General features: G+C 42.5%; 2 protein-coding genes and 1 pseudogene across 15 annotated transcripts; 1 reads left to right on the plus strand and 2 right to left on the minus strand.

The window, feature by feature from the left end:
* Nucleotides 1–10,861: 10,861 nt before the first annotated feature.
* RNF182 (ring finger protein 182) lies at nucleotides 10,862–240,216 on the minus strand. Of its 11 annotated transcripts, none has more exons than XM_063632885.1 (7): nucleotides 65,763–66,132; nucleotides 63,762–63,857; nucleotides 59,611–59,714; nucleotides 58,093–58,129; nucleotides 55,447–55,526; nucleotides 44,826–44,948; nucleotides 10,862–13,956 (listed from the first exon to the last, which is right to left on the minus strand). In XM_063632885.1, the coding sequence occupies exon 7, from the start codon at nucleotides 13,743–13,745 to the stop codon at nucleotides 13,002–13,004; it is 744 nt and encodes a 247-aa protein (XP_063488955.1). In that variant the 5' UTR covers nucleotides 13,746–13,956; nucleotides 44,826–44,948; nucleotides 55,447–55,526; nucleotides 58,093–58,129; nucleotides 59,611–59,714; nucleotides 63,762–63,857; nucleotides 65,763–66,132; the 3' UTR covers nucleotides 10,862–13,001. The 11 variants fall into 11 exon arrangements, with proteins under 11 accessions (XP_063488955.1, XP_063488953.1, XP_063488954.1 ...); XM_063632883.1 differs by having other exon boundaries at nucleotides 59,611–59,717; XM_063632884.1 differs by lacking the exon at nucleotides 55,447–55,526 and having other exon boundaries at nucleotides 59,611–59,717.
* Nucleotides 41,053–41,729, minus strand: LOC129473219 (large ribosomal subunit protein bL35m-like; annotated as a pseudogene).
* On the plus strand, nucleotides 163,095–191,283 carry MCUR1 (mitochondrial calcium uniporter regulator 1). Of its 4 annotated transcripts, none has more exons than XM_063632864.1 (9): nucleotides 163,100–164,036; nucleotides 171,030–171,149; nucleotides 175,715–175,818; nucleotides 176,994–177,095; nucleotides 177,968–178,009; nucleotides 179,450–179,521; nucleotides 183,226–183,279; nucleotides 185,487–185,601; nucleotides 187,502–191,283. In XM_063632864.1, exons 1-9 carry the CDS (start codon nucleotides 163,610–163,612, stop codon nucleotides 187,675–187,677), a joined length of 1,212 nt encoding a protein of 403 aa, XP_063488934.1. In that variant the 5' UTR covers nucleotides 163,100–163,609; the 3' UTR covers nucleotides 187,678–191,283. The 4 variants fall into 4 exon arrangements, with proteins under 4 accessions (XP_063488935.1, XP_063488936.1, XP_063488934.1 ...); XM_055263471.2 differs by having other exon boundaries at nucleotides 163,104–164,036; nucleotides 186,941–191,283; XM_063632865.1 differs by lacking the exon at nucleotides 183,226–183,279 and having other exon boundaries at nucleotides 163,095–164,036.
* Nucleotides 240,217–250,746: the final 10,530 nt, after the last annotated feature.

Consider the following 250,746-nt stretch of genomic DNA (forward strand, 5'->3'; position numbering starts at 1 on the left):
AGAAGAAACAAGAAGACAGTATCATTTAAAAGAAAACAAAACATTCAGAGGACAAGAAAGCACGCTAAGAAATTAAAAATGATGGCAAGCATGATAAAATTAAAGAGAAATGTTGATAAGTTTGAGGTAAATTCTCTGAAATTAGATTAAACATGAAAGAGATGAGAAACAGGATAAGAAACTCAGGATCAACTCAGAAGGTTCAAAGGCTGACTGGCAGGAGTTCCAGAAACAAGAAGAAAGAAAACATAAAGAAAGCTATTTTGTAAAAAAATTTAAAAATTTTTTTTCAACAAAAGCTTTCTTTTTATTTTTTTATTTTTTGCACACAAAACAATAAACATTTTCTAAAAGTACATACTAACAAAAAGATGCATATCAGACATATTAGGAAGGTTGCACATGGGAAGACGGGGAATAGAAATGGAGGGTGGGAATTAAAGAAAATAAATGAGAGAGGGACTTTGTATGGATCAATGATAATAACTCAATCCTCTATTTGACAAAGAAGAAGGAGAAGGAAGAGGAAGAAAAAGAAAGTGGGATAAAGGATCAGAAAGGGAGGAAAATAGAAAAAAATTAGAGTATGACTCCAGGGTAGACCTGTTTTGTTGTCGCTTGGTTCGTTGGTTGGTTTGACAGTTGTATTTTTCATATGTTTCGCCACGTTGGCCAGGCTGGTCTCGAGCTCCTAGCCTCAAGTGATCAACCCGCCTCAGCCTCCCAGAGTACTGGGACTACAGGCGTGAGCCACCACATCCAGCCCCCACATTGCTTCTGGCCTCTGTGGTAGACCTCACAGACGGGGCAGCCGGGCAGAGACGCTCCCCACATCCCAGACGGGGTGGCCAGGCAGAGGTGCTCCTCACTTCCCAGACGGGGCGGGCAGGCAGAGGTGCTCCTCACTTCCCAGACGGGGCGGTCAGGCAGAGGTGCTCCTCACTTCCCAGACGGGGTGGCGGCTGGGCAGAGGGGCTCCTCACTTCCCGGACGGGGCGGCTGGGCAGAGGGGCTCCTCACATCCCAGACGATGGGTGGCCGGGCAGAGGCGCTCCTCACATCCCAGACGGGGCGGCCGCGCAGAGACGCTCCTCACTTCCCAGAAGGGGCGGCCGGGCAGAGGCGCTCCTCACATCCCACAAGGGGCGGCCGGGCAGAGGCGCTCCTCACTTCCCAGACCGGGCGGCCGCGCAGAGGCGCTCCTCACTTCCCAGACCGGGCGGCCGGGCAGAGGCGCTCCTCACCTCCCAGAAGGGGCGGCCGGGCAGAGGCGCTCCCCACCTCCCAGACGGGGCGGCCGGGCAGAGGCGCTCCTCACATCCCAGAAGGGGCAGCCGGGCAGAGGCGCTCCTCACTTCCCAGACGGGGCGGCCGGGCAGAGGCGCTCCTCACTTCCCAGAAGGGGCGGCCGGGCAGAGGCGCTCCTCACTTCCCAGACGATGGGCGGCCGGGCAGAGGCGCTTCTCATAACCCAGACGATTTGCTGCCAGGCAGAGACGCTCCCCACCTCCCAGACGGGGCGGCGGCCGGGCAGAGGCTGCAATCCCAGCACCCTGGGAGGCCAAGGCAGGCGGCTGGGAGGCGGAGGCTGCAGCGAGCCAAGACCACGCCACCGCACCGCACTCCAGCCCGGGCAACACCGAGCACCGAATGAGCGAGCCTCCGTCTGCAGTCCCAGCCGACATGGTGAAACCGCGCCTCCCAAAAATTTTTTTTAAATACAAGAACATTTCTAGAACTGAGGGACATGAGCTTCCCAATGGAAAGGGCCTATTGAGTCCCTAGTAAAATAAATGGGGGAAAACAGCTGCACACTAATTTTTTCATTGTGACATTGTGGAACACTGTGGATAAAAAGAAGACCCTAATGGTTTTCAAAATGGAAAAATAATGACATAAAAAGAATCAGAGATTAGAATGCTCACTGTGAACTTTTAGAACACTGTGGAGAAAAAAGAAGACCCTAATGGTTTTCAAAATGGAAAAAAAAAAAAAAGACATACGAAGAATCAGAGATTAGAATGCTAAATAACTCCTCCGCAGCAAAGTGGGGATTGAAAGGCAACAAAGCAATGAGGAAAGATGATTTCTAACCAAATCATCTATCAGGCTTAGGGCTAGAGGAAAGACATTTTCAGACAAGATCAGGCATGTTCAGAATGGTATGGCTGTAGACAGAAAGATATTTTCAGACATGCAGGGTCTTAGCATTTTTACCTCCATGCATCTTTTTCTCCCAGCAAGCTAGCAGAGAATGTGCTTTGTTGTCAAAAAATGAATAAACCTAGCAAAAGATGGCAAGGGACTCAAGAAAAGGGGATCAGAGAATTCTCAGGTTGCCTGGCTGGCAGCTGTGCAGAAAGTAACTAATCTGGATTAAATCAAGAGAGTGAAGGGCTCCAGGAGGGCTGTCCCCGTGAGGGTAAACTGGCACATTATCTATCATGTTTGACAGAAAGGAAAGATTTTTTCAATAATCATAGACTCTGGGGATGCTTCAGTTATACATACAAAGAAAACTAAGCAAATTCTAAAACAAGGCAATTAATTCCAGGGAAAACAAAAAGTTGTATATGAAAGAAAATGTATTCACAATACACTAGAACCTCAGCTATGAGTGATATTACATAGTCATAACAATCTAAACACCAAATGTTGATTTTACCAAGAATTGTGATATAATTATATTGGCAACATGTAAGAAGTTAAAGAGTGTGTGTGTGTGTGTGTGTGTGTGGAGGGAAGGTCATAAGAAAATTAAGTCATTTTCCACAATAGAATATCAACAGATAATGGCCAAAATTGAAAAAAAAATTAAGAAATGATCATATAAGTACAATTTTCAGAAATATGGAAGTAAAGAGAAAAAAATATTTAAGAGTAGAAAGTGGTTGCCCTTAGGAGGACAGGGAAGGATGGTTCAGAGGCACCTGTTTTTCATTAAAAGTGCTTAATACTATGTAACTTTTAATACCATGAAGATGTATAATTTTAATAAAAATAGAAGTTACTTTTTTAAAGAGCTATCAGTCCCTCTGAGAAAGCAGTTTCAGTGCAGTTGTAGTAGTAAAAGCCAAAACGCAAGCCACTTGAGAGCATGCATGGGTGATGAGTGAGTGGGTGAGGGGATGGCGTCCGGACCCACCACCAGAGTGGAGGTCCATGCACTGAGGGAGCAGAGCATGCGAACAGCATCTTCCTGGATCTGATCCTGACCCCAGGTACTGAGGAGGTCAGAATGGCATAGGATGCTCTTTACACGATGCAGTAAAATTTCCTCAAAGATGATTGCAACTATCCAGGTAAGGGTCTAGATTAGGGTGATGCACAGGGTAAGGAAAGATTATGTGAAAGCCTCCTGATCCTGATCATTTGTCACTCACGTACTGACCTCTCACCTCAATACTCTTCCCTTCCCTAGTGACTGCAGCTGTCTGCTTGTATATGATAAAGCTCTGTGTCTGTTTATGAATAAGTTTTCTGTTCTCACATGTTTTGACCTTACTTCTCGAGAACAAAATGGGATGTTGAAGAACGTAGGTGATTATTTCATATCTTCATTACATATTTTTGTAGCTAGACACAGCGTCTAGGCATAAAATAATCTCTGTCCTGCTGCATATTTTGTTGTCCATAATTCAGTAATCCATGTGGGAAAAATAAATTGATGGCTATTGACAAAGAGACAGGGGAGTGTAGGGTGAAAAGCAGACTGGGACTTCAGTGGCCCTTATTAGAACCTATCTCTTGCCTTTGTGAGAGGGATCATTTCTAAGTGTTGATTTCATCATTTAAAACAAGGCAGCTTGTAAGTGTTGGTTTTATCATTTAAAACAAGGCAGTTTCTACGTGTTGGTTTTATAATTTAAAACAAGGCAGTTGGACTCTGATATATAAAATCTTTCCAGCCCTAACATTCAATGACCAAAACTTTAAAAATCTGGTACACATTTTCCAACAGCTGAAATATTAGGTCTACTCTGAGAATTAGCTGTGGAAGTTTCATAGGCTCAAAAAATAACTAGCACTTAATTATTCCACTTGAAATCCCCTTCTACATATATTTAGATATTTAGTAAGGGCTAGAGACAAAGCTTGAATATGTCATTCCATGAAAGTCTGACAAGAATTGTTCATGGTAAATTGTTTTATGTTGGGAACAAGTGTAGTGATCAACAGTCCTTCACTATCCATGCTCCTGGTGGTCTGTCCCTTTGCCCCTTTTGCACTTTGCCACTCTACTGGGATGCACTGCCTAATTGTGACTTTTTGACTGCCTTTTGGATTCATGCACTGGTTTCGTGATTTATGTCTGCAGTCAGATTCTATATTATGACTGTTTTATCAATTCTCTATTGCAGATTTCACAAAATACGCTCCACAGAACACTAATTCCACAAAATATTAATAGATGTTTTGAGAAAGATTTCCATGGTTACATAAGTTTGGGGAAACATTGGATTGGACTGCTAAATAAGTTTCTTTAACCAAATGACTTCTCAGGCCCTTTCCTGTAGCAACACTCATGAGAGTATCTAAAAGAAAGATGCATAGGCACAGCTCCTGAGCAGGCACAGCCAGGAAGTCCTCCCTTCCTGGGCCAGCTACTGAGACATGTTTTATGTCTCAGTAGTACTGCTTTAATGAGATACACCTTGGAAACATTATAATTGTCTTTATATCTTTCCAATGAGTTGTGACATGTATGGATATCTTGTCAAAGAATCAAGAAATATTTGTATGTTATGCATTATAAGTAGTCAATAGTTTGAGTTAAAATAATGAATCTTTAGGTTTCGTAACAAAAACTCTGACAAGGTTCCCATCTGGGATATAAAGCTGTAAGTAGGAAAGAGGGTTGTCTTCATCCATTTTTGCATTACTATAAAGGAATACCTGAGGCTGGGTAATGGATAAGGAAAAGAGACGTGTTTGGCTCACAGTTCTGTAGGCTGTACAAGAAGAATGGCACCAGTGTCTGCTCAGCTTCTGGTGAAGTCCTCAGGCTGCTTCCTCTCATGACAGAAGGCAAAGGGGAGCCTGTGTGTGCAGAGATCACATGGCCAGAGAGGAAGCAAGGGAGAGAGGGGAAGTGCCAGGCTCCTTTAACAACCAGCTCTGGGGGAACCTAACAGAGCAAGAACTCACCCTCTAGCAGGAGAAGGACAGCACCAAACCATTCATGAGGGACCCACCCCATGACTCCAACTTTTTGTTAGGCTCCACCTCCAACATTGGGATCAAATTTTAACATGAGGTTTCAGGGGACAAGTAAGTATCCGAACTATATCAAAAGTTAGGTAATTAGCAGTGCCACCTTCCTCCCCAGTTTCAAGGACAGAATTTAATATTCTTTGGTCTCCCAATGACCACTTCCGCATTCTCCACTCTAGCAGAGAAAAATCCCACAAAATTAGGGCATGTTGTTTACTCCCTCTTAACTGATGATTGACAGTTGGTCAAATTATAGGCTAGAAATAATTTCATAATTGTAAAAATTCTAACCAACAATAAAATTTTTAATGACAGTAAATTTAACCATAGAAGTACATAGTTCAAACTGGAATCTCTTGAAAAAAAAAAAAAAAATCATATCAGGCCGGGCGCAGTGGCTCAGGCCTGTAGTCCCAGCACTTTGGGAGGCCAAGGTGGGCAGATCACAAGGTCAGGGGACTGAGATTATCTTGGCCAACATGGTGAAACCCTATCTCTACTAAAAATACAAAAATTAGCTGGGTGTGGTGGCACATGCCTGTAGTCCCAGCTACTAGGCAGGCTGAGGCAAGAGAATCACTCGAACCCAGGAGGTGGAGGTTGCAGTGAGCCTGGATCGCGCCACTGCACTCCAGCCTAGCGACACAGCCCGTCAAAAAAAAAACAAAAAACCATCGGATGGAAGCAGTGTCAACAACCATTCCATCATTTATCTAGGAATAATCTCCATTGCTCAGCTATGGTGACTATTGCAAAAGAGGGCATAATTACCTCTGAAACAAGCAGCCGAATCCATTGTTCTACAAGAAGTCATAAATGTAGTTGTTAGTCATCACAAAAATATTTTAAAATAGTACTTAAATGGATAATCCCCAGCTAGTGGAAGACTAATGTGGTTCTCTTTCACAGAGCTTTGTTTCCTGAAATATAAAGCATGTGTGTGTGTACAGGAGGTGTGGAGGAAGGTGGCAGTGACTGCGCTAGGTCACTAATGTCCTAAGTGACATTAAATAAATCAGAGGAAATGGGGGAAAAAACAAAGAGCGCAGGAGGTTTTGGCTCAGCACATAGCAAAAACAGATGTTCATTTATGGACTAATGATGTTATGTAGCATTAAAAATAACATTTCATAGCTAAAGTGTTACTTTAACTCTTTTGAAATGCTATGTTAAAAGATGAGCTCTCTTATTTGTAGGCATGCAACAATTAAAAAGTTTAACTTATTCTAAACTACTGAGGATTTACCATTAAGCCAATTCAGAATTATCTGACTTTAGTCCAGTATACATCTGTTAACCAAGACATAATTCGTGATTGGCTCAACCAAATTGGAACTGTATTGACAAGAATTGGAGGCAAATGCTAAGTTTAGAATTACACAGCATATATGTACTAAAAAATAATGCTTACTAAAAGTTTGAAAACATTATCTAAAGACTACAGAATTTATTGTGTGACTTGACAGACGCCCTGCATACATTCTACTTGCTGCTATGAAGAACAAAAAAGATCTAAAAACAGGGAGTGGATATACAGAAAAGTTCCAACACAGTATCAAGACTGAGAACACACAGTGAACGCTGTGGAGGAACTCACTGCCTGGCAGGGATTTGAAGAAGAGATGAAATGGTCAGACAATAGGCAAGAGGTTATTCTGGGCAAACAGGATCACTCTGAAAAACAGACTAAATTACCAGAATAACAAGGAAAGAGAGCTGTCTAAAGCAAAGAATTTAAGATTTGACAAAGATTGAGAATAAGGAGTACATAGTCTTCAAGGAAGTAATGATTCAGCAGATGAACAGAGAGCTGCTTATGAAATGTTCAACAAGAGATTGGCTGAGAGTGGACAGTTCAAGGCTAGAGTCCAGTGAATTATTTAAAGGTTAAAAAAAGTTACTTCACAGATGATTTGGGCTTCTTTCTCCTCTGAGATCACAGAAAGTACATTGGAAGATAAAAGACTGTGGTTTTCATTCCAGTTTATGCCTTCAATAATTGGGTAACTATAATAATGCATTCAAACCTTAAGATTTACTGAAGCTTTAGACAGGGGTTGGCTCCTATGGTTCTAGTTCCTCCATTACACAGCTGACCGTCAAGGCAGGAGTTCGTTCTCACCAGAATAACACTCCAAATCTTTGGAAAACGAAGTACCTGTAGTTGATTCATGCAAGGATCATTATTGGCTGTTAAAACCATCAGGTGAAAATTGTTAGGGAAGAGATTATTTGCATGGATCCAAAGTGTCACCCCATGGATTTTTTTTACAGTTGCACAAGGGAAGTAGAGAGACCACCTTAACTGAGTGATCAAACTGAGTGTTTTGAATGGGAGGGCAACCTTCCATTTTACGCCTCCAAATGTGATGCGATACAAAGGTGACTAAGACAACTTGTTGCCCAAAATCTGAGTCCAATCAAGCTTCTAGATTTTCGGCTTACAGAAAATACAGGAAACAGAAATTAAACACCACCAAATACAGAATGTGGAACATCGTACAAGGTAACTGGCTTGTTTTCTTCAAGAAGTCAAGGTCATGGGGAAAACAAGGTGGGGTGACTATTCCAGAATGAGAGAATAAAGATATAAAACAACCAAAGGCAATGTGTGAGAATAGACCAGATCCTGGTTTTTTTGTTGTTGTTGGTTGAGTTTTTTTTTTTTTTAAGTTACAAAACATATTTGAGAATAGAAAAATTTGAGAAAAATGCATATAAAATGATATTAGAAAGGTATTTTTAATTGAGATAATAATGTTTTAGTCAAATTAGAGGGAAGTTATTTATTTTTAAGGGTGATAGAAAACAGGTATTGCAAAAGGTTAACAACTGACTCTAAGTGGTAAGTGTACAGGTGATAATTATTCTATTTTCTCAACTTTTCTGTATCTTTGAAAATCTTCATGAAATAAGGTTGAATAACCTTTCTTTCTTTCTTTCACCAACCAATCGGCTTCTGTTGTATTCACCTAATCATCCTAACTCCACCCCCTAACCTTGCTCCCATGACCACTGCCTCTGGTGTCCATTCTCCCCCTCTGGCTGCACCATGATAGGGGCTGTGCCTGCTGCCCTACTGAGCATTCAGAGTTATAGCGTGGAAAGCTCAGCCTCAGTCCTCTCTGGGCCTCAACATTTCTCTACCCCCTCACCTTCAGCTGCTATTGAAATACACTGTTGGTGGAAATATAAACTAGTACAGTCACTAGGGAGAGTACAGTCTCTATGGAGAATAGGGTCCTCAAAAAGCTAAGACTGTGATCCAGCAACGCAGAGCATTTATCCAAAGGAAAGAAATCAGTGTATGGAAGAGACATCTGCATCCCATGTTTACGGCAGCACTGTTCACAATAGCCAAGATATGGAATCAACCTAGGTAACTAAGAACAGGTGAATGGATAAAGAAAATGTGGTATAGTACACAATGGAATACTATTCAGACATAAAACATAATGAAATCCTATCATTTGTGGCAACATGGATGGAACTGGAGGACCTTATGTTAAGTGAAATAAGCCAGGAACAGAAAGTTAAATACCGTGTGTTCTCATATATGGAAGCTAAAAAAAAAATATATTTCTCATAGAAGTAAAAAGTAGAACAGAATACTAGAGGCTAGGCAGGGTAGAGGGAAGGGAGAGATGGGGGGAAATTTGTTAAAGGATACAGAATTACAGCTCGATGGCAGGAGTAAGTTCTAGTATTCTATAACACTGTAGGATGACCCTAGTTAACAATAGATTATATAGTTTTAAATAGCTAGAAGGAGGACAGTGAATGTTCCCAACAAAAAAATGAAAAATGTATGAGATGGCTATGCTAATTAGCCTGATCTGATCACTACACATTATATGTATCAAAACACCACTATGTACTACGTATATACAATTATATTTCAACTTAAAAATTTAAAAAATACAGACTATAAAAGAAGAATTGCTAAAGACTCCCAGAGCTATGTCTTCAGGCCAGACCTCGTATCTGAGGTAATAAGAATGTAAATGTAATGTGAATGTGAATGTACAAAGAAACTTTCCTTACATTTCATGGGAAAAACAAGATCTAAAATCACCTACTGTCAGAGCATATTCTTTTCTCCTGTGAAATTCCAACCCTCTCAATTTAAAGTGTTAATATGTTACAAATCTAATAAACTCTTAATTAAAATGCTTGTGACTTTTCACTTAACTGATGTTTTAATTAAATCAAGGTTTAACCACTTTTAAAAACACATTAGTACAGATCCCTACTTAATATACACAGTATTCAGGATGTAATTTAATTTTTGATTCTTTTATTCATAAGCTTAAAGCACCTTCACGTCAGAACCATAAATGTCTGTACACTGAGTATATGCACATTTGGAGTCTGCCACAGTATGAAATGATATCAGGAACGGGGTTGAATCTGTATTACCTCCAGGACTCATTTGGAATTTACTCAAATGTCAACATTTATTCACATTTTTTAAATCTCTTTTACACAAAAGTAAATGTGTAAGGAAAGACCCAATACTAAGCCTATAGTTTCTCACAAAGGAGTAAAAATTCATAAAGGGTATTGAAGTAGAGAGAATAATTTAATAAAAGGGCAAAGATGTAGAAAGCACACAAAACTCTTCCTAACTTGGAGAGCAAATGGTTAGACTCTTTCAGGGACCATACCAAGACTCTCACAGGTTTTGAGTAAAGCTCTAGAATAATATGTGGTGTTTCTATGGCATCAAGGCAAGTGGAGGTATTTTTTACCAAGAAGAGTAGTCAAAAAGAGCAAGTCTCAAAAAATGCAGAAACACATAAAATCGTAGTTTGCTTGCATTATACGCTCTCAGATTAACTCATTTGCATCTCATCTGTATCTCATGAACTATAAATATGAGCTACTCCAGAGCTCATATTTATAATGGCTATATCAGTTTGCCTATCAATACCAGGATTCATTTGGCTTTGGGACTACCTGGTTGACATACTAAGAAATTTCTTCAAGGTGTCTTCGAAGCCTAGTATCTGTTTACAATCTGGCAAATACACATCACTTTCAGGTCTCTCGGCAGATATGCATGAGTTCACTCTGTAAGTTACAACCAATACAGGTAACCGCTTTCTTTAAGCTGATTCTTTGCTCATTTACATAAACATTTCAGAAGTGAATGAAACCATTATTCTTGCCAATTCACTAATTATGATAAGCATAAAACTGCTGCATATTCCCAAATTATTTCTACTTTGCCTAACAATGGTCATATTTAGATGCCATGTAATTTTTAAAATTTTCCCAGACCATACAAGGTGATTTCCCAACTAAATTGGATTCTATTTTGTTGAGTAGTTAGGCAAAAACCTGGAAATGAAATCAAACAAACTAAAACCAAAGAATTTATTTATAAAGACGGTATTTTTATTTCATCTCCCCTAATTCTTCTCCCCTGCTTTAAAAAAAAAACAAAAAAAAACTATGAAGGCCTTTTAGAAGTGTGATGGGTTAGGTCCCCTTTGTTGGAAAGTTCTGAGTCTTCATAGGCATGCTAAAGGCATTAGCTGAACCAACGTTTCTGAACGTTCATGTTTGCTGTTATCTAAAGCTAACAGGGGTGCAAAGTCATAACTGAATTTTAACCCTAAGTCAGAGAAATCAAACTTCTAAATTTGGAAATAATAACAATTTAATAGACAAAACAGTATCACAGTGAATAAAATATTAAAGCATTATCTTTTTTTCATTCAATAGCATGAAGAGTTTTCTGGTGTCATACAAAGATTGCTCTTTAAAGCCAAATTAACTAGAAAAAAGACTGCCACAACACACGGAGACACAAGTTTATCACTGTAGATATTATACAGATAAGCAAAACACATCGTACCCATGTCCAGAGCTTTCTAGAAATCTCATTATATAACTTACCAATTTACTCAATGTTACATTTCAAACAAAATGAACTTTTTTTAAAAAAAACCTTATAAATATATAAATCCAAACCACAAAACACCTTCTAAACATGGTATTTACTCTAAACACAAATGGATTTCTGGAAATTGCATCACAATGCTATCTAAACTAGATTTTATAAAATCATAAATGTATTTAGCTGTATCTTGGGGCTTAAATTCATTGGACCATATCTCATGTATACTACTCTCATCCTACTTACTTTGGGCATACATATTCCCAAAGTTTAGTTTTACAATTAAAATCAAACTGCTATTCCAGTTGGAATGGGTGCACTGTACCTGCATCACACAACAAAGTTTTCATAACAAGTTAAAGTCGTCTTAGTAATGCCCCCTTTCTAAGAGTTACAAATATTTTAATGTTAATCATTAGTAATGTGTTTTAGAGACTAGGATGCTTTTTTAAATTTTTGCCTAGTTTCTGTGAACATTCTATTCTGCCAACTTGTAATCTAAACAAATCCTTCTCAGAAATATATACATTCAAGTTTCCCTACATCATGAAAAGAAGTTCATTAACTCAAATCACCTAGGTTATGCTTGTATTCAAAATAAATTGTGTAAGAACTTGAATCCATTCCAAAACCAACTCAAAGACAACAGGGATAGCAACATGATGAGCTGCACTCTGCCCCTGCCATTTTACTTCCTTGAAGGGTCTTTTCAAGCAGGGCATTAGCTTTGCACGTCTCTTGCCCACCCCTTTGTCTAGACTCAACACAAAGTCTTGAACATAAACCTAAACCATCATATTTTGGTACAGCTCAGTACCGTACAGCAAAATACTTAGGTTCTCAGCACTTCAGATTGTGAGCTGAAGCATCTCATTAACTGTTTCTGGTTTTCATTGCCACAGTTCACCTCGAATTGTTATAAGATTCAGTTAAGTAAATCCTAATAGAACCAAAAATATAATGGGGAAAAAAAGTCTTTATGAATTTATAGCAACTAATTTAAATGGAACCTTTTCAGGACAAGGGGTGAGGCTGATTGGGCAATGCAGTTTAAAAAAAACAAAACTAAGATGTTATAAGGAAAGACTCAAATGAAGGTTTTCATGAATAATAACCGCTGTATAAGTTCATTCTCCTCCATTCTTCTCAGATAAGACTGAGGTGAGAGGAACATAGACATGGAGGAAAGAGTGTGTCTCGAGGACAAATGGCCATATTCTGCCATGAAGTTGACTGTGATGCAAATTCCTCAGTGCTTTTCATTCTCTTTAGGAATGTGGCAAAACAGGTATTCAGTTGAAACTACCCAAGGGAATGGAACCGAGTTTCCTCTTGGCAAGGGAGAATGCGCAGAGGGAACAAGTATCTCAGTGGGATCACTGACCACAGAGAGTGACTTAAGAGAGAAAACACCTGAAGACAATTCCAGGGTGTTCCAATACCAGGAATATGGGGAGGGAAAGGAGTACACACTTTGTAAATGAATGTGTCTCAGAGCAACTTTCCTCTTGTGTCCAACTGCCATCCTAGAACATCCATGAATACAAAAGGAGGGATCCATGCTCTCCCTACAGCATAACACGCTGCACCCCTGCCGTCTGTCTGGCAGTGCTAACAGAAACCCTGCCCTTTCTCTGGGAAGACTCACTGCTGTCAGTGCTCCGTGAAGAGTGAGCTTATACAATTTTGCTAACCCCTAAATAGAAATGAACATTTTTACTTCCAGCCTACAGGAAAACCAATCAAGTCAACATATGGCCAAGGGCTTTGTTAATGTCATGGACACTAATCACAAAGAACATAAAAGAAAATAAATTATAAATTATCTAACTTCACACTCAAACAGGGCAATGTGTGTCCAATTTCTTATTTTGCATATCAGTTAAGAAGGAGGTGCCATACAGTCTAGAAATTCATGACAAACACACTGGCAAAAACCATACACCATAAGAATAACAAGGCTCGAAGGGACCAGGCTGACAAAGACGACCCCAAGGGTGACTTTCTTAGACACCAGTAAGTAGATTCCTAAGGGTAAGGAGCTGAAGTAGAGCAAACCTAGCAACCACACTAACACCCGGATGGACGTCTGAAACAGCAGGGACGTGCAGTTCCACACAGTCCAGTTGTGTGACACAGTGGTGACAGAGTCAAAACTCGCAGGCCTATAAAATTCTACCACAGGAGTGGAGCTCAGGGACGGGGAGCTCTCTCTCTGCACCTCCATGATGGTTATGACCAGGCAGTTGGAGGACGTGTGAGAAGGACTGACCAGAGAGGCCAGCCTCTTGGGGGTGAGCAGCAGCTCAGTGGGGTTCTCTGGCAGGCACTTCTTCCCTTTGCCTCCACAAGTCAAGTTTACAAGGATGTTGTTGTCATCGGGCAGGCTACTAACTTCATCATCTGGCAGGCACGTCTCAAACCTGCAGAAAGGACAGACAATGACACCTTGTGGGGAATCCCCAAAGTCTATGATCTTGTAGAGGCATTTGGCACAAACCCTATGACAACACTCCAGAACTTTGGGTTTCCTCTGTTTCAGATTGTATCGATTGTAACAGATTTTGCACTCCAGCTCATCAGAGGCCTGAGACTCCACAGTGTCTTCGGGAGGTTGACTGGCCATCTTGAATTATGTGTGCAATCTTATGCCAGGTGGGTCTTCTTGAAGAATGGCTTTGATTAAGGTGCCCCTCTGAATATCATATCATCCAAATCTGGCAGCGACGCAAAAAGGCAGGACAAGTAGTGAAAGAAACCAGAAATCTTCCAGGCATTTTCAACTTCTGCATATAACTCTGTCTCAAACACATATTTATAAAGGCCACATGAAGGGTCTGTAAAGAAGAAAAGAGATTCTAATATGATGAACAGTTCACTGAAAAGGTGTTTCTGAAAAGTGCTTTATGGAATTTTCTGAGCTTCAAGGATTAGAAGCAATAAACTTAAAAGGTTAAATCCCCTTCATCTTTTCACACACTTCTGTCCCTAGAACAGAAAAGTGTTATCTCCATGCTTAGCTGTTTCAGTCAACAAGCATGATAGTGAAGAAAGAGTTAAGAATCCTAATGGGTGTAAAGGACAGTATAGAGCTGGCTACGTGCTCTAGAACATACTTTGGTCTAGATACAAGAGATTTTCACTCTGAAACTTGTAACAAATTCTGGCCTCTGAAAACTGAATGGGACATGTATCAAAAACAGAAAACTAATTGAGTATTGTTGGTGTAAATACCAGGTGTCTAAATACCGTCAATAGTGCTTAGGAATACACAAAAGGGAATATTAAGGACAAATGTTAAAAATGTGTTTTCAGAGACTGCTTTGATAGAGATAAGAGCATATTTAAGTAGAGCAAACTGTTCTTACCTTCTCAGTGTAAAGAAATCTGTTATATAAATGCCTTTATTGTTTGACTATTCCATTTCAATTTTTTTGTTTCAATACCAGTCTTGAAAACCACAGCTGTGCATATACATTCACTAAAGGAAGAATGAGGTATGTAACACCCGATATAAGCATTATGAACAAGTCAAGTCTAAGTCCCAAGAAAGAGAAGTAAACACAGACATAGCTATGTCTCTAGACATGAAGAAATCACTTGTGCGTGGCTATGAAGAAATACTCAACATTCACTTACTCATCTACTTTATTTCATGAAAACTTTTTTTAGTAAAAGGAAAGTGTAATACAATCTACAGTCCTTACTATTACTACTACTGGTTATTACCAGCTTTGGGCAAATGGCTGAAGGTTAATTTTATATGCACAGTCAGTTCTCAATTTTCAGTACTAATGGGAGGGAGCAGTAATATAGAAAATCTCCAAATTATTTTTAATTAGCTTTAATATATGTAGTATTTTTGGTAGTTGATTCACCTTAAATTATGTTTGGCTTAGAAAAATATCAAAATGTATTTGATTTTCTGAGCATATCTCTAAGCAATAATAGCAGAAAGCTCTCATAACAGTTCTGAGGTCAGAGAGTAACTGTGCTAGACATTTAAATTTGCTATGGATCATGCTGCACTAACAGAGAAAGGCAGTGGGTAGCTGAATCTGGATAACTTTAAAAATCATGAATAGTTGACTTATTAATACATACTATCTTCATTTTAAGACTTTAATTTTTAATTGACTTCCTATTCTACAAGAATGTGTAATGGATAGCAGTGGCAAGATGTATACTTGGTGGCAAAAAGATGTCAATCTACAGAATCTCTGGTAGCCAAAAATGTAGGTAGGATTTTTTAAAATACAGTGTATGTATGCCTGTATTTCAAAACTGCTACCACGAACCAAGCTCTATGTATCCAGCCTAACACACAAAAAAGATATACAGACACAAACATCAACTCTTCTCTCTCCTTTCCTTCCATGTGCCCTAATTTTCCTCATTCCTGATCCTGATCCCATTCAGGATACACATGCCCATGTCACTGCAAAACATGACTATGTCTTGCTCACAGCTCCACAAGGCTGGCGTTTTTTTTTCCTCCTGTGGGATGAACATCTTCAGGATGATAGCCAAAGAACAAGAAGGAGTTCTATCCTGGTCACCACACAGTCCTAGCTCACTTCATGGGACAGTCCCCAGCCCTGGGCAGTTCACTGGTGATCTGCCACCTAGAAAGCTCCCATTCATTCCCTGCTGAGCACAAGGCTCTTACAACAGTACCCCCAGTAGCCACACACAGACTTCAGCCCACCCAAATGGAACATGTCATTTGTTCTTTGCAGCTACATGCCCACCCAGAGGTAATGCTCTCCTGAATCCAGAGGTTAGGAAGCTGATGGTCCCAGCAGGGTTAGCAGCAGTGTCTGTCCCCATTGCCACAGAAAGGACTGAGGTATGTGAAGTCATGTGGAAAAAGGAAAAGAAAATATGTAAACACATGCATAAAGACATCAGAAAAAAAATGTAAAACAGCCAGTGAAGATAACTAGGCAAAATTACATCTAGAAATTTTGCACAGAAAGCTAGAGTAGACACATAAGGGTTTATGAATACGTGAGAACACATTAGAACATCAGCATTTGACAGTCAGCAGGTCACATTCCTACTTTCTGTACCAAGCTTCCAACCATTAGAAGAGTGGCAGTAACACTTTATGTTGGGCCAGCCACGATTTCTAGCTGATAATTATGTGAACCTAAATTATTTCCTTGAAAATACTGAGCTATTATTTGAAACAAAGCTTTGTTTTGTCACAGAAATACTCTATCAGATTACTGAGTATGTTAAGATAGAGTGTTATGTGATTATAATGTTCGTATTTATACAAATTTATACAAGGGACTTCTTGGTAACATGCAAAGAAAATACTCAATATTCAAATATCCAATAAAAAATATACCTACTCTAATTCCAAGGCCAGCTCTAGCAAACCTATTCCATCAGCAGGAAAGCCTTCATCAAGTCCTGCCTCTAAGAATGGCTCTTCTGGGCAAGACCAGGTGACAGCCTTGAGCTCTGGTAGCATTCCTGGAAATGCAGCCAACACAAGTATTTCTTCCTGGAATGGCAGAAAAAAGCATGGTGATTGTTCCTCTTGAAAAGCCAGGCTACCAATTGCTAGAGTTAAAAAAAAAGTTTCATCTATCTTATTATGATTTTAAGATCCCTCAAAGAACTTGAATAATAACCAAAAATCTAAACCTTTCTAGGGTTATAATTAGTCAGAATTGTTCTCTGGGTCTCTAAAAGATACTCATTCCAGCCCATCTCCACCCTGCCTTCACTTCTGTCAAAAGCTGTAGACAACAATCATGATGTTCAGTGAAAGCCAGATCCAAAAGAGTAAGACTGTATGAGTCCATTAATATAAAGTTCACAAACCAGGCAAAACCAAGCTGTAGCATTTAGGTGTGCAAGCTTAGGTGGTAAAGCTAGGATGAAAAATCTGGAGGTGATAAGACTACATGTCAGGTTTATTAGTCCATTCTCATGCTGCTAATAAAGACATATCCAAGACTAAGTAATTTATATAGAAAAAGAGGTTTCATGGACTCATAGTTCCACATGGCTGGGGAGGCCTCACAATCATGGCAGAAGGTGAAAGAGGCGCAAAGGCATGTCTTACATGGTGGCAGGCAAGAGAGAATGAATGCCAAGCAAAATGGGAAACCCCTTATAAAACCATCAGATCTTGTGAGAACTCACTATCATGAGAACAGTATAGGGGAAACTGCCTTCATGATTCAATTATCTCTACCTGGCCCTGCCCTTGACATGTGGGGATTATTACAATTTAAGGTCAGATTTGGGTGGGGACACACAGCCAAACCATATTATTCCACCTCTGGCCCCTCCCAAATCTCATGTCCTCACATTTCAAAACCAATTATGCCTTCCCAACAGTCCCCAAATGCCTTAACTCATTTCAACATTAACTCAAAAGTCCACAGTCCAAAGTCTCATCTCAGACAAAGCAAGTCCGCCTATGAGCCTGTAAAATCAAAAGCAAGTTAGTTACTTCCCAGATATAATGGTGGTACAGGCATTGGATAAATATACCCATTCCAAATGGGAGAAACTGGCCAAAACAAAGGGGCTAAAGGCCCCATGCAAGTCCAAAATCCAGCAGGGCAGCCAAATCTTTGACTCCATGTCTCACATCCAGGTCATGCTGATGCAAGAGGTGGGTTCCCATAGTCTTGGACAGCTCTGCCCCTGTGGCTCTGTAGGGTACAGCCTCCCTCCTGGCTGCTTTCACAGGCTGGCATTGAATGTCTGAAGCTTTTCCAAATGCACAGTGCAAGCTGTCTGTGGATCTATCACTGTGGGGTCTGGAGGACGGTGGCCCTCTTCTCACAGCTCCACTAGGCAGTGCCCCAGTGGGGACTTGGTGTGGGGGCTCCAGCCCCACATTTCCCTTCCACACTGCCGTAGCAGAAGTTCTTCATGGGGGCCCCACCCCTGCAGCAAACTTCTGCCTGGACGTCCAGGCATTTCCATACATCCTCTGAAATCTAGGTGGAGGTTCCCAAACCTCAATTCTTGACTTCTGTGCACCCACAGGCTCAATGCTGCATGGAAGCTGCCAAGGTTTGGAGCTTGCACCCTCTTAAGTCATGGGCTGAGCTGTACATTGACCCCTTTTAGCCATGGCTAGGATGTAGGGCACCAAATCCTGAGACTGCACAAAGCAGCAAGGCCCTAGGTCCAGCCCACAAAAACATTTTTTCTCTTAGCCCTCTGGGTCTGTGATGGGAGGGGCTGCCACGAAGACCTCTGATATGCAGAGACATTTTCCCCATTGTTTTGGCAATTAACATTTGGCTCCTCATTACTTATGCAAATTTCTGCAGCCAGCTTGAATTTCTCCTCAGAAAATGGGTTTTTCTTTTCTATTGCATCATCAGGCTGCAAATTTTCTCAACTTTCATGCCCTGTTTCCTTTTTTTTTTTTTTTTTGAGACAGACTCTTGCTCTGTTGCCCAGGCTGGAGTGCAGTGGTGCAATCTCAGCTCACTGCAAGCTCCAACTCCCGGGTTCACACCATTCTCCTGCCTCAGCCTCCTGAGTAGCTGAGACTACAGGCATGTTCCACCATGCCCGGCTAATTTTTTTTTTGTATTTTTAGTTGAGACGGCGTTTCACTGTATTAGCCAGGATGGTCTCTATCTCTTGATCTCATGATCCGCCCACCTTGGCCTCCCAAAGTGCTGGGATTACAGGTATGAGCTACTGCGCCCGGCTACTCTGCTTCCCTTTTAAACACAAATTCCAATTCCAAACCATATCATTGTGAATACATAAAACTGAATGCTTTTAACAGCACCAAAATCACCTCTTGAATGCTTTGCTGCTTAGAAATTTCTTCCACCAGATACCCTAAATCATCTCTCTCAAGTTCAAAGTTCCACAGATCTCTAGGGCAGGGGCAAAATGCCATCAGTCTCTTTGCTAAAACATAGCAAGAGTTACCTTTATTCCAGTTCTCAACAAGTTCCTCATCTCCATCTGAGACAACCTCAGCCTGAACCTTATTGTCCATATCACTATCAGCATTTTTGTCAAACGCATTCAAAGTCTCTAGGAAGTTCCAAACTTCCCCACATCTTCCTGTCTTCTGAGCCCTCCAAGACTCTAGGAAGTTCCAAAGTTGCCCACATTTTCCTGTCTTCTTCTGAGCCTTCCAAACTGTTCCAACCTCTGTCTGTTACCCAGTTCCAAAGTCGCCTCCACGTTTTCAGGTATCCTTATAGCAGTACCCCACTCCTGGTACTAATTTACTGTATTAGTTGATTCTTATGCTAATAAAGATATACCCAAGACTGAGTCATTTATAAAGAAAAAGAGGGTTAATGGACTCACAGTTTCACATGGCTGGGGAGACCTCACAATCATGACAGAAGGCAAAAAAGAAGCAAAGGCACGTCTTACGTGGTGACAGGCAAGAGAGAATGAATGCCAAGTAAAATGGGAAACCCTTTATAAAACCATCAGATCTCATGAGAACTTACTATCATGAGAACAGTATGGGAGAAACTGCCCCCATAATTCAATTATCTCCACCTGGCTCCACCCTTGATGTGGGAATTATTACAGTTCAAGGTGAGATTTGGGTGGGGACACAGAGCCAAATCATATTACCAGGACAGCCGATGCCTTGAAGGGAAGAAAAGACAGTGTCCAAGCAGACTTAGTGCAGGCTACAGAGTGGCTGACAATGTTCTCTTCTTGACTGGGGTGGTACTTACAAGTGTTCATTTGTGCTACTCCATCACAGTAAAAAAAGAAAGGAAAGGAAATAGCAAAGGAAAAAGGAAAGAAAGAGAATCTATGACTGTTTTGGCTATTTTTATAGATACAGATTTTTCTACATTCAAAATGTATATTTTTCTGCCAACGCATATTTTGGATCAACTTACTTTTTCCATATGATCTGTATGTAAGTCCATTAATTTTTTTCACAAAATTGAAATGTCACGTATCTATCACCTTAATATTCACGCATTACTATAAATCAATACTGCTGGTAAGAATATAAATTAGTACAACCACTATGGAAAACAGTATGAACATTTCTCAAAAAACTAAAAATAGAAATACCTTACAACCCAGCAATTCCTCTACTGGGTATCTATCCAAAGAAAAAGAAATCAATATATTAAAGGGATACATGCACCCCCATTTTTATTGCAGGACTATCCACAATAGCAAAGATATGGAATCAAGCTATGTGCCCATCAACAGAGGAATGGATAAAAAAATGTGAACTACTATTTGGCAATAACAAAGAATGAAATCCTGTCATTTGTAGCAACATGAATGGAACCAGAAGTGATTACGTTAAGTGCAATAAGCCAGGCACAGACAGACAAATACCTCATGTTCTCACTCATATGGGAGCTAAAACATTATCTCAGGATGAGGTGGGAGAGGGAGAAAGAAGAGAGGTTGGTTAATGGGTACAAACATACAATTAGATGGAAGAAATAGGTTCTAATATTTGATAGCATACTAGGGTGACTATACTTAGCAACAGTAATGCGTATATTTCAAAGTAACCAGAAGGCTTGAAATACCAACATATAAAATTAATAAAGTTAAAGGTGATGAATACCTCAATTACCCTGACTTGACCATTATACATTCGTTGTATGTTACACTCACATGTACCCCATAAATATGTAAATTATTATATATTAACAAAAGAGGGAAAACGGATGAATCTCTAGGATGGACATATCTGTAGCATGCCTTGATGAGAACAAGTGCTAAAGTATGTCTCACCAGACACTGAGGAAAGAATCTGGTATGCTAAAATTGCCTTAAAAATAAATACACAGTTTTCTGTTCCTAGAAAAATACAACATTTTGAAATATATGAAGCTGGTATTCCTAACTAACCATTTAACAGTCTTTCATCCTTTTATAAGTCATCTGGGGATAAGACTATACAAATAAATAATTACCTACTATTATTCTCATAAATTAGCTTGAGCTCCTGGACTATTGGGCAAATGATTGTTTACACAGCCCTAAATAATAAACCACTTATTATTAGACTCAAATCCATCTTACTCTGCTACTTAATTCCCTTGATGGTGAAGATGCAAACTTGGCTTATATTTTAAAGCAAAGTCTCTCCAGTGGACGTCTGTTGTTTTTGTCTACCTAGGATCCTTTTTTCTCCTTTAGATCACATTGCTCCCTTCCCAACTGCCCTCACTTCTTTGGGGTAGTGTTTCCTACTCACTCAAATGACAAAATGGTGGGTGGGCTGTGTTAATCATAGTACCTCCCTTCTCTCCAAAGGTGTGGACTTGGGACCAGGCCTCGCTGATCACATACTCCACTACTCCCCCACTCACAAGGATTAGTCTAATGGGCATGTGACCCAAACTGGACTTCTCAAAGCTCCTGACTGCAACTCTTTTTATTTGAAGCTAGGGACAAGACAGGACAGGACAGAGACCAGGGGAAGGGACACAGAACCAGAAAAAGATGTATCAAGGAACTGCCATGGCAGCAAGAGGGAGAAGAGGAAGAATAAAGCCCAAAATATTAAGACAGTAAAGGAAAACAAGAGGCAGAGGTAAAAAAAAAAAAAACAGAGACAAACCTGATGAGACCTCAACTGAGTTTCTGAAGTCAATAATGTATGAAGGTTTCTGTGAGCCAATAAATTCCTTTTTTTGCTTATGCTAGTTTTCTGGATGGATTTCTGTTACTTACAACCCAAAGTGCCCTAATACAGTTACCATGCTGTACTTGACGTTCAGAATTTATTGTGTTTTTAGATCTAGGTTTCTACTTAGTATTACAGAAATTTATATAAATAATTCAACAAAACTCAGAGGCAATAGGCATTCTCTAAGATTTCATTTGCACACGTGTGCACACATGCATGCACATGTACACATAAACACACATTTACATATATAAATACACAAAGGTCATCAGACATATTGTTGCATATTTATTAGCGGCCTTTGTGTGTGTGCATTCATTTTTATTTGGTTCTTTTCTCCTCCACCAGTATCAGCCTGAATACCACCCCAAATGAAATCTTAGAGAAACTTTGCATCTGTACTCAAAATTAAATTGGTCTCTAGACTTTTTTGTGCTGTTAGGTTTCGGTATTAAATGTATGCTTATTTTGTAAGTGAAACAGGAGCTATTCATCTTCTGGAACAGTTTAAATACTGATAAAATTACGTGTTCTTTAAAAGTTACATAAAACTCAGCTGTAATTTCATATGATTCCATTGTCATTTGCAATAGTAGATCTTTAATCATTTTTCCATCTCTTTTAGCGTTATTGTCCTATTCAAATGTTCCATTTCTTCCTAAGTTAAATTTAGACATTTATATTTGACAAAGAAAAAATCCATTTCTTCTGGTTTTTCAAATTCATTGCCGTAGAGTTCCACAAATTCTTTTATCGTCTTTGCATCACCTCTGCCCCTGATTGTTTCTTTTCTCACTTACAGTCTTCTAAATTGTTTTATTCCTTATTAATTACCTAATCAAACTATTTTACTGTGCTTTTCAAAGACCAGCTAATATATGTATTTATCCTTTCTGTTACTTTTAATTTCATTAATTTCAGCTTTTATCTTTATTATTCTAATTTATTTTTGTTTGTTATGATTTGTTTTTTCCCAATTCATACTAAGAGTACACTTTGTCTTTATGCTTAAATACTGAAAGCAGCTAAAGACTATAGTATTTCCACTGGCTACAGCTTTTACTCCATCCCATAGCTTGTGGAATAGATTGTGTACCTTTTATTGATTTCTAGATGGCTTGTGATTTGACCTTTGATTTCTCCTTTGATATAAAGGTAATATAGGGCCAGGCATGGTGGCTCATGCCTGTAATTCCAACACTTCAGGAGGCTGAGGGTAGAGAATCACTTGAGCCTTAGGAGTCTGAGACTAGCCAGGGCAATATTAGACTCCATCTCTATTTTAAAAAATAATAATACATTTTAAAAAGGTTATATAGAGTTTTCTTAAATTTCTAAATAAAATTTATTTTTTATTGCCTTATGTGATTTCTAATAGTAAGGGATTATGATCAGAGAGCAAAATCTATAAAAAAATCTTTTCCTTTTAATTTATTATAGTGCTCTTTGTGGTCAAGTATATTTTTCTAAGTAGTCTAGAAAGAAATATTCTGTGTGGTTCTAGAATATCTATTAAACCTAACTTTTTAATTTATTCAATTTCTGAATGATCAAGTATGTGCAAGGTTATCACAGGTCAAAACAAGTGAGACAGGTTTATTTAAGTGTCTCACTATAACTGTATTTGCAATTCTAACAGTTTTGTTTTATAGAGTTAGTGGCTATGTTAGCTTACATATACAGCTTTATTTTCTTCATAAACTCTGCCTCTTTTTGTCATTATATAATGTCTTTCCTTATCCTATTTATGCCTTTAACTTAAATATCAACCTTTATACCTTATCTAAAGCTTATATTGCTTGTTCTATTGACTCTGCATTTGCCTGGGATGTATGTGCATCCTTTCAATTCCATCTTCAATTACTTTATCTCAGATGTTTCTTATAAATAGCTGCCAGAGATGTGGTACACAGCCTGTAATCCTAGCACTTTGGAAGGTCAAGATAGGTGGATCACTTGAGCCCAAGAGTTGGAGGCCAGCCTAGGAAACTAGGCAAAGCTCTGTCTCTACAAAAACATACAAAAATTAGCCAGGCGTGGTGGTGCACGCCTGTGGTCCCAGCTACTCAGAAGGCTGAGATGGGAGGCCTGCTTGAGTCCAGGAGGTCGAGGCTGCAGTAAGCTATGATTGCACCACTGCACTCCAGCCTGGGCAACAGAGAGAGCATGTTTGAAGACACACACACACACATGCACGCACACACACACACACACACACAAAACAGCATACTACTGGGTTTTACTCTTTTTTGGTGGGGGGGGGCGGGTGGGGATAGGCTCCTGATCGGTCACCCAGACTGGAGTGCAGTGGCATGATCTCAGCTCACTGCAACCTCCACCCCCCAGGGTCCAGCAATCTTCCCGCCTCAGCCTCCCAAGTAGCTGAGATTACAGGTGTGTGCCACCATGCTTAACTAATTTTTGTATTTTTAGTAGACACGGGGTTTTGCCATGTTGCCCAGGCTGGTCTCAAACTCCTGTACTCAAGCGACCCACCTACCTTGGCCTCCCAAAGTGCTGGGATTACAGGTATGAGCCACCATGCCTGATCTGGGTTTTGGTTTTTAACTCAGTCTGACAATTTTCCCATTAAAACATCTAATGAATTCTAAAAATTTGTGAATTTTCCAAGTTCATTCACATTTAATGTAAAGGCTGTTATATATTAACTCATTCTTTCCTTCTCACTTGACTTACTTGATTCAATTCCAAATATTTCCCTCCTGTCATCTTCCTTTATCTCAAGGTCTGTGTTTCTGGTTAACTTTTTGTTCAGTTACTTTTTGTTTTGTATTATTATTTTTGTCAGAAAACAGGTGATGATATTTCTGAATTCTTGCATAGTAATAAATTTCCCCCTGACAGGGAAATGTATGGGATTTTCCGGCTGCTGCCTTTTTTCTCTCTGAAACCAACCCAATAGTCCTATAGACTATACTTTTGTATAAACATAGATTGCCCTTTCTTGTCTTAAAGCTTAAAACTTATATTGGTTTTATCTGAGCTCCGTCCTCAGGAGAGGACTTCCAGGCCTCTCAGAAACAAGTATCAAAGAACTGAAACTCACCAGATCACCACACCAGATGAGGGGACCCTCATTCATCATGATTGCTTCCTTGCCCCTCTCTAGTTCCTGTTTTCTTACACATTGTTACATTTCTTCCCTGCTATACAAGCCCTTGGTTTTAGTCTGTCAGAGAGATGGATTTGAGAAGGATCTCCCATCTCCTCAGCTGCAGCACCCAATTAAAGCCTTCTTCCTTGGCAATACTCATTGCCTTGTGATTGGCTTTCTGTGCGGTGAGCAAGTAGGGCCTAGACCAAACCCTTGGTATTTTGGTAACATCTCCATGGCCTGCAGAAATTACTATTTCTAGTTTTCTGTGTCACAGATGAGAAATCTGCTGCTAGTCTGATACTTCTTCATGGTAAGTAATTTGCTCTGTCTAGAAGCTTCTAAGATTTTGCCTCTTATTCTTAATATATAGTTCAAGAACTTTTCCAATAAATCGAGTGTCTTTTTTCATAAATTTTGCCTGGAACTTAATAAGTCATTTGAATTTACAGACTCAAGTCCTGATTTTTAAGCTCAAAAAATTTGTTTCTTATATTTACTTAATTATTGCCTTTCCTCCATCTGTTCCTTTTTCTCTTTCTGGCTTTCCTGTTACTCACATGTTATATCTCCTGGATCTATTTTCTTTTGTGGTTTCCATTCCTTTATATTTTTGTTCCGTACTTTCAGATTCTTCTAGTTGACCAACTAGGCTACCAATTCAAGCCCCAAGAACGATCATTATCACCTTCAGTTCATTTACTAAAATGTTTGATGGGGAAATCATGTATTTCATCTCTAGAAAGTCTTCTTGTGCTGCATCTGCATCTCCTTATGTGCTCTTTCTATTTTTTGTCAGGTTGTCATCTGTCTCTGGCTGCCGCTCCATCACATTCAGCGTGAGTTCTGTCTGTTCTCATAGACTGTCTTCCCTTTGGCTGCGGTGCCAATATTTTTCTTTGTTATATCACTGGGGTTCAGGTCTGATTGTTGAAGGACCCATAGAACTGAAGTTCTATGAGTAGGGGGAAACACAATGGTCTCTTCTGTGATCTACCAGTGTGATAGCAGGTGGGCTGCCAGGACCCTTCCAAGGCCTCCTGCTCCAAAGGACGCCCCCAACTACTGATTTTTCTCCTTGGTCTCTTGTGGAACACACACACTATGGGGTGAGGGTGAGTTTCAGTTTTCCTCCCAGGAGTCCCCATCCTCTGTAGGTCAAGCTCATCACAGTATCCAGTGCATCCTGATCTTCTGATGGGACTCATCCAATGGATGCCAGCCCTCAGTACCAGCCAAGCCTAGGAAGGAATCCCCCATCTGCTCCCCACTCCCCACCCTCAGCTTTCACAAAGCTTAGGGTTTCACTTGCACTCAGGGGTCTGCTGGCTCCAGGAGTAGTTGGGATCAGGAAAGGCAGAGTAGAACTGAGAGAGCAAGATAGCAAGCCACTTTAGCTTGCTATCTTTCAAGAATCCTTGCCAACTATAATTCCTGGAGTTTTTCCCAAATATTTACCTAGATGGAAAAATGGAAATTTGTGATAAAAGTTTAATTTGGGGAGAACATTGGCAATACTAACCATGTTCAGTGACTATTACATAAAGATATGTACCAAACCGATACTCATCCCTAAGTTAACTGTTTTTGAAATTCACTTTTTAGAATTCTCCTTTTTGCATATTATTTTGTTTTACTTCCTCTATAACAAACTGTCTCATTCTAAGAACCCATAAACTGGACACTCAAGAGTATGAGAATCATTTTCCTTTGCCTTTGGCTGTCTTTCCTAAGTAATGCCTTTCAAATTCTACCTTTGAATTCAAAGAGCTATATACTAGTTAGATAATTCTTTTTCTTTTTTATACATTTTAAAAACATTTGTGTTTTTTTAACTGAGATTGTCTTGAGTCTTTGCTGTTTGGATCTTGAACTGTTTTCGGGTCTTCTTCCCCACTTTTTCATGATATTACCCTTCAATTTCAAATTTTTAAATTTATTAGTACACCATCGCCCCTAAATACTCTTTGCCCTAGCCCCTATCATGTGTGGCAACTTGTCTGCAAATATGGCTGCAATAATTCTCCACAGACCTGTACAAACACTTTCTACAATGTGACCTTCTTTTCATCTGATCAACAAGTAGAGGAATCTGTTTTTCCCCACCCCTTAAATCTTGGCCTTGTGACTTGCTTTGACCGACATTAAGAGTGTGAAGCAAATTTGTGCCCTCAGGGTGTCTTGAAGCTTCTGCTCTTGCTCTCTTGGAATTCTGAGACCACTATTGAAGAACCCAGGCTAGCTTCTCCAAAGACGAGAAACCACAGAGAGAAAGGCCCAGACAAAAGCCAACACCGACTCCAATCATGTGAGAACATTAGAGACCATCCAGCCTCAACTAACCACCAGGGACCACACCCATTTGAATGAGTGGCACCATGAAAGAACAGCTGAAGAATGTGCCCCACTGAGCCCAGTAGAAAATGCTGAGCCACAGACTCATGAACCAATAAAATGGCTGTTGTTTCCAGCCACTAGTTTTGAGGTGCTTTTGTAACAACAGATAAGCAAAATAGCACGCTATTTCTTTCCAAATTAATCCAAAGCCAATCTCTGCCCAAAGAAATTTCCCTCATTTATCAATGAGTATCATAGAAGACTCTTTTATGAACTTTTGAAGCTGTCCAATTCATACATCTTGCAAGTTTTGTCTGTCAGTCAAAATACAGTTTCTATGTATTCTTCCATGCATAAACTTTAATAATTTGTATTATAGTAACTTCTATTAATTCAAGTCTTTCTAAAAAGCTCAAAAATTTTAGAAACACTGCATAAGCTCTACTACAGTAAGGGGAAATTATAATTCCCACTTAATAGGTATATGAACATCCATTGAAGTTTCTTTCCTAAGATTACATAAGAAGTCAGGACAAAAAAAGTCTAAATAAGTAGAGCTCAAAAAAACAAAACAAAACCGAGCTGTCACTGTGATCCTATTATTTGTCTATCCAGAGCTCTATGCTGTGTATTACTCTACCGTCCACATGAATTAATTATACAGGTCTTACGGTAAGTTGAGTTTCTTCAAAATATTTCATATACAGTTTCATGTGGCCTGAATCATTCTTATAGAATCCATCAACCATTTTAATGTGGCATCAACAGGAGAGATTATATTTTTCCCCTAATGAAAAGACAACTGTCAAATTTCAACTTTCATTTCCAAAATACTCCTCCCATCCTGGAAAATAAATGTTGTAAACATTGCTCTCTAGATGATGAGACAATATATTTTAAATGGCTCTGTAATAAAACTGATACAAGTTAAGGTATTGTCATTTTCATTAACTATGGTTTCTGTTTTTAGAAACGGTGCTAAATACCTGCTTCTATGTTCAATTTATTTTTGTGCAAAATGGAGAATCACTCTTCAAACACTTTCACTTTTTGATCATCCGTTTTTATGATATCTTAAATTCTTTGACTAATAACTCTATCTTCAAAAACATATGAGAGATTCTGGCACTTATAGCATCATTTTTCTTTGTGACTATCAAGGCAGAACGTTGGTTTTTACACTCAGCTATTGATAAAGTACACATGCTTGCCATCTCTCTGACACCCAATTGCTCATTCACAAAACCCGATGTTCCTAGCCTCATTATTTATGGAGGTTGAGTCTCAAATTAAGTTTAAACCACACATGTGGCATCTACCTCCAAGAAAGTCCAGTTTTTCCATCATTCAGAAGCTGGATTCTAGTTAGAACTTAAAAGACTCACATTACTGTTAATAATTACTAACAATAATATGTTGGTCTCAGTCCCAATTATCAGTTATCCCTTAGTGAGCATTAACAATAGTTGAACTTTGTAGAGACGATGGTCTCCGAATTAAGGGTTTTACTATGCCTTTCATTAAAAGCAATCCTTCTCACTATAATGAAAGTCTCCAACTCAAAAACCCTAAAAAGAACAGGCTCAACAAATGCCAAACACTCATTCTTGAAGGACCATCAGCTGACTCTAGAAGAACTTAACCCACAATAACCATAACCCCTAATGGTTGTTTGGCAGCATAAGGAGCAATTCCAGAAAGCCTCCCTCAACAATTAAAACTCTTACCTCCCCCCTCCTCCAAGAACAAGCAATTTAATTTGATGGAGAGTCATAATCTATTTATTAGGATACAGCTGAGTTAATAACCTAGCAATCTAAGTTATTAATTTTGGAAGACAGGCCACTATTTTTATATATGGAGCTGTGATTTATGCTGTGCTGTTTGCCAGCAGTTTTAAACTAATAAATGTTCAGGAATAAGAGAGAAAAAAAACAGGTACTCTGCATCCTATATTTAGGTATCCACATCTGCTTTCTTCTTCAGGACTCTGGAAGTGCAGCCAGGAGTATGACCATCCCTTGCAGGCAGTCTACAATGGAAGCACATAGCATCTAGAGTCAGGAGACTGAGATTTGGGACCTGGGTCTGACACTGTGATCTTGGGCTAAAAGATAACACCTGCCTCACAAAGTGGTTGTGAGGATTCAATGAAATAATTTAGGTGTAAATATTTTACATACATAAGCACTATATGGATGTGACTAGAAATTTAGAAATAATGGATCCATTGATATGGTACTTCAGCATTCTAAATTGGTAGTAGACAGAATATGCATTGAACACAGTATCAGAAGGCACACAGGTTTTCTGTCTATAGATAGAGCAGATAGTAAGTAAAGCAAGTAAAGCACAATTTACCAATGTTGTAATAACTTCCGCTACCTGATGAGCTGAGAGGGAAATGTCATTATTGCTTTTGTTTATATTATCTATATGGAACACCAACAAATAATATATAAAGCTCATAAGTTTAGATTTTGTGCTTAGTACATTACTCTTTATTTGGAAGAGGCAAACAAAGATATAATTTAAGATCATGATTAATAAGAATATGGCCTGAAAATTACATTATTAAGAAGGACTGAATCCTCTTCCATTAGACTAATTTCTTTCCTATTAATTTCTTCCTTCGTAATTTCCCTTGGCCAAAGTTTAATAAAACTCTCTAACCTTATCAAGAAAAACTAAAATGTCTAAAGAAATTATCATAGGTTATATGTACCATTTCTACAATTTCAAACTTAAGTAGATTATTTTAATACCTATTTCACTAAATGTAACTAATACTGTACATCACATGCGCACACACATGCGTGCGCGTGCACACACACACACACTTTCTCTCTCTCTCATCAAAAAAGTACATAATACTCCCAAAGCCATGGCTGAAAATCACCAACTGTCCTTCATCAATACATTTGTTATTGACAGAAAAGTCATCTTCAACTGCTATAGAGCTCAAAAGAGTAACAGTTGGGTTTGGTTTTTTGTTTGTGTGTTTGTTTGTTTGTTGTAGAGATGGGGTCTTGGTATATTGCCCAGACTGGTCTCAAATTCCTGGCTTCAAACAATCCTCCTGCCTTGGCCTCCCAACGTGCTGGGATTACAGGCATGAGCCACTACATCTGGCCAAGTTAAGTTTTAATTCTTAATGGACTCATGATGTAGCCCTCTTTTGATATATTATCACTTTCATTTAATAATTCGGCCAGCAGTTACTTAATATCTATTAAGTGTCATACCATGTGCAAGATGCTGGGGATGCAAAGACCATCAAGATAAGGTTCCTGAAAGCAGAAGCTGATTGTAAAGGCAAATGGATCCTTTTCTGCCTTTACCTTGTCTCACCTGTCCTTCACCTTCTTCCCAGTGACTATACCCTTACTCTTGAAACTATCTATTCTCACAGGTTCCATGACATCACAGTCTTCCAGTTTTCCTCCTAGTTCACTGACCACTGATCACTATTCTCAATCTTTTCTGCCAGCTCCTCTTCTATCAAATCTCTAGAGGTTAGAACTCCCTAGCCCTTGCTTGCACTCTTTCCCTTGGATTGTTCCATCTCCTCCAGTAGCTTTGAATACCATGACATGATGACTGCCCCCCAATTTGTGTCTGCAGCCTATCCCTTCCCTCTGAGTTCCAGAGGGCTTACAGTACCTCCACTTGTATTAACACAAACATTTCAAATTTAACAGGTCTAAGACAAATTTCAACTGTCACCTCTCACTACCACCAAATTGTTTCCTGCAGTTTTCCCCATTTTAATAAATGGCACCACCATTCTCTCAATTTTTCAAAAACTAGGAGTCACCTTTGATTCTACATTATACCTCACTCCTCATGTCCAATCCATTGGCAAGTCAGTCAATTCAACCAAAGTATGTTTCCAATTTTCCAATTTCATTCCATCTTCATCATTGACATCCTAATCCAGGCTTTGACCTTGTTCATTGCAGAACCTTCTAATTTATCTTCATGCTTCTAATCTTGCCCCACTACAAATTATTTTCATTGCAATAACCAGTTAGCTTCCAAAAATGTAAATGGGATCATATCTACCATCTGTTTATTACACTTAAATCGTTTTTCATTACACAGAGATTAAAATCCAAACTCTACGCAGCAAGGTACTGTATGATCTGGCCTCTGCCATCCCTCCAACCCTGTCTTGAACATATTGTTTTCCTGCCACCCTGGCCTTTGTTAAGTTCCATGAACAGTCCAAAGTCTTTCATATTTTAGGCTGTTTGCTCAATGTGAAATGTCATACTAACCTCATTCCTTCTTAGAGATCTTGCCATAGTCTGTTTTGTGTTGCTATAAAGGAATACCTTGATGCTGGGTAAATTATAAAGAAAAGAGGTTTATTTGATTCAGAATTCTGGCTGGCTGGTAAGTTCAGGACTGGACATCTGCATCTGATGAGGATCTCAGGCTGCTTCTATCCGTGGGAAGAAATGAAAGGGAGCCGATATGTGCAGAGATCACATGGCAAGACAGGAAGCAAGAGACAGGGGAGGTGCCAGGCTTTTTTTAACAATGAGCTCTCAAGGGAACTAACAGAGTAATTCATTCATTCACCCCCAAAGAAGAGCATTAATCTATTCATGAGAGATCTGGTCAAATTTCAACATGAGGTCTGGAAGTAACAAATATCCAAAACCACAGCAGATCTCAATATAAAGTCCTCAAGGAGGTCCTCCCCAATTACTCGTTTTCAAAATCCCTTACCCCTTATTTTCTATTACGGCACTCTGTTTACTTCCTTCAACAAACTTCGAGAAGCCCAATTTAACTAATTTGTTTGTTCTAAATTTCTACTACTAAAATGTAAATTATAAGAATACAAGAACCACTAATATGTTGCTTACCATTCTAGCACAAGCACCTATCATAAGCTAGCACAGAGTAGATACTCAATAAATACCTGCCATATAAATATCTTGAAATGTCTCCAAGACTCCTCCCACCTCTTCCTATCCATGAATGGTATACCACACCCTTCTGTGTGTGGTGAAGTCAGCACTTTGTCTTGATAAATATTCTTGAATGCTACACATTTTATAATGTAGATTTTCAGATTATAGATTTTATTATTATTATTATTGAGATGGAGTCTTGCTCTGTCGCCAGGCTGGAGTGCAGTGGCGCAATCTCGGCTCACTGCAACCTCCAGCTCCCGGGTTCAGGCGATTCTCCTGCCTCAGCCTCCCAAGTAGCTAGGACTACAGGCGCACACCACCACACCCGACTAATTTTTGTATTTTTAGTAGAGATGGGGTTTCGCCATGTTGGCCAAGATGGTCTCGATCTCCTGACCTTGTGATCCGCCTGCCTCGGCCTCCCAACAGATTATAAATTTAACACTCTAAAATGTCCATAAAAATATCAAATCAGCTGAACTTCCCAAGAAATCTATAAACATTAAAAAATACATAAAAGACTTAGAAGTCATAGCATCTAGGAAGCTCTCAATACATGATGAAAAAATAAAAGAATTCCATTCTTTGTCTTCATCATTTAAAATCTCCAACTGATAAATATTTGTTCACAATCAGTTTCAGGTTTAGGCTCACCAAAAGTATCTATTAATACAATTCAGAGAATAAAATTCCCATAGGATTGTTTCTCTGTAAATGTCCAGATATCAACCTGAAGAAATATACTTTCTCCTTAAGGCTTTTAAATTTTCTACAAATGTTTCTTTACATACTAAGCAAAACAGTTATCACTACAATATCTCAGTATTCACAATGTTCTAAAAATTATAAATACAGTTAAAGCTACAAAGGTATTATTTTTATAATATTATCCTAAAATAAAAACAAAGTCACAAACCAAAACGTTTTGCTCACTTTCCATAATTCTAATGAATACACCATCTCTTCTCCAGCATTAATAAAAATGGCTACAACATCTCATGAGATGAAGTAGATTTCTGTTCACCAAGGTCCAACTGTACTCAGACTCAGCAAAAATGTCACCAATCCAATTAATGAAATGCCTCAATTAATAATGGGCAAAAAGGTTTTAAAAGGAAATAAAAAAACTTTCTATATTCTACCACATTTAATATATGCCTTAATCCAAGCTTGACAAGAAGAAAAAGAACTGTAGATTAAATTTTATTGAATTTATTTGCCCTCAGTGGCTTTTCTCAATAGGCCTTTTAGAATCAATCTTAATGAATGTGTCACTTTGCAACACAGCTACATAATGTGGCATTATTGATTGACATATATTCAACTGTGAAGATTAGGATAAAGTAAATGCCTGCAGTGTTTTCTAAATGAGACAAAATGATACTTACATAAAAAGAAGATTGCTAGGATAGTTTTATATTTATTGTATATTACGTAATTTTGTCATGTGACAGACATTCTAAATACTCTATCCCCAAAAGGCCCCTATGCAAAATGGAGTCACTCTAGTTTGAACACCTCTGACAGATTCCTTGGTGTGGAAACTGTGTGGCATTTCATTCCATTCAGTCACACAGTGAGTTACTAGTGAAGATGAGTGAAGGTGAGTTACTAGTGAAGATGTAAAACAAAGGGATTACTGCCCTGGGTGTGTGTGTATGGTGGGGGGCGGGGGTGGTGCTTGTTACTGACTACAGAGCAGGAAGAAAGTAGAGCATGGCTTCCTTTCATATCAGCCCAGGAAACGATGAATTTGGGGAAGCTTTTAAATTACAAATAAATTCTTCCTATATTTGTGGTTGAGAGAAAAAGAGCTCAGCCGTTAGTATCCTTGAAGATGGTCATCATTAGTCTGGAAAACCTCCACAGAAAGAAGTGAAACTTAGGACACTTCTGTAGTGAGCCAAGATACATTAAGTAGAGAAAGAACATTATAGAGTAGTCTAACACAAAGGACAGACCGGGAGCAGTGGCTCACTCAGGTAATCCCAGCACTCTGGGAGGCCAAGACGGGTGGATCACCCGAGGTCAGGAGTTTGAGACCAACCTGGCCAACATGGTGAAACCCCATCTCTACTGAAAATACAAAAATTAGCTGGGCATGGTGGCATGCATCTGTAATCCCAGCTACTAGGGAAGGTGAGGCAGGAGAATCGATTGAACCTGGGAAGTGGAGGTTGCAGTGAGCATAGATCACACCATTGCGCTCTAGCCTGGATGACAGGAGCAAGACTCCATCTCAAAAAAAAAAAAAAAGGAAAAAAAAAAGCAAAGAATAGTCAGGATATATTAGGCCAAAGCAGAGACAGTGTGCAGCAGAAGCTAAAAATAGACAGCTGGTCACTATTACAAGACCTAAGATTTGGAATCAAGTGGCCATCAACAGATGAATGGATTTTAAAATGTGGTAGGTATACACAATGAAATACTATTCAGCCCTAAGAAAGAATGAAATCTTGTCATCTGCAGCGATATGAATAAGTCTGAAGGACATTATGTGAAATGAAATAAGCCAGGCACAGAAAGAGAAGTACTGCACGTTCTCACTCATATGTGGGGGCTAATAAAAAGTTTTAGCCCATGGAAATTTTAAATACTATGTAAAACTGTTGGAAAGAATCAAATTTCTGAATTTGAAAATCATATATTTTCATACCTAATAAAGGTATGAAAATGGGGAGGGCATAGAGATAGGGTCTTGCTATGTTGCCCAGGCCAGTCTTGAATTCCTGGCCTCAAGCAATCCTCCCGCCTCAACCTCCCAAAGTTTACAACCTCCCAAAGCTGCGATTACAGGTGTGAGCCACACTGTACCTGGCCTAATAAAACTTTTTAAAAACGGTACCATGATGGATCATAAAGCTGCAGACAGAGACCACTCATACAGTTTACAATAACAGTACAACCAAGACATGGAAACCATTCTGCCATGGAGCACATAATGCATCAGGGGCCCTGTGGTTGCAGTGCAACTGTTAATCAACACCAGCCATGGGGCTCCTCCTGTGTACCCACAGGGCCTAAGTCCAGAAAGACTGAAACACCAAGTATGTCAAAAAGCCATGATTTCATGATGAAACTTAAAAAACAAACTGAATTCCTTTGGAAGATGTGAGGAAAGTAACCCACTCTGAAACCAAATAACCAAGGGAAAGACACAAGAATTTATTCTGCCTTTTCTTTATATGCAGCTTCCTTTCTGTTATGCCTTTAAAGTAACCAAATTATTGATGAGGTAAAATTCTTCTTTATAGAAGCATTTCAACCAATAATGATGGAATTGTATTATTGTATAATCCTTAGTACAATAATCAATCTAGATCAAGAGTTGGCAGATAACTCCCAGTAGGTCAAATCTAATCTGGTAAATGAAGTTTTATGGGCACGTAGTTGTACCCATTCATGCACATCCTGTCCAACGCTGCATTCCTACTACAATGACAGAGACCATATTGGCCCTCAAAGCCAAAACTATTTACTATCTGGCTCTTTACATAAAAAGTTTAATAACCCCTAACCTACACAATAATTACCGATGGCTGCCAAAATCACAAAGCAAAAAACAGATAAGGAGGCAGATGACACACGGGTCAGGCTTACAACACCTGTGCTCACTGATGGGGCTTCACACAACAAAGGGAGGGACAAGGCAGCAGTTGCCTCCTGATGCCATGCAGCAGGAAGCATAGAGCCCCTCCACCTTCACAGGCCTTCTTGCCAAAAATCTGAAAATATGATCAAACCTCAGGTTCTCATTACCTGTTCACAGGAAATACAGGGGACAGAAAAATTAATTAAAGTACATGGGGATGTAGTTAGTTAAAATTCTGACTGTGGGAAATTCTACAGGACAAAGGATCCGGTTTCTTCAATAAATAAATTGCAAGGAAATAAAGAAGGGTGAACCCACAGACCAAGGATGCCCAATCTTTCAGTTTCCTGTGCCACACTGTAAGGGAGAACTGTCGGGCAACACATAAAATACGCTAATACTAATGATGCCCAAAGAGCTAAAAAAAAATTAAATTTAAATTTAAAAATCTCATAATGTTTTCAGAAAGTTTATGAATTTTTGTTGAACCACATTCAAAGCTGTCCTGGCAGCACAGGTTGGACAAGCTTGCTATAGACTAAGAGAAGCCTAAGAGATTTATTAGCTAAATACATGAGTAGCCCTTATTTGGATACGAATTCTAACCAACCAATGGGGAAGGGGAGAATTTACAAGACAATAAGGGAAATTTGAACACCAATATTTCATGACAGTAAGGAATTATTCTGCAATTGTTTTCTGCTGTGATAATGACATTGTGGTTATATTATTTAAAGGCAAGTCTCTTCAATGTTTCGAAGATACATACTGAGGTTTCACAGATGAAATAATATGACATCTGGGCTTTGTTTCAAAATAATCCAATGGGGAGGGGGGCAGATAAATGAAGCAAGATTGGCCATATGTTGATCACTGTTGAGGCTGAGTGATAAGTAAAAAGGGATTCATTATACCATTTTCTCTACTTTTGAATATGTTTAAACTTTTTCCATAATAAACAGATAAAAATAAAATCATTAGCAAAGCTTTCTCTCTACTTTCCAACATCTGTGCTCATGGATGCTTTGTTTCTCCCCCTGCCCATCCACCACATATATTCATTCATTAACCAAATGCCTACTGAATGTTTAGTACAGCATAAGCCCTGGGCTAGGTGCTGGTGACGGCCTCACCTTCAAGAAATATACAGTCTAGAGGGGGAGCCCATAAGGAACTCAGCCATTACCACACTTGATGGTCAATGTCGCATGAGCAGGACCCACAGAGTGCTAAGGAATGCAGAGAAGGGGCATCTATGCCTTCCCATGTTCCTCATTCCCACTCCTTAATATTCTTTAACAGTATGGCTAATCTCTCCTGATTGTCTACTTTGCTCTTCTAAGAAGAAATTTCCTTTCTCTAAGTGGCCCTGACTTATACCACCTTATAAGCCAGAGGCTTCACAATGCCTATTCCATGACTCGTGAATATAAAACACTGGACTCTTCCTCCACTCTGTTCCCTGCATGCCTTTGACTTCTGTGATAACTACACTGACAGCCCCAAAATCCCATCCTTACCCAGTGCTCTCCTACCTACTTCCTGCTCTATAGCCAGTAACAAGTGCCACAATCCCTCTGCCCCCCACCATACACACACATCCAGGGCAGTACTAATCCCTTTGTTCTACATCTTCACTAGTAACTCACCTGTCCACTGTGTCACTGAATAGAATGAAATGCCACACAGTTTCCACACCAAGGAATCTGTCAGAGGTGTTCAAACTACAGTGACTCCATCTTGCCTAGGGGCTGGGTAAAATGAGGCTGAGACCTACTGGCTGCATTCCTAGGAGGCTAGGCATTCTTAGTCACAGGATATTAACAGTTAAGGGAAGAAGTTAATAATGTTTATTGAACAGACCCAGGACTTAACAAACCCAGGAAATAACAGACCCAGGAAATGTCCTGATGTCCTGTCTTATGAACAAAAGCATTCTTAGTTTAAGTTTTGCAGTGATACTCCGTCTCAAAAGGAAAAAAGAATAAGTTTTGCTTTAAAAATAATATTCTTCTGAAAGTAGTTACACAAAGATTAACAATCCTTTGTCACAAGCCGTTGTAGTAGAACACATCTCCCCAGGACTTTTTGCCTTGTTATCTTATATATAAACAAGCATTGTACCTAACTAAGACAGATGTGTTCCTCCTCTCGCTTTTGAGAATGCCCTGGTCTCTCTATGGAGTAGTCACCTTTTTACTCCCTTACTTCCTTAATGAACTTGCTTTCACTTTATTCTGTGGACTTGCCTCAAATTGTTTCCTGTGAAAGATCTGAGAACCCTCTCCTGGGGTCTGGACTGGGACCCTTTCCAGTAACATATTCTGTGATGAGCCATGAAGGGATGATACTGGAGAGACCCCCACTTAACCAAAGGAAAATCGTCTGCACAGCACCAACTGGCCGACTTTGGATAAATGGTAGGATACATTCCATCCCAGGCAAAGGACAAAGTTGGGTTAAAGGCCCAACTCAGAAGGGTTAGCATCCCTCCTGAGAAGTAAGGGGTTAGGGGGTCCTCTCAGTAAGGCCTCTTTTGGTCAAACATGGATTTGACACTATGGGATGTTGACCACTTTTCTCTTTGGATTAATCTGCCTTGAACTCTTTGCTGACAGCTGTGGGTGACAGGATTAGGCATGTACAGGATCGTGGGACAATGGGGAGCTTTCTCTCCCGCAAAGGGGGAAATGTGAGAGCTGACAGCCTGCTGGAGAAGATCTCTTCACAACTGACAAGCAGCTGCCTAGACTTTTGATTCAGTGTTGCTGCACTGGGTGGGTCTTTCCCTGGCATCCCTGAGCTCCTCGCCTCCCTGCCCCACCACAGACAATGCTTTTCGCCCTTCCCTTTCCTCTCTCTCTCTCCTTTCTCTTTACTATCTTTTCTGTCTTGCAGAGCAACTGTCTGCTTTTCCATCTTGCCCAGAGACCACATGTTGAAACTCCTGGTTAGAGGTCATCCCACCCCACTTTAAGTGGATCAAAGATGACAGGGGTTGACAGGGGCCAACAGGGGCAAGTTTGAGCCTTGCCAGGTTGATGCTGGGTGATGAGTGGGGTGACTAGTATCTATATTTGTCATGTGTATTTTTCTCTGGACAAAATGGAAATGTTCATTTGTTTCCCCCACATAGCCTGTTGGGTGGCATCTTGCAAAACTGAGAGGCTTTGCCTATGGGTCCACGAAATGGAAAAAGATGATTTTCTTCTGTAATGTGGCTTGAACTCCACAGCTATGGGGCAACAAGCAAGACTATCAAAGCCACTCAGAGAAAGGTAACCCAGAAACCTGGCATGCTGGCAAAAAGGTAAGAATTTCCTACCAGTCAGGCTTCTGGCCTCTCTGTGAAAACTGGTTACATAAATGGTCAAAATCACTTGCATTATGAGCGCTTTTAGCCTTGGTGTGTAATAACTAGGTAGGACATATACTTTTAGGGATAGCTAATGGCAGCTATGAGGGAGGAATACTCTGCTCTTGGCACACTGGGATCAAAGAAGCATGTTCTTGACCACCTGGAAGGTATGGAAATGTCCCCACCCGAACTGAGAGATAAGACTCCCATAGGGGATGGGCTAATTCTCTCTTTTTGGGGATCAAGGATCCAGTATAAAAATGGGACTCTTAATTTTGGAGGATCTGTTTTGCCTTCCAACTGTGCCTGCTTATTAGGCCCCAGAAACTGCATGCTTTCCTGGCCCTGTTCCTTGAAGGGCTTCTGCCTGAAGCCAGTAATCCAATTAAGAAACTTAAAACTGGCAAATAAAAAATATTATAACAATTAGATCTTCTTCCATCTGTCTGTGTATTTATATGTGTTGTGTGTGTGATGTTTACATATGAAAGAGCTCTGGTTAACTGATTTAAAGAAAAATAAGTGGCTGGGTACAATGGCTCGCACCTGTAATCTCAGCACTTTGGAAGGCTGAGGTGGGCAGATCACCTGAGGCCAAGTGTTAAAGACCAGCTGGCCAACATGGTGACACCCCGTCTCTACTGAATATACAAAAGTTAGCCAGGTGTGGTGGCACACATCTGTAGTCCCAGCTACTCAGGAAGCTAAGGCAGGAGAATCACTTGAACCCAAGAGCCAGAGATTGCAGTGAGCTGAGATTGTACCACTGCACTCCAGCCTGGGTGACAGAACAAGACTCTATCTCAAAAAAAATAAAGGGGGGTGCAGGTGTGGTGGCTCATGCCTGTAATCTCAGCACTTTGGGAAGCCAAGGCAGGCGGATCAGCTGAGGTCAGGAGTTCAAGACCAGCCTGGCCAACATGGTGAAACCCCATCTCTACTAAAAATACAAAAATTAGCCGTGTGTGGTGGTGTGTGCCTGTAATCCCAGGTACTCGGGAGGTTGAGGCACGAGAATTGTTGAACCTGGGAAGTGGAGGTTGCAGTGAGCCAAGATTGCGCCATCACACTCCAACCTGGGAGACAGAGCAGGACTCTGTCAAAAAAAAAAAAAAAAAAAAAGAAAGCACCTATTTTGTCAGAAAAATAAAAACTTTAATGTCATTTAGTTCACATGACTTTTAGACATTTAGTCTAAAATAGGCAAGCTGAATACTGTCCTTGGTAAATGTGTTAAGGTCATAAACTGCTTCTATGACATTTTTTATAATTATTTGACTTGTCTGCTTTACAGCGAATTCCAGGTAAGGCCTTGAGATGTATGGAATTAGCCTGGTCCCCTGACTAGGCTGGGAAGAGTCAGACTTTACAGCTCTGTCCTTGTCCTGGGCTCTACAATCTGACACAAGGTTAAAATAGCTCACTTACTAGGTTTTTCACCAAAAATAAAAGTTGCTATGAGTTAACATTGTAACATATGTAATTGAGACTATTGGAGCAAGGTATGTAAGAAAAGTAGAATGTATTTTCTGTAAAAGCTTATAAAAAGACATGGGAATGTGAGGAGTTCCTTGCCTAGTTCAGAGGGCTGAATAATTATTTTAAATTAGATAGAATAAAGCTAAAAATTTGAGCAAATGGTGGAAAGTTTGTGGAAAATTAATCTTGTAAAAGAAATTCTGTGTGTGAACAAATTGACTAAAATTAAAAGGGTATTGTTTAGTTTTTCCATAAATTGAATATTGGAAAAACGCACAACAGGGTTTTCTTAGAGCACTGATCTACTCTTTAGCAAATTTTTTTTTAAGTTTTAAAACTTTTACAAGTTTAACGTTGGCACTGTATGTTTACCTATTCGTTGGTGCAATTTACATCAAGTTTTATACTTACCCATTTTTGCGAAGATATCACGTACACAAAGATACATATTCAATGACTGAGAAACAAGTGAAACTTCTGACCTATACTTTCAGGTTTGTTTGATCATGATAACTTCTGATAAGGATCATCGTCATACCAGTTTTTTGCCTCTTCCAGAAGGACATCATCATTTTATCTAAGAGTTTACTCTGGATCTTACTGCAGAACACAGATTCCCTCAATCGCTTTTTTCTTGCAAGGGTCTTTTTCCGTAATTTTTACTTATAACCAGCCTTTCTCTTCAACCAAAGGCCAGAATGAAGTCGAAGAAACCTATAGATGACAGCTTTCACGGTCTTTCTCTTGCCTTTTCGTGTACAAACGAATGTTAGGGATCTGACTGGCAGATTCAGGACACTTGGAAGTAAGGGGGCCACTCTATTAAAGATTACCGCAGGATGCCCACATGTCGGGTTTCTGACAGATGTGGTAAGTCTGGGAGCAGAGGAAACAACTGGTGTCTGAATATGACTAAAACGTCCAGTGCACAATGCAGTAATAAGAGAGGCATTCTTGACACAGTTTTGGTAGGCTGAAGATGCCAAAATATTCAGGGGCTATAAGATTCCTGAAGCTGCTCTCACTGCACTGGCAAAGGCAGAGGCAGCCATCTTGCCATCAACAAAAAATTTAAAGGGCTATAAAAGGTTTATGAGAATCTTACTTTACGGTCAAACTGATTAGGAGTGAGTAGGTTTTGTCCATATGATTTTATTAAAAATTGGATTTGACATTAATAGTACACTAATGCAAAAGTGAAATTTGGATTTTTCTTTTGAACAAGATTTTAATGTAATATTAAAAGACAAAAGATTTTTGTTTGCCTTTTGAATAAACTAAAGAAAAAAGAAAGGAGAGAAAAGAGACATTATTTGGAAAGCTAACTCTTCCCTCTATCAATGGGTAAAGGTTTTTGCCTTTTTTAAATCTTTAAGTTATCATTTTGGCTAAATATATGACTTAAGGTGACCTGATATTCTATTTTATAACATGAAGTGTTTTACATCTTTGCTATTTAACAAACTTTCCCAAATCAAACTAGGACTTAATTAGGACCTAAAGACTTAATAAGTCTTTCCTGACTTGATAATCCTTTTAGATATTAGGTCCCCTGGAGTCCAATAATGGCATATTTGACTTATTTGACATACTAAAATCATATAGGAAGTATTGTCAAATACAAAATGGCATCTGACATTTTTTGGATTATTTATATGTGTTATTGGTATGTGTTCCAAAATTATGCAAAACTACTATAATTCTGGTATAACTTAGTATATGTTATCATTAATAGTTATAATTGTTATCTTAAATTATTGTGTGCCACAAGGGGCCAAATTTCCTTGTCAATTGTGTCTCTGACTGTACTGCAGCTGCCCTAAGACTTTTTGTCATCCACAAGCAATTGTCTTGTTTTGATTCTCTTCAAAAGGCAGTTTATAATAAGCTATAGGACTCTGACAGGTACTCTTATAAAGCAGGACTTTCACAGCTTTGAAATGTATGCCATTAAAACAAAGAAAAACTTCCAAGACTCTTGGAAAACTAATGTGTTCATAAATATTGAGAAAAACAGGAATTGCATAGACAACTAATAAAAGACCAAAATAATCTATTCATGACTTTTTGCCTTCGTTTTGTTTTTCAGAGTCAAGAAAACTTTTATTTTGAGCTATGTACAGCTTTTAACAATTGAGTATAATATGCTACTGTAAACAAAATTTAGAGCACATTTCTTTCCCTCTACCTGATTTCTCCCAAATTTGGAAACTATTTGTGAGTATTTTTAACTTATGGTGATATAGCTATTTACATAAGTCCAGTAAGAATTTTTCCTTTGTGACAAGACACAATTGGAGACACTGGTTATTTTACCAAGGCTTTGACTGGAATGACTGACATGCTTTCAAATGTAAACAGACTGCTTTAAGGAATCAAAATTCATTTAAAGAGCCAATTAAAGCCCCTAAGAAAACTGACCTCATATCTTGAGCCTTGTACAGGGCTCCTGACCTGTGGTAAGTAAAGAATGTCACTTTCTGACAGGCCCAGGAGCCCCAAATATCTTGGGACATCCAGAGGAGAGAAACTTATCCAACCCATATTTGCAGACACACATAAATCCATGACTGGCCCCAAGGCTTTAAAAAGTCTAATCTAAGATTAGATTATAGAACACAGTTCCATCAAAGTCAAAAGAGACTATATGGCAAATACTTATTCTTGCTTCACTTTATACAAATAACCAGGCCACATACAATAAGACTAAAATTTATTTTGCCAACAAATCAGTCCACATACAATAAGACTAAAATTTATTTTGCCAACAAATCAGTCCTACCATGGTTTGTTTTAATAAAAATAGGGACTGGAGAGAGAAAAATTATGTTTCACAAACTATGGTACACCTGTTACTAGACTCTAGTCTCATCCATTGTTTTTGAGTTTTTTCTGCACTTTAGACTGACCCTGCTTAGTCCTGTGAACCAACCAGTGATCTCTGGCTGCTGCTCAAAAGAAAAAAGAGGCATGAGTAACATAAAAATCTGAATCAATATTCTAATTCTGGACACATAATGAAATCAGCTAGTGACCCCCTATCAGCTTGGTTCCCACAACTGCCCAGTTCATAAAAAGCTGTCTTATTTAGTTTGAGACAATTTTACTGATTTTGCTTTACAGTTGTAGAATATATTGCTGTTGTACTCTTTGTAGATAATTCAGGATAAGCTTACTCAATGTTTTCTTAAATACTTATTAATCTTCCAGGTATCATCTTTATCATCTTTCATCAGGACTCAGAGTTTTGAATGACCTTCACCATACTAACACTTTATGACTAAACTCCTCCCAACTCTAAATACAAGAGACCCTAAATATTGTTAGGCAGGAATATCATTACCCCTGTTCAACCTGAAGAAGCTACAGAAGATAAATTTCTATCCCTCTGCAACCTTCAGGATTAAGGGTCCCCTTATAAATGGCAGGGGAGAAATGTGTCAGAGGCATTCAAACCAGAGTGAGTGACTCCATCTTGAATTAGGGCTAGGTAAAATGAGGCTGAGACCTACTGTGCTGCATTCCCAGGAGGCTAGACATTTTTAGTCATAGGATATTTACAGTTAAGGGAAGAAGTTAATAATGTTTACTGAACAGACCCAGGACTTAACAAACCCAGGAGATAACAGACCCAGGAAATGTCCTGATGTCCTGATATCTTATGAACAAAAGCATTCTTAGTTTAAGAATAAGTTTTGCAGTCAGGTACGGTGGCTCATGCCTGTAATCCCAACATTTTGGGAGGCCAAGGCAGGTGGATCACCTGAGGTCAGGAGTTTGAGACCAGCCTGGCCAACATGGTGAAATCCCGTTTCTACTAAAAATACAAAAATTAGCCAGGCATAATGCACATGCCTGTAGTTCCAGCTGCTCAGGAGGCTGAGGCAGGAGAATCCCTTCAACCCAGGAGGCAGAGGTTGCAGTGAGCTGAGATCGTGCCACTGCACTCCAGCCTGGGCAACAGACCAGGACTCTATCTCAAAATAATAATAATAATAACATTTTGCTTTAAAGATAATACAGATTCTTTCCAAAGTAGTTACACAAAGATTAACAATCCTTTGTCACAAACCCTTGTAGTAAAGCACATCTCCCCATGACTTTTTCCTTTGTTATATATAAATAAGCTTGTACCTCAGGCAGACGTGTTTCTCCTCTTGCTTTTGGGAATGCCCTAGTCTCTCTATGGAATAGCCACCCTTTTATTCCCTTACTTCCTTAATGTACTTGTTTTCACTTTACTCTGTGGACTCACCTTGAATTCCTTCTTGCACAAGATCCAAGAACCCTCTCTTGAGGTCTGGTTTGGGACCCCTTTCTGGTAACAGATCCGCTGGTGTAATCAGAATGAATGGGATACCATAAAGGCAGAGGAAAACTGTCAAGATGAAATTAAGGCACAGTAGTAATGCAATATAACAAGAGAATAAACATTTTACTGTTTAACACTAAAAACAGCATAAACTAATAGGTCTTAACATAAGTAAGAGAAGAGGTCTATGTCAATCTTTGAAATTGTTAAAACATTGTAGTGAGAAAAATATTTTTAAGGTTCATTTGTTTATCCATGTTGGTTGTTTTGTTGTTGTTGTCATGTTGCTGTTACTATATTTTTGCCTAACCTATAGCATCACACTAAACACTTCAGACAGAAGTGTTTAAAACAGAAAGCTCTGCAAAATCACCTAAATGGGCTCTGAGGGGCACTGCTGAAGTACCATCATCTCCTCATAAGGGCAATTCCAACGTTTAAAGTTATTTGCTAAAAGAATGCACTGGCAACGAAGTGGCAGTTTCACATTTGATACATACATTTTATGATGACAACATCTGAGGGTAAATCCCCAAAGTGGGCCACAATAATTTTTGGCTAAATCAAGCCCAGCTCTCTCTAATGCAGACTCTGAGATCTTGAGTAAATCACTTAAACTTTCTGGGTCATGACTTTTTCATCTGAGAAATTAAGATTCTGGGCTTGATGGCTAAAGACCTTCCAGCTCCAACATAACAGGGCTCTATAATTAAGAGCAACCTTTCCACATGCATTGGGGTGTTAGCAGGAATTCAAGTGACAACTGAGGGCATTTCCACCCTAAGAAAGCAAAGCTCTAGTAACACTCTTATGTTCTCACTCCTCAATGTTTGTTAAGCCCGGCTAAATGTTCTTCTTAGGATTAGGCACTTAGTAAGCAGCTTAGCAATCTTAACTGTTATTAATGTAAATCACTTCTGAGGAAAGCAAATTGCTATATAACAATATTAAAATACATGCTGATGATCAGAGTCATTTGAAGTCAAAAAAATCTGGGTTGGAATCCCAACTCCACTGATCACTAACTATATGACCCTGAACATGTTATTTAAAATATCTGTGCTTCTGTCTCTTGATTGTAACATAGAGACAGTACTGACCTCACAGGTGTATTGAAAGGATTAAGTAAAAATAACAGATATAGCACACCTGGTTAACTAAACATTCGTTCTTTCTCAGCCAGTGCTGGACATTAAATTCTGATAGGTATGCCTGATTTCCACCCCATTTCTGGTTTCATCCTGAATTTCCATGCATAAATTACCTTTCCTTGCCCTGCATTATTGACAAAGACCATCTCCTTGACCAAACTTTAGTCGGGCTCCTCTGAGTCCTCTTTTCAGCTAGGCCTCCACTTTGACCTATACAAACTGCAACTTTCAGCGCAATCCATTTCATCAACCCTCCACACTAAAACAGTTGAACAAACACTAGCTCAGGTTCTATCAGCTCAAGGCCATGTCCCTAGAATGACAACACCACCACCTTAACATGCCTACTTATTTCTTAAGCCAAAATAACTTACTGTTCCTTCTAGCCAACACCTGATAATAGGTCCCTGACCTTCCTTTTCTAGAGCGTTTACTCCTGAAAGCTTGCAACTGTAAATCTTTTCCTTGTACCTTGGAGATGTAAATCCTCTACCACCCAGAAACAATTCCTCAAGGACCTGGGAGCCAACTCTTTGAAATGTAAACATCCAGAGAGATACCTCTCCTGTTGCCCAGTTCTTCTTGTAGGAGGATAAGAGCCTAACTGATGGGCATCTTGTCCCAAATTGCAAAGCTATATTTCCTGTCCTAAAGACACAAGAACCAATTTGCACAACTATATTTCCTGTCCTAAAGATACAAGAAGTTTGTTTCTCCTCCAGATAAACATCAATTAACAAACCCACACTGCCTAACTACACATACAAATCACCCTTCATGTCTTTTAGTACCTTTTGTTTAGTACATCCCAGCATTTAAAAGGGCTCCTGTCTTTTGTTCAGTTCAGTTAAGCTCTGGTAACACTGAGGTCTCTCCCTTACAGAAGTAGTACTGAATAAAATATGTCTCACCATTTTTAAAAGTGTCAGCTGCAAAACTTTAACATTATTCACTTAGCAAACATTTGTTGAATACTTCCCATGTTCTAGGTGCCACACAATGATACTAACAATGAGCAAGACATTGTCACCTTCCTCAAAAAATTTGTAATTCACAGAGGGGGACAGGCATGTATGCAAAATATAGCAGTTCCCAGGCAGTAAGATAAGTACCAATGGTACAAAGTTGTAACTAGCATCTCAAAATTCACTTAACCAGTAGCATACGTGATTTACTGTTGAAAAAAAAAAGTCCATTTTTATATCTCCATCAAAAAAACATGGACTTCAGCCAGGCACAGTGGCTCAGGCCTCTAATCCTATCACTTTGGAAGGCTGAGGCAGGAGGATCACTTGAGCCCAGCAGTTCAAGAACAACTTGGACAACACAGTAAGACCCTGTTTCTACAAAAAGAAAAAAAAAAAAAAAGCAGGAACCACCTCTATGCACATGGTAATAACACCTTACATTGTATAGCATTTTATTTTTACCAAGGGTTTTGATATATATGTTATTAAATATTTTTTATTTGGATGAGTAAAAGTATATATTAATAGTACTTTATAATTTAGAAACTACTTTTACCATTTTGATAAGGTAGCCATTAGTATTCCCTGAATGTAATTAAATAACTATAGCTCTATCAGGGCTGTTTGTATCTACTAATCTACCAAATAAGAATTTCAGAAAAGACAAAGAATAAGGTAAGATTTTCTTTCTCTGGTTGCAGAACTCTGTGAATTTAACTAACATCATTGAATGCTACATCTACAATGGGTGAATTTTATGGTGTATAAGTTACACTTCCATAAAGCCCTAACAAAATAAAATATAAATAAGAACTGAACAGAAGATGAGAACATTAGTGAATTGAAACATAGGTCATTAGAAAATTTCCAAACTAAAGAGGAAAAAATACAATGGAAAATAGGAAAAAGAGTTTAGGAGTCAAATAGAACAGGGTGAAAGAGTCTAAAGGATATAAAATTGTACTTCTAGGAGGGGAGGAAAGTGATCAGACCAGAAGAAATACTATTTGATGAGATAGCTGCTAAGAATATTCTAAAACTGGCCAGGGGTGGTGGCTCACACCTGTAATCCCAGCACTCTGGTAGGCTGAGGCACGTAGATCAGTTGAGGACAGGAGTTTGAGATCAGCCTGGCCAAAATGGTAAAATCTTATGTCTACTGAAAATACAAAAATTAGCCAGGTGTGGTGGCATGTGTAGTCAGTCCCAGCTACTCAGAAGGCTGAGGCAGGAGGATCACCTAAGCCCAGGAGGCAGAGGTTGCAGTGAGCTGAGATCACACCACTTCACTCCAGCCCGGGCCACAGAGCAAGATTTTGCCTCAGAAAAAAATTTTTTTAATTAAAGAATATTCTAAAACTGATTCAAGAACCTCTATGATCCCCAAGCAAGATAGACAGTAAAGAAAAAGTGCCTCAGCATATCATAATAGAACCCTTCAATACCAAAGACAAAGAAAAAATCTTTAACACACAGAGGAAAAAGGCACATCACCTCTAAAGGACCAAAGTGAGACTGACAGCCGATTTCTCAACAAAAACAATGGAAAACAGAGGACAATGAAATTACATCTTTAAAGTACTGAAAGAAACTGACAACCTAGAATTCTACATGCAGCAAAAGTATGCTTCAACAATTAAGACAAAATAGTTTCAAACAAGTAAAAATAGAAAGAAATACTAAAGGGAGTTCTTCCAGCAGAAAGAAAATAATCCCACAGGGAAACACAGACTTACATGAAGGAATGAAAATAAATGATAAATATAGATAAATACTAACTGTATAAAATAGCAATAATAATGTATCATGTTTTTTTATTCATGTGTGGAATTAAAATGATACAACCATTCCAAAAAGAGCAAGGGGTTTATAGAGTCAAAGTATTCTAATAACACTACATCATCACGGAAGGATTAAAATACTAGTTTAAAATATATTCATAAGTGAAAAACAGATGCTATAATCTCTAGGATAACAGCCGAAAGAGTAAAACACAATGTATAACTAACAAGAAAAGAGAGAAGAAAATTGAATTAAAATTGCTTTATTAATTTTTTTAAAGGCAAGAAAGAAGACAAGAAAAACAAAGAACAGATAGGACAGTTAGAAAACAAATAGTACAATGGGAAGTTTAAACCCAATTATATTATCAAGTACTTTACATGTAAATGAACTATTAGCTGCTCCAAAGACTGTCAGGTGATAAGTAAACAAAAGCCAGCTATATGCAGCTTATAAAAGAAACAACTAAAAATAGTGTCAGGAAATTTAAAGTATATAAGAAGATATACCACGCAAACACTAACCAACTAACAAAGGAGAGTTGGTATATACTACTATAAGACCTGTAGACAGTAAGTCAAGAACCATTATGAGAGCTACAGAGAGGAAAGGGGTCCAATGCACCAAGGAATTATAACAATTATAAGTTTGTATATATCCAATAACATATCCTCAAAATACATATTTAAAAACTGACAGAATGGAAAGTAGAAAAATTCATCATCTCAGTGAGAGATTTTGCTTATCCTTCCCAATAATTGGCAGAATAAGCAGACTGAAAAATTGTAGATAGAAACTTTGATCAATACAATTAATGAATTTGACCCAATCTATGTGCACCAAATTCTGCAATTACAACTACAGAATATATTGTATAGTCTATTCAAGTGCATGTCTATCACTCAGCAAAAATGATCATATCCAGGCCATAAGAATAGTCTCAAAAATATCAAAAGACTAAAATGTTAATAGCATGTTCTTTGACAATAGCTGGATTAAGCTAGAATCAACAAAAAGATTTTTAGAATATCCTAAGCCATTGGAAATTAAGCAATAAATGTCTAATAACTTGTGGTCAAATAAAAAACACATGGATATTTTTAAATATTTTGAGCAGAAAAAATGTGACAGAATTTAAGAGGATACTATTAAAGTCATGCTTAAGGAAAATGCAGAGCTTTGAATGCGTATGTTAGAAAAGTTGAACATCAATAATCTAAGTATCATTTTCACAAAGTTAGAAAAAAACAGAAAACCTAAAGCCAAAAATATTAGGAAAGAACAAACTATGAACAGAAATTAATAAATCAGAAAATAAGCATACAATAGCAAAAAGAAAAGTCAAAATAAGTTCACTGATAAAATAATAAATTTGATAAACCCCAGGCAAGACTGATCAAGGGGGGGAAAAAGGCACAGATTATAAATATCAAGAATGAATAGGGAGGCACTATTCAGATACTTACACCAATCTCTCTCCTAAACATAGACAAATTCTTAAACAAAATATCACCAAATTGAGTCCAACAAAACACTAAAATAATAGCACATCAGTTGGATTTATGATAGAAATGCAAAACTGTTCTAACATTTTTTTAAAATGTGATTACCATATTGACAAAATAAAGGAGAAACAAATCATATGATCATCTCAATAAATGCAGAAAATCATTTGCTAAAACTCAACACGTTCATGATTAAAATATCCATTAATTAGAAATGAGATTCTCTTAATCGATAAAAAGGTTTCAACAACACTTGTAAGCAAGAGCCATATTTTAAATATTGAATGCTTTCCCCCTGAAATTGGGAATAAGACAAAGTACATGCTATCACCATTTCTACTCAAAATTATAATTGAGGTCCTAGAAAGAGCAATGAGGCAATAAAAAAAGTGAAAGATGTAAGAATCAGACAAGAAAGAAACAAAGCTCTTTATCCATCACATACAGTGTTTATGCACATAGAAAATCCAAATCACTCTACAAATAAGTTATTAAGATTAAGAAGTGAATGCAGCAAAATCCCTAGAATCAAAGTCAAGATATAAAAATGTATTTATGGCCAGGCGCAGTGGCTCACACCTGTAATCCTAGCACTTTGGGAGGCCAAGGCAGGTGGATCACGAGGTCAGGAGATTGAGACCACCTTGGCAAACACAGTGAAACCTCGTCTCTACTAAAAATACAAAAAATTAGCTGGGCGTGGTGGCGGGTGCCTGTAGTCCCAGCTACTTGGGAGGCTGAGGCAGGAGAATGGCGTGAACCCAGGAGGCGAAGCTTGCAGTGAGCCCAGATCACGCCACTGCACTCCAGCCTGGGCGACAGAGCGAGACTCTGTCTCAAAAAAATAAATAAATAAAAAATAAAAAAATAAAAACAAAAATGTATTTATATACACAAGAAACAAACAAAAAGGTGAAAAGATGGCATTTGCAATAACAACAAAAAGAGAAAATCTAATGAAAGAAGTACAAGAATACTACAGAGAGAACTTCAAAACATTACATAATTAAATGGAGAGCTATATTGTGTTCATTGATTAGAAGACTCAATATTATAAAAATGTCAACTCTCCCAAATTGATCTACACAGTCAATGCAATTCCAATCAAAATCTATCAGGTTGTTTGTGGAAACTGACAGGATGATCCTAAAATTTGTATGTAAATGCCAAACACTAAAAATGGGCTAAAAGAAAATCAAGACAAAATAAAACTGAAGAACTTATATTACCTGATACCAGGATTACATCAATGTAAGACACCTTTTGTTTTTGTTTTTGTTTTTTTGAGACAGAGTCTTGCTCTTGTCGCCCAGGCTGCAGTGCAGTGGTGCAACCTTGGGTCACCACAACCTATGCCCCCTGGGTTCAAGCAATTCACATGCCTCAGCCACCCAAGTAGTTGGTATTACAGACATGAACCACCACACCTGGCTAATTTTTGTATTTTTAGTAGAGATGGGGTTTCACCATGTTGGCCAGGCTAGTCTCAAACTCCTGACTTCAGGTGATCCACCCACCTCAGCCTCCGAAAGTGCTGGGATTATGTAAGACGCTTTATTAGACAAATACATCATAAGGACAAAATACAGACTCCGGACATTCACAAGCATATGATTACTTATTTTTATGAAAAGGATGCCACTGCAGTTTAATGGAGAAGAGATAATCTTTTCAATAAATAATGCGGGTCAACAGGATATTTACATAGATAAAAATCATTTTGACCCTTACCTCACACCCTACACAAAAATCAATTCAAAGGGGTTATAGATCTAAATGTGAAAAGTAGAACAATAAAACTTCTTGGTTGCATAGGAGAATATCTTCATGATCTTGGAGCAGGCAAAAAATTCTTAAAGAAGACACAAAAAGCACTAACATTAAAAGAAGGTGTATAAATGAGTTCATTAAAATTAAACACTTCTCATTGAAAAATTATAAGAGTTAAAAGCAAGCTATAGTGTGGAAGAATTCTGTTAACACATATATCGCACAAAGGACTTCTATCTAGAAAATATAAAGAACTCCGTAAAAATCAATAAGAAAAAGGCCGGGCACGGTGGCCCATGCCTGTAATCCCAGCACATTGGGAGGTCAAGGTGGGCGGATTACGAGGTCAGGAGATCGAGACCATCCTGGCTATCATGGTGAAACCCCATTTCTACTAAAAAAAAAAAAAAATACAAAAAATTAGCCGGGCATGGTGGCGGGTGCCTGTAGTCCCAGTTACACGGGAGGCTGAGGCAGGAGAATGGCGTAAACCCGGTAGGCGGAGCTTGCAGTGAGTGGAGACTGCACTCCAGCCTGGGCGACAGAGAGAAACTCTGTCTCAAAAAAAAAAAAAAAAAAAAAATAAGAAAAAGATAATCTTTTAATGGACAAAAATATTTGAACTGGCATTTCATGGAAGAGGCTATCCAAAGGGCTAATAAAACATGAAAAAACGCTCAATATCACTTATTAGGAAAGTACAAATAAAAACTACAATGAGATATCATTTTTCATCTGCCACTATGACTGGCAATACCAACTATGAGCAAGAATGAGAAACAACTAGAACTTTCATACACTGATGTTGAGGATGTCACCGATATAACCACCTGGACAACTGTTTGGCAAATGTTTCATGGCAGTGTCACAGCTAAATCATACACATAACCCATGACTTTTCTACTTCTACACAGATGCACAACAGAAACGCTCACATACACATGTATAAGAATGTTTATTGCAGCACTATTTGTAATAGGTGAAAATGGGAACAACCCAAATGCCTATGAACAGTAAATGATTTTAAAAATTGTGCTATAGGCAACAATAAAATACTACACCAAAATGAGAGAGACAAAAAACAAACTATTACTACATCCAGCAGCAAGGATGAATATCCCAAACAAATAGTTGGTGAAAGCTATCATACACACACACATAAAGTACACACTGCCTGATTCCATTTGTATAAAGTTCTAAAATGGGCAAAACTAATCAATGGTGTTAGAATTCAGACTATGGGTCACCTTTGGGGGCAGGTAATAACTGAAAAAGGCAAAGGAAGGATTTGGGGGTAATAGTAATCTTCTATTTTTTGATGTGAGTAGTAGTTACACAGGGGACTCACTTGAAAATGCATAAAAGCTATATATCCTTATGATTCACGCACTTTTCTATATGTATGTTAACCTTCAATAACAAGTGTATTTAAAAATAAAAGTAATGCTTCCTATGTCTATACAGGATACATACAACACAAAACGGGTAATGTTGTGATTGTGAAAAGTCTACACGCAACACCATGAGAGACTTTCTAAAACTCAAATCTGATCATTTACTCTCCTGTTAAAATATTTTAACGTCTTCCTAATCTGGCCTCTGTCAACCTCACCAACCACATCTCTTACTCCTTTCTCCTCCTCGACCTCACTCCACCCCCTCCCCAATTCTTTTTACTCTCCAAAAGAAGCCATATTATTTCAAATGGATTCTAAGCTTTTATGATGCCCAGTTCCCTCTTTATAGCTCTTTTACCCACTCTTACTACCCCAAACTGTCCCATATTTGCCTGCTTTCCTGGGTCATCCTTCATCCAGTACAGACATCATTTATTCCCAAATCCCAAATCTTGCTTGGATGCCTCTCCTACAGACTCCACAGGCATCATACATACGCCCCATCATGGCACACACTTGTGTAATGACCAGACACTTATCTGTAATTTCTTCTGTTAGCCTCAGGAGGGTAGGGCTATACCTGATTTGTTCATCTTTGAGTCATTAGTGCCTAGCACAGTGTTACTTAAGAAATTTCCTACTCTACAATGTGAGATTTTTATAAGAGCTGTCTAAATGTTCCCCTTTTTAAACTGTCTGTGAAAGAAAAATTTATATTTATAGACCAATCAACCACGACCATTTAAATTTACTGCAGACCAAAGAATAATTGAATCTCAGTAGAGATATTATCCTGAGTTCTAAAATGCTTTAAGCTTCTCCTAATTATGTGTCCAATTGTTGACGTAAAGCTCTTTAAGGATTTCTAACTCTTCCATCATTGTCTATAAAGCTAGGGAAAGGGAAAACATTAAATTTTTTATGATGCTGGTTTCTTACTGATATGGTTTGGCTCTGTGTCCCCACCCAAATCTCATGTTGAATTGTAATTCCCAATGTTGGAGGCGGGGCCTGGTGGTAGGTGATTAGATCAAGGGGCGGTTTCTAATGGTTTAGCACAATCCCCATAGTGCTGTCTCGTGACAGAATTCTCAGATCTGGTTCTTTGAAAGTGTGTGGCACCTCTCCCATCTCTCTTCCTCCTTCCTGCTCTGGCCATGTAAGATGTGCCTCCTTTCCCTTGGCCTTGTGCCATGATTGTTAAGTTTCCTGAGGCCTCTCCAACCATGCTTCCTGTACAGCCTGCAGAACTGTGAGTCAATTAAATCCCTTTTCTTCATAAATTACCCACTCTCAAGTAGTTCCTTATAGCAATGTGAGAATGGACTAATACACTCACCAAAACTGTATCAATAGCATAGCCCATTTCTAATGCCCCATTATAATAAGTGATGTCTATCTCAAATGAATCATAGTAAGATGTCTCATTTTTAAACATCTTTTGTATGTATTCGATGTAAGATACATTGCTGAGTAACTTTTCTATCCATACATTATCATGATTAAGAGATCATAACAATTTCAACAGTTTCAGTGACATCTTATGGTTATAACTAATGTGCTATCTTTTTGGATCATCAAATGTTCTGATTTCCTGTGAAAATATCTTCTACTTATTAATATGTGGCTTGTAAGTCATTCCACTGTCAGAATCAGAGTGAAAGACTTCCAACTCTAATCTGCATATATGAATAAAGGCCTTGATATTCTGACTTTAGGAATACTTTCCTGCTAGCTACAATAATTTATTTGGTCATGATACACACACATATCTTCTGTGTGTCAAATATGGGAAATGCTGAATTGACAGTTAAGTCAACATACGGGGACTACATCTGGGAATACAACACAGGGATTACAACTTTAGGCAAAAAAAAAAAAAAAAGACATTGTTTCTGCCCTGTTGGAGCTTACAGTCTAGTGAGGATGGTATCAATCTATCACATAAATAAATGTAAAATTAAAACTGTGGTAAATACACCATCTCTCACCTGGACTATTGAAATTGGCTCCTAACAAGTCTCCGTGGTACCAGTCTTGTCCCCTTGCATCTTCCATGTAGATCCATTCTCTATGTGGAACAATATTTCTAAAATGTTAACTAAATTACTCCCATCTTTCCCAGACCGTCTCTACAAAAAGTCCTAGAATGGCTTCCTATTCCACATAGAATAAAACCCAAGTCTTTACTCTGAATAACAAAGTCTGGAGAAATCTGGCCACCCCTTTTCTTTCTAACCTCATTTCATATGACTCTCCTGCCTTCTCTCTCTGCCTCAGGGCCTTTGCACTGATTCTGTCTGAAATGCTCTGGTCTTGATCAAATCTTCTCTTGTCACTCAAATCCCTATTTAAATGTTACCTTACCCTTTAATCTAAGGTACTCACCCACTCATTTGCATTATTTTAATTATCTCAATTTTATTTATCTCTGCTAATATTCTTGTTTATTTATTTGGATTTTGTTTGTCCAGGACAGGAGAAAAATGAACAGACTAGAAAAAAGGAGCGGGGATGCCGGCCAGCATTAAGAGCTCATGCGTGGATCACAGTTCAGTCTTCATAATCCTATCTAAATGGCAAACTACCTATGACAAAACAGAGATGGCATAAGCTTACCCCACTGCACCACCTTTGGAACTACTACAACTGTTGTAAACAAATCAAAAAAACATTGTTGGAGAAGTCACTCAGAGAAATAGGTGAAAGTATAGAATATTTGGATCTAATGAAATTACATTAAAATGCCTTTCAAACCAAGCAGATGTCATTAAAACGACTAACATAACTGTGAGTAACGGAAATGAAGAATCCAACAGAATGAAAGAAGATATCTCAAACACTGGTGGGCACAGCCTAAAGCTGACATAGACAGACAGGCTTGGCCCTCCTGTATAGTCATCATAACAACAGGAGACTCCATAACAATAAGAGACAGGGTGAGGAGTGACTCCGAATCAAGTCTAGGACTACACTATTCAACATGGCAGCCACTAGTCACGTTTGGCTACTGAGCACTTGAAATGTGGCTGGTGCAACTAAGAAGCTGAAATCTACATCGTATTTAATTTCAATTAATTTAAATTTAGAAACTGAAACAATGAAAAAAAATTTTCCTGCAAATACAACATTACTTTTTTGGTAAGACCACATTTCTTTTTTTTTTTTTTTTTTTTTTTCCTGTTTTTGAGACGGAGTCTTCCCCTGTTGCCCAGGCTGGAGCACAGTGGTGCAATCTTGGCTCACTGCAACCTCCGTCTCCCAGGTTCACTTGATTCTCCTGCCTTGGCTTCCCGAGTAGCTGGGACTACAGGCGTGTGCCACCAGGCCTAGCTAATTTTTGTATTTTTAGTGGAGATGGGGTTTCACCACGTTGGCCAGGTTGGTCTCGAACTCCCGACCTCAGGTGATCTGTCCACCTCAGCCTTCCAAAGCACTGGGATTACAGGCATAAGCCACCATGCCCGGCCTCACTTTAACTGCTGAAAATTTATCCTCCAAATTGAGATGTTCTCTAAGTGTAAAATGCATACCAGATTCGAAATAGTTTGTGCAAAATGAAAATGTTTAATATCTCATTAATAATTTTTATATTGATTACATGTTGAAATTATGGTAATTTTGATATATTAGGTTAAATAAAATCTACTACTAAAAATAATTACTTTTATTTTTTCTTTTAAGGGGCACAGTCTCACTCCATACTGGAGTGTAGTGGAATAATCACGGTTCATGGAAACCTGAACTCCTGAGCTCAAGCAATCCTCCCGCCTCATCCTACCTCAGCCTTTGGAGCAGCTGGGACTACATGTGCGTACCACCGTGCCCAGCTAATTTTTGCATTTTTTGTAGAGGTGGGATCTCTCTATGTTGCCGAAGCTGGTCTTGAACTCCTGGCCTCAAGTGATCTTCCTGCTTCGGCCTCCAGGTGTGAGCCACGCACCTGGCCAATTCTTACTTTTTAATATAACCCATAACTTAAAAGTACATATTGGACAGCACTGGCCTAAGGATTAAAAACCAATACTATCTGAAAAGAAGGGTTTGGAGTCTCCTATTGTTATGATGACTACATAGGAGGGCCAAGCCTGTCCATCTATGTCATAGGAAGAATTCTCCAGAATGTGTGCCATCCAGATGCAGCATTCAAGCCTTAAATCTGTGATCAATAAGCAACCATATTTTAATTAAAAAATGCTCAGACAGCAATTTCAAATTAATATGGGATGGTAAGATAACTAAAGTTCACCTGGAATGGCACCTTCAGTTTATCTGAGATTATAAACTTCCTTCTAGTGGGTAACTAACTCCAATCTAGAGAAGGTTTAGAATTAAATATAGAGATGAGGAAAATCAGACTTGTATTATTACTTTTTAGAAAAGTTTAGAAATATGTCTTATATTAATTGGAACAGCCTGTGCACAATTGTCATGTTTTTAATGTTTAAAAGAATCTGACATCAAACTGACAGATGAGCCTTGTGATTCTAGTTCAAAATGTGTAATAGATTTTAGATATGATTTATTTTGATTGAAATGTTTAGGGAGTATTTGACTATGTCTATAAAATATTAATTTTGTAAGTGACAAAATATTCAAAGGAACTTAACCTAAGTATTTGGTAAGGTTTTACTTACTTGAGTCATAAATTTGCCCAATAAACACACGATTTATCTAAATAGAAAAATAAATACATTAAAGTTACATGTGCAATTTAAAATATTTAAGGTTTGAAATTTAACTAAGTTCATACATAAGACTGATAATTTAAGAAATCCAACCTGTTCAATTTGAATTAAAGTTTAGTCAAAGAAAAAGTGAAGATGACTGCTCATATTTACCAGATATATAAACAGAGTATTAACATATGCAAGTTAAACTTAAAGGCCTAAAGAAAATTAGATTTTTGTTTCTACCTGAAATAAATTAAATATTAATTTTCCTTTCTCCACACAAAACTTACCCTTAATAACTAATAATTAAGTACATTAGAAATGTTAATTCATTTAATCCTCACAATCACCAAGTGAAGTAATATTATTGTCTCCACTTTACAGGTAATTGTCTTAGTCTGTTCAGATTGCTATAACAAAATACCATATGCTGAATGGCTTATAAACAACACAAATTTCTTCATCACTGTTCTGGGAACTGGGAAGTCCAAGATTAAGGTGCTGGCAGATTAGGTATCTGGTCAAAGACCACTTATTGGTTCACAGATGGTGCCTTCTCACTGTGTTCTCACATGGCAGAAGGGGCCAATGACCTCTCTGGGGTCTCTTTTATAAGGGCACTAATACTATTTATGAGGGCTCCACCCTCATGGCCTAATCACCTCCCAAAGGCCCTACCTCCTAATACCATCACCTTGGGAGTTAGAATTTCAACATATGAATTTGGAGGGGACATGAGCATGCTGTCCATTGCAGTAATGAAATGAAGGCACAGAGAGATTAGGCAGCTACCTCAAGGTCATATCACTAAAAGGTAGCAGAGGCAGTATTCAAATCCAGGCTGTCTGGCTTCTCATATTGGCCTTGAACATTAAAAAAAAAGAGAGACAAAAAGGTCACTGTGATCTATATAATTAGATGATCATAAAAGTGGGTTTATTCCATACTATTCAGATTCTAAGTCTCTTATTCCTTTTTTCCCCCTAGGAGTTATCAAGGAAAGTATGCACCAGGAATTCCAGGAAAACCCCATTTCATTTGGGAATGACCCAAATGAAAACATCTTTCCAAACTTCTAACTTCATCCCTGATACCACACTCCAGACCTTCAGCATCCTAAAACAAGGAAATCTCCCACTATAGCAAAAAGCATGTTGCTCTGACCCTGAGGGAATTTAGCCTGGGGGATATGACATTTATTGAGTTACTTTTCATTTCATTTCATCCTATACCACTCATGTAGCCCTTGTCCTTGTTCATTTCCAATCCAGAACACAGTATAAAACAAAACACAAATTCAGGAGACAGAAAATAACTCCATTTAATTTTGGTTTTTGTTCCAAAAATAGACTTGAGGATAGGGGTTCTCTGTCTCTTTCTACTCCAAAAGCCCATCTGAGGTCTGCAGCAATAATTGCAACAACGATGTCTTTTTCTTGGCTACCTCCTGAGAACTACCTCCTCCTCCTCAGCCAGCCATACCTGCCACTCTGAATTTGCTCCACCAGGCAGTCCTCAACTGCCACTGTTTCCAAAGTAACATAATCCCAAAAGCATCTTCACTGCAGCAGGAAGGCATTCTTTGTCTGCTGGTAATTAACAAAGCAATCACAGTCAAATTCAGATTGTGGTTTATTCACACAAATCATGTTTTTAAATCTACCAACTCTGTACAATCTTGGATAAGCTATTTATTAGCCTTTTATAGATGAGGAAACAAGAATTATGGTGACAATCAAAAGAGACAGCTTGTGTGGAATACTTAATAGCGTACCTGGCACCAAGTAAATGCTTAATAAATGGTAGTTATTACAATATTTACTATTAAAAGAACCTACAGAACTATGTTTACTCACTTGCTTTTATGAACACCTGTCTCTTATTTAGTCTTACTTTTCACATAGCTTAAATAAGCTCCTGAAATTAAAATGCTTAATCATTCTTCTGTGGAGACAGTAAGAACATGTGTTATTTCAGAGGAGGGACATGCACAGAGTTCTACTGGGAGGGAGTGAGAAGGGAGTATCACTTAGTCCTTAGCACATGTAAGAGGTAGCCTAGGACAGAGCAGGTGAGCCCAGATTGAGGATAACCCCGTGAGGCATTGCAAATGGATCAACATTTCCAACATAGATTTACATGTACATAGCAAGGCCAATACTACAGAAAATATGTAGTCACCCCTCAATATCTGCAGGGGGGCTGGCTCCAGGACCCCCAAGGATATCAAAATCTGAGGATCCTCAAGTCCCTGGTATAACATGGCATAGTATTTGCATATAACCTATGTACATCCTGCCATGTACTTTAAATCATCTGTACATTGCTTATAATACCTAATACAACGTAAATACCATGTAAATAGTTCTTAGACTGGGTTTCTTATTTGAATTATTTCTTATCGTTGTATTGTTATTTTTTTCCAAATATTTCCAATCCATAATTGATACAATCTGCAGACGTGGAACCTGCAGATATGGAAGGCTGACTATATTCTTTTAATATGTGAATACAAATAATAAATTAAAGAACAACTACCTTTGGAAAATATCTTTTTCATAAATTATTCTAGTTTCTATGTACAGAAAAGAATACTGGTACATGTCACAATATGCTATGAAGAAATGCTTCTTGTTTTATGACTTTAGGTTTTGTCTCTTTTTAGCAAAAAAGAAAAAATAAGATGGGGGAGGAAAGCCCAAGCATAATAATTAGTGTCATTATTTCTATACCCAGTAGGTATCAGTAAATAGAAAATAAAGCTTGCTGCATTCCTTGACATAAAGCCAGGATTCTGGTATATTTTGTGTACCTTTGGGTTAACGTAACAGAAAGTGATCATATCAGTTTCCTCACTCATAAAAAACGGATAATAGCACCTACTTCAAAGGGTTGTTGTGAGGATTAAATGAGTTGATATTTCTGAAGTGCTTGGAAAAGTGTCTGGCCCATAGGGAAGAATTCATAAAGGTTTGATTGACAGAGAAGAGCTGGAAGTCAAAATTACTGCAATCAGACTAAACAAGTTCTCAGTAAATCAACATACAGGAAGAAAAAAGGCCAGAGAAGACCACACAGAAACCTTTTATTGTAGATTTAAAATTCGAGAGTTTGAGTAAACAACAATTCTTCAGTATAACTATGCCTGACATATCACATGGTGATCAAATTATGTAAAATACCATGTCTGCCTTGAATGACTATAGCTATAGAAGAGGGAAGATGATTCACAATAGACTGATCAGAAACACAACTTCTCACTCAAATACATCAAATATGTTAGCCAAACACACAGTTTTATTTTACAGTTCCATTGCCACCTTGATTATCTAAATCATGTACCTGACCAATTAGATAACATTTCTCATGTGGAAAAATTTTATTATTAGGCCTTAATTTGTGGTTTACAATGTTTAAAGTGCACTTAAACCACAATTCAAGAGAGTCACGTTTTAGTTAATTGGGAGGAAAAATGGAGGCAAGTGACCAGGACCAGCAACAGCATCTCTTCTGTAGGACTGGCCAGCCTCTGGAAATGGTCACTAGGTAAAGACCTCAGGTAATTTGCTTTAGAGTCTAGACCATAAAGTGTTAAAGAGATTATTAGAGCCATCACTGTCTCCCAGCTTCCTGCCCCAGACTCCCTGACCCTGCCCTCCCAACCACCACCACTGCACCCCTACCCCTGCACCACCTTTGGCCACTATGCCAGCAGACTCTCAGTATGTATTGATCTGATTAACATCTTTTAACTCACTGCTGCCTCTACCTCCTAGTTCTTTGGTTTTCACTTCAACCGATTATAAGACAAAGAAGCAAGGATCAAGTTCAAAACATGTATGGAAATAAGCAATCACCTAACAGGATCCCAGATTCTACTATCCAACATACCATGTCTATAAATACTCAAAATGCAAAATATAAAGATTATAATGTGTTTTTTATGCACACTATTTTCTGATCAAATTACAAATTAACCAAATCATTTTTAAAATAAGCTCTGGAAATATAAAACTTTTTAAAAAACATTACAAAATTAACTGGTAACTTTTGAAAAAAGGCTGAAAACAAAGGAGAATATTTGGGTATCATACATTAAGAATTACATATAAAATAAATAACCCTAATAGTTGAAAAACAAGTAAGTCCCCAACTATAAGAGGTTGGTTGACTTTCATCAAGCAACATAGAATATATAGAAGGAAGCATTTGATAAACATTTGATGACTGATGTCCAAAACCATACTATATAACTGCTACAAACAATTGGCACACCAGGAAAATAATAGTTCATCTTGAACTATGTTTATATCACTTAAATTATGTACAATACTGTATAAAAGTATACATTTTCCCCAAGCACTGTGGCTTACCAAACAGCTTAAGACATCTTATCTCCATTTTAATTGAAAACATGAAAAATGAAACACAAGTCCACCAAAGTTTTTCAGCTTCTATCAATTATTATTAATAATCCATGTCACTAAACACCACATCCTATCACCATGACCATGTGTCTCCTTTGCCTTTTCTCAGCACAGTAGTTCTGATCAATACCCACTGTGCACAGCAGGTCAGTTAACAATACCTTATATTTACAGCATTTTGTCTTGAGGTCTCAGGGCCACATTATTCTCCCCAGCCACAAATCTAAACCTAAGTGTTTTGGTAATGAAGAAATCATTTAAAAACTACCATCCTTCACAAATATGCTTTCATAAATGCTACAACACATTGCACTAGATGCTAAATTACCAACCAGTAATCATGTTATCACAGTGCAACTAGAAATTGCAAGAGAATGTTGACCCAGAAACAGCCAATAAAGGCTTCAGTGGCTTTCGGCTGCCCGTGCAGGCTTATATGGTTACAAACAACTAACTTTCAATGGCACAAACATAATGTTAATCCTAACTTAAACAGGAACATTTGTGGCTCTTTTTTTTTTTTTTTGTCTTTGGATATGCTTCATAAACTGAATTACAGAATTCTTTCAGGTAGAATACAGCTATGGTGACAATTATCAGGCCATATGTTACAGCTTATACCAAAAATTAGGGCCAATTTTACGTCATAAAATTAAAACCCGTAAGCTAGAAATGCAGGAAAAGATTCCTACTCCTGTGAATCAGCAAGAGTGATGACTAGTATTTTACACCTGGGGATATGCAGCGCTGTTGCCTGCTTCCACCAGGTGGCTAAACCATGGACAGAAAACACACTTTCTGTTTGCATTTTCTAAGGACATATTGCAGATATCATAGTATTTTTTCTTTCATTATCTGGTTATGCACATACCTCAGAACACTAGTAACACATACAAACATGCCAGATTATTGTTTTCCACTGCACTGACACAAGCTTCATTTCATGCTTCAGAGCTCTTATAAATAAGCCACTACAACCAAGCAGTGCATGCAGTACATGATTGTTGATTTCTGTATACCGACTTTATTTTTTGGCAGAAAATGATGCAGCTTTGAAGAAGCCAAACTATATTGAATGTTGTGCCTGTGTGAGCTAGCAGCAAAGGCAAAGCACCAGTCCTTACTGTGCTAAATTCACCATGGATATCTCCGTTCTTCAGCACTCAGATTAAGGGCCACAACATAAATGTTTAGGATAGAACTCACAGTGTGGTTTTCATCTGGCTGAAAGCATGGACCAAGTCCTTGAACTTGAATACTGGTTTTGCTAACAAAGATCTGAATAAAGCTGTTCTCTTGGTCCTTTAGAAAAAAAAACACACACAAAAAATTTATTTTTAGTACAAAACGTAAAACTACATTCTCTGTCTATATAATGTGCCTAGGCTTCAATATCCTATTTGCTGTTCATGCTTAAGTGAGAAAATGCTAATTTTTCTCTCCCATTTATCTTCTCAAAACAGATCTACTTCGTTTTAATCAATGTACCATTTCATTACCGTCATGAAAGAGTATTTAGCAGAGCATCTGTGAATCTTCCACAGGTAAAATTCAGTTTAAAAACAAGCCCAATTGCGAAATACCCTGCAAACTGTTATTGCAACTTCAATCCTTTAGTTTCTAATACAATCTTCTAATGAAGTGGCATTACTTGAAGTTGCTGGCAAATATGAACAGACTGAGAAACCTAGTAATCAGCAGGCTAACGGGTGTTGAAATCCCAAAAGAGGGAAGAGGAATATTAAATAATCACTCTTTGCCTGACACCTCAAGTAGCTGTAATATCCAGAATTCCAATCAACTTAACTGCAATTCAAAATGATCAGTGGTACTGTTTATTTTCATTAATTACTCTATAGCAAAAATATAATTTCTTGCATTCCACAGAGTTCTTTAACTGACCTATTGCAACTTATACATTATTTTACTAAGTTGGATATACAATTTTATATGTTAGATTATTTTCCAGGTATCAATATGACATCTCATATTGTTTAAATATGATTTAAAACAAATCTTATTAACATATATACAATTTCCTTCTGAACTGATCAACTGTATTTCTGAAAATGTATCTGTTTTCTTTCATATTACTACATGTAAGATGATGTCTAAGTACCAAAAAAATAAGTCTTCACAGTCACAATTTAAATCTGTGCTTCGCGTCTGCAACAAACTATCACGAAATGATTGCAAGGCTTGGGGCCACTGAGAAAGGTACCTATAACCTATCCAGTGCCCCAATGGCAACCGCATCGTGGTCCTCATCATCACACTCATAAGCACCGATGCAAACACCGCCCAGCTACCTGCCTCTAGAGGTGCTTTGGATTGCCTCCCTACACATAAAAACACAAGGCACTTTCCAGTTCCTTACAGCATGAACACAATACCTTCTAGAAACAAAAGCAATGACCTCGGTACCAAGTATCTCCTCGACAAAGTATCGGTACTGCACTACACTCCAGTCTTGCTAGTCGGGGAAAGCCGGGCTACACTTACCATCCAGTTACAGGTGCAACTGCACCTTCCAAAGAAAAAGGTCTTTCGATTTAATATCCAAACGAACTTCAGAAGCCTCAAAATGCTTCAGCCACAGGCATAAAAACGGGCTCACTTTTCAGAGATTTGTAAAAATCTTTGGCTTGTCCCTCTTACTACCCTCCCATGCCCCCCTCAAAGAGAATGCCATGAAACATGAAAGTCCAAAGGTAAATATTTTCATACCTTTTTTCCCCCATAAAAGCCTCGATGGCACGCCAAGAAGGAAAATAATAACAACAACAACAGAGGGGCAGCTCCCTGAGCAGGTGCAGCCCGCGCGGGCGCTCCGGAGCCGCCCTCCGCCGCACAGCCCCTCAAGTTGGTGCCAGGACGGCGGCCCCCGTGGTGCCCGGAGGAAGACTCCGCGCGCGGGCCCCGGCGCCGCTCGGCCCGAAGTTTGCCGCCCCCTCTCCTCGGCGCGATTCGGCGGCCCGGCGCCGTCCAGGACTGCGGGACTGGCTGCTGCCCCGGCGTTGGGGAGGCCGCGGCGGCGGCAGCGGCGTCGGGGGCGGCCGCCGGCCGTTTCCTCGATGGGGACGCGCCCCCGGGGACTCGGGCGCAGCCGGGTGCGGGCAACTGTCCCTCCGCGCGCCGGGTGGGCCTCACCCCACCCCACCCGGCGTCCCGCCGACCCCTCCCCGGCCGCGGGCGCGCTCGCCTTACCTGGCCGGCGGCGGCCCAGGGCCCTGGAGCCGCTCCGGCTGCGGCGGCGCCTGGGAGGGGAGGGAGGTTCCCGTGGAGGAGGAGCTCGCGCGAGGAGCTAGCGGGCTGGCGGGCGGGCGGCTTTGTCTCTACGGCGCGGAGCCGCCGACCCTGCGTCACCATGGCAACCGCTGGGGCCCCCCCGGCCCCTCCCCTCAGCAGTCCGGGTATTCGGAGGGGACAAGGACCCCCGATGGGCCGCCACCACCACAAACACGCCCCTCTCTCAGTCTCCCTCACAAACCGCCTGTTTCTCCCCAGCGAGAGGGGAAGGCTAAAGCGGAGCGAGCCCAGGGCCAAGTGGTATTCGCATCCTGGTAGGCACTCCTTTGCTTCCCCACACTGGACATTCCAACTCCCGTCGCACCACCATCCCCCCCAGACACCCTCCACCACCACCGCCACACCTTTCTCCTGTGGAGCTGTACCCTCAAAATGGAAATTCACTTAAGGGAGGAGAAAGAGCAATGCAAAGTGATAAAGTGTTGAGCAACTGGTACTCGGTGCTCCTGTTGCAACTGCCGCAGCATGCACGGAGCTGCCAAGGGACGCCGTGCCGCCTCCTGCCTCTGCCCCTCCTCCTCCTCCCTCTTTTAGCAAGCTTTGCCTCTGCTGGATCTGGTCTCACTCCACCTAACCCGTGTATCTGTCTTGTTGAGGACTCCCGTAGGAGAGAGGGGAAAGGGGGCTTTATCTCTGATGTAAACACTGGGTACACTTGTAACCTCATAAGCTGAAACAGAACTTTCAGGCTGCAGTATGGATCTCAGCTGCTGCCACACTGCGCAGCTACTGGCTGTGACTGCTAAGCATTTACCATGAGCCCTGAGTGACTCTGTGCCAAGGACTGGTCACGTACTGCAGGCCATGGCACTCAGGAGCAGAGAAAAGAAAGCTAACTTTTTCCTCTCCTGAGGAAATTCTTAGAGAGGGAGAGAAAAGTACTAGCAGACCCTTGGCCATGCTTCCTCTAAAGGACGAACTAGAGGGCAGCCTCCATGGGGGGAGTGAGTCATCCCTCCATACTGTTTTCTTGAAAGATCCGTTGCTGAATCCAAAAGCTACAGTGTCTTTCTTCAAACCCTGGGGAACATGACATTTATTTTTTGGCATTTGTGAATCACCAAAGGAATGCCAATGATTTATAATAAAATCCACGGTAGCTGATGTTTTCTGGGTTTACTACTTGAGAAGTCACAAAGCAAAACAATGTTATTGCCATTGAAGGTACACATACATTAACTAATGAAAAGATAAGATCTATTTCATGGTGGAAAAAGAAAACAGTTTGTTCCTCGGAGAGACTGGCCACTTTCTGGTAATGGGAATATTCTGAATGAAGTCAATAATATTCCAGATGATGTCAAAAGACAAGGTCTCTTTGGCAGGCCATTAAGCATTTGGCAATACCTGCCAAAATTCAAAATGCACATACATTTCTCCCAGCTATCTCAATTCTAGAGATCTGCCATGCAGAAACACACAAATGTGTAATGATAGATATAAAAGGATATGCATTGCAGAAGTTTTGTAATAGTAAATGTTTGAAACAACTTATATGCCCATCAATAGTGATATAGTTAAATAATGTGGCACATTCATACCATGTAATACTATGCATTGATTAGTAAGAATAAAATATATAAACTTCAAAGATATTGATTTCTTATTAAATGGAAAAGGGGGGCTCAGAACAGTATGTGTGGGTGATCCCATTCTGTACAAAAAAAACTAGATATATAGAAACAGAACAAAAACATAGAGATAAAGGTCTATAAGAATGCCTACCTAATTGCTAGCAGTGGCAACCTGTTAACTACAAAAAAAATTGAAGGGACGGTTGCCTGTTACGATGTACAATTTAGTACACATATTTGGTTTGTTTGGCTTTTTTAAATGAGCATTTATAAGTAATTTATCAATGAAGAATCAAAAACAAAAAGCTTTAATAAATATTTGTTGACCTATGTGCACATTACTGCCTGATCAAAAACTGAATACGGAACAGGGAGGGACCATTGACTTGGCCATCCCTGCCCTCAGCTGAAAGCTTGGAAAAGTCCACGTTGTGTCCCCACTTAGAGAATTGCTTAGTGACCTGGTCCTGCCTTATTCTGTGAGACATTCTTCCAGACATTCATTTTTCCAAAAGAGGTTTAGCTTTATCTTAAGGTCTGCTTCCATTCTGCCTCTTGGAGAAAATTAAAAGACTTGTCAGGAAACCATCTTAAAATGTGCCACCTTACTTACCAGGGGATATCATTTGAATAGGTTAAGTGGCAGCTTTTAGTCTGTTTAGCTAAACTGAAAATGAAGGTACTAAAGCTTAAAAATTAATGTGTGGATACATGACTAGTCTTTCTTATTCTCACCATTTTTGAAATGAGGTTAAAATAATGAATTTGCTTTCCTAGCTGCACAGTCTAATTCAGTAACTGCTAGCCACATATGAATTAGCTACTGAATTGATATGTTCAGTAAGTGCAAAATACACACCAGATTTCAAAGACTTGGAACAATAACTTTAAAAAAATAATATCTTATTAATATGTTTATATTGGTTACATGTTAAAATATATTTTGAATTTATTGAGTTAAATAAAAGATGTTATTAAAATCATTAATATTTGTTCCTTTTCACTTTTTTAACATGATTATTAGAAAATTTTAAATTATATATGTGACATTTTAGACAGCTCTGTTTTAGAATTAGTGTTTATAGCAAAATATCATTAAGAAATCTAAAGTTAGCTATTCTTCTTAACCTTTAGTTAAAATGTAATTACTTCATTAATCCTCCCCAACTCATAAAGATGCCACAGTATGGCAGTTTCTGTTAAATAATTTCAACTTATTAGAATACTATTATATGCAAGCATTAGCTTATGCTTTCATATTTTAGAAAGATTTTAGCACAGACACTAAAGTCAGATTACCTGGACCTGAATCCCAGCTCTGTTTATCAACTACATGACCTCAGCAAGCAATTTAATACATCTCTTCCTCAATTTCCTTACCTATAAAATAGGGATTATAATAATACTTACCTCCTTGAATTGTAAAAATTATGTGCCTGATTGTCTATAATGCTGAATAAATGTTAACTATTATTACTTTTATTATTATACTTTGTTGGTTCTCTCACTTTTTTTTTTGAGATGGAGTCTCACTCTGTTGCCCAGGCTGGAGTGCAGTGGCACGATCTCCACTCACTGCAAGCTCCTCCTCCCAAGTTCATGCCATTCTCCTGCCTCAGCCTCCTGAGTAGCTGGGACTACAGGCGCCCGCCACCACGCCTGGCTAATTTTTTGTATTTTTAGTAGAAATGGGATTTCACCATGTTAGCCAGGATGGTCTCGATCTCCTGACCTCATGATCTGCCCACCTTGGCCTCCCAAAATGCTGGGATTACAGGCATGAGCCACCATGCCTGGCCAGCTCTCTCACTTACTCTACTAACCTTCAATTCAAGTTAGTCTATATATGTATATATAAATCTTTCATCTATATATAGAGATAAATCTCTCATTTTCCTTTAAATGGTCTGATTGAAACTGTAACTGAGACATCAAAAGTTCATTCTCTTTACCCCTGAACTGACTATAAAGTTATCAAAATTAAAGAGATATTTTGATTCAAGTTAGTAAAATAAACCAGAAATTTCAATAACCAGATCAACACCTATAATAATTTCATTTTGATAAACATTAAATTTTTTAGGTTTAACAAAATGCAGCAAATGTTATCAAGTGGTTTAAAGTCAGTTTATTGTAGTCAAATTTCTAATATTTAAAGTAAATAATACATCCGTACTAAAGCATTTGTATAAAAATTTTCCTATTCCCTAACTTGCAACTTGTCTATCCAAATCCTTATTTTTTCCTCAATTATACATCATAATCATAACTGGCATTTATTGCACACTGTGTCCAAGGTCACACAGTTATTTAGTAGCAGAATTACTAGTCTACTAATCACTACACCCTGCAGCTTCAATAAAGGGGAAAATAACATTTCTTAACCTTTACTTCTTGACACAATCAAACACTAAAAGGAAAAGCAACTATCCTAAGAAATATCTTAAAATTATTTAAGAGCTGGAGCTCAAATATCTTATCCCACTAAGTCATGCATTTTGGAACAAGTGGAAGGAAAATGCAAGCTTCGATGTTTGCTCATTACTATCTCATTAAGCAACAGCTCCTTCAACCCCTGCCTTCTGGACATGTTCTGACATTGTTTAATGAGGTGATACCAATACATTCAAAACACATTTAAAAATACTTGTTTATGTCTTAGATTTTATGTTAAAATACTTGTTTATGTCTTAAAATTAGTTTTCTTCATGGCTAGCTTTTGAATTTGACTGGAAAAACCCAGCCCCAGCCATTTAGAAGGGTTGAAAAAGAAAAATACATCTCAGCTGAGTCTATAGAAGCCAGAAACCCAGAACTCACAATTTCCTGTCTTCCCAATAGCCCCCCCTTAGGGCACTGGGCAAATCTGCTCTAAAACGCAAATATTGACTAAGATATGCCTGTAAGTAGAGAAAATATACTTTTTTATACACTGCTCCCAAGTGGTTTGAACATCCTTGTTCCAAGGAGTTATGTTGATCCCTTGAATTCAACAACCTGTGTCCATAGTGGGGAGTTTAAATCAAATTTGTTTCAAAGGCTCCAAGGGGTGCCCAATTAACCTTCTCAATTCCTTAATCATAGTGAATCTCTTCGAGAAATTAAAGATTCAGCCAAATGACAAGAATTCTACCCAACTTGAAATTAGTTCTGTGTATGATGCCTTGGTTTACAAAGACTATGGTCTACCCTACTGGCTTTAGCAATAAAGAAATTAAAGGACACCCAGCTTTCTTATCAATGCCAGACAGTCCCATAATTGCTTATAGAAGTGAAGGAGGCTATCTTCTCTCTTCAATCCATTCCACAAAGATAAGATAAACTTTGAAATATCCTTGCTACTAAACCAAGTATTGTGAAAAATTTTGTCAATAATTGATAGTGGTGATACATTTAACCACCAAGCTATCTGGCACATCAGTAGTTGCCACTGATTAAAGAAGTGTATCCTCTGAAAATCTTGGAAAATATAGCCAAAAGTAAATGGGATTGAGAAGCGCTGTCTTATTCATCATTTCTTATGCCCTTGTGCTTATTGTATAGGTCATTTAAAAATATATATGTGTTATTAACAATGGGGAAAACGGCATGGAAACACAGAGTTAAAAAACTGCAACTAATACATTGCAGTTCTCTGCCAAGAGCTCTCTACAGAGAGATCCAACATAATATCTCAACTGAAAGTATAATTTGATTTTGATAAGATCAGATGAAAGTAAACTTTTTATGTACTTTAACCTGATTTTAAGTAAATTTTGTCTTAAATAAATTAACTTTTGGCTATCTTGAAAAATGTTGTATTCAGAGAGTTAAAGATATCATTTCCTTTTCTTGGATCACTAAGTAGAGACATCTCTTTTCACGGCCCCTCCACATCCCACCTTGCCCATACTCACAGCTTATCTCATCTCAGTGGCAAAAATGTGTCAGAATATGAACTAGTTCCAATAGTATCTGTTTTAAATTTCATTATCTGTTTACTCACTTATTGATCTCTGACACAGCAGCAAATTAGCTCTTAGCAGAATGGAAATGATTTGTTTCTAGTTTCCTCATCTATAAAATGAAGGTGGTGAGGTCTGTTTTTATCTCCAGGAAAGAATTACATTGTTCAGTAAAGCTCATTGATCAAAGGCTCTTTGAGACTAATGTTGCAATACTATTGGAGTGAGAGACTAGAAGGGTTATCAAAGGAAACTTGTATATGGTACACATCATTATAACAGTAAATCTATTTTAAAGGCCCTCTTTGTGACTAGATCTTTTGAACATTATAAATGAGGAAGTCTACACCATCAAAGGCAAGCCAAGGGTGTTGTGACCAGACAGGCTCTTCATGGATGAGGTACTCAATATGTCAAAGGAAAGATGCAACACAGCATTTTCCACTGACACCTGGCCACCCAGCTGAGAGTGTACCTTGCTTTGCTGGATAGGTACAGATCACAGGAAATACCCAGACACAGGCTTGTTAACTGCAGCCAGATGTGGCAGATTAGGCCAGAGTGAAAATCTGGAACAAGCTCTGCTCACTGGGGTGGGGTGGATCTAGAAAGGGGGAGAGTAGAGTTGCCAGATGAAAGAAAATTCATGCAATATTTGGAACATAAGGACACTAAACCATCTATTCTTTGTGTTTATCTGAAATTCAAATCTAACTGGGCATCCTGTATTATTATTTGCTAAATCAGGTAACCCTTGACAGGGAGCTCAGGGAAGATTTTAACATTTGTAGATGTGGCTCCTAGGAAGAACCTATTCTAGTGAGCAGAACCAGATCAACACAATATTAGTCAATGGCCAATAACAGATAAGCAGTCAGCAAAGGAAGCAGGGAGGCTGAGGGAGAGGAGAAGCAAGTTATTAGAAATGGCACAAGATTAAGGCCACATTAACCAAAGCAAACTGACAGTGAGGCCCAAAACAATAGGCTCAAGGAGTGGCCTCTGCCTCTGTACCATTCACGAAACCAAACCCTCCCATCAGAGACACCTCATTTCTATTTCCCTGGAGATGTATCAGATTTCCCAACAAGGAGGTAGAGTCTAAGAAATCCACCCCAAATATGCACCATCACCATGAATGCGACCTTTCCCCTGATTAATGGTTTAAAGACCACTCTATTTTATGGAGAGTGGATTTGTGGGGAGCAAGATGAAGACAAGGAGACCCAGGAGCAGAATAGTTCAGGAGGTTAGGTACGAGACAATAGTGGATGGGACGGGCCAAGGCGGGTAGCGGTGGAGATAGAGAGAGGTAAAACACTAAAGAAGCATTTTGGAGGAAGAACAGAGAGGACTTGGTAAGGGGCTTCCTCCAGGACATAAGGGAGAGGAAAGCGCCAAGAATCCTTCGCAGGTTTCTGGACTTCTGTGAAGGACTCTTTGTTATGGGAGAAAGGCTGAGCCAATTTGATGATCATTCCTGAAAGAAGAGACTGGGATCAGTTGGTAGAAGTGGCTGTAGCTGAGATGTCATGATACACGAGTAAGACTAACTGCCGTACTGATCCCTGGGTAGGGGGAAGATAAGCAACTGCAAAGAGAGAAACAGAATGGCTGAGGTGGGTGGATCACCTGAGGTCAGGAGTCTGAGACTAGCCTGACGAACATGGTGAAACCCCATCTCTACTAAAAATACAAAAATTAGCCGAGCGTGGTGGCACATGCCTGTAATCCCAGCTACTTGGGAGGCTGAGGCAGGAGAATCGCTTGAACCCGGGAGGCGGAGGTTGCAGTGTACCAAGATCGTGCCATTGCACTCCAGCCTGGGCAACAAGAGTGAAACTATGTCTCAAAAAAAAAAAAAAGAGAGAGAGAGAGAGAAACAGAGACAAGAGCTTTGTGGCTCCTATGAGTCCCAAAGGGTAGCCTTTCTTTCTTTCTGGTCTTGGAACTCATCAAATGCATTCCTTTCTCGGCCCTCTGCCCTTCTGTTCCTTCCCTAGCCTGGAATGCTTTTCCTCTCAGCTTCTCACACGGCTGTCCCCCTTGTGCTTCTCAGCTCTCAGCTCTCAGCTTTCCACTCAAATGTCACCTACTCAAAGAGAACTTTCCTGACAACCCAACCTGAAATAGCACTTAGTTTCTCATTATCACATTACTCTTTTATTGTTTTCAAAATATTTACCATCTTCTGACATTGTCATGATGCTCACATGTGTATTGCCCTTGTCTGCCACTACATCCTCTAGAATGTGAGTCCTAGAGGACTTGCCTGTTTTTTTTCACGCTGACAACTCAGCTTCTAGAACAGCACTAGGTACAATGATCACTCAGTAAACACCTGACGAAGGGCAAACAAACAGCTTCCCAGTGCCCGGTTCTAGTTCACAGGGAGCCAGCTTTCATTTGTTTCCTGCCCTTGGATGCTGTAAAATAGCCATGTCCTTAAAATAACTTTTTTAAAAAATCTCCTTTGAGTGGCTTCTTTTTCTTACCAACAAAAGGGCTGAACCAGAACACACATAGGAATCTAAGTGAGCAGAAGGGCTGGATGAAGGCCAGGGAATGTGTCAACTAGGTCAGCCTCTAATAAGAAGAGCCATGGGTTTGTAAATGTTAGAACAGGTATGTCAAGAGAAGGAAAATCCATCATGTGAAATGCTAGCTTACTACCTGTTGATGAACATTAGCCAATTCGAAGATTTTATTTCTTCATGCAATATTATGTGCTGCCTTCCTTCCTTCTCTGTACAGTCTCTGGGCTGGGCCAGAGATCCAGAGATGAATAATGGGTGGCCCCAGCCCTGAGGAAAGGCTGTCTGCAGATAAGGAAAGGGTGACAATTAATAACAGCCTAGGTGGTATGTGCTGCCTAACCGTTGTAGATCATGCTTGGGGCCCTGCACGGTATTAAGAAGGTAATGTTGGCACTGGCCTCTGAGGCAACAGAGGAAGGGAGGTCATTCCAGGTAGAGGAAGCAACAGATGCAAGGCATGGAGACACTGAGCCAGCATATCAATTTCTGACGCTCAATTCCCCAGGGACAGAATTTAGAGTGTTCACGGGCTGATGGCAGGAAATGACACCAGGCCAGCAGCAAGGCCCCAGATTGTATGGATCTTTGTGCAGAAAGGCCATTTTCTTTAGTAAGATTAAAACCCAGGATTGTAAAATCTAGCCCTGGAAAAATGCTTTCCTGGTGACCAAGACCTCACTGGTGACCAGAATATGGCACCACCTCCCTCCCCTTGGAATTCTCAATGCTTACCCTGTCATTCTTGTGCTGGCCTGAGGGGTCCCTTGCCCTCCACACTGAGGAGCTGGGACTTTATCCCCTAGTGACCACACATATGCACACACCCTTTCTTGCAGGCTTTTGGCATTATTTATGAAACTGCATTCAAATGAGTTTAGCAAATATTAAAGCCCAATGTGATTGATAATGAAGTATATCGGAAGTTAACAGGCCTGTTGGTTTCAGTCCTGGTTTCCATGGACAGATATCCAGTGTCCCCAAGACCAGCACCATTGTTAGCCTCATCAATGACAGCTTGCCAGAGACAGGCAGGGGGCCAGGAATCCCCTAAAGCTGCCTGTTGGTTTGGCTGATGGAGACCGTAGACTCACAAGGGGCTTCAGTTAACTTATTTAACAGAAAATACATTCACTAGAACCGTTTGATTTTAAGGAAAACAAATCTTTAGTCTGGAAGGGTACCCTGTTCTTTCAGAAACTCACACTACAGATGCAAGCCAGGGTGAAACTTCTCTCCTGGCTCTAGCCATTTGCTGCATTCTATCAACTCCATATTCAGGTTTCAGATTGACCTTCCTACTCTCTTTCATTTCCACTATCCTAGTAAGGACTTTCTGTATTTTATCTGAAATATCATAATAGCTTCTCAACTGGCCATGTGGTCTTCCATCTCTCCCATCTTTGGTCAACCCACACTTTGCTGCTGGCTTAACCTTCACATAGCTTTGAACATGGCATGCCCTGCCCCTAAATACTCCATGACTCCCCATTGCCTGTAGAAAGACAATCTTACCCAACTCTTTTGCTCTCTCTGTTTTTCCCATTGCAACACCCATTACATTGTCTTCATGCCCTGGCTAAACTAAGATACAGTATTTTTCTGTAACAACATGTTCATTCAGCTTTGGAGTGTCCTTTTTCTCCCACTTTCCCAGGTTCAAATACTATCCACCCTTCAATGCTCACTTCAAATGCCCACACTGCTAGGAAACAATCTCTCATTCTTTGAGTGGGATGGAATCTCTCTCATCTATCATCTTCTATAGCATATAACCTTGTATCTTTCTTGCAGAGCTTACAACCTTACATTTTGTGCTCGAGTGGCATTTGCATATGTCAAAAACAAAAGTTTGATGCCTTATCTTTGAATCCCATGTAGCCCCTAGTGTGGTGTCTTGCCCTCCCTTGGCAGTTAGTTTGTTGAATTAATGAGTTAAGTATTTTGTTTGACATAGAATTCCCACCCCAGGTGTCACTTCCATCAGGGTCACTGCTGTGGCATTATGTTTAGCTGACAAATGAAAGTGCACATCAAAAGTTTGTTTTGTCTTTCTATTTTGTGTGGGAAGTGATAGTTGGTTGTTCGGGGTTTTGTTTGTTTTGGGGTTACGGCAAACTGAAGTGGTGCCAGTCTGTAAAATGTGGCCTGGAAATTAACTTGCCTCATTGCTCCAAAAGCACTCTTATTGGCACAAAAGCACAGCTTTGGAATTGCAGTCTGAGCTTCCTTTCCCCAGTCCCTAATTGCTCATGTGTGCTTCTTTTGTGGGAAGGTCTTTTTCTTTTCTTGGACTTTTGCCCTGTTTAACAGCCCTGAACACCCTAGTACTGGAGACAAATTTGTTTCGTCAGCTTTTACGCCAAAAGGATTTTACAGGATCAATTTGCTTAAGCAAACTTTTAATTTGGTTTTGTTTTTCTCTTCAGGGACTTTATTTGTAAAACTGTAATGCATGTGCACAAAATCAGATGACTAAGATGATTGAAGTCCTGGGGAGCAGAAAGCCAGCTCACCTCAGGGGACATGGGGACAAACTCACTGCATACACCTCAAATGGATGCACTGGTTGTTTTCACGCTTGTGGCAGCAAATGTTAAATTATTAAAGTTCTCCAGTCAGGTAGGATGCTTTCAACTATGAGGAGGGGAATCACTGCATAAAAGCAGTCCAAATGATAGGTGTTTATTTCACAAAACAAGACATCCAGAGGTAGGCGATTCCAGCAGCTCATGGTGTCAGCAAAGGCTGGGCTCTTGTGATCTCTGCTCTGTTTTCCCAGTTGGTTGGCAGGAGCTTCCCTTACAAGCACAAACTGGCTGGCATGGCTGCGAACTTCATGTCTTCACACAAATACATCCAAACAGGAGGAAATGGAAGGTGACAAAATGCATTTCTCATCATCCTTCTCCCTTTAATCAGGGAGCAACATTTTTCCTAGAAACCCTCAGTGGCTGAAGTCTCAATAGATTGAATGGGGTCACATGCTCATCCCTAAACCAATCATAGTCAAAGGGAATTTCCAAAACTATGATTGGCATGGGCCAATCACATCATTCCCTGGGGCTGGACACACTGGCAGGTTGAAAAAAAAGGACTTCTAAGGGTATGAAAAAGGAAACAGTTGTTGAGCAGACACCTGCCAAATGCTTCCTACTGCTCTCCATCTAGTTCAATGCCGAGAAGGTTCTTATAAATGGTAAATCAGCACTGTTAAGAGCGAATGAAGAACTTCCTATACAAATGAATCCAAACCCAGTCATATAACAATCGTAACCTACTATTGGTATCATCGTCATCATCATCATCAACAGGGATGATGATGAAAGGCTGAATCTAAAAGACCAGGATTGTCCACTTGATTTAAGCTGTAGCTTGTTTTATTGTCCTGGATACTTTTATACAAAGTTACCGAAAACGCTTATCTTATATTCACCTAAATTAAGCTGAAAACCTATCACTATTCATTGTTTTCATGTTGATTGCTAAATTAAATAGGGGCTTATGTATAATTGTTTGACGTGGGGGCTTGTCCTGACTTGTGGGAAAATTCCTCTCAATCTATCCATCACCATCAGCTTTCATTCATTCAAACTGAGTCACCCAACCTTTATCACTTCCTGCTAGCCTGACTACAGCTGTCATTTATCTCTTATCACTGCTTCCCAGTATGCCTCCTTGTGTCCTTCGTTTTTGTTGTTGTTCTTTCTCACCTCAAATTTATTTTACTTACTTTTGCATGGATTTACTCATCCCCCATGTCTTGGCGTTCACACGGTTACTGCAATGTTCTTTTTGAACATGTTGTAATCTAACATTGCCCACAGATATATAAATTCCTCCATGGGAAACCTTCAAGGTTACAAATCACATGTAAGACTACAAATATCAGAGTGCTCTTTGAAGCTGTGCTCCGTTTTGAGCCATTTAAGAGACTGCAGTGGGAATGAACAGCGCAATTGAGCAATTCAAGAAGGATGACTGAAATGCCAGGGAACAGAAAGATAGCTCAACCTCAAAGAAAACTCAGAGGACCTTGGGGCAAACTAACTGCCAATACTGTAAAGAGACAGGAGGAGCACAAAAGCTAGCGGAGGACTTTTGTGGAAAGCTGATTTAGGGAAAATAACGATGCAAGAAGGATAACTACTGGCCAGGCGCGGTAGCTCACGCCTGTAATCCCAGCACTTTGGGAGGCCAAGGTGGGCAGATCACCTGAGGTCAGGAGTTCAAAACCAGCCTCGCCAACATGGAAAAACCCCATCTCTACTAAAAATACACAATTAGCCAGGCATGGTGGCAGATGCCTGTAATCCCAGCTACTCAGGAGGCTGAGGCAGGAGAATTGCTTGAGCCCTGGAGGTGGAAGTTGCAGTGAGCTGAGGTCATGCCACTGCACTCCAGCTGGGGTGACAGAACAAGACTGTCTCACAAAAAGAAAAAAAGAAAAACAAAAAAGATAACTACGAGGAGAAACAATGGTGATCATATGCTAATTCAGGCTTTCTTTGATACTCTGTAACTTTAAGTCACTTAATAGAATGCCAAGGCTTGTTTCTGCTTCCCCATCTTTCTCCATAGCCTGGGATCCACTCCCTTCCTCCTTAGACACAACGGTGACACAGAAGAGGAATGTGGAACATCTAATAGTTTCTCACAGAAAAAGAACCATTCTGACTTCAAGCAAGATCTTTCTACAAATTTAGTTCCCTTGAAATCTGCTGATAATACATAATGAAAAATGAAACAGGCAATATTTCATGGACATGCTTGCATATTATTTCACTTTACTTCTATAAACTCCCAAATCTCCAACCAATTTTATTGCCTGCATCCTCATTTTCTTCTTTTTAACAGCCCCCCCTCCACCATCTATGCATTTTGACCTGAGTCATCTCCCAGGTTCAAAAATAATAATAATAAATTCTAAGAAAAAATGGTCCCCTGTGTAAGTGAATGACTCTGAGTTTGTCCTGGCTAACCCTTTAGTGCCTAGCTAACATGATACCACTGCGTCTCAAATCAGGAGCAGTAGCCTTGGCTCTATGGCAGCTCCACCCTAAGCAAACCTTGTTTTTCCATATGTAAAATGAAGGGGGTTTAACTAGGTGATCACACACACAGATCTCTTCTCTCACAAGCAGTATGGCCTATGATTAAGAGCAGAATTTCTGAAGCCCTTCCAGTTTTACACAAGAGATTCTAATGCAGCCTTTCTTGTAAACTAAGTAACCCTGGGCAAGACTGTTCATACCCCTGTGTCTTGGTTTTTCCATCTGTAAAATGGGCAAGATTAAATTACCCACCTGGTGAGATTGTGCTGAGGATTTGAAGAGTTAACATATGCAAAGTGCTTAGAATACTACCTGGCAAATAAGCTCTACATAAGTAGCTGTAGCTGATTATGGATTCTTTTTTTAAAAACAGCTTTCTTGAGATATAATTCACATGCCATACAATTCACTCACTTTAAGTGTATAACTCAATGGTTTTCAGTATACTTACAGAGTTGGAAAACCATCAGCACAATTTCAGAACGTTTTTTATCACCTCAAAAAAATACCCTATACACTTTAGCTATCACCTTCTAATCCTCCTACACTTTGCCTCTAGCCCTAGGCAACCACTAATCTGCTTTCCGTGTCTACAGATTTGCTTACTCTGGAGATTTCATATAAATGGAATGACACAATATGTGGTCTCTTGTGGCTGACTTCTTTCACTCAGCATCATGTTTTCAAGGTTCATATATGTTGTAGTGTGAATCAGTACTTCATTCATTACATTGTATGAATATACCCATTCAACAGTTGATGGACATTTGGGCTGTTCCCACATTTTAGCTATTATGAGTAATCCTGCTATGAACAGTCATGTACAAGTTTTTGTGTGGACATGCTTTTTCATTTTCTTTGGGTATAAACCTAGAAGTAGAATTTCATAGGTAATTCTACGTTAAATCATTTGAGGAACCACTAGACTGTTTTCCAAACTGGCTGCATTATTTTTCATTCTCACCAGCAGTGTATGAGGGTTCCAATTTTCTACATCTTTACCAACATTTGTTTTCTGACTTTTTGATTCTAGCCATCTTAGTTGGTGTGAAGTAGTATCTCATTTTGGTTTTGAATTGCATTTCCCCAGTGACTAACGATGTTGAGCATTTTTGCATGTGCTTATTGGCCATTTGTAAGCTTTGGATTCTTATAAACTATCTATTGTTGATGCTTCAGGAGACCTTATACAGTCAGAGACACCCAGAGTAGATCCAGATCCTAGATTTCTATGAGAGTTTGAGGATCCAATTCACTGTATCTTGGCCCTTACAATGTGAGGCTATTAGACAACTTCTTTTTTATTTTATTTTATTTTATTTTATTTTATTTTATTTTATTTTAGTTCTGGGGTACATGTGCAGGATGTGCAGGTTTGTTATATAGGTAAATGTGTGTCATGGTAGTTTTCTGCACCTATCGACCCATCACCTAAGTGTTAAGCCCAGCACGTATCAGCTCTTTTTTCTGATGCTCTCCCTCTCCCCGCCCCTTACCACACAGGCCCCAGTGTGTGTTGTTCCCCTGCCTATGTCTGTGTGTTCTCATTGTTCAGCTCCCACTTATGAGTGAGAACATGCGTTGTTTGGTTTTCCATTCCTGCATTAGTTTGCTGAGGATAATGATTAGCCAATTTCTTGATGTTATACCACTCAAGGGAAACTGGAAGAGTAGGATATTCCATCTTGAATTTGATCAGGCCCCTGTTTAGCTTCCATTTCTACTCTGGCTTCTTTCATTTCTATGGAAACCTGAAAACCCTAAGACATCCCTTTTATTCCAGTGTCTTCCAGAAGTTCCAATTATCATAATTTGGATTTTCTTAAATTCCTCTGCTGCTATCTTTTTCCTATGTGTAGAACCTCTCACTGTAAAGTCTTCAAGGTTATGGAACATGTGTATCACTCCTTATGCACATGGTAGTAATCTGTACCTACTGGCTAAGAATGTGATCCAAGTCTTACCCCATTCTAAGAAGCAGCCTCCTTAAAGTAGCTAAAGCCGTTTACACTGGGTTTGTGACTTTGAACAAATTAATTTACTTTTATTTCCTCATTGGCCAAACGAGATTCATAAAAACTAGTTTGTAGAGGTCTTGTGAGGAGCAAATAGGATGATGTATATAAAGTATTTGGCACGGTGCTAAAGAAATAATAAGCACAAAATAAATGTATGCATACCTATCAATCAGTTTATGCCTACCTTAGGTTATCCTGTTAAAAGTCACCTGCAGGTTGACCCTCCAACCCTGTAGGGCCAACGGTGCACAGGAGGACTCAAGATATGAGCTGCCCACGAATACAATTTTCTGAGAGGTTGAAAAATAAGAGCAAGGAACTCCAGACTCCTAGGTACCATGTAGGCAAGGCTGAATTTTCAGGGGAACTTCCACTCCATCATGCTCAGAGATAAAGGAGCCAAGGTAGAAGGCACTGAGCAGTCCAGAGAAGCCCTCAGCCTTGTGCCCTTTCTGATCGTCCCCAGCCATTCTTTCAGTGCTACGAGGACACTTCTCCTAAGCCTCAGAAGAAGAATCCAAACACAACAAAGTTCTCCACTTCTGAAGAGAAGAGCCATCTAAGATGAGCGAATGAAACAATCTCCAGAGATGGGATCTGTTCTCAGCCATGGCTTTCCCTTTCCTGTGGCTTTACAACAGATCCACCTGATAAAGACTGGCTAGAAGGCCTGGGGGTTTAGCTGCCTGGCCACTTGCTGCCATCTATGGGTAGAATATTAAAAGTGATCTAAGGGGAAATTAAAATTTCACACATCCATTCCTGCATTACGTTTAAATGTCGCTCTACAGAAAGTAGCTTGTTGTTTATTCACACTGTTTTTCCTAATTTGCAGAAATATCAGAAGGAAGCTTTAGGGTATCTAGAAACCCTGCTATAAATATCAAATCTGACTGAGAACTGTGATTCAGATTGTGCTACTGGTTTGAAAAATAAATGGATTCTTATTTCAAGCTCAGGATAGACTTTAACTGGGAGCAAAATTTGAAAATAGAGATCAAATTAAGAGTTTTTTAGTAACAAAAGTTACTGTTTTAACTAAAAATAAGCTCATCAAAACCTAATGGAGCAGAAAAGGTCCATTTGTCACAGCTGCCACAGAATTAGGATCTTCACAATTATTTTAAATCGTACTTTCTCTCCACAGCTAGAAACTTCTGCATACAGAGACAGAAAAATGGGCTTTAATGAGAAAAGCTCAATTGTGCCCTGAAATATTTATACCAGCTTTGCAAACAAGTATAAAACATTTACCAATGCTGCCTACAAACACTCTCTTGAAAAGGATACAAAATGTAATCTCTGATTCACCAACACACACACACACACACACACACACAAAGTTATTTGATTTATCCGGTCTGCCAATTTTAGATAAATTAGATAAACTAATTTATCTGGTGTGCCGATTTTAGATAAATTTAGATAAAGTCTAGGGTAGGTTGAATAGAACAATGAAAAGAGAAAATGGCAACTTAACTTGGAGATACGGAGGTAGATGACCTATGCACATAATTCTTAAAGCATTCAGCATATTTCTGGTTGATATAACTATCTCTTAACTAGGTATGAGATCTTAGAAAGTAGAAATTATATTTTATTTATCTTTGTATACCCCACAGCCATTCTATTGCATGAAATTTAGACAATAAATATTTGTAGAAATCTAGTCGATCAAATTTATTTTGTACCTACTATGTGCCAGTTGCTGTTCTAGATGCTTGTTCTGGGCATTGTTGCAGGAGGAAGGAAGGGAGGCAGGGAGGAAGGTAACGAGGAAGGGAAGGAGGAAGGAAGGAAGGCAGGAAGGAAGGAAGGAAGGAAGGAAGGAAGGAAGGAAGGAAGGAAAGAAGGAAGGTTGGTTTGTTTCAGTGTGTGCTGAAATGATGAGTTCTAAATTTAGCCATAATATAAGGCAGGAGAAATAGTACTTTGTTGAATAGATAAGCTCAAACAGGGTCTTTTGATTTGGCTAATAGTCTGCCTTGGTGCCAGCCTGCATTACCAAGAAAATGCAATGCATAAAGGCTAAACTTAGTTGGCTAAATCCAAGCAGATCAGTTGATTACTTTCAGTTAAGGCAGGTAACAATGTCACCTTTGAGAAAAATAAAAATAGATTCTCATCTATGTTATTGACAGTTGTATTTCTAGAACCTAGAAAAGTTCTTGCCACATAATCCTCAACTAATATCTATTGAATGAATATTAATATCATACCCTCCTACTAGAGGCATTGTCTGGCATACTTGTAAAAATGAGGCTTTCAGAGAGATGGAATGACCCTCTCAAGGTTAACTAGAAACTAGTTGAATTTCAATTGGCATCCCAATGTTTGATTTCTGAGATTCCAAAGTTGGTCATTAGACCAGATCATGTTATACTGCTCGGATCTTGATTCTGGTCTTATTGATGCAAATAAATGCAGAGAGACAAGTATAGTGAATCTATAGCCATGGCACCTGCCTTTGCCACAGAGCCTCACTCTGTCCACCTTCTGTCTGATGGTATCTGAAGGGTTCCATGATAATCACTGAATTACATAACCACCCAAATGCGATTGTTCTTCCATCTGTTAAGGGCCATCAGAGCCCCCATGCAATGAATTTCAATTTAAGGAGCTTTATGTCCCATCTGGAGCAAGAGGATTCATTCCTATATAAGACGAAAAGATCATTGTGATTTTAACCTGGTTTTAATGACAATGACTCAATTCAAATTTAAAATTTTAAATGATGTTTCAATATTGTATGTTTCAGCACACTGAGAGAGAATCATCTTGCCAACAATTATTTCCAAAGTCACATTTTCACAGCAGTAAATGCTCATTAAACCATATATACACGAACTCTCATTGCAGTATTGTCTGTAACATGAAAAAACTTGGAACGAGCCCAAGTGTCCATCAAAGAAGATGGGATAAAAAAATTGTGTTATGTTCATACCATACAGCTATTAAAAAGAATGAGGTAAATCTACATATGCCAATGTGACAAGATGTCAAAGATATCACAATAAATGGAAAAAAAACAAGATGCAAAACACCATGCGTGTTTTTAATACAGAGAATGTCTGCAATAAATGTCAGTATATGCATATCAAAAATTCTGGAAGAATATGCAATAAACTATAAACAGTAATTACATTGGGAAATTACATTATGGGACAATTTCACCTTATTTTTTATTTTTTGAGACAGAGTCTTACTCTGTCATCCAGGCTGGAGTGCAGTGGAGCGTTCTCGGCTCACTGCAACCTCTGCCTCCCGGGTCTAAGCAATTGTCTTGCCTCAGCCTGCTGAGTAGCTGAGATTGCAGGCACCCATCACCACACCCAGCTAATTTTTGTATTTTTAGTAGAGACGGGGTTTCACCATGTGGTCAGGCTGGTCTTGAACTCCTCACCTCAAATGATCCACCTGCCTCAACCTCCAAAGTGCTGGGATTACAGGCATGAGCCACCGCGCACAGCCTCACTTTAAACTATACATCTCTGCACCGTGTAAAATGTTGACAATGATCTGTAATTTAAGAAATGCTTGTTTTATTTTGTTTTAAATACAAACAAGTATAATAAATAAATTTAAATTTAGAATTAATAATTAAACTGAAAGTTTAAAATGACACTTTATATGTAAACTGAATATGATCCTTTTGGAGAAGTACTGTGTGTCACAAGCATTACAAATGTTTATATTCTTTAGCCCAGTAAACTTTAATACAAAAAAACTTTACTCATAAAGATATTTGTTACATTACTGATATAATGCAAAAAGTTGGAAGCAAACCAAATTATTAATAGAAGAGTTAAACTGCCATTCTCAATAAAATGTTATATAGCCATTTAATATTGTGTTAATATTGCGACTATGAAATAACATGAAATGCTTATAATGTTAAGGATAAATGGAAAAATATACAGTTAAATATTTAAATATGCTTGGTAAATATCTCAATGGTAAAGAAGACTATGAAATAACATTGTGTTAATAAAAAAATTGTGTTATGTTCACATCATACAGCCATTAAAAAGAATGAGGTAAATCTACATATGCCAAAGTGACAAGATGTCAAAGATATCACAATAAATGGAAAAAAAAACAAGATGCAAAACGCCATGCGTGTCTCTGTTATAATGTTAAGGATAAATGGCAAAATGTAAAATTATACATTCAAATACGCTTGGTAAATATCTTAATGGAAAAGAAAATAGAAAGAAATTTACCAGCGCGGAGTAATATTGTTTAAATGGTATCATTCTCGGCTATTTTTCTTCCTTACACATTTTTATATTTTCAAATTAACCACTTACTACATTTGCAACAGAAAAGAATGTAATCATTGATGTTGATTTTTTTATCACTGGCCAGACATATAAATGTATTCACATTTTTTCTTTCACTTGACCTTTGGCTTCGTGTTGAGGAAAAGCGTGTTCTAACCCACTGCCACTAGCTTTTCTGCCGCTCTGGAGCAACCACTCATATCTCACTCAGTTTCTGTGAAATTCAACTATTTCATTGGGCTGAATGAGAGACTGAATAATTTATAAAAAATAAGATTTCCACAAAAGAAGATAGATTATTCTTATGACTAAGCTTTAGCTTCACAAGAGAGCAAGAAGTGATTGTTGGGGGGATCAACAATTTCCACATCAAGAGAATTGAATACCAGTCACAAGGCAGACATCTCCTTGGTGAATATTCGTTGTGCCAGTCATTTAACTTCTCTATTTTTTCAGTGTCTTCACCTGTGAGAGTACTGTGTTGAATAAGAATCTTAATTTTAGTCTTAGAATTTTCCTAAAATGAAGGAAATGGGAAATATAGTGAGGTATCTGCTGTGTGCCAGGAACATACTAGATAGGTATATTACCTTTAGTTGACATAAAAGAAATTAATATTCTAAGAGAGTCAGAAGTAGACCAAGGTAGTGACAAAGTTAAGATTTATTCCCAGGGCCAGGAGAGGTGGCTCATGCCTGTGATCACTTTGGGAGGCTGAGGTGGGTGGGTTTCTTAAGCCTAGGAGTTCAAGACCTCATCTCTACAAAAAAAAAAAAAATTAGCTGAGCAAGGTGGCACACACCTGTAGTCCCAGCTACCCAGGAGGCTGATCACCTGAGCCTGAGGAGATTGAGACTGGTGAGCCACAAGCCATGATCACGCCACCGCCCTCCAGCCTGGGCAACAGTCAGACCCTGCCTAAAAAAAAAAAAAAAAAAAAAAAAAAAAAGATTCAGTCCCAGGCTATCTAACTCTTTTCACCAAACCACTCTTACTCTTTAAGAGTTTGTAGGTTAAGAACATGAAGCTTCAGAGGGCTGAATGATTTGCCCAAGATACACAGCAAGTTAGCATCAGAGTCGGGGCCAGAACACAGATCTCATGAGGCCAGCTCTGGGTTTACTTTCTCTTTTTTCCATTTTTTGTAAAGTTCCTTGTAGTCAATTCATAGTTCATGATCATAAATCACCTGTATTGCCCCTCTTCTGTTTTGTTTTGGTTTAACTTTTCCCCCTCATTTTCTATCCACACTGTGTTGCCTTCTGGGGGTGTTTCTTGATCTGATATTGCAGCTCATTAATCAATTCTTCAACTACTGTATACACTTTCCACTATGTATCCCATCTCTCAGGTCGATTTTAACCATCATTTTTAATATAATCAGTATCTCCAGCATGTGGTCCTTTATAACTTCTTATCTCTGCATCATCACAAATATCCACTCACTTCTTTGAAGTTCTTTTTGTGCTTATTTTAAATTCTTGGTCTATGTGATTATTTCTGGTTCCTACAGTAATACAACAGGACAGGGGAAGATATGCTGCAGTAACAAGCAATCCTGGAAATTTCAGTGGCTCACACAACAAATTTTTATTTCTCACTCACAGTCGCATGACTTTCCTTGCTCTCTAGCAACTGTGACCCAGACTACTTCACATTACAACTGCACTGTCTTAAAGTTCTTCACTGCAAGTCACAAAAATAGTAGCAAAAACAAAAATAAAACACAGAGAACTCACTTCTACACACATGCCATTAGCTAGAACTAGCCAAGTGGCCCCAACCCAACTGCAAGGGAGGCTGGAACATGGCAGATGAGCACAAAAGCATTTGGTGAGCACTCATTCTCTGCTTGCTTCGCATGTTGTTTCTCACTGTGCCATGCTCCCCAGATGTCCCTCAGCTCATTTTCCCCACACCCTCATGTTGCCCAGAAATGTGGATCTTGTGGGAGGCCCTAGCATATGGCACTATTGTTAAATTTAAGGAGGGCAAGGACATGGCCCAGGACAAGGTAGAAAGACCCCTGAATCATAATCTGAGTTTGTTTCATCACTGTCTCCTACACACACACACACACACACACACACACACACATCCCTTGTTCACTGCCCCCTCTTCAGCACAATCCTGACCTTCAGACAAGCTTTTTGTTCTCCAACCCAGGCACTGCTCTTCAAGATAAATTTCCCCCGATTGTAATCATCTACTGCGCAGGCTGTGGAGGGGGAGCAAGAGAGGAAGGAATGCTCACTAATGGACCCATCAGCCAGCTCCACTGTCTCCCTGATGTTATCTCTACCCCATGTCCACCGCACGGAATGGACACTGCTGCTCGTCCCACAGGTGGCAGGCTGTGAGTTTCCCAAGGCAATAGAGCAGGGAGAAAAAGGAGATTGTGGTCAGCTTCTCCCAAACTGATGAGCACAAACTTCCTCTGCCTCTCGTTTCTTCCCCCACCAGGTCCCATCCTCACTTTGTCTAGGGATGTCTCTGCTGTCTACTTTCTCAGACTCGCACGCTTCTTTAACATCTCTGCCACCTACAGGGTTAGGCTGGGGCTGGAGGAGGAAACCGGACACTGTCTGAGGTCCCAGTTTGTCAGGCACCACAGTCCAGAGCATTTCTGCAGCAGATTGTTCTGTTCTGTTCTGTTCTGTTCTGTTCTGTTCTGTTCTGTTCTGTTCTGTTCTGTTCTGTTCTATTCTATTCTTGAGACAAGGTCTCTCTGTTGTCCAGGCTGCAGTGCAGTGGCATGATCTTGGTTCACTGCAGCCTCAACCTCCTGAGCTCAATCAATCTTCCCACCTCAGCCTCCCATGTAGCTGGGGCTACTGGCGTACACCACCATGCCTGGCTAATTTTTTCTGTTTTTTGTAGAGATCATGCTTTGCCATGTTGCCCAGGCTGGTCTTGAACTCCTGAGCTCAAGTGATCCTCCCACCTCAGCCTCCCAAAGTGCTGGGATTACAGACATGAGCCACTGAACCCACCCTGTACTACAGATTTTTTTTTTTTTTTTTGAGACGGACTTTTGCTCTGTCACCCAGGCTGGAGTGCGGTGGCACAATCTTGGCTCACTGCAAGCTCCACCTCCCGGGTTCACACCATTCTCCTGTCTAAACCTCCCGAGTAGCTGGGACTACAGGCGCCTGCCACCATGCCTGGCTAATTTTTTTGTATTTTTAGTAGAGACGGGGTTTCACCATGTTAGCAAGGATGGTCTTGATCTCCTGACCTCATGATCCATCCGCCTCAGCCTCCCAAAGTGCTGGGATTACAGGCATGAGCCACTGTGCCCGGCCTCTACTACAGATTTCTAATGCCTCCTGGGAAATAGATACGATCCCAAGATAGTGAGGTTTTACTAAAGAATAACAGACCTTTTTATTTCTTCTTATTCTTTTTTTTTTTTTTTTTTTTCCTATCTTGGAATAAGGGTCCACGGGACTGGCACTCCAAATATGTTACTTGACTGTCTTATCCCCATTCACGCAATGAGGAAAACACTTCTCCCAAAATATGCAGCCCTCATGAGTATGGCCACCTCCAAGTGTATTCGATTATTCCTGGAAGAAGCCCGAACTCAGCATTCCCTCTTCTCTCTAGGAGTTGTTCAGATCTGGACATCACTTAAGAGAAGGAGAAAGGATGTCAGGCCTGAAGCTCATGGGCTGGCTAGATTTTCTGATTTGCACCCTGCCTGGAAGTTGACTTTTATATGTATAATTAAACACCAGGAAGCAAACAAATGAGACATTGTTGTCAGTGTTTTTTGTATTGGGGAAAAGTGTGTATGATTTGCTTATGTATATGCTGAAAATATCATAAAAATAAATATTTCAGCCCTAAACTTATAAGCCTAAATCACAGTTTAAAAGAAATTCTTGCTTCTCCAACCACTTAATTGTATCAAAACATATCACCAGAAAAGTGGAAAGGTAAAATTACTTTTTTTCCCCTCCATCCAACATCCCCACTGTAACAGATGCTGTTGGCTTCCTAGTTCAAAACCGTTCTCTGCCTGTTTGTTCCTTACCTGCCTCAAATTATAAAGGATAAAAACCTCAGAAACTTGCCTTGCCAACATACTTTTTAGCCAAAGTAGCAGCTATATAACCCAGTTCTGGCTAAAGGTTTGCTCGTTGGGGGAACACAGATTATAGGAAACACATTTTATCTCCCTTAAAAAGGACCTCTGATAAGAAGAAAGGACTTCACGGGCCGGGCGCAGTGGCTCACGCCTATAATCCCAGCACTTTGGGAGGCCAAGGAGGGTGGATCACGAGGTCAGAAGATTGAGACCATCCTGGCTAACACGGTGAAACCCCGTCTCTACTAAAAATACAAAAAATTAGCCAGGCGAGGTGGTGGGTGCCTGTAGTCCCAGCTACTCGGGAGGCTGAGTCAGGAGAATGGCGTGAACCGGGTAGTCGGAGCTTGCAGTGAGCTGAGATTGCGCCACTGCGCTCCAGCATGGGTGACAGAGCGAGACTCTGTCTCAAAAAAAAAAAAAAAAAAGAAAAAGAAAGGACTTTGCCACCCCTTCCACTTGTTTGCTACCTTCAATGTAGTCACAATGTCCGGAGCTGTTGTATTGTCTGGCAACCATGAAACAGCACAGCTTAGCACGAAAAAGCAACATGCTTGGAACAGCAGAGCAGAACAATAGGAAGTGTTTTGAAGACACTTTTGAGCTGCTGCACCATATTTGGAAATGCCCACCCCCAAACTCCTTGTTAAGGGAGATAATTCAATACTTTGTAGCATGAGCTACTACTTATTGGTATTATGTTACTTACAGCCAAAAGTATTCCTAACGATATGTGCCCTAAAGTGAGCTGTCATTATCAAAAGGAGCAATAGTGAACCTCTGTAAATTGATTTTAAAAAGGTCAACAGTCAGGAAACGTACTTGAATCCTTTTGACTTGAAAATATAGAGGCCAGGCATGGTGGCTCACACCTATCTATAATCCCAGCATTTTGGGAGGCTGAGGCGGGCGGATCACCTTAAGTCAGGAGACCAACCTGGCCAACATGGAAAAACCCCATCTCTACTAAAAATACAAAAATTAGCCGGGCATGGTGGTGCACACCTGTAGTCCCAGCTACTGAGGAGGCTGAGGCACAAGAATTGCTTGAACCTGGGAGGTAGAGGTTGCAGTGAGCAGAGATCGCGTCATTACGCCATTGCACTCCAGCCTGGGTGACAGAGTGAGACTCTGTCTCAAAAAGAAAAAAAAAAAAGGAAAAGAAAATATAAAGGAATAATTACCATTTTTACCCTGCCAACTATAAGCTAGGAATTGTGTTAGCCACTTCATAGTATCTAGCCTACAATTTTCTCTTTTTCTAATTTTTATTTTTTAATTTTTTGCTTGTAGAGACAAGATCTCTATGTTTCCAGTCTGGTCTCAAATCCCTGGGCTCAAGCAGTCCTCCCACCTTGGCCTCCCAAAGTGCTGGGATCACAGGTGTGAGCCACCACTCCCAGCCTAGTCTACAATTTTCTTTGGGTGCTCCTACAGCTCCGCTAAGAAACCTCTGATTCAGAGAGCTATAAAAGTTCAGTAAGGGGAAAATTTGCACTGGGAAGCAATATATTTTAATAGTGTCTCTAGTAAAACATGTGAGGTGAGGAGAATAACCAATGCTCTGTATCACGTAGTGATTAAGAGTGTAACGGGATATTTAGGCCTTTTCCTGTAGACCCTGAATTGACAGTTAAAACCCAAAGATGGTATAAAGAGGTGCTAAGACCTCCAGTTCCTAAAGAGAGCTGCCAAACAACTGAGATACCTCTTTGACCTATTAAGAAATAAAGGGCTGGGCACAGTGGCTCATGCCTGTAATCCTAGCACTTTGGGAGGCTGTGGCGGACAGATCACCTGAGGTTAGGAGTTTGAGACCAGCCTGGCCAACGTGGTGAAAACCTGTCTTTACTAAAAATACAAAAATTAGCTGGGTGTGGTGGCGGGCGCCTGTAGACCCAGCTACTCAGGAGGCTGAGACAGGAGAATCGCTTGAACCCAAGAGGCAGAGGTTGCAGTGAGCTGAGATAGGGCCACTGCACTCCAGCCTGGGCAACAGCGAGACTCCATTTCAAAAAGAAAGAAAGAAAGGAAAGAAAGAAAGGAAGGAAGGAAGGAAGGAAGGAAGGAAGGAAGGAAGGAAGAAAGAAAGAAAGAAAGAAAGAAAGAAAGAAAGAAAGAAAGAAAGAAAGAAAGAAAGAAAGAATTGCCCCTGCTACCACCCAGCCTCCCTCTGAAGAAAACAGGGAGAAACAATCTCTGGATTAGTAGAGAGTGCAGTTTCATAGGAAGGAAGTTTTCTCTCCACTCTCAAGCAAACTGAGAGGCTCTTCAAGAGAATTAGTCACTGAGATTGTGGGTATCTGCAAGAAAGGACTTTGTAGCGTCTCATTCTTGGGTCCAACATCTGCTTAGGATGTGAACTTGTTAATTAAAAAATAATTGGAATCTATAGTGACAGCAGAAAGGATTTTTAATCTCAAACGTTTTAAGACAGCAAGAGGATTTACCAAGAATAACTGGAGCCACACTATGGAATGAGAAGTATACTCAATTTACTGTGTAGTTAATTGAATTATTATTACATACCACAGTTATAAATAACATAGAGCAGTATCTGATCTTAACTACAGATCCCTTTAGCAATTGGTGAAATGCTTAGACAGGCATTTCTTTGCTCAACCTAATCATTTTTCATTCTCACAATGGTTTCCACACTATTTCTAATGGAAAAGTCCTAGATCATGGCCTTTATTACAAGTGGCAAAAAATTGTAAGACTCACGGTAATATCGCTTAAAATTCAGATAGAATTAAAATATTTTCCCTTTGCTTAAAAATGCAATATATATTGGTTGCAGAAAATGGGAGAAGGAAAACAAAAATAAAAACCCCACTATAACAAAGAAAATTAAAGTAACCTATAATCCTGCTGCCTCTATTAACATTGTGTTGTATTTCTTCTAAGGTGAACTAGTGCGTGTGTGTGTGCGTGTGTTCATGTGTATTACGTAAAATTGGGATTATACTGTAAACCACCAGCAATTTTTCGTATTATATTGTGAACATAGTCCCATGAAATTAACTATTCCTTAAAAACATGATTTTTAGTGACCACAAAGTATTTTATTGTAAAATTGAATTACATTTCAGTAAACCATTTCCCTATCATTGAGATTTGATCTCATTTGGAATTCTTAGGATTCTAAATAAAACTCAAATTGAATGTCCTTAAATTAAAAGAATTACAATAATGACTAGAGTGAGATGGTAAAGTGGAGCAAGAAACCACAGCAGATCAGCCTGCCTTTCATCATATGGTGCAGCAGGAGTGCAGGAGTGCCCCATCGGCCGACAGATTCGCTGGAAGAAAGTCAGCCTTGAGCCATTTTCTTATTGCAATCCACCAGGCAAAAGAACCCAAGCAGCAGAAAGCCTGGTTGTAGAGGTGACGGCAGGCACTAAGGAAGAGTGCAAATGGGCAAGCTGATGCCACTCTCTAGTATCAGAGAATTGTTCCCCGGAGAGGCATTTCCTGGCTCTAAAAAGCAAAACAAAACAAAAAACATGCATGTAGCTCAAGAGAGCTAGCATTCAGATCCTGCCAACCACCTTACCTCAAAGGTCAGTCCATGGCAGCAAGAAAAGCAGAGACAAACAACAAAAAGGGGACTGCACCCATAGGTCATTGAGTAAGAGATGTTTATTCTTTCTCATCCTTCACTGCAAAGGAGCTGAGCCCGAAGTGGGAGAGAGAGAAGGTGTTCCAAAGGAAGGCCATGCGTTTGGACTTCAAGGTGAGAGAGACTGGAAGAGCTGTAGAGTAGACCAGGGTCCTTCCCTACCCAGGTCACCTGTGAGATTATTAAGTTCTTCGGTGCTTAAGCCACTGCTAGTAGTTTGTTAGTTGCAGCCAAGAACAACCCTAACTGATTCCTACTCCACGGTGTGGAACCTGCCCAGAAATTATGAGATCTGCTCACGAGTCCTGCAGGGAATCCATCGCCAAAAAGAAAGGGAGGGTTAACATAGTACAGTCTGGAGACAAGGACTCGGAGAAAGATAAAACTATTTCATATTCACACTCCCTCACATTTGGACTGTTCAATAAACACACGTAAAAGCACATGTTGAAATTCTACTTCTGCTATTTGCCAGCAGTGTGTCTTTGGGCAGGTTCCTTAATTCTCTGGACCTCAGTTTCCTAATCACTGAAATGGAGGTAACAATATTTATTTTACAGCATCGTTCTGAAGATCAAACAGGATGATGTCTGTCCGGTGCTTAACATGTTGGCTAGCATACAGTGAGTGCTCAGTAAATGGCAAATAATAGTACTGGCAAGTAGTGAAGGAGCCTGGGAGCATGTCATGTGAAGAGATGTTAAGAATCCACATGATTGATGTCGTCAAATGTTGGAAAATTTCTCCTATGAAAGAGACTGTTAGACAATCTGATATTGCTACAGAGGGAAAAATGGGCAAAGAGGGAGGAAAATTCAGGAAAAAAAAGTTTAGCTCAGTAAAAATAAAAAATAAAAAAATTGAAAAGGAAGAAGTTCTAGTGTTCTATATAACCTGATATCATTTGGCTGTGTCCCCACCCAAATCTCATCTTGAATTGTAGTTCCCACAATCCCCATGTGTCGTGGGAGGGACCAGGCGGAGATAATTGAATCATGGGGGTGGTTTCCCCCATTCTGTTCTCATGACAGGGAGTTAGTTCTCACAAGATCTGATGATTTTATAAGGGGCTTTCCACCTTTTGCTCAGCACTTCTTCTTGCTGCTGCCATGTGAAGAAGAACGTGTTTGCTTGTAAGTTTCCGGAAGCCTCCCCAGCCATGCTGAACTGTGAGTCAATTAAACCTCTTTCCTTTATAAATTAGCCAGTCTTGTGTATGTTCCTATTAGCAGCATGAGAACAGACTAATACAACCATAGGATGACTATAGTTAATAATAATATATTATATAGTTTCAAATAGCTAGAAGGATATTGAATGTTCCCATCACAAAGAAATAATAAACGTGTGAGATGATGGATATGCTAATTACCTTGATCTTATCACTATATATTATATGTATCACAGCATCACTATGTGCCCCAAGAATATGTGCAATTATTATGTGTCAATTATAAATTTAAAAATTGATTTTTAAAAAATCCCCAAAATAAAAATGCTAGTGCTTTGTTTTGGTTTTCCCCTTTTGGTGACAGCAAGAAGCTTAACAACAACCGGAGGCAAACACATCCAAGGAGTAGAATCATCCAAGCTTGTAGGTATCTTTATCCCTGGAGTCTCCCAAGGCATCTACAGGCTTGGGTTCCCATATTTCTGAGGACAACAGGCTGCTTTTCTGGTGAGTGCAATGGCCTGTGGTCTAAGCAGAGGCACATAAAGCCCCACAAAGCCCACCTACTTTGCTCACTTGCCATCTTTTGACCCTCTCTTCCCTGCTCCCCCTTTCTCAATTCTATCAGCCAGGAACTGTTAGTCAGTCTGAAAGTGGGTGGCAGCCACTGCATAGAGGGGAGAGGTCACTGTGGAGGTGGAAGGAAAATCCACCTTTAGCTGCTGACCTCTCACCCCGGAGATCACATGAATGCCGCTAAGCCACATCCCCTACCTGGGTCCACTTTCCACAGAAAACTTCGGAAATGCCATTGAAGCCTAATGATGGAGGAACTTTACCCCACCACGTACATCCAGAGATGTGTGGGGAGGGTGCTGAGGGCTACGTAAGTCAATATAGTAGCCTTTATTATAAGAAATTTAAAATTTTTCCCTCCCTCATTAACACCCACTAATTGCTACAACACAACCCCTGCTGTGATTTAGTGAGTTAAATAAAGTGAGCACTCAAAGATATTTGAAGTATTTTCCAGAGCTTATAACGGTAAAAAAGAGTCCTCCTTATCTAAACTTCCATCAGTGAATAGACTCCTCATTATAAAAGTCACCAGTTTTCAAAGGAAGAACCATTTTCCCCAAAGAAACATTGACTTTAAATATGATAATCTTCAAATGTATGGCCATATCATATGCACCAAAAAGCAGAAAATTTGCTATATTCTCATACCTCTCATCTGTCTAAATAGGCAGCTGTATGACTAATTGATTTAATATCTGTTTCTGAAAGATAGATATTGTTCTTTGTTATGCATTAAATTGTGTTCTCCAAAACTTACGTTGAAGTCCTAACCCCCAGTACCTCAGAATGTGATCTGATTTGGAAATAGGGTCATTATAGATATAAGTAGCTAAGTTAAGATGAAGTTATACTGCAGTGGAATGAGCCTTTAATCCAATATGACTAGTGTCCTTAGAAGAAGAGGTGAAAGAGACACAGAGAGGAGAATGTCATGTGAAAACACAGACACAACAGGGAGAAGAGGGCTGCACAAAGATGAAGGCAAAGATTGGATTTATGCTGCCACAATTAAATGACCCCCTGGGGCTACCAGAAGCTGGAAAGGGTAAAGAAGGATCCTCCCGAAGAGCAGGTGCAGGAACACAGTCCTGCTGACACCTTGATGTTGCACTTCTGGCCTCCAGAATTATGAGAGAATAAATTTCTATTATTTATTGATTGATCGATTTTGAGAGGGAGTCTTACTCTGTCGTCCAGGCTGGAATAAAGTGGCACAATCTTGGCTCACTGCAACCTCCACCTCCTGGGTTCAAGCAATTCTCCTGCCTCACCCTCCTGAGTAGCTGAGATTACAGGCACCCGCCACCATGCCCGGCTAATTTTTGTATTTTAGTAGAGACAGGGTTTCACCCTGTTGGTCAGGCTGGTCTCAGACTCCTGACCTCAGGTGATCCACCCACCTCAGTCTCCCAAAGTGCTGGGACTACAGGTGTGAGCCCCTGCTCCCAGCCAAATTTCTGTTATTTAAACCACTCAGTTTATGGTACTCTGTTATGGCAGGAAACGAATACACTCGTCCCTGTGCATAATATACCTTTTTTTGGAACAGGGTCTCATTCTGTCACCCAGGCTGGAATGCAGTGGTGCAATCACGGCTCACTGCAGCCTTTTTTTCCTGAGGTGATCCTCCCAAGTAGCTGAAACCACAGACATGTGCTACCATGCCCAGCTAATTTTTTTCAATGTTTTTATAGAGACAGGGTTTCACCATGTTGCCCAGGCTGGTCTTGAATTCCTGGGCTCAAGTGACCCTCCCATCTCAACCTCCCCAAATGCTGGGATTACAGGTGTGAGCCACCACGCCTGGCCCCACACATAATATACTGGAGCTATACTTTAACATAGCAGAACCATACTGTTGGGGTCTTTAAGGTTATGCAATAATGAGCATCCTAGTTCCACACTTAAGTTTTAATACAAATTAAAAATAAATCAAAAGAATACGCTAATGACTCTCAAACACACATCTCCAACCAGATCATTTATCTTAACTCCATATCAAAAATATTCTCAATTTCCTATTGGACAACTCCATCTCTCATACACACTCAATATTAAACCTATATTACAGCAATCACTCCAGGAAGACTCCTTTCTTCTAAACTTACTACCACTGTCTTAGTTCAAACTTTTATGGTTTCATTTAACTTAATTAAACTGAAATTACCATCTGACTACTCTGCTTCCAAGTCTCTTCCCATCCTTTATTTCACCCAATTTATCTTCTTAAAAATTAAATCTGACAAAAAAGCATGAAGTAACAAGAAATATATCTAACAAAACGTGTACGAGATTTTTAAGTAAACAACAATACACCTTTATTGAACCACTTGACAGAAAACCTCAAGAAATGAAGAGACGTACCAAGTTCATGGATGGATTAATACAGTATTCTGCAGATTAATTTCTAAATACATACCATTTCAATAAAAACTCTATGACATTTTTGGTGAGACCTGACAACCTGATTTCCAAATACACGAGGAAGACAAAAGGGACAAAAATAGCCAAGATAATTGCAAAGAAAAACAAAGTTGGCGGATCACAAGGTCAGGAGATCGAGACCATCTTGGCTAACATGGTGAAACCCCGTCTCTACTAAAAACACAAAAAATTAGCTGGGCGTGGTGGTGGGCGCCTGTAGTCCCAGCTACTCAGGAGGCTGAGGCAGGAGAATGGCGTGAACCCGGGAGGTGGAGCTTGCAGTGAGCCAAGATTGCGCCACTGCACTCCAGCCTGGGCGACAGAGCAAGACTCCGTCTCAAAAAAAAAAAAAAGAAAGTTGGAAGATTAGCCATACCAAGCATGAAGACTAGTTATATATCTTTGGTACTCATGCAGAGATAGCCAAAAATGAAACACGATAAAAACAGCCCCATGCTTATGTGGACACTCAATATATGTCAGAGATGTCATGGCAAATTGTCTGTGTTTGGGGACATGGAGAGGATGTATTAGATTCTTTGGGCTACTAAAACAAAATACCACAGACTGCATAGATTAAACAACAGAAATTTATATCTCACAGTTTCGGAAGCCGGAAGTCCTAAATCAATGTGTCAGTAGGTTTGGTTTCTCCTAAGGCCTCTCTCTTTGGCTTGCACATGGCCCCCCTCACTTTGTCCTCACATGGCCTTTTCTCTGTGTGCACACATCTGCGTCCTCATCTCCTTTTCTTATAAAAACACCAGTTCTATTGGATTAGGGCCACATCCATATGACCTCATTTAATTACCTCCTTAAAAGCCCTATCTGCAAACATGGCCCCATTCTAAAGTACCAGGGATTAGGGTCACAGCCTATGAATTTCAAAAGGACATAATTCTGCCCATAACATGCGGAAACATGGACTATTTATTACATGGTTCTAGAATAATTGTCTATCCACACAAGGGAAAAAACATATAATCAGATTCCTACCTCATAATAGCAAGAATGAAGCAAATTTTTAAACTTTTAGAAGATAGTAGGAAATCTTTATGACCTATGGACCAAAAGGATTTCTTTAAAAAGACCACATTAAAAGTAAAATTTCTGTGCATCAAAAGACCCTAGAACATAGTGAAAAGTGAACAACTCAAAAGGACTAAATGTCTATCTATAGGAATAAATAAATTATGGTTTGTTTACAAAATAAAATCTTATACAGCAATGAAATGAATAAACTAGTATTACATGTATCAACATAGATCAATCTCAAAAATATAATATTGAATGAAAAAAGCAAGTTGCAGAGCATACAAAAATATGATATATATGTGTACGCACATATATTTTATATACATTACAAATGCTGTATCCAGGCCAGGTGTGGTGGCTCACGCTGGAAATCCCAGCACTTTGGGAGGCCAAGGCAGGTGGACCAACTGAGGTCACAAGTTCAAGACCAGCCAGGCCAACATGGTGAAACCCCATCTCTACTAAAAATACAAAAAATTATCCCAGCGTGGTGGCGCACACCTGTAATCCCAGCTACTCGGGAGGCTGAGGCAGGAGAATTACTTGAACCCAGGAGGCAGAGGTTGCAGTGAGCCGGGATCGCACCATTGCACTGCAGCCTGGGCGACAGAGCCAGACTCCATCTCAAAACAAACAAAAATAAATAAATACTGTATCCATAGTCATATATATGTGTACACACATATATTTTATAAATTATAAATTTTATATAAATTATAAATTTTACAAATTACAAAATATAATTATATAATTATAAATTTAATTATAAATATAAATTTATTTATAAATATAAATTTAATTATAAATATAATTATAAATTTTATATAAATTATACATTTTATAAATTATAAAATATAACTTATAAAATATAATTTTATAAAATATATGTGTGTACACATATATATGGCCATGGATACATAGCCATATATATATGTATTAAAAGTAAAAACAAAAATAGAATAAGAATGATAAATTCCAAATTCAGGATAGCAGCTACCTTTAGAAAAGGGGATTAGTAAATATGATCAGAGAGAGGTAACAGTGGCCTTCAGCAGTATTTGTAATGTTATTTCGAAACTGCTTGATAAGTATATTATATAATTCTTTAACTTTTTCTGTCTAAAAATTTTATCATTTCTGAAGCTGCCTGGTAAGTATATAAGTATATAATTCATTAACTTTTCTATGCCTAAAATTTTTATTATAACAATTTTATTATTTAAAAAACTACCCTACTTTCCCTGCTTAAATTTCTGTTGGTTCACATTGCATATAAAGTCAGGCTTAATGACTTGACACAACAGCTGATTCATTTTTTTAGCCTCATCGCTCATCCCACTCAAACTCCTTCCCCTACCTCACCACCTCCCATCACACTAGATTCTATGCTGTAGCTATTCTGAGCCACTCATTATGCCTCAAAATCAGTGCCCTTTATTCCACTATATATCTTGATGGTCTGAAAGGTCCTCTCACTGCTTCTCTTGGCAAACCTACCCTCCTCCAAAATCTACATCTAACATCTACCCCCTTGTGAAGTTCCTTTCATACCCTGGTGCAGAATCCATGGCTTCCTCGTTGTATTCCCATAGCAGAGTCTTAATTGACTGACACATTTACAAGTCATATGGGAATTACCTATTTGCATGTCCATCCCCACAAAGAGACCAACAATTCATTCCTAGACAGAGGCCTGTAAATTGTGGCCCATGAATCAAATTCAGCCCACCACCTGATTTTGTACAGTTCATGAGCTAAAAATGTTTAAAAAACATTTTAAATGGTTTTTAAAAATAAAAATTAAATAATGTTTTTTGACACATAAAAATTATACGAAATTTAAATTTCAGCATCCTTAAATAATATTTTATTGGGATGCAGCTACTCTTATTCATTTTTGTATGGTCTTTGGCTGCCTCAGCACTGCAGTGGCAGAATTGGGCAGTTTCAACATTGACCTGTATGGCCCACAGAGCCTAAAATAGTTTCTCTCTAGCCCTTTAGAGAAATAGTGCACCAGCCCCTCTCCTAGAAGGTGAAGACTATCTTATTGGTCTTTGTTACTAGGATCAGGTTCAGTGCCTTACATAGGACTCAGGAAATGTTTTGATGGGTGAATACATGAATTAATAAATCCAATACTGGTTTAATGAAAGAAACACCTTGTGCTTTCAGGACAGCTCAGTTCTCAGGACTATGTGATTCAGACTGCATTGGCTCTGGTAATTCTAGAGTTCTCACAAGTTTTGACTTCAATAAGCATACTCTGGCTAAAGTCATATTTGGCACAGTCTGTCAATCCAAAATTGAATTCATAATTTAAATGACTGCAGGGCTACACAAATTCCTGGCACGATGCTCCTAGGACCAGCTATTATTAGCTAATGCCCCATCTCAGAATAGCTGACGGCAGCCCTCTAAGAACCAAGTCATCACCTGGAGCAAAGCAGGAAAGGACAGATGCTGAAGGAGCTATTATAGAACCTTCTATCACTCCCTATGCGAATCTTCCTGGGCTATCCAAACAAACACCGTGCCAGAATCCATCTAGACACATGGTAAGAATTTTAATTTTTTCAAACTTATGGATTACTACATTCTTCCCATCCTTTTTAGGAACGCCCTCAGGGAGGGGAAGAAAGGTAGGTTTTGGATTAATGAAATCAGTTCCTACGTACCCTGAGATATTCTGCCATCTACAATGCCAGTACTAGTCAGGCATAACTCTTCTTCTCTTGAAGTTGTTGTCAAATAACGTGAGATTTCAAAAACCATGACCTAAAGACCAACAGAAAGGTACATGTGCAATGGTAAGCATTCAGGTTTTCTTTTGGTGAGTAGGCCTATTTAATCAAAAAAATCAGCAGCCTGTTGGAAAGGAAGCTGTAGAGGTAAAATAGGATTGCATATATTTTTAGCAACGTAATGACTCCAAAAAGGAACTAAAGAGACATAAAACGGGTACATAAAATGGGTCTCAGGGTTGAAACTTCATCTGATACTCTTTGTTCTGTCGTTTTTCAGCTACTGAGGATTATACAAATGTCACTCCTCAGACTGGTAATATTATCACATCTTTCTCTTTAAATGGTGCTGCTCCTCAGAGAATAAATTCTTCAGTCACACTTAGTGTGATATTGCCGAAGCAGAGATCAGAATTTGTAATATATGCAGATAAGTAGCCATCGTGCCCTGTAATTTGAGGGTCATAGAAAGGCTCTCTGGAAACAGATTCTAAGACAGAGTGGCATGAAGTCAGTTTATGTGCCATTTTTAGCAATGTAATGCCATCCCAGGAGATCCACCTGGGAGAAAATGAAGAAGGCAGGAAATAGGTGAAGAAAAAACTGTTTTGCTCACAACAGAGGCCTCAGCCCATTCTTCAGGGAGCTCTGCAGCTGGCACAGACCTTCAGATTGTCCAAATGGAGGTAAGAGAGTGTTATGAAATTTTGTCCCCTCACAAAATTCATATGTTGAAGTCCAGACCTCCAGTACCTCAGAATGTGACTATTTGGAGATGGGACCTTTAAAGAGGCAATTAAGTTAAAACAAGGCTGTACATGCTTAACCGTTAGGGTGGGTCCAATATGAGTGTTGTCCTTACAGGAAGCAGAAGAGACACAGGGATGTGCTACCGGTACCAATTTACTGTATTAGTCCGTTTTCACGCTGCTGATAAAGACATACCTGAGACTGGGTAATTTATAAAGAAAAAAGAGCTTTAATAAACTCACAGTTTCAGCTGGGCGTGGTGGCTCACGCCTGTAATGCCAACACTTTGGGAGGCTGAGGCAGGCGGATCACCTGAGGTCAGGAGTTTGAGGCCACCCTGGCCAACATGGTGAAACCCCTACTCTAGTAAAAATACAAAAATTAGCCACGGTGGCTCACGCCCGTAATCCCAGCTACTCAGGAGGCTGAGGCAGGAGAATCGCTTGAACCCGGGAGGTGGAGGTTGCAGTGAGCTGAGATCATGCCACTGCACTCCAGCCTGGGTAACAGAGTGAGACTCCGTCTCAAAAAAAAAAAAAAATTATATTTTATATATATGTATATATATATTCAGTTTCACGTGGCTGGGGAGGCCTCACAATGATGGCGGAAGGTGAAAGGCACGTCTTACCTGGCAGCAGACAAGAGAGAATGAGAATCAAGCAAAAGGGGAATCCCTTATAAAATCAGATCTCGTGAGACTTATTCACTACCATGAGAACATTATGGGGGAACCATCCCCATGATTCAATTATCTCCCACCGGGTTTCTCCCACAACACATGGGAATTGTGAGAGCTACAATTCAAAATGAGATTTTGGTGCAAACTCAGACAAACCATATCAACAGTCCACACTGCGTAAAGCCCACAGAAGGACGCAGCAAGAAAACACCATCTACAAGCCAGGGAGAGAGGCTTCAGCAAAAACCAACTCTGCCCACACCTTGATCCTGCACTTCTAGCCTCCACAACTGTGAGAGAATGAATTTCTGTTGTTTAAACCTCTCAGTCTGTAGTATTTTGTTATGGCAGCAGTTGCAGACAAGACAGAGGACCAGGCTTCTGTCTGTCAAAACAATTCCTCCCCTCATGCCTGAAATTCCATCACAAATGCCTTTATATCACCAGCAACTTACTTCCTTCATGTACCAAAAACAACAACAAAGTATTAAGTACCTTCTGAATGTCAGGCACAAAGCTATTCACTAACAGTCAATGATGAACATGCCTTCTTGAAGTATACAGACAAAAAGTAATTACAATATCATTTATAAGTGTCATAATGTAAGGATGAATAGTGTATTGTGGAAGTGCAGATGAGGGGCACTTAATTAGACTTGGGTGATCAGGGAGGGCTTCCTAGATGAGTAGGAGATGTTCAGCCTGAGTGAGGGAAGGAATCATCCAGCACGTGTAAAGGTCAGGAGGCAAGAGTTGATATTGTATTAAGCAGCAGAAGGCTGGAATGTAGAGTGAGAAAGGACAATGATAAGAGAAGAGGCTGAGAGGCCAGGCGCGGTGGCTCAGGCCTGTAATCCCAGCACTTTGGGAGGCTGAGGCGGGCAGATCTCCTGAGCTCAGGAGTTCAAGACCACCCTGGGCAACATGGTGAAACTCCATCCCTACTAAAATACAAAAAATTAGCCAGGTATGGTGGCATGTGCCTGTAGTCCCAGCTACTTGGGAGGCTGAGGTATGAGAATCGTTTTGAGCCCCAGACGCAGAGGTTGCAGTGAGCTGCGATCGCACCACTGCACTCCAGCTTGGGCTACAGAGTGAGACTCTGTCTCAACAACAAAAAAAGGGGTGGGGGGGTGCTGAGAAAATAAAGAGTTACTGAGCCACCAAGAAGTTTTGACTTTACATTAAGAGCTATGGGTAGCTCTTGAGTCTTAAGCAAAGAGATGAAATAAAATTTGTTTTACAAGGCACTGTCTGGCTCCAGAATGGATGAAATGACAGATGGATTGCAGACTGGGAATGGATTAGAGAGGATGAATGAGGAAGTAACAGGGCAGTTGCAGTAGATCAGTTGAAGAAGCAGGGTCACCTCTCTGAAGAAGATGTCCATGAATATACATTTCCACACCCCTTGCAATTTGAGCCATAACTAGGAGGTAGGAATTAACAGGACTTAGTGGTTGGATGGCCATTCACGATGAAACAAAGAGAAGAGTTATCTGAAAAACTGGGTGGATGGGGGTGCCATTCCCAGAGAAAAGGGCAACTCAAAGGGTCATCATTACCACATTAGCTGTCATCACCACGTTTAAACCTTGCCTGTCCTTATATGTGTTTGCAAATCTGCCATCCCACTGAGATACAAGCACCTTGAGGACAGGGAAATAATTTCCATTTCTGTTAACTGGGCACAGCATCTCCAATTGCTTGATATGTACTACTAGAAGAAACACAGACACTGAGGTCAAGCAGACCTGGGTTCAAATTCCAATAACACAAGCCACTAACCAAGTGACTTTGGAGCAAGTGATTTTCTTTTCTTTTTTCTTTTCTTTTCTTTCTTTCTTTTTTTTTGGCTAAAGATTGGGTATCGCCCTATCTCTAGTAGCATGATCAAAGCTCACTGCAGACTCGACCTCCTGGGCTCAAGCAATCCTCCCGCCTCAGCCTCCTGGGACTACAGGTGTGCACTACCACACCTAGGTATGTTTTTGTAGAGACGTGATCTTGCTGTGTTGCCCAGACTGGTCTCAAACTCCTGGCCTCAAAAGATCCTCCCGCCTCAGCCTTCCAAAGTGCTGGGGTTATAGGCATGAGCCACTGTGCCTGGCCTAAGTGATTTACTTTCTCTGAGCCTCAGTTTCCTCAAACATGAAACAGACAGAACAACGTCTACTTTACTAGGTAGCTGTGGGGATTCAGTGAAATCATGTATAGATAAACCTAGCACTTTTATTCATTCATTCACCTTTAAGCACCTATTATGTGCCAGATACTGTCCTAGGCTTGAGGATTTAGGAAGTACATTCCAATAGGGGAAGAGGACAATAAACTATAAAGCTATAAACAAGATAACTTCAGACAATGATTTGTAAGTACTATAAAGGCAATAAAACAGGCTGAAATAATAGAAAGTGGGACTGAGAAGAGGAAATACTTCTTCAGATAAGAATGCCTGTAATCCTAGCTCTTTGGGAGGCCAAGGTGGGCGGATCACTTGAGGTCAGGAGTTTGAGACCAAACTGACCAACATGGTGAGACCCCATCTCTACTAAAAATACAAAAATTATCCGGGAGTGGTGGCATGCACATGTAATCCCAGCTACCTGGGAGGCTGAGAATCACTTGAACCTGGGAGGTGGAGGTTGCAGTGAGCCAAGATAGCAACACAGCCTGGATGACAGAACAAGACTCCATCTCAAAAAAAAAAAAAAAAAAGACTATCATGGAACAGTTCTCTGATCAGAGCACATTCTAGCTAACACTAACTGCTGAGTAGGAGACAGGAAATTGACATGTGGAGAAAGAGCATCCCAGGTAGCAAAAACAGCAGGTGAAAAGGCCTTGAAGTTTGTACTCACTAATTGCTAGTCCCCTTCTTTCTTTCCCTTATTGAAATGAATCAAATCATTCAAATTGTGACAAAATCAATCTCAAGATTACCACTCTGTAGCAATAGGCCCTTAATCCTCAGCTATTTACATGTTGTGGTAGTGGTTCCCAGACTCGCCTGGACCCTACTTCCTGAAGATTCTAATTTGGTATGAGACAGGCCTAGGCTTACACCTTTTTTAATAAGCTTTCCAGGTGATTCTAAAGTTTGAGAGCCATTGTGTTAGAGAAAGGACTGTGGGTCCCAATTTAAAAATGTACCAGGCCAGGTGTGGTAGCTCACACCTGTCAGTAATGCCAACATTTTGGGAGGCCAAGGCAGGAGGATCACTTGAGCCCAGGAGTTCAAGACAAGCCTGGACAACATAGCAAGACCCCATTTCTAAAAAAAAAAAAAAATTTTTTTTAATTTTATTAAAAAAATTTGTTTTTTAATTTAAAAAAATAGCTGGACATTGTGGTATATACACTTATAGTCCCAGCTACTCAGGAGGCTGAAGTGGGAGGATGGCATGAGCCCAGGAGTTCGAAGCTGCAGTGAGCCAAGATTGTGCCACTGTACTCAGCCCTAGGCAATAGAGTGAGATTCTGTCTCTGAAATTTTTCAAAATATATTTCTTATAAAAATGTCCTTCTTGGAGCTCGAAATTTGATTCTTTGTTTTACAGCTCAACTGGCTATATTCAGAGTTAGATGAGGCCTTGCTCAATTAGGAAGCAAGTTAGCTTAGTTCCAAGATAGAGGAAGAAATGTGGTCATGTTTTTGGCACCTTTTAAATGGAGATAAATGCCAACATTTTGGAGAAAATCCAAAGAGCAATTAAGAGGAGAAAAGAACTAGCAAAATCATAAAACTAGTAAGTATTGTTTCCAAAAGCTGAACATACTCTGCTGCATAAGGATGGGGGGAAAAATGTAGTGTCCAAAGGGAGGTTTATAAATGCCAAAAAAAAAAAAAAAAAAAACCCTCTAGAGGAGAAAAGTGTTTGCATTTACTGAGTATAAGCTTCTTGTTTTAAGCAGCCAAAATGTCAAGTTACAATAGAGGGAAACATCCATATCAACCATTAAAACATAATTTATAGGCAGGGCACGGTGGCTCATGCCTGTAATCCTAGCACTTTGGGAGGCCGAAGTGGGCGGATCACTGGAGGCCAGGAGTTTAAGACCAGCCTGGCCAATATGGTAAAACCTCATCTGTACTAAAAATAGAAAAATTAGCCAGTGTTGTGGCGGGCGCCTGTAATCCCAGCTACTTGGGAGGTTGAAGCAGGAGAATCACTTGAACCCAAGAGGTGGAGGTTACAGTGAGCTGAGATCGCACCACTGACCTCCAGCCTGGGCAACAGAGCAAAACTCTTGTCTCAAAAAAAAAAAAAAAAAAACATAATTATGAAATAGAAACATAACTACTGCATTAAGGAAACTACTCATATATTATTTTGTGGAATATTGTGTTCTTGAAAAGATATGATTATAACAAACTCCAAAATAGAGAGGAAGAAATTAGATGTGAAGAAGTGGAGCACTACCTAAAGGTCAAAATGGAAGGGATAGGACAGAGGGAGGATGAGGAAGAGGTGGCCCTAAGGTAGAAAAATGCAATTCCACTTCCTATAGCTCAGCCAAGCAAGCAACTGGGTTGGACCAAAGAGACTCCAGGTAGCAGCTACCTGAAAACTGAAGTCGATGGCAATACTGAGAGAAAGTTCAAAGGAAGAGGCAATGGCAGCCTGGAGTCACAGGGAGTTAGTGGAAGGACAAAGCCTCCTAGGCAAGACTGTGTGGCACTAGGCAGCAGAGGCTACAGGGGTGCAGGGAGGCAGGCAGGGGTCATCTCCACAGTGACCTGAGCGTTAAGTCAGGTCCTGCCAGGAAGGAGAGGTGGTCATGAGGGATCCCAAAGAGTTTCACACTGACACACCCCACACAGTCATACACATATTCACAAATGCGTATCACCACACCCACATGCTCATACACACACAGTCACATACATATACACACCCCACATACGCTCATACACACACAGTCACATACATATACACACCCCACATGCGCATACACACACATACACACACTCGTGTACACACTAGGCTAGAAGGCAGAATTTTAAGGCACTGCTGGCAATTCCACTAGCTGGACTGCTTGGAGCCTTAAAATCATTATTCATCACCTTTTTCTGTAACTATTTTGAATATTCAAGCAAGAGGCCAAGGAAATACCTGTTACTATATAAACTATATTTTGAGGGAAAAAAATAGTGACTCAATCAGAAATGCATTATCTCAATTTTAATTCATCTCCAGTTGGCTAGTATTTCAAAACTTTTGTCTTTAAAAGTCACTCCTAAAACAAGCCAAACCACCACTTAAACTCAGTAGAGAGAGAATAAATGGCTGTGTTATCTGTACAAGTTTCCTTCTGAAGCAGTGATAAAGGAAGAGATAGCCAGGGCCTGAGCTGGCCTAGAAGTCAGACACAGTCTCCTTGGTAAGGACCTAATCCTATGATAACTTTGGATAACAGGAAAAATTTTAAAAACAATTTATTTTTATCACTGTACATCCTTCTGTGAAGTTAAGACTGTATTTATGATATGAGTAACACCTTAACTCTTTATTGAGGGACTCTATGTATTATTCCCTGGGAATCTCTGCCCTCCTGAAGCTTGTATTCTCCTGGGGGAGAGAGGAAGAGAAAAAGAGATAATAATGAGGTAATAATTAAACGGATAAGAAAAATATACAATATGTCAGACGGGGGTAAGTTCTATGATTAAAAAAACTATTCAGAGTGGTTGGGCTGAAAGGAGAAAAAGACATAGTTGTTGTGTTTTTGTTTTCTGTTTTTTTGGGGTTTTGTGTGTGTGTGTGTTTCTTTTCTTTTTTCTTTTTTTTTTTTTTTGCAGTTGCAAGATTTAATAGAGTGAAAACAGAGCTCCCATACAATGGGAGGGGACCCAAAGGGGGTTGCCACTCCCTGCTCGAATGCCTGGGTTTATATCCCAATCATTGTCCGTCTCACTGTGCTCTCAGGCGATATATGATTTGACTATTTCTTTACCTCCTACTTTAGCCTAATTTGTATTTTAGTGAACCCTCTTTACTATCTGATTGGTTGGGTGTGAGCTGAGTTACAAGCCCTGTGTTTAAAGGTGGATGCAGTCACCTTCCCCAGCTAGGCTTAAGAATTCTTAGTCGGCCTAAAAAATCCAGCTAGTCATGTCTCTCAGTACCCCACTCAATAGAAAACCCAAATGTTGTTGGGGAGGTTGGCCGACGACCGCTCTTAACTGCTTCCTGCTGAATTGGGGCGTAACAGGGGTTGTGCAGTTGCGATTTCCTCAGGAGGGGTTCCTTCAATGTCATCAACATCGGAGCATTGGCTGGCAGGCCAGTCCAGGGGACCATGGTAGATCTTAGTCATGGACTGCATCTGGAGCTCCATTTGAAGAACATTTGTAGTTTTACAGCTTCGATTCTGGAAGAGACAAACTTACCAAGGAGGTTAAAGATACAGGGATTGAAATGTAGGCCTGAAGTGCAGGGGATTATTTCTTTGGCACACTTCACAGGCCCTATCTGCTTGATAGTTTTGAAAAGGCCTGGTCTGGTAAATAATGATTTGGCCATCTAATGAGTGATATCAATGCCTAAGTGAAAGGTTTGGTGAAGAGTTTTAAGTAATTTCCATTGGTTAGCTGCAGGCAAAATATTTTTCCTTCTTCGGTGGCTAGCCATCCTGAGGGGAGGAAATTATGTCCTCGTGAGGTTCCCCATTCGATTTCTTCTGCTGAGTACTGGTGCTTGGTTTCCCAGAGGGGAGGGGTCCTTCTATAAGCATTTCTAATGGAGGGTCCCGCCTTGCGGCTCTTTTGGCTTCAATATCCACTCGGCAGTTCCCTTCTATTTCCCTTTCCTTTCTGATGGCCCCAACAAGGTAAGACTGCCACCTCTTTAGGTTTCTGTACAGCCAATAATAATCGCCTAGTGGCTTCTTGATGTTTGATAGGTGTTCCATCAGAAGTTAGGAATTCCCTTTCTCTCCATATTGCTGTGTGGGCATGGAGGACTAGGTAAGCATACTTAGAGTCTGTATATACATTTACCCTTTTTTCTTCTCCTCATTCTAGTGCATAATGGCCCCTGCTTTTGCTAGGATGTCTCTCCCTAACAAAGAAGTGGAGCTTTCAGGTATAATTATAAAGGCATTTGAAAAGAGTAAAGTTCCCCAGTCACAGCTTAGTGGCTGGGAGAAGTACCTAGTGACTACCTGTCCTAGGACCCCTTGGACAGTGACAGATCTGGAGGACAGTTGTCCAGGACAGGAGAGTAAGACTGAGAAGGCTGCGCCAGTGTCCAGGAGGCAGTTAACCTCCTGGCCCTCAATGGTCGAGTATACCCGGGGCTCTGTGAGGGTGATGGCATGGGCTGGTGCTTGCCCCAGGCACCCTCAGTCCTGCTGCTCGATCATCTGGTTAGTGGCTTCTGACTCAGAGGACCTTCGTCCCCTGGGGCAGTGGGCCTTCCAGTGATTCCCTTGACATAAGGGGCATGGACGAGGGGGCGGCTTATTTCTATTTGGACAATCTTTTTTGAAGTGTCCTTGTAGACCGCACTGGAAGCAAGCTCTATTAGGCATTCGATTCCCCCAGCCTTTCCCTTTTCCAGAGCCTCCAAAGTCCACTTGCCTGAGGGCCATGACTAAAGCGGTGGCCTTCTTTTTCTTTTTTTTTTTTTAATCCCATTTGTCCTGTTCCGCCTGCTCCTACTGATCTCTATTACAAAAAACTGAGGTTGCCAAGTTCAATAGGGTTTCTAAGTTTTGCTCCAGGCCTAAGGTGGACTTTTGAAGTTTTTTTCTAATGTCTGCAGCTGACTGAATGATAAACTTATCCTTTAAGATTAGTTGGCCTTCAATAGAGTCAGGTGACAGAGAGGTGTGCTTCCTCAATGCCTCCCTTAGTCTCTCCAGAAAGGCAGTGGGATTTTCTTTCTTTGCCTGTGTTATAGTGGACATCACTGAGTAATTCATAGGCTAGGAAGAATCCTAGTTTTCCTTAGTCCTTTTAGCACGCAAGTTAGCAAATGTCTGCGGCACCAATCTCTATGTTCTGATTCTGCATCCCAGTGAGGGTTTACACCGGGAACTGCCTGCTGGCCTGTGGGGAATTGTTCTCTTTCCTCTGTTGTCATCCTATCATTGACCTGACTGAGATACCAGAGATCGCCAAACTCTCGGGCTGCAGTTATGGCAGCACTTCTCTCATTTGGGGTTAGTGTCTGATCTAGCAGTAACATTATATCTCTTCATGTCAGATCAAAGGATTGTCCTAACCCTTGTAAAACATCAATATAGCCATCAGGGTTATCTGAGAATTTACCTAGGTCTATTTTAATTTGCTTCAAGTCTGACAGGGAAAAAGGTACATACACTCTGATGGAGCAGAATTCTCCAGAATACATCTTAGGAGCGTTTTTGCCTTGGGGGGAATGTTTCCCATCTGAAAAAAGAACACAGGGATGCCAGCACCCCTAGTCATTTTCCAATGAGCATTAGTCCTAGAGCATCCTCTATGGTCCTAATGCGTATTCCTTTCCATGGTGCATAACCACCCATGGACCTCTGCTTATCGGATTAGTTACACTCACTGATGTAGCAGTCCTGCACCCCTTTTCCCACCTTTCTTGACCACAAAGAAAGAGGTCTGGGCTGCTGGATTCCAGTGGTCCTTTACCAGCATGCCCAACATTGCCTTTGTGCTCAGGGATGAGTCCTAGAGCTGGGCTGGGTTCCTGAGTTTTTGTTTTGTTTTGAGATGGAGTCTCACTCTGTTGCCCAGGCTGGAGTGCAGTGGTGCGATCTCGGCTCACTGCAAGCTCCACCTCCCAGGTTCACACCATTCTCCTGCCTCAGCCTCCCAAGTAGCTGGAATACAGGCGCCCACCACCATGCCCGGCTAATTTTTTTGTATTTTTAGTAGAGATGGGGTTTCACTGTGTTAGCCAGGATGGTCTCAATCTCCTGACCTCATGATCCGCCCGCCTAGGCCTCCCAAAGTGCTGTGATTACAGGCATGAGCCACCGCGCCGGGCTTGGTTCCTGAGTATTTCATAACAACCCAGCTGCCCCATCAAGATGCATTCCCATAAACAACAGTTCTTATGCAAATTCCTTTCAGAGAGGGTGTAGGTAACCTTTTGAGTCAGGATTGAGATAAAGTCTTTTTGATTCTGTAAGTACTAGTAAGGCTTGGCTGAGTGCAAACAGCTCGCATGTTTGAGCTAACCAATTATTAGGCAATTTTCCTAACTCTGCTTTTAGAAGAGTTTCCCTATCAATTACTGAATACCCATTGTGTTTTTTCCTCAATGACCTGGGAGGAGCCATCCATCGTCCTGTCCTGAAGGGAGTTCCTCCTAGGTCTGGTAGGTTGGACCTTTGTATGGTAATTAAGATTTAAATCCCCTGTTAGGAAATCTTCTGGGTTAAGGGAATTTTCAGTGGTTAGTGTTAAATCACCTTTCTCTAACAGAATATCCCCATACTTTAAGATTTTTGAGTTAGTGAGCTGCCTTTTTGATTTTTTGACTTAGGATAGTTCTGAACTGGTGAGGTGTGCTCACAATAAGGTTTCCTCTAAAGGTTATTTTTCTACTTTCTTCTGTTAGCAAAGCAGTTGCTGCTACAGAGTGAATGCATTTGGGCCATCCACGGGTTACTGGGTTAAGGATTTTTGATAGGAAGGCTACGGGTTGTCAGTGGTCTCAGTGTTTTCAGGCTACGCCCTTGTTTACACTGACAACAAGGTAGTAGTGGAGTGTTATAGGGTCATGGAGAAGACCTTCAATTATTAATTATAGGTTTTAAATTTATCCTGGCTTTTAAAGGAATAGGACACACTGTTTTTTTTCTCTACTACTTCTATCTCTCTTTTTTCTCTCTCTCTGCCTCTCTTCCCGCCCCCCCGCTCTGCCTTTCTTTCCCCTCTCTCTTTCTCTGCCTCTCTTTCCCCTGTCTCTTTCTCTGCCTTGACTTACTCAATTAGCTTTCATGCTGATCTATTATGTTGTAGTAGACCCAGTTCCAGTTGTTAAAGTACTGTAACAAACACATACCAGAAGAGTATGCAGTTGCAAGATTTAATAGAGTGAAAACAGAGCTCCCATACAATGGGAGGGGATCCAAAGGGGGTTGCCCAAGACACAGTTTTAAATAAGGTTACAGGGATGAAGTCACCTATCTTGAAAAAACACGTCTCTTGGGTATACAATGCTAAGTTGACAATCCTTTCCTTTCAGCACTTAAAATATATTGTCATCCTTGACTTCTTAGTACTTGAGAAAAAGAGCATCCTTCCATGCCTCTTGATGAACCACCAAGGAGATCCACGGCAGTCATGATGGGGCCCCAGCATGAGAAGACCCTGCACTCAAGTTTCCTAGGAAACTAGAAAACTGGCTTATTGTGTTGTCAGGAGCAATGGCACACCCATGGCACTTGGGAGAACAAGCATCTGGGCAAGAATGAAACCTTCATCCTGACTCCAGAATTCTGGCTCTAATAGTGAAGCAAGGTGCCTGAAATATATATTTTTTCTTTTGTTGTAGAGATTTTCTCTTTCAATCTTTCTCTGTCCTTAAATTTTACGTGTGTCTCTAAAAATAGCATATCATTGTATTTTTTAAATCCAGTTTTGAACACTGTTTAACTGAAGAAGTTCATTTACCTTTACAGTGATTTCTGATATATTTAAATTACTTCCAACATCTTATATGAGTAGGGTAAACAAAAAGTATCGAATAAGATTTAAATTAATACGTTTATTATATATTTATATACACACACGTGTGTGTGTTTATGTGTATATTTTCTTCCTTTTTTTTTCCTCCTGGGGATTAATTAAGGTTTTTTGCCAATTTATTTTTTCCCTTGGACTGATTTGAAAACAAACATTCTGCAGCCACATGATTTATAATATTTCAGTCAATGACAGACTGCATATAAGACAGTGATCCCATAAGATTATAATAGAGGTGAAAAATTCCCATTGCCTAGTAACATCATAGCCAATGTCAGAGCACAATTTTTTATATAAATTTAATGTAGCCTAAGTATACAACATTTATAAAGTCTATAGTAGTGTACAGTGATGTCCTAGGCCTTCACATTCACTCACCACCCACTCACTGACTCATCCAGAGCAACTTCCACTCCTGCAAGCTCCATTCATGACAAGTGCCTGATATAGTGTGGATGTTTGTCCCCTCCGAATCTCATGGTGAAACGTAATCCCCAGTGTTCAAGGTGGGGACTGGTGGGAGATGTTTGGGTCATGGGGTCAGATCCTTCATGAATGGCTTGGTGCTGTTCTCATGATGAGTGAGTTCTCACTCTGAGTTCACACAAGATCTGGTGGTTTAAAAGAGTGTGGTACCTCCCTGCTTTCTCTCTCTTGCTCTCTCTCTCACCATGCAATACGCCAGCTCCCCATTGGCCTTCCACCATGATTTCTGAAGCTCTCACCAGAAACTCAGCAAATGCCAGTGCCATGCTTCCTGGATAGCCTGAGGAACTGTGAGCCAATTAAACCTCTTTTCTTTATAAATTACCCAGCTCAGGTATTCCTTTAAAGAAATGCAAACAGACTAACACATGCCCTATTAGAGGTGTACCATTTTTTATCTTTTATATTATATTTTTACTGTACCTTTTCTATGTTTAGATATCTTGGCTTTTTTTTTCTTTTTTTTTAATATGAAGCCTCGCTCTGTCACCCAGGCTGAAGTGCAGTGGTGCGATCTGCTGGAGTGCAGTGGTGCAATCTGCAACCTCAGCTTCCCGGGTTCAAGCATTTCTCCTGCCTCAGCCTCCTAAGTGGCTGGGATAACAGGTGCCTACTACCACACCTGGCTAATTTTTGTATTTTTAGTAGAGACAGGGTTTCACCATGTTAGCCAGGCTGGTCTTGAATTCTTGAACTCAGGCAATCCACCTGCCTCAGCCTCCCAAAGTATACATCTTGGCTCTTTCTTCTGAAGTTGTTGTCCATCTTCTTGAGGTATATCTTTTAGAAATTACTTAGTGACAATCTGTTGGTGATAAACTCTCAGCTTTTATTTATCAGAATAATCTATATTTCAGGCTTGTTATTGAAAAAGTTTTGCTGGGTATACAATTCTACATTGATGTTATCTTCCTTCAGCACTTTAAAAATATTGTTTCCTTCTTTTCTGGTTTCTATTTTTGCTCTTGATACCTCTACTGACAGTATAATTTGTTCTTATTTGGGTAATACATTTTTAACATTTTTTTGTTTGTCTTCGATGGTTTGCAATTTTATTACCATATGTCTAATTGCAGATTTTCTTTTATTTAATGTTGCCAGAAATTTGTCTTTTCAATGAGCCAGCTTTTAACTTTGTTGATATTCACTATTGTTTCTTCATTTTCTGTTTCATTACTTCTCTCTTTATTATTTCCTTTCTATATGTTCAGCTTTTCCTTTTAAGGCTAAAAATTTCTCATGAAATACCTCTTTGGTTGTATACTTAAATGTTGATATGTAGTATTATTACCATTCTATTTTTAATATTTTTGAATTTTCATTATGCTTTCTCCTTTTAATTCACTGGGTATTTAGAATTTCATTTGTTTAATTTCCAAACACACAGTATTGTTATCTTTTCCTGTTGATTTTTACCTTAATTGCACTATAGTCAAAATAGGTGATCTCTGAAATTTGTTGAGATGAGTTTTATGGCTCATCCATGGTCAATTTTTGTGTATGTTCAAGGTGTACTGGTAAAAAATATATATATCCTCCAACTTTTGGATGCAAGGTTTTATATTATAGTATTATTAGTTCTAGTAGTAGTATTGAAATCACCCATGTCCTTATTGATTTACAATCTTTCAATCTTCAATAATTGAGAAAAGTCTGACACAGTTTGGAGACCTGTCCCTGCTCGAATTTTTTTTTTTTTGAGCCAGAGTCTCGCCCTGTCGCCCAGGTTGGAGTGCAGTGCAGTGGCACAATCTCAGCTTACTGCAACCTCTGCCTCCTTCGTTCAAGCAGTTCTTCTGCCTCAGCCTCCTGAGTAGCTGGGACTACAGGGGCGTGCCACAATGCCCAGCTAATGTTTGTATTTTTAGTAGAGACAGAGTTTCACCATGTTGGCCAGGCTGGTCTCGAACTCCTGACCTCGTGATCCACCCAACTCAGCCTCCCAAAGTGCTAGGATTATAGGCGTCAGCCACCACGCCTGCCCCCCGCCCAAATCTTATGTTGTCATCCGCAATGTTGGAGGTGGGGCCTGGTGGGAGGTATTTGGATCATGGGGATGGATCCCTCATGAATGGCTTGGGCCATCCCCTTGGTGATCAATGAGCTCTCATGCTGAGTTCACTCGGGACCTGGTCGTTTGAAAGTGTGTGGCACCTTCCTCCTGCTCTCCCTTTCTTGCCTCTGCATTCTCCATGTGAGATGCCTGCCCCACTTCAACTTCTACCATGACTGTGAATTTCCTGAGGCTCCACAGGAGCTGAGCAGATGCCACTATGCTTCCTGTAAAGCAGGGGTGTCCAATCTTTGGGCTTTCATAGGCCACATTGTAAGAATTGTCTGGGGCCACGCATACAATACACTAACACTAACGATAGCTGATGAGCTTTAAAAAAATTGCAAAAAAGTCTCATGTTTTAAGAAAGTTTATGAATTTGTGTTGGGCCACATTCAAAGCTGTCCTGGGCCACATGAGGCCTGTAGGTCACAGGTTGGACAAGCTTGCTGTACAGCCTGCAGAACCGTGAGCCCATTAAACCTCTTTTCTTTATAAATTGCCCAGTCTCCGGTATTTACAGCAATGCAAGAATGATCTAATATAGTGCGTTTAAAATATTTACAAGAGTGGATTTGTCTATTTTTCCTAATAGTTCTGTCCGCTTTCCTTGGTATACCACAAAGCTCTGTTATTAAGTGCACGCAAGTATACTCTCTTCCTGCTAAATATGTTTTATTATTATGAAGCGGCCCTCTGTACTACAGCTAGTAGTGTTCTGTCCTAACACTGAGATTTTCTGTGTTAAGCTACAGCACAGTGCTCATGTTAGTCCTAAAATCCAGCCTGTAGACACAGTGAGGGGCACACCCATAAAAAGACTTCCATTTGTGTGACTGAGGATTACACAATAGTTGTCGGATGGTGATCCCTGAACCAATTCTATTTCAGGATTCTCGGGATTCAGGATTCTTGTCTCATTCAGAACAAATACGTAGCAGTTTTCCTCTTCTTATTGGTAATTTTAATGACTAATTTGTGGAACTCTCCCCCTGGGTGCCCTAGGGGCAGCTCGGGAGGAAAACCGAAAGCTAATCTGTTGCAGATGCAGGCCCTTCACGTAATTTGAGCCCAGCTGAGGGGTTGTCGTTTCACCCAGCCGTGCAAATGGTGCGAATGTGTCCTGTTGAGTCGCCCTGGCTTCCGTCACTGTCCAGGTGGAAGCCCATCTCCGGAGCAGCGCGGGCCGCAGGCCGCCCCCTCGTGCCTTCGCCTCACCGGCGCCACCTGTTCTTCCTCCCTTTCCTGCGGGTCCCAGCCGCTGGTGCCCTCTGGTGGCGGCCCTGCTGGACTTGTCGTGACACGCGGGGGGCGTCGTGAGCCTACTGGCTTTTGCCTCGCGTCCTCCGGAGGGGTAGGACCCCTCAGGCAGTGAGGCCACCTCCGCCTCCTCCCTCCCTGCGAACCGGTCGAGCTCCTGCTTCGCTCTGCAGAGCCGCGCCCCTTGTCCGTGGCTGAGACCCTGACCCAGGTGCAGGAGTTCTCCACAGAAACCGGAGGCGATCTCGCTCCCGCCCTGCCCTCCAACGTCCCTCTGCCTCCCGCCAAGTCCCTGCCCATCACCCTGCGAGTACCGGGCAGCTGGGCGAAGAGCCGGCAGGACCGCAGGCCAGGCTCTGCCGGGCCTGGGGGATCCTACTGGGTCCTCGTGGGTGGGCAGTCAACCCGCTGCATGCGGTGGGAGGGACGGGTGGAAATTCCCAGATTCACAGGGAAGGCAGAGTTGCCACTTCATTAACTCTGTTCTGCAAAAGAAAACTCACCTGCCCTCTCTCTGGTTAGCTTGCTTCCTCTCTTCTCCCCTCCCCGCCCTCTAATCTCTCTCTCTCTCTCTCTCACACACACACACCGGAAAAGAGGGAAGACCAGTTTTCCTTTTTCTCAACTGTCTCACCTGCAAAATGCCACTATATTAGTTTGCTAGGGCCACCAGAACAAAGTCAACACACTGAGGGGCTTAAACAACAAAAACTGATTCTCTCACAGTTCTGGAGACTGAAAGTCCAAGATCAAAGTGTTGGCAGGGTTGGTTTCTTCCAAGACCTCCCTTCCGTGGCTTGTAGATGGCCACTTTCTTGCTATGTCCTCATATGGTCTTTTCTCTGTTCCCCAGGACCCCTGGTGTCTCCATTAGACATCTCATATTGGATTAGGGCCCACCCTAGCGGCCTCATTTTACCTCAGTCACCTCTGTAAAGACCTTATCTCCAAATATGGTGACATTCTGAGATACAGGGGTTGGGGCTTCAACATATAAACTAGGGGGGGTGGTAAGGGGAACACAGTTCAGCCCACGACAGTCACCCTGTTGCCTAACCACTGGTGATGGGGAAGGAGAGGCGTAGGATCAGGAGAAGAGGAAGTTTAATGTCTTAGGTTGTTGCCGGAGTAAACACATCACATTCTTGTTACCCATATTTAAGCCCCCTCCTTCACAAATACTGGTGTGACACTCCCGCTTAACTGCCTCACCTGGATGACAATAAACTTGTTCCCAATTGTTGAGCACTTGAAAAACAAAATGTGGGGGTCATGGGGAAATGAACCTTTCCCGTACAGTAGAAATTGCTTCCTTGTGTGCAAAGAGATTGAGCCACAAGTATAGACAGGAGGTTAAAAAGTCCCTGGAATCACCCTCACCAGAAGCAAAGAAAAAAAAAAAATGAAGGCCAAAGCCAATGCTGCTGGAGCTGGCTGAAACCCCAAGACCACACCTTGAATATGCTGTCACATTGGAAATTTTTCTTTCACTGCATAAGGCTCTGTGAGAAGCATTAATGAGAATTATAGATGCATTTGTTCCAAGGAGGCATTTCACCAAAGTATAACTCATAGCAAGCTTAACTGCTCACCACCCCACTCCGCAGACACCCTCCAGAGTATCTAGATCTTCACTACTTTTGACTTGCAAAACTACTGGAGCAAAACCAAGGTAGACAGCTTTTCTTCATGCCTCTCACAGCACCATAACTGAAGGTTTTGGTTCCCATTTATCCTGAGCGAATCTATTAAAACACAATGAATGACTGCGGTGAGCCTATTTTGTGTAATCCCAATGAACTTCTGCATAGCAATGCATTTTCCAGCTCAGTGTATCTTGTGTCTTGTTTCTGTAACTACACACTGCCAAGAGCTACTGGCTTTCTTTACCCAGAGGCTCTCCGGGACAACTGATTCCAAGCAATTGGAATCCTCACATCCTGTACCAGTTAGAGGAGAAAGAGTGTTTCACATCCATTAGAATGGCTACTGTCGGAAAACCAGAAAATAATAAGTAACAGGAAACATAGAGAAATTTGGACTCTTATGCACGGTGCGTGGGAATGCAAACTGGAGTAGCTGCTATGGAAAACAGAAGGACAGTTTCTCAAAATATTAAGAGTAGAATTATCATATGACCTAGCAATTCCACGACTGGGTATACATCCAAAAAAACTGAAGGCTGGGTCTCAAAAGAGATTATTTGTATACCCATTTTCATAGCTATATTATTCACAACAACTAAAAGGTAGAAGCCAACCCAAGTGCCCATCAATAAATGAACGGATAAACAAAATTCGGGGTGTGTTTGTGTGTGTGTGTGTGTGTGTGTGTATATATATATGTATATATATATGAATGTTATTCAGCTTTAAGAAGGAAGGAAATTCTGATACATGCCACAATACAAATGAACCTCAAGGGCATTATGCTAGATGAAATAAGCCAGTCACAAAAAGACAAATACTGTATGATTCCACTTATACAAGGTACCTACAGTAGCCAAAGTCATAAAGACAGAAAGTAGAATGGTTGTTGCCTGGGCTGGGGTATGGGGATGGGGAGCTACTATTTAATGGGTACAGAGTTTCAGTTTGTCAAGATGAAAATAGCTCTGTGGATGGACGGTGGTGATGTTTCCACAACCAACAGTATAAATGTACTTAACAGCTCTGTACTTAAAAATGGCTAATGTGGCAAATTTATTGGGGAAAAACAATAAATGAAGATATATATTTTTTAAAATAATTTTCTTACAGAAGAGAGAAGGAATGAAGGAAAAGATGAGAATCAAAGAAGTGTTGGGGCCAGGAGAGGTGGCAGTATCTATTAGGAATGTTATCTGGTAATTTTTAAAAGTTGAGAGTCACATGGATTTTTTTTTAGCCTGCAATGAATTATCATTATCCAAATGATTCTGTCAAAGTATTGATCAACCTTTTCATAATTATGGAAAGAATGATATGTCACCCAAATATGCATCTCCAAGTATCTTTGTCTTTTCAATACAAACATTTGCATAAAGCAGTTTCACAGGATTAACGAGTCTAGAGATCTAATGTACAACATGAGGACTATAGTTAATATTGTATTATAGATGGGTAATTTGCCAAAAGAGTAGATTTGAGGTACTCTTAGCAGGTGCACAGACACACACACACACACACACACACAAACACACACACACACACGAGCGCATGTGCGTGAAAGGTAGCTCTATGAGATAGACGATGGATGTATTAATTTGCTTGACTGTAGTAATTATTTCACTAGGTATATGTATATCAAGGTAGGTATATAAACCATCATGTTGTACACCTTAAATATATACAATTAAAACTTAGCATAAATATTATCTTATCCAAAATCATTTACATTTTAGTTCTTTTAGATCCAGCTAGATGGAATGTGCTTACCCTGCTGATCAGAACAGGCATTTTGACATGGGGGGTGAAGGTATGACATTTTGGCCTGCCGTTTGTCAATCCTATCAAAACACTGCATCAAAATAAAGAAACACCATTTTTTATTGTCTAGTAATATTTCAAACAAACATCTCTGACATTGCATGCACCTCACCCTCAGCCTTACGCTGTCTCTGTGCCTTTCCCCTGCCCTCACCCCCACATCACAATAACAATATACCATTGTAAAAACAGTTTCATTTTTAAAATTAAACACTTTTCACCAGAGAAGTATGGATATCCCTGACGTTCACCCCAGTGCCCCCCCCATCCCATTCCTCACACTCACTCCCACCACAATGAGGGCAAGAGGCCCAAGGAGAAGTTGGGTGTCCCAAACAGGGTGAGACAGCAAGTGGCCACATTAAGGGGAAATTGTAGCAGCCTGTTTTGGTGCCCTATGTCCCATTCTCTTGACTCACCTCTGATTTCGGTCACAGCTGCAGTAAACAGTTCCTGCTAGTTCAGATTTGCCTATGGAGCCCACCCGACACCCTCACCTTAGTCTCCACATCTTGCCTCAAATCATTCACTGAACTCCCAGGAGCCCACCAGGCCCTTACAAAACACAGCCTGGACGTACAAGGCAATTAACACCCCTAGGGCAACCCCAACCAATGGATGGACAGAACTGGTGGTGGATGGTGAATGCCCCAGGGTTTTATCCAACAGAGAGACAATTCTGAGAGGCTACCTACTCAGAGACCCACACTACTCAGAGATCCACGTGGAATTGTACTCCTATCACCTGGATAACTCACCTGTATATCAGTTTTCCCTCTTTCCTAATCTACCTCTCTCCACTCCCTTATTTTCTGGGGTCACCCCTCCTCCAAGCCTTTGATTCAGGCTCAATTTTCGGGAGAACCCAAACTATCTTGGTAACTTTTTTCAAAACATACATATTTAGTGTCAGTTGTTTGATTAATGGTGTTAGCTTTGAAGGCTAAGTCAAAACTAATCTACATCAAAATAACCAGGCTAGACTGGGCGCGGTGGCTTATGCCTGTAATCCCAGTACTTTGGGAGGCCGAGGTGGGAGGTGGGCCAATCACTTGAGGCCAGAAGTTTGAGACCAGCCTGGCCAACATGGCAAAACCCCATCTCTACTAAAAATACAAAAAAGTAGCCAGGTGTGGTGGTGTTCACCTGTAGTCCCAACTACTCAGGAGGCTGAGGCAGGAGAATTGCTTGAACCTGGGAGGCAGAGATTGCGGTGAGCCAAGATGGTGCCATTGCACACCAGCCTCGGCAACAGAGCAAGACTCCATCTAAAAAAAAAAAAAAAGTCACACTGAAAGGCCAAAAAATTATGGACTCATATGGAAAGGTCTTATTTGTAAGATGTTAGGGATTTGAGGGGTGTGTGTGTGTGTGTGTGTGTGTGTGTATTAAGCTAGAAAACACTAGTCATTTTCTGCAGTGCAGTATCACTATGACCTTAAGAAAAATCCAATACAATTTTTACTTTGCTCAATGATTCTGCATCAGCCTAGGGATGTATAAAGTAAATCCCACAGAAAGATTGTGTGTGTGTGTGTGTGTGTGTGTAAAAGAGAGAGAGACAGAGAAAGCATGTATAGATACCACTAGTGTAGGTTTAGTATTAGGGCAGGGTTTTTTTTAAAGACAACTGTAAGTTTTAATAGAAGTCATAAAAAGAAGCAAATAATATATTGAAAGAGGACTTAAACATTATCTGATTCCATTTTATAGGTGAGGAAGCTGAAGCCCAGAGAGGATAAGAAACATGCTCAAGGCATCACAGAGGAATAATAATAGTAAAATGGGGACCAAGAAACCATTGATTTTGACTCCAAGTCCAGTGATCTTCCCATTGTACCATGCAACAAATTATTTCAAATGTAATAAAGGAGCCTATTATTTAAATGCCTGGTGATATTGATGATAATAATAATAATAATAGCATGTACTGAATGCTTACTGTGTGCTCCGAAGTGCTTTACCTACACAATTTCATTTAGCTCTCACAACTGTGCCGTAGGTACTGTTACCACTCCCATTTTGCAGATGGGAAACTGAGGCTCAGAAGGATTGTGTAACTTCCCCTGTCATAGGACTGATAAGCAACAGGACCAGGCCTCAGACTCAACCAATCTGGCCCTAGAACTTAGTTTTAATGCCCACGTTCAAGTGAAAATTCATCACGTAATTCTTGCATTTTATACATGTATATTCTTACCTATAAACCAAAGTCAGCATCTTTAAGGCAACAGAAAAAGGTTTTAAAGTATAATTAACTTCTCCAATTTCACAGGGAACTATAGCATTGACGTTGCCATTCTGGAAAAAGGCCAGAGCTGAACCGCCATGGCAGATGGCACTTGTCACGGCCAGCTCTGAGACGGTAATGCTGGCCAGCCACACCCTCCATCTGGGAAAGGGGCTGTGCTCTTTCTTCTTCTTCCTCTTCTTACAAACTCCAAAGATTCCTGAAGTTTATTAGAAGGATGCCTCCTTTAATACCTACTTAATGTCTGATGCCTACAGTGGCTAATTCATGGGGATCTCGTTTGATGAACAACTGCCAAAAAATGGCATGTTATCTAGACAAAAACACAGTCAAACTTAAAAAGAAATGTGTTCTCCAGGTTCACCAGTATCAGATAGTTATATGACTGCTTTGTAACCACATGGATTAGATTCTCAAAGAACAGTAATTATTATAGATTCCATATAGTTATTTAAACCATACATCTGAAATAGAAAATACACAAATATCTCTGAAGTCTATTATAAACATATGTTAAGGGGGAAGAAAGCACAAAGTATAATATTTTTAACCATATTACAAGCCACTAAAAGAACACAACTATACTACTCAAAATAGAAATGTAGCAATTTTCAGAAAAAAAAAGCTTTGAACATATATATAAAAAGGAAAAGTTAATTGTTTCCAAATAAACGATTTCTCAACTCAATATAGAAAAAAATCACTATACTAATCAAAGAAATTTCCTTAGGTTGAAAAGTACCACATTGTAGCAGTTAAGGACACAAAATAGCAAATGAGGCTTCATTTTAGTTTTAAATGAGAATTTCCTGGTGAATAAAACTCCTCACCTCCTTATACAACATAAAAAAAGAAACTGCTGAGTGAGCAACATAGTTACTCTAAACCATTTGAGTATATTTATCATAAAATTGAGTGATACATGTGAAAAAATATAACCAAAATAGAACTTTTTGGTTACAACAGAATCAGTTAAGAAACAAAATTTGCAATAATCACACCACTGCTGATTCCTATAAACCTATTATATCTTAGGATTCACATAATCCAGCTCTAGGATTCAAAGAAAAAAAGACCACCACAAAAGTCACTGCAAATGATTCCAGATGTTATTTTTATAGTTCCAAGACCAATGAGGAGGCTCCATTGCCTCTTCTTTCTACTTCTTTCAAATTCCTCAGTGGTCACTGCGCCTCTGAGCCTCTTCTCACTCTCACTTCCCTCCTGAAACTCTCCCAGATACTTTCCTTCCAAGGTGCCTCTCTATCTTCTTTCTCTCCTTCTCTAGAACTTCCTTCCTCTTGGTCAAACCCTAATCGCCACTAAACTCCTTGGTAAAGAGTATCCTTCTTACATGAGAATTTCCTGGTGAATAAAATTATTCACCTCCTTATACAACAACAGAGTAATAAAAAAATTAACATTCTTTGCTTTAAAAAAATGCTGTTGACTGAGTAATTTGATTATTTTGTTCAAAAATGTTTGTGTTGCAGCCATAAAAAAGAATGAATTCATGTCCTTTGCAGAGACATGGATGAATCTGGAAACCATCATTCTCAGCAAACTAACAAAGGAAGAGAAAACCAAACACAGCATGTTCTCACTTATAAGTGGGAGTTGAACATTGAGAACACATGGACACAGGGAGGGGAACATCAAACACCGGGGCATGTCGGCGGGTGGAGGGCAAGGGGAGGGAGAGTCTTAGGACAAATACCTAATGCATGCAGGGCTTAAAACCTAGATGATGGGTTGATGGGTTCAGGAAACCACCATGGCACATGTAAACCTATGTAACAAACCTGCACGTTCTGCACATGTATCCCAGAACTTAAAAATAAAAAATTAAAATTAAAAAAAGTTTTTTTTTATCACATTGAATGATAAATGTGAAAAACATTGAGAAGTATATATAAAGAGAGTGTTCTCCAACAACAGAGTAGTGGTAATAATAGGAAAAGAAAAACCTTAAAAAAAAACTAGATATAATCAAATATTGGATTTGCCCAGTGGTATTTTGGTTGTTCAGCTCTGCATTTATAATAAAAGCAGCACCTTTACATTGAAATGCCTATAGGAAAAATAACTTTTTATTATAACAATTACTATTCTATAACTTCTACCTCCTAACCCTCCTTTTCTCATAAAACAATTACAATTATGTAAGAATTGAGGCTCCTTTATTTCTCATCTTACTGCCATGTGAAATAGAGACAGTGAGGATATCAATTTGTGACCATGTGGGAGTATTAGGTATAAGTGGTCATTCGGTCTAGAGTTATTTAAGATGAACATATTCTATACATTGGGAATCTTATATTATATTTTTAGAAATTGATATTGTAGAATGTGTTAAGTATGTCTTTTATTTTCTATTCTGGTGCTTTGACCTCTTGGAGCTTTGCTGACCCTGAAGGAGCTGGCCCATTCCGGGGTTAACTAATTCCTAGAGATAGTAAATGACTCACCTTTGAGCATACTTGTCAAATGTCAACAAACAAATCCAGGGCCCACACACCAGCCACCTCCTTTATCTTGCTTTCACATTCCAGGGCACTATCCACCTGTCCTAATAACCCAAGAATCAGGTACCAGACAACCAGGGAGAGCCCCCTAGGCCCCAGAACTGACTGAAATTATTCACACTAGCCAATCCTAAGCCTGCTTACCTTGTCTCACCTGTTTCTTTCTTGAGAAACCATAATGAAGGTCTTTGTACACAGTCCCTCTCCCTCCCTCTGACTGTTAACTGACCCTGGTGCTTCTCATGTGACCTCCCATGGTGTGTCATGCCCCTGCCTTTTGGGAACTGTAACCAGTTATCTTATCAATGGCAGCCATCTCCTGATCTGTTGGCTTTACTGTACCTCAAATTTTCTATGAATATACTATACAAAACACAGTTTTATTGTATAATGCAGAAATTGTCCATTTTTATATTAATCTATTACATGTCGATTTTTACATATAATCTAATCTATTACTTTTTGGATGGGTTTTTTTCTTTGAATTCTAGAAGTGGATTATGTGAATCCTGAAATATAATAGGTTTATAATAATCAGCAGTGGTATGATTATTGCAAATTTTGTTTCTTAATTAACTGATCATGTTGTAACCAAAAAGTTATATTTTCATTATATTTTTTTCACATTTATCCCTCAATGTTATGATAAATATACTCAAATACTTTAAAGTAACTATCTTGCTTACTCAACAGTTTCCTTTTTTAAAGCAAAGATGTTCATTCTTTACTACCACGTTGCATAGGAGATGAGAAATTTTTCAGGAGGTTCTCACTTAAAAGTAGAATGTAGGCCAGGCACAGTGGCTCATGCCTGTAATCCAGCACTTTGGGAGGCCAAGGCAGGCAGTTGGAGATCACCTGAGGTCAGGAGTTTGAGACCAGCCTAGCCAACATGGTAAAACCTCGTCTCTACTAAAAACACAAAATTAGCCAGGTGTGGTCGCAGGTGCCTGTAATCCCAGCTACTCAGGCGGCTGAGGCACAAGAATCACTTGAACCTGGGAAGTGGGGTTGCAGTGAGCCAAGATTGCGGTCATTGCATGCCAGCCTGGGCGACAGAGTGAGGCTCTGTCAAAAAAAAAAAAAAAATCTAGAATGTAGCCTCATTTGTTTCATTACTTTCATTGAAAAATAAATCTCTAGATTATGGGTCTCTAGAAAGGCTCTTTCTGAATTATTGCCACAAGAAAAACTTAAGCTGAATTACAATAATCTGTATTTGGCTACCCTGTCAGTTCCCATCACATCACTGTGGTAATGCCACCATCTGTACTGCCCATCCATAATGTTTTTCATTCTTCCTGTGTCAGGGTTAGTGCACTTCCTCTAAGGCTGGAAATCTGGGGATCTAGAGCTATAGAGTTTTTACAACTTGTCCCTAAAAAGCCACAACCACCATCAGCTCTCTACTCCACAGTGTAGCCAAGGGTGAAACTGAACTGATAACAGCTAACGCATTGCCTTGGATACAGGAGCTATGAGGAGTATATCCAGCTGGGTCAACTGAGAGACCACTGACCAGAGGCAAATTTGGAAGACATTCAATTTTGTGAAGAAATAGCCATAGCAAACACTTCCCTCTTGGTGTACCTATGCGCATATGGACAAAGTTCTCATAGGAAAGAGGAAATAGAGCAAGGTAAACAGTGGGGAAAGGAATCAAGGAGACAAATGAGCATTTTTGGATGTGGCAGGAAAAGAAGTATATCTCAGGGAGACCCTGAACAATGAACAAAAATCAGAGTTTTACCACCGTGGAACTAAGTTTCCGACCTTTAATTCAATATAAATTTCATTGGTGACTATGATGAGGAATTATATAAACAAATATTATAAGCAGGATATTATTTTCAGAATAAAAAAATAAAAGAAAGTGATGTTCTCAAATACATAGTAACAATGGGGAAAAAGACATATCAGTGGAACAGAACAGAAAATCTGGGAATGACCCCAAGTTTATATGGGACTTTGACATATAACATTGGTATTTCAAATCAGTGGCATATAAAATAAATGGTGTTGAGACAACTGGCCAGCTGTCCGGGGAAAAAAATTTAATTGAATTTCTACCTTACTCTTTTTTAAAAATCCGAAGGAATCAAAGAAGTAAACATTAAAAATGAAACTATGAAAATATTAGACGAAAACTTCAGTGAAAATTTCAGTGAATAAGCTTAGAGAAGAAGAGGCCTTTCTGTTCTTTTCTTTTTTTGAGACAGGGTCTTGCTCTGTCACCCAGGCTGAACTGCAGTGATGCAATCACAGCTCACTGCAGCCTCAATCTCCCGGGCTCAAGCAGTCCTCTCACCTCAGCCTCCCAAATAGCTGGGACTACAGGCACATGCATCCACACCTGGCTAGGTGTTGTTTTGTTTTGTTTTGTTTTTTTGGATTTTTTGTTTTTTTTTGTAGAGACAGGGCCTCACTATGTTGGCCTGGTTGGTCCCAAGCTCTTGGACTCAAGTGATCCTCCCACCTTGACCTCCCAAAGTGCTGGGATTACAGGCATGAGCCACTGTGCCCAGCTGAGAGAGGACTTTCTAAGCTTGAGATAAAACCCAGTATCCACCAGAGAAAAGACTAATAAATTTGACTACATAAAATTTAAATTTCATCCATCAAAACCAACACAAATAAATAATAAAGTATAAAAACATTTGCACGACACAGGATAAAGGGCTAATCTATTTAATATACAAAGTTCTTACAGCTCTGCAAGAGAAGACATGCAAAGAAAATATGATGCAACCAAAATTCTGAAGATAAAACTTTCAAAAAATCTGAAAATTAACTTTATGCTTCACCATCAATTACAAATATGTCTATATATCTTAGTACTGACAAAACAATAAATTCATATTTGATTTTAAGCAACATAGACTTATAATCCAAAAAACATCTGGAAGTAAAGTATCTTCAAATTGGAAATGTTATTTAGTGGCCAAAACACCCATAGAAAATGAATTGCACTGCTGAATCATTTAAGATTGAGATATATCTCATAGTGAAAATAATCTCACAATATTCACAAGTATGAAACAACGTAGTATAAAAGCACGCTTATAGAGTTAATGAAGTATTTCCAAAATATTAGATATTTCAGAACTATCTCGCTTCTAAGCTGACTCTAACTTAATGGATATGCTGACAATGACTTGAAGCATTCACTTAAAATACACATTTAAAATATTCGTTTTATAGCTTCCTTAAAAAAAGAAATATCTTACCTCTCTAGCTTCCATCTCATTTTTCTGTGCCCTTACAGCAAAACTCTTTAACCTGAAGATTCATCTGTCCATGATATAATGTTAAGTGAACAAATCAAACTACAAAGTGATAAGATTAGCATCTTTCCACTTTTTTACGTTTTAATGACTATAGGATATAAATATATGGTTTTTTAGCACAGAGAACATACTTCACAAGAGCAAAATTAACGTAGGAGATCTTGAACTTGAATTACAAACCCCTTATCGGTTAACAAGCATTTGTTGTTTTTGTAACTTTATACACTCCAATAAGGCTTTTCGAAAGTTTTAATGTGTAAAAGTACTTATTGAACACAAATCTTTCAATAGAATATGATGTAAGCATTGAGCAGCTTTTGGATTTATGACATAGTTAAGTCCTAAAATGCAAAATTAAATTATTAAATGGTTCGGCCAACTTCAATAAAATAACTAACTAGAGAAATTAAGGAACTTCCATATTTTGCTTTCATTGTTTATATAACTCAAAATATTTTTCAAAATAATTAACTGAGTTTAGAATGCAAATACATTCCATTGATCTGATTTTTTGAAAAAGGAAATAAAATATAAACAGAAACCATTTCTTGATTTTGTTGTTAGAGAGTATGATTCAACTTCGGGAATTACATTCATGTGGGGGACTCGTTAATTGTAATGGTTAGGAGCTTTCAAAATGTTACAGGCAGGGCTATGATAAAATAAAATACAACAAATTGAGTATATTTATGCATAGAAGCAGGTCTAAGAGAAAGACAACATACACCACCTGGTTCAGAATCTCACTTTCTTAAGTAACAAGGCAGTAAGCGAGCACCAGAGATACCCATTTATTTTGGCATTGTTCAAAAGACATAAATGTTTTTTACCTACTGTGTGAATTCTTGAGATTGCCACAAATTCCATCCCAAGAAATTCAGACACTATATCAAAGAATTTAAATTCTGAAAAAGTTATATATTCCGCTTCAATTTCTATGAAACTGAATTTTCCAGACTAATAGAGGCACTGTGAAAAAAAATCTTCTTTGAATTAGTGAAAGATAATAAAAGTTCTTAGGCTGTTTGGATTAACAATAACACTCAAAACTTTGATTTAAAAAACTTTTCACAATATGAATGCAAAAATCTTACTGAATGTTAATGCAACAGCAATGATTTTACCAAGAAAAATTAGAACAGATGTTTGATAAGGTTTATACTCCCTGGAAACATCATATAGTCAAGTTTTTAAAATAAAAATGAATTTTAACATAACCATTAAGGAAGCAACATCTACTATGCAGAAATGAAACCTAAAATGTCAATTTTTAAATAAACAGGGAGCAATAGCAAGTCTCCTTTTTCATGAACTGGCAATACAGAAATGTATATTAAAGTTAATATTATCCAATTCCCTAAACCAAACACAAGATACAGCTGCTGACTTATACAAATATATTTCTTATGCCAACACAAATGTATGAAAAGTCCATTGGGAGAAATGTAGAGCCATACAAAAAAACATCTTGTAACTTGGTAGAGTTATTACCAATAGAATCACAGCTTCGGATAGTCAGTCAAAAGTAACATTTTACAAAAGAGTATAAAATAGCATGCATTTAGGCTTTGCCAGTTGCTTCAGTTTTCAATTAAAAGGGTATCAAAAATCATTACAGGCCGGGTGTGGTGGCTCACGCCTGTAATCCCAGCACTGTGGGAGGCTGAGGCAGGTGGATCACGAGGTCAGGAGTTCAAGACCAGCCGGGCCAACATGGTGAAACCCTATCTCTAAAAAAAACACAAAAATTAGCTGGGCACAGTGGTGCACACCTGTAGTCCCAGCTACTCGGGAGGCTGAGGCAGGAGAATCCCTTGAACCTGGGAAGCCGAGGTTGCAGTAAGCTAAAATCGCGCCACTGCATTCCAGCCTGGGCGACAGAGTAATACTCCATCTCAAAAAAAAAAAAAAAAAAAAGCAAGTTCTCACCCCACTCAACCCCCAACTTGTTCAATCAGAAAGGAGGGGGGTCAAGCAATCTGTGTTTTAACAAGCTCGCCAGTGATTCCGATGCACTCTACAGCAAGAGAAGGACTGGGCTAACTACAGACAATTCAAAACTATTTCATAAACCCATCCTACAAGACAATAGCCAAAAACAGAGTTAGCACCTCAAGGCATACAACCTCAAAGAGCTTGGAAAAAAGGAAATTGAAGAAATTATTATTCTGTTAATGCCAAGTAGTATCAAAATCCATTGTTGCATTAGCAGAACACTGCATTTACCTTGTTGATTTCAAGTTTGAAGTTTTAAAATTTATGTAAAAAATGTTTTATTTCATCAAACAACTGCTATTTTGTTATTAATAAAGTTATGTACAAATATACGTCAACCTAGGCTTGTTCAACTGTGCAAGGAGTTGTGGGGGAACATGAGTTTTGAATTAGGAATTTCTTTGATTCGGGGCCATCTTACTAAGCATGCCACTGGCTGAAGCTCTTCACTGGTGCCTCTTTGACTGGTACGTCTCCTTTAAATCAGTGGTTGCAGCTCCTTAACTCTACCTGGAGGAACACCTTCCTTATTCTTAGCTATGACAGCTATTTTAGTGGTAAGGATTGCTAGGTCTCTTTCATTCTCTCTAAAACGTACCTTTATTCCTTCAAGTTGGAGACGGTTTTATGTGGACAGAAAGGCACTTCAATAAAATAGCAGTCTCCAAAGTTAAAATAAAACACACACACTAGAACTCGAATATTTATTTTTACCTTAAAGAATAGGAAATAAAACATTACCCATGTTTAGTATATAGCTTCACTCTGCCCCAACATGGTCCATAGGTATTAAGGTCATATGCCACATATAGCCGGTTACGGGCATGAGGGGAAAGGAGGAATTTCACAATGAGAATTTGTGGCAGCCCCTCCCACTATCATTTATTTTGAAAGAGTTGCTGATAATTAGTTTACCAGTGCTAGTTAACCCAATTTAAGAATTATGATATCTAATGTTACCTAAACTAACATAATTAGATGGAACTGGTGTCACTAAATACACAAGCGTCTTAAGAAGATATCCATTGTTACACATTGAATTTGTCTCCTCAAAATTTGTATGTTCAAGTCCTAACCCCCAGTACCTCAAAATATGACTTTTGTTTTGGAGATAGGGTCTTTACAGAGGTAGGCAAGTTAAAGTAAGGCCATGAGAGTGCCCTAATCCAATATGATGGTGTCTTTATGAGAAGGAGACATTTAAACAGATACACACAGAGGGAAGATGATGTGAGGACACACAGAGAACGCGCCATCTACAAGCCAAGGGGAGAGGCCGCAGAAGAAACCAAACCTGCTGACACATTGATCTTGGGTTTCCAGCCTCAGGAACTGTGAGACAACAAATTTATTTAAGCCACCCAGTTTGTGATACTTTGTTACAGAGCCTTGGCAAATTAAAACACCCATGGATAGACCTCAGGTGGAAGATGTGTATGATGTGAGAGATGACAGCATGCTGGCAGTCCTCACAGCCCTGGCTCGCTATCGCTATCGGCGCCTCCTCTGCCTGGGCTACCACTCTGGCGGCACTTGAGGAGCCCTTCAGCCCACTGCTGCACTGGGAGCCCCTTTCTGGGCTGGCCAAAGCTGGAGCCGGCTCCCTCAGCTTGCAGGGAGGTGTGGAGGGAGAGGCGCCAGCGGGAACCGGGGCTGCGCGCGGCGCTTGCGGGCCAGCTGGAGTTGCGGGTGGGCGTGGGCTTGGCGGGCCCCGCACTCGGAACAGCCGGCCAGACCTGCCAGCCCCGGGCAATGAGGGACGTAGCACCCGGGCCAGCGGCTGCGGAGGGCATACTGGGTCCCCCAGCAGTGCCAGCCCCCCAGTGCTGCCCTCAGATTTCTTGCCGGGCCTTACCTGCCTTCCCGCGGGGCAGAGCTCGGGACCTGCAGCCCGTCATGCCTGAACCTCCGACCCATTCTGTCCGTGGGCTCCTGTGTGGCCGGAGCCTCCCAGACGAGCGCCGCCCCCTGCTCCACAGCCCCCGGTCCTATCGACCACCCAAGGGCTGAGAAGTGCCGGCGCACGGAGCGGGATTGGCAGGCAGCTCCACCTGCAGCACCGGTTCGGGATTCACTGGCTGAAGCCAGCTGGGCTCCTGAGTCTGGTTGAGAGGTGGAGAACCTTTATGTCCAGCTCAGGGATTGTAAATACACCAATCGGCACTCTGTATCTAGCTCAAGGTTTGTAAACACACCAATCAGCACCTTGTGTCTAGCTCAGGGTTTGTGAATGCACCAATGGACACTCTGTATCTAGCTACTCTGGTGGGGACGTGGAGAACCTTTGTGTCTAGCTCAGGGATTGTAAACGCACCAATCAGCGCCCTGTCAAAACAGACCACTGGGCTCTACCAATTAGCAGGATGTGGGTGGGGCCAGATAAGAGAATAAAAGCAGGCTGCCCGGGTCTGCAGTGGCAATGTCCTTGAGTGCTTTTCCATGGTGTGGAAGGTCTATTCTTTTGTTGTATGCAATGAGTCTTGCTATTGCTCAGTGTTTGCATCCACACTGCTTTTATGAGCTGTCACACTCACCATGAAGGCTTGTGGCTTCATTCCTGAAGCCAGCGAGACCATGGTGCCCCCGGGAAGAATGAACAACTCCAGATGTGCTACCTTAAAAGCTGTAACACTCTGGGAAGGTCTGCAGTTTCACTACTGGGCCACCAAGATCATGAACCCACCAGAAGGAAAAAACTCCAAACACATGTGAACATTACTAGGAACAAACTCTGGACAGGCTACCCTTAAGAACTGTAACACCGCGAGGGTCCATGGCTTCATTCTTGACATCAGTGAGACCAAGAATCATTTTCAGACACACTGGCACTAAGGGAATAATAAGAAAATGGCAAAGCTGTTGTTTCCCATCTAAGCTCTTTATTAGCTGCAACACAAGGTAAAAACAATAACCAGAGCTGTTAAGAAAAAAAAAGCCTCTCAAAATCAATTTTGAAAAATCTTTTAAAATGGGGTTATTCAAGAGTACTTGAATCTCCAAAAACTCTGTCTAGAGTCCCTTTATCTAGAAGAAGTAGACTTCCCTCTCTAGTGAGGCTGGCCTTGGCTTGCCTGAGGACCCTGGAATGACCTCTTTCAAGAAATTCAGCTGGCAACTGTCGTTATGCCTGCTTCCTCCATCTCTCATCTCCTAAACCTAGATACAGTCAGATCTTACTTTGTCCCTAGGGGGTCAATTCAAAAGACAATTCGGCTAAGTGCAGTGGCTCACACCTATAATCCTAGCGCTTTGGAAGGTTAAGGCAGGAGGATGAACTGAGCCGAGGAGTTTGAGACCAGCCTGAGCAGCACAGCGAGACCTCCATCTCTACAAAAAAATAAAATAGGTGGGCATGGTAGCACACACCTAAAGTCCTAGCTACTCAGGAGGCTGAGACAGAAGGATTACTTGAACCCAGGAGGTTGAGTGAGCTATGATTGCACCACTGCACCCTAGTCTGGGCAACAGAGCAAGATCCTGTCTCAAAAAAAAAGGCTCCAAGGCAATGTTTAGTTTCACAGCAGAAGAAATGCCTGGTTTGTGGACCTTCCAATACCCTAGAGAATGGGTGTGGGAATAGATCCTTAAGGGGCTAGACCAGAAACGGAAGAATGTAATTAGATGAAACCAGTGTCATCTATGTGGCGAGATTACCTGAGATTCTGGATTCATGGTGCTAGGAAGTCCATGAACCTAGGAGGGATTCTTGCCGCTTTCTCATTGGATGAACTAAACACTGGATCCAGTGGAGGTTGCCCCCAACTGAAGTTGAGAGGCCAGAAATTCCTTGGTTTGGAGGAAGGAACCTGAGGATTTCGGGAGATGGGACCGTGCAGCGGATTAGTGATGTGTGACCTCATGCATCACACTGCTTACCTGCTGCCCCCGCCCTAACTGTGGCTCTCAGCGGGCCAGAAGACATGGCCTTCACCAAAGCTTTGAGAATGAGATTAGCAGAGGAAGCATCTATGAAGAACATGGTGAAGGCCATCCTCTTTAGGCATCTGGGTGAAGGTAGGAGAATCATCTGGATTTGTATTCCAATTCCATAATTCACCAGTTTAGCAAATACTACGCTGCTCCAAGTTCCAGTTAACCCATCTTTAAACGAGAATAGTAAAACCTTCTGTCTTAGCCCATTCAGGCTGATATAACAGAATACCATAAACCAGGTAGCTTATAAACAACAAATTTATTTCGCCAGGTGCGGTGGCTCATGCATGTAATCCCAGCACTTTGGGAGGCTGAGGCGGGCGGATTATTTAAGCCTAGGAATTTGAGGCTAGCCTTGGCAACATAGGGAGACCTGGTCTCTACAAAAAATACAAATATTAGCTGGCTACGGTGGCATGTGCCTGTGGTCCCAGCTACTCAGGAGGCTGAGGTGGAAAGATCACCTGAACCCAGGATGTCAAGGCTGCAGTGAGCCAAGATCATGCCATTGTACTCCAGCCTGGGCGAAAGGAGTGAGGCCCTGTTGAAAGAAAAAAAAAAGAAAAGAGAGGGAAGGGAAGTGGAGGGGAGGGAAGAGGAGGCGAGGGGAGGGAGAGGGAGGGAGGAAGGGAGGAAGGAAGGAAGGGAAAGAAAGGAAGGAAGGAAAGAAGAAAGGAAGGAAGGAGAGAGAGAAGAAAGGAAAGGAAGAAAGAAGGAAAAAGAAAAAAGAAAGAGGGAGAGAAAGAAAAAGAAAGAAAGAAAGGAAAGAAAGAAAGAAAGAAAGAAAGATAGATTTCTCACATTTCTGGAGGCTGGAAGTCTCAGATGAAGTCACAAGCAGGTTTAGTGTCTGGTGAGGACCTGCTTCCTGGTTGATAGATGGTGCCTTCTATCTGTGTCCTCACTTGGTGGAAGGGGTGAGGGATCTCTCTGGGGCCTCTTTTATAAGGGCAGTAATCCCACTCATGAGAGCTCCCCTCTCATGACCTAATCACATCCCAATCCTATCACATTGGAGTTTTGAGGGGCACACACATTCAGACCATAACATCTTCTGACAGGGTATGTTAAAATGTACCTGGGACTTGTTTTAATCAGGTATAGTGAGACCTGCAGACACAGAAATGATTGTCATGAAGGAAGGACTTCCTACTCCCAGATTCCTAGAAATGGGAGGTGTGGCATGCCACACAGGGAAGCACCAGGGACCCCGAGGAGGCAGAAGAGGGACAAAGGTTACAGCATGGCCTGGAGCCTTTACTGGGGTTGTCGCAAGGCAGCACACATACGCAGAGGAAGTTTACGATTGTGACTAACTCCAAAGGGCTCTGGCCTACAGGGGTGATCCCTAGTTGTCTGGGTACCTGGTACAGTGGTAATTTGGGGCAGGGGGATTATTGGCTTGGCTTGGAGAGTTTGACGAAGGAGACGGTTGGAGGTGTGGGCTCTGGGTTGATTGGTTTGTATAAAGGCATGCTCCTGGGAGTCTTTTACTGTCTAGGAATTAGCTAGCCCCAGAGGGGCAGCCTCTCCAGGACCAAGGCCCTACATCCCAGAAAATAAGAAAATGTAGCTAATACACAGGGCCACCATGGGACTTGTGTTAGTCTGTTTTCACACCGCTATAAAGAATACCTTAGACTGCGTAATTTATAAAGAAAAGAGGTTTAATTGACTCACAGTTCCACAGGCTTAACAGGAAACATGGCTAGGAGGCCTCAGGGAACTTAAAACCATGGCAGAAGGCAAAAGGGAAGCAAGCACATCTTACATGGCAGCAGGGGAGAGAGCAGTGTGAAGGAGGAACCTTCCAAACACTTCTAAAACCATCAGCTCTTGTGGCCGGGCGCGGTGACTCACGCCTGTAATCCTAGCACTTTGGGAGGCCGAGGCGGGCAGACCACCTGAGATCAGGAGTTTGAGACCAGCCTGGCCAAGATGGTGAAACCCCCTCTCTACTAAAAATACAAAATTAGCTAGGCATGGTGGCAGGTGCCTGTAATCTCAGCAACTCAGGAGGCTGAGGCAGGAGAATTGCTTGAACCCAGGAGGTGGAGGTTGCTGTAAGCCGAGATCACGCCATTGCATTCCAGCCTGGGTAACAGAGTGCGACTCCATCTCAAACAAATAAATAAAATAAAACCATCAGCTCTCTTGAAAACTCCCTCACTATCATGAGAACAGTCACCTCCCACCAGGTCCCTCCCTCTACACCAGAGGATTACAATTCAGATTGCCATTCAAGGTGAGATTTGGGTGGGGACGCAGAGCCAAACCATATCAGACTGAAATGGTGTCATGTTTGTAATGGTAAAGAAAAAAATACTTTTAAGAAAACCGTTAAAGAGCAAGACTGAGCACTGAGTAACAAGCCCCTTGTTCCCATCTGGTCTCCAGTGCTTGAACTGGGCAGGTTGCTCTTTATTCCCAGGACATGGCCTCCTGTGGCCTGTCACAGCTGATTGGCAGGAGGAGAACTTAGCAAGGCCCACCTGGGAAGTGCAGCACAGGTGGCCTCTCCACCCTCTGAGAGATTGAATGTATAAACAGATGATGGCCAGATCCTGTATAAAGATAGAACTGGCACCGGGCGCGGTGGCTCGCACATGTAATACCAGCACTTTGGGAGGCCCAGGCGAGTGGATCACCTGAGGTCCGGAGTTCAAGACCAGCCTGGGTAACGCGGTGAAACCTCATCTCTACTAAAACTACAAAAATCAGCTGGACACAGTGGTGTGTGCCTGTAATGCCAGCTATTTGGGAGGCTGAGGCAGGAGAACTGCTTGAACCCGGGAGGCGGAGGTTACAGTGAGCCAAGATCAAGCCACTGCCCTCCAGCCTGGGTGACAGAGTGAGACTCCAGCTCAAACAAAAAAAAAAAAAAGGGGGGGGGCTGGGAGCCGTGTCTCACGCTTGTAATCGCAGCACTTTGGGAGGCTGAGGCGGACGGATCACCTGAGGTCAGGAGTTCGAGATCAGTCTGGCTAACATGGTGAAACTCCACTTTTACTAAAAATACAAAAAATTAGCTGGGCATGGTGGTGTGTACCTATAATCCCAGCTACTTGGGAGGCTGAGGCAGGAGAATCACTTGAATCCAGGAGGCAGAGGTTGCAGTAAGCCGAGATCGTGCCATTGCACTCCAGCTTAGACAACAAGAGTGAAACTCCATCTCAAAAATAAAAAATAAAAAAAAAAAAGAACTGACCCACAGCCTGCAGCAACCTGCCCAGGAAACCAGCCCCTTACCTACAATAGCCAGCCCAGGAAGTCAGCCTGCCTTAACTCAGACTTGTAGGAAGTCGGATCACTATGGGTAGTAATAAGCCAGGAAGGCAAACAATAATTCTTTTCATTCGGCCAAAAATGGTCAGGATTTGATTAACAACTGATGCTTCCCTAATTTTTGTCCTTCTTTCCAATTCAGTACTAACCAGAGAAAGGTAAATATTTACCCCAAAGCAACCACATAGGACACCCTGCTTCTAGGGAGCCAGTCCAGCTTCCCACACCAACAGCCTCCAATCAGTGCACACCTGAAGCCCACCCTTTCTTCCACTGTAAAGCTTCCCCACTCCTCTTCCAGCCTCGGAGTTGCTGCTAAGTGCAAGTAACAGTGGCTGACTCCCTGCTCCAGCAAGCTCTGAATAAATAGCCTTTGCCTCTTCTCATCGGGTTGGTCTTTATTTATTTCCACGCCTCTGATCCCCAAACATATTTAGGGATTCTGTTCCCACACACTCTCCCACTGGTGGTCTTATCAGAGAGGCGCCGAGGCAGGCTTGAAGCCCGCTCAGACAATCGCTCTCCAACTCAGTTGCTCTCCCATCCAGCTCTGACCCTTCTCCCAGCTCCCAGATAGTTTCAATTCCTCTGAGGCAAGGAAAAAAAAAATGGCTCAGCAAGTATTCCTTCACATCTGCTGTTTATGGTATGAATATTATACTCTGAATCCTTAAAAAACAGGATATTCAAAAGCTTAAGATTCAAAACACTTTTAACTACTATCTCTGCTGTGATATTTAAAAGGCTATGGTGAAACTCATGAGACTTGATTCTTACCTTTCCTTTTTATTGCTACCCTAATACCCTAAGGAAGAGAATTTAAAATTAATAGAGACTCAAGTGATATGCCAATGAAATGCAATGTATGGATCTTATTTCTATCCTGACTTGGGCAAACTTTGAAAAATATTATAAGGTAACTGAGGACATTTGAATGCTGACTGGATATTTGATGATAGTAAAGAGTTGTTGTTAATTTTAATGAATGGTAATAGTGTTGTATGTTTAAAAAGTCCTTTTCTTTTAGAATAGTGAAATAGTTATGGATGAAATGATTAGACATGTGGGATTTGTTTCAAAACAGTCCAATGGTGAGGAAGATGGAGAGTAGGTAGGGACTAGATGAAACAGGATTTGTTGATAATTATTGAAGCTGGAAGATGGGTAAATGGAGTACCTTATACTGTTGTCTCTATTTTTGTATCCATTTGAACATTTTTGTAATTGAAAAACCTGAAGTATTAATCATGCGTTTTAATTTTCTATAATTCTGATGTTTTGACATCCTGATGTCACAGGCTGACAGGTTCTTCTTGCCTGCTGCCCTATAAATAGTCCAAAGAGAACAGCAGGTACCACAGCAAAGAAAAGGATTAATAATCACAGGGCTGGCCAGGCGAGGAGAACAGGGAGAAATTTCTCAACCCATTTCTTTGAGAATTTGGAGGCTAGGGTTTTTTAAGGGTACATTGGAAGGCACGGGGCTGGGGAACTGCAACAATTGATTGGCTGGGGATGAAATCATAGGGGTGTCTAAAACTGTCTTCATGCCGCTGAGTCAGTTTCCAGGAGGGGTGGGTGGGAGGAGTGTCTCAGGACCAGGCAGCATCTCTTGGTCTACCGAAAATATCTCAAAACGAGTTTTTTAGGTTTCACAATAGTGCTGTTATCTAGGAGTCACTGGGGAAGTTATAAATCTCGGGAACCCCAGTTACATGACTCTGGGGCAGTCAGCAGCTTATAGGAAAACAAGCTAAGCAATGGCAGGTCATTGTTTAACTCTGCCTATTCATTAGCAAAGTCCATAAGTCTAACCTTGTGTTATGAATGCAGCTTCAATCTCTGGACAAAGAATGGGGTTAGTTTCTGTGACCTCCAAGTTTAACTATAAACCAAATTCGTCTCATTGCTTATGAGTTATCCATAGCCGTGAGTTATCATGGCCTCTGTGCTAGAATAAGCAAAAAAGCAATTTTGCCTGTGAGATTAGAAGCAAGATGGAGTCAGTCATATTAGATTTCTCTCATTATTTGTAATTCTGCAAATTCAGTTTCACTGGGTCTTGCTGACCCTGGAGAGATTGCCCCTTCCAGGGTTAACCAGTTCCTAGAGACAGTAAATGATTCTCCCTCCAGTGTGCCTTTCATACGCAAACGCGTTCATCTAGAGCCCCCTCGTTCCACCACCTCCTCTACCACCTCCATACTTGGGACAATACAGGGCCAGGTACCAGACACCTCAGGACAGTCCCTTCACCCCCGAGTCCACTGAAACTGTTCAAACCAGCCAATCCTTGCCCGTGTTTTTGCCTCACTCCTGCTGCCTCCTGACTGACCCTGGTGCTCCCCCTGTGGCCCTCCTTGGGCATCGCACCCCCTCCCCTTGGGATCGGAAAGTTTAACAATCTTTTTCAATGGCGGTCCTCTCCTCATCTGTTGGCCTCGCCGTACTTGAATAATAGTAAAACCCACATTTTAAAAACAAAAGTATTTTTTGTTGTTGTTTTGAGACAGTGTCTCGCTCTGTCGCCCAGGATGCAGTGCAGTGGGGCGATCTTGGCTCACTGCAGTCTCAACCTCCCGGGCTCAAGAGATCCTCCCACCTCAGCCTCCAGAGTAGCCAGAACTACAGGCGTGTGCCACCATGCCGGGCTAATTTTTGCATTTTTTGTAGAGGTTTTTTGTAGGGGTTTTACCACATTGCCCAGGCTGGTCTCGAACTCCTGAGCTAAAGTGATCCGCCATCCTTGCCCTCTGAAAGTAAAAACCTATTTTAAAATCCAAACACTGGGCCGGGCGCGGTGGCTCACGCCTGTAATCCCACCACTTTGAGAGGCCGAGGTGGGTGGATCATGAGGTCAGGAGATCCAGACCATCCTGGCTAACACAGTGAAACCCCGTCTCTACTAAAAATACAAAAAAAAATTAGCCGGGCGTGGTGGCAGGCGCCTGTAGTGTCAGCTACTCCGGAGGCTGAGGGCGCCTGTAGTCTACAGGGCGCCTGTAGTGTCAGCTACTCAGGAGGCTGAGGCAGGAAAATGGCGTGAACCCAGGAGGCGGAGCTTGCAGTGAGCCAAGATCAGGCCACTGCACTCCAGCCTGGACGACTGAGCAAGACTCAGTCTCAAAAAAAAAAAAAAAAAAAAAAAAAATCCAAATGCTGGTTGGGCAAGGTGGCTCACATCTGTAATCCCATCACTTAGGGAGGCCAAGGCGGGCAGATCACTTGAGGTCAGGAGTTCGAGACCAGCCTGGCCAACAAGGTGAAACCCCGTCTCTACTAAAAATACAAAAATTAGCTGGGTGTAGTGGTGGGCATCTGTGGTCCCAGCTACTTGGGAGGCTGAGGCAGGAGAATCCCTTGAGCCTGGAAAGTGGAGATTGCACTAAGCCAAAGATCACTCCACTGTGCTCCAGCATAGGCGACACAGTGAGGCCCTGTCTCAAATTAAAAAAAAAAAATCCAAAAACTAAGCCAGGCATGGTGGTTCATGCCTGTTGTCCCAACTAGTGGGGAGGCTGAGACAGGAGAACCACTTGAGGCCAGGAGGTCAAATCCAGCCTGGGCAACAAAACAAGGCCCCCCATCTCTAAAAAATAAGTAAGTAAATAAAAAACAAGGAGGAATTTCTATTTTTAAAAAAACTGAAAAACTAAGATTGACTCTTAAATTTATTCATATTGCTACTGTAACAACTCTTCCCTGAGGAAGTGCATTTGGAATGCCCTCTAGCCTGAGTTGGGTAAAGCAAATTTAGTAGGAAAAATCTCATATTGCAAAAATTAGCCGGGCATGGTGGCATGCACTTGTAATCCCAGCTATTCGGGAGGCTGAGTGAGGCAGGAGAATCGCTTGAACCCGGGAGGCAGAGGTTGCAGTGAGCCGAGATCGCGCCATTGCACTCCAGCTTGGGCAAGCACAGCAAAACTCCGTCTCAGAAAAAAAAAAAAAAGGAAAGAGCTTCCTTCCTTCCTTCCTTCCTTCCTTCCTTCCTTCCTTCCTTCCTTCCTTCCTTCCTTTCTTCCTTTCTTTCTTTCTTTCTTTCTTTCTTTCCCTCTCTGGCCCAGGCTACAATCTACTCGGCTTGCTGCTGCCCGCGCCACGGACTGCCTGGGACTACCGGCGCCCGCCACCGCTGCCTGCCTTTTCTCCTTTGGATGCAGGCACGCGTTCGCCATCTTGGCCACGCTGGTCGCCAGCTCCTGACGCCGAGTGCTCTGCCCGCCTCAGCCTCCCGAGGTACTGGGACTACAGACGGAGTCTCGCTCACCCAGTGCTCGGTGTTGCCCGGGCTGGAGGGCGGTGGCGTGGTCTGGCCTCGCGGCAGCCTCTACCCCCCGGCCGCCTGCCTTGGCCTGCCAGGGTGCTGGGATTGCAGCCCCTGCCCGGCCGCCGCCCCATCTGGAAGGTGGGGAGCGCCTCTGCCCGGCCGCCCCGTCTGGGAGGTGAGGAGCACCTCTGCCCGGCCGCCCCGTCTGGGAGGTGAGGAGCGCCTCTGCCCGGCCGCCCCGTCTGGGAGGTGAGGAGCGCCTCTGCCCGGCCACCCACCGTCTGGGAAGTGAGGAGCGCCTCTGCCCGGCCACCCACCGTCTGGGAAGTGAGGAGCGCCTCTGCCCGGCCACCCACCGTCTGGGAAGTGAGGAGCGCCTCTGCCCGGCCACCCACCGTCTGGAAAGTGAGGAGCGCCTCTGCCCGGCCACCCATCGTCTGGGAAGTGAGGAGCGCCTCTGCCCGGCCGCCCCGCCCGGGAAGAAGTGAGGAGCGCCTCTGCCCGGCCGCCCCGCCCGGGAAGAAGTGAGGAGCGCCTCTGCCCGGCCGCCCCGCCCGGGAAGAAGTGAGGAGCGCCTCTGCCCGGCCGCCCCGTCCGGGAAGAAGTGAGGAGCGCCTCTGCCCGGCCGCCCCGTCCGGGAAGAAGTGAGGAGCGCCTCTGCCCGGCCGCCCCGTCCGGGAAGAAGTGAGGAGCGCCTCTGCCCGGCCGTCCCCGTCCGGGAAGAAGTGAGGAGCGCCTCTGCCCGGCCACCCATCGTCTGGGAAGTGAGGAGCGCCTCTGCCCGGCCACCCACCGTCTGGGAAGTGAGGAGCGCCTCTGACCGGCCGCCCCGTCTGGGAAGTGAGGAGCGCCTCTACCCGGCCGCCCCGTCTGGGAAGTGAGCAGTGCCTCTGCCCGGCCGCCCCGTCTGGGAAGTGAGGAGCGCCTCTGCCCGGCCACTCACCGTCTGGGAAGTGAGGAGCGCCTCTGCCCGGCCACCCACCGTCTGGGAAGTGAGGAGCGCCTCTGCCCGGCCACCCACCGTCTGGGAAGTGAGGAGCGCCTCTGCCCGGCCACCCACCGTCTGGGAAGTGAGGAGCCCCTCTGCCCGGCCACCCACCGTCTGGGAAGTGAGGAGCGCCTCTGCCCGGCCACCCACCGTCTGGGAAGTGAGGAGCGCCTCTGCCCGGCCACCCACCGTCTGGGAAGTGAGGAGCGCCTCTGCCCGGCCACCCACCGTCTGGGAAGTGAGGAGCGCCTCTGCCCGGCCACCCACCGTCTGGAAAGTGAGGAGCGCCTCTGCCCGGCCACCCATCGTCTGGGAAGTGAGGAGCGCCTCTGCCCGGCCGCCCCGCCCGGGAAGAAGTGAGGAGCGCCTCTGCCCGGCCGCCCCGCCCGGGAAGAAGTGAGGAGCGCCTCTGCCCGGCCGCCCCGCCCGGGAAGAAGTGAGGAGCGCCTCTGCCCGGCCGCCCCGTCCGGGAAGAAGTGAGGAGCGCCTCTGCCCGGCCGCCCCGTCCGGGAAGAAGTGAGGAGCGCCTCTGCCCGGCCGTCCCCGTCCGGGAAGAAGTGAGGAGCACCTCTGCCCGGCCACCCATCGTCTGGGAGGTGAGGAGCGCCTCTGCCCGGCCACCCACCGTCTGGGAAGTGAGGAGCGCCTCTGACCGGCCGCCCCGTCTGGGAAGTGAGGAGCGCCTCTACCCGGCCGCCCCGTCTGGGAAGTGAGCAGTGCCTCTGCCCGGCCGCCCCGTCTGGGAAGTGAGGAGCGCCTCTGCCCGGCCACTCACCGTCTGGGAAGTGAGGAGCGCCTCTGCCCGGCCACCCACCGTCTGGGAAGTGAGGAGCGCCTCTGCCCGGCCACCCACCGTCTGGGAAGTGAGGAGCGCCTCTGCCCGGCCACCCACCGTCTGGGAAGTGAGGAGCCCCTCTGCCCGGCCACCCACCGTCTGGGAAGTGAGGAGCGCCTCTGCCCGGCCACCCACCGTCTGGGAAGTGAGGAGCCCCTCTGCCCGGCCACCCACCGTCTGGGAAGTGAGGAACGCCTCTGCCCGGCCACCCACCGTCTGGGAAGTGAGGAGCGCCTCTGCCCGGCCACCCACCGTCTGGGAAGTGAGGAGCGCCTCTGCCCGGCCACCCATCGTCTGGGAAGTGAGGAGCGCCTCCGCCCGGCCGCCCCGTCCGGGAAGAAGTGAGGAGCGCCTCTGCCCGGCTGCCCTGCCCGGGAAGAAGTGAGGAGCGCCTCTGCCCGGCCGCCCCGCCCGGGAAGAAGTGAGGAGCGCCTCTGCCCGGCCGCCCCATCCGGGAAGAAGTGAGGAGCGCCTCTGCCCGGCCGCCCCCGTCCGGGAAGAAGTGAGGAGCGCCTCTGCCCGGCCGCCCCGTCCGGGAAGAAGTGAGGAGCGCCTCTGCCCGGCCGCCCCGTCTGGGAAGTGAGGAGCGCCTCTACCCGGCCGCCCCGTCTGGGAAGTGAGCAGTGCCTCTGCCCGGCCGCCCCGTCTGGGAAGTGAGGAGCGCCTCTGCCCGGCCACCCACCGTCTGGGAAGAGAGGAGCGCCTCTGCCCGGCCACCCACCGTCTGGGAAGTGAGGAGCGCCTCTGCCCGGCCACCCACCGTCTGGGAAGTGAGGAGCGCCTCTGCCCGGCCACCCACCGTCTGGGAAGTGAGGAGCGCCTCTGCCCGGCCACCCACCGTCTGGGAAGTGAGGAGCGCCTCTGCCCGGCCACCCACCGTCTGGGAAGTGAGGAGCCCCTCTGCCCGGCCACCCACCGTCTGGGAAGTGAGGAGCGCCTCTGCCCGGCCACCCACCGTCTGGGAAGTGAGGAGCCCCTCTGCCCGGCCACCCACCGTCTGGGAAGTGAGGAGCCCCTCTGCCCGGCCACCCACCGTCTGGGAAGTGAGGAGCGCCTCTGCCCGGCCACCCACCGTCTGGGAAGTGAGGAGCGCCTCTGCCCGGCCACCCACCGTCTGGGAAGTGAGGAGCGCCTCTGCCCGGCCACCCATCGTCTGGGAAGTGAGGAGCGCCTCCGCCCGGCCGCCCCGTCCGGGAAGAAGTGAGGAGCGCCTCTGCCCGGCCGCCCCGCCCGGGAAGAAGTGAGGAGCGCCTCTGCCCGGCCGCCCCGCCCGGGAAGAAGTGAGGAGCGCCTCTGCCCGGCCGCCCCATCCGGGAAGAAGTGAGGAGCGCCTCTGCCCGGCCGCCCCGTCCGGGAAGAAGTGAGGAGCGCCTCTGCCCGGCCGCCCCCGTCCGGGAAGAAGTGAGGAGCGCCTCTGCCCGGCCGCCCCGTCCGGGAAGAAGTGAGGAGCGCCTCTGCCCGGGCGCCCCGTCCGGGAAGAAGTGAGGAGCGCCTCTGCCCGGCCGCCCCGTCCGGGAAGAAGTGAGGAGCGCCTCTGCCCGGCCGCCCCGTCCGGGAAGAAGTGAGGAGCGCCTCTGCCCGGTCACCCATCGTCTGGGAAGTGAGGAGCGCCTCTGCCCGGCCGCCCCGTCCGGGAAGAAATGAGGAGCGCCTCTGCCCGGGCGCCCCATCCGGGAAGAAGTGAGGAGCGCCTCTGCACAGCCACCCATCGTCTGGGAAGTGAGGAGCGCCTCTGCCCGGCCACCCACCGTCTGGGAAGTGAGGAGCGCCTCTGCCCGGCCGCCCCGTCCGGGAAGAAGTGAGGAGCGCCTCTGCCCGGCCGCCCCGTCCGGGAAGAAGTGAGGAGCGCCTCTGCCCGGCCGCCCCGTCTGGGAGGTGAGGAGCGCCTCTGCCCGGCCACCCATCGTCTGGGAGGTGAGGAGCGCCTCTGCCAGGCCACCCATCGTCTGGGAGGTGAGGAGCGCCTCTGCCCGGCCACCCATCGTCTGGAAAGTGAGGAGCGCCTCTGCCCGGCTGCCCCATCTGGGAAGTGAGGAGTGCCTCTGCCCGGACACCCATCGTCTGGGAGATGAGGAGCGCCTCTGCCCGGCCACCCATCGTCTGGGAAGTGAGGAGCGCCTCTGCCCGGCCACCTATCGTCTGGGAAGAAGTGAGGAGCGTCTCTGCCTGGCCGCCCCGTCTGGGAAGTGAGGAGCCCCTCTGCCCGGCCGCCCCGTGTCTGGGTAGAAGTGAGGAGCTCCTCTGCCTGGCCGCTCCGTCTGGGAGGTCTACCACGGAGGCCAGAAGCAATGTGGGGGCTGGACGTGGTGGCTCACGCCTGTGGTCCCGGCACTCTAGGGGGCGAGGCGGGTTGATCACTTCGGACTAGGAGTTCGAGACCAGTCTGGCCAACTTGGCGAAACATGAAGAATACAACAGACAAACCAACCAACCAACTCAGTGACAACAAAACAGGTCTACCCTGGAGTCATACTCTAATTTTTTCTATTTTCCTCCCTTTCTGATCCTTTATCCCACTTTCTTTTTCTTCCTCTTCCTTCTCCCTCTTCTTTGTCAAATAGAGGATTGAGTTATTATCACTGATCCATATAAAGTCCCTCTCTCATTTATTTTAACTCCCACCCCCATTTCTATTCCCCGACTTCCCATGTGCAACCTTCCTAATATGTTTGATACGCATCTTTTTGTTTGTATGTATTTTTAGAAAATGTTTATTGTTTTTGTATGCAAAAAAAATTAATAAAAAAAAAAAAAAAAAAAAAAAAAAAAGGAAAGAAAAGAAAAAAATCTCATATTGGTAATTTATCTCATGATGATAATGATGATCATTAACCTGTCATAAGCACAGAATAAGGACTTAGTAATTGTTGTTGATGGCAGGAGGAGAATGTCACTGAAAACATCGTTGTACTCTCTGATCCCAGTAAGATGGGGCACATCATCCAAGCAGCGCCGCATTTTGGAGCCACATTTTATCCATCTATTAATGGATAAAAATAAACGTGCTTTTATTTTCACCTCTCCTCTCCCACCGCTGGTCAGGTGCCCCTGAGTATTTTTTGTTTTTTTTTTTTGAGACAGAGTCTCGTTCTGTCCCCCAGGCTGGAGTGCAATGGCGCGATCTCAGCTCACTGTAAGCTCCGCCTCCCGGGTTCACACCATTATCCTGCCTCAGCCTCCCAAGTAGCTGGGACTACAGGCGACCGCTGCCAGGCCTAGCTAATTTTTTGCGTTTTTTTTTTAGTAGAGATGAGGTTTCACCGTGTTAGCCAGGATGGTCTCGATCTCCTGACCTTGTAATCCGCCCGCCTCAGCCTCCCAAAGTGCTGGCATTACAGGCGTGAGCCACCGCGCCCGGCCACCCCTGAGTATTTTTATCAAATTGAAGTTTATTCTGATCTGCTTATTGCTGTGGCATTTGTAGGATTCTTCTCCCACCCTCTACAAATGTCTTCACTGATTTCACAGAGGGAAAAATACTTATAATGTACTTCGGTGAATATATACTTGTTGGATTTGTATTGTGCCATTTCTTCCAAACAAGAAATTAAAAAAAAAAAAAAGAATACTTAAGTTCCAAATAGCTGTCCAGATATATTCATACCAGATAATTGGTTTTGGTAGAGTAATTTCTTTTTAACATCAAACTTGGCTGAAGAAAACCATCTAGGCAGGTTCATTTAGAGATAGGAGCTTGTATACAAGAATAAAGGCCTATGTTTACAGATACGAATATTAAGTTAAGTTATATAAGCAAAAATGTAAAAGGTACACCAGTGTGATACAACAATACTTGCCTGTTTCCTAGAAGTGCAAAGGAAAAAGAATATCTTCATCACATGCAAGGCTCAGGATTTAAGGGCTGTTTCAGTTTTCTAGCACTGCTATAGCAAAGTACCACAAACTGGGTGGCTTAAAAGCACGGAAATTGATTCTCTCATAGTTCTGGAGTCTAGGAGGCTGAAATCATGGTGTCAACAGGGTTGGTTCCTTCTGGAGGCTCTGAGGGAGAATCTGTTCCATGCCTCTCTCTCTCAGCTTCTGGCATTTGCCAGCAATCCTTCATATTCCTTGGCTTATAGATGCGTCACTCCAGTCTCTGGCTCCCCCTTCAAATGGCCTTCTCCCTCTGATGCAGGGTAGGCGAGCCCCAAAGCAGAGCTTAGCCCGCGAGGGTTCTTGGCTTCACCCAGGAAATAATTCAAGGGCAAGCCAGCGGTAGAAGAAAACAGCTTTATGGAAGAGGCAGTGTGTCAGCTTCGTGACTGCTCCTGCAGAGCAGGGCTACTCTGCAGGCAAACAGTAGCAGCTCGGGGCGGTTTTGCAGTCGTAATTATATCCACTTTTAATTGCATGCAGATTAAGGGGTAATTTATGCAGAAATTTCTAGGGAAGGAGTAATCATTGGGTCATTGCCATGGAAAGAGGCGATAACTCCCAGGTGGTCATGACTGATTGAAAGTGCTTTTGCCCTGGCCCTGTTTTAGTTAGTCCTCAGGCTGGTCTGGTGTCTGAGCCCCACCTTTTACCACACCTCGATGAGTCTTCACATTGCCTCCTCCTCTCTGTGTCTGCCTGCATCTGTCTTTTCTTAAAAAGAAACCAATCATTGGTTTATGGCCCATTCTAATCTAGTTTAACCCCATTTTTTTTTTTTTTTTTTTTGAGACATAGTCTCACTCTGTCACCCAGGCAGGCTGGAGTGCAGCGGTGCGATCTTGGCTACTCCAACCTCTGCCTCCCGGGTTCAAGCGATTCTCTTGCCTCAGCCTCCTGAGTAGGGATTACAGGCACCCACCACCATGCCCAGTTAATTTTTGTATTTTTAGTAGAGACAGGGTTTCTCCATGTTGGCCAGGCTGATCTCGAACTCCTGACCTCACGTGATCCACCCACCTTGGCTTCCCAAAGTGCTGGGATTACAGGTATGAGCCACTGCAATTACCCAGTTTAACATCATTTTAACTCATTATATCTGTAAAGATTCTATTTTCAAATAAGGTCACATTCAGAGGTTCCAAGAGGACATGAACTTAGGGGAGGTAGTATTCCAACCCTGTACACGGGGGAACTATAGGTGAATGAAAATAGGTGGGATCACATTTCGTAAAATATGAATATGAACTAGGCCTAAGCCAGGAATGGCTGCACAATGTATGATGTGGTACTTAGCCTAAAATATTGTCCCACAGTCTGGGTTGTTTATCTACATGATCAAAAATGAAGTCAAATTTGGGCTCAAACCCATAGCATATAGTTGCCCACAGTTCATTGGCTAAGAATCTGCTCCTCCCATCCTGTTAAGTCAGTCAGTTCTTCAGAAAAGGTAGCCAATACCACTTGTGTTATACGCACTGTACCATGTACTAAAGATAGTGATGAACAGAACATAGCCCCTGAACTCATGGAGCTTGCATTCTATAGGATAGATAGGTTTTAAGTCATTGCATATGTGGCAGACGTTACATTGCTCTTGAGGAGTTTTTACTGCCCTGTGCGTGGGAAGTCCCCAAGATCACCCTCGGTTTCAGTAATTCACTAGGAGAACTCACAGGACTCAGCATATAAATATAAACATACTCATGGTTATGATGTATTAGGGCCACAGGATGCCAAGTGCCATCAGCAAAGGGAGGTACATGGAGAGAGACATGGGGGGAACCAGGCAGAAGCTTCCAGATCCTCTCTTATTAGAATCGCATGGAAAATGTTCATTCCCTCAGCAATGAGTTGTGATCACAGGTGTGAAATAGTGCCTGCCAGGGAAGCTCGTTAGAGACTCAATGCTCAAAGTTTTTTGCGAGGGGTACTGGTCATGTAGACAGACTCTGCTGGACATGTACTGAAATTCCAGACTCCCAGAAGCAAAGCAGATATTTGTCATAAACCATATTGTTTCTACAAACAGCTTAGGCACATTGAGCCACTCCTATCAGTTAACAGTGGGAACCCTCCTGAAGTCTGAGTTCTCAGATACCAGCCAAGGGCCAGCCTGGCAAGCAGACCTTTTCAAGGATAGCAGTTTGGGACTGTTTTGTTAACTCTTTCCTGCACACCCACAGACTCAGCAGGTTGTACACAGGGTCGGATAACTCCTCAAAGACCGGGATGCTACAATCAATGGTGCTCTAGGTGACATTCTCCTGGAGCAGCATCTATTCCACTTCAATCACCTTTATCCCCAGAAGATACTTTTATTCTCACCCAGAGAGAGCAGCAGTTTTAAAAATAACAATATTGGGTAGATAAGCAAGGAATTGATTCCTTGGTCTGATCCCAGCCCAGTATTAGAGGAGTTGATGAGTCAAGTCGAGAAAAGAAGTGGGACTGTGGGTGGACGGCATATGCCCTGGCAAGCCAGCTGTGCTGGGTTTCTCCGGGGCCTGGTAATTATTGCACTTGTCTCAGACAGGTCATCTTGAGGCGGGTGAGATGTAGTTTTGTGATGACTAGTCATTTTCACAATATGTAATCTTTAAAACACTATAGCAAAATGGCACTAATAGCATCATAAGAAATAGTACTTGGGACCTAAATATTAGATCCAAATGATGTAGTTGCAATTCTAAAAGGTAACTGTGCCAGCCTTTGAGGGTGACTTGCTTGGGGTGATAGAGGGGATTGCTAAATCCCCACCAGAGCTTCCCAGGACTCGAAAACCCGGCTCTGGTTTGGCAAGATTGCATGACTCAGCCTTGCACATATCCCATGAGAACACTGGGGACTGGGGAAGCCACCCTCATGAAATATATTCCAGCCTGATGTCATCTGAGCTCTCTGCTAAAAAATAAGTATTTTGAACTTGTCACATTAACTTGAACCTTTATAAAATGCGTTGTTGGACATTCATTTTCTCCAGGTCCCAAACCCTAAAGTGGGTAACAGCTGGGAAGTTGGGATCTGGGCAGGCTCCTGCTTAGAACTGGCTGAATCTAAAGTGAAGCAATAGACAGGCGCCTTGAAATGGAACAGATCAGCCCTTGGAGGCAACAGTGAGATTTCTGGACCTGGCTGCAGTCAAATTGTCAAGATTAAAAGAAATAGTTTGCAGTATTGTTCACTAAGGAAGAGTGTGTGTGTGTGTGTTTCTTTTTCTGGCAATATAAAAGTCTGTCTCATACATACAGACATACACAAATACTTCCAAGTAGAATAGGCCTTCCTTTAGGTAAAATGATCTTTCAGTTTTCACAGATCAGTAAAACATTTTTTAAAAGTTAAATAAAGGGTCTCACTATATACTAAAACAATGATTTTCTTTGAAAAAAATTATGTCAGCTGAGAGCAGTGGCTGATACTTGTAATCTCAGCACATTTGGAGGCCAAGGCAGGAGGACTGCTTGAGCTCAGGAGTTCGAGAACAGCCTGGGCAACATGGCAAAACCCTGTCTCTACAAAAAAATACAGACATTAGCTGGGCACGATGGCGCATGCCTGCAGTCCCAGCTACTTAGGAGGCTGGGGTGGGAGGATGGCTTGAGCCCGAGAGGCAGAGGTTGCAGTGAGCCAAGATCATGCCACCGCACTCCAGCCTGGATGACAGAGTAAGACACTGACTCAAAAAAAAAGAAAAAAAGTTATGTCAAGAGTAACAAATTGGGAAGGCCAAAATGTCAGTATGATAAGCAATGAATAAATTGTTCTTATCATAAGAAACTTACTATATCATGCTTATTTTTCCTAAGTATAAGGGTATAAACATTTGAGGGTAGGAGAGTGTTTGGCACTAAATCCCAAATTTGCATTCACAACTCTGCCTCCCAAAAGGCCCAGTTATCACCAACCATGAGTTACCATGAGTTAGGCCCATCATCCACAGCAGCCATGAGGGTTATTGCCTAGTCAGCTCTAGGGATGCTAGGTGGGTTTATATCTGCTCTAAGAAAAGATGGTACCTAGAGGTTTCCAGGGGCCCTGGAATAACTGGTAACAAAACAAACAAAACAGAGAAAAAAACACCTCATGGAATGAGTAGAAGGCTCCTTGTGCTCACTTAAAAAGAAAGACATTGTTTCTATATAAGCCATGAGTTCCCATTTACCAGCAATAAGGAAATAAATAAGTTCATACAACTTATTAAAATCTTTTTCTAATTTTAGAAAATTCCAGGGTTTTATACACAACAAAGTATAATGGAAAAAGACTTGAAGTCAGGAAACTTGGGTCAGAATCCTGGTTCCCTCACTTCCAAGTTCCCCGGCCTTTTTAAATCATTTAAACTTTCTGAGTCTCAGTTTGCTCATCTGTCTAATAGTGGGGAGTTGAAGCATAAGGAGTTGAGGAGGAGTGTAACAAAAGTACTTGGCATAATGCCTGGCAATGAAATTTGAGTTAAAACTTGTGATTGTTTTTTTTTAATGTGGAACTGGAAAGACAAGTAACACCTGTGCTTAGCAAAAAGAATTGCTACCTTCTCCGTCTTGTCCAAGACCAAGATAAATGTCTGGGTCCAGACAGTGTATTTCTGGAAAGCCAGACCACGTGAAAAAGTTATGACGTGGGCATTTATCATGTTTTCCGGCCAGCCGGTACCTTTGAAACATCTTTTCTATGTTTGGGGAGTTAACTCAGAAAATGCTACCCAAAAGGCTTCTTAGCAGGCACATTGTAACCTAAGCTCCACCAATCAGACGTCTAAATCAGAATCTGATTCAGCAGTAGACCAGGGTGGGCAGGGGGATCCATGTAGAATCTCCTTGCTGGTGGTAAAGGTATCCAGCCTTCAGAAACAGCAGCGTCTGCAAACTTGGATTCCTAAGGTGCAGAAATGGCTGCAGTGGCTGGAGTTTGTGGAAATTTCAGTTGTGCTGACTTGCTGGCATCAGTGCAAACTATGGCAACTAATGCTCCGTGATGATAGTGACAGTGGAAGGAAAGCTTTCTCATCAAACCAGGTCTGCCACATGGTTTGGGACACTGTTCATGGAAACTGAACTTCAGACCAAGTTCCTAATAATTCTATGATGCAATGATATTTTAATTAACTCTATTTCTGCCTAATCAGCCAGAGTCAGCTTCTCTTTTGTGCAAGAAGTTAGGCAAATGCAAATACAACGACCTTTCTAAAATGCAAACTAATCATCTCTTGTCTGCCTAAAACATCACCATGATAAAGCCTAAACTCCTTATCTTGGCATATAGGCACTGCTACATCTCTGGCCTCACCCTTCACTAATAGGTCTCCCACTCCACCATAAGCTGCAGTCACACCAAACTACTTGCCATTACCCAGCATTTCATATTCTTCCTTACCTCAGATCCTTTATATATGCTATTTCTGGAAGCCAACAAAGATTTCTGAACACTGAAAGTAACGTTAACCTAAATAACAAACAGAGTGAGGCTCTAAAAGGAAATGATGTTTATCTGGGAATAGAGCATTGCAATGGGAATATGCATGCCATCATAAACTATGTGCATATTCAGGGAGGCAAAGGAAGACAGAGGTGTTCCTTTGTTGTTTGTTTTGAAACAGTCTCACTCTGCTGCCCAGGCTGGAGTGCAGAGGTGCAATCTCAGCTCACTGCAACCTCCGCCTCCAGGTTTCAAGGGATTCTCCTGCCTCAGCCTCCTGAGTAGCTGGTATTACAGGCGCCTGCCATCACGCCCGGCTAACTTTTGTACTTTTAGTAGAGACGGGGTTTTGCCATGTTGGCCAGGCTTGTCTCAAACTCCTGACCGCAGGTGATCCGCCCACCTGGGCCTCCCAAAGTGCTGGGATTATAGGTGTGAGTCACCATGCCCAGCTAACAAAGGTTTTTAAAGAAAATGATAAGGAGGCCGGGTGTGGTGGCTCACACCTGTAATCCCAGCACTTTGGGAGGCCGAGGTGGGTGGATCATGAGGTCAGGAGATCGAGACCATCCTGGCTAACACGGTGAAACCCCATCTCTACTTTTATACAAAAAAATACAAAAGACTTAGCCGGGCGTGGTGGCGGGAGCCTGTAGTCCCAGCTACTCAGGAGGCTGAGACAGGAGAATGGCGTGAACTCGGAAGGTGGAACTTGCAGTGAGCCGAGATCGTGCCACTGCACTCCAGTCTGGGCGACAGAGCGAGACTCCTTCTTAAAACAAAAAAAAAAGAAAAAAGAAAGAATAAGGAAGATTATGTAATTGTTTCGATATATTATCTTTGGCTACAATGATCAATTGCAAGGGTAATGCCAGTCTGAGGTTGGACAGGTAGTTGCTGGGCAGATGTCCTTGGAGAAGTATTTTTTGTATAAGGTTGCAAAGTCCTTTGTCCAAGGTTGTGGTTTTTGTAGTCTTTTTCCTTATCAGGTGAACAAGCGTGAGGATCTTTTTCTTTCTTTCTTTCTTTTTTTTTTCTTTTTGAGACAGGTCTTGCTCTCTCACCCTGGCTGGAGTGCAGTGGTGTGATCTTCGCTTACTGCAATCTCCGCCTGCCAGGTTCAAGTGATTCTCATGCCTCAGCCTCTCAAGTAGCTGGGATTACAGGCATGTGCCACCACGCCCAGCTAATTTATGAATCTTCTCTTCATGACCTTCTCTGGCTCTATTTGTCAAGGTTTTCTTAACATTAGTGACTCCATTTTGATTCTGACAACTTTCACACTTCATTTCCCAGATGCTCTTGCACCTACGTTTGGCCATTTAACTATGTTCTAGCCAATGGAGGATGTAAGGGGAAGCGATGTGTTCAACATCCAGGTCATGTTCTTAAAGGGAAGAGGTATATCTTCCCTTTCTTTTTCTGACTGAGTAGAATGCTAGAATTTTGGTGACCCATGTTGACAGATAATGACAACTGTCTAAGAGTGGTCAGTCAGTGGGTTTGCCAACACTGTGGAGCCACCATATCAACCCTGTATGGTTACATGAGAGAGAAAAGATCTCAATCTTATTTGTAGAGCTTGTGGTTTTAGATGTTGAACCTACAACCTAAATAGTACACCAATTGAGCTAGTTAAGCAGAAATTTAATTTAATAAAGACGGTTAAGTAAGTCACAGAATTTGCAGGAGAATCAATCAGGCTTGGAGAGTACATAACCAGGAAAAATGCCCAATGTGCTACCATATGACAGCACTACACCAGCAAAGGCCCTGCTGATCATACCTGGTGCTGTGCATTAGATGCCAAAACTGCTCTTACTGCCTCCCCTGAAACTCGATGCCTCCACCATCATCATTACCAGGAAAATGGTGCTTGCCTTCACATCGTTTTCCAAAGTCTCACTCTGGCACATGTCTATATTTGCAGGGCAGAGGTTAGGTCACATATCTAACTGCAAGGGATACTGGGAAAGTGTGTTTCTGGCTTCTCTCTTGGAAAGGCAAGCAGGGCTACTGTGCAGCCATGCAGGCTACGTGCTGCGTAGCTCTGAAGGGCCACCATTCACATCCTAGTTATGTGAGTGGCTCCCCCTGGAGTTGTACAGTGGTGTATTAGTCAAGGTAGGCTAACATGTATACAAATAACCTCCAAATCTCGGTGGTCTCATGTATGACGGGTGTGTTTCTCACTCATGTCATGGACCAATCATGCACTGTTCAGTAGGCAGCCTTCCACGTGGTGATGCAAGAAGCCTTGCTCCTTCCGTCCAGTAGGTTTCACATTCGTGCCTACAGAGCAAACATTCACTGTCATCCCATACCATTGATTGGAAAAACCTGGGGCAGAACATAAAAGGTATATACAGTTGGTGCTTGAGGTAAGATGCTGTCAGCAAGAAATGAGTCAAAGCCCACACAGAACTATTTGATCCAGCCCTGACTACAATCAGAGTCAAGCCTGAAAGGATATGAGGGGGGTACACAAAAGGCATCTGATACACAAATCTCTACATCATTCTTACCTTCAAAGGATCACAAGTAAGTCTAGCTCTAAATCCAGGAGTCCCTTGAATTTTGTCAAACACCTGATACCCCCAGGGCTGGGATATACAGGGAAAATGACAAAAGTGACCTGAAATGTTCCTATCAATCTTAAACCAATCACAAGCCTTCATCCAATTTCCCTTAGGTATTGAATATTGCTAATTCACTTAACTCAGCCATCCTGCACTAGGAGTCCCCCCATGCAGTTCTCCCTCGAAGTGCTCTCTGTGGCTAGGAGCTATTCACACATACTCATTCATTCTTTTATTTTTTCTTTCTTCTTTCTTTCTTCTTCTTCTTCTTCTTTTTTTTTTTTTTTTAAGTTCTGGGACACATGTGCAGAACGTGCAGGTTTGTTACATAGGTATACATGTGCCATGGTGGTTTCCTGCACCCATCAACCCATCATCTAGGTTTTAAGCCCTGCACGCATTAGGTATTTGTCCTAATGCTCTCCCTCCCTTGCCCCCAACCCCCGACAGGCCCCACTGTGTGATGTTCCCCTCCCTGTGTCCATGTGTTCTCAATGTTCAACTCCCACTTATGAGTGAGAACATGCTGTGTTTGGTTTTCTGTTCCTGTGTTAGTTTGCTGAGGATGATGGTTTCCAGATTCATCCATGTCTCTGCAAAGGACATGAACTCATTCTTTTTTATGGCTGCAACACAGACATTTTTGAACAAAATAATCAAATTACTCAGTCAACAGCATTTTTTAAAGTAAAGAATGTTAAGTTTTTATTACTCTGTTGTTATATAAGGAGGTGAGTAATTTTTTTCACCAGGAAATTCTCATATAAGGATACTCTTTACCAAGGAGTTTAGTGGAGATTAGGGTTTGACCAGGAGGAAGGAAGTTCTAGAAAAGGAGATAAGAAAGAAAGAGAGGTACCTTGGAAGGCAAAGGTGTCTGGGAGAGTTTCAGGAGGGAAGTGAGAGTGAGAAGAGGCTCAGAGGTGCAGTGGCCACTGAGGAATTTGAAAGAAGTAGAAAGAAGAGGCAATGGAGACTCCTCATTGGTCTTGGAACTATAAAAATAACATCTGGAACGATTTTCAGTGACTTTTGTGGTGTTCTTTTTTTCTTTGAATCCTAGAACTGGATTATGTGAATCCTAAGATATATTACATTTATAGGAATCAGCAGTGGTATGATTATTGCAAATTTTGTTTCTTAATTAACTGATTCTGTTGTAACCAAAAAGTTCTATTTTGGTTATATTTTTTCACATGTATCACTCAATGTTATGATAAATATACTCAAATGCTTTAAAGTAACTATGTTGCTCACTCAACAGCTCTCAATCATTCTTTTTTACTTTCTTTCTTTTTTTTTTGGCTTTAAGTTCTGGGACACATGTACAGAATGTGCAGGTTTGTTACATAGGTATACGTGTGCCATGGTGGCTTGCTGCACCCATCAACCCGTCTTCTAGGTTTTAAGCCCTGCATGCATTAGGTATTTGTCCTAATGCTCTCCCTCCCCTTGCCCCCCACCCCCCAACAGGCCCCGGTGTGTGATGTTCCCCTCCCTTGTCCATGTGTTCTCATTGTTCAACTCTCACTTATGAGTGAGAACATGAGATGTTTGGTTTTCTGTTCCTGTGTTAGTTTGCTGAGAATGATGGCTTCCAGCTTCATCCATGTCCCTGCAAAGGACATAATCTCATATTTTTATGGCAGCATAGTATTCCATGGTGTATATGTGCCATATTTTCTTTATCCAGTCTATCATTGATGGGCATTTGGGTTGGTTCCAAGTCTTTGCTATCACACATGCTCACTCGTTCGAAGAGAGTATATGTCACCAAGCTCTTCCATGCCAAGCCCTCAAGTCCCCAGACCCAAACCCTCACACGTGTGAAAACCACCTCCTGAATGTCATTTAGCTTGGTAAACTTTTTCCAGGAAAAGATGTTTCCACTTTGGGCTGCACAAACTTTGCATTGTAAGTTTCCATTTCCTAGGGGATTCCCTTTCAAGAAATGCCCCAAAGAAAAAAGACAAAAAGGAGAGGGGAAGTCCTGTTCATTACACTTCAGAATATGTTCTCCTCCTCCTCCCCAGCTCTGAACTCATCCCCACAAGTTGCTTTCCCAAGTAACTCATTGGGCAGGGCTGTAACAGGGTCCCACAGGATGCTCTCATCCACTTACCCAAGTGTCTCCCAGTGGCTGGCATCAGTGGGCACCTTTTCTTAACTACTAGGACCCTTCCTTGGCTATCAGGTGGGCCTGCATGTGCTACTTCTTCAGGCCTGCTGCAAGCTCTGCAGATGACAGTAAACCTGCTGACCCCGAGGTGCTCTGCTCAGCTGCTCAGTGCTGTTTCTCATTGGGTGCACCCTGAGCCTCAAAGATGTCTATAGTGCAGTGTTTTCTTATCGCAGATACTCAAGTGATTCCCTTAAAGAATTTGGTTAAAGCAAGGCTAGCAGATTTTTCTAATTTTGTAGCTGCCTTAGGGAGGGAGGGAAAATAACCCAGAGAGTTATACTCAAAACTCCAACTCTGGAGGACTCTGGCAGCATCCCACTGGTCATTCTCATTTCTTCCTCAGATTAAAAGGCAGCGTATCTCAGTCTGCTGCCTTTTCTCAGCCTGCACACTCAGGGCGGCCACGTACATGCGTTTAGCTTGTGTATTTCATGAGATCACCACATGCCATTCACATCAGAGGTGTCTTTATTTCTTTGTGGGGTTTGGTGGGTGATTTTTTTTTTTTGGCTTTTTTTCCTCCAAAGATAAGAATGCGTACATCCAGTATAAAATTTTCCCAGCAAATGGAAGTAAAGTGCCTTGTTCTAACAGGATGAACAATGCCACTTTAACTTATTTTAAAAAGAAAACCTTGTTGATCTAGCAATAACTAAAATAACCTGAGTTTCTAAATGAGTTGCTCCTTTCATGAGTGATGGGCTAATCAGCAATTGCCATAAAACTACTAATAAATTGCTTTTTGATATTAGTGTGCTGGTTACGTTTGCTATTTTATATTGTAGTTCATATCATTTGTCATTTTATTGTATCAGACAGCATTGCTGAGTTCACATTTTAAATCTACAATCATAATATAACCACTAATAGTATTTACCATAAATAATTCAAAGTAATAACTATTATATGGAAATAAATTAGAAATTAATAAGTAATGCTAGGCTAATTATTTTATAGCAATAATTTATTTTAATTATGAAATTGTCATAATTGCAAAATTTTAACATGGATTAAAATTCAGCAGTTACTATACATTACTTTAAAATGCTATAAATTCTAATATAAGAATGCTGAGCCTAGGCTGGGCACGGTGGCACACGCCTGTAATCTCAGCACTTTGGGAGGCCGAGGCGGGCGGATCACCTGAGGTCAGGAGTTCGAGACCAGCTTCAACATGGAGAAACCCCGTCTCTACTAAAAATACAAAATTAGCCAGGTGTGGTGGTGCATGCCTGTAATCCCAGCTACTCGGGAGGCTGAAGCAGAACTGCTTGAACCTGGGAAGTGGAGGTTGTGATGAGCCGAGATCATGCCATTGCACTCCAGCCTGGACAACAACAGCGAAACTCCGTCTCAAAAAAAAAGAATACTGAGCCTTTAAATTATTTCTCCTCACTGGAGAATATAGCTTCCCAAAACTAAAATTTATTTAAAACCTACTTAAGGTCTACTATGTCAAAAGAAAGGTTGTAAAATCCAGAATCGTTTCTATAGAAAATAAAATACTAATGCAAGTAAGTATTGAAATCGTCATAAAGAATTTTATTTCCATGAAAACAAGACACAATTATTTTATACAAATTATTACGTCCTCTTTTATTAATTATCTTTAGTTGCATTGTTGGTGGCTTAAAGCAGTAAACATTATTATCGGACATAGTGTTTGAGTCTTATCAGGGGCATTTTAACTGGGTGGTTCTGGCCAGGATCTCTGGCCAAACTGCAGTTCAGATTTTGGCAGGGGCCGCAGTCAGCTCAAGGCCTGCCTGGGCCGGAGGCTCTACCTTCAAAATGGCGCACTCACAGGGCTGTCAGCAGGAGGCCTCAGTTCTTCACTGTGTAGGCCTCTCCAAGGGGCTGCTCATGCCGTGGCAGCTATCTTCCCACACAGTAAATGACCCAAGTGATGTACTCTCACTTCTGCCATATGCTATTAGTCACACAGGCAGTCCCTAGAAGATGGAGAAGCATGCACGGGACATGAATATCAAGAAGCAGAATAATACTGAGAACCACCCTGGAGGCTGCCTACCAGTGACTTTGAGTTCTTAATTACTCTTATTTAAAATGTAAATTTTCTTCTAATTTGATTGGTACCATTCATACAGATTAACTTTATGGTTGTTTTATTAAGACATAATTAACACATTCATTTCCTTAAATATTTCTTGATAAGCGATGCCTCAACAAGGTGGCTTTGGCCAGATGCCATGGCTCATGCCTGTAATCCCAGCACTTTGGGTGGCCGAGGGGGGTGGAGCACTTGAGGTCAGGAGTTTGAGACCAGCCTGGCCAACATAGCGAAAACCCGTCTCTACTAAAAATACAAAAATTAGCTGGTCATGGTGGTGCTTGCTTGTAATCCCAGTTACGTGGGAGGCTGAGACAGGAGAATCGCTTGAGCCCAGGAGGTGGAGGTTGCAATGAGCCAAGATTGAGCCACCACACTCCAGCCTGGGCAACACAGTGAGACTCCATATTAAATAAACAAACAAAAAAAGAATCCTAGAATTGAAGCTTTTTTTTTTTTTTTTTTTAGACGGAGTTTCGCTCTTGTTGCCCAGGCTGGAGTTCAATGATGCAATCTCAGCTCACCACAACCTCCACCTCCTGGGTTCAAGCAATCCTCCTGCCTCAGCCTCCCAAGTAGTGGGGATTACAGGCATGTGCCACCACACCCAGCTAATTTTGTATTTTTAGTAGAGACAGGGTTTCTCTAGACTGGTCTCGAACTCCCGACCTCAAGTGATCTGCCTGCTTTGGCCTCCCAAAGTGCTGGGATTACAGGCATGAGCCACCGCGCCCAGCTGTTCATTAACTCTGATTGGGTGACATGCCCATGCCTGTGGTCTGCGGAGCGATCAGTCCCTCCAAACCGCATGGACTGAGAGTGGAGAAGAGCCACTGCCCATGGAAAACTAGGGTGCTGAGACCAAAAGAAGGGGAATGCTTTGGAAAACAAAACAACAGGTGTCACATTCAAGGAAAAGTGGATGCTATCCAACCTGTAGTTAGAACTGACATTCATTATACTCCTATCATAGGCCAGGCACTGTGCTAAGTGCTTTACATATGTTATTGGATTCAATATGGCTGGTAATAGTAATACATGAAAAGTTAGTCAACATCATTAGGCATCACGGAAATGTACGTTAAAAATGACAATAAGGGACCATTCTATGAGGACTGAAAATATCAAAATTTGGCAAGGATGTGGAACAACCGAAACTCTCATCTATTGCTAAGAGTGTGAAAGAGTGCAGTCGCTTTGCAGAAACAATTCAGCAGTGTCTAAAGTTAAGCTACCATATGATTCAGCAATTGGACCCAGATACTTTCCCCAACAGGGATAAAAATGTATGTCCACACAAGGTCTTATACAAGAATGTTCATAACGCCCTATGCATAATAACCAAAAACCATAAGCAAAGCAAATGGCCATTAATAGAATGGATGACCACTTGTGGCATGGTCATACGATGGAATACTATTCAACAATTAAAAGCAACTAATTACTGATACAACAGCATGGATGAATCTCATTGATATTGAAGTCAGATGCAAAGCAGAAGACACAAGGCAATGCGTATTGTAGGTCTTCATTTATATGAAGTTCAAAAAAAGACAAAACTAATCTATGGTCATTGAAATTTGAAAATAGTTGGCCGGGCGCGGTGGCTCATGCCTGTAATCCTAGCACTTTGGGAGGCCGAGGCGGGCAGATCACAAGGTGAGGAGTTCGAGACCAGCCTGGCCAATATGGTGAAACCCCATCTCTACTAAAAATACAAAAATTAGCCAGGCATGGTGGCAGACACCTGTAATCCCTGCTACTCAGGAGGCTGAGTCAGGAGAATTGCTTGAACTCGGGAGGCAGAGGACGCAGTGAGCTGAGACCGCGTCACTGCATTCCAGCCTGGGTGACAGAGCAAGACTCCGTCTCAAAAAAAAAGAGAAAATAGTTGCCTTGGGGTGGTGGTGGATTGTCTGGAAAACTGGCACAAAATAACTTTCTGGAGCAATGAAAATGTTCTAGATCTTGACTGGGTGGTGTATACAACTGCTAAATGTCATCAAGTTGAACACCTAAGTCTGTGGAATTTACTGTATGCAAATTATACCTCAATTTTTAAAAATTACAAAGGATTAACATTAAAGTTTGTGCCACAGTTTAATCGTTACTCTAATGTTGTGCACTATTTTCCCATTTTTTCACAATCACAAATTATGATACAATGACTTTTTTTGTGCATATGTGAAATTACCAATATTAAGCATTTTGACCCATAAAAATGACAAGTTTTTATAGTCAAACCTAGTAGATTTTTAATATTTTGGATTATTCCCATTATCCCCATTTTTAGTTAGGTGACTTGAGAAAAGTTTACAAATTTTTGGTGATACTCATTGCTAAACTGCTTTTTCTACCAATTTTACAAATGTGTACTCCTTTTACAAGTGTTTCTTAGGTTGGTGCAAAAGTAGTTGTGGCTTTTGCCATTGCAAGTAATGGCAAAAACCGCAATTACTTTTGCACCAACCTATGACTTCAGTCCTGTTTTTTAGTTCTTCAAATTTTGATAGACACTTAATCTTGCACATCCATATGCACGCTCCTCTCTTCCCAGCACTTTGTACATCTCTCATGGCTCATAACACATTCTTCTTCCATCACGTATGTGTACACATATGGCTGTATCGGAAAACAGCTTCTGGAGGAAAAGAACAATTTGTTTTGCGGTTTTTTTTTAATAAAATCTCCTAGCTTGGTACCTTACGCATTTCATCTATTCATTCAACTAACATCTTCCAAGTTCACATAAGGGACCAGTTATCTGTGAATGGTGTAACAGGCCTTCAAAAAACCCACGAAACTAAACATTACCAGTTTCAAACATACCCGACAGGTCTCATTTTAACATTCATACCCCACGTTTTAAGTTCCCAGATTGCTACTTTCCCATGTTTTTGGTGCTCTAATCTGGAAACAAAAACTCTGAAAATTTAGATTTGAATGTGTTATGTGAGGGCCTTTCCCTGGGCCCTGCTAATAATTCCTTAAAATACTCCCTAGAACCACATGTTGGGGGACTTAGGATAATCAGTGAAATCCAGGGCGGCCTGTCGGTCTGGGACTTTTCACAGGACACTGAAGGGCACCGGGGTAATTCCTTTTTTTTTTTTTTTTTTTTTTTTTGAGACGGAGTCTCGCTCTGTCGCCCAGGCTGGAGTGCAGTGGCGCAATCTCGGCTCACTGCAAGCTCCGCCTCCCGGGTTCACGCCATTCTCCTGCCTCAGCCTCTCCGAGTAGCTGGGACTACAGGCGCCCGCCACCACGCCCGGCTAATTTTTTGTATTTTTAGTAGAGACGGGGTTTCACTATGGTCTCGATCTCCTGACCTCGTGATCCGCCCGCCTCGGCCTCCCAAAGTGCTGGGATTACAAGCGTGAGCCACCGCGCCCGGCCCCTGGTAATTCCTTTTTAAGAACAGCAATGCAGTGAATATGCAAATCATGACAGCAGCAAGCTCCTTCCAGTTCCGGAGTGCCTGCAGGCCCCTCCCGACCGCCGCCGTCGCCTAGCGAATGGGGTGGGGGCTCGCACGGTCCCCGCAGAGCTCCGAGACTAGCCACCCCGGCTCGGCCCCGCATACCGGAGGGCCACCGCGGGCTCCCGCCGCCCCGCCCCACCCCCGGCGCGCGTCCCGAGCCCCGCCCGCGCGCCCGGCAGGAAAGGGCGGTCCTGCGCTGCCGCCCACGCTCGCTCCCGCCGTCGGACTCTGGGCCTGGACCGCGCGTGACCGGCGCGCTAGAGGCATGAGCGCGCGCCCGGGCCAGTGAACGGCTCGGGGATGGACTGCGACTCGGTCGGCGGCCAGAAAACCCAGCGCCTGCCCCGCCGCCGGCGGCTTCTCTTCTTGCCCGCGGGCCTCAGCGGAAGACCGGGCGGCAGCGAATCCTCAGCACGCCGCTGCCTCTCTGCGCTCTCCGACGGTCTGGGGGCGCTGCGCCCTCGCGCCCTGGCGGCCCGCGGCGGCGTGTCACGTGCCTCGCCGCTGCTCCTCCTCCTGCTAGTGCCCTCCCCGCGCTTGGCCGCCGCAGCCCCGCGCCGGCAGCTCGGGGACTGGGAGCGCTCGCGCCTCGGGTATGCCGCACCCCCGGCCGTGCGCAGCGGCGCGTGGAGGTGCTCACCGGGCCTCGGCCCGGGCGTCGCCGCTGCCGCCGGCGCCCTTCCCCAGTACCACGGCCCGGCGCCTGCACTCGTTTCCTGCAGGAGAGGTGAGGCCCAGGCGGGAGAGGAGAGGGGGCTCATCTTGCGGGGCTGGACGGCGGGGCGGGGATCTCGGCTACAGCCTCCCCGAGGAAAGGCCCGGCAGGCCGGAGGGCGGGTCAGCCAAGGGCACCGGCATCTCCCCGGAGCGTGGGTCGAAGGTCCGGGCCCGCCCAGCTCGGCCGCGGTGGCGGGGCTTAGCCCAGAAGAGACGAATTCCTGGGAATCCCGGGCGCTAAAGTTGGAGGGAGGTGCGTGCTGGGGCGGGGAGGTGGTGCCCGCCCACTCCTGGGGTCTGCGTTTGGGCGCCGCCTTCCAGGCGTTCTGTTTGGCAGCGCTCAGCCTGTTGGCCGTTCAGGGGGAAGGGGTGTGTATGAGGAGCAAAGCTCTGGGAAGTGAAGGGATTGCTTTACAGTTTGATTTCAGATTCTGATGGAATCATTAATTCGTGGAGTCCTAGCGTCTGCCCTGTCCCTGGCGCTTTGCTAGATGTGTGAGATATATCAGTCCACAAAATCTTCCCCCTAGAGCTTGATTCTAGCAGAGCAGACGCAGTAAATATGTTTGTGTGGATATACGTATGCATAATTGATGTATATATAATTTATATATACAAATAATTTTTATATATTCATAATTTGATACATGGTATAGAAAAATAGGATAAGGCTTGGGAAGTGGAATGGGTCTCCAGTTGTGAATTTAAATAGGGTGATCAGAATCGATTTCATTGAGAAGGTAGCATTTAATTAGAGTCATGCATCCCTTCAGGACAGTCGCCTACTGAGAAATGAGTCATTAGGCGACTTCGTCCTTGTGTGAATATTGTAGGGTGTGCTTACACAAACCTGGATGCTACAGCCTACTACACACCTAGACTATCAGGTAGATCCTGGTGCTCCTAGGCTACAAACCTGAACAGCATGTTACTGTACTGAATACTAGAGGCAATCTGAACACAATGGTATTTGCGCATCTAAATGTAGAAAAGGTACAGTAAAAATATGTATTATTATTGCGCATCTAAATGTAGAAAAGGTACAGTAAAAATATGTATTATAGTCTCATAGACCACTGTCGTGTGTGCCCTTCTGTCCTGGGCTGAAAGGTAGTTGTGGGGCGCATGACTAGGAAGTGAGAGAGATCACTGCCCTGGAGATTAGGAAAGTAAATAGAATCAACTTATTAGATAGCATATTGTTGATTAACGAAAAAAAATCATTTCGGATAATCAACAGACTTGGCAAAATTATCACTTTGGGCAGTCTATACATATTCATTAGTAGCCATCACTAACCACACATTTTTCATATTTTCTTCAACAGATAGGCCCAGTAAATGTTGACTATAGCTAAAATTTAAGAATATCATCGGCTGGGGTAAAAACTGATTCGTAGAGCAATAAAGTGAAGGAAACTTTATATAGAGAGAGTGGGGAATGAGTAGTGAACTCGGTGTCACTGTCCTTCAGTAATTAGGAGTTGGAGATGAGTTTGGTCTTTATTTCTGTATTTTGCCTGTTATTGTGCTTTTTCTGACAAGCTAGTAATTTCCAATTTGTTTTTCTCTCAACACAAGAGTATGGGGCAAAAAGAGAGTGTTCTTTCTCATGGATTTGCTGACCAATCAGTAAGGTGGTACTGTTGTTTTAGTGTCAGCGATCTCATTCTTCAGTCATCATAAAAAATGAGTATGGATGCATAAGAACAAGCAGAGCAGAGACACAGTTAAGGAAGGGTGTATGCCCATTAACCAGCTAATGAGCGTTTCCCAACCATTTGTTTGCTTGGTGCCTGAGGTTCTCAATTGGGCTACTTAAGGATGTCATGAGTAGGAAGCTTTCCTCATCCTGTCCAAGGCTAACTTTGGGCCCCTATTGTAATTGTGGGTTTTTAATATCCTCTTGATGGGCTGAAGGTCCCCAGAAAGGGGAATTGCATGTTACACGTTAACACAGCTCAGTTGACTCGCTTCCTTATGATCAGTGAGGCGTCTGGGAGTTGGCCACGTCCTCAGGTAGTGCCCTTTGACAGAAGGCAAGAGGGCATTTCCTTCCCTCAGCAGGGGTTGGAGTGCCCATTGGGAAGTGACCAGCCCTTCTGTCGACCTTTCAGAGGCAGGATTTCTTGGAATTAAGCTTGCTGTTTCTGGTTCCAATCTTTTTGAAAAAGAACAACAATAACAACAACCAAAAAACTATAGTATCCAAATTGGCGTTACAAAGTAGTCATGTGATTGTTTTGTTTATGTGGGGGTGGGGGTGAGGAGGTTGTGTTTTAAATACAGGAATGATTATTTTCTTACTAGAAACAAGGAATTTGGGTCTAGAGTAATCCTGTCAGTCTTTACAAGTCATTCCAGACTCAGGTGTTTTCAAGCTCCCTGACACATGGGACAGTCCAGTAGAGTTCTAGGGCAGGTGAGGTGGTCCTTAGGAGGTCCCCTAGAGAAGTGCTTTCATTTATTCACTCCCACTGTTTCTCAAGCTAGGTCTCTTCTGTGTTGGGCAGACATCCTGGGTCTCTTCTCATGGAGGCCAGTTTTAGTCTCAGGACTGGAAATAAACTGAAAAAGAGGTACCAGATTTAAGTGAGCTCATTTATGTGAAAAGGGAAGAACTGAGGAGAAAGGAATTCATCTCGAATTTTCCCTCTAGACAGTTTCATAATCCAGATTGTAGAAGTCATTACAGTTCAATTACCAAAAAAAAAAAAAAAATTATTCCTAGCCTGCTGTATGCCAGGCCCCTTGCCAGATGCTAAAGATAAAAAATGAGCAAGACTGGCTGCTCCTGGGCAGCTTGGACAAATAGATGATACAGATGAGGAAATAATGTAGTAAGTGCTGTGTTGAGCTATCTGTACTGAGCTGAGAACACAGGTATGGGCGCAATAAAGGTTGCTCCCTTAGCTGGGTGGAGGAAGCAGAGAGAACCATAAAGTGTAAAAAAGAAAATGCCACACCTGGAATATAATGTATACTCAGTAAATTGGCGATTTAATGAAGAAGGGTAAAAAGAATGCTTAAAGTTTAACGATTGGGAAAGGGGAGCAAGCCATGCTTAAGCATGCAATTGCAGGAAATAGAATAGCTTAGGTTGCTAGAAAGAAAGCTGAAAGGATAAGCGTGGTCATAAATAGCAAGGGCTTTGTATGCCAGGTCAAGGACCTCGTGTCATAGCACAGTGGTTCTTTGAATTTCAGGGCCCAGTTTTACCAACAAACACAAACACACGTAAGTCATTGCACTTTATATTGTGTCAGTCTGCAAATGGTTCTTGATACTGATATGGATTATTGCATCTCTTTTACCCTCCTCTTCCCAAGCTGTGAGTAGGCTGGGAGTGACTCCCATAGGCTGCAGCAAAGCGTCACATCTGTAGGGTTCAGTCCACATCATATTTTTGTTTACTCTTGATTTCATAATAGTGTAATCAGGGTTGAAGGACTGAGAGTGGAAGCTGATCAGCTGGAGCATCTTTCTGGTCATTCAGAGGCCTGCTGGGGAAACCTTTGACCTTTGAGTTGGCAGGTGACCCTTCTTGCTCCTACCTGTCTTCTACAACACCAGACCTCAGACTGGTGCCAGTTAATGGCAAAATTAGAAAAGTAATGGCAAATATGTAGCAAGATTTTCATATACTAAGTTGATTAAATGGAAGTTCTTTAGATTGTTCATCTTTTTTTTCTTTTGGTGTCATAATGTCTTTTTTAGTACAATATTTAATAGTAGTAGTAAGCAGCTATATTTAAATTTTCTTTCATGACACAATTAAAAATTGGCAACTCAAATATTGTTTTATTTATTTATTTTTAATTAATTTATTTTTTTGAGATGGAGTCTCACTCTGTCACCTAGGCTGTAGTGCAGTGATGCGATCTTGGCTCACTGCAACCTCCGCCTCCCAGGTTCAAGCAATTCTCTTGCCTCAGCCACCCGAGTAGCTGGGATTACAGGTGCCTGCCACCAAGCATGGCTAATTTTTGTATTTTTAGTAGAGACAGGGTTTCACCATCTTGGCCAGGCTGATCTTGAACTCCTGACCTCGTGATCCATCTGCCTCGGCCTCCTAAAGTGCTGGGATTACAGGCCTGAGCCACCACGCCCGGCCTTTTAATATTTTTGTTTTTGATACAGGATCTTGCTTTGTCACCCAGGCTGGAGTGCAGTGGTGTGATCATAGTTCACTGCAGCCTCAAACTCCTGGGCTCAAGCCATCCTCCTGCCTCAGCCTCCCAAGTAGCTGGGAATAGCTGGGACTACAGGCACACACCACCACACTCAGCTAATTTTTTTTTTTTTTTTTTTTTTTTGAGATGAGGTCTTGCAGTGTTGCCCAGGTTGGTCTCGAATACCTGGCCTCAAGTGATCTTCCCACCTTGGCCTCTCAAATTATTGGAATTACAACCATGAACTAGTTCACCTGGCCCAATTAAAAAAAAAAAAAAGATTTTAGCAATTCATAAAATCCAAAAGCCAAGAAACTGTACCATATACTATACCATCTCCCTCAGATGAGTACCTTGAAACAAGAAGTTTACAAAATGGATTGGATCTGTGGCTAAATGCACAAAAACTTATAGAAAAGGTAATGTAAAAATTGTTAGAATATAGCTCTCTAAAGATAGGCTTTTGCGAAGACATTACAAGAAAAGAATGCTGTTGACCGATATCTCTTATGATTAAAGATAAGAAAATCCTTAACAAAATACTAGCAAGCCAAATCCAGCAACTTACAAAAAGTGCAATGTACTTAAAGTATAATGTACATTAAAGTATAACATTCCTAAATAAATGGAAAGACATCCATGTTCATTGATCTGAATACTTAATATTAAGGTGGCAGTACTTTTCAAACTGACCTACAAATTTAACACATCCCTATCAAAATCCCAAGTGGTTTTCTTGTAGAAATTGACACACAGATTCTAAAGTTCATATGGAAATACAAGAAAACAAGAATAGCTAACCAACCTTGACAAACAACAAAGTTTAAAACCCACACCTTGGGAGGCTGAGGTCGAGTCTGTAGTGAGCTGTGATTGCACCACTGCACTCCATCCTGGGCAATAGAGCGAGACCCTGTCTTAAAAAAAATCAAGAGCAACAACAAAAAAAACACTTTCTGGTGTCAAACTTAAAACAAACTTACAAGTAATCAAGAAAGTGTGGCACTGGTGTAAGGACAAACACATAGATAAAAGCATTAGAATGGAGAGCCCAGACACAAGGCCTCATGCTTACAGCTCACTGATTTTCAGCAAGAGTGACAAGACATTTCAGTAGAGGGAGTGGTGCTGGGACAACTAGATATCCACATGGAGAAGAATGAAGCTGAACCCACTACCACACACCATTTAAAACACTAATCCAAAATGAGGAAAAGACCTCAATGTAGGAGCTAAAACTGTAAAACTCTTAGAAGACATGGGAGTAAATTTTCATGTACTCGGATTACCTAGTGGTTTCTTACGTATGTTATCAAAAGCACAAGCAACAAAAGAAAAAAGCGCAAGCAACAAAAGAAAAACCAGATCAGTTGGACTTCATCATAAGTAAACTTCTGTGCTTCAAAAGACAGTATCAAAAAGTGAAAAGACAACCCACAGAATGGGAGAAAATATTTTCAAATCATAATCAGATAAGGAGCTTGTATCTAGAATATGTAAAGAACTCTTACAGCTCAGTAATAGAAAGACAACCCTATTAAAAATGGGCAAAGGACTTTGCCTTAGTCTGCTTTGTGCTGCTATAAGGAGATACCACAGACTGGTAATTTATAAAGAAAAGAGATAACGTTTCTTGCAATTCTGAAAGCTAGGGAGTTGAAGATTGAGGGGCCCACATCTGGCCAGGCCCTTCTTGCTGCTTCGTAACATGGCAGAAGTCAGAACAGCACACGTGTCGGGGAAGGGGTGGCAAACTCATTTCTTTTATCAGAAACCTATCCCCAAGATAGCAGCATTAATCCATTCATGAACCGAGCCCTCCTGATAGCCTAGTCATCTCTTAAAGGACCCACCTCTCAACACTGTTGCTTTGGGGATTAAGTTTTCAACACATAAACTTTGGGGAACACGTTCAAACCATAGCTGACTTGAATACACATTTCTCCAAAGAAGATATCCAAATGGCCAACAAGCCCATAAAAAGATGCTCAACATCCTTAGTCATCAGGGAAATGCTGATTAAAACCACAGTGAGATACCACTTTACGCCCAATAGGATAACTATAATTTTTTAAAAACCCAGATAATAGCAAGGGTTGGTGAGATGTGAAGCAATTGAGACCCTTGTGCGCTGCTAGAGGGAGTGTAAAATGGTATAGCTGCTTTGGAAAACAGTCTGGCAGTTGCTAAAACAAACATGGAGTTATCATATGATCCAGCAATTCTACTCCTAAGTATATTCTCAAGATCATTGAAAACAACGTCCATGTAATTCGTAATCGCCAAGAAGTAGAAACAGCTCAAGCACCCTTCAACTAATAAATGGATAAACAAAATTTAATGTAGCTATACAATGGAGGAGTATTCAGCAATACAAAGAAATAAAAGTACGGACGTGCTACAACATGGATGACCCTTGAAAACATGCTAAGTGAAAGAAGCCGGTCACAAAAGACTATATATATTATATGATTCCATTTCTATGAAATCTCCAGAGTAGATAAACAAAAGAGACAGCAAATAGACCAGTGCTTGACCTGGGTATGGTTGGGGGCAGTGGAGAAGGGCTGGGGGAATTGGAAGGTGACAGCTAAGGGGTACAGTTTGTCTTGAGAGTGATGAAAATATTCTAAATTTGATTGTGGGATGGTTGCACAACTCTATGCCAAAACCTATTGAATGGTATGCTTGAAATTGGGTGAATTGTGTATCTCAGTGAAGCTGTTATAAAGTACCAGATAGGCTTTGGGGTATGCCTTATTTTCTCAGAGTGCTGAGTTGCTTTTGTTTTGCATGAAGTCTGTTTTGAGCTTACTGTTCTTTCCACCCTAGAGCTAAGCCTGTCTGCTGGATCCCTGCAGCTGGAGCGCAAAAGGAGCGATTTCACCTCTTCTGGGAGCAGGAAACTCTACTTCGACACTCATGCCTTAGTGTGCTTACTGGAAGACAATGGTAATCCTCTCTCATTCGTCATTTAGTGCCTTAGAAAAACACTTTAAATTATGACTCTCTTATGGTTTCATTTAATTTCTCGTGTTTCTCTTTGACTTCTATTTTTTATTTGTATTTAATTTATTTATTTAGAGACAGGCTCTGGCTCTGTCACCCAGGCTGGATTGCAGTGGCGCAGTCTCAGCTCACTGTTAACCTGCCTCCCAGGCTCAAGCCATCCTCCCACCTCAGCCTCCTGAGTAGCTGGGACTACAGGCACACACCACCACGTCTGGCTGATTTTTATATCTCTTTGACTTTTAAGCCTATGGGTAATCTTCTAATTAATCTCCGTTTTTATAAGTCCTCATTTTTTGCTTGAGGACATTTTTGCTTCATCAATAGAATGGAGACTTTTCTCACACATTGTCTCTTTGTCCAAGTGAAGTGTATTTCTGTAACATCACCATGGAAGTACAGTGTTAATAGGTAAAAATTTAGACACAAGTCAGCAAAGCTGAAGAATGATTCCTATGACAACAGTGTCTGAAGCACAGAAGTGATAGTTTTATTACCGTGCATCTTGTGTGCTTTTTAAAATCCTGTGAAATTGAAATGTTGCTGAGTAGCAGTTCTTGACAATTTCAGCTTACTGTTCTTTATTCTTTTTTCTTTTTCTTTTTCTTTTTCTTTCTTTTTTTTTTTGAGATGGAGTCTCGCCCTGTCACCCAGGCTGGAGTGCAATGGTGCGATCTTGGCTTACTGCAACCGCCACCTCTCAGGTTCAAGCGATTCTCCTGCCTCAGCCTCCTGAGTAGCTGGGATTATAGGCACAAGCCTCGACACCCAGCTAATTTTTGTGTTTTTCATAGAGATGGGGTTTCACCATGTTGGCCAGGCTGGTCTCGAACTCCTGACCTCATGATCTACCCGCCTCAGCCTCCCAAAGTGCTGGGATTACAGGTGTGAGCCACCACACCCAGCCCTCTTTTTTCTTTTTAATATTCAGCCTAACATTCTCCCTTATTGCTGTTAAGATAAAAGATTGTTCTGGTATATATGGCATTCATTGAAAATGCACTTTAGACTTAGAATGTAGGGGACATTCTCGTACTAAATCATATTTAGACAAATATACCAATTATAATTATATGGTGACACATTCTCAAAAATCAGAATTTCAAAATAGTGTAAATTATGCTTGTGAAATAAATTTGCCTGTGTTTTTACTTCATTGTTTAGTTATTTGTCCAGTTGTACATGTTTGTGTCCGAAAAGCTACTCTCTGTAGAGGTACTTCACATGCCTAAGACAAAGTGACAGAATGAATTATTCTGTGCTTTGTGGGAGAGAGCAGCTCTGGGCTCGAGCCTAACTCTGCAGACATCTAGTTGCATAGCTTAGGAAGCCTTTTCTCCTTCTCAGTTTCCATTTGTCCATCTATGGTATGAGTGTGATAAGAATTCGAAAGATCTTTTTGAATATTAAACAAGATAATATGCATGAATGAACTTTGGAAAAACTGTCATATGCTGTGTAATAATTTTCACAACTTTTCCTGTCACAGTAGGCTTTTTTCACCAAAACTTCTTTCAGTACAGAATTTAAAAGAGAAAAGTAGAAGTGAGAAGGGAGCACGTAAAGTTACTCTGATAAGGCCAGGCGAGGTGGCTCATGCCTGTAATCCCAGCACTTCAGGAGGCTGAGGTGGGAGGATGGCTTGAACCCAAGAGTTCAAGACCAGTCTGTGCAACATAGAGCCTGACTCTACCCAAAAAAAAAAAAAAATTGATAAGCAGAAGTCTTCCTAGTTTTCTTGATTTTAAACCTTAACCCATGGTTATTTGCATCTTTCAAGACTGTGGTGTGAGGGCCACACTGCAGTACGTGGTGTGGAGGGGCTGTTCAATCCAACGTGGATGAGTTGGGGGTGTCTGAGATGACTGGCTGAGTAGGAGGCCAGGAAGGACTTTTCAAGGCATATTCTACCCTTTCTTTATCCAGACCTGTCTTCAGATTAACAAAATTTCTTATGTGCCTGTGATCTCACTGACCCTGGTTCTGTCCTATTCCCTTGTGTCTACAAAAAATTAATTTCTGCCTCATAACTCAGTAGGTTTTCAGACTTACACTTTTTTTTTTTTTTTTTGAGACAAAGTCTGGCTGTGTGGTCCAGGCTGGTGTGCAATGGCACAATCTCGGCTCACTGGAAGCTCCGCCTCCCAGGTTCATGCCATTCTTCTGCCTCAGGCTCCCAAGTACCTAAGACTGTGAGTAGTTGGGACTATAGGCGCCTGCCACCACGCCCGGCTAATTTTTTGTATTTTTAGTAGAGATGGGGTTTCACTGTGTTAGCCAGGATGGTCTCCATCTCCCGACCTCATGATCCGCCCGCCTCGGCCTCCCAAAGTGCTGGGATTACAGGCTTGAGCCACCGCGCCCGGCCAAGACTTCCACTTTTTCTTATCCCTTTCTCCTCCCACAAGTGGTTATAAAGTATATGGCTTTAGAGTTTGCTTTACAGTCAACATAAGTTCTCTTTCTACCTTTATTTTTCTTTTCCTCATCATTGCCAAACCTAATGTTTTTCTTTTTTTTTTTTTTTGAGACAGAGTCTCACTCTTTCGTCCAGGCTGCAGTGCAGTGGCGCAGTCTTGGCCTACTGCAACCCCCACCTCCTGGTTTCAAGTGATCCTCCCACCTCATCTTCCTGAGTAGATGGGATTACAGACATGCACCACCACACCTGGACAATTTTTCTGTATTTTTACTAGAGATCGGGTTTCACCATGTTGGCCAGGCTGGTCTCAAACTCCTGACCTCAAGTGATCCACCCACCTTGGCCTCCCAAAGTGCTGGGATTACAGGCGTGAACCACTGTGTCCAGTTGCCAAACCTAATTATGTTTAAACATGAACTCTTTTTTTTTAATTAAAAATTTTTTAAAATTTTATTTACATTAAAATGGAGATGGGATCTCACTATGTTGCCCATGCTGGTTTTGAACTCCTAAGCTCAAAGATCCTCCCACCTTGGCATCCCAGTGTTAGGATTACAGGCGTGAGCCACCACACCCAGCCAGTGAACTCTTCTTAATAAAGCTTTAGAATTTGCAAAAGTTTAGTTTGAGTTTTTAAAAATTAGGAAGACAGCCGAGAAAAAAAGAAAACAGATTCAGAGCTAAACAATGTTAACATTTTGGTGGGTAACCTTTTGTATTTTTTTCCTAGACATGTGCACAACACACGTTGAAAAATTAAAGGATTTTGATGAAAGTGATGGGAATAGGTCTTTGGAGGTTTTTTTCCTTCTCCTTTAAATCTGTGTCTTTGGTTTTTTTGTTCATTATAGTCCCATGCTTCATCTCATCCAAACAAATTCCATTAATTCAGTACTACTTTATTCCAAAAAATACACAATTAATTACAGGAATCAATAGATTCTTCTGAAATTCTTATAGCTGGAAGCATTTAATAGAACTATTTCCCAGGCACTCAGTTTTAAGCATTTAATTGGAATTTATGTGAAATAGGAGTTACTTTCCAACGTTTTTAAAAACAATACCAAGTACCGGCCAGGCATGGTGGCTTGCACCTGTAATCCCAGCACTTTGGGAGGCCAAGGCGGGCAGATCACCTGAGGTCGGGAGTTCGAGAACAGCCTGACCAACATGGAGAAACTTCATCTGTAATGAAAATACAAAATTAGCTGGGCATGGCGGTGCATGCCTGTAATTCCAGCTACTCTAGAGGCTGAGGCAGGAGAATGGCTTGAACCCAGGAGGTGGAGGTTGCTGTGAGCTGAGATCGTGCCATTGCACTCCAGCCTGGACAACAAGAGCAAAACTCTGTCTCAAAAAAAAAAAATACCAAGTACTGCATTGAATCTCTATCATTCAATTCAGTATCATTTATTGACTGCCAAAGAACATATTTTTTCCACTTTGGGTCTCCCAGACTAGTTACTGAATAGAATTGTGGAGGAAAAATGAAAGAGCTGATTTTGTCTTTTATCATTATGTTAGCCAACAGCTAGATTACTGTTTATATAGTCAATGATTTGACTGCCTTATGCTGGACATAAAACAGCTGAGCTTTCCTATTTAAGGAAATCATTTTTTAATCATGTACACATTATAAAATTAAATAAATATTGTCCACCATAGAAAATTACATATAATGCAGAGAAACATAAAGAAGAAAATAAAAATGACTATGAATCTTTGTTAAATTATAAAAACAAGAATTGTATCTGTAATTTTGAGTCTTGCCTTTTTTCACTTGACATTGACTTGCCAGCATTGTCTATGTCATTAAATAGTCTCTGAAAACATGACTTTTGATAGCTAGGAAGGACTTACAGATCAGTCAGCAAAGCCACCGGTACCTGGGGAAGCCAACTTGTATGTTTCGTGCTTGCTCTGAGTGACCAACACATCATAGTTTGTGGCTCTACCCTCCTCCCTGCCTCCTACCACACTGTGCTGTACTCTTGCTCCTGGATTTGGACATTCACATGAATGTGTGCATTTGCTGTGGGCTTTTGTAACCCTGAGCATGATTTTTTTTGCTTGTGTGCTTGCTTAGGGTTTGCTACTCAACAAGCAGAAATCATTGTGTCTGCATTGGTCAAGATCCTGGAGGCCAACATGGACATCGTCTACAAAGATATGGTCACCAAGATGCAGCAGGTTAGCCTTGTTGGGTGGTTTAGCAAATTAGGACTGTGAAGATGGGATATTATTTGTAGTAATGTTTTAATGTAATTTTTTGGATAATACCCAGTTGAAAAGTATATAGTAACTTTTACCATGATTAAGAGGCAAAAGATTACAGTGGCATAAAAAATACTTACTCAGAGCTATTTAGTCAACAGTTGTAGAATCATTATGCTTGAAAGCTCACTGTTCAAAATGATTCCAGTGAAATATACTTTAATAAATGGAGACGTGGCCTGAATTATAATATTATAGCATCATGTTCTCGAGTCTTCAGATCACCACCCTTTAGCTGTGATTCACTTGGTAACAATAACCAGATATGTGGTTTTTGTTTTTTTATGTTTTGGGGGGGGGGGTTTTGAGACAGGGTCTCACTGTTTGGCCCAGGCTGGAGTGCAGTGGTGCAGTCTCAGCTCACTGCAGCCTTGTTGACCCCCTGGGTTCAAGCGATCCTCCCATGTCAGCCTCCCAAGTAGCTGGGACTATAGGCGTGCACTGCTACAGCTGGCTAATTTTTGTACTTTTGGTAGAAAAGTTTCACCATGTTGCTAAGGCTGGTCTCGAACTCCTTGGCTCAAGCGATCCACCTGCCTTGGCCTCCCAAAGTATTGGGATTACAGGTGTGAGCCACCTTGCCTGGCCAGATATGTGTTGTTTTTTTCCTTTTGCTTTTCCCCTTGTGGAATAAAAGATGACTTTACTGAACCTCTTCTTGTGTCCATATTCTCCTGGTTTCTCACTAAGAAGATAGCACATTGAGGCCAGGCGCGGTGGCTCACGCCTGTAATCCCAGCACTTTGGGAGGCCGAGGCGGGCGGATCACGAGGTCAGGAGATCGAGACCATCCTGGCTAACACGGTGAAACCCCGTCTCTACTAAAGATACAAAAAAATTAGCCGGGCAAGGTGGCAGGCGCCTGTAGTCCCAGCTACGCGGGAGGCTGAGGCAGGAGAATGGCGTGAACCCCAGGGGGCGGAGCCTGCAGTGAGCCGAGATCGCGCCACTGCACTCCAGCCTGGGTGAAAGAGCGAGACTCCGTCTCAAAAAAAAAAAAAAAAAAAAAAAAAGAGGATAGCACACTGAGATGATAGGAAGTGGACTTTTTAGGGTAGACTAGATTATGTATTTTGTTTTTCTTTTCCTAGGAAATCACTTTTCAGCAAATAATGTCTCAGATTGCGAATGTGAAAAAGGATATGATTATTTTGGAGAAGAGTGAATTTTCAGCCCTCAGAGCAGAAAATGAGGTAAAACAGAGCCACTCACACTTAGAAAGTTGATTATATTAAGACATCGAGATGAAATATATACACATAAAAGAGCACACATAAGTGTACATCTCAGTGAATTTTCATACAGTGTACACTTCCAGTCAGATCAAGCAGGAAAACTTGACCAGTGTCCCTTTCTCATGCCTGTCAGTTGCCCCTGCGCCAGAGGAAGTGCTGTCCTGGCTGATAACACCATTGACTAGTTTCGCCTATTCTAGAACCATTTGATGGTATCATACTGTGTGTCTTGTAGCAAGAGATCATTTTTTTCATTGTCTGTAGTCTTACATGAATAGGCCCCATCATTCTTTTGTAGTGTATATTAGAATTGTTTCCAGTTTTTGGTTATTTTGAATAATTGCTGCTGCAAAATATCTCCTGTGTTTCTTTTAAATAGAGCATATGGGATCAGCATTTAAGTAAGTGTTCTCTATGCATCTTTTAGTTTCAGTCCTATTTAAAGTCCCATAGGGAAGGCCATTTATTGCCTGTTGACCTTAGCCTTGTAAGAAACCTTCTAGGAAAAAGTAAAGTGGGAAAGTTTCAGACTCTAGGTTGTCCTTGAAATCAGTTATTTGAGGGTAGAATTAGTTAAAAGATAAACTGAAGGAGATACTAAATAAAGCAGGGTCACTGAAGGCAAATGTGTGTGCCAAACACAACTGAGTTAACTTTATGTAGCCTCCAAGATGAATTCAAACTTGTGTTGTAATGCCATTCTGCAGTCAATATGGTTTCTGAATGAAGGAAAAGCCTGAAGAACTTGTGCATAAATATATATTGTAATATTTGTTGATTACTACGTTTTATGTTGTTCTTTCTAAAGACTTTTTTTAATGTGTTTTTAGAAAATAAAACTCGAACTACATCAGTTAAAACAACAAGTAATGGTAAGATTCGCTTTCCTGTTTGTTGGCTTGTTTGTAATTATGTAAACTTAATAAGTATACTATTAGAAATAGATGTTTTTAAAAACTTAATTCTATGTGAAATGTTTGTGTAATATGCCTCAAAAGTACACATTGGAAGATTTAGCTAAGAACACAGCCAATGAATGAATTACTGTTGTCTATAACCATATTCATTACGAAAATTGTGTCTGGGCATGGTGGCTGATGCCTGTAATCCCAGCACTTTGGGAGGCTGAGTGGATCACCTGAGGTCAGGAGTTCAGACCAGCTTGGCCAACATAGTGAAACCCTGTCTCTACTAAAAATACAAAAATTAGCTGGGCATGGTGGCAGGTGCCTGTAGTCCCAACTACTCGGGAGACTGAGGCAGGAGAATCACTTGAACCCAGGAAGCAGAGGTTGCAGTGAGCCGAGATTTGTGCCATTGCACTCCAGCCTTGGTAACAAGAATGAAACTCTGTCTCAAAAAAAAAAAAAAGAAAATTGTGTTCTAGGAGGAATTAAGTCATTTTTAAGTAAAAGTTTTTCTAAAGTAGCCGCATGGAAGGAACCCTTAAACTCTCTTAGACTGTCTTTAGAGAATCGCATGTGATTTTTAAATGCTTACTGTGCCAGCTATTTCATGTTTTTTAAATAGAAAAAACAGATATTAAAGAAAAAAAGGCTTTGATATGTATCAGAGAAAAGGCTCTGTGTAAACCAGATTTTAATATTTTGCTGCTTTGAGTCCATCTTTGCTTTCCAAAGTTGTTTAAGATCAGCTTTATTCATAAGTTCCATTCAGAGATTGTATGAGGAGTCTTGAGGTTAAAAGCAGCAACAGGCCAGGCGTGATGGCTCATGCCAGTAATCCCAGCACTTTGGGAGGCCGAGGTGGGCGGATTACAAGTCAGGAGTTCGACACCAGCCTGACCAACATGGTGAAACCCCATCTCTACTAAACATACAAAAATTAGCCAGACGTGGTGGCATGCACCTATAATCCCAGCTACTCAGGAGGCTGACGCAGGAGAATTGTTTGAACCCCGGAGGCAGAAGTTGGAGTGAGCAGAGATTACGCCATTGCACTCCAGCCTGGGTGACAGAGTGAGACTGCATCTCAAAAAAAAAAAAAAAAAAAAAAGGGTGTGGGGGATGGGGGTCAACAACCCACTCTAGACTGGCTTAAGCATAGAAGGGGGTTATTTGTGTCTAACTGGGAAGTCCTGGGACGGGCTGCCTCCAGATGTGGCTTGGCCAGAGTTCCCTGATGCCAGGAGGCCTAGGTCCATTTCTCTGGAAGCCCCTGGCTCTGTCCCTCCCTGGGCTGCCTCCCCTACGATAGGGACAGTGGGGGCAGTGGTCTTGGCGTGACGTCCTCAGAGAGTTTGGGTTTCTTACTTTGGATTTCTCCTTCTTTGTTGTTTGCCCTCCTTTTAGGATGAAGTGATCAAAGTCCGAACAGATACCAAATTAGACTTCAACCTAGAAAAGAGCAGAGTAAAAGAATTGGTACGTTCCTTTACTAAAAATACATTATGAATTAATTTATTTTTGGAATGGAATGCTTGGTTAAGCCTAAGTCATAGGTACTGTTAAATGTTTATCTGTTTATCAGTGTTAGGCTGTATTTTCTCTATTATAATAATTTTGGATTAAGATTTAAATTTGATGCTTTCAAAAGTAACATTAAAATTAAAATCCTAGTTAAATTAGTCACTTTGAATCTTTGTTTCAGAAATATTAGATATATGTTACATAGACATTCATAAAGAAATTAAATGCAATCTTGATCTATTTAATACTGACTTAAATCATCATAGGTCTTGATCTTGCAAAAGTTAAGTTGATTATCTCAGGCTTGAATATAGTAAATTATTAATATTAAATAATATTAAATTATATACTGGAATTCAAGATTAAAACATTTGTGGCCAGGCGCGGTGGCTCACGCCTGTAATCCCAGTACTTTGGGAGGCCAAGGTGGGTAGATCACCTAAGGTCAGGAGTTCGAGCCAGCCTCCCTGCCCAACATGGTAAAACCCTGTCTGTACTAAAAATACAAAAAATTAGCCGGGTGTGGTGGCGGGCACCTGTAATCCCAGCTACTCAGGAGGCTGAAGCAGGAGAATCGCTTGAACTCAGGAGGCAGAGGTTGCAGTGAGCTGAGATCGTGCCACTGCTCTCTAGCCTGGGCAACAAGAGCAAAACTCTGTCCCCCCCGCAAAAAAATAAAAATTCTATGCTGTCTTTTAAATGTAGTGAGAAGTTGTGAGGGTGTTTTGTTTTGTTTGGGTTTTTTGAGACAGAGTCTCACTGTTGCCGAGGCTGGAGTGCAGTGGCACCGTGTCGGCCCACTGCAACCTCCGTCTCCTGGGTTCAAGCAATTCTCCTGCCTCAGCCTCCCGAGTAGCTGGGATTACAGGCACCACCACCACGCCGGTTAGTTTTTATATTTTTAGTAGAGAGAGGGTTTCACCATGTTGGCCAGGCTGGTCTCAAACTCCTAACCTCAAGTGATCCGCCCACCTTGTCCTCCCAAAGTGCTGGGATTACTGGAGTGAGCCAATGCGCCTGGCTGGCAAGTGTGTTTTTTTTTTTTCTTTCTTTTTTTTTTGTTTGAGACAAAGTCTTGCTCTGTTGCCCAGGCTGGAGTGCAGTGGCGTGATCTCGGCTCACTGCAAGCTCCACCTCCCTAGTTCACGTCATTCTCCTGCCTCAGCCTCCAGAGTAGCTGGGACTACAGGCGCCCGCCACCATGCCCAGCTGGAATCATTCGACCTCGGGAGGCAGAGATTGCAGTGAGCCGAGATCACGCCACTGCACTCCAGCCTGGGTGACAGAGCGAGACCCTGTCTCAAAAAAAAAAAGAAAAAAATGATGAAATTTCATTCTTGCAAATATTAATATTTTTAAATTATTGGATATATAGAGTGGATCCATTCAGTGTTCTTATAAGTAAAGCTTATAATATTTTGCAAATTTGATAATGCAGCACTCAAACTACTTAACTTGATTTTATTTTACTTGAATTTACTAGTTAAATATGCTGATAAATATAATTTACATGTAATTACTTTATCTGGAATGACTATATTGACCTTAATCTCCAGAAAGCAACCAATTCACAGAGTTTCAATTAAATCCTGTCCATCATGATAGTAACTTTTTCTACATGACACAAAAGTGTCTTTGTGGTATATTTGAACAGTAACTGTGACTATGAATTGTTCTCATAGTCTTTTTTTAGTGTTTCATTATTATTTTAATTTCAATGGGTTTGGGGGGAACAGGTGGTGTTTGGTTACATGAAGAAATTTAGAGGTGATTTCTGAGATTTTTGGTGCCCCCATCACCCTAGCAGTGTACACTGTACCCAATGTCTAGTCTTTTGCCCCTCACCCACATCCTACCCTTTCCCCCAAGTCCTCAAAGTCCACTGTATCATCCTTTTGCCTTTGCATCCTCATATCTTAGCTCCCATCAAGCCAGTGAATTTATGTGATTTAGTAACCTAGCTGGGAGATTGTTCTTGGTAATCATAAACTTAGATTTCTCTGAAGCACAAGGCAGTAGTAAATTATACAGTGAGCGCGTTTGTAACATGCATTGGTGAAGATGAGTTTTTTGGCTCTCGTTCTTTTGGTAAAGTTATAAGGTTAAATATTAAATTGCAAATTAACTATGATATTTACAGCCAGTTCCAAAAGCAGTATGGCACATAAACTTTTGGGGCATGGGGATATAGAGCCACATAGATGTTATTTTTAAAACCATGGCAGCGTCAAGATTTAGGCTCTTCTTTTTGAGGGTGAGTCAATGTTGAGTTAATGAAGACTGAGGTTTAGTGGTGCACAAAATCTTGTTCCACGCCGCCCTCTAGTGGTCGTCTGATGCATAGGGCTCTCCTGGTCTGAAACCCTGAGGTTTAAAGAGCATTGATTGTTCTTGGTTTTACAACCTACTCCTTGGCTTAGGGTTTTGGGGTTTTTTGGTTTTGTTTCTCTCTCTCTCTCTCTCTCTCTGTCTTTTTTTTTTTCCTACTTCTAAGCTCCCAGTAGTCCCAGGAGAACATTTTATAGCTAGAAAGTTTCTGTATACTTCAAAGCATTAACTTTTTCTTTCTATAACAAAATTAATGTAGGTCTTAAAAGTCTTCATTTAAATTACTGATTGTCATATGCTCAATTAAATCCTGTTGCCCACTACTAAGGAGATAAGTCTGATTTCAATCTTACTGTCTACAAAACTGCACTAAATCTTTTCACTGACATTAATAGCCAAAGGCGAGATACTTTAACTCTGGGTAGAATTAGTTCCTGTAGTAGCACTGGATTATGACTACGCCGAAGTGGGTTTTTTTATTGTTATTAAAACCAACATGTGCAGGAGGCTAAGGCGGGAGAATTGCCTGAACCCGGGAGGCAGAGCTTGCAGGGAGCCGAGATCAAGCCACTGCACTCCATCCATCCTGGGCAACAGAGTGAGACTCCATCTCAAAACAAAAAACCAAACCAAAAAAAACCCAGCGTGTGATGAGTTAGTGTATTTATGTATTTACATTGTGCTTTATAATCACAACACAATGTCTTTGTCATAGAATAATAATCCTTGCAGCTGTTTTTTCCCCAACTTCATACCTTTCCTGTCTTTTGTTGAGACTCAAGTAGTGACCTGTTTTGCTACTAGTTATGATGGGATAGCTCCTAAATTGAGTTGAGTCTCCATTTTCAACCCTCTCAAAACCAAAAACCATGTGACTCTACATCCTTCGAAACTGGTCCCCAGGATGTGCTGCTACAATAGTGGGAGGGACCTAAAGACATCCCAGGAAAGATGCAGGGAGAAGTGACAGATGACTAAGGAAATCCAGATATTGGAGGAATGAGTAAGTATAATAAGAAACTTTAGCCAGCACAGTAGGTCATGCCTGTAATCCCAGCACCTTGGGAGGCCGAGGTGGGCAGATTGCTTGAGCTCAGAAGTTTGAGACCAGCCTGGGCAACATGGCAAAACCCCATCTCTATGGAAAAAAAAAAAAAAAAGGAAACCTCAAGTAACAGATATAAAGAGGCAGGTAGGCTACTTCGTCCCAGAGGTGACTTTCTGGTGTTACATATTCTAGGAGGTACTGAGACCAGAATATTTAAGGCACCAGAGAAGGAGAAGAGAGAGGAGTAGATCAGAATCTGACCCATGTTATGTGTTTATTTCAGTATTCATTGAATGAAAAGAAGCTGCTGGAATTGAGAACAGAAATAGTGGCCTTGGTAAGAAACAGGACTTTGATTTTTCTTTGTCATTGTACTCATCTTTGCTTCGTCCCATGCATGGTTGTTTGTAGTGATAATAGGAAGTTACATGCAGGTTTACTGTCATGGGAATTTTTTACATTGTGCTAAAATACACACAACATAAAAATTAGGATCTTAACCATTTTTTAAGTGTACAGTTCAGTACACTTAAAGTACATTCACATTTTGGGGCAACCATCTCCACTGTCTGTCACAGAATTCTTTATTTTGCAAAATTTAAACTCTGCACCCTTTATACATTCCCGTTTCCAGCCCCTGGCGACCTCCATTCTACTGTCTATGAATTTGACTATTCTACATACCTCATGTAAATAGAGTCATAGTGTTTGTCTTTTTGTGGCTGGCTTATTTCGCTTAACACAGTGTCCTGAAGGTTCATCCATGCTGTTGGAATGCCAGGACTTTCCTCCTTTTTAAGGCTGATTAGTATTCCATTATATGTATACACCACATTTTCTTTATTCGTCTGTCAAGGGCACTTGTGTTGCTTCCACCCGTTGGCTTTTGTGAATAGTGCTGCAGTGGGCATGGGTGCACAGATGTCTGCTGGGATCCCTGCTTTCAGTTCTTTTGGGTATATATGCAGAAGTGGAGTGTCACGGGATTTTTTGCACTTCAAAAAATATTTGGTTATCTTAATGGAAGATAGTTATCCTATGAAAGATTTAAACTTTCTTAATGAAAGTTTCCTTTTCTTCTTTTTTTTTTTTTTTTGAGATGGGGTCTCGCTCTGTCACCCAGGCTGGAGTGCAGTGGTGCAATCTCAGGTCACTGCAACCTCCTTCACCTCAGCCTCTAGAGTAGCTGGGACCACAGGTGCACACCACCACGCCCTACTTGAAAGTTTGTTTTTCTTAACGAAAGTTTTATTAAGAAAGTTTAAATCTCAGTAACTGAAGAATAGTGAGGAATGGAGAAGTCTTATTCTATTTTTAATTTATAGCATACATTTCTCCTTTCCCATACTGTATGGAACCTGGGACCTCTGAAACCCCCAAGAGGCTTTCATGACAGAATTCCAGAATCCTGGGATATTTCTCTGGAATAGTTTTCTACTCATCCAGGCATTTATTTCTTTTTTTCTCTGCCTGAATTGGTAGCATAGGGAAAGACTTAGTTGCTCTAGGAATTTTAGTGAAGCATTCCCACGGTTTTTATGCTTTAATGCAGTTATACAACCCCTATAGCGTTGGCCAAACCCACTGCCTTCTTGAGGGTTGATTATGTATCCAGTTTAACTGTATTATATTTGGGGAAGGACAGAAATTAGCCCTGGGTAGTCAAGCCTCATAGTAATGAAACACTTGATATTTGAACACGAAAGAAGAAAGTTTTTTAAAAATATGACTAGAAATAGCTCAAGACAAGCACTGCCGCTTTTACATTATCTAATACTCCATTTCTTTTTTTTTTTTTTTTTGAGACGGAGTGTTTCTCTGTCCCCCAGGCTGGAGTGCAGTGGCGCAATCTCGGCTCACTGCAAGCTCCGCCTCCCGGGTTCACGCCATTCTCCTGCCTCAGCCTCCCGAGTAGCTGGGACTACAGGCACCCGCCAACACGCCTGGCTAATTTTTTGTATTTTTAGTAGAGACAGGGTTTCACCATGTTAGCCAGGATGGTCTCCATCTCCTGACCTCGTGATCCGCCCGCCTCGGCCTCCCAAAGTGCTGGGATTACAGGCTTGAGCCACCGTGCCCGGCATATCTAAGACTCCATTTCTTGAGAACATTTTTGAGTTTACTGTCTGTCTTTGATTAAGGAGGATTTAGAAGGATGAGATGTAGCCGTTGCCTTTGAGAATAGACTGGCCTCATAATGCCACCTCATTTATATAGCAACCTAGAGCTTACAAATGCTTTTTCACATAGATTATTGCATTTGATTCTCTAAACAGTCTAGGTAAAGGCAGGGCCTCTGGCTTGGTTGTTTCGTTTCGTTCTGTTTTTATTTTTTTCAAATAGGAGAAAACTAAGGCCTGGAGAGGTTAAGGGTCCTGACCAATGCAGTGTAGCATTAGGGTTTTAGAACTGAGACTAAAGCCCAGGCCTCCATAGTCTTACCCAGGTTTCCCTGTGACTGCACCCCGTTGGGAAGGAGCTATAGGATGGTGAGCAGAGGGGACGTGCTGTGGTCTAACGCTGTGACTCTCTTCGTTTTAAAAGCATGCCCAGCAAGATCGGGCCCTTACCCAGACAGACAGGAAGATCGAAACTGAGGTTGCTGGCCTCAAAACCATGCTTGAGTCACACAAGCTTGATAATATTAAATATTTAGCAGGTAAGCTATTTTATATCTATTTAAATCAACCTGAAAAGAAAATAAATTTATAAAATAAGTCATTGACAGATACTGCATTTCATTGATTCCAACACTTTCTGAAATATTTTAACATCTCTGAAATTGGAAAGCATCTTACAATTTCCAGTAGATAAAGTATCATAGTTTAATTGGCACTTTTTCTTTCTTAGTAGTAAATAAAGTAATTGTGTACTTTATAATTGATAGAATTGGAAATTTGATAAGATACTATAATTGAACTACGGTTATTAGGGATTTTAATGAGATTCGAGACAGGAAATAATTTTATGGATAAAATGGAAGGTGTGTTTCAGTTGTAATCTTTCTGCTTCAATTGGTGACACTCCTTTTAAGGAGTTATTTTACTTTCGAGATTTTTGATCCAAAAGAGAATGAACATTCATGTACCACCCCCACATCCAAATTAACCATTATTTAAAGTCAGATTTGACATCTTGGATTAATTAAATATTTTAAGGTTACAGCATTATTTAATAGTGAAATGTTGTTCTTTATATTAAATTGTATGTTACTGTCTATATAATGCATATACATAGACCTTGTGACCACAGAATTTTTGCGATTCGAAACTTTTACTGAAAAGTTTTCTTAGCCTAGGCAACCCAGCGCGACCTAGTCTCTACAATAAGATTTAGCGGGACATGGTGTCATCCGCCTGTAGCTTCAGCTTCTTGGGAGGCTGAGGCAGGAGGATCGCTTGAGCCCAGGAGTTTGAGGCGCAGTGAGCTGTAATCACACCATTGCATGGTGCACTCCACCTGGGTGCCAGATGAGACTGTGTCTCTAAAATAAGAAAATAAAATAAGGGGTGTGGGATTTTTTTTTTTCAGTAGGCAGGTGTTTCACAGAATATGGCACATTAGTGAGCAATCTAAGTTTCTAGGTTTTCTTTTTTTTTTTTTTTTGAGATGGAGTCTCGCTCTGTCACCCAGGCTGGAGTGCAGTGGCACAATCTCGGCTCACTGCAAGCTCCGCCTCCCGGGTTCACACCATTCTCCTGCCTCAGCCTCTCCGAGTAGCTGGGACTACAGGCGCCCACCACCACGCCCGGCTAATTTTTTTGTATTTTTAGTAGAGACGGGGTTTCACCGTGGTCTCGATCTCCTGACCTCGTGATCCACCCGCCTCGGCCTCCCAAAGTGCTGGGATTACAAGCGTGAGCCACCGCGCCCGGCCTCTAGGTTTTCTTTTTTAGGTTTTCTTAGTAAATAAATGTGTGTTTTCTTAAAAAAAAAGATGTTCCCTCAAGTAACTCTTAACAGAACTAATAGTATCCTCAATTGTTTCTTTCTTACAGGGTCTGTATTTACATGCCTAACAGTAGCTCTGGGATTTTATCGCCTGTGGATCTAATAAAGTGTCTGTTTAAAGAGATTTCTACTGTTTTGCCTTAAGAATACCAGATTGTTGGCCGGGTGCGGTGGCTCACGCCTGTAATCCCAGCACTTTAGGAGGCCGAGGCAGGCGGATTACCAGGAGTTCAAAACCAGCCTGCCCAACACGGTGAAACCCCGTCTCTACTAAAAAATACAGAAAATTAGCCAGGCATGGTGGTGGGCATCTGTAGTCCCAGCTACTCGGGAGGCTGAGGCAGGAGAATGGCATGAACCTGGGAAGCAGAGCTTGCAGTGAGCTGAGATCGTGCCACTGCACTCCAGCCTGGGCAAAAGAGCGAGACTCCGTCTCAAAAAAAAAAAAAAAAGAATACCAGATTGTTGTCCTTTTGTTTTCTTGTTACGTATTTGAACCCAGATTTTGATTTAATGCGTATTATTTATTTTTATGCAAATTATGGACACATAACCAAGATAAAGAAGTCAGGTATTTCATAGCCATTCCTTATCTCCTTTCTGCTTAGTTGACTTTCTACCTGAGCTGCGCACAGTGCATGGAAGATTCCACTTAGCCGGACCAAGGAGCTTGGTCTCATCTGTGGTGCACACCAACAGCAAACATTGGTGTAATTCTCTACAACTTAATCTTTGGCACATAGAGGATTTGGGGGTCTCCATGTTCAGGGCACAATGGCTTTAATAAGCGCTGGAAAATCACTGAAGCTAAACCAAGAGCACCAGATCCTCTTTACCTAAATACCCAGTCTTTAACATGAGCTAGTCCCTGTACCAGAGTATTGTTTCAGCTGTAGTTGGTTGTTATGTTAATAAGACAGCTGCACCTCTACCTTCTTTTCTTTTGATTTCCATTGTCTTGGTAAGTTATTGTTAGGGTTATTTTTAATGTGCTTTCCAGCCAGAAAAATCAGCTGTCTAATGAAGCATTGCAGTTGTAATGAGGACTCTTTTACCTCTTCGAATGCAAGATTTTCTCTCCTCCCTCCCTCTTCTCCATCTCTTTCCCTCATGATTTGAGAACTGTAATAATACTCCACTGGTGGCATTACCTACCTAGAAAATCTGCTGATTCTTAGCGTGGAACTCTGCTTCCTTCTGGTCTTCATTTACTTTTTATACAAGGGATGCACTCAGCTCTCCATGTGTAAGCTACCTAGATGATGGATACATATTTCATAAATGAAATTTATGTCATTAATGAATATCACCTTGCCCACAATCACCTCAGGCTTTTAAAATTCGAGAATGGCCATGCCACACAGCATCCTAATCTAGATTGATTAATTCTGTTGTTAAAAACATTCTCATACCTACCTTACCTTTATATTGAAAACAAGTAAATTCTAGATCCAACTGGGGTTTATTCTGGAAAAGCACATTCTCACCTTTTTTTTTTTTTTTTTTTTTGAGACGGAGTCTCACACTGTTGCAGGGCTGGAGTGCATTGGCATCGTGATCTCTGCTCATTACAACCTCTCCCTCCTGGGTTCAAGCGATTCTCCTGCCTCAGTCTCCTGAGTAGCTGGGATTACACCACGCCCAGCTAATTTTTGTATTTTTAGTAGAGATGAGATTTCACCATGTTGGCCAGGCTGGTCTCTAATTCCTGACCTCATGATTTGCCCGCCTTGGCCTCCCAAAGTGCTGGGATTACAGGCGTGAGCCACCGCACCTGGCCCATTCTCATCTTATTCAAATTCCTGGCACATGGGCAAGAATAAGCATTTTAGAGACAATGACATGGATAGAACCTTTTCTGCCTTTCTGTGCATACACACACATGCACACAGATACAGTGGAGGAACCACAGGCAGATTTTTTGATCAGTCTGGTGAATACATTACTCGTTATCACTGTTCCAACCACATTGGTAAAAAAAATAGCTACCTTTTGTCCTTTGGATGTCATGTCTTAACTTTGGAAAATATAAGTCATTGCCCTTTTAGAGAATGTTTGTGTAGTCCAAAGATTCTGAGCTCTATATAATATGAAAATCAAGGACTTTTGCATGAGCAATAGCAGTTTCAAAATGAAATATTATAATCTTTTTCAAGTAGATCACAAATTCTTAACTGATTAATAAAATATTTTATCAATATATCGTCCCCTTTTCAGAGAAAAGTCCCCAGAAGAGACAGCACACTTAGCAATTGCCCTTATTATTAAAGCCCTAGGTGAGTGGCATAAAGGGCCGTATGCAATTATGTTTCAAGGTAAACGTTACCTAACCTTGTGTAGGTTAAAAACTGAAGTATCCTTGTATCCTGATAAAATATTTTTAAAAATGACATGGTGGGGTGACATTTTTGCATCTGCTAAAAGTCTTCTCATATGTCATTCTTCCTGGTGAGAGTGGGCTGCATCATTCTGGCACTTAATTTGGGTGTTCGATTTTGCTATAGAGTTCTTGGCAGTACAGCATAGCCTCTTTTTGGCCCTGGGAACAGTGAACTCTTCTTTTGATGGTGTGGATTGCATGCATATCTGGAGAGAGGAGGGCTCAGGGCTGTGTTCCCTTTATTTGGTCAAATGTATTCTATTTGAAAACCATTTGAGCCCAAAATACAAGTGTACCCTTCCCACTTCTGGCTCAAGCATCTGTGAGCCAACTAGACGTAATATTACAACTTACTGAGGCTGGGCACGATGGCTCATGCCTATAATCCCAGCACTTTGGGAGACCAAGGCAGGCAGATCACCTGAGGTCAGGAGTTGGAGACCAGACTGGCCAGCATGACGAAATGCTCTCGCTACTAAAAATACAAAAATTAGCCAGGCATGATAGCACGCCCCTGTAATCCTAGCTACTCGGGAGGCTGAGACAGGAGAATCGCATGAACCCGGGAGGCAGAGGTTGCAGTGAGCCGAGATTGCACCACTGCAACGAGACTTGTGCCCAGACGAGATCTGCCTGGGCCACACAGTGATACTCTGTCTCAAAATAAATAAATAAATAAATAGAACCTCCTGAGCTACCCTGGCTTATAAGGATTCTGATTACTTTAGGAAATTAGGCATTAGCACTAGGAAGGGGGAAGATGGCTGGCAAAACTTCTAGCTAGCAACCTATGTCTAGCACATGGGAACTAACCATAGTGAGACCCTGAACACATATCCCTCTAGGTGCAGGTGGAGGATGTCCAGTACCTGAAGCAGAATCTCACACGGACAGAATGTCTGTATTTCCCTCTCCTGCACGAATCACTCGTCATTCTTGGAGGGCTTCTCTGCATTCCTCCTTTTCTTCTCTCCCCTCCCCTGCCTTTTATCTTTTCTAAAGAATCTGAACTCCGATTTCCATGCTCTCCTGCTACATTAATAAGCAAAACCTGCTTGTGTGTACGGTTCTTAACTGGAAACACGACGTTTTGTTTCTGTATTGGTTTTACTGTCATCCAGTTTTCTAGTTTAATATCTAGCAAAACTAAATCTGAATGTACTCGCTTTTTCCGTTAAGTATGCCAAGCACCTCAGTTGAAAGGCTTGACTCAAACCAGAAGTCTTGCTGGAATTCATCTCTGAACACTTGAAAAACAAACCCTGAGCCACAGCAAACATGCCTCTGTGTGCCGGGATCGCCTTTGTCTCTGCTTCCATGTGGCTTTTCCCTTTGTAGCTAAGCTTAGTGACATAATCTTCCCTCTTCTTTTCTAGCCTCCTCCTTTCGAGCCTGTCTGTTAATTAACCATGTCAGTATTGGCAAGCATTTATCTTCTCCACCCTAACATGCGATCTTCTAAGAATTTTGCAAAATTCTAAACAAATATAGAGATGGTATAATAGAATTCATATCTAGAAAACTTTGATTTTAATGTAAGCTTATCAAATTGGTTCTGGCTTTTTTGGCACTAAGGCAAAAACATGTTAACCAGAAATAATTTATTCTTCATGTATATAAAATATTTGAGAATGTTTAGCCTTTTATTAGAATTTTATTTGGAAAATATTTATCTTTCTACACATTTTACACTTATGTTCCTTTGCTTATAACCCAATTTCTTAACTGTTTTGTTACTTAAGCAGATACTCAATTATGTTTTATTATCTAATAAAGTGTAAGATTCTTACTATCTAAAATATTTAATTCTGTGTGACTAATATACTTTTCTGATCATTCAAATTGAATATGAAAAGCTAGAATAACTGTATTGCAACTGTTAATTCCAGCGAATTGTATAATGATAACACTGGTGAATTTGTAAGTAAATCTAATACTTGAAAATTTGGGTATACATAGAAAATAAATTTTAATATAATGTACAAAATAAATTTTCATCATTCAAAAGAATTCCTTTGGCATGTTCATGTTATGAGTAGTTTTATACAAGCTACTTGTTTGAGGGGAAATGATGAGGTTTAAACACAGGTTTTTAGAAATAGACAATTTTCTTTATTTTTTGGAGGCAAGATACTAATATTGCCTAGGCTGGATGGAGTGCATTGGTGCAGTCACTGCTCATGGCAGCCTCGACCTCCCAGGCTCAAGCGATCCTCCCACCTCAGCCTGGGACCCGAGTAGCTGGGACCACGGGCATGCGCCACCACACTCAGCTAATTTTTTTCTATTCTTTGCAGAGATAGTGTCTCACTATGTTGCCCAGGCTGGTCTCAAACTAATAGGCTTAAGTCATCCTCCTGCCTCAGCCTCCCAAGTGCTGGTACTACAGGCATGAGCCACTGCACCTGGCTGAGAAATACACAATTTTAAAAAATACCTGGCCAGGCGCGGTTGGTCTTGTCTGTAATCCCAGTACTATGAGAGGCCAAGGTGGGTGAGTCACTTGAGCCCTGGAGTTCGAGACCAGCCTGGCCAACATGGTGAAACCCTGTCTCTACAGAAAATAGAAAAATTAGCTGGATGTAGTGGCACACACCTGTAGTCCCAGCTACTCAGGAGGCTGAGGTGGGAGGATGGCTTGAGCCCAGGAGGTAGAGGCTACAGTGAGCTGTGGTTGTGTCACTGCACTCAAGCCTGGGTGACAGAGCCAGACCCTGTCTCAAAAATAGCTATAAGGATTCATGGAAATCCAAATCAGGCTAGCTTGAGCAGAAAAAAGAATATGCTTTTTTGGTTTATGTAACCAAGGTTCAGGAAGGACCAAAAAAATGCCATTGTGAGAATTCCCCTCTGTAGCTCTTACCTTTGCTTTTTCTCTGGAGGGCATAATCCTCCTAGACCTACTTCTTCAAGCACAGAGAGCCTGTGTGTCTGCAGGGAACACCAAGTACATCCCCTTACAGTTTAATGATTAGTGAGCTCCACCCTGAAAAAGCTTGGGAAGGAAGTATCTAAAGCAAGCAGCAGGGGTCACAGGAAGCAGAAGGGTCCTCAGAGGGATGCATACTTCACCTTCCCTGAGGGCCTGTTGAGCAAATTCCCCACCTCCGAAAAATTGAACTTTTCTTGAGTCAGCCTGTGTGGGTTGATCTTCAGTGTAATTAATACCTGCTCAGGAGGAGAGGAAAGGAACACCTCAGAAAAGGGGGTAAAAAATACAGGTCTGGGCACGGTGGCTCACATCTGTAATCCCAGCTCTTTGGGAGGCCGAGGCAGGAGGATCACTTGAGGCCAGGAGTTGGAGACTAGCCTGAACCACAAAGCAAGACCCTGTATCTAAAGTGAATGAATGAATGGTAGCCTGGAAATTTCAGGTACATCTCATTTTCTCCAACCAGAAATCTTGTACCAAAGTTAGAATCAAATAAACTAGACTTGAGGGGGAACCGCAAAGTTTCCAGAAGGCAACTAGCAGATGAGGTAGGCAAAGGCGGTAAATGATTTGCAAACTCAACCTTCAAGTTCAAAAATGGTGGGCAATGTGTTAGATTCTAGTCATCCTTCCACATCTCCCCTAGCTCCCCGTTTCACATCGGTGGTAGGGGAACAAACTGAAAACCTTTTCTTTGCCTTGAGTTTTATATTTCTTTTTCTTTTTTTTTTTTCTTTTTTTTTGAGATGGAGTTTTGCTCTTGTCGCCCAGGCTGGAGTGCAGTGTTGCGATCTCAGCTCACTGCAACCTCTGCCTCCCGGGTTCAGGCAATTCTCCTGCCTCAGTCTCCCAAGTAGCTGGGATTACAGGTGCCTGCCACTACGTCCGGCTAATTTTTGTATTTTTAGTAGAGACGGAGTTTCACCATGTTGGCCAGGCTGGTCATGAACTCCTGACCTCAAGTAATCCACCCACCTCAGCCTCCCAAAGTGCTGGGATTATAGGCGTGAGCCACCACTCACAGCCATGATTTCTTTTTCGTTTCCTTTTTTCTTTTTTTTTTGAGACGGAGTCTCGCTCTGTTGCCCAGGCTGGAGTACAATGGCGCCATCTCGGCTCACTGCAACCTCTGCCTCCCGGATTCAAGCGATTCTCCTGCCTCAGGCTCCTGAGTAGCTGGGATTATGAGTACCCGCCACCACGCCCAGCTAATTTTTTTGTATTTTTAGTAAAAACAGGGTTTCTCCATGTTGGCTAGGCTGGTCTCAAACTCCTGACCTCAGGTGATCTACCCACCTCGGCCTCCCAAAGTGCTGGGATTACAGGCATGAGCCACCGCGCCTGGCTGATATCTTTAAAACTAAGAAGATTGTCTTAAAGGCATTTTCTAGAAACAGCTTTCTTTCTGGCATCCCACAGCAGAGCTCCTCCAGTGGTTCTGCTGCCCATCTTGTCTCCACCTTAACTCGGCAGTTTCTGTAGGAGGTTCTTGCCAAGGACCCGAAGAGGGTGGCCTTTGGGACACTGCAGAGGGGCTGGGGTGGCCACTGTCAGCCACCAAGGTGTAAGCATCAGCATCCTTAAATAGAGATCAGTGAGATTTTGGTCTTCTTTTACATATCACAAATATGCAGATAAGTATTTTTAGGCAACACCTTCCGCAATGAGTAGTTGAAACATGTAGGCGTTTTATAAGGTCCCAACTTGCCCTTTCAGTTTAAACTAAATTTTTTTTTTTTTTTACATACTCTATGTTTCGGTAAACTCTGATTAGTTGTCCATGATTCTGAAGCTTCAGGTCAGCTTAATGTTAAAGCCAAGAAGCGGCACTCCCAGTTTCAGCTTAGTGTGGCATTTCTTTAGTTAATGTCTTAACAACAAGGTTTTAAAAATACTTCCCGCTTCGCCACCTCCAGCTTCACAGTGCTCATTCCCTAGCGGAAAAGACACAGTTGCTTCGTAGCATCTTGTCCCCTACAGCATGAAAGTCAGTGTCTTTCCCTAACACAGAAGTATTTTGTTACTATTTGTCTTTTACATTTGTGTAGTATTTTATGGAGCGCATGAACCTCATAGCCTTCTGAGGGGCGCCGTAATAGGCAGTGTCTCTCTCTAACCTCAAGAATCTCTGTGAGGCCCGGCGCAGTGGCTCATGCCTGTAATCCCAACTCTTTGGGAGGCCGAGGTGGGTGGATCACAAGGTCAGGAGTTCAAGACCAGCCTGGCCAACATAGTGAAACCCCGTCTCTACTAAAAAATACAAAACATAAGCCAGGCGTAGTGGCGGGCGCCTGTGATCCCAGCTACTCAGGAGGCTGAGGTGGGAGAATCGCTTGAACCCGGGAGGCGGAGGTTGCAGTGAGCAGACATTATGCCATTGCACTCCAGCCCGGGCAATAGTGTGAGACTCTGTCTCAAAAAAAAAAAAAAAAAAAGAATCTCTGTGAAATTTTTTTTTTTTTTTTTTTTTTTTTTTTTTTGAGATGGAGTCTCGCTCTGTTGCCCAGGCTGGAGTGCAGTGGCACAATCTCGGCTCACTGCAAGCTCCGCCTCCCGGGTTCACGCCATTCTCCTGCCTCAGCTTCTCCGAGCAGCTGGGACTACAGGCGCCCGCCACCACGCCCGGCTAATTTTTTCTATTTTTCAGTAGAGACGGGGTTTCACCGTGGTCTCGATCTCCTGACCTCGTGATCCACCCGCCTCGGCCTCCCAAAGTGCTGGGATTACAAGCGTGAGCCACCGCGCCCGGCCTCTGTGAAAATTTGAACAGACTTTGTGAGGAAAAGATGGAGGCCTGGAGGATGAAGATACAGAGTGACCTCGTGAAAACACTTACATATAGTTTGTTGACATTTGTATCCCGTGGATGCTCTCAACTGCAGTTAATGTGAAATGAGTAGTGGCTTCCACCTAAGAACTTCCGTTTCTTAAGTCTAAAATGGGTGATCCTCAGGGTTGGATTGGCAACTCAACAGTGCCTACAAGGATTGGAGATCCTTTGGTCTTTCCATTCTTACCTTCCTATATGTGTCAGCTTTCAGCTTCAGGCTGGGGGTTTATCTGATCTCAAGGGGGCTGCCACCCCTCCAGGCGTCACATCCTCACATGATAGCACCCAGAGGAGGGTGCTATCAAGAAGGGAGGGAGGTGTAAAAGGGCCCTTCTCATGTGTCTCTCTCCTTTAAATCAGTGAGAAAAATCTTTTCCAGAATCTTCCCTGCCACAGAAACCCCCGCGTGTCTCATAGTACAGGATTGGGTCACACAGACTGGTTGCAAAATGGAATTTTTAGCTTTTTCCGCTCCTCTGGTAGGAGGTGGACAAGGAAGAAGAAAGTTGGAAGTGGTTTTTGGATTGGCATTCATCAGCATTGGTTACAAGTTTCACTAAAATAAAACACAGGCTGCACACTAAAGAGAACCATACAGCGACTGTTAAGTTGCCATCGCTTAGTAGCTAGAAATACTGCAGAACGTCCCCTCCTTTGATTTCCAGTGTCATGTGGTAATTTCAGTTCATTCTGTTTCACATAATTTTACCAGCTCTCTACCGAATCTTAAATTACATTTTTTTAATGTTATGACTAGTTTCTAGGATCCCACTATAGTTCTGGATTAACTCAGATGCTTGAGGGGGGAAAAAAAAAGGCTAACCAAAAAATCCTCATGGCCAGCACGGTGGCTCACGCCTGTAATCCCAGCACTTTGGGAAGCCAAGGTGGGTGGATCACCTGAGGTCAGGAGTTCGACACCAGCCTGTTCAACATGGAGAAACCCCGTCTCTACTAAAAATACAAAAATTAGCCAGGCGTGGTGGCATGCACCTGTAATCCCAGCTACTCGGGGGGCTGAAGCCAGGGGGCAGTGGTTACAGTGAGCCGAGATTGTGCCACTGCACTCCAGGCTGGGCGAAAGAGCAAGACTCCATCTCAAAAAAAAAAAAAAAAAAAAAAATCCACATAGGCCGGGCGCGGAGGCTCACGCCTGTAATCCTAGCACTTTGAGAGGCCAAGGTGGGTGGATGGCTTTTGCTCAGGAGTTCGAGACCAGCCTGGGCAACATGGTGAAACACTGTCTCTACACAATATACAAAAATTAGCCAGGTGTGGTGGCATACACCTGTAGTCCCAAGCTACTAAGGAGGCTGAGGTGGGAGGATCACTTGAGCCTGGGAGGTCAAGGCTGCAATGAGCCATGATTGTGCCACTGTACTCCAGCCTGGATGACAGAGTGAGACCCTGTCTCAAAAAAAAAAAAAAAAAAAAAATCCACATAGACACTTGGGCATTTCTCAAAACTCACTGATTTATACGAAGGGACTTCAAAAAGTTTGTGGAAAAATGGAATTAGAAGATAAAAATTAAAAGTATAAACTTTATTTCTCAATATAAGCTTCATCAAGGTCAACACTCTTGTAGGCAATGATACCAGCCATGTAGTCCATCCTTAAGGAACTGAGGGTCCTGGGAACGTAACCACATCAATGCAGTCTTTTTTATATTACTAACTGAAGAAAATTGGGTGCCCTTTACAGGTTTTTTGTTTTATTGTTTTTTGTTTTGAGACGTGGATTTGCTCCTTTGCCCAGGCTGGAGTGCAGTGGTGCAATCTCAGCTCACTGTAGCCTCTGCCTTCCAGGCTCAAGTCATCCTCCCACCTCAGCCTCCGAGGTGGCTGAGACTAGAGGCGTGCCACCACACCTGGCTAATTTTTGTATTTTTGGTACAGATGGGATTTCGCCATGTTGCCCAGGCTGGTCTCACTCCTGAGCTCAAGCAATCCTCCCGCCTTGGCCTCCCAAAAGCAATTACAGGAGTGAGCCACTGTGCCCAGCCTATTTTCTTTAAAAAAAAAAAAAAAAAAAATTAATTACTATTTTCATTTAAAATAAATTGAGACAGGGTCTCGCTTTGTTGGCCAGGTTGGTCTTAAACTCCTGGCCTCAAGTAATCCTCCCACCTCAGCCTTCTAAAGTGCTAGGATTTACAGGAGTGAGCTACTGTGCCTGGCCTCTGTTTTTTGTTTTTTGTTTTTGAGACACAGTCTAGCTCTGTCACCCAGGCTGGAATGCAGTGGCAAGATTTTGGCTCACTGCAGCCTCGACCTTCTGAGCTCAAGCGATCCTCCCACATCAGCCTCCTGAGTAGACAGGACTACAGGCACACACCACCATGCCTCGCTAATTTTTTAATTTTTTTTTTTCTTTTTGAGGCAGATTGTCACTTTGTTGCCCAGGCTGGAGTGCAGTGGTACGATCTTGGCTCACTGCAACCTTTGCCTCCCAGGTTCAAGCAGTTCTTCTGCCTCAGCCTCCCAAGTAGCTGGGATTACAGGCACGCGCCACGTCACCCAGCTAATTTTTGTATTTTTAGTAGAGTCGGGGTTTCACCATGTCGGCCAGGCTGGTCTCAAACTCCTGACCTTGTGATCTGCCTGCCTTGGCCTCCCGAAGTGCTAGGATTACAGGCGTGAGCCACCACACCCGGCATGCCCAGCCTTTTTTCAAACTGATGTAATATCCTTCTTCGTGCCTCAAACTAGATTCTGTTCAGACATGTTACAACAAGTTAGTGTGCGTTTATGTTGGTGCAAAAACATCTTAAAATCCATACATAGTTTTTTTTCATAATATGCATTTTGCATGAACTTTTTGAAGTCCCCTTGTATAGTGTTGGCTTTGCCATATTGTTTTAACTAAATAAGAGTAGCATAACCTAGGTACAACTCCTAAGATGGAGCAGGACCCCTTAGAGGCCTACCAACCCCCACATAAAATACAAATTTTTAAAGTATTGAGTTACTTAAAAAAAATTCCAGGCTGGGCCTGTAATCTCAGCATTTTGGGAGGCCGAGGCGAGTGGATCACCTGAGGTAAGGAGTTCGAGACCAGCCTGACCAAGATGGTGAAACCCTGTCTCTACTAAAAGTACAAAAATTATCCGGGCATGGTGGCATGTGCCTGTAGTCCCAGCTGCTTGGGAGGCTGAGGAAGGAGAATTGCTTGAACCTGGGAGGCAGAGGCTGCAGTGAGCCAAGATCCAGCCACTGCACTCCAGCCTGGACGACAGGGTGAGACTCCGTCTCAAAAAATCAATCAATCAATAAATAATAAATAAATAAATAAATTCCAGGCACCTAACTAGCTCTAAAAATGAACAATAAGCAAAAAATTAATTAAAGAAACAATAGCCAAAAAAGTTAAAGTCATGAGATATTTGGTTCCCTATAAAAACTAATGATAAGGGCCAGGCGTGGTGGCACATGCCTGTAATCCCACCAGTTTGGGAGGCCGAGGTGGGTGGATCACCTGAGGTCAGGAGTTCGAGACCAGTCTGACCAATATGGTGAAACCCCGTCTCTACTAAAACTACAAAAATTAGCCAAGCATGGTGGCAGGCACCTGTAAATCCAGCTACTCAGGAGGCTGAGGTAGGAGAATCGCTTGAACCTGGAAGGCAGAGGTTGCAGTTAGCTGAGATCACACCATTGCATTCCAGCCTGGGGGACAGAGCGAGCAGGGGTTGGCGCTCGTCGGGGAGGCTTGGGCCGCACAAGAGCCCATGGAGGGGGTGGGAGGCTCAGGCATGGCGGGCTGCAGGCCCCAAGCCCTGCCCCGCGGGAAGACAGCTAAGGTCCGGTGAGAAATCGAGCGCAGTGCGGGTGGGTCAGCACTGCTGGGGTACCCAGTACACCTTCTGCAGCCGCTGGCCTGGGTGCTAAGCCCCTCACTGCTCAGGGCCCGCAGGGCCGGCCAGCTGCTCCGAGTGGGCGTGCCCGCCAAGCCCACGCCCACCCGGAACTCCAGCCGGCCTGCAAGCGCCGCGCGCAGTCCCGGTTCCCGCTCGCGCCTCTCCCTCCACACCTTCCTGCAAGCTGAGGGAGCTGGCCCCCACCCCGGCCAGCCCAGAAAGGGGCCACCACAGTGCAGCGGTGGGCTGAAGGGCTCCTCAAGTGCCGCCGAAGTGGAAGCCCAGGCAGAGGAGGCGCCGAGAGCAAGTGAGGGCTGTGAGGACTGCCAGCATGCTGTCACCTCTCACTACGAATAAGGTGAGTCAGGAGCCCTGGCCGTAGCTCCCCGCCTTGCCACTTGTTGCACTCTTAGGAAAACCATTTGACCTTGCCAAGCCTAAGTCTTAGGCCGGGCTGCTATTACAGAATACCGTAGACTGGGTGGCTTCAACAACAAACATTTATTTCTCACAATTCTGGAGGCTAGGAAGTCTGAAATCATGGTACTGGCTGGCAGATCTGGTGTCTGGTGAGAGCCCTCCTGGTTCACAAATGGCTGTCTTCTTGCTGTGTCCTCACACGGAGTGGAGAGACGGAGGAAACAAGCTCTCTAGAGTCTCTTCTTTTTTTTTTTTTTTTTTTGAAACGGAGTCCTGCTCTGTCGCCCAGGCTGGAGTACAGTGGCCCCATCTTGGCTCACTGCAAGCTCTGCCTCCCGGGTTCACGTCATTCTCCTACCTCAGCCTCCCGAGTAGCTGCGACTACAGGCGCCCGCCACCATGCCCGGCTAATTTTTTGTATTTTTAGTAGAGATGGGGTTTCACTGTGTTAGCCAGGATGGTCACCATCTCCTGACCTTGTGATCTGCCTGCCTTGGCCTCCCACAGTGCTGGGATTACAGGTGTGAGCCACTGCACCCGGCCTAGAGTCTCTTCTTATAAGGGCACTAATCCTATCATGAGGGCTCCATGCCTATGACCTACTCACCTCCTCATACCATCAGGAGTAGGGTTTCAACTAGGAATTTGAGAGAATACAAATTCAGTCCAGAGCACCTTAGTCCTTACGTTTCGAAAACAACAACAACAATAATTATAATAGGAATGCTTATAGAGCATTTATTTACTGTATTCCAGCCGTAGTTTTTTGTTTGTTTTTTGTTTTGGTGGGGGTTGGGGTCTCTGTCCCCCAAGCTGGAGTAGAGAGATCTCAGGTCACTGCAGCCTCCACCTCCCAGGCTCAAGCAATCCTCCCACCTCAGCCTCCCAAGTAGATGGGACTATAGGCATGTACCACCACACCCAGCGAATTTTTTGTATTTTTTGGTGGAGAAGGAGTTTCGCCATGTTGCGCAGGCTGGTCTCAAACTCCTTAGCTCAAGCTATCTGCCTGCCTTGGCCTCTCGAAGTGCTGGGATTACAAGCATGAGCCACCACACCTGGCCTCCAGATGTAGTTTTTTGTTTGTTTGTTTTTCCGAGACAGAGTCTTGCTCTGTCACCCAGACTGGAATGCAGTGGCCGATCGCAGCTCACTGCAATGTCCACCTCCCGGGTTCGAGCAATTCTCCTACCCCAGCCTCCCGAGTAGCTGGAATTACAAGTGCCTGCCACGATGTCTGGCTAATTTTTTTTATTTTTTATTTTTTTATTTTTAGTGCAGACAGGGTTTCACCATGTTGGCCAGGCTAGTCTCGAACTCCTGACCTTGTGATCCACCCACCTCAGCCTTCCAAAGTGCTGAGATTACAGGCGTGAGCCACCGTGCCCAGCCCAGGCATAGTTTTAAAGTAATCACAATCTCATTTAATGTTCATCACATCCCTGTGAAGTAAGTACTACAGTGATCTCTATTTTGCGATGAGGATACTGAGGTATAGAAAGTTTAAGTAGACTGGATGAGGTGGCTCACACCTATAATCCCAACATCTTGGAAGGCTCAGGTGGGAGGATCCCTTGAGCCCAGAAGTTTGAGATCAGCCTGGACAACATAGGGAAACTCCATCTCTATTTATTAAAAAAAAAAAAGAAAGAAAAAAGTGGGCCTGGCATGGTGGCCCATGCCTGTAATCCCAGCACTTTGGGAGGCCGAGGCAGGTGGATCATCTGAAGTCAGGAGTTCAAGACCAGTCTGGCTAACGTGGCAAAATCCTGTCTCTACTAAAAATATAAAAATTAGCCAGGCACAGTGTTGTGCACCTGTAATCCCAGTTACTTGGGAGGCTGAGGCAGGAGAATCACCTGAATCCAGGAGGTGGAGGTTGCAGTGAGCTGAAATTGTGTCACTGCACTCCAGCCTGGGTGACAGAGTGAGACTTTGGCTCAAAAAAAAAAAAAAAAGTAATAAAAAAGTTGAAGTAACTTGCCCAAGAACACATAGCTAATAAATGGTGACTTCAGAGTCAAGCCTAAGCATTCTGATTCCAGGGAATAGATACCCTACCTGGCTGATCACATGTGGTAGGGATCAAATGAGGTCAAATACATGAAAATATTTTCTAAACAATAAAACCCTGGCCGGGGCGCAGTGGCTCACGCCTATAATTCCGGCACTTTGAGAGGCCGAGGCGGGTGGATCACAGGTCAGGAGTTCAAGACCAACCTGGCCAAGATGGTGAAACCCCATCTCTACTAAAAATACAAAAAAATTAGTCGGGCATGGTGGCAGGCCCCTGTAATCTCAGCTACTCAGGAGGCTGAGGCAGGAGAACATCCTGAACCTGGGAGGTGGAGGTTGCCATGAGATAAGATCATGCCACTGCACTCCAGCCTGGGCAACAGAGTGAGACTCTGTCTCTAAATAAATAAATACATACATAAATAAAAGGAAAACCCCATACCTACATATAAAATGTGTAGTCTGCATGCAATAACTGGAATCCTTTGCTAATAATTACTGGTAATACTACTTGCCCAACCACCAAACAAGCAAACTTCTGTTAGTACCCTCCCTGGCAACCACCCCAGGGTACTAAGGTGAATTTACTGAGAAAGATGCAGTATCCTAGTAAAAGAACATTCTTCTTTGAATATCTAGGGTACAGACTGTAGTAGGTATTAAAAGAATGTAGATAACCCATGGACGTATCCGTAAGCTCTCGAGTGTTATACCACATCAATCTTTCATACAGATCCCAGGGTGATTGTCAATGTCTATATTTTTACTGGGGAATCTTCGTATGAAGGGGTTGATGTTGACATGGAGCCCACTGTTTGGGTCTTAGAGTCATCCAAAGTTTAGGCCTTAAATACTTCTTACTGTTTGATTCTTCTTACTTTTTTTTGAGACAGGGTCTCACTTCTGTCACCCAGAGTGCAGTGGTGCAATCTTGGCTCACTGCAACCTCTGCCTCCCATGCTCAAGCCATCCTCCTACCTCAGCCCTTCATGTAGCTGAGACTACAGGCACGCACTACCATGTCTGGGTAATTTTTGTATTTTTTGTAGATACGGTTTTGCCATGTTGCCCAGGCTGGTCTCGAACTCCTGGACTCAAGAAATCCACCCGCCTTGGCCTCCCAAAGTGCTAGGATTACAGGCGTGAGCCACCACGCCCAGCCTTCAGTACCCTTCTTTTGTGACATGATCATTAACTGGGATATTTCATTCTTTTTATTTTCTTTTTTTGAGACGGAGTTTCGCTCTTTCGCCTAGGCTAGAGTGCAGTGGTGCGATCTCTGCTCACTGCAACCTCTGCCTTCCGGTTTCAAGCGATTCTCCTGCCTTAGCCTCCGAACTAGCTGGGATTACAGGAGCCTGCCACCACACCTGGCTAATTTTTGTATTTTTAGTAGAGACGGGGTTTCACCATGTTGGCCAGGCTGGTCTTGGACTACTGACTTCGTGATCCGCCCGCCTCGGCCTCCCAAAGTGCTGGGATTACAGGCGAGCCACTTTGCCCGGCCTGGGATATTTCATTCTTAATCATCCAAGTTGACCATCTGCAACACTTCATGAAAAAGTAAAACAAATTTCAGCAGCTTTTAAAAACTTCCCCAAAATGTTGGGCTACCCAAATCCCGACCAGGCCCTTGTGAGCATTCACATCTCATCCAAAATCTGTGCTTTATTTGCATAAAACCCTTCTTGCCTGCTCTCAGCTATCAGTGGAGTCCAGAAGAGTGTCTCCCACTCTTCTCAAGCAAAGCAGGACTTCAGATCCCAAAAAGGACAGGAAAAATTGGGACATTTGCAGGGCACACCATCTTTTCACCCCAACTTCTTGTGAGTTAAAAATGTAAGGTATATTGCCTATTCTGGTGGTGGTGTGTTTCTCTCTCTCTCCTTTTTTTTTTTTTTTTTTTTTTTTTGATTTTTGAAACGGAGTCTTGCTCTGTTGCCCGGGCTGGAGTGCAGTGGTGCAGTCTTAGGCTCACTGCAACCTCCACCTCCTGGGTTCAAGTGATCCTCCTGCTCCAGCCTCCAGAGTAGCTGGGATTACAGGCACGCACCACCACACCCGGCTAATTTTTGTAGTTTTAGTATACAGGGGTTTTGCCATGTTGGCCAGGCTGGTCTTGAACTCCTGAGCTCAAGTGATCCACCCGCCTTGGCCTCCCAAAGTGCTGAGATATAGACTTGAGCCACCTCACCTGGCTGATGGTGTGTTTCTGTGTCTATGAGACAGTGCCACCAGAATAGGCCAATCTGTAGAGATAAAAAGTACATCTACGGTTGCCTGGAACTGGAGGACTTCGGGTGAAATAGAGGGTGACTGCTAATCAGGTAGGATTTGTTTTTGAGGTGATGAAACTGTTCTAAAATCAATTATAGTGATAGTTGCATGGCTCAGTAAATATACTAAAAACCATTAAATTGCAATTTTGAGTGGGTAAATTGTGTCTTGAAATATGTCTCAATAAATCTGACATTAAAAAAATACAACTTCAGAAAGTGCGCCATTCTTTTAAAAAAGAAAAAGAGCAAGTAGTAACGCTAAAAGGAACCTCCGAAATCATCTATCCGTCTACACCTTCAATATACAGATGAAGAACCCAAGCCAGAGAATGTTGTGCTTCACGGCAGCGCTCACAGATGGTGGCTGGAAGGCCCAGCCTGGGGTCCAAATGACACCGTGGTGGGTCCCCTTCCATGACTCCTGACTCCTCTCCCTTAGAAGAAGATGCTTTGGTTGCTGTTAAAACCCAGATCACTTTTTATTAGGATTTAGTAGACTGGGCACAATGGCTTATGCCTGTAATCCCAGCACTTTGGGAGGCCAAGGCAGGTGGATCACCTGAGGTCAGGAGTTCGAGACCAGTCTGGCCAACGTGGTCACACCCTGTCTCTACTAAAAATACAAAAAATTAGCCGGTGTGTGGTGGCAGGCACCTGTAATCCCACCTACTCGGGAGGCTGAGGCAGGAGAAGTGCTTGAACCTGGGAGGTGGAGGTTGCAGTGAGCAGAGATTTCACCATTGTACTCCAGCCTGAGCAACAAGAGCAAAACTTCGTCTCAAAAAAAAAAAAGAAAAGAAAGAAAAAGAAAAAAAGGATTTAGTGATAACGAAATGAAACAATCTAGTCATCATCCCTACATTTAAAATGTTCAACAAGGGGCAAAGTCTACTTCTGATCAGCACAAGGAGAGAAACTGAGATCATACGTTTACAGCCTGGGCAACATAGCCAGACTCCATCCTAAAAAAAAAAAAAAAATTTTTTTTTTTTTTAATTAGCCAGGCATGGTGGTGCATGCCTGTGGTCCCAGCTACTCAGGAGGCTGAGGCAGGAGAATCACTTGAACCTGGGTGCTGGGGGCTGCAGTGAGCCGAGATTGCGCCACCGCACTCCTGCCTGTGCAACAAAGCGAGACCCTGTCTAAAAAATAAAAATAGTAATAAAATGCAATCATCCGTTTATGAGCGTATCCCCAGCTGCACTGTGGTTCTTAAGGCAGGGCAGGGCCTGCTCACTGCCCCCTGCAGCGGGTGCGGGCTGGCGGTCGCGCGTGGCGGGCAGGGCCTCCCTGTCCACAGGGAGGCTTCTTCCAGGGAACGAGTCCCCATGGAGCCAGAAGGGGGCGCCACCAACAGCTTCGTGGCCCCAGGCGGGAGGTTCAGCGCTTGGCCACCCGGGGACTCCAAGACACCGCGCCAGAGGAGAGCCCTGGCGACCTCCTCCCTGCTCCCCCAAACTCCGGACAGACCCAGGCCCAGGCAGGCAAGACGGGTGTGCTCAGAACCCCGCGATTGAGGCGGCCTCCTGGCCTCTCCGCGGGCTTTCTGTCGCAGGCCCGGCCCTCTCAGGCCGCTGGGCCGGGTCGTTCAGGGAGTCGTGGGGTGGCCGCAGGACCCTAGGCTGAGACTCCGGAGCGTGGAGGTTCTGGTCCGGGCCCCACAAAATCTCCGCGAAGCTCAGGTACCTCATCGGTGAACTAAGGACGGCGAGCCCTGCGATTCCGCCGTCCTCTGAGCCCCGCAACTCTGATCCCAAGGCGCGTCGAGCCTGGAGCTCGGGGCACACAGGCCCCGGGGCCAGCATCCAGGAGCGCTAACACCGAAGCGCACAAAGACAGGGCCCTCCGTGAGCAAATTCGCATCTCCCCACAGCCATCACAAGCCACCGAGGCCAGGCGCGGGGACTCGCGCCGGCAACCCAAACCCTGGAGGCCGAGGCGGGACGACTGCGGGCCATGGTGGCGCACGCCTGTGGTTCCAGCTACTCAGGAGGCTGAGGCAGTAGGGAGAGGATCCCTTGAACGCAGGAGGCAGAGCCGTGATCGCGCCACTGTACCAGCGACAGAGTGAAACCGTGTCGAAAGAAAGAACGAGAGAGGGAGGGAGGGAGAGAGAGAGAGAGAGAGAGACCGAAAAGGGCAACCTTTCTTTTCCTTTTTTTTTTTTTTTTTAAATATAACTCATTCACTATCAACATTGCCCTGAATCTCCATCTTTTTTTTTTCTTTTCTTTTTTCTTTTTTGAGACAGGTCTCCTTCTGTAGTTCCGGCTGGAGTGCAATGGGGCAATTAAGGCCCACTGCATCCTCAACCTCCTGTGCTTAAGCAGTCCTCTTGCCTCGGCCTCTCAGCTGAGTAGCTGGGATCATAGGCACACACCCAAGCTAATTTTTAAAATTATTTTTAGTAGAAACAAGGTCTTGCTATGTTGCACCAGGCTGGTCTCAAACTCCTGGGCTCAAGCAGTCCTCCCGCCTCGGCCTCCCAAAGTGCTGAGATTACAGGCATGAGCCACTGCTCCCGGCCAATCTTCATTTTTTATCAAAACTGACTTCCTCTGAGAAGGTGTCTGGACCCATCCATTCTTCTCCGTGCTTACCCCTGCTAACATGAACTGCTTGTTAGCTAACATGGACTCCTCCTCCTCAGGACTCCTTGCCTTGTGTCCTGGCAAGGAGTATGCCCTCCAGAGCCAGGCTGCCTTGGTTTGAACCCTGTATGACGGTGGGCAGATGACTTAACCTCTCAGTGCCTCAGTCTCCTCCTCAGTGAAATAGGGGTAATAGTAATACCTATCTCATGTGGTCCTTAGGAGGATGAAATTAGTTTATACAGGCTGAGTGCGGTGGCTCACGCCTGTAATCCCAGCACATTGGGAGGCCAAGGCGGGCAGGTCACCTGAGGTCAGGAGTTTGAGACCAGCCTGGCCGACATGGTGAAACACGTCTCTACTAAGAATATGAAAATGAGCCAGACGTGGTGGCGGGCACCTGTAGTCCTAGCTACTCAGGAGGCTGAGGCACCAGAATCACTTGGATCAGGGCGGTGGAGGTTGCAGTGAGCCAAGATCGGGCCACTGCACTCCAGCCTGGGCAACAGAGCAAGACTCTGTCTCAAAAAAAAAAAAAAAAAGAAAAAAGAAAAGAAATTAGTTTATATAATTAAACCTCATCAGAAGGACTGTCCTCTTACTGGTGTCCCTTCCTAGTACTAAAATAGTGCTCCACACACAGCAGAGTCTGCAATAAATGCTTACTGTTTGCTTCCCTTAGCAATCAGTTTCAAGTTAGCACAAAGCCCTTTGTCATATTTTTTAACAAGGATGATCTGCTCTTATTTTAAACTCTTGATCCTCACTGGAGAGAAAGTTGTCCCCTTCCTGTTTGCCTCGGTTCTCCAAAGCCTTTTGTCATGTTTCCCAAGCATCCTTTAGCTGTGGCCACCCTCGGACCATGGGACTTCCCGGTTCTGGGCTTCAGATTACGGTTTAAAATTAGCCACATGACTCTCAGAGGGGGGCACCAGAGGAGGCAGGAACGTGGTGGGAGGGATGAAGCAGACCTGCGTTGGAGGCAGCAGTGTAGTGGAACAGAGACACGAGCCCCTGCAAACGTTGGCATCCACGGAGGGAGCACAGAGCCTTGGGATCCCCAAGGTTATAACAATCCTGACTTTATGCCATGTTATATATTTTTGGGCAAGGTCTCCTGCTGCTACAATTCAAGCTGCATTGACAGCTGGAATCTTCCGGATTGTTTCTTTTGTGATTATAAAGTGTCTTTGGAGTAGCATGGTGTGGGTGGATGCAGTTTATAGAACTACTTGGACCAGTCAGCCTCCTCCTCAAAGGAACACTGGCTTTCCACTCTTCCAGTGTTGGTCTTGCATTTTGGGGAAGAGGAGAAGAGAAAGGACGTCATTTGATTTAAGGAAATAAAGAAATACCAGAGCCTGGGGCTGGCCCAGAAAAGACTTCAGCAGGAGTGATTTGTCTTGTATGCATCCTCCCTCCTCTCTCCTGACCTTTTCCTCATTCCATGGTATCCCTTCTTCTGTCCGATGCCCACTGCCCGCCTGTATTCTTAGTACCCTAACTCACCAAAACCATCTGCTTTCCGGAAAGGGACAAATCTCACCATTGATGGCTTCATTATAAAAGTGGAATTTAACAACAGAGACCTGGGTTCAAATCCTAGCATGGGCCAGGTGCAGTGGCTCATGCCTCTAATCCCAGCACTTTGGGAGGCTGAGGTGGGAGGATCACTTCAGGTCAGGAGTTCCAGACCAGCCTGGCCAACATGGTGAAACCCCGTCTCTACTAAAAATACAAAAAATTAGCCAGGTGTGGTGGTGTGCACCTGTAGTCCCAGCTACTCAGGTGGCTGAAGCAGAAGAATCGCTTGAACCCGGGAGGCAGAGGTTGCAGTGAGCTGAGATTGTGCCACTGCACTGCAGCTTGGGTGACAGCGCAAGACTCTGTCTCAACAACAACAACAACAAAAAATCCTAGCGCATCTGTTTCCTAGTTGTCTGAACTAATCTCTCCTGTGTAAAAGTAGGGATTATAATGCTTACTGTATCTGGTAGTGTGCTTTCAGCGGCAACTAACGGAAAAGCCAACTCAAATGAGTTTAACTAAAAAGGAACTGTATTGACCTATGTAACTGGAAGTTCAAAGATGGGACAGGCTGATTGAACCCTGGTGTCAAAGACCTAGGTTCTTTCTGCATCTCTGCTTTCTATCCTCAGTGTCAGCTGCCTTTTAAGGCTGGCTCCCTTCATAGTCAGAATGGCTGCCACAAAGACACAGGGCCACTCCCTTAACCACAAACTAATAGCTGACATCAAGGGAATGCTATGTGCTGATTGGCTTGAGCCTGGATTCCTAAGTCAATCACGAGTAAGAAATAAAAATGAAATTCCAAGCCCCTAACTGACTGAACAGACCCCTTCTTGGCCAAGGGAACCTTGCAAGCTGAATTCACGGCCATCAGGGGATGGGAGATTGGACATGCCTCATTATACCCCCTCCCTCTATAACAGCTATTAGGTTTTCTTCCCTCAGGGCTAAACAGAAACCAGCCCTTTCAAAAGACTACTAGTTTATCTTTCCAGGTACAGAACAAAGACACCCTCACCCCTCCTCAGACATCTTCTTCCTCTATTCCCTTTTTCTTCAAATGTTCACCTTAGGAAAAATGAGCACCAACTAAAGTCTCACAAATATGTAATCATTTGTCTCATGCCGTGCCCCACTTTCTTCAGGAAAATGTATAAATGCTAAACCTCCTGAGACCCTCTTTGGAAAAAACAGCCACAGATGCTTCTGTGACTCGCATTTTTCCTGGGCACTCCCTTTAAGCTGCCTTGCTAAACCACAATGATTTGAGACTTATGCCTCCATCACTCATTTTGGTTGTCACTAGCAAGGAGGGATAGGATTACCGTGACTGGTACAGACACCTGTGGTTCCCAAACATGAGCACGCATCAGAATAACCTGAAGGACGTATCAGACCCCACAGATGACTGGGCCTCAGCTGGAGTTGTTTTTTGTTTTTTTTTTTTTTCTTGAGCCAGAGTCTCGCTCTGTCACCCGGGCTGGAGTGCAGTGGCATGATCTTGGCTCACTGCAACCTCCACCTCCCAGGTTCAAGCCATTCTTCTGCCTCAGCCTCCAGAGTAGCTGGGATTACAGGCGCGTGCCACCATGCTTGGCTTTTTGTTTTGTTTTTGTATTTTTTTAGTAGAGATGGGGTTTCACCATGTTAGCCAGGATGGTCTCGATCTCCTGAACTTGTGATCTGCCCACCTCAGCCTCCCAAAGTGCTAGGATTACAGGCATGAGCCACCATGCCCAGCTGGCCGGAGTTTTGAATTCAGTAGATCCAGAAAAGAGCCTGAGAACTTGCCTAACAAGTTCTCAGGTGACAATAATGCTACCACACTTTGAGAGCTACTAGCACAAACTAATCAGGGGAACCTGTAGACTGGGCCAGCCCTCAGCTGGGGAGGAACCTGGCCAGCCCTCAGCTATTCTAGCCAGATGTGTAAATGTAGAAGCCATCTTGGACATCCAGCTCCCTGTAGCTTGTGGATGGTTTGGGGCCCACCCGACTTCTGAGTATAGCTGCATGTGAGACCCCAAGTGAAAACAGCCCAACTGGGCCCAGCCAACACACAGAATCATCAGAAATAGTAACAAATTGCTATTTTAAGTCACAAAGTTTGGGGGTATTTTGTTACACAGCAATATGCAACTGAAACAATCCCATATTTATGCTACAAGGTTTTTTGTTGTTATAGACTGGGGTCAGTTCCTCAAATGGCACAGCGAGGAAGCAGTAAAACTGATGTTGGAGAGTTAATTGTGAGCTTCAAAACCTTGTAGCAGGCCGGGCACAGTGGCTCACACCTGTAATCCCAGCACATTGGGAGGCCGAGGCAGGTGGATCACTTGAGGTCAGGAGTTCAAGACCAGCTTGGCCAACATGGTGAAACCCCGGCTCTACTAAAAATACAAAAGAATTTAGCCGGGTGTGGTGGCACACACCTGTAATCCCAGCTACTCAGGAGGCTGAGGCAGGAGAATCGCTTGAACTCGGGAGGCGGAGGTTGCAGTGAGCTGAGATTGCGCCACTGCACTCTAGCCTGGGCGACAGACCTCCGTCTCAAAAAAAAAAAAAAAAAAAAAAAGAAAGAAAAAAAACAGGCCTGGTGCGGTGGCTCACGCCTGTAATTCCAGCACTTTGGGAGGCCGAGGCGGGCAGATCATGAGGTCAGAAATTCAAGACCAGCCTTGCCAATGTGGTGAAACCCCCGTCTCTACTAAAAATACAAAAATTAGCTGGGCATGGTGGCGTGTGCCTGTACTGAGGCAGGAGAATCGCTTGAACCCAGGAGGCAGAGGTTGCAGTGAGCTGAGATCGTGCCACTGCACTCCAGCCTGGGTGACAGAGCAAGACTATGTCTCGGAAAACAAAACAAAACAAAACAACAACAAAAAACCTTGTAGCATAAATATGGGATTGTTTCAGTTGCATATTGCTGTGTAACAAAATACCACCAAACTTAGTGACTTAAAATAGCAATTTGTTACTATTTCTGATGATTCTGTGTGTTGGCTGGGCCCAGTTGGGCTGTTTTCACTTGGGGTCTCACATGCAGCTATACTCAGAAGTTGGGTGGGCCCCAAACCATCCACAAGCTACAAGGAGCTGGATGTCGAAAATGGCTTCTACATTTACACATCTGGCTAGAATAGCTGAGGGCTGGCCAGGCATCTCTTTCTCCACTCAGCTACTCCACGTGGCTAGCTTGAGCTTCCTTACAACATGGTGGTTTCAGGATAATTGGATTTTGTATATGGCAGTTGACTTGCTCAGAATGAGCATCCTAAGGGACCAAGGCAGAAGCTGTAAGGCCTGATTTAGCCTTGCAAAGGCCACACTGCACCACTTCTGCCTCATTCTGTTGGTTACGAAAGAGTCACGGGGCCCACTAAGATTGAAGGGAAAGCCCCCACAGAAGGGCATGAATATGCAGAGGCAAGGGCTATAGGAAGCCATCTTGGAGACTAGCTTCTGCAGGGATTAAAGGAGATCATTCATGTGGAGTCCTGAGTAAGAATGAAAGTAACGCATTTACCACAAGTAAGTGCTCAGGAAATTAGCATTATTATTATTATTGCTGTTCTTTTCAGGGGAATTTGCCTATTATACTTTATCTGTTATTGAGGAATTTAAGGTTTTCTCAACTAGAAAAGGATTTTCAGGCACTAGCCAGAAGGTGAGGCAGTATTTTCTTAAGACTGATCTTGTCAGTGTCCTCAAAACTGTATAAACAACTATTTCTTTGGCCAGGAGTAAGACCTGTATTTTCAAGCATATCAGCCTATGCAGTGGAAATGTTTCTTTTCTGTTGGTTTCCATGTGGCTCCTATATTAGAATTTGGCTTTTGATGAGACATTTTTATTCAGACTCTTACAGATGAGCTAATTTTACTAATAATTATGACAGTGCTTTTAATACTGCTATATTATTAATACATCAGTATTTAGATAAAAGATAGTTCTCAAATGTCCTGTTGCACATTTCAGTTCTGGAAAATCTCTAGAACAACAATTTATCAAGACACTATCACTCCTATTCAGCCATCTCTATTCTGAGGGCAAATACACCTTGCAAATTTGAGTAATATCGTGCATCACTTAGTTTCAGAATGGTCTCATAGATAGAATGATTTTTCTTAATTTATTTCTGCCAAATTGTGTGTGTGTGTGTGTGTGTGTGTGTGTATGTGTCTTAGCTTCATACCTACTGGTGGTTTTTATTTTCCTTTCCCTTAGAGTGTGAGGGAGAGTTGGTTTTTTATTTAACCTCTTGATCAAGGAAAACTTGAGGGGCTTTCCATTTCTGCATGTTGTTGGGGGTGGGGGAGGAGCAGGTGTAAGCTGTAAGAAAAATCTGCTGGTCCAGAGGGAAAAAAACAAGGAGTGCCTGAGGAGCCAGGGCGTTCTGTCTGTTCGCTAACGTACCCATGCAGCCCTGCCAAGCTCTGATGTGTTTAGACTTGAGCTTCAAGGGGGAGATTGCACAAAGGCAAGTTCCTGGGATTTGTTCTGCAGTCTGAGTAGGCTGGGGTGTTCTCACTGAGCTATTTCTGTATAAAAAGCTGTCTGGAACCATCTGAGAAGCCACTAACCACTGCGGTTTACTGGAATATGCCTTCTTTTCACTCTCTGTTGCATCATTTCCCCTCCATTTTATGCTCAAAAGAACGACTGTGTGTGTCCATGTATACGTCCATGTGCGTGTGAGTTCCAGAGTTGCGTTGCCATGGAGTTATTTGGAAAAGGCATCTTGTGAACCACTTGAACTGAACATACAAAAATGCATCTCAAAAATCAAAGCTGCTCTTATATGCATAGACTCTTTCTGGAAGGATACACAAAAAAATTCATAACAGTAGTTGCCTGGGGGGATGGGAACTGCAGGGGGGGAGTGCTGTGAGGGGAGTATACTCTTCACTGTGCACTAATTTTTTTTTATCATGAGCATGTAATAGATTTTTTAAAAATGAAAACTGGGCCGGGCGTGGTGGCTCACACCTGTAATCCCAGCACTTTGCGGGGCTGAGGCAGGCGGATCACCTGAGGTCAGGAGTTCAAGACCAGCCTGACCAACATGGTGAAACCCCATCTCTATTAAAAATACAAATATTAGCCAGGTGTAGTGTCGGGCGCCTGTAGTCCCAGCTACTCGGAGAGGCTGAGGCAGGAGAATGGCGTGAACCCGGGAGGCGGAGCTTGCAGTGAGCCGAGACTGCACCACTGCACTCCAGCCTGGGCGACAGAGCAAGACTCCGTCTCAAAAAAAAAAAAAAAAAAAAAAGAAAGAAAGAAAACGGATGTTTAAATATTAAATACTAAGGCTCCTCTTGGGAAATATTTCCTGACTCAAATATCCCTCTTGACTCCTGCACCCAACTCCCCAGGAGGAAATTGGGAATCTCTGAACAATCCGTGGGCTGAATACAAAGGAATCTGCCTGGCTTCTTGGATGCACACTTCATACCCTCCAGGACAGCCCTATTTATTGGAATGCACAAAGTATGTGGAAAAGAGATACGATGTCTTGTCGGATTCAATTTTGCTCCTAACATAGTGTGGATTAAAGAGTAATCAATAGTGACTTTAAGCACATTCTTTCTGTCAGTATCACAGAGAAAATGCAGCTGGTGGTGAATGTACCAGCCTGCTGATTGCAGGGAGCTAAACATGTATATCATATCTCCATATGCGTGACACTACCTGCCAAGCCAACATGAAGCACTCACCCAGGTTGGACCAGGAAGCTTCCTACCTGGTCACATAGGAAAAGACTAAACACATTCATAACGTGTCTGTACATGTATTGATTCTCCAAGAGATGATGGATCAGGCTTCAGAAAGAGTGGTGACCTTATTGTATGTTTCTGTATTATCTTTGCTGAGCTGATGGCCCACTTCCAGACCAAGAGCACAAATTAGAAATGAACGCCCCCAACAGCAGTTCCTTTTCCATCTTTACTGTACAGGGAATCCACTAAAATAAAGGCTGTCAATGCAGCATCTCTCATTGACACTCTGTTCATTGTGGGCTAACTGGATTGTACTGGACAGAGTTCTATTCATTGGAAATCATTAGCCAACTCCAGAGGGAGGAAAACGGAATAAAAAGGAAAAACATTGCCCATCACGAAAATAACTCGAGAATTGTGCAATCTGGCAACATTGGTCATCTGTGTTGAACTTGCTTTCAGCACTCTGTTAAGTGTTCTGTACCACACCCTACCTCTGAAGCGATTACTCCCTTCCTTTTGAATAGCAAAGTAATGGGAACTGGAAAAACTTCTGTGAATTTGGCAAGGTTTAGTATAAATGTTTCCATTAAATCTGGGCAAGGCATGGATGGGGGAGGGAAACGCATCCACTGATTATGCTTTTGTGCTACCTCTTGGTTGAAGGTTACCTTTCAGAGGTGAAGCCATGCTTTTCCCATCCTTGAGATCATGCCTAGACCTAGTATACTTGGCTGACAATATGATTTTGCTGCACAGCTTATATATTGTTCACATATGTTTGGAATTATCATGGAACTTCATGTCATACTGAAAGGTTTCCCACAGCAAATTCTTTTGCACATAGAACTACCTCGTCTCAGAGTTTCTTCCTAAGGACATCACACTTTTCCATTTAACACAACAGGGCAGGTGCTTCAGAGGATTTCAGTTCAGTCGGGAGAAATTTACTGACTGTTTTCATACGTGTTCATGTCTTGTTGCACAGCCACTCTGCGAGGCTGACATCATTGACTTAGCTTTACCAGGGAGTAAGCCATTGCTCAGGGAAGTGAGTGACCTGCCAAGGCTGCCCCACCGGTACATGACAGATCTGGGACTCACACCGAGGTCATTCTGGCTCTTTGGGAGGCTCCTCCTCTATAGCAGTGCCCTCTGATGCTGAAGGTCAAGGTGTAGCTCACAGTTTGGACAGGGCTTTTAGGGAGACTGGCCAGACACTGGAGGGACATTGATGAGAATGGGGACTTGGAGTGGGAGAGTTTCGGTAATCCACCACACAAGTGCACCTGGAGCCTGAGAGGTGGGGTTCCTCCAGCTTAAGGGCAGGTATGGAGGGACTAAGCCACAGGGTAGGATTTAAAACTCTAGAAAGACTGAGGAAAACACAGGTGGGCCTTTAGTTGTGGAGGATATAAAGGAAGCCATGACGGCATTGACACAGAATCAAAGGTATCAAAGGGGTCAAGATGAAAAGCCTCGAGGCGAAACTTTCATCACAGGGGCTATGGTGGTGAGCCAATTACTGGAATCAGATCACAGCAAGACCAGCACCAGCCTGACTCGGTACTAAGCCTCTACTATGTGGCAAGCACTATTCTAGTTATTATGGAAATAGCCATGAACAAAGTAGATCAAGTATCTGACTTCGTGAAACTGGAGTATAGTGAGAGAAGATGAATAAACAAGGAAATATATCTGTAATGAGGTTAAATACTATAGAAAAAAGCTGCATAATGGAGTTTGTCGTGCTGGTGACGGTGGTAGTGTTTGCTATTTTACATAAGGTAGTGAGGGAAGGCCACAGGCCATGGGACATTTGAGCAGAGACTTGAAGGAAGGGAGAGGGTAAACTTCCTGAATACCTGGGAGAAGAGCTTTGCGGGCGGAAGGAACAGTCAGCGCAGAAGCTTTGAGATCAAGGGTACTTGGGGTGTTTTGGTACAGCAAAGAGATCAGGTTCACAGGTCAGGGAAAGCAGTGTCTGAGATGATGGTTGGCACACATATGATGCTTACTAGGAAGTGCTCTTGAGATCAAACCATGGAAGGGAAAGAAGGGAAGGAAGCAAGACTGGGCAGAGGGAGAGGAGCTGTGATGCAGTCTCAGCTAAAGCCCCAGACAACCCCATGGGGATGTTGAAGATAGGATGGCCCTTCAGAGCTGCTCTGAGCTGGGGAGAGGAGACAGGCCCTTATACCTCCAAACCATTCAGCCACTGGATGCTGGCTACATTGAGAAGGGAGTGAGATGGGGTGTTGGGGGGACAGCGCTCCCCAGCCAAGGCCACCTCAGCATTCGAGGGGTGGCAGCCAGGAGCATGTCTCAGCTCCTGAAGGACACTCTAGGCAGCACCTGCTGGTGGGATTGGAGCTTGAGCCACAAGGCAGGGACAGAAGATGAGCTCAGGGAGGTGTCCAGGAGCCAGACTGGGGGAGCTATTGTGGGCCATGGTAAAAACATAGGCTTCTCTTCCTCTTGAGGTGGGGAGCCATCGAAGGGTTTGAGAGGGAATGCTAAAGTCTGGCTTCTGGGTTAACCTGATCATGCTGGCAGCTGTGCGGAATAGACTGCAGATGGGCGAGGAGGAAGCAGGCAGGCTCACTAGGGGTTGCCCGTAGTCCTCCAGGAAAAAAGAGACCAGTGTGGTGCTGGTGGTGGGTGTGAACAGTTGTTGGATTCTGGATATATTCTGAAGACAGAGCCAATAGGATTTGCTGATGAATTGGATGTGGGATGTGAGAAAGAGAAAAAAACAAGGACAATACCAGTGTCTCTCTGGAGTAACTAAAAGGCTGGTGTCACCATTTACTGACACGGGGAAGCTTGTGTATGGGTTTCCTATTGCCGCCGTAACAAACTACCACAACCTTAGTGGCTTAAAACAACACTAGTATGTATGCTCTCTTACAGTCCTGGAGGTCAGAAGTCTAAAGTCAAGGGGTTGAGTCTGGGTGTGGTAGCTTGGCTTGTGCCTGTGATCCCAGCACTGTGGGAGGCCAAGGCGGGTGGATCACCTGAGGTCAGGAGTTCAAGACAAGCCTGGTCAACATGGTGAAACCCTGTCTACAAAAAAAAAAAAAAAAAAAAAAAAAAAAAAGAATTAGCCAGGCGAGGCTTACAATTGAACCCGGGAGGTGGAGGTTGCAGTGAGCCGAGATCATGCCAGTGCACTCTAGCCTGGGCAACAGAGCAAGACTCTGTCTCAGAAATAAATAAATAAATAAGCCAAGGGGTTGGCAGGGCTGTGTTCCTTCTGGAGGCTTCCAGGGAGAATCCATTTCCTTGTCTTTTCCAGCATCTAGAGGCTGCCTGCATCTCCTGGCTCATGGCCTCTTCTCCATCTTCAGAGTACATCATTCCAGCCTCTGGTTCTGCTGTCACATCTCCTTTCTCTTTCTGACTCTGATCCTCCTCCCTCTCTCTAATAAGGACCCTTGTGATGACATTGGTCCCTCCCACATAATCCAGCAGCATCTCCTCATTCTCAAGATCTTTAATTTAATCACATCGCAAACTCCCTTTTGCCCTATATGTTAACATGCGCAAGTTCTGGGGATTCAGATGTGGACATCTTTGGGGAGCCGTTATTCACACTTTGGAAAGAGCCTGTTTTGCAAAGGAGAATCTGACTTTCATTGTGGACATGTTAAATTTGAGATGCCTTGTTAAATGTTCAGGTGGAGATGTCAAGTCTGCAGTTGGATGTGATATGAGGCTGGCATTCAGAAGAGCAGTCCCAGCTAAAATATGAATTTGGTAGTTTTCACAATATACAGAAGTGCCCTCTTATCTGTGGGAGATACTTTCCAAGACCCTCAGTGGGTCTGTGGGCCTGAAACCTCAGATATTACCAAACCTTATATACTCTGTTTTTTCCCATACATACATAATCATGATGCAGGTTAATTTACAAATTAGGCACAGTAAGAAATTAACAGTAACTAGTAATAAACTAGAACAATTAACAACAGTATACTGTAATAAAAGTTATGTGAATGTAGTCTCTTTCATCCTCCCTCCCTCTCTCTCTCTCCCAAAATATCTTTTTTTTTGAGACCTAGTCTTGCTCTGTCACCCAGGCTGGAATGCAGTGGCGCCATTTCGGCTCACTGCAACCTGGACCTCCCAGGTTCAAGCAATTCTCCTGCCTCAGCCTCCCAAGTAGGTGGGACTACAGGTGCATGCCACCATGCCAGGCTAATTTTTTCCTTTTCTTTTTTTTTTTTCTCTTTCAAGACAGAGTCTCGCTCTGTCACCCAGGCTGGAGTGCAATGGTGCGACCTCCGCTCACTGCAACTTCTGCCTCCCAGGTTCAAGCGATTCTCCTGCCTCAGCCTCTTGAGTAGCTGGGATTACAGGCACCCGCCACCACACCTGGCTAATTTTCATAGTTTTAGTAGAGATGGGGTTTCACCATCTTGGCCAGGCTGGTCTCGAACTCCTGACTTCGTGATCCATCCACCTTCACTTCCCAAAGTGCTGGGATTACAGGTGTGAGCCACCGTGTCCAGCCTAATTTTTGTATTTTTAGTAGAGATGGGGTTTCACTCTGTTGGCATGGCTGGTCTCGACCTTAAGTGATCTGCCCTCCTCGGCCTCCCAAAGTGCTGGGATTACAGGCATGAGCCACTGTGCCTGGCCCCAAAATATCTTACAGTTTGGGACCACAGGTGACCATGGATAACTGGAACCAAGAAAAGTAAAACTGCGGAGAACAGGAGGCTACTGTATTTAAAGCCACATGACTAAATGATGCCAGCCTAGGGAGTTGCTGTACAGTGAGGAGAGAAGTCTGAACATTGGGCCCTGGAATATTCCAGTGGTTGGGGATTAGGGAGAGAAGGATCCAGGAAAGAGTGTGAGGGAGTGGGGAGAAGTTGAGAGAATGCTGGTCCAGAGGCCAAGGACAGGGGGACAGCAGAGAGAGTAACAAGCTTCATAGGAACAGGAGGACTGAGCAGTGCCCACTGGATTTGGCTGGTGACCTTGACAAAGGAACTAGATCTCCTGTTTGAGAGGAGGAAGAGGGGTGACAGCCTGATTAAAATGGGCTCAAGGCCAGGTGCTGTGGCTCATACCTGTAATTCCAGCACGTTGAGAGGCCGAGGCAGGTGAATCACTTGAGGTCAGGAGTTTGAGACCAGCTTGGCCAACGTGGTGAAACCCCATCTCGACTAAAAACACAAAAATTAGGCCGGGCACGGTGGCTCACGCCTGTAATCCCAGCACTTTGGGAGGCCGAGGCGGGCAGATCATGAGGTCAGGAGATCGAGACCATCCTAGCCAACATGGTGAAACCCCATCTCTACTAAAAATACAAAAATTAGCTGGGCGTGGTGGCGCACGCCTGTAGTCCCAGCTACTCGGGAAGCTGAGGCAGGAGAATCACTTGAACCCGGGAGGCAGAGGTTACAGTGGGCTGAGATCACACCACTGCACCCCAGCCTGGTGACAGAGTGAGACTCCGTCTCAAAAAAAAAAAAAAAATTAGCTGGGTATGGTTTTGCACACCTGTAATCCCAGCTACTTGGGAGGCTGAGGCAGGAGAATCCCTTGAACTCAGGAAGCGGAGGTTGCAGTGAGCCAAGATAGTGCCACTGCACTCCAGCCTGGGCAACAGAGCGAGACTCTGTCTCAAAAGAAAAAAGGGCTCAAGATATAATGGGAGGGGAAGGATTGGAGACAATCAGTGGAGACTACTTTCTGAAGAGCTTTGTTGGAAAAAGGAGTGAAGAGATGGGGCAGTAGCTAGCATAGATTTGGGAGCAAGAGAAGACCAGTGAGTGCAGGGTATTCCAAGGGCAGCTCCGATTCCAGAATCTGGGCCAAATGGAATCTATGGGTGGGCACGAAGGGGTCCACCTGAAGGTTAGAAATGAGACGGTTCCAGGGGGAGAGGCCTAGCAAGTCCTGGCGTGGTGGGTAGAGGAGGGCAAAAGAGCAACACAGATGTGCTTCTCCTTATCCAGTGAATATCTCCCTACAGATACTGAAAGGCTGAACAGGAACTGAGTTTTTTGAAAATTTGATCTGATTTTAACTACACTGGGAAAATTATTTAAAGGAACCTACTAGTGATTTTTAAGGTGAAAAAATACTCTCCAAATAGAATTATGCTATAAGAATTTCCATGTAATCAGTTTTTCCGAAACCTGAGTACACTTATAAGTACATATTTTAGTTCTCTATTCCATCTAGTACAAAACTAAATATATAAGATTTTCTTCAAATCATTGTAAACTTTTTTTAATGGAGACATCACAATATGACTGTGAGATTATAGAATGGTATGGTTTTAATTTTAAAAAGCTAAAACACAGAGCAGGAAAATTATTTTCCAGATGCCACTGAATAAGTGCCCAGCCAAGCCTGGCAATGAGTCAAGAGAACAGGAATTCAGGGCCAGAGGGCCTGTCACCCTCAGGACCCAAGGGAGATACAAGTCAAGTGCCATAAAAAAATGGTTTCAAGGCTCTGGGGAGGGCTTTAAGAAATTAAAGAATCAGAATCTAACATAAACAAGATCCCCAACACACAAATAGCAGCATGGGGCAGGGAAGAGAGGACGCGCACACGCCAAAATTCCTGCAGAGAGGATGGTGCGTAACAGCTTTGGCTTACACTGCGGAGAAGGTATCCTTCCTGTGCTTGGAGATTCAAGGCTGTACAGTATCATCTTGAAAATGACATCTTCAGGATAAGCAAGCCAGCCCAGGGCCTTTGCACATACTGTTTCCTCTGAGCCACTCAACCCTTCCCTCCACCCCAGCTAAATCTCACTCAACTTTCAGGTCTCACCTGAAATTTCACTTGGTGAAATTTTTTTTCTGAGCCTTTTCTGAACCCCCAGGCTGCCTCATTCCATCTTAATTCAGTTGTGGGACCTACTAATTAGAAACCCACAAATATTTCCTCTGGAGTAAACTTAGAATCAACATTTTAAAATAAAAAAAAAGTATGTAAGCATCTCATTAAATAAGGTGTCACTGAGGCCATTATAAGTATTTTGTGAGCTAGGCCAAAGGTGTGGATACTAAAGCCTGTTGGTAATAGAAGGTTCTGGGCCCTTCCAGGTCCTATGTGACTAAGGTCTGTAATGTTTCTACCTGAATAGAGAATGCAGAGCCTGCTCCCTCCTGTCCTCTCGGTTCTGCTCACCATCACTGGAGACCCCATTCCTGAGCACTCTATATGAAACAGCAAATCCACCCAGGACACATGGTCTCCATCCTCTTACTTTGCTTATTTTTCTCCATAGTCTCCCAGGACATTTTTACATGTTTGTTTGTTTATTGGGCTGACCCCCTCCTTTCCGTAAAGGAAATAGTTTGTCTTATTCACTATTATATCCCCAGAATCTGGAAGAATGCCTGGTAAGTAGTAGGTGCTTCGTAATATCTGTTGAATGAAACAATGAATGAGGCCGGGCACGGTGGCTCACACCTGTAATCCCAGCACTTTGGGAGACCGAGGCAAGTGGATCACCTGAGGTCAGGAGTTCGCGACCAGCCTGGCCAACATGGCAAAACCTCATCTGTACTAAAAATACAAAAATTAGCCAGGCGTGGTGGCGCATGCCTGTAGTCCCAACTACTCAGGAGGCTGAGGCAGGAGAATTGCTTGAACCTAGGGAACAGAGGTTGCAGGGAGCTGAGAACATGCCACTGCACTCCAGCCTGAGCAACAGAGCAAAACTCCATCTCAAAATAATAATAATAATAAATAATAATGAATGAGTTGGTCAATCATGTCAGACGACGGGGAGAGCAGGCTGCCAGGGTACACACATGGCCTGTCACAGCCTGGCCCAGGTACCTCCGGGCCTACAGGTAGAGAAACTCCTCACTTCACCCAACCTTCTTTCATTTCTCTTTCTGTAGCACAGATGTGATCGCCTGGCTTCTCTTGTTTCTTGGTTTGGGTGAACTTGTGGTCCCAGTTCTCCTCTCACCTTATTCTGGTCTGATTTCCTGATCTCTTTTGGATTAAAACAAGCCCCTAACAGCCTGTTCACACACTGCAGCCTCCGGACGCTGTCCTCTGGCTCTGGCTGCTCATGTGAGCATCAGCACCTACTGCTGTATGGGATAACAAATTTCAGTAGCACCACATACAATTCCTTAGAAGATGCCTTCCTGCTTTCTATTAATCTTGGGGGAAATGTCTTATGGAAACGCCTCCCTCTCCAAAGTAAATAGTGATCACCAAAGGTTTTCCTGCAGATAAATGTCCAAATAATCACTTGTCTTTGAGAAGCACTTCAGTTTGTATAGAGGTCACCCCTAAAACTTCCCATTGCTTCATGGAGACTTTCCTGGGTAGGATTTTAGCTGCCATATTTGGATGAGGTTTTGACCAAAGCAACAACGAAGATAAAGGAAGACTTCACAAGGTCCCACATCATTTACGATTTCAAATATTCAACTGGAGAGGGGAAGAACAAGAGAAAGAGAAAACAGGAGGAGAGGGTGTTCCCTCTGAGGCTGCACTGTCAATGCTATTTGTATACTTCACCATAATGAAGACAATAAGCAGTCCATGTGTCTTCATAAGAATGACCTGCTCCAGCCAGGCGTGGTGGTTCATGCCTGTAATCCCAGCACTTTGGGAGGCTGTGGCGGGCAGATCATGAGGTCAGGAGATCAAGACCATCCTGGCTAACATGGTGAAACCCTGTCTCTATTAACAATACAAAAAATTAGCCAGGCGTGGTGGCATGCGCCTGTAATCCCAGCTACTCAGGAGGCTGAGGCTGGTGAATTGCTTCAACCTGGGAGGCAGAGGTTGCAGTGAGCCAAGATTGTGCCACTGCACTCCAGCCTAGGTGACAGAGTGAGACTCTGTCTCAAAAAAAAAAAAAAAAAAAAAAATGTTTATAGTGGAGTTTTAGGTAGGCAAGTGTAAACTGTAGAATAGATATTTTTGTAGGACTTTACTGTTTGTTTTATCTTATTTTACTTTATTTTTGAGAGAATCTTGCTCTGTCACCCAGGCTGGAGTGCCGTGGCACCATCTCAGCTCACTGCAACCTCTGTCTCCTGGGTTCAAGCGATTCTCCTGCCTCAGCTTCCCAAGTAGCTGGGATTAGAGGCATGTGCCATCAGGCCTGGCTAATTTGTTTCGTATTTTTAGTAGAGACGGGTTTTCACCATGTTGGTCAGGCTGGCGTTGAACTTCTGACCTCAAGTGATCCACCCACCTTGGCCTCCCAAAGTCCTGTCTCCTGGGTTCAAGCGATTCTCCTGCCTCAGCTTCCCAAGTAGCTGGGATTAGAGGCATGAGCTAAGGCCACACTTTACTGTTTAAAATTTGGCGCGTGGACCAGCAGCATTGAGATCCCCTGGGGGGCTTAATGGAAATACAGAATCTCAGGCCTGCACCTCAGACCTACTAAATCAGAATGTGTATTTTGACAAGATCCCCAGGTGAGTTTGAGAAGTACTGGTCTAGGGAAGCACAAGATATTGGAATTGCCCATCCAATCTACATGGAAAATGTGCTATTAGAAATTGGAGAGAGGGGGCCGGGTGCGGTGGCTCACGCCTGTAACCTCAGCACTTTGGGAGGCCGAGGGGGGCAGATCACTTGAGGTCAGGAGTTTGAGACCAGCCTGGCCAACATGGCGAAACCCTGTCTCTACTAAAAATACAAAAATCAGCCAGATGTGGTGGCACGTGCCTGTGACCCCAGCTACTCGGGAGGCTGAGGCAGGAGTATTGCTTGAACCCTGGAGGCGGAGGTTGCAGTGAGCCGAGATTGCACCATTGCACTCCAGCCTGGGCGACAGAGTGAGACTCCCATTTAAAAAAAAAAAAAAAGAAAAAGAAATTGGAGAAGGCAGATAGATGCAGGTAAAATTCCTACAGGTGGACCCCCATTTTCCTGCTCATTTCTGTTGCCCCTCCAACTTGTGAACACTGTCAAGCTCCTCCCTGCACCTTTACACACTCCTGATCTAACACTGCCACACAGAAACACACCTCCACACACCATCAGCAGTGACTATTGTGAATCTACTTATCTGTTTTTACATTTGTATGGTTAATTTGCAGTAAAGATGGATTCAAACAAATCTTTTGGTGATTGACTCCAATTTCATAATGAAGGAAATGAGTTCAGTTGCTCTATCATTCTAGAGAAATTCCCATTTTAGTTCATTAGGATTGTCCTCTCTGAGTTGGTCTAATCCAACTCTCTGCCAAGTGGTTAACCTTACATGAAGAAAATACACTATTTTAACTTCTTCATTTTACACATATATAGTGACATAAACTGGTCAATCTTCCCCACCCATATATCCATGGGAAAACTGGAAAAAATAATTATTAGAAATGGACAGCATCATTCTAAAACAACAAAAAGATAAACCATTTTTGTTTAAAATTTGTGTTTCAATTTTTGTTTAGAATAGGCCAAGGTGGTAAATTATGCCTGGGAAATATATATACAAATCTTCTCTGGAAAACAGATTTTAAATCCAGGCCTCAGCAAATTACAAGAGATAGATTTCCAAGGAATATGAGCTCACAATAAAAATGCCTCAGAACATACAAAGAAATAAGCCATCATGCATGAAAGCCAGCAAACCCTGAATGATACTTTTTAATGAAAAAAGTATTAATAGATTCAGTGCAATCTCTATCAAAATCTAAGCATATTTTTAAAAAGAAGTTGATAAGTTCGTGCTAAAATCTCTGTGCAATTGCAAAAGACATAGAAAAGCCAAGACTACTTCTTTTTTTTTTTTTTGAGATGGAGTTTCGCTCTTCTTGCCCAGGCCGGGGTGCAATGGCACAATCTCGGCTCACCACAAACTCTGCCTCCTGGGTTCAAGCAATTCTCCTGCCTGAGCCTCCCGAGTAGCTGGGATTATAGGCATGCGCCACCATGCCTGGCTAATTTTGTATTTTTAGTAGACACGGGGTTTCTCCACGTTGGTCAGGCTGGTCTCAAACTCCCAACCTCAGATGATCCGCCCACCTTGGCTTCCCAAAGTGCTGGGATTACAGGCGTGAGCCACCGCGCCCGGCCAAGAATTTTTTTAAAAAGAAGAATGAAGGTGGAGGAATTACATTAACTGATTTCAATATTAACTATAAAGCTACAGTAATTAAGATAGTATAATATTAGTGTGAGAACAGACAAATAGATTAATGGAACAGACAGTTCAGAAGTAGATCCTCACATATATAGTCAATTGACTTTAGACAGAAGTGCCAAGGTAATTCAATGAGCAAAGGGTATCTTTTCAACAACTGTGCTGGAAAAACTGGATATCCATATGAAAAAACATGAGCCTTAACTTTTACTTCACACCATATGCAAAAATTAACTTGAAATAATCAAAGACCTACTTCTACAGGCTAAAATTATAACACTGCTATAAGAAAAGATAGGAAAAAATCTTCACAAGTTTGGGTTAGGCAGATTCCTTAGACGGGACACAAAGGCATGAAAAGAAGACATTGAGAAATTGAACTCCATCAAATTTTTAACTTCTAATCTTCATATACGTCAGAAAGGACTGACAAAGGACTTCTATCCAGAATACATAAACAGCTCTTATAAATAAACAGTAAGAAGACAAAACCCCGATTTTTTATGGCAAAAGATATAAACAAATATTTTACAAAAGAAGATATATAATTGTCCAATAAGTACATGAAAAATGCTTAACATTTTCATTTATCAGAGAAATGCAAATTAAAACTACAATAAAATACCACTCCACAGCCACCAGAATGGCTAAAATTTTTTAAACTTACAGTTCCAAGTATTGGCCAGGATGAACATTGCTGATAGATGTACAAAACAGCACAACCAATTTGGAAAATATATATAATAGTGAAAACAAAACAGAAAATAACCAAAATATCTACTAGCAAGTAAATAGATAATGGTGGTGTATCTATATATGTCGACATAGTGGAACACTACTCAGCAATAAAAAGGAATAAACTACTGATGTACACAACCTGAATAAATTCAAAACATTGAATATATTTTTGTTTATTTTATTTATTTATTTATTTATTTATTTATTTATTTTTGAGACAGAGTCTCACTCTGTTGCCCAGGCTGAGGTGCAGTGGCACAATCTCCGCTCACTGCAACCTCTGCCTCCCAGGCTCAAGCAATTCTCCTACCTCAGTCTCCCATGTAACTGGGATCACAGGTGTGCACCCCCACGCCCAGCTAATTTTTGTATTTTTAGTAGAGATGGCGTTTCACCATGTTGGCCAGGCTGATCTCAAACTCCTGACTTCAGGTGATCCGCCTGCCTCGACTTCCCAAAGTGCTGTGATTACAGGCATGAGCCACCATGCCCAGCCCTGAACATATTTTTATTTCAAAAACATTATGTGAGATCAAAGGAGCAAACACCAAAGAGTATATAATGTATGATCCCATTTATATGAAACTTCAGAAAAGGGGAAAATCATCTATGACAACAGAAAGCAGATTCGTGGTTACCTGGGATCACAGGTAAAGGTGGAAAAGGAATAGCAGAGAATTATTTTGCCAAGACAGAAATGTTGTAAATATTGATTATGATGGTGATTACATAAGAGTCTATACTTATCAAAATCTAAGAAACTGCATTCTTAAAATGGGTCATTTGATTGTATGTAAATTACACCACAATGATGTTGAGTTTTACAAAACTGAAAGAAGGTATTGAAAACAGAAGATTGAAAAAAAATAAAATGCAATGTCTAGAAATGAAATACATAATTATTTAAAATATTTATGGAGGATGTACTAGATGAGAGCAAGATGTTAGATGGTCCTGGAGTGTTAGAGAAGATAAAATGGCAGCAATAGAGTGGAAAAGACTTGGGACTGAAAAGAGTTGTGGCTCTTGCACAGCGGCTGTGTGACCTGGTCACTTCTCCTCCATGGGCCTCAGCTGCCTCACCAATAACATGAGGGAGATGGGCTGGCTTGCACCCAGTCCTGATACACTCTATTTTTAAGTCCATTAGGAATTTGCCTCCTTATAGAGTGAGAGATTAGAAATGGAAAGATATATAGCTTAAGTCAGACAGATTTTAAATAAGTTGTGCTTTAAAGAAATGAACATATTTGGCCAGGCACGGTGGCTCACGCCTCTCATCCCAGCACTTTGGGAGGCCAAAGCAGGCGGATCACCTGAGGTTAGGAGCTCAAGACCAGGCTGGCCAACATGGCAAAACTCCGTCTCTACTAAAAATACAAAAAATTAGCCAGGCATGGTGGTGCTTGCCTGTAGTCCCAGCTACTCGGGAGGCTGAGGCAGGAGAATCCCTTGAGCCCGGAAGGCAGAGGTTGCAGTGAGCTGAGATCTGACTGGGTGACAGAGCAAGACTCCGTCTCAAAAAAAAAACAAAAACAAAAAAAAGTGAATATTTTTGCAAAGGTGTGCTTTAAAGAAATGAACATATTTGTATTCATAATAGTAACTGTCTTAAAGAAATCATGCCAGTTTTTTTCAATTAACTTTTACTAAGCCCTCATTTTTTATAGGTGTCTCTCCGACCTCCCCACCTCCACCCTCCCTCCCTTTCTTTGTTTTTATTTCTTGTGATTCAAAAGACTGTGTATTAACACACCCCGCAAACTGCTCAGAGGTCACAGTGACGTACTTGCTAAATGTCAATTCCAATGCACTCTTTTTTTTTTTTTTTTTTGAGACAGAGTCTTACTCTATTGCCCGGACTGGAGTGCAGTGGCGCGATCTCTGCTCACCGCAAGCTCCACCTCCTGGGTTCACGCCATTCTCCTGCCTCAGCCTCTGGAGTAGCTGGGACTGCAGGTGCCCACCACCACGCCCGGCTAGTTTTTTGTATTTTTAGTAGAGACGGGGTTTCACCGTGTTAGCCAGGATGGTCTTGATCTCCTGACCTCGTGATCCGCCCGCCTCGGCACTCTTAAATCTCCATCTTACCTGATTTCTGGGCCACACTCAGCACTGTTAACCCCTCCAATCTCAGAGAATTTGTAACTCTTCCATTCTGAGATGCTATTCTAGCTGAGTCTCCTCCCATCTCCCAGATGACTCCATCTCAGCCTCTTCTTTTTCTTTTCAACCCAAAATTCTTTGCAAGGAGCCAGATAGTAAATATTTTAGGTTTTGTGGGTCATGTGATCCCCTAAAGTACCAGATTCTTCTGTTTTTTTGTTTATTGTTGTTGTTTTAAAACCTTTGGAATATAAAAGCCATTCTTAGCTGGCCAGCGGGAGCCCTCCCTTTACACTCTGCCAGTCCTTCCTGGTTCATTCCACCAACTGCTGCCCTCAAACACCCACCTGTAACCCAGGCCTTAAGAGCGATGTCCTTTAAGTTCCATCTCTCCATGACAGGGGTGTTAAGGGTGCCCCATTTTCTGCATTCCAGGAAAAATTCTGTTTGTACACAAAGAAAGGGCCAAGTACATGAATAGATGATTCATAAAATAATGAATGTCAATGGCTTTTAAGCATATTAAAAGATTCTCTACCTCATACACAATAAATGAAAGGCAAGGTAAAACCACCAGATGTGGTTTTTCCATCTCGCAGAATAACAAAAATGAGAGTCTGATAACATAAGGTGTAGATGAAGAATTGGAAAAATAGGCATGGTCCTCTTTGGTGCACAGTTTAGCAACATCTATTAAAACATAAGATACAGCTGGCGTGGTGGCTCATGCCTGTAATCCCAGCACTTTGGGAGGCCGAGGCTGGTGGATCACTAGGTCAGGAGATCGAAACCATCTTGGCCAACATGGTGAAACCCCGTTTCTATTAAAATACAAAAAATTAGCTGGGAATGGTGGTGTGTGCTTGTGCCTGTAATCCCAGCTACTTGGGAGGCTGAGGCAGGGGAATCACTTGAATCCAGGAGGCGGAGGTTGCAGTGAGCTGAGATCGCACCACTGCACTCCAGCCTGGCGACACAGCAAGACTCCGTCTCAAAAAACAAACACACACACACACACAAACAAACGCTATAAGATACACATATCTTCTAACCTAGCAGGTCCATTTCTAGATAGTTATATGAAAAAAAGGAAGGATGGAGAATTATGTGCATATAAAATAAAGTGTTGAGTGGCTAAAGTGGGGCAGAAACTAGAGTGCTGTGTGTCATGGGTGAGAGAGAAACTTACTTTTTCACTGTGTATTTTTGTATTGTTAGAATGTTTTTCTTATCATATTGTATTTTTACTTGCTCCCTGATTTTTTTTTTGAGATGGAATTTCACTGTGGTTACCCAGGCTGGAGTGCAGTGGTGCGATCTCTGCTCACTGCAACCTCTGCCTCCCAGGTTCAAGCAATTCTCCTGCCTCAGCCTCCCAAGTAGCTGGGATTATAGGTGCCCACCACCATGCCCAGCTAATTTTTTGTATTTTTAGTAAAGATGGGGTTTCGCCATGTTGGCCAGGCTGGTCTTGAACTCCTGACCTCAGGTGATCCACCCGACTTGGCCTCCCAAAGTGCCGGGAGTACAGGTGTGAGCCACCACGCCTGGCTAAAATTGTTAACATAAATGAATGGATAGGTAGTTAGCTAAGTAGATAGAAAGATAGATACATACATACATACATACATAGAATCTTATAAACAAAAAGAGAGGAATAGTTGAAGTAGAAGAGAACTTAAAAGTTGTCTAATCCAAGACCAATATTTGCTGATGAGGAAACTGAGCCCTAGACAGTTCTGTGGTATTCCTAAGATCTTGCTGTTACAAGCAGAAGTGAAACTTGATTCCAGGCCTCCTAACTCCCAGTCCAGAACTTGTCTCTCTACATCCCATCACCTCTCTTAGATGACCTCCTTGATACAGGTAGTTCTTCTCAATCATTTGAACTCGATGAAGCAATACGGCTTTTTAGAAAAAAATTTATCTTTTTTGTTTTGAGACAGAGTCTTGCTCTGTCAGCCAGGCTAGACTGCAGTGCCATAACTTCAGCTCACTGCAGCCTTGACCTCCTGGGCTCAAGCAGTCCTCTTGCCTCAGCCACCCGAGTAGCTGGGACTACAGGCAGGTGCCACCATGCCCCACTATTTTTTTTTTTTCTGAGACAAAGTCTCACTCTGTCACCCAGGCTGGAGTGCAGTGGTGCAATCTCAACTCACTGCAACCTCTGCCTCCCGGGTTCAAGTGATTGTCCTGCCTCAGCCTGCCAAGTAGCTGGGATTACAGGTGTGCGCCACCACGTCTGGCTAATTTTGTATTTTTAGTAGAGATGGGGTTTCAACATGTTAGCCAGGCTGGTCTCGAACTCCTTACCTCAAGTGATCTACCCACCTTGACCTCCCAAAGTCCTGGGATTACAGGTGTGAGCCACCGCACCCAGCCAACAAGACTTTTTTTGTTATTTATCAGACCTCTGTATTGCCACTACACAAATTTCATATTCATCAATTTTGCCTTTTCCTTTTGAGTTTTTCTTCTTCTGGCTCTTTGTGTGCATTTAGGATATTAAACCTCAGTTAAAATATATGATGTAAATATTTTATTATAGACTGTCATATGTCTTTTAACAATTAACCATGTCTTTTGTTGCATTTTTTTATGTAGTCTGTCCATGTTTTTCTTGTGGCTTCTGGGTTGTGTGTTTTTTAGAAAAGTTTTTGTTCAGGATTTCTTTTTCTTTTCTTTGGACCGCCTCTGTGATTTTTTTTTTTTTTTTCTTTTCAGGATTTCTGATGTGCATTTGGCTTTTCTGTTTAGAGCAGGGTCACTTCTGGGTTGGGGGCTTACCATGAGATTTTTGTTCAGAGTAGCCTGGGACTCCTAGATGTTACTAAAGGCTGAAAAGGCTTATAGGGCCCAGCCCGGGTCTTGAACTGTGTCTACAGTGCCCCATCCTGGGCGCACCCAGCTGAGAACAGGTCTCCAGAGCTGAGGAAGGGAGCATCTTCGGCCTTTGGTTAGTTTAGCATTTACTGAGCTCAGTACTCAGCAGTGGGGTTTAGGAATGAGTAGGCCATGGCCCTGCCCTGGTGGTGCTTACAGAGTAGTGAAGGAGACAGATACATAAACAGATCATTTCAGTTTTTCTACTATGACTGATTAATAGTCTACTCTAATCTCATAAAACATTTAAATAGGCTGGGCTCGGTGGCTCACACCTGTAGTCCCAGCACCTTGGGAGGCCGAGGCAGGCAGATCACCTGAGGTCAGGAGTTCAAGACCAGGCTGGCCAAACATGGGAAAACCCTGTCTCTACTAAAAATACCAAAATTAGCAGGGTGTGGTGGCAGGCACCTGTAATCTCAGCTACTCGGGAGGCTGAGGCAGGAGAATCTCTTGAACCCGGGAGGCTGAGGTTGCAGTAAGCCAAGATCGTACCATTGCACTTAAGCCGAGATCGCACCATTACACTCCAGACCGGGCAACAAGAGCGAAACTCCACCTCCAAAAAAAAAATTTTTTTTAAATAAAGGTAGAGATATTGACTCGATTACAGAACTCCAGTTTTTAAAAATTGCTCCAAAAAATTATAATCTAAGATTCCATAACAGCCAAAGAATTACCTACTAAGTGAGACAAATAAAAATAGCATGGTGTGTAGAAAGCAGAGACTTGGACAGGAGTCACTTCCTTGGATTCTAACCTGGGTCGTGCCAGGTACAAGCCATGTGACCCAAAGTACACCTTAGACTTCTGGCCTTGGTTCTTTCCTGGTTGGCTTTCAGGATCTTGGGATGGGGGAGTTTGATAAGGAGAGGGCATGGGAGAGCAGAGATGCATAAGGATTGTTCTGTTGTTTCATTTTGATTTTTAAATATCACACTGAAGGCCCCCTGGCTCATGCCTGTAAATCCCAGCATTTTGGGAGGCCAAGAGGCGGCAGATCATTTGAGGTCAGGAGTTCAAGACCAACCTGGCCAACATGGCAAAACCCCGTCTCTACTAAAAAATACAAAAATTACCTGGGCATGGTGGTGCAAGCCTGTAGTCTCAACTACTCAGGAGGCTGAGGCAGGAAATCGCTTGAACCCTGTAGAAGGAGGTTGCAGTGAGCTGAGATCCTGCCACTGCACTCCAGCCTGGGTGACAGACTGAGACTGTGTCTCAACAACAGCAACGAAAAAATCACACTGAAAAATCCTGCCTTTTCGATTAAACCCATATTTAGTTTACAAAGTGTTTTGTGATCTGATCCCTTATCTCACCTCTCTTGATTCCGTTTTTAGACAGATCCTGTGTTCTCTCTTTCCTGTGAGACCTTTGCATGTGTTACTCTGTTCTCCTTCCCTGGCGTTCCCCCCATCACTTCTTTACCCACTGTTACAGGCTGAATTATGTCCCTAAAAAAAACCTTATGTTGAAGTCCTAACCCTCAGGACCTCAGAATGTGACCTTATTTGGAAATTAGGGATATTGCAGGTATAATTAGTTAGGATGAGGTCGTACTGAAGCAGGGCGGCCTCTAATCCAATATGACCACTGTCTTTTTGAAAAGGGGAAATTTGGACACAGATTGAGACGTAGGGAGAGAATGCCACGTGAAGACTGAAATTCTGCTGCCGCAAGCCAAGGAGTGCCAAGGATTGCTGGCAAACCACCAGGTGCTAGGGGAGAGGCATAGAACAGATTCACACTTGCGCCCACAGAAGAAACCAACCCTGCCAACACCTTAGTCTTGGACTTCCAGCCTCCAGAACTGTGAGACAATATATTTATGTGGTTTTAACTACCCAGTCTGTGGTACCTTGTCAAGGCAGCTCTAACAAACTAACTTACTCACCTAACTCCCCTTCACAACTTCCCTCAGGCATTACCCAGAGGTCTTTCTTGGCTCTCCAAGTCTGGATTATTCATCTTTCTGTCTTTCTTTTTCTTTTCTTTTTTTTTTTTTTTTTGAGATGGAGTCTTGCACTGTCTCCCTGGCTGGAGTGCAGTGGCGCAATCTCAGCTCAATGCAATCTCTGCCTCCCGCATTCAAGTGATTCTCCTGCCTCAGCCTCAAGAGTAGCTGGGACTACAGGTGCATGTCACCACACCCAGCTAATTTATATGTATATATGTGTATATTTAGTAGAGATGGGGTTTCACCATGTTGGCCAAGATGGTCTCGATCTCTTGACCTTGTGATTTGCCTGCCTCCACCTCCCAAACTGCTGGGATTACAGGTGTGAGCCACCACGCCCAGCTGATTGTTCATCTTTCCCAGCAGTTCACACAGAAACCAAGCTCTTCTAAGACTTCAGGTGGGCCTATGATACTGCCTGTGGACACCCCACCCCACGTCATATTAGACATATTAAAATGTGTCCAAATCCTAAATTAAATATAATTTCATGGTATAAATAGTTTTGAAAGAATTTGCTTTATAACATTGCTTTGGGAATGGACTATGAGTAGTTATTTTAAATTTATAATTGTTTATATCAGCAATAATTCTACATATCTGGTAATTGCAAAAATCTTTGGTTTTTTTTGGTTTTGGTTTTTGATTTCGTGTTTTTTTGAGACAGGGTCTTGCTCTGTTGCTCAGGTTGGAGTGTAGTGGTATGATCACGGCTCACTGAAGCCTCAACCTCCCGGGTTCAAGCAATTCTCCCACCTCAGACTCCTGAGTACCTGGAACTATAGGTGCATGCCACCATGCCTGGCTAATTTTTTATTATTCTTTTGTAAAGACAAGTCTCCCTTTGTTGCCCAGGCTGGTCTTGAACTCTTGGGCTCAAATGATTGTCCCGCCTCAACCTCCCTAAGACTGAGATTACAGGTGTAAGCCACCATGACCTGTAGAAACCTTTTTTTTTTTTTTTGAGATGGAATTTCACTCCTGTCGCCCAGGCTGGAGTGCAATGGCGTGATCTTGGCTAACTATAACCTCCGCCTCTGGGTTCAAGTGATTCTCCTGCCTCAGCCTCCTGAGTAGCTGGAATTACAGGTGCCTGCCACCACACCTGGCTGATTTTTGTATTTTTAATAGAGACAGGGTTTTACCATGTTGGCCAGGCTGGTCTCAAACTCATTTAATCCTCTCAGGAGCCCTCCAAGCAGAGGAGCAGCCCACAACCATGCAGGTTGTAAATGGTGCCCCCTAGAGTTGTGCAGTTCTCAACCTGCACAACCACATGTGGTGACCCTGCTTGTGCCCCTTAATATGCTCATTTTACAGGTGGAGAAACTGAGGCATGAAGGTATTAAGTGAAACATCCTTCAGAGTTTAATCAACCTCATGATCACTACATAATTATTATTCAAACCTTGGTAAAATAAAACCTCATTAATCCAGCTCAGTTGCAGGAATGGGTGTGGAAAGGTAGTAGACTTCACTACTTAAAGTGTATGAATTATAGAATTATTTCTAAGGAAATTTGTTCTAGTAGATTAAACTACATTTAACCAATTAGTTAAGTACTTCCAGACTGTCTATGGAGAAGCACTGTCACGTTCCTTTAATAAATGTTGACGTCTCACTTACAATCACTAGTAATGAATGTACTAAAATCCTTCAAATTAAAAAAGGATCTGGCTTTATTTAAGCAGTTAAATGTGTCCCCTTACAAGTCTATTAACTAGCATAACAATTTATTTGCTAAATAATTTCTTAAGTTAATTAAAGCCTTCACCATGTTCAAAATGAATGCATTACAATTCAAAATTGAGCTCAACTTGGCCGGGTGCGGTGGCTCATGCCTGTAATCCCGGCACTTTGGTCGGCCGAGGCGGGAGGATCACGCGGTCAAGAGATCGAGACCATCCTGGCTAACACAGTAAAACTCCATGTCTACTAAAAATACAAAAAATTAGCCGCGCATGGTGGCGGGCGCCTGTAGTCCCAGCTATTCGGGAGGCTGAGGCAGGACAATGACGTGAACCCGGGAGGCAGAGCTTGCAGTGAACCGAGATCACTCCACTGTACTCCAGCCTGGGTGACAGAGTGAGACTCCGTCTCAAAAACAAAAAATAAAACAAAACAAAAAAAGAATTGAGTTCAACTTAATAAGGTTTTATTATATTGTAAAGGACTACATTAGGAAAGCTATAGGCAGGAGCTCCAAGAGAAACACATTTCTAAACTCTGACAGAATAACTCCTAAGCCAATGATGACACAGGATGTGAACCTGGTTCATGGCCAATTTAATACAGATTTTTTGGTCTAGTTTCTAGAAGACATTGCTCAGTTAAAAAACTTAAAAGGCCACAGAATTCCAAGTAAATTATTTTATGCATGTATTAATACTTACTATAAAACTGGCGTTGTGTTGTATGGTGCTTTAGGCTTCAGTCTTCTCAGACTTTAATGTGCACAAGAATCATCTGGGGATAGTTACCCTGCAGATTCTTATTCAGTAGGTCTGGGGCAGAGCCAGAGAATCCACATCTCTAAAATGCTCCCAGGGAAGCTGATGCTGAAGGTTTTGGAACTCAGATTTTGGGGACCAGATAGTTGGATCTGCATCAAAATTGTAGCTCAGTCGGGCACGGTGGCCCACGCCTGTAATCCCAGCACTTTGGGAGGCTGAGGTGGGTGGATCACGAGGTCAGGAGTTCAAGACCAGCCTGGCCAATATGGTGAAACCCCCATCTCTACTAAAAATACAAAAACATTAGCTGGGTGTGGTGGCAGGGGCCTGTAATCTCAGCTACTCGGGAGGCAGAGGCAGGAGACTCACTTGAACCCCGGAGGCAGAGATTGCAGTGAGCCGAGATGGCCTCACTGCACTCCAGCCTGGGCGACAGAGTGAGACTTCGTCTCAAAAAAAAAAAAAAAAAAAAAATTGTAGCTTTACTGCGTATTAGATCTGTGACCTGGGGCAAGGTACTTAACCTCTCTGTGCCTTAGTTTCCTCATCTGCAAAATGGAGTCATGGTAACAATATATACATCATAGGTGTGTTGTGAAGATTCGATTAGTCAATGAATGTAAAGAAATTCAAGCAGAAAAAAAAAAAACTGGCGTTATACTACACATACGATTGCAGCTTGCTTTTTTCATTTAGCTGTATATCCTGGGCATCTTTCCATGTCAGTAGAATAAAATCTACCCCATTCCCTCTAACAGCTACATAGAATTCCACAAGTGGATGTATCTTAATTTGCCTCATTCCAATGATTTTTTTTCTCTTTTTAAAAATTATGGTAAAACATACATGACACAAAATTTTACTATTTTATTTTATTTGAGATAGGATCTCACTCTGTCCACCAGGCTGGAGTGTAGTGGTGTGAACATGGCTCAATGCAGCCTTGACCTCTTGGGCTCAAGCCATCCTCCCGCCTCAGCCTCCTGTGTAGTTGGGACCACAGGTGCATGCCACCACACCTGGCTAGTTCTTTAAATTTTTTTGTAGAGACAGGGTCTCACTATATTGCCCAGACTGTCATTGAAGTCCTGGGCTCAAGTAATCCTCCTCCTGCCTCAGCCTCCCAAAATGCTGAAATTACAGGCATGAGCCACCATGACCAGCCCCAAATTTGCCATTTTAAACATTTTTAAGTGTACAGTTCAGTGGCATTAAGTACATTGGCATGGTTATGCAACCATCATCACTATCTCTAGAACTTTTTCACCATCCCAGACACAAACTCTGTACCCTATAAACAACGCCTCCTCATTCTCCCAGCCCTTGGGACCCTTTATTCAATTTTGTGTCCCTATAAATTTTCCTAGTCTAGGTTCCTCATATAAGTGGAATCATACAGTATTTGTCCTTTTGTGCCTCTGATGGATTTCAAAAGACATGTTTTCTCAATCTGCCTTCCTGTAGAATCCATGCTCTGAATTTTGAACTCTCTGAGGATCTGGCTGTTATCCCTCTCCTTGGCCTGGACAGGAATTAGGTCTGAGGTGGTGGCCTCCTATGACATGCAAGCTCTGTAGGCCTCTGACTGTGTAATTAACAAAAGCAACCATCACTTTCATTCCCTGTGCACCTACTGCAGGCCAGCACTGTACCGCACACTGCTCTGTGAACTTGGAAAAATGGCGCCCATTTTACAGATACAGACACTGAAAATCAGAGAGGCAAAATGACCTTTTTGCTTTTACTAGTTAGGGACAGAGGTGGGTTCGAATTAGGTCTGACTCCAAAGCCCCTGCTGTTTCACTACCTAGTGGTCTGGCAAAGGAAAATGCAATCATTTCCAGTATTTTTTTTTAAAACAACATTCTGATTAGTACGGGTGGAACTTAAACTAAGCACCCTGAAAATTGAAAATGCAGATACAAAGCCAAAATAACTGAGGTATTTGCTAAACAAAGGAATTCATCACAGAACCTCTCTTGAGCACAAAAGCTTCTCATTTGTTACTTGGTTTCTCAACCGCTTGCGTGTTTGAGAGTAGATTTATACTGCATGCTCTTGTCCAGCCTCGTTTTAACAGTCTCATCCTCATCACGAGAGTACGTTGATTCAGGATGGTAGTTAAGCAAACAAAGGACTTCAGCAAACAGTTCTTTATAGAGCTAGCCCTATTCTAAAAAAAAAAAAGAAAGAAAGAAAAAAAAAGCCCTATCCTAAAGCAGCCATTCCCCTCAGTGTTCCACAACAAACAAGAATGCTCAGAGGCAACCTCTGAGTGATCCCTGACATACGGAACAGAAGTCAAAATGCTAGTTTGATTTCTTGATACTCCCTGGGCAACTAAACGAGCGTGCATGTGTGTGTGTCTGTGTGTGTACATGTGTATCCAGTTACTTATGGAACTAGACTCAAATATTCTACTTGATGCGAAAATCCTCTAAACATGGCTGTAACTATCACATTTAAAAATTCCCTTCCTCTCGCCTGCAAGGTGTCTTTTGTCTCTTGTTTTTGCCAAAAAGAAAGAGCGCGGTCTATGTTTTGCATCACCCTCTTCACGTGCTCAAGTTCAGCATCATCTTCACCGGCTCACATGTTGTTTTGGCAGCACACATGCATTCTTTCCTGCGGCCGCCCCTTAAAGGAGCCACGTTCAGCCGAGAGGAACTGCGGCTGTCCTCCTAGCAGCTGCCGACTGGATGTACTGTGTGTTGTGATCGTGTGATGTTATGCTCTAGATCTGTTTTGACTAGCTGGATATTAGATTGGGGTGATTAGAGAAGGCCTGATAACATCACCTGAATACAGTGTGCAAGCCAAAGCCACTGTCTTCTTATTCATTGTGAACACCAACAAGACAAAACAAAAACCAAAATGATAATATCCTCAATGACTTCAGAAAGAGCTACTGGTCAAAAGGTCAAGGTTTTCCTGATCTGATGCTTTTTAGTGATTTGGGTCAAGCTATTTAACATTTTTTTTGAGACGGAGTCTCGATCTGTCATCCAGGTTGGAGTGCAGTGGTGTGATCTCAGCTCACCGCAACCTCTGCCTCCCGGGTTCAAGCGATTCTCCTGCCTCAGCCTCCCGAGTAGCTGGGATTACAGGCATGCGCCACCATACCTGCCTAGTTTTTGTATTTTTAGTAGAGGCGGGGTTTTTGCATGTTGGTCAGGTTGGTCTCGAACTCCTGACCTCAAGTGATCCGCCCACCTCAGCCTCCCAAAGTGCTGGGATTACAGGCGTGAGCCACTGCGCCTGGCCGATATTAACATTTCTGTGACAATGATTAGCATCCAACTCCTACATAGTTACTACGAATTTTGTAATTGGACAAACTTCTAAGTTGTTATCTAAAGAAACCACGTTCAAATCACATGTAGCTGCATACACTGGATACCTTTTAAGGATTCGTGAGAAACAATCCCCTTAAACACCCTGGCTGTGATACTATAAGGGATTGAAGCTACTCAGCACACTAGGAAATCAGTTGTACTATTTTCTTATTTCACCAAAGGTTGCTGCCACAAAGTTTTATGCTGTATTAGAACATAATCTTCACCTTTGATCCCTGTTTCAGTGCTTTGTGGGAATAGTGCATTCACATTGAGCAAGGTCCTCAAAATTATATTGCTACTATTGTGGCCACAGTTGGTGGGTTCTTGGTCTCACTGACTTCAAGAATGATGCCATAGACCCTCATAGCGAGTGTTACAGCTCTTAAGGTGGCATATCTGGAGTTCATTCCTTCCAATGTTCAGATGTGTTTGGAGTTTCTTTCTTCTGGTGGGTTTGTGGCTTTTCTGGCTCAGGACTGAAGCTGCAAACCAACACAGTGAGTGTTACAGTTCTTAAGGTAACATATTTGGAGTTGCTCATTCTGCGTTGCTTGTTCCTCTCAGTGGGCTCATGGTCTTGCTGGCTTCAAGAATGAAGCTGCAGACCTTCGTGGTGAGTGCTCCAAGTCACAAAAGCAGTGTTGACCCAAAGAGTCAAAGAACAAAGCCTCCACAGTGGGGAGAGAAACCCGAGTAGATTGCCACTGCTGGCTGGGGCAGCCTGCTTTTATTCTCTTATCTAGCCCCACCCACGTCCTGCTGATTGGTAGAGCCGAGTGGTCTGTTTTGACAGGGTGCTCATTGGTGCGTTTACAATCCCTGAGCTAGACATAAAGGTTCTCCACATCCCCATCAGATCAGTTAGATACAGAGTATTGACCCAAAGGTTCTTCACGGCCCCACCAGAGCAGCTAGATACAGAGTGTCGATTGGTGCACTCACAAACCCTGAGCTAGACACAGGGTGCTGATTGGTGTGTTTACAAACCTTGAGCTAGATACAGAGGGCTGATTGGTGTATTTACAATCCTTGAGCTAGACATAAAGGTTCTCCAAGGCCCCACCAGAGCAGCTAGATACAGTGTCAATTGGTGCATTCACAGACCCTGAGCTAGACACAGGGTGCTGATTGGTGTATTTACAATCCCTGAGCTAGACATAAAGGTTCTCCACATCTCCACCAGACTCAGGAGCCCAGCTGGCTTCACCCAGTGGATCCTGCACCGGGGCTGCAGGTGGAGCTGCCTGCCAGTCCCACGCTGTGCGCTCGCACTCCTCAGCCCTTGGGTGGTCAATGGGACTGGGTGCTGTGGAGCAGAGGGTGGCGCTCGTCGGGGAGGCTTGGGCCGCACAAGAACCCATGGAGGGGTTGGGAGGCTCAGGCATGGCGGGCTGCAGGTCCGCAGCCCTGCCCCGCGGGAAGGCAGCTAACGTCCGGTGAGAAATCGAGCACAGGGCCGGTGGGCTGGCACTGCTGGGGGACCCAGTACACCCTCTGCAGGTGCTGGCCCGGGTGCCAAGCCCCTCATTGCCCAGGACCGGCAGGACCAGTTGGCTGCTCCGAGTGTGGGGCCCGCCAAGCCCACACCCACCCGGAACTCTAGCTGGCCCGCAAGCACCGCTCGCAGACCCGGTTCCCGCTGGCGCCTCTCCCTCCACAGCTCCCCGCAAGCCGAGGGAGCCAGCTCCCGCCTTGGCCAGCCCAGAAAGGGGCTCCCACAGTGCAGAGGTGGGCTGAAGGGCTCCTCAAGTGCTGCCAAAGTGGGAGCCCAGGCAGAGGAGGCGCCGAGAGCGAGCGAGGGCTGTGAGGACTGCCAGCACGCTGTCACATCTCAGTATGATGTACAGGGTTCAGAAAAACAGGGATAGAAATAAAGCCATTCCTCCAGTTTTATGTGCATGTCATTGATTATCCATTTGGGGTCATTGAAATACGTTGCACATGTATTCTGGGGTCCATGTGTTCTGGAGAAATCGTGGTTACCGTAAATGTTAAATTATAATTCAGTATGTATTTCTTGAACATCTAATGCTGTGGTTGCTCTCAAGTGAAGAGAGTGAGCTAAGCAAAGAAACATGAAATAGCTAGTGGCCACCCTTCTGAAAGGGTTTCCATCTTCCCCTCTTCCCGTCAATATCATATCAGTCCACAGCAAGACTGGTTTTCATCACTCGACAATCACGTGAAACACACAATGAAGGAACTTATTGTCTAGCTTAGGAGAAAAAAATGTATATATGAAAAAGCTAGAAGCTGGGTGTGGTGGCTCGTACCTGTAATCGTAGCACTTTGGGAGGCTGAGGCAGGCAGATCATTTGAGGTCAGGCATTCGAGACCAGCCTGGCCAACATAGTGAAACCCCATCTCTACTAAAAATACAAAAATTAGCCAGGTGTGGTGGTGGGCGCCTGAAATCCCAGCTACTTGGGAGGCTGAGGCAGGAGAATCATTTGAACCCGGGAGGTGGAGGTTGCAGTGAGCCAAGATTGCGCCACTGTACTCCAGCTTGGGTGACAAGAATAAGACTGTTTCAAAAAAAAAGAAAAGAAAAAGCTAGGACCAGTGCAAGTTCATGTAGAATCAAGTGCTAGAATGTGAGTGGCAAAGACTGAAAATGGTCTTTGGAATTTCAAAGGAGGGGAAAATAGCTGGGCTCAGGTTAGTGAGGGATTTCTGTGGAAGGAATCTTGAGAGGGGCCCTTGAATGGAGTGAGGAATTGAACTAATGCAAAGAAGAAAGAGTGGGCATCTCAGACTGGCAAATAGCTGAGCCGGAGCAGAGCATGGAGGTGAAATGAAAACACTGTGCATGACTATTTCCATTTGTCCCTCCTTTATATTTTTCCCTGCTGCCTCACACAGGAGAGTTCCTTCAACTCCAGCTAATAAGCTGCAAATTTATAGAATAGCCACTCTTACTTTACACCATCTGTTCAGGGAATATTTTGTACCTTCTCTCTCATATTTTGGGGGAGGGCAGTGGAACTGTATTTAATGAGGAAAATGGAAATATTAAAGAGAAATGTGCTCCTTCCTCTCTTATCCCTACCCTTTCTTCCTGAATGATTGAGTCCTGAAGTTTTAGATGGGGCAGAGTGAGGTGGGCATTCATGGGGAGAGGAGAGGCAGGGCTGCGGTGCGTCAGAGCCACACCAGGTAGAGGGGCCTCCATGCAAGGGGTAGGTCTGCCCGGGGGTCACAGCCTACAGGGTGAGGGGCATCCACTCACAGGGGTGCTTGATGTGTGTATCCGAGCATCCTTACCAGGGGGCAGCCTGACATGGGGCATCAGAGCCTGAGCGGAGAAAGAAAAGCATCCATAAGGGAGAAGAGACAACTGTGGAGTTTGGAGATTGATGCAATAAGAAATATATTGAGGTTTCTTTTCGTAACCAGCCTGACCAATATGGTGAAGCCCGTCTCTACTAAAAATACTAATATATATATATATAAATGTTTCTCACTGTCAGAAAGGGGAGTTAAAAATATGGAAAGGAAGAAAACTAAGATGAATATTGTGGTTTTGGATTAGAATTGGGTATATTAGTATGAATTAGAGTTTTCAAGATAGATAGATGGATAGACTTATAAACATAAATGAACATCCATATATATGTATTGTGGTGGGCATACTCTCAGAAGGTCCCCAATTATTCACTTTGGGAGGCCTGAGTATCCTCTTGCATCTACTGTGTGTTAAAGATGCTCCTGAGATGGCCTGGAATGATCTGCACCCCCCGTATTCACCCCCAGTATTCATGCCTTCCCCTTGAGTGTGGGCAGAGCCTATGACTCACTTCTAACCAAGCGAATATAGCAAATAGAATGGAATGTCATTTCTGTGAGTATGTTACATAAGATTATAATGTCCATCTTGCTTGGAGACTCTCTTTTGCTTTTTTTTTTTTTTCTTTTGAGATGGAGTCTCGCTCTGTTGCCCAGGCTGGAATGCAGTAGTGCAATCTCAACTAACTGCAACCTCTGCCTCCCGAGTTCAAGTGATTCTCCTGCCTCAGCCTCCTGAGTAGCTGGGATTACAGGTGCGCACCACCAAGCCTGTCTAATTTTCGTATTTTTAGTAGAGATGGGGTTTCACCACGTTGGCCAGGCTGGTCTTGAAGTCCTGATCTCAGGTGATCTGCTCGCCTCAGCCTCCCAAAGTGCTGGGACTACAAGCATGAGTCACTGTGCCCGGCCTCTGCTTTTTTTTGAGACAAAGTCTTGCTCTGTAGCCCAGGCTGGAGTGCAATGGCGCCATCATAGTTCACTGCAATCTCTGCCTTCTGGGCTCAAGCGATCCTCCTGCATTAGCCTCCCAATTAGCTGGGACTACAGGCATGTGCCACCATGCCCAGCTAATTTTTTGTATTTTTTATAGGTACAGGATTTCGCCATGTTGCCCAGGCTGGTCTCAAAGTCCTAGGCTCAAGTCATCCTCCTGCCTTGGCCTCCCAAAGTGCTGGGATTCAGGCGTGAGCCAGCTCATCTGGCCTTCTTGCTGACTTTGATGAAGCAAGTTGCTAGGTGATGAATCGCTCTATGGAGAGGACCACATGGCAAGGAACAGAGGGTAGCCTTCAGCCAATAACCAGTAAAAGCCTGAGGCCCTCAGTTCAGCACACCCAGAAAGACCTGAATCTTGCCACCACATGAGCTTGAAAGTGCATCTTTCCTCGGATGAACCCCGAGATAAGACCATAGCCTCAGTTGACATTTTGTGAGAATTTAAAGCAGAAGATTCCACTAAGCCAGGCCAGGGCTCCTGAGCCACAAAAGCTGTGAGGTAATGAATGTGTGTTGTTTTAAGATGCTAAATTTGTGGTAATTTGTTATACAGCAATCAATGCCTAACATACATATGTATGTATATTACTTAGCTCTCGCTGAAAAGGCCTAGAGGAACAACACTCCGATATCAATAAGCACACTGAGCACCTAGATTTTGGCCTCAAACACCATTTGCAATTAAAAGGAATTATGGCTCCTTGGAGAAATGGCTGATTCCAGGGCTGTAGCATGGAAAGTGTGAGATGAGTCTGGAACATCTTGTGCCTGAAAGTCAGGAAGTGCTCAGAAAGTGTTGGGGACATATCAAAAGGCATAGAAGCCAGGTAGAAGGGCTCCCACTAGCCTACTGAGGGACAATCTGAATATCAAAATAAATAATAATGATGAATTCTAACCTATTGAATAAAATTGGAAATCACATCCATAGAGCTATAAATAAATGAAAGTTTGATGAAGAATGGGATATTTGGATTATTTCAAAGCATCTCTCCACAAAATATTTATTAATTGCAAAGAGGGAAAGAATAACTTTATAGTGGAGAAGACTGACAGCACCTTTATTAAATGATAAAAGTTAGCATCATCAGAAATGCGACACATTGAGATGTGACAGCCTGCTGGCAGTCCTCACAGCCCTCGTTTGCTCTCGGTGCCTCCTCTGCCTGGGCTCCCACTTTGGCAGCACTTGAGCCCTTCAGCCCACCGCTGCACTGTGGGAGCCCCTTTCTGGGCTGGCCAAGGCCAGAGCGGACTCCCTCAGCTTGCAGGGAGGTGTGGAGGGAGAGGTGCCAGCAGGAACCGGGGCTGCTGCGTGCGGTGCTTGCGGGCCAGCTGGAGTTCCGGGTGGGCGTGGGCTTGGTGGGCCCTGCACTCGGAGCAGCCGGCTGGCCCTGCCGGCCCCGGGCAATGAGGTGCTTAGCACCCGGGCCAGCGGCTGCGGAGGTCCCCCAGCAGTGCCAACCCACTGGCGCTGCGCTCGATTTCTCACCAGGCTTTAGCTGCCTTCCCACGGGGCAGGGCTTGGGACCTGCAGCACACCATGACTGAGCCTCCCACCCCCTCCATGGGCTCCTGCGCGGCCTGAGCCTCCCCGACGAGTGCCACCCCCTGCTCCACGGGGCCTAGTCCCATCGACAACCCAAGGGGTGAGGAGTGGGACCACACGGCGCCGGACTGGCGAGTGGCTCCACCTGCAGCCCCAGTGCGGGATCCACTGGGTGAAGCCAGCTAAGCTCCTGAGTCTGGTAGAGACGTGGAGAACCTTTATGTCTAGCTCAGGGATTGTAAATACACCAATCAGCACTGTGTGTCTAGCTCAGGGTTTGTGAATGCACCAATCAATACTCTGTATCCAGGTACTCTGGTGGGACGTGGAGAACCTTTATGTCTAGCTCAGGGATTGTAAATACACCAATCAGCACTGTGTGTCTAGCTCAGGGTTTGTGAATGCACCAATCAATACTCTGTATCCAGGTACTCTGGTGGGACGTGGAGAACCTTTATGTCTAGCTCAGGGATTGTAAATACACCAATCGGCGCTCTGTATCTAGCTCAAGGTTCGTAAACACACCAATCAGCACCCTGTGTCTAGCTCAGGGTTTGTGAATGCACCAATCGACACTGTATCTAGCTACTCTGGTGGGGCCTTGGAGAACACTTATGTCTAGCTCAGGGATTGTAAATGCACCAATCGGCACTCTGTATCTAGCTCAAGGTTTGTAAACACACTGATCAGCACCCTGTGTCTAGTTCAGGGTTTGTGAATGTGCCAACTGACACTCTGTGTCTAGCTACTCTGGTGGGGCCTTGGAGAACCTTTGTGTCCACACTCTGTATCTAACTAATCTGGTAGGGACGTGGAGAACCTTTGTGTCTAGCTCAGGGATTGTAAACGCACCAATCAGCACCCTGTCAAAACAGACCACTCGGCTCTACCAATCAGCAGGACGTGGGTGGGGCCAGATAAGAGAATAAAAGCAGGCTGCTCGAGGTAACAGTTGTAACCTTCTTGCGTTCCTTTCCAAACTGTGGAAGCTTTGTTCTTTGCAATAAATCTTGCTGCTGCTTATTGTTTTAGTCCATATTGCCTTTGTGAGCTGTAATACTCACTGCAAAGGTCTGTAGTTTCACTACTGAACCAGCAAGACCACAAACCCACCAGAAGGAAAAAATTCTGAACATGAGGAATGAACATCTCCAGACGTGCTACCTTAAAAGCTGTAAAACTTGCTGCGAGGGTCTGTGGCTTTATTCTTCAAGTCAGTGAGACCAAGAACCCACGAGTTCCAAACACAATGTTACTATTGTGTGGCACCTGGTACACTGAGAAGACCAGAGGCATTTGTATGATATTCCTGCCCAAGATTCATAACCTGAATTTATTCCTAAGGAAACAGACAAACCCAAATTAAGGGACACTAAAAAATAACTGGCCTGTAATCTTCTGAAGTGTCAGGGTCAGGAAAGTCAAGGAGGTACTGAAGAACTGTTCCAGGGCTAGAGGACATGTGACAAGTAACTGCAATGCATGGTTTTGAACTGGATCATTAGCTATAAACAATGTTATTGAGGCAACTGGCAAAATTTGAATGGGATGTGAAGGTTAGATAGTACTAATGCATCAGTGTTTCTTTTCTGATTCTGATGGTTGTATTTCCGTTATGTAGACTATCTTGTTTGTAGAAATTACCCACAGGTGATGTCAGCAATTTGCTCTCAAATGGCTCAGTAGAAATCGTTCTTTGAATTGTATCTCCGATTTCCCTGTAATTTTGTGATTGTTTCAAAAATTTAAAATTTTTTTTAAAAGGAAGAAATGCTGGTCTCCGTTAGAACTTGTTGGAAATGCAGCTTCTTGAGCCCCACCCCAGATCAGTTCTTCAGGTGATTCTGATGCACTGAGAACCACTGTACTAGCCCGTTTATTCAAATTTTGACATCGAAAAACCATTTCTTAGCTGAGTGTGACTACCGCTACTGGACACAAGTAAGACTGGTCTTTTAAAATTTCTACTCCTATTTCCATTAATAATTCATTATAAAGCTGAAAAGGTTGATACTAAGAAAGTAGAATAATACATTTTAGAACTCTTGAAAAAAGAGGGAAGGAACTGCTATTTATTGAGAGCATGCCATATGCCAAGCTTCATGCTAGTTTCTTTCTTGTAGGAAAGAAAATCCACGGATTTTCAGGATAGCCTCCAAAAATTTAAATCAGAATCCTCCAGCCCAATTCACTGAATATTCTAGCTCCTTAGAAACCCATTCACCATTCCTTCAACAAACGTCTATTGATGGCCTACTATGTGCCAGGAGTAAGAAAAGCACTGAAAGTTACATGGCAGTAAATTCATGTACACAGTATTTGGTGCTTATGACAAAAACCTTCATAGCACATGTAATCTTTTTTAAAATAAGAGCTTTATTGAGATATAATTCACATACCACATAATTTATCTATTTAATATGTACAATTCAGCAGTTTTTAGTATATTCACAAAGTTGTGCAACCATCACCATCATACCTTTTAGAACATTTTTTCTACCCACTAGTAGTCACTCCTCACTCTTTCCTCCCCACAACTCCTGGAAACTACTAATCTTTCTGTGTCTATGGATTTGCCTATCCTGAACATTGCATATAAAATGAAACATAAAATATGTGGTCTTTTGTGATTGGCACCCTTCAATTAGCATAATATTATGAAGGTTCATCCGTGTTGTAACATTTATCAGAACCAGAACTCCATTCCTTTATACTGCTGAATAATGTTCCACTATATGAATAGACATTTTATTTTTAAATGTTTAATTTAATTTAATTGAAAAATTCTTGAGACAGGGTCTTGATCTGTCACCCAGCCTGGAGAGCAGTGGCATGATCACAGCCCACTGCAGCCTCGACCTCACGGGCTCCAGAGATCCTTCCACCTCAGCCTTCTGAGTAGCTGGGAGTACAGGTGTGCACCATTACGCCTGGCTAACTTTTCTATTTTTTTCTAAAGACAGGGTTTCTTCATGTTGCCCAGGCTGGTCTCAAACTCTTGGACTCAAGCTATCCGGCCTCCCAAAGTGCTGAGATTACAGATGTGAGCCACTGTGCCCGGCCAACATTTTATTTATCCATTCGTCCATTGATGGATATTTGGATTATTTCTACTTTTTTACTATTATGAATAATGCTGCTATGAACATTTGTGTGCAAGTTTTTATGTGAACATATGTTTTCCTTTCTTTTGGGTATATACCCAGGAGTAGAATTGCTGGGTCATATGGGAAATCTAAGTTTAAGCTTCGAGGAACTGCCATACTGTTTTCACACCTGCAGTGTCTGAGCGTATCAGGGCTCTGATTTCTCCACATCCTTGTCAACACTTGGTATAGTATATGTAATCTTTGCATCATAATTAAACTGTGAACATTTAATTCTTTTTTATTTTTTGAGACGGAGTCTCACTCTATTGCCCAGGCTGGAGTGCAGTGGCATGATCTCGGCTCACTGCAAACTCCGCCTCCCGGGTTCACGCCATTCTCCTGCCTCAGCCTCCTGACTAGCTGGGATTACAGGCGCCCGCCACCGCACCTGGCTAATTTTTTGTATTTTTAGTAGAGACGGGGTTTCACTGTGTTAGCCAGGTTAGTCTTGATCTCCTGACCTTGTATTTTTAGTAGAGATGGGGTTTCACCGTGTTAGCCAGGATGGTCTTGATCTCCTGACCTCGTGATCTGCCTGCCTTGGCCTCCCAAAGTGCTGGGATTACAGGTGTGAGCCACCGTGCCCAGCCCCTACACTTAATTCTTAGAATGAAGACCATTGGATGGGTTATAAACACTTGAAATCAAGCATTATGAAAGTAGCTTGCTTGTGTCATCAAGAAGTATTTAAGGAGTGCCTCCTAGATATAGGGCACTACAATAGGAAATAGGCTCTTTGAAGGTGTTTTTTGTGGTTGTGTTAAGTAAATGGGGCAACTATGACTCAGATTTCCCTGGCAAGCCAGGAAGTATCTCAAAATCTCCAGGTGTGGTTCTACAGGCAGGGCAGCATGACTGAAAAATCTGGTATTTCAGATCACCCACGGTAGGCAGGGACAAGTAATGATAGCTTTTGGCAAACCTAAGACAGATCCAGGACACCTGTAATTGGCCTGAGTTTCCGGCTTTGAGTTCAGACCTAACCTTTAGGCCACTAACTGGTGAACCATTGGCCAGATATGACCCACAGAGGTGTTTCGTTTGGCTTGTGAAGTGTTTGGAACATTTTGATTTGAAATTCCTTTATGCTCTCCACTCTGTTATTATTTTATACCTGACCTGGTTCACCCTTTAACATTATCTACCTGGCTCATGGGGGTATTTGAATTTGCAAGTCCTGCTCAGGATGATGCCTTAGTCATATGTTTAAGGCCTGGGCAATTATCAAATAGAATATCACTGCCATAATAAAAAAGCAGAGTTACATCCCTACATCAACAAGAAGCAGTTGTTAAACCCATAATTGTGTAACATGCTACATAGAAAACAATAAATAGTTGTGACCTATACCTATGAGGACCTTATAAACTAAGGTAAACCATGCTGACACAGACAGACTTTCACATGGTCAACAGAGTAGAAAAAGGCATATGGACCATGAAAATAAACATGATGAAGGTCAGTAATGAGTATGGTGGCAACACGCAAACTTACGGGCTTGTGTTCCTACTTACACATGTATTCTAAAAATAGTCTCTTTATGAAAGACCTCTTCCCAGATTAAACCTATTAAAATGTGAACGTATTTGATGGACACATTTGCAAGACTTGTGACATTCCATCATTGTTCAGTAATGCGAACATTCGGAGAGTTCTCTTAAGGCACATGTAGTCATTGAAATGATCAGGTGTGTGATTAGAAATGTGACTTGAAGGCCAGGCGCAGTGGCTCACGCCTGTAATCCCAGCACTGTGGGAGGCCGAGGCAGGTAGATCACCTAAGGTCAGAAGTTTGAGACCAGCCTAGCCAACATGTTAGACCCCGTTTCCACTAAAAATACAAAAATTAGCCTGGTGTGGTGGCAGGAGCCTGTAATCCCCGCTACTCAGGAGGCTGAGGCATTAAAATCATCTGTATCTGGGAGGCGAAGGTTGCAGTGAGCTGAGACGGCACCACTGCACTCCAGCCTGGGTGACAGAGTGAGACTCCATCTCAAAAAAAAAACCAAAAAAACATAAAAAGCATCCTTGGATGCTCTTGGTGCTCTGAGCACGTCCTGTCACCTGCTGGTGCACCCATCTCAGGCCGCTGGGAATGTTGCCAGTGACTCATAGCCACACCCTCACCTCGTTGCCCAGAGATCCCTGGGATGTTATACCACCCCAGGGAGGAACGTGGTCTGCAGCTAATGAGTGGTTAATACAGGCTTTAAAAGCCCTGGACTCTTGCCTTAAGGTGGGATGATTGCATGGTGCACACACACTCCAGAGCCTCCTGTGGGGTTAGGCTGGAGCCAGACCTCGCCGAGCTTACATCTTCGCCTGGCTTCCTCCCCTTGCTAGTCTACTTCCCTTATTCCCCTACACATTTCACTTGAGAGCACTCTCTCAAAAGATCACATGTACCAGAAACCCCATCTCAGCCTCCGTTTCTAGGAAACCTGATCTGGGACACCTAACCTATCCTACAAAATTGTCCTTATGGGGTCAAATTTTTAAACAGTTATTAAAGCATAATACACATGACATTAGGCATGTAATGGTTAGAAAGTAACAGCCCTGAGCTGTAGCAGTCATGGTGACCCTCTAATAGTCCCTTAAAGACAGTTTTATGGCATTAATGCCTCTGCCCAGTGGAAGAGCCATTTCAGTTCATACTTCAATCATAAAATTACTTTTCCATCAAACCAGAGTGCTTATATAACCCCTTCCTTTACTGAAATGTGGCCAGAACCGAGAGAGAGAGAGAGAGAGAGCTATAAAATTATGAAGATAAGCAGTGAGCGTAGATTGCCTTATTGACGTACGTAATTTAGACAACCAAGCTCTGTATCTTACAGAAAAGTACTCTCAAATAGAAAGTGCTTTGATTTTGATGAGAGAACTGTGATTGTTATATCACTCTGGCTTCTACAATGCACAGTATACCTAATTGTCTTAACAACTTTGTGCAACATTTTTCCTGAAACCTAAAAAGTTTGAAGTGTGTGTACGTGTGGATTAGTTTCCAAGGGCTGCTGTAACAAATGGCCACAAATTTGGTGGCTTACCACAACGGAAGTTTATTTTCTCACAGCACTGGAGGCCAGAAGTCTGCAATCAAGATGTCATAGGGCTACACTCCCTCCAGCTCCACAGGAGAGGGTCCATTCTTTGCCTCTTCCAGGTTCTGGTGGCTGGTGGCATTCCTTGACTTGTGGCAGCATCTCTCTAGGCCCCATTTTCACATGGTCTTCCCTTCTCTTCGTGTCTTTTCTGTCTCAAATCTCCCTCTGCCTCTCTCTTATAAGGACACTTGTCATTGGATTTAGGGCCTGCAAGGATAATCCAGGATGATCTTGTTCAAGATCCTTAACTTAATGACATTTGCAAGGACCCTTTTACCAAATAAAATCACAGTCACAGGTTCTAGGGATTTGAGGTGGACAGCTTTTTAGAGTGCCATTTTTGGATCTACCACGGTGTTTATAAACATGGGTGTGCACAACCATAGGAAGATAAAGAGGGGTGTATATATTTGAAGAACCTGATCTGAGCTTGTATATTTAGCTTGTACAGTCTCTAATTTGTACATTTAGACTCACATTGAACATCCACAGTCTTAACTCCTTTTTTTTTTTGAGACGGAGTCTCACTCTATCGCCCAGGCTTGAGTGCAGTGGAGCGATCTGGGCTCACTGCAACCTCTGCTTCCCGGGTTCAAGCAGTTCTCCTGTCTTGGCCTACGAAGTAGCTG

The sequence above is a fragment of the Symphalangus syndactylus genome, chromosome 23, assembly GCF_028878055.3.
Source record: "Symphalangus syndactylus isolate Jambi chromosome 23, NHGRI_mSymSyn1-v2.1_pri, whole genome shotgun sequence".
In the NCBI taxonomy this organism is placed as follows: Eukaryota; Metazoa; Chordata; class Mammalia; order Primates; family Hylobatidae; genus Symphalangus; species Symphalangus syndactylus.

Bases quoted from the DNA above. Each gene is read 5' to 3' on its own strand.
- RNF182 (XM_063632890.1), bottom strand. From the start codon at position 13,745: ATGGCCAGTCAACCTCCCGAAGACACTGTGGAGTCTCAGGCCTCTGAT.
- MCUR1 (XM_063632864.1), top strand. From the start codon at position 163,610: ATGGACTGCGACTCGGTCGGCGGCCAGAAAACCCAGCGCCTGCCCCGC. The intron at 178,010-179,449 runs GTAAGATTCGCT...CCCTCCTTTTAG, and splicing joins AGTTAAAACAACAAGTAATG to GATGAAGTGATCAAAGTCCG. The intron at 185,602-187,501 runs GTAAGCTATTTT...CTTTCTGCTTAG, and splicing joins TAATATTAAATATTTAGCAG to TTGACTTTCTACCTGAGCTG.